The 228,111-nt window shown below is 30.1% G+C and overlaps 34 protein-coding genes, 1 non-coding gene and 1 pseudogene across 56 annotated transcripts; 13 read left to right on the forward strand and 23 right to left on the reverse strand.

Moving 5' to 3' along the window:
* Positions 1–4,830: 4,830 nt before the first annotated feature.
* LOC124498348 (uncharacterized) lies at positions 4,831–9,842 on the reverse strand. Of its 2 annotated transcripts, XM_075733892.1 has the most exons (2): positions 5,235–9,842; positions 4,831–5,179 (listed from the first exon to the last, which is right to left on the reverse strand). In XM_075733892.1, the coding sequence occupies exons 1-2, from the start codon at positions 9,840–9,842 to the stop codon at positions 5,156–5,158; spliced, it is 4,632 nt and encodes a 1,543-aa protein (XP_075590007.1). In that variant the 3' UTR covers positions 4,831–5,155. The 2 variants fall into 2 exon arrangements, with proteins under 2 accessions (XP_075590007.1, XP_046918047.2); XM_047062091.2 differs by having other exon boundaries at positions 4,831–9,842.
* Positions 9,843–10,816: 974 nt separating this feature from the next.
* Dbct (Dihydrolipoamide branched chain transacylase E2) lies at positions 10,817–15,963 on the reverse strand. Of its 2 annotated transcripts, none has more exons than XM_047061491.2 (4): positions 15,365–15,963; positions 12,167–12,442; positions 11,269–12,098; positions 10,817–11,160 (listed from the first exon to the last, which is right to left on the reverse strand). In XM_047061491.2, exons 1-4 carry the CDS (start codon positions 15,639–15,641, stop codon positions 10,924–10,926), a joined length of 1,620 nt encoding a protein of 539 aa, XP_046917447.2. In that variant the 5' UTR covers positions 15,642–15,963; the 3' UTR covers positions 10,817–10,923. The 2 variants fall into 2 exon arrangements, with proteins under 2 accessions (XP_046917447.2, XP_075589981.1); XM_075733866.1 differs by having other exon boundaries at positions 11,269–12,092; positions 15,365–15,879.
* Positions 15,964–16,601: 638 nt separating this feature from the next.
* On the reverse strand, positions 16,602–31,099 carry LOC124497807 (microtubule-associated serine/threonine-protein kinase 3). 2 transcript variants are annotated; one of them, XM_047061484.2, is made up of 8 exons: positions 28,714–31,099; positions 24,682–24,821; positions 22,594–22,709; positions 22,433–22,512; positions 22,168–22,340; positions 21,400–22,101; positions 18,508–21,333; positions 16,602–18,445 (listed from the first exon to the last, which is right to left on the reverse strand). In XM_047061484.2, exons 1-8 carry the CDS (start codon positions 29,360–29,362, stop codon positions 16,907–16,909), a joined length of 6,225 nt encoding a protein of 2,074 aa, XP_046917440.2. In that variant the 5' UTR covers positions 29,363–31,099; the 3' UTR covers positions 16,602–16,906. The 2 variants fall into 2 exon arrangements, with proteins under 2 accessions (XP_046917440.2, XP_046917441.2); XM_047061485.2 differs by lacking the exon at positions 28,714–31,099 and adding an exon at positions 25,801–25,989.
* Positions 31,100–31,493: 394 nt separating this feature from the next.
* On the reverse strand, positions 31,494–46,110 carry LOC124497809 (uncharacterized). Of its 7 annotated transcripts, none has more exons than XM_075733853.1 (5): positions 43,525–46,110; positions 36,367–37,129; positions 36,075–36,268; positions 32,322–35,988; positions 31,494–32,253 (listed from the first exon to the last, which is right to left on the reverse strand). In XM_075733853.1, exons 2-5 carry the CDS (start codon positions 36,942–36,944, stop codon positions 32,103–32,105), a joined length of 4,590 nt encoding a protein of 1,529 aa, XP_075589968.1. In that variant the 5' UTR covers positions 36,945–37,129; positions 43,525–46,110; the 3' UTR covers positions 31,494–32,102. The 7 variants fall into 7 exon arrangements, with proteins under 7 accessions (XP_075589968.1, XP_075589972.1, XP_046917442.2 ...); XM_075733857.1 differs by lacking the exon at positions 43,525–46,110 and adding an exon at positions 40,084–40,253; XM_047061486.2 differs by lacking the exon at positions 43,525–46,110 and adding an exon at positions 39,463–39,517 and having other exon boundaries at positions 36,367–37,197.
* A 282-nt stretch (positions 46,111–46,392) lies between these two features.
* On the reverse strand, positions 46,393–47,504 carry LOC124497825 (uncharacterized). The gene is made up of 2 exons (XM_047061502.2): positions 47,458–47,504; positions 46,393–47,390 (listed from the first exon to the last, which is right to left on the reverse strand). Exon 2 carries the CDS (start codon positions 47,231–47,233, stop codon positions 46,466–46,468), a length of 768 nt encoding a protein of 255 aa, XP_046917458.1. The 5' UTR covers positions 47,234–47,390; positions 47,458–47,504; the 3' UTR covers positions 46,393–46,465.
* A 182-nt stretch (positions 47,505–47,686) lies between these two features.
* Positions 47,687–49,161, reverse strand: LOC142597781 (uncharacterized). Its single transcript, XM_075733869.1, has one exon. It carries the CDS (start codon positions 48,233–48,235, stop codon positions 47,759–47,761), a length of 477 nt encoding a protein of 158 aa, XP_075589984.1. The 5' UTR covers positions 48,236–49,161; the 3' UTR covers positions 47,687–47,758.
* Positions 49,162–49,179: 18 nt separating this feature from the next.
* On the reverse strand, positions 49,180–93,422 carry LOC124497731 (uncharacterized). Its single transcript, XM_075733859.1, has 6 exons — positions 93,261–93,422; positions 53,914–54,907; positions 51,324–51,415; positions 50,824–51,254; positions 50,563–50,757; positions 49,180–50,498 (listed from the first exon to the last, which is right to left on the reverse strand). Exons 1-6 carry the CDS (start codon positions 93,406–93,408, stop codon positions 49,338–49,340), a joined length of 3,021 nt encoding a protein of 1,006 aa, XP_075589974.1. The 5' UTR covers positions 93,409–93,422; the 3' UTR covers positions 49,180–49,337.
* LOC124497837 (guanine nucleotide-binding protein subunit alpha-14 pseudogene) lies at positions 55,952–58,330 on the reverse strand (annotated as a pseudogene).
* LOC124497818 (uncharacterized) lies at positions 59,730–71,025 on the forward strand. Of its 2 annotated transcripts, none has more exons than XM_075733867.1 (3): positions 59,730–59,872; positions 69,352–69,951; positions 70,064–71,025. In XM_075733867.1, the coding sequence occupies exons 2-3, from the start codon at positions 69,546–69,548 to the stop codon at positions 70,939–70,941; spliced, it is 1,284 nt and encodes a 427-aa protein (XP_075589982.1). In that variant the 5' UTR covers positions 59,730–59,872; positions 69,352–69,545; the 3' UTR covers positions 70,942–71,025. The 2 variants fall into 2 exon arrangements, with proteins under 2 accessions (XP_075589982.1, XP_046917451.2); XM_047061495.2 differs by lacking the exon at positions 59,730–59,872 and adding an exon at positions 62,295–62,948.
* Positions 71,612–76,126, reverse strand: LOC124497813 (solute carrier organic anion transporter family member 74D). Of its 4 annotated transcripts, XM_075733860.1 has the most exons (7): positions 75,479–75,603; positions 75,255–75,362; positions 74,383–74,808; positions 73,737–74,301; positions 73,121–73,658; positions 72,687–73,060; positions 71,612–72,598 (listed from the first exon to the last, which is right to left on the reverse strand). In XM_075733860.1, exons 1-7 carry the CDS (start codon positions 75,539–75,541, stop codon positions 72,201–72,203), a joined length of 2,472 nt encoding a protein of 823 aa, XP_075589975.1. In that variant the 5' UTR covers positions 75,542–75,603; the 3' UTR covers positions 71,612–72,200. The 4 variants fall into 4 exon arrangements, with proteins under 4 accessions (XP_075589975.1, XP_075589978.1, XP_075589976.1 ...); XM_075733863.1 differs by lacking the exons at positions 75,255–75,362; positions 75,479–75,603 and adding an exon at positions 75,899–76,126; XM_075733861.1 differs by lacking the exon at positions 75,255–75,362 and having other exon boundaries at positions 75,479–75,571.
* On the reverse strand, positions 76,617–78,852 carry LOC124497820 (uncharacterized). Its single transcript, XM_047061496.2, has 2 exons — positions 77,869–78,852; positions 76,617–77,796 (listed from the first exon to the last, which is right to left on the reverse strand). Exons 1-2 carry the CDS (start codon positions 78,326–78,328, stop codon positions 76,814–76,816), a joined length of 1,443 nt encoding a protein of 480 aa, XP_046917452.2. The 5' UTR covers positions 78,329–78,852; the 3' UTR covers positions 76,617–76,813.
* LOC124497822 (BRO1 domain-containing protein BROX) lies at positions 78,510–81,874 on the reverse strand. 2 transcript variants are annotated; one of them, XM_075733868.1, is made up of 7 exons: positions 81,405–81,874; positions 80,823–81,288; positions 80,570–80,756; positions 80,234–80,507; positions 79,921–80,162; positions 79,722–79,863; positions 78,510–79,613 (listed from the first exon to the last, which is right to left on the reverse strand). In XM_075733868.1, exons 2-7 carry the CDS (start codon positions 81,127–81,129, stop codon positions 79,503–79,505), a joined length of 1,263 nt encoding a protein of 420 aa, XP_075589983.1. In that variant the 5' UTR covers positions 81,130–81,288; positions 81,405–81,874; the 3' UTR covers positions 78,510–79,502. The 2 variants fall into 2 exon arrangements, with proteins under 2 accessions (XP_075589983.1, XP_046917454.1); XM_047061498.2 differs by lacking the exon at positions 81,405–81,874 and having other exon boundaries at positions 80,823–81,295.
* Polr3K (RNA polymerase III subunit K) lies at positions 81,405–81,830 on the reverse strand. The gene has a single exon (XM_047061512.2). It carries the CDS (start codon positions 81,828–81,830, stop codon positions 81,468–81,470), a length of 363 nt encoding a protein of 120 aa, XP_046917468.2. The 3' UTR covers positions 81,405–81,467.
* Eaf6 (chromatin modification-related protein EAF6/MEAF6) lies at positions 81,942–82,773 on the forward strand. Its single transcript, XM_047061508.2, has 4 exons — positions 81,942–82,173; positions 82,239–82,442; positions 82,507–82,576; positions 82,637–82,773. The coding sequence occupies exons 1-4, from the start codon at positions 82,075–82,077 to the stop codon at positions 82,738–82,740; spliced, it is 477 nt and encodes a 158-aa protein (XP_046917464.1). The 5' UTR covers positions 81,942–82,074; the 3' UTR covers positions 82,741–82,773.
* Positions 82,837–92,835, reverse strand: LOC124497814 (transmembrane protein 151B). 2 transcript variants are annotated; one of them, XM_075733865.1, is made up of 8 exons: positions 92,702–92,835; positions 90,776–92,592; positions 85,370–85,546; positions 84,995–85,136; positions 84,879–84,922; positions 84,361–84,442; positions 83,689–84,233; positions 82,837–83,611 (listed from the first exon to the last, which is right to left on the reverse strand). In XM_075733865.1, exons 2-8 carry the CDS (start codon positions 90,896–90,898, stop codon positions 82,937–82,939), a joined length of 1,788 nt encoding a protein of 595 aa, XP_075589980.1. In that variant the 5' UTR covers positions 90,899–92,592; positions 92,702–92,835; the 3' UTR covers positions 82,837–82,936. The 2 variants fall into 2 exon arrangements, with proteins under 2 accessions (XP_075589980.1, XP_075589979.1); XM_075733864.1 differs by having other exon boundaries at positions 84,879–85,136.
* An 87-nt stretch (positions 93,423–93,509) lies between the features above and the next one.
* Positions 93,510–94,398, forward strand: mRpL43 (mitochondrial ribosomal protein L43). Its single transcript, XM_047061504.2, has 2 exons — positions 93,510–93,700; positions 93,774–94,398. Exons 1-2 carry the CDS (start codon positions 93,594–93,596, stop codon positions 94,270–94,272), a joined length of 606 nt encoding a protein of 201 aa, XP_046917460.1. The 5' UTR covers positions 93,510–93,593; the 3' UTR covers positions 94,273–94,398.
* Positions 94,287–95,207, reverse strand: LOC124497832 (protein kinase C-like 1B). The gene is made up of 2 exons (XM_047061509.2): positions 94,879–95,207; positions 94,287–94,799 (listed from the first exon to the last, which is right to left on the reverse strand). The coding sequence occupies exons 1-2, from the start codon at positions 95,021–95,023 to the stop codon at positions 94,480–94,482; spliced, it is 465 nt and encodes a 154-aa protein (XP_046917465.2). The 5' UTR covers positions 95,024–95,207; the 3' UTR covers positions 94,287–94,479.
* A 518-nt stretch (positions 95,208–95,725) lies between these two features.
* On the reverse strand, positions 95,726–102,231 carry LOC124497810 (uncharacterized). Its single transcript, XM_075733852.1, has 8 exons — positions 101,755–102,231; positions 99,091–101,687; positions 98,882–99,020; positions 98,568–98,811; positions 98,387–98,503; positions 98,121–98,306; positions 97,098–98,060; positions 95,726–97,033 (listed from the first exon to the last, which is right to left on the reverse strand). The coding sequence occupies exons 1-8, from the start codon at positions 102,043–102,045 to the stop codon at positions 96,630–96,632; spliced, it is 4,941 nt and encodes a 1,646-aa protein (XP_075589967.1). The 5' UTR covers positions 102,046–102,231; the 3' UTR covers positions 95,726–96,629.
* A 1,203-nt stretch (positions 102,232–103,434) lies between these two features.
* TRNAN-GUU (transfer RNA asparagine (anticodon GUU)) lies at positions 103,435–103,508 on the reverse strand. The gene has a single exon. It is a non-coding gene; the product is annotated as a tRNA-Asn (tRNA).
* A 473-nt stretch (positions 103,509–103,981) lies between these two features.
* LOC124497826 (uncharacterized) lies at positions 103,982–104,803 on the forward strand. Its single transcript, XM_047061503.2, has one exon. It carries the CDS (start codon positions 104,087–104,089, stop codon positions 104,699–104,701), a length of 615 nt encoding a protein of 204 aa, XP_046917459.1. The 5' UTR covers positions 103,982–104,086; the 3' UTR covers positions 104,702–104,803.
* Positions 104,804–105,166: 363 nt separating this feature from the next.
* LOC124497733 (homeobox protein unc-62) lies at positions 105,167–114,318 on the forward strand. 4 transcript variants are annotated; one of them, XM_075733870.1, is made up of 6 exons: positions 105,167–106,476; positions 111,507–112,022; positions 112,094–112,263; positions 112,334–112,424; positions 112,494–113,536; positions 113,618–114,318. In XM_075733870.1, exons 2-6 carry the CDS (start codon positions 111,569–111,571, stop codon positions 114,023–114,025), a joined length of 2,166 nt encoding a protein of 721 aa, XP_075589985.1. In that variant the 5' UTR covers positions 105,167–106,476; positions 111,507–111,568; the 3' UTR covers positions 114,026–114,318. The 4 variants fall into 4 exon arrangements, with proteins under 4 accessions (XP_075589985.1, XP_075589988.1, XP_075589986.1 ...); XM_075733873.1 differs by lacking the exon at positions 105,167–106,476 and adding an exon at positions 108,897–109,108; XM_075733871.1 differs by lacking the exon at positions 105,167–106,476 and adding an exon at positions 110,372–110,419.
* On the reverse strand, positions 114,087–115,233 carry Kdsr (3-ketodihydrosphingosine reductase). The gene has a single exon (XM_047061123.2). The coding sequence runs from the start codon at positions 115,231–115,233 to the stop codon at positions 114,193–114,195; it is 1,041 nt and encodes a 346-aa protein (XP_046917079.2). The 3' UTR covers positions 114,087–114,192.
* A 239-nt stretch (positions 115,234–115,472) lies between these two features.
* LOC124497467 (uncharacterized) lies at positions 115,473–118,192 on the forward strand. 2 transcript variants are annotated; one of them, XM_075733874.1, is made up of 5 exons: positions 115,473–115,641; positions 116,415–116,590; positions 116,659–117,465; positions 117,553–117,652; positions 117,721–118,192. In XM_075733874.1, exons 3-5 carry the CDS (start codon positions 117,304–117,306, stop codon positions 117,792–117,794), a joined length of 336 nt encoding a protein of 111 aa, XP_075589989.1. In that variant the 5' UTR covers positions 115,473–115,641; positions 116,415–116,590; positions 116,659–117,303; the 3' UTR covers positions 117,795–118,192. The 2 variants fall into 2 exon arrangements, with proteins under 2 accessions (XP_075589989.1, XP_046917080.1); XM_047061124.2 differs by having other exon boundaries at positions 115,477–116,590.
* Positions 118,193–119,134: 942 nt separating this feature from the next.
* On the forward strand, positions 119,135–120,903 carry LOC124497734 (protein-lysine N-methyltransferase SMYD4). Its single transcript, XM_047061411.2, has one exon. It carries the CDS (start codon positions 119,193–119,195, stop codon positions 120,864–120,866), a length of 1,674 nt encoding a protein of 557 aa, XP_046917367.2. The 5' UTR covers positions 119,135–119,192; the 3' UTR covers positions 120,867–120,903.
* Positions 120,904–120,913: 10 nt separating this feature from the next.
* Positions 120,914–123,182, forward strand: LOC124498064 (putative methylmalonate-semialdehyde/malonate-semialdehyde dehydrogenase [acylating], mitochondrial). Its single transcript, XM_047061771.2, has 5 exons — positions 120,914–121,266; positions 121,342–121,578; positions 121,633–122,713; positions 122,775–122,848; positions 122,906–123,182. The coding sequence occupies exons 1-5, from the start codon at positions 121,168–121,170 to the stop codon at positions 123,005–123,007; spliced, it is 1,593 nt and encodes a 530-aa protein (XP_046917727.1). The 5' UTR covers positions 120,914–121,167; the 3' UTR covers positions 123,008–123,182.
* A 47-nt stretch (positions 123,183–123,229) lies between these two features.
* On the forward strand, positions 123,230–125,594 carry Gabat (4-aminobutyrate aminotransferase). The gene is made up of 3 exons (XM_047061772.2): positions 123,230–124,314; positions 124,392–124,545; positions 124,613–125,594. The coding sequence occupies exons 1-3, from the start codon at positions 123,792–123,794 to the stop codon at positions 125,445–125,447; spliced, it is 1,512 nt and encodes a 503-aa protein (XP_046917728.1). The 5' UTR covers positions 123,230–123,791; the 3' UTR covers positions 125,448–125,594.
* Positions 125,458–126,552, reverse strand: ND-B14.7 (NADH dehydrogenase (ubiquinone) B14.7 subunit). The gene is made up of 3 exons (XM_047061773.2): positions 126,123–126,552; positions 125,932–126,054; positions 125,458–125,847 (listed from the first exon to the last, which is right to left on the reverse strand). Exons 1-3 carry the CDS (start codon positions 126,424–126,426, stop codon positions 125,630–125,632), a joined length of 645 nt encoding a protein of 214 aa, XP_046917729.1. The 5' UTR covers positions 126,427–126,552; the 3' UTR covers positions 125,458–125,629.
* A 38-nt stretch (positions 126,553–126,590) lies between these two features.
* Positions 126,591–127,371, forward strand: LOC124498068 (ankyrin repeat domain-containing protein 49). The gene has a single exon (XM_047061774.2). It carries the CDS (start codon positions 126,679–126,681, stop codon positions 127,282–127,284), a length of 606 nt encoding a protein of 201 aa, XP_046917730.1. The 5' UTR covers positions 126,591–126,678; the 3' UTR covers positions 127,285–127,371.
* A 9,396-nt stretch (positions 127,372–136,767) lies between these two features.
* LOC124497389 (uncharacterized) lies at positions 136,768–139,190 on the reverse strand. The gene is made up of 2 exons (XM_047061038.2): positions 138,785–139,190; positions 136,768–138,709 (listed from the first exon to the last, which is right to left on the reverse strand). Exons 1-2 carry the CDS (start codon positions 138,951–138,953, stop codon positions 136,986–136,988), a joined length of 1,893 nt encoding a protein of 630 aa, XP_046916994.2. The 5' UTR covers positions 138,954–139,190; the 3' UTR covers positions 136,768–136,985.
* A 144-nt stretch (positions 139,191–139,334) lies between these two features.
* LOC124497369 (uncharacterized) lies at positions 139,335–141,829 on the forward strand. The gene is made up of 3 exons (XM_047061017.2): positions 139,335–139,642; positions 139,703–140,541; positions 140,622–141,829. The coding sequence occupies exons 1-3, from the start codon at positions 139,465–139,467 to the stop codon at positions 141,714–141,716; spliced, it is 2,112 nt and encodes a 703-aa protein (XP_046916973.2). The 5' UTR covers positions 139,335–139,464; the 3' UTR covers positions 141,717–141,829.
* Positions 141,815–144,440, reverse strand: fzr (fizzy and cell division cycle 20 related). The gene is made up of 4 exons (XM_047061759.2): positions 143,360–144,440; positions 142,970–143,287; positions 142,285–142,911; positions 141,815–142,166 (listed from the first exon to the last, which is right to left on the reverse strand). The coding sequence occupies exons 1-4, from the start codon at positions 143,990–143,992 to the stop codon at positions 142,032–142,034; spliced, it is 1,713 nt and encodes a 570-aa protein (XP_046917715.1). The 5' UTR covers positions 143,993–144,440; the 3' UTR covers positions 141,815–142,031.
* Positions 144,441–144,826: 386 nt separating this feature from the next.
* Positions 144,827–146,125, reverse strand: Oscillin (glucosamine-6-phosphate isomerase Oscillin). Its single transcript, XM_047061340.2, has 2 exons — positions 145,711–146,125; positions 144,827–145,631 (listed from the first exon to the last, which is right to left on the reverse strand). Exons 1-2 carry the CDS (start codon positions 145,878–145,880, stop codon positions 144,947–144,949), a joined length of 855 nt encoding a protein of 284 aa, XP_046917296.2. The 5' UTR covers positions 145,881–146,125; the 3' UTR covers positions 144,827–144,946.
* A 4,609-nt stretch (positions 146,126–150,734) lies between these two features.
* LOC124497668 (uncharacterized) lies at positions 150,735–153,457 on the forward strand. Its single transcript, XM_047061341.2, has one exon. It carries the CDS (start codon positions 150,735–150,737, stop codon positions 153,324–153,326), a length of 2,592 nt encoding a protein of 863 aa, XP_046917297.2. The 3' UTR covers positions 153,327–153,457.
* A 65-nt stretch (positions 153,458–153,522) lies between these two features.
* LOC124497666 (glutamate receptor ionotropic, kainate 2-like) lies at positions 153,523–182,198 on the forward strand. 2 transcript variants are annotated; one of them, XM_075733878.1, is made up of 3 exons: positions 153,625–156,218; positions 156,279–157,614; positions 182,182–182,198. In XM_075733878.1, exons 1-2 carry the CDS (start codon positions 153,723–153,725, stop codon positions 157,596–157,598), a joined length of 3,816 nt encoding a protein of 1,271 aa, XP_075589993.1. In that variant the 5' UTR covers positions 153,625–153,722; the 3' UTR covers positions 157,599–157,614; positions 182,182–182,198. The 2 variants fall into 2 exon arrangements, with proteins under 2 accessions (XP_075589994.1, XP_075589993.1); XM_075733879.1 differs by lacking the exon at positions 182,182–182,198 and having other exon boundaries at positions 153,523–156,218; positions 156,279–157,684.
* LOC142597834 (uncharacterized) lies at positions 161,539–162,732 on the reverse strand. Its single transcript, XM_075734424.1, has 2 exons — positions 162,353–162,732; positions 161,539–162,145 (listed from the first exon to the last, which is right to left on the reverse strand). Exons 1-2 carry the CDS (start codon positions 162,439–162,441, stop codon positions 161,854–161,856), a joined length of 381 nt encoding a protein of 126 aa, XP_075590539.1. The 5' UTR covers positions 162,442–162,732; the 3' UTR covers positions 161,539–161,853.
* LOC124497736 (uncharacterized) lies at positions 168,459–204,579 on the reverse strand. 2 transcript variants are annotated; one of them, XM_075733877.1, is made up of 7 exons: positions 202,823–204,579; positions 189,331–190,098; positions 181,205–181,402; positions 176,012–176,155; positions 174,165–175,933; positions 170,129–170,246; positions 168,459–170,069 (listed from the first exon to the last, which is right to left on the reverse strand). In XM_075733877.1, the coding sequence occupies exons 1-5, from the start codon at positions 204,267–204,269 to the stop codon at positions 174,231–174,233; spliced, it is 4,260 nt and encodes a 1,419-aa protein (XP_075589992.1). In that variant the 5' UTR covers positions 204,270–204,579; the 3' UTR covers positions 168,459–170,069; positions 170,129–170,246; positions 174,165–174,230. The 2 variants fall into 2 exon arrangements, with proteins under 2 accessions (XP_075589992.1, XP_075589990.1); XM_075733875.1 differs by having other exon boundaries at positions 174,165–176,155.
* Between the last annotated feature and the right edge of the window lie 23,532 nt (positions 204,580–228,111).

Here is a 228,111-nt window from a genome sequence, read left to right on the forward strand (position 1 = left end):
AAAAACGTCATTTATGAATAAAAATAATTTTAATTTTTTTCTTTTTTTTATCTTTTCACTTGTCAAAAACGTTTTTTGTCGCAATATTTTTTGAAATAAACGTTTTTTCTGTTCATTTGTTTATGTTTTTCACTTTATTCAAAATTAAAATGCTTGCAAAAAGCGTTTAACAACGACCGGATGTAAACGTTGTGGCACCGCCCCCGTGGCGAATATCAGATAAAAATTTGTCAATCATGTTTCGAAACACAATCATCGATTGATTAATCATATTTACAGGATCATTTTTCATTTTTTCTTGACGCTGTGATAATTTCAAAATTGACAATAAAAAAAAAAATTCAAAATTTACACCATATCTTTAATTTGATATTTTTGAACTTTCCACTTTTGAAAAATGATTTTTTCTTCTTTAATATAAAATAGAGGTGTGATTCAACGAATAAACGTTAAAATTTAACATAAATAATCAGATAATTTAATTTTTATAGCGGAAATAAGTTAGGCATATCAACTACGTAAAATTTACGTAGGTTACCTTTCCCGCAATATCGATAAGGTTACCTTTCTAGGGTTAATGTATACACAACTAACCCTGATAATATATGAACGGTGTGCATTTCTTTTTTTTCATTCGCAAAATGAGAAAATATTCTGCATCTTCTTCAGCCACAGAACCAAAAAAAAAAATAAAAATAAAAATAACAGTAAAACATTAAACGGTATGCTGTGTTTTTTTTCTGAATGAAATTGAATAGATTCTTTCTATTCAATATTTTACAATAAACAGAATCAAATGAATCAGGAATAATATCAAAGAATCAGAATCAGCCAACCAACTAATGAATCAACCACCACCATTACCACCACCACTATATATAATGTGCATTGGAAAAAAACAGAGATAACATTTGCTATTTCAAGAACCAAAAATAAAAATAAAATAAAAATCCAAGCACATTATATCACATATAATCTGGCGCTGTTGTCGTTTTTTCAAAATTGGCGCCATTTATGTTTATTTATTCATTCGTTTATTACTGTAACTTAACTGATTGTGATCAACAACAACACAAAGACACAATTAGATATGAGAAAAAAAAATGAAATGAAATGAAATGAAAAGAATGTTTTGATCATTAAAAACAATAAGAATAATAATAAAAAATTTTATTTTTTATTAAATTGTAAATTTTTTTTATCATCTCCATAAATTTTTTTTTTTTTTTTGAAACAAAATTATTCTGTATTCTGTATTCTGTAGTTAGACGTTTTTAGTTTTTTTTTCTTTCGAACTTGAGGAATTTCATCTATTTTCATCCATCATTATTGTGCGTGTGTGTGTGTGTGTGTGTTTTATTAGATTTACGTGCCCATTTCAACATTCACGTATTCCGTATGTTGTGTATGTGATGTTTATAAGTTTTTTATTTGCAAATAAAAAGGAAAAAAAAACATCGATGATTGAACAACTGGTGGATCACACATACAAACACACACACACACACACACACATCACATTAAATGATGTGAAAATGAAACATTGAAACACATCATCATCACCATCAACAAAATCATCAACATCGTGATTGTTAATTTTCCACTAGAATTCAGATTTATTTTCACTATAGAATGACAACAACAACAACAACAACAAAAAAATCTTTGAATTCTTTTATTTGATTGTTTTGGCTGGAATAAAAAAAAATTTATTCATTTTTCCATTGCAAGAATCCGGCAAACGGACACATATATTGCATCCACTATATATATATATGTGCGTCTTATTTGTTGTTGTTGTTGTTGTTGTCGTTGTAGTTTAATGAAAAAAAACAAAAACAACAAAAAAAAACTTGATTAAATTTTGAAAAGAAAAAAGAAAAAAAAATTTAAATTTTTTTTATCTCTCTCTCTCTCTCTTGAATGAATACGAAAAGATTGACAAGAGAGAGAGAGAGAAAGAAATTCTGAAACAAAAGAAAAAAAAATTCCAGAAACTTTCGATAAAGACAAACCGAAAAAAAAACTCAATATTTTTTTTTGTTTCGCTTGATGTCTTTATTAATATATAATCCACATTTATATACATGGCCTATTCACAGTTCAATGAACAGTGTCGTTTTTTTTTGTAGAAAGTCAACTTTTTTTTTTGCTGGTCTTATCTCATAATCTCAACTGAAATCACTGAAATCACGGCTATTATTTTTTTATTTTTTTTTGTCGGTGATTGGAAAGTTATTAAAATAATGATGATGGATTTTGTTTTGTTTTTTTTTTTTTTTGTCAGGCATTTACGTCAGTATGTGCGTGTGTGTGTGTGTGTGTAATACCCGTGTACGATTTTTTTCTTTTTGATAGATAAGTTCGATAGAAAGAAATGATAACAAAAAAAAACCCACAGTAACCACAAACCACCACCACCACACAACCGGAATCGGAAATATGAGAATTTGGATGAAACAAAAAAAAAACCAGTGTGTGTATGTGTGTAAGAAATAAAGAAAAAAAAATGAATGGAGAAAAAAAAAGTTTCGAAACTTTATTCCACACTTATCAACATCATTATCATAATGAGCGTATTATATAAAAAAAGAATTTAACGACAAAAAAAAATTCTTATTTATCTGATTTGAGTAATGAACGAATGGAATTCAATCGATGATACTTGATTGAACAAATGAATGGATTCCAATTCCGAAAACGACGACGACGACGAAGACCAGATTAGTTTTCATCAAATATAATCTGTAAAAATTTATTCATGACAAATGAATGAATGAATTTGAATTTGAAAGAAACAAAAACAAAAAAAGACTGAGAATTATCATTCATTATTAATAATGAATTAGAAAAAAAAAATGAAAAAGAAATTCTTGAATTTAAGAAAATTGGAATTATTCGTCATTCTACAATTCCGGTACATTTTCTTCTTTTTTTTTTTGGTTCATTTTTCCATTCAATAATGATAACCAGAATTTATATATTTTTTTTTTTCGTTAAAGATCAATCCATGTGCGTGAATCTAAATGGCCAAATTAGAAATGACAGTACAGTACATTTTTGTTGTTGTTGTTGTTGTTGTTGTCGTTTTTCTGTTTTAACAATCGTGTATAATTCAAGTCAAGGATGATCGCGAATCGAATCGACCTATTTTTTGTTGTTGTTGTCGCTTCTGCGTTTTTTTTTATTATATATTCATCCATCCAGGTCTTGTGTTGTTGTTGTCGTCGTTTTTTTCTGCTTACAAAAAGCTTTTTTCCGCGAAAAAAAAAAATTTTACCATTGACGGTATATACATCATTCATAACAGCAGAATAATGATGATGATGATGATGCTCGGAATCACCACAGCAATTTTACCATCAACACACACACACACACAGACAGACACACGAGTAAGAAAACTTTATAATCATCATCATATACTTAACTTTGACGATGTGACTTACTCTCTTGAACTATATTAAAGTTTTTGGTGAGGGTAGTCGCTGCAATCAAAATCAAGATGATGATGATTATGATGATGATGGAGTTAAGAATTATACAAATAAACAAATGAAAAGAGCAAAGAGAGAGAGAGAGAGAGAGAGAGAGAGAGAGTGAAAAAGAATTTTGTTGGAAAGCCCAATGTTTCGACATTATACATGAAACAAATATGGTAAAAAGTGTGTATGCCACTTGAATGAATTAAGATTTACATCGATGATGATGATGATGATGATGACGATTACGAATGACAGAATTCATTGAATTTGAATTAGTGTGTGTTCAAAAAGTTTCACCAAAATGTAACAAAATTCTGGTGACGTTTACAGATTTGATCAGATTAATTGAATCATTTTTTTAGGCAATGGTTAAAAAAATATATGGAAAGTGATGAAACATAAACATACACAACACACACACACACAGATGGTTGTAACATGAAAAATTCGACCATTTCAACACACACGTTATTCATTGGCTATAATGACGAGATGTGTTTTTTTATCATTTTTTTTCTCGTTTGTTCACCAAACAATCGATAGTATAACAAACAAATGATGAATTGACAACATTTTGATGGCGGGAAAAAAAAGTTTTGCTACCACCACCACCACCACCAAGACCACCACAACCACAACCACCACCATCATCATCATCATCATAATCATTACTTATCGGAAAATAATTATTATTTTATTCTGCTTCCAAAAATCTATTGTATACAATTGAAACAAATCAATTGACTAAAGATAAAAACCAAAAAAAAAAAAACGACAAGTATTTTTCGGAAAAAGGAAAATGTTTCTTTTTGTTCAATGAAATGAAAAACTAAAAAAAAACACGGAATAAAAACTTTTCAAACAAACATCATCATTGACGTCGATGACTAAAAAAAAAAATCGAACGATTCAATTCAGAATTTGGCTATTGAATTGTCAACATTATACGTTGTTCAAAACATCAAGATGTCTATATCTCATTACCGTCATATATAATAATAATAAACATCCGGACGACGACGACGACGACGACAAAAATGCACCAAAATTTTTTAATTTATTTCACCGAAAAAAAAGAATCAATTTTTTTTTCAAGATTCAAATCAAAATGATGATGATGATGATGATGATGATAATTATATCAATCGTTTGGATCATGATTTTTTTTTCTCTGGTCATTCATTTTGGTAATAAAATAAATTAAATATATATACAATCATTTGATCTCATTTTCATTCGATTTATTACTTTTTTTTTCATCGAAATATTGATCCTCAATCCTCAATGTTTGTGTCTATTTACACACTGTAGAAATACGAATAACGAAAGAACAGAAAAACGAATATTTATTTCAAACTAGGTTTTTATTTTTGATAGTATTAATCGTATGAGAACAAGAAAACGAATAAAAAGATCACATTTTTTCATTGGATATGTTTTAGATTTATATACTGTTTTTAAAAGTGGTTACATGAAAAAAAAGAAAGAAAAGAAATTCAATGTGCATCGAATTTTTTGTGGGTGACTTTCAAATCGAATTAAATTGTTCTATTGAAACGACGAAACACCACAATCTTCCGCCCGCGAAATTGGTATTAAACCTGAAATTGGGCGCCATAATGATGACCCTTGAAAATTTATGCGAGCAGAACGGATATAACCATCACGACCTATCGCCAATTCTTGTATTTGCCCTGTAGGCCAAATTTCTCGTTTAGTTTGTTCAGGTACCAAAACAAAATCACCAACTTTGATAGACGAAGGCTGCGTTTTAGGCCGGAAACGATATAGATTGTAATATCGGAGTCTTAATAATTTTGTGAAACGTTTTTTAAGATCAACGTTGAAACGATATAAACGATCCAAATTGACAGGCTTAATATCTGAAACATTCTCAGGAATAAGATGAAGTGGGCGATGGAAGCAGAATTCATGAGCTGAAATCGGACGTTCACCAGCCAAAATTGGTCTTGCGTTAACAATAGATTCCACTTCTCTAAAGCGTAGAATCGCAACATATAATGATCGACACTTTTTGTCATACATGGACAAACACGATTTTACAATTTTGACAAAACGTTCGGCAGAACCATTCTGCCAAGGAGCCAACGGCGTAGTCGTCCACCAAACAACAGACATACCAGATTTTTCTAGAGCTGCCTTGATAGGCTTAAAATTTGTGCCGTTATCTGACAGGATGAATTTAGGATATCCCACTTCATGGAAGACAGAATTTAATGCACGAGCAGCAGCTAAAGGAGTGAGATTTTCGAGAACGCCAATACGTAAACATCTCGTAGACAAACAAACAACAACCAAACCCCAATATTTCTTGCCATTTTTTAATTCAAATGGTCCGAAACCATCAATAGCAATTCGACTGAATGGCCCGCTAAAAACGTCTATCTCGTGATATGATGGCCCAAACGGAACAGTAATTGCTTTTCCACGACGACTTCTACAAATTAGACACCGATAAATCAAACGATTCATAGATCGATTAGCGTCACCAATAATGATTTCTGGAGGTATTTGTGCTAGCGAAAGCTTAACGCCATTATGCTTAGCCATACGATGTGCGACCAACAATAAAGCATGAGCCAGAGCTGAGCGCGGCGGGATCCAAACCGAATTAATCCCGTCCCTCATGCGGTAAACAATCAAGCCACGATCATCTATGAAATGATCATGAGAACTTTTCAAACGTTCTCCCATTTGAAAACAACGAAATAACAGGAAGCGAGAATCAATCATTTTTTCTTGACGGTGCTTCGGAAGCCATCGACGTAATCTATCAATCCATCGGATCATTTTTTCAACAGACGGAAGGTGATTCAGAAAATTCTTAAAATCTAAATCCATATCTTCTTTTTTGATGGAGCAAACGGTTACTACTGGACATGGTACTTCCGATAAATCTGACGATTGTAGAAACCAAGGTTTTCGTTTGATATAGTCACCGATTGAAATAGGTCGACTAAATAGATCTGCTGGATTCAAATTTCCAGGAATATAAAAAACGGATGCTTGACACTCCGATACCATTTGTAGGATACGCAAAAGCTTCTTTCCAATATGAAATTTAAAACGATTTGGCGAAGAATTCAAACGATCTAAATTAATTCTTGAATCTGAAAAGATGTGTACAATAGGACGAATTTGTGAATCATCCAATAATTTCCGTACTCGAGAAACCATCTTTGCCAAACCACATAAAGCCAATAATTCTTTTTCGACAATTGTCTTAGACTTCGGAGCCACTTTGCTCTTCCCAAACAGCAAATGATTTCCCAAATAGATACAAAAACCAAGACCAGTTTCACTAGCATCAGCAAAACAGTATAAACAAGACGTATCTGAAATATAACGATCAAAACTAATTTCTTCCAATTTTGACCAATCAGCGATTGCGGCATTCCATTCTCGAGCGCAATCATCATCAATCGTAGAATCCCAATCATTTGTGACGATACGAGAAAACAATAGTCGTAACTGAAGTTTCAAAGGATCAATGATTCCTAATGGATCAAATATTCGGCCAATTATCGACAACATATTACGTTTTGTTAACAAAGAAGACGATAAATCACGATGTTTCAAACTAATAGTGTCGTCAGGAATATTCCACAAGAGGCCCAACAAACCAGCGCTATTAACAGATGTGCCATCCGGTACTGAAATATTTGAACAAATTTTATGCATCTCGAAGCCAGATAACGAGAAAGCACGTTTAGCGTCGGACACACATTGACGTAAATCTTCGATATTGTTAGAACCGATAAGTAAATCATCCATATATGTAACACCGGAAAGCAATTTACGAGATGACTCATTATCAATTGAACGGACAATTCTATCTACGACTTGTGTAAGAATTGCAGGAGAAGATATAACACCAAAAGGAAGTACAGTCATCTCGTATTTTTTGATTTGACCATCTTTTTCTCTCCACAACAGGCGAATAAACTTCCGATGATCTGGATGTATCGATATTTGCAAGAAAGCTTTTCGTAAGTCGGCGGTACAGAAATATTTAAACAGTCGTATACGAAATAAATGTGGTAAAACGTCCAAACCCAAAACGGATCCTTTCCAAAGCAAGCTATTTAACGACGATTCTCGACCAAAAGATGCATTAAAGACAATACGAACGGGCGATGAAGAAGATTCAGCACGAAGAACTGCATGATGTGGAATGAAAAAGCCATCAGAATCGTTCACTTCTACGGCTTGGCCAGAAGACACGTATTTCATGAATTCATTTCGATACAAATCATACGATTTTTGAGCTTCCAAACGATAAATTAGTTTATTTAGCAGCGTTAATGCTTTCGGATAATTAGACGGTGGGCGTGAGTTGGACAAGAACGGAAGCTTTGCTTCGAAACGTCCATTATCTAGACGAACCACATGCATGTTGAAGTCTGTATCATCATCTTCGTCTTCATCATCTTTATCGACAGCTGAATAACCGATCGCAGCGACTGGACCGTAATGAATATCTCCAAATTTTGACTCCCACTTAAGCGTATTCAAAGGATCGATTTTGGTAATTCGCGGAAGCATGTCTGTTCCAATGATCAAATCACAATGTGGTAAATTCGGTATAACGTAAGCATCGATCGACACGCGGATAACTTCGGATTCCAGAATAACCGATATTTTCTTATTCGACATTGTTACGGATCCACCAGAAAAGCCGGACAAACATATAGGGGAAACGGTAACACAATCATTAAGGTTGACCAAACTATTCCGTATTAATGTGAATGGTGAACACGTGTCTAACCAAACCATACATTTTCGTCCACATAAATTTATAATGAAAGCTGGACGTTCTATTGTTGTGGAAGGTGAAGCTACACCATTAAATTGAGCAACTAAAGCTTTACCGGTCGACGAATTAAAGCTAGCAACGGTGGAAGAGACTGATGACGAAGAAATATTCGCTTCCGGAACTGATGATGTAGAAGCCATAGAAAGAACGGAAACTGCAGCAGTAGTAGATGAAGGTGGAGAAGCAGATGGATTAGACAATGTTGTTGATGCTACAGACGATGAAGTAGACGAAGAAGCAGAAGATGTTGCAGAAGAAGTTGCAGCCGAAGGTTGATTAGCATTATTGTGATTACGTGAATTCTGATGATCGTTTAATCGAACTTGATGCAAAACAGTTGGATGATTCAATCGACACACTCTACAACGAATAGAGGCTGCGCGAGAGCAAGCATTAGCACGATGTCCAGGCAAAACGCATTTGAAGCACAAATTATTCGAACTTAGAATTCGTTTTTTCTCGTCAACTGTTAATGTACTTTGACAATCTGCCGATGAATGATTCGATTGATGACAAAAAAGACAACGTGCAGCGGATGTAGAAGCAACCTGTTGAGTAGCTGGTCGAAATGGTCTATTTGCTTCACGACGTTCAAATGTATCTAGGCACAATGCCGACTTATATAATTTCTCCAGCTCTTTTACCAACTGGGATAACGTTTCTACATGACATAACTTTTCACGCAAAGATCGACCACATTTCCATAAAACTTCCTTAACCAGAGAATTAGAACGAGATAAATAGGCAGCTCCCAGGCTATTACATGAGCTAGAAATTCGACGTACTTCTTTTAGCATAATTTCCAACTTAGATGAATCAAAAGGAGAATTCACGAAAGCTAAAGAACGAATTCGTTTGATCAAATGTTCATCGACCTTATTAGGATCGCCATAGTAATCATTCAAAGAAGACCATATCGATTGCAAGGTTTTCTCCTGGCGAACCAAATCCATTGCACGATCCAAAGCATCATTCTGCAACACTTTAAGAAGAAGATTACGTTTTTTGGTATCCAATAAATTCGGGTTTTTCATAACTTCATCCTCGAAAGATAAACGAAACGGACACCAATTCATGACATTGCCATCGAATGACAACAAATCGGAAGCACGTACAGACGACGGATAAGCCAAACTATTAATTCGAATCGGATTATGTAGAGAAAAAGACAGATCACCTTGCGATGATGATGGATCACGATGATTAGTGGAAGTTGCACCAGAACCAGCCTCGTCGTCGAATTCAGCAGATAACTCAACATCATCTAAAGTAATAGATGCCAGTTGATTTTTCGTACGTTCCAATGCGATTAAAGCTTGAATTTTCTGTTTGTATAGATCATCTTTTGACTTTTGCTCGTCGAAATCATGCGGATTCTCCAATAAACACAATTCACTGACGATATCGTATTCATTTTGTAGACATAATAATTGTTCCAACGATAAAACAATCATTTGCTTCGATGCTTTAGTGATCTTAACGCGAAGAGTTTGACGTTTGGATTTATCTTCCGACATCATAGAACGAAAAAATATTAACACAATTCAAAAATAAAAAAGATGTAGAAATACGAATAACGAAAGAACAGAAAAACGAATATTTATTTCAAACTAGGTTTTTATTTTTGATAGTATTAATCGTATGAGAACAAGAAAACGAATAAAAAGATCACATTTTTTCATTGGATATGTTTTAGATTTATATACTGTTTTTAAAAGTGGTTACATGAAAAAAAAAGAAAGAAAAGAAATTCAATGTGCATCGAATTTTTTGTGGGTGACTTTCAAATCGAATTAAATTGTTCTATTGAAACGACGAAACACCACAACACACACACACACAAACATTGTTGATTGCCGGCGTCATATACTTATATACACACACACACACACACACGATATATCGATAGCGCCCGAAATTTTCTTGTTATATATATAAACAACAATGGATGATGATATCGAACACCACACCTAACTAATTTAGATTTCTGTGTGTATTTTTTTTTTGTTTACATTGGTGTTTGACACCCAAATTTTTTTTTGTCCACCCCCTCCTTTTATCCGATCCGATTCATTCGTTGTTGTTGTTGTTGGAGTAATTTGAAATTCTCAATTTCAAAAGCAATTTCAAGAGTTTGTGTGTAGGTCATGATCATTATAATGGTGATCATGATGGCGATGGTGGTGGTCGTCGTCATGGAACACAATAGTTACCGGACACACACACATAATGGGGTATCATTAATTGTGTGGATAAACTATTTTTTTTTTGCTTTTTTGCTTTAAATGATCTAATTTATTTTGATTGTCATTGACGACTACTACTACTACTACTACTACTTAGTAATAGCAAATCACTCAAATGGGATTCAATTGTCGAATTGACATTAATTTTTTTTATAGTGGAAATAAATAAATAAATAAATAATGTTATGACGACCTTTACATTGATGACCTTTGACATTCAAGATTGTATATGGACATGATGAAATTGATTTTTTTTTCATTTCATTTTTTTTATTTTTCAAAATTTTCCAAATAATTGTGTAACAAACAAACAAACAAACAAACAAAAAAAATGGATGAATATATATTTGGATTCTTATAGAAATATTCTGAATGGATTTTCCAGATATTCTTTCCATAACATACAGAAAAGTGTCATTGTTGCACCATCAATGATTCGATGATCAGCTGACCATAATACCTGTATAATATGTGCTCGTCGTATTTGTTCAGATTGATCATCAATAAAACGTGGTAATTTACGTATACGACCAATGGCACCGATTGCCACTTCACCAGGCATCAATACCGGTATGCCGAATATACCGCCAATCTATTGTTGTTGTTGTTGTTGTTGTTGTTGGTGGTGGTTAACCAATATGAAATAATGAAAACAAAAACAAAAAAAAAATGAACATTCTACATCTACGAATATACTTACGGAACCAATGTTTGATAATGTAAATGTTCCACCACTTAGATCGCCCATACCCAATTGGCCTTTTTGTCCTAGTTGCTGTAATCGATTTAATTCATTTGCAACATCTATGATGCTCATCTGATTGACATTTTTGATGTTAGGTACCAATAATCCTTGTTTCGTATCCATAGCAATGCCTATATTATGTGCACTACGATATATTATCTTTTCACCTGACAAATCTATTGTCGAATTTAATAATGGATATTCCATCAATGCTAACGATGCTGCTTTGATAAAAAATGGCATAAATGATATCGGTACATTCTTATCAGCAGAAATTTTTTTCATTTCTGGCCGTAATTCAACCAAACTTGATAAATCGATTTCTTCGCTAAGGCCAAAATGTGGAACACTTAATGATTTAGTCATTGTTTTGAACATTCCTTTTGTTACACTAGAAAATGGTTCAATTCGATCTTCGGTTATAGATTGAATGGATGCTGCATTCGGTATTGATCGCTGTTGTTGTCTAGGCTCAATGGGCGACTTTGTTGTTTTCATTGTAGACTCTACTTTAGTTGTTGTTGTAGCTATAGTAGGCTGTTGTTGTTGAGACATTCGTTCCAAATAGCCAAATATATCTTCTTTAAGAATTCGGCCATCTTTTCCAGTACCAATAACATTATTTAGATCAACTTTATGTTCAATGGCCATACGACGTACAGCTGGTGTTGTAATGATTTTACCACCACCAAGATAATCTTGTTGGTCATTACTGCCATCAACGGCAACAATATTATCCTGTTCATCACCATTCATAATAATTTTTTGATTTTCTGGTTCTGATTCTAGATTGAAATTAATTGTATCAAAATTAATTATAATCAATGATAATTGTCATATATTAATTAATTACCTGTTGAACTATCTTCTGAATCGATTAATATATCGATTAATGGTAAACCAACTTTGGCCGTATCATCTACCTGATAGTAGATTTTTTGTATTTGGCCATCATAACGGCTTGTAATCGTTACAGATGCTTTATCACTTTGTACTTCACAAATATTATCGAATTGTTGTACATGATCACCAATTTTAACAAACCATTCTTTAATAATTACTTCGGATATTCCTTCACCAATATCCGATAGATTGAATGATACGATTCGGCTATTTCCACTTAGATGTCCTGAAATATATAAAGAAGAAAAAAAACATTGATAAATATTCGAATTCGAAAATCGTCATCGATGGCTTGATTGTGAAAAATGAATGAAGAATCGAAAAAGAATAAGAATCGAAAATAGAACCAAAAAAAAAAAAAAAAAAAATGATGACTCAAACACACACAAATAAAAGATTAGAGAAAAAAAAAACAAAAGTCTAGAACAATAAATCATTTCGTCGTGTACATTATTATTACATAAACCCCATTTATTCATTATTATTCATCGTTCATCGTCGTCCATTACTTGTGGACCAAACATATGTCGATGTCAAGCATCGAATATTGTGTGTGTGTGTGTAGTGGGAGATGGAAAAATTGAGAGCTCCCATTTTTCATTTTTTTATAAACAAAGATGAATGCAAATTCACTTATCATGTTTATTGTTGTTGTCGTCGTTGTTGTTGTTGTTGTTGTTGTTAATGAATCATCATCATCATCATCATCATACTTATATAGAATTGTAGAATATGAAAAAAAATTCATTCGTCAGGATATTTACACTTTTTCTTTTGAGACAAAAAAAAATGTTTTGTGTTTCATGTTCGTGTTTTTTTTTTTTTGGTTTGTTTGTTTCGAGTGGCAAAACTTCAACAAATGACCAACTTGAATGAGTTTTTTTTTTGAAAACAAAACAAAAAAAAAGATCATAAAATTGAAAATGACAATTCAATGGGCCACCACCACCACCACTTGTCATTCTATTTTTTTTTCATTTCATTTCATTTTATTATGTACCACATCAAAAGAAAAATTGGTGCATACACATTTTATGAACAAATTGATGATTCGAATGAAAAAAAACGTGTGGATTTTTTTTTTTTTTTTTGCTGACAACAACAAACAATCAAGCAATCGAAATATTCATTTTTCGTTTCAATTCATTTCCCCATCTACGAAAAAAACGAAAAAATTCTTATTCAATTCAATCAGCAGCAGCAACAAAACAAGGAAAAAAAACCACCGAAATTATTCTCTTCATCAAATGTGTAAAGGAAATAAACAAAAAATCTAATCAAAAAAAAAAAAAAAAAAAATGAAAAAGGATGACAACAACAAAAAAGAAGAAACAGAAACATGTATTCTGTAAACGTGTATTCAATATTAATATACACAAAACAAAACAAAAAATTGAATGGTATATAATATTGAATTATAGTAATTGATTTGGATTCATTTTCATCTTCATCTTCATTTTCTTTGATTTAGCTGGCCATTGAAAAAGACATTTTTTTCACAATTTATTTCTTCTAGTTATTCTTATTTTGATTCTCGAGAAAAAAAATTCCTGATTCTCGAATATCTCTGATAGAGAGAGAAGAGAGAGAGAGAGAGCGAAAGTTTAAATTCTTATTGAATGAATAATTTAGCAATTTATTTAATAACAACAAAAAAAAATGAATGAAGAAAAACGCTCAAAACACATGAATAATAATGAGTTTTGGGTTTTTTTTTCGGACAACAACAACAACAACAACAACCATCATCATCATCAGAATGAGAGACAAAAAAAATGTCAAGGATTTTTGTCCTACCTCGGTGATCTAGGAAATGTCAACAAGGCTATCGATTTTTTTTTTGTTTGTTGCACTCACTCCTATTTTTCGTTTGTCAAATGAATTAATTACCAAAATTGTCTTATGGTTGTTGTTTCTCGTCTTTTCTTGTATAAATAAATGGCCAAGTTTTCTACCAATCACACACACACATTTTCAATGAATTTCATTATTCAAGTTCACACAAAAAAAAATGAAAGGCCATGAATTTCATTGCAAATTTTGCAGAAAATAAATAAATAAATAAAATGTTCCCGGTTCCAAACATTTTGACACTTTGAATCTAATTTTTTTTTGTGTGTGTGTGTGTATGTATGTGACCATGCATTCAATGATTGGAATGATTTGGAATATTTTGTCTCTTCATAATATATAAAGAACTTTTATCGACCAAATTCGAATTTTTTTTCCTCTTCTTCTGTTGGACCATATTTTATATATAGCCTAAAAGAATAAAGAAATCTTTTTCAATGTAGAAAAAAAAGAAGATAAATCATTCGACAATGAATCGAAATTGGATGTTCAATTCAATTATGGATCGTTTTTTTTCTTTCGTTTGTTTATTATTTGGTCCATTTCAATGTGCGTGTGTGTTTGTGTGTGTTCATTCATCTAATTCATCTTTGCTGATATTTTGAATGAATTTTGTTTCGTTTTTTTGCCAAAAAAACACCCACAAACAAACCGGCCAGAATTTTTTTTTTGCGTGTTTTAGTCCATTTATACTATATCATCATCATGAATGATAATACTGGAACCTTGATAAAACGACTACGAATGAGCACGAAAACAAAACAAAAAAAACTGAAATAATGATTACTATATTAGCAAACCATGAGTATATATGGATACCTAAAGTTTTCCATAATTTAAAAACTACCGTAGACCATCAAAGTGAAAAAACGTTCATTTTAATTAATAATAACCATCGTAAATATCATTATTATATCATGGAAAGTAAATCAAAAAAAAAAAAAAAAAAAATTCTTTTTCACAGAAATTCCATAGAATCTCAAAGGGAGAGAGAGAAAAAAAAATTGTTAACTAGATTCTTTTGAATCATGAAAAATAGATGAATTCTGAAACTAGTGAAACTGAAATAGAGAGAGAGAGACTGAAACTGTGAACGGCCCATAAACAATGAAAGGTAGCAACAACAACAACAGCAACAAAAAACAATTAAAAACGGATCAATTTTCAATCATTCATCTCCGGTAATGAATGAATGATTTTTGTGAATATAATATAATCAAATTAAATGACAAAAAACAATAAAATGCGATGGATTGAAATTTGTTTGTTTGTTTTGTTTTGTTTTATTGTCACTCACTTTGATTCGTGTTCAAAGTTTCCATTAGAATTGATTGTGGATGTTGATTTTTCCATTGAAAATGACGATGACGATGACAATGATGATGATGATGATGATGATGATAGTGGCAATATTGATTTGCATATTTTGGCTGTTGTTGTTGTTGTAACGTAAATAAACCTAATGAACACTTTGAAATTGATGATAATAATGATGATTGACATTTATTCAATATGGTTGCACGAATCCAATTATTCGTTGTAATTGTTGTTCGACGTAAATAAATGGACAACATTTTTGTTTTGTTTTATAGATGAGAACAAAAAACAAAAGAGAATCAGAAAAAAAAACAAATTAAATGCCTGGCAAAGATTTTTATTTTTCTTCTTTCTTCCAATTTCACTCACTTATTTACTATCAACAATATCGATGAGGTCAGAAAAGACACAATTTATGGCAGACGCCTTCATCATCATCATCATCATTGATGATGATGATGATTAGTGGATTATCAATAACAGGATTTTCTTCACCATTCATTCATTCGTTTTATGAATATTATACATTTGCTCGCATTATATACATTAAGATGATGATGATCACATCAAGTTTCGAATGAAAAATACAAACACACACACACAGCACAGTGTGTGTATGGCTCACATATCATCAAATCGAATGATAACATCCATCTCTCTTTCTTCTTCATCATCATTCAAGGTGAACATCATTCGATGATCATCATCATCATCATCGAATGTATTACATGATTATTGATTGATCAACAGAAAAAAAGAGAGCAAAGATTTTTTTTTTGAATTTTATTTCATCAATTTGTTTGTTTTGGGAAATAATAAATTTTGGAAAAAAAATTTGACAATTCAACATAAATAATAATAATAATAATAATTGATTGATTGTATACAATAATCAAAAGGTAATGATGGTGGAGAGAGAGAGAGAGAGAGAGAGAAAAACACAGGTTTCGAGGAGAGAGTGTTTATTGATTTCAGTTGTCGTTGTTGTTGTTGTTGGAAAAATTTTGGATTTTTTTTCGATTGAAAAAAACTGAATGGATGTGAAAAAGGAGTATTATCATCAATCAGTCAGTCAGTGAGTCAGTAGTAATGGTTTTTTTTCTCAAAGTGATACCTATATAGAATTGAAAGAACGTCAAGAATTTCCGTTGAATTAAACGAAAAAAAAGAAGAAAATTCAGATTGGTAGGTGATACAATAATCATCATCATTATCCAAATAAAAATCCGTTTTTATATGGATTACAAAATAGCCAAAAATAGGGAAAACAAAAATTGCATGGGCAAAAATCGTATACATTGAACAAACAACAGCACACAACAAATCAAATGTAGTAAAATGATAAGATTTTTGTTTCGTTTCGTTTTGTTTTGTTTTGTTTTGCAGAATAATCAATGTGTGTGTGTGTGTGTGTGTGTGTGTGTATGTTTTAAAAACAAACAGACAAACAATTAAAAGATAAACAAACGGGTTAAGATATAATAAAATCATATGACAGGCCAATAAAGTAAATGTCAATCAATCAATCGATATCTTCATCATCATCATCATCATCATTGTGTTGAATATTTCTTTGTTGTTTGAATTTATTACTACGTGATTTAGCCAATTGTTTAGTTGTAGTTGTTTTTGGTGTATTCAAACCAATTGATGTGGATGATAATTGTGAATTGATTTGGCCAACACCTCGATTCAATAATCGAAATAATTTATTCTCTTCTTCATTGTGTTCATGCTTATGATTCTTGGACTTATCATGATCATCATCATATTTGATTTTATCTGAACCAGAATCGGATGATGATGATCGATCCAAAATGAGTGATTGTTTATTGCTAACATTTTCCACCTTTATAATTGGTCGATCGGCCATCATCATTGTTGATGAAGTAGATGCAACATTATTTTTACAATCCGATACAGATCGAGCTAAATTTTCACGTTTCGATTTTGATAATACGATTATTCGTGATGGTGATCCTGATTTATTATCATTAGCCGATTCATTTGTGTTCCCGGTTGGTGTGGTTGCTGGCGAATAACTATTAGGTGGCTGTTCAGTAGATAAACCTAATAGTAGTTTCGAATAATTTACCATAGATTGATCCATCGATACAGATTTTGGTCTTGTTTGTATGGAAATTCGCTGTTGTTGTTGGCTATTACTATCGATGGTAGTCGAATGAGCTAATGGCACTAATCGATAAATTTTTTTCGTTGATGATTGTGGTGCAACCACATTCGGAAATGCCAATGGTGATGGAGATCTTGAAGTTGGTGAAGTTGATGATGCCAACAGATGACCAGTAGCTGGATTGGTTGCCGATTGAACTGGAGAACCACCACCTCCGTTCGATCGAGCTAACGGTGACAATGGTATATGACCACAAGATTTACGACGTGGTGAACGGAATGGTTTTAATTTATATTTGAGGCCATCCAAACTCGATGGACGTGATGATGATGATGACACAGATGATAATGCAGGTGAATTTGGCACCGAATTCGATGGCGATGAATCAACTGATGAATTACCAGTCAGATTTGATGAATCTGAATGAAAACTTTGTGTCAGACGTTCATTCAGCGATCTTTGTCCAACAACGGTCAATGTATTCTTGGATGAACCAGAAGTAGCCAAAATAGGATTAGTAGGGCAATCGCTACCCTTAGGAAATGATTGAAAACTTCGACTAGGCGTCAACGTCGAAGGACTGTTGACCTGTAATACTTTGGCTGATTGTGATAATGGTGATGTAGGTGGTGTGGATAGTGAATGTTGTCTATTCTGGGTCATTAATTGATGAATATCGGCACTGACCCGTTTTGAACTAAGTCGCCGTAACAAGCTCGATCGTTTTCGTTTATCAGAATCACTACGTTTGATACTGGCTTTGACATTACGATGCAATTTGTTCATCTGAGAAGTTTGTAATGGTCTTTTAGCCATTCGACTAGTACTTGGATTACGACGACGGCCACCAGTTTTGATGGTCGTATTCTCTAAAGGCGTTGTTCGGATGTTAATGACATCACCACCCGAAAACATTAATTTCAACACCTAGATTTAAATGAATGAATGGTAAAAAAATAGTACGAAATATACAGTGTTAAGGATCATACCTGATGATGAAGAAGACCTTGAATTGGTTCTCCATTAATGTGTGTGATCAGATCACCAGGACGAAGACCTGCCTCAAAAGCTGGACTATTATTATGAACTGAATGTACCAGATGATGAACGGTGTAAATGTCAGATTCACCATGATAAACTCGAATGGCCTTTAATTGAAAACCGAATCCACCGGGACTTTTTCTTAGGATAATAGGCGGTTTAAGCGATAATGATGAATTAATTTCACGATTAGGTGACGCATCCCGTGAACTGTTATTTGAACCACCTGATGAAATGCTCATTGCTTTTTGATGATCATCAGCCGGTATAATCAACGAAAGACCTGATGCTGAAGCGGATTTAATCACAGACCGTGATGACGATGGTCGCGATGAACATGAAGATGATGCTGGGGGCTGTTTGGTAGCTATTGTGGGTGATAATTGTACGACAATCTTCGTACCATTGTTTGATGATGATGATGGTACAAATAATGGCGGCGAATCAGCAGATGATCCACTTTCCGATGGTTGATTATGATACAACGTTTCAACGAGATCCGAATTTCCACTAATAGATTGGCCATCAGTTTTTCTAGAATCACCTGTATCAGAATCCATACTGAAAGAAAATTTTGGCAACATAAATTGATTCATTGTTTTTGGTGGTAATTTCGGTACAATTGTTGTTGTTTTCATTGCCTGATCAATGGCTAAACCGGATGATGGTGATGTTAACGTTGGTGATGATGATGATGTTGAGTCTTTCGATTGAGCTCTAGTGAAAGAGCTGCTAGTTGTTGTTGTTGTTGTTGTTGTCGTTTTATATTTTTGACTATTATTGCTTGTATTCAATGTTGATGATGATGATGATAATGTGGATGATATTTTCGGAGTACTATGAGCATTAGGAATTTTGAGTATTGGATCAACAACAGAAGCAGTAGGAGTAGCTCCTGTACCACTGTTGCCTTTTGAAGAATGAGTTGATGGATTCATGGATGATGCATGACTGTTATTTGAATCCGTTGTATGAATATTGCTAATTGTTTCCGATGCTGGTGGCGACGGCGATAACGGTGCTTTCAATGTAATCAAACGATCTTCGGTGACCGATAATGAACGTGAGATCAATAATTCTGGCCTAGAAATTTGATTTGTCGATGATGATGATGATGAGGAAGAGGTGGTGGTGGTGGTGTTGGTAGCAGTAGTGACCAGCGCTGTCGCTGCCAAGTTTAAAGGAGCGAGGGAATTTTCCGAACAAGTGGTTGTCGGTGTTGTAAGACTAGCGGTAACATCTTTTAATGATGATGAAGAATTGGATGGCCGTAATAGTGATGAAACGCCACCATCAGAAGAATCACCAGAATTCTCTTTGTGGATATCCACACGACTATAAACACGATGATATCGTGGTGAACATGATGAAAATGAACCAAACAATGAACTATCGTCCGTATCATGATCATCGGAATCATCAACTTCATGATTGTAACGATCTAAACGTGTATCAAAATAACTGGTATCATCTTCGCTTTCCAATTGTGGAACAAATTCGGCTTTCTGTCTCAACAAAGAATTCCAATCGATTTCATCGAAAAAAGGATGACACTTGACTTCTTGTGCGCCACCTGCACCCAATCGATCTAATGGATCATGTTCAAGCAATCGTGTAATAATATCTTTGGATTCATCGGTAAGTGGCCAATCTTCTTCATCGGGCCATTCAATACTGTCATTGATCACATGAGCGAATAGTTCTTCAGGTGTTTCACCAAAGAACGGTACACAACCAATTAGGAATTCGTAAAGTATGACGCCAAGGGACCACCAATCAACAGTTTTGGCATAGCCTTGACGAAGAATCACTTCAGGTGCCAGATATTCTGGTGTGCCATATACTTGTTTATCAGTAAATTGTTGTGATTCTCGATCATAATAGCCTTCGGACAATGACGTTGCCAAGTTCATAAGACCCATTTTGGATAGGCCAAAATCTGTCAATTTGATATGTCCCAGAGCAGTGATTAAAAGATTATCGGGCTTTAAATCACGATGAACAATGCCGAATATGTGTAAATATTCGACAGCTAATACCGTTTCGGCGAAATATAAACGTGCCAAATCCAATGGGAATGGACCAATATTTTTGAGTAATGTGGCACAATCACCACCTTCCACATATTCCATTACCATACAAAGATATTTTTTTGTTTCAAAACTACAAAACATGCTCACGACAAATGGATTGTCGGTAAAACTCATGATATCACGTTCGGCAAATACTTGTTCCACCTGATTACGCATAATGAGATTTTGTTTACTAATCTTTTTCATGGCAAAACGTTGCCTTGTTTCGGTATGACGAACCAAATATACGGCTCCATATGCACCATTGCTGATCAATTTTATTATTTCGAAATCATCTTCTGATGGTGGTTTCGATACCTCTTGTTCGAATGTTGATTCGATATTCGATTTTCGTCTTGAATGATGTTGATCCAACTCTTTAGTCTCATCAACATCTTCCAATTCTTTATCAACCGATTTATCACTTGAGAATAAACTTTTATCGACTGTTGGCGATAACGGTATGTCGGATAATGGATCTTGGTTTAGACCAAGTTTACTAATTATATATTGAGGTATCGATGTTTTCATCGTTTGACTAAAAGATTTGGCTTCACCTTCAGCCATCTCCAAATACCGATAAAATTCTTCCGGATCAAATTCCAAACATTCAAGAAGACGAGCTGGACGCGAAACAATGACTAATAGTTTACGTATCAATATGCATAAATGTTTGGCCGATGTGGGAGATTTTTCACGACACTATCAATAAGAATGGACAAAAAAATTAATAAAAAAAAACCTGACATTCAAACAACAGACACTTACATCGAGCAAAAGTTTTTCCAAATTTTCGTACATTTCGTAAAAATATTGCGTTGTAATAAGTTTATCTTTTGATTTTTGTACACAATCTTTGGCCAGACCAACAACTTGATGATGAGCGAAACGGAACACGGCATCCGAGGCAATGTCATGATCGAATTCGGCTTTAAGTTGTTCATCGATGAAACGTTGCAGTTTTTCTTCCATTTGTTGTGTAGCTTTCGGAAATCGTTCTTTGTAGATACTGTTGACAAGCACCTTTTCATCATCACCAGTAGGAGATCGAATCGGACTACTAAGGCTACGAGATCTTGGCCTTAGAATTGTTGGCCGACAAATGACCGTATTCTGTACGGTATCATCTTCTTGTCCACTATTACTATCATTAGATGAACAGAAAGATGAACTTTTCTCTGATGAACCAGCTGTAGTAAATTTGTTTAATGGATAATGATGACCAGCAGGAACAACTTGTAATTGAGAACCAGTACCATTATTGGCTGAATTAACATTTAAATGATTGGAACCACCACCACCACCATTGTTGTTATTATTGGAATGTGAAACACCGCCATGTTGATGATTATGATTATGCATTAAAGCATGATGATAATGAGGTGAATGGCTACTAATCGATGAATGTTCATCATGTAATGATGTCAAATGGCACATCTGATGAATCTTTTCTTGTGATGAACATTGTGACTAGATATGGATAGATAACGAAATTAATTCCATTTGTAAATGTAGCCGGAAAAAAAGCGATCTTACCGAAACACTTGAACTTCCAGGTGTATTTGTACCATAACCACTAGATGGTAACGATGCTACTGACCATCTACGACCACCTTCGAGCATATTTTTCTTTACATTATTAACATTGGAAGAAACAAAGGAAAAATGATTGAATGGTGACATGTTTCGTGGACTATCAATAGGACTATCTAAACTCGAAGAAAAAAAAAGACAAATATGGAATGGAAAAAAAAATTATTGAGCAATGAAAATATTTGAATTTAAGAAATTCCATTCATACTTTGCTGAGGTAATGGAGATCTGGGCATTGTAGGCGATGTACTTGATTGTAGAAAACTTTTTCTTGATGTTGAACATCGTCTTATGGATGAAAAACAAAACAAAAAAAAATGGACAATTAAAATGATGAAGAAAAAAACAACAACAACAACATATGCTTACTGTATCCGGCGAGGACAGCAACCAGAATTGAAACCACCACCGCCACCACCAATACCGGCAGCCATAGCAGCATGATGTGATGATAACGACAACGATGATGTTGATGATCCTTCTTTCTGTTTGATACAAGAAATATTTTGATTATTACCATTATCATTAGTTGGGTAATAATGAAAATACATTTCACAGACAAAAAAAAAATGTTTTTTTCTGTGGTGGTATCCTGTGTTTCTGTTGTCAATGTGTGTGTGTGTGTGTGTGTGTCTAATAATTTAAATAAACAGGATGTTTTTCATTCAACAAAATTTGATTGAAATGAACAACAACAACAACAAAAAAAATGTGACGAAGAAGAATTCAATTCAATCAATCAGAATAGCGCGACACAAATTTGTCGACTTTGACAATCTGAATCAGAATGATTGAATGATTGAATGAATGATTTTGGCTTGAAAAACATTTTTTTTTTCGTTCTCTCATCAACTAAAACACATCAATTCAATTCAACATCCTGGCATTATAATTTCAAATTTGATTGTGTGCCTCTATCAACAACAACAACAACAAATCATTCTCTCTCTCACTAAATTCTCTATCTAAACGAATTGATATAACCGAATTTTTCGAATAAATAAAAAAAAACAACCACACACACACACACACACACATGACTCGACATATAAGCATATTATGGCTTTTTGGATGGCTGACTGGTTTGATGATGATGATGATGATCGTGTTTATGCATTATAACAAAAAAATAAAACAGTAAGATCATGAAGAGATGATGATGATGATAATGTGTTCATTTAGTAGTGTTTTTTTTTTAATATCTGGATTCGTTTTTTTATAAAAAAGAAAAGTTTTTTTAAAAAAGAAACAAAATTCTGTATACACCATATGTCTGTATGTAAAAATGGCATATATTTAGTTGGTTGAATGCAAAGCAAAGCAAAGCAAAAAAAAAACTGAACAAAGTATAAATTGCATATATATAGATGTATAAACCACCAACAACCAAAATCAATTCAAAGGAATATAAACATCATCATCATCAATGACAACAGTAAAAAAAAAACAAGGACCAATTAGCTGGTAAAAAGAGAGAGAAAAAAAATTCTCGAAAAACACATATCATGATCATCATCATCATCATGTTTTTTTTATTGTGGACCAATTCAATTGTTTGTAAATAGTCGGCCATTTGAAGAATGAAATTGATAAAACAGAAACAAAAAAAAATAGTTCTGAATGGTTCCGTATGGCCACCGTCAAATGAATGGACATTATCATCACCATCATCCATTTGTATTTTTTTTTCTGATTCGTTTGTTTTTTTTTTTATTCTTTTTTGTTTTCAATTTGTTTTTTTTTTGAATAAAACATTAATTTTTCAACATAATCAATGTACACAAACACACAAAATCAAACAAACAGTCAAATAGTCAAATATAACAAGGAATCATCAAGGAATGAAAATGATTCCATGATCATTGTTGTTGTTGTTGTTGTTGTTGTTGTTGTTATTTTTCAAATGGAAATCAAATGAATTTCCAGAATTTCCCAGGAGAGAAAAATAGAGAAAAAAAACCATATAGACAAATATTTCAACCAATTTTAGATCAAATCAAACTGATTGGGATTGATAATTTGGCCCTTCATAAACAGAGTATATGAGAATAAATTGGAAAAAAGAACAAAAAAAAACATTACCATCATCATCATTGGATGTCAATCATTTTCATTTCCATACAATCAGAATAATGAATAATGAAAAAAAACAAACCAGAATTAAAGAATCAGAATATATAATTCTGGTTTTTTCTCTCTCTCCTATTTGCGTTCTAATTGCTTAAAAAGATAAAAAGCTTTAGCTATGTTTTTATATACTTCTATCTATATTCTACATGTCATGTTTACATAGAAAAATTTGCCATAAATATCTGCAAAGTTTGTTTTACAAAAAAAAAATTGATGATGATGAAATTGAATAAATTAGCCAAATTAAAGTGATGATGAATGAATTTTATATACTTGTGCGCATGCATGTGTTTTTGTGTTTTGTTTTGTTTTTTTTTCTATACTTACCATTGCCAATGATAATGATGGTGCCGATTGACCACGTAATGAATTACGAATTCGTACCAAATTTGTTGTTGCTGTCGATGATGATGATGATGATGATAGGCCACCACCACCAACACCAAAATTTGAATCATTTAATGAATCTGTACAAACAAACAAAAAAAAACGGTAAATGAAAAGATTAATTATTACATAATTATAAACAAAAATCAACAGTAGTTGAATATTGAGAATTCAAACATTGAAAACAAACCAACAACAACAACAACAACAACAAATGCCAAATGTGTGAAATTATTCATTCAGAATTCTTACAGAATTCATTATCATCATCATCATCATCATCATGATCATAAAAATTTGAATGACAAACCGCCGGTCATAGATCACACAAACAATCATCTGTATTCATTGAAAATGGTGGCAAAAAAAACCAAAAGACAAAGAAAAAAACTTGTACTTGGTTGTTGGTGGCCATTTTATATATAATTGCCCATTGGTATATGATGATTATGATGATGATAATTCATTCGTCTATAAACTATCAACAGTTTCAATGTAATGCATTGAGATTATATGTCATATAAAATGGAAAAAGACAGACAAGAGACAAACAGACAAATAAAATGAAATGAAATTGATTTTCTTCAAATACAAAAATAAAAATACACAACAATCAAAGCTTTGAACAGTTTTTTTTTTGGTCAATGCGTGATCATCAACCATTATCATTATCAATGATGATGATGATGATTGTGGCCACGAAAAACAGCATCTACTTGTCAAAAAAATAAAATAAAATAAAACTGTCAACTGAGTGTGTGTGTGTGGTTCATCATTATCATTGATGATGAACATTGAAAATAGAAAACAAAAGAATAAAAAAAAAATTCTTGAAACGAGCATGTGCATTCTGTACTTTTTTTTTTGGCTAAGCAAAACAAAGTAATTTCAAGTACAGACAGGAAATCAAACACACACACACACACACACAGAGACAATCATTGAAACAAAAACAGTAGCAGTTTGTTTTTTAAACAAACAAAAAAAATCAACAACAACAAACAACAATAACAACAACAAACAACAACAACAGGAATAACCAAAAAAAACAATACATACTATAATACATGGCCATTGTAAATGTTTCAATAAAACGATTATAATAAAAATCCAAATGATCAATACTGCCCATGATGATTGGTTAATTGATTAATTGATTGATTGATTTGGAAAATAAAAATTCACAATTGCTATCTGATCAAATGAATGAATGATGATAAAAACAAACAAAGTAAAAAAAACAAAACACTGATGAATAAAATGATGCTATTCAACAGCATTATATATATAGTAACAAACAAACCAAAAAAAAAAAAAATTTAGAATCATCATCATCATCATGATGATTATTAAAAGTAATTTTATATGCATACACAAATCACATCAATGAATGAATGAATGAATGAATGGATGAAAGTTGATAATAAAAAAAAAAAAAAAAAACAGTCGACAAATTTCATTAGTCCGTTGTTGTTGTGGCCAAAAATAAAAAAAAAATCTGACAGATAAAATGGAAGCCACAATATAAAATCAGACTACTACCGGCTACAATCATTATCATAATCATTCATATATTATAAAATATATGAATGATGATAAGATAAGATTTGTGTCATCATCATCAACAACAACAACAATATCAAATAAAAATGGTTTTTTTTTTCTCTCTCTCTCTCTCTCTCTCTCTCTCTCTCTCTTGGTTGTTATTGATCCGAAATTAGAGATTGATTGATTGATTAATATCAAATATTAATAAATATACGTGTCTGTGTGTGTGTCCGTGTAATATGCGTGATGATTGCGTTTCATTATTAAATGTTTATATCAGAAGTAAAGAAAATGAAAAACCAAAATCATCAAACGGAAAAAAAAAATTATTTCATTCATCAAGTACACATGCATACGGTTAATGTGTGAATAACATTGATAACGATAATGATGATGATGATGATGATGAACAAAATACAATATATAAAAAAAAGACATATATAGGTATAGAATTGCAAATAATAAATAACGACAACAACAACAACAAATATATAGATCATTATCGAAAAAGTTCTTTGTAGTTTATCATCATCATCATCATCATCATCATTGGTGTCGGTGGTGGCCATACCAAATTAAGAATGATGATGATGATAATAAAAATCTTGATATTTACCGACCAAAAATACTAATAATAATTGATTGTTTCTATGGAATCACATCATCATCATGTGCATTTTTATTACATCTCTCTCTCTCTCTCTCTCTCTCTCTAGCTAACCAATGGCTAGTTTCACACACATACAAACAAACCATATATATTAATATTTTCTAATCAATCTCTCACTATGGTCAATGATGAATAATTTAATATAAAAAAAAAATGAATGTAAAGAATATTTTCAGTGAAAATAGATGGACACATCCTATTCCTAATTCGCTTGTCCTATTCATTACGTTTTATCCGATTCACACTCAACAAGTTCATTAGTACAAAAAAAATTAAAACAATAAAAAAAATGAACCAAAATTTTTTAAATTTATGTTTTTATATGTATGTGTGTATGTATAACATGTGACCAAACCTAACCGGCCGAGTGTAACGCTCCGTGTATGGAAAAAAAAACATAAAGCTTGTGCCCATGGAACACAACTCTGGGGCTCCTGTATATATATATAATATACAGTGGTCGTAAATCTTTTTTTTTTTTTTTTACTTTCAAATTAAGAATTTATTATATGGTCTCTTCTGTTGTTCATGACCAATTTCATATGTATAGAAAGATAATGAGATTTTTTTTTGTTTTGTTTACTGGTTACCATGAATAATAACCACATATAAATTGTAATGATAAGAAGAAGAAGTAATCATCGTCAAATAAAAAGAAAGAAAAAAAACTTTATGATGAATGACAATTTGGCAATCAAAAGAAATAAAAAAAAATTTACACAAATGGAAAACAACCAAACCAAGAAGAAGAAAAAAAAGTTAATCCATAATAAACACACAATAAATAATCGAACCTTTGTATCCTAAACCATGTGTGTACGTGTGTGTGTGTGTGATAAACAAAACTTTTATTAAACTGATCATCGATAATCACATTTGTGGCTGCTACTACCACACTGCAATCATCATCATATCGAATTCAAAAAAAAAAAAATAATTTGTCAATATACAGCCAATATTTTCATCAATCAACTAATATAATATTCGTTCAGGTTATTTTTTTTTGTCAATGGAAAAGACAAGGAAAAAAAATGTAGATGATTATTCTCATCATCATTCTAATGATGATAATGATACGTAGAGCCAAATAAAAGATCTACAGATGTTTCTGCGTATGTATGTGTGTGTGTGTGTGTGTGTCACAACCATATCCACCAACCATATGCCAAAACATATCATACACATTATTATATCGAATGTTTTTTTTTCTCTGCGATTTCAGGTTTCGCATCTGTGATTCTAGAGTTTTTTTTTATTTTGCATTTTTTTTTCTCACAAAACACCATGTTCTCATTACCATTTTTTCTATAAATTGATACAGAAAAAAAAAGTGAAAAAATTCAACGATGCAAACACAATGATCAACCATTGATTTCATTCATTATAGTCATCGTCGTCATCGTCGTCATCGTCACATTCATTGCATAATTCATTCATCAACACACATTATACAGTCGAATTCTTTTCCATAAAAAAAAACTTCGTTTTACAAAACAACAACAACAACAACCATAACAAACAAACAATTAATGATCGACATTATGTGTCTATGTCTCTGTGTGTGTGTGTAAGGAAATGGATGATTTTCAAGCCAAAATTTAGACAAAACAAAAAACAAATGTTGCCTTGCATATGTGGCTTTGGCCTCGAACTTGGAATAAAGACAAAAAAAAAGAAGAAAAGAATTCATCATCCAGAAAAAAAACAGTGTATGTGAAAAATAGAAAAAAAAACATCGATCAATATACACTTACTTGGATTTGCATATAATAACATATTGTTTAGGCCAGAACCAGAACCAATGTTATTAATATGTGATGGAAAATGCATTGCAGCTATACTTTCACGACGACGACGATACATTTCTGATGGTGTAGATGTAATAACACCACCACCACCACCACCACCACCACCAAAAGAATTGCCCATATTATTTATCGATGTTGATCCACCAACACCACCACCACCGGATTGTCCAATCATCACAGTATTGGACATTTGTCTTGCAAAATTGGCACGTGCACGAACACGTTGCATATGTGTAGATACATAATTAAGATCATCCATATTCCAAAGATGATGACCATGATGGCCATGATAATGATGATGATTATGATGATGATTATGACCAACACCACCACCACCACCACCACTACAACCATCACCCCCACTATTATTATTATTTCCAATTGATAATTCTCTATGCAAAGGATGATTACTACCACCACCAGATGATCCAGGAGAAGTGGATGCCGTTGTAGTTGTACATGAATCAATAGTGGTAGTATGAGATCTTAAACGTAAAAGATTTACATTTGTTATCGTTACAGGTGTTGATTCTGATTGTTGTTTTTGTTGTTGAGATTTTGATGACAATGTTTTTGGTATCTGTTGGTCGGACATTGTTTTTTTTTTTTGGATTTTATTGTTGTTTCTATTTCGGATAATCAAAATGATGATGATGATGATGATGATGATGATGATGACCGATTGTATTATTTATTTATCACCAAATATGATCATCATTCATTCATTCATTCATTCATCCATCCAAATTACATTGAATCATCATGTTCACCAGATGATAAATACTATTCCATTATTGTTGATTCGATCAATATGGTTTTGGGCATTACAATTTTGTATATCAATATTTTTGCCAATCATCATTACAACATTGAATGAATTAATGAATGATGAATTGGTATTGTTGAGTAATAAATGAGGAACAATAAATTGAATACTGTAGTAGTAGTAGTAGTGTGGTGTTTAGATTCAATCAATCGGATTTTTTTGAACAATCCGATCGTTTTATCAGCGAAAAAAAAAATACGAAACCAAATACAAATTGATTTCAAACAAAAGCCATTAATGAGTACAAAAGTTAAGAATATTTCATCATTATCATGATTTGATGTTGTTGTTGTCGTCGAATGATGATGATTATGAAACAGCAACAGCAACAGCAGCAGCAGCAATGTTTAGCTGATTGTTAGCCATACATGGAATGGTGGTAAAATTTTATATTTCTTGTGATGTAATTGACTATTGAAAAGCAACACAACAGTACTGAGTGGCTGAATTATATGATGGTCGATGATTATTTTATTTTATCCCACACACACACACACACATTCAAATCATCAATGATTTTTATTTAGCGATCGATCCATTTACTGTGTGATATTTTTTTTTTTTTTTTGCTGTTGTTTCGAATCATTTGACCTTTTATTTATAAACATGTTTCTTCATCAATATTAAAGCTTAATCTAAAGCAATTCTTTGGAACAAAATATACGTCAAGTTTTTTTCCAGCTTTGTTGTTGTTGGTGATGATGATGATGATGGTAATGGGGGATTAGAATTTTGGAATTATTTTTGAATTCAATTGAATAGAATTTCAATCCATGATGATGATGATGATGATGATAATCGTCCATTATTATCAGAATCGAATATTAAAAATCATGATGATGATGATGATGAATTGAAATTTTATTTTTAAAAAAATTTACACACAAACACTAGAGATAATTTGATTTGCTTTATCATCTACTATATTGTTGATTAGTTGGTTTTTGACAAAATGTTGTTGTTGTTGTTGTTGTTGTCAATTGGTCATTGGCGTTGCTTGTCTAATTTTTTTTCATTCATTCATTCATTCATTTCAAATGTCCAATTTTTTGTCAACCAAAACAAAATAATGATGATGATGATGATAATTATTATTCTAAAAACAAATAAACATCGATATTATTATTATCAACGATTATTTGGCAGGGGTAAACAGAATGGAGAAGAAGAAGAAGAATCCGGCGACACATATACACAACACAGACAACAGGAATCGTTTCGAATATACATATCAAAGTTAATCAAAAAAAAAAATCGGGAAAAAAACGCTAGCTCGTGAGCCAAAAAAGAAAAATCCAATTGTTGTTGTTGTTATTGTTGTTGTTGTTGTAGCTGTCGTTTTCTGTGTATATATTGGTAACAAAAAAAAAAGAAAGAAAACGAAAACGAAAAGGAAAAAAAATAGTGATTTTTTTTCCCCCAACCACATTCAATAGCAAAAGTAAAATAAAACACAACTTGACGTCATTTATAATAGGATTCTATTGCCCAATATTATATATGATGATGATGAGGAATATATATAAAAATAAATGCCGCAGTGATGATGCACTTTGGCTTTTTTTTCATTTCATTTTATTCTAGTTTTTTTTTTTGGTTGTTATACACAGCTCAAATTCAACCCAAAACAAATCTACACGGGCTATATATATATGTTTTTTGTTTTGTTTCTGCTAATACACACATATACAAATGACCTATACTACCATCTGGTGTTTATTTAATAAAAACAAATGTACAATTGACGGTTGATAGATGGCGTTGATGTATTTTTTTTTTTTTTAGAATGAAATGAGAATTGCAAAATAAAAATAAAAAAAATTCGATTCGATTCGACAGTTTGTGTTGGTTAAATCAACGAATGAATAAAATTTTATTTTTGTTTTCTTCATCTGCCCATTTTTCATTTTTTAAGAAATTAATTTTGTAAATAATAATAATTATTAATAATCGGTCAATGTTTAAGTAGACGACAATAATAATAATAATAATCTTGGTTTGTGTACGTGTGTGATATATCTTGTATTTTGTACTCATAATCTCTTGTTATACAAAAAAAAATCAATCAATAAATCCATTGCCATTTCAATTAGTTATGTGATGAAAACGTAATAATAAATAAATAATATGTTGGTGATGGTGAGTGTATGATTGTAAATGTGTGACAAAGTGGATAGAGAGAGAGAGAGAGAGAGAGAGAGAGAGAGAGAGAGAGAGAGAGAGAGAGAGAGAGAGAGAGAGAGAGAGAGAGAGATAGAGAGAGAGAGAGAAAAGGTAAGAGTATAATTCATTATGTAATCTTATCTTATATAATAATTATGATGATGATGATGCACACACATCATGTGCAAGAAATTGATTTATATCACAAAAAAAACAAATAAACAAAAAAAAATTGAAATGAAATAAAAGAAATTTCCATGTTTGTAATTTTCTTTTCTTATTATAATTAATCTCCAGGTGTATCTATAGGTTGACCAACACACCATGACCATTGATATCCATATTATTATGAGGAGGATAATGATGAAGAAAATGAAGAAAAGGAATTTGATGGTGATGAACGATGACGTCCACTGCTATTCGAACGATGATTATTTGTCCTATTATTATTACCACCATTACGATTATTCGATTTGGATTGAGGTTTTTTTGACCATCTGTTAGCAAAAAAGAAAAAAAATAGGCAACGGTTACTATTAATGTTATTCAATACAATCGATATTACCTTGAAGATTTATTGTTTGATTTTCGTGGTTCATTATCATTGAGATTTTTCATTTGTTTATCTTCATCATCTTGTTGTTCATTGTTGTCTTCATCTTCTTCTGGTTCGGTATCTTCAGAATTCATTTCATTATCTTTTGTTTCCACTTTTACATTGTCTTTAGCAGACTGATCAATGATGGTAGCTGTTTCATCCTCCGGTTCAGTTTCTTCTCCATCATCCTGTAATGGTTGGCTAGTTGCTTCCTCTTGTTTCATCTGTTCATCATTTTGTTTCGTTTGATTTTTATCATCACCATCATCATCATCATCATCATCATCTTGTGGGACAACCTTACGTGATGGTTTAACACTTTTACGTCGTCGAGATGATCCAACAGTGATTGATTGGGATAGTGTTTTATTCGATAATGATGTTACAGCAGCCATTGTCGATGTTGATGATTGTGATAGATTAAGAATCGATTCATTTATTTGATGATTATTTGATAGATTTAAGCTCGAACTTGTTGTTTCATCGCCACCACCACCATCATCATTATCATCATCATCATCAATGACATTATCATATTCATTATGTTTAGATTTATTTGAGCGACGATTTTTTGTTGTTAATAATTTCGTTGATGAATTCAATCTATTTAATTCGGCTATTGATAATTTTAAATTTGAAAGACTTCCATTTGTATTTGTATCGTTGTTGGTTAATGAATCACCAACGGCAGCGGCAGTAGTTGTTGTTGTTGTTGTTGTTGTCGTCGTTGGACTATTGAATTGAAATGCAGCCAAAGCAGCCGATGATAATAATGATGACATGAATGATGATGCCTGAGATGAAGCTGTCAATTTATCATTGGCATTCGTATTGGTGGCCAACAATGGTGATTGTTGCTGCTGTTGCATCATCTGCATGATTGTCGTATCCGATGAATTATCTACACTGTTTATACCATTTTTAGGTTTTCGTTTTCTTTTCAATAATTCACGTCCACTACCATCGGAATGAAAACGTATAATATGATGGCGAAGATTACGTTTTTCGGAAAAACCACGGCCACAAGTTTTACATACACATGGTTTGAATCCAGTATGGACACGTTCATGTCGATGTACACTAAACACACGATCAAATGTTTTGTCACAAAATCGACATTTAAATTGACCGGGTGCCGTTTCTTCGATATCGCCTAATGAAAATTTTTGTATAGGTAAACTTTGACCAGCACCTTCGAATATATCTACAGGTTCTTTTATATGTCTAGATGATGTTGTCGATGACGAAGATGATGATGATGTCGATGATGAAGATCCATGATTCTTATTATTACTACTACGTGTTGATTTAGGTGATGAACATTTGTCATTTGATGTCGACGTGGTCAGCTCAGACAATGCTATCGATGTTGTTGTTGTTGTTGTTGATGATGATGATGATTTGCCACTTTTACTTGATTTTGAATGTTGATGCATAGCGGTGGCTACAGGATGTGGACTATTACCACCACCACTAATTGCTGCTGCACTTAACAATGTATGATGGTTCATCATATCAGGCACGATTCCCGAAAGATAAAGCAAAGAATTATTATTGTTATCCGATGACGAGGATGTCGTTGTTGAGCCATTATTGTTGGATGATGATTGTTTTGTCGATGATGAGGTGATAGCCGTAATCATCGATGGTATTATCGTTGGTGGTGGTGTATTTGAATGACAATTCGGATCACCACCACCAGTTGTCGCAATGGATGGTGGAAAATTATTATCACCACTATTGCCAACAATCGATAATAGAGCTTTGTCTTTGGTCAATGATGTCTGGCCACTAATATGATGGTGATGATGAGATCCATCCATTAGGCTAGCCGCAAATTTACGGCCAAAATCAGTGTTTTTCGATGCATTCGCTAGAATTTTACGAAAATCAACAACGGCTGGTTGATGTTGTTGTTGATTAGTTGATGGAATCGATATCGATAGACCAGTTGTCGACGATTTATTATTGGCCATAGCAGCATTACCATTCACCAGTGAATTCAACAATTGAAATTGTTGATATTGTTGATTGGCAGCAACGGCAGCCAATGTTGGATTATTGGAACCAGTAGCTGCAGCCATCTCTAATGTTCGATGTAGCTGACAATGTATTTCGAATTCCAATGTATCATTAAATTTAGCCAAACATTTATCACATTGTAAAGTGGTTGTGGTGGTGGTGATGGTGGTGGTCGACGATGATGTTGACGGCGATGGTGATGGTGATGGTGATGTTAGTTTGATGCCAATCGATGGATCAGATATACCATCGATGCCGGTAGTTTTTGCCAACAAAGCGGCCATAGCAGCGGCAGCAGCAGCAGCATTTTCAGCTACTTTTTGTTGCTGTTCTTTTGTTCCTGTTGTGTTTGATGTAAGTAGATATTCAGCACCATTCATTGCCGGTATCATCATGATATGATGAATCTGTTGTACATGATTAGCAATCTGTTCCATCGAAGCAAATGCCACCGAACATAGACAACATTTATAGAATAATAATGGCTGTTCAGTTTGTACATTGATCGCATCCAATAATGAAACAAGAATTTTTTCCGATCTTATCTGTATAGGCGAATCGGCAGCCAGATTAGCTGGTGGTTTACAAAAAAATGAAACATCCGCTTGTGACCAATTGAATGATCGTGCCGTTGTTTGATTATGATTTTCATCCGTAATCAATGTCGGTGTTATCATTGATTTCAATTGATCAGCAATATTATTATTGTCAATTTGTGATTTGCACTTTTTATTATTAACACCAATATTTGTTGATGTTTGATTGGATTCCACTAGCGATTCATGTGATTGCGATGATGAACATTTGCGTTTCGATTTCAATGATGATGGCGATGGCTGTTCATTATTATGATGATCATTATTATTATTATTATTATCCATACATTTTGTACTAGCTGAATGATCAACATTTTTATTCGATGATTTCTTATTCAAATTGGTATTGTTGTTGTTTTCGTTATTTGAATTCGATTTAGAATTATTCTCCGATCCGGCCGTATTGTTTCCATTACTACTACTACTACCACTACCACCACCAGAATGATATGATTTTATATGAAAATTTAATGAATGTTCATATTTAAAACCTTTACCACAGGCAAAACAAACAAAAGGATGTTGCGTAAGATGTCGTATTAGATGAGCTTTTAAATCAACTTCGGTGGCAAATGTCTTGTGACAGGATGTACATGGAAATGCTGCTGTAGTCGTTGATGATAATGATGATGTTGATGATGACGAATGGCCATTGCTACCTTTAACGGTTATGGACTGTTGTTGTTGTTCATCATTCGCCATCGGATCATTTGTTATTGAATCCTGATCATTGGATTGTTGTTGTTGTTGTTGCTGTTGTTGTTGAGCTTGATGTGAAGATAATAGTTTACGTTTTTTAGTCATCATTTGTGATGTATTTGTTGTTCCTGTTCGTTCGGTTACACTACCAGATAATGTGGATTGTTGTTGTTGTACTGTGGTTAATATTGCACTTGATGATGATGATGATGATGATGAGTTGGATCCATTGATTTGTTGTGATGACGATTGTGATGATGATGATGATGGTTGGCTTTGGTTTAGTAGATTTTGCATCTGTAAAAATGGTAACCCATCTATTCACGTATATTCAGTTTTTGGTGATTAATGAAAAAAAAAATTATCATTAATTCATTAATAATTTTTTTTTCACATAGCTTACAAGGATATAATTTTTGTCCAACATTAGTGGAACCAACAGCCGATTCTGGTAATTGAAAATGTGATAATAAATGTTGTTCATATTCAATTTGATCACGAGCTGTATGTCCACACATCAGACAGAATCGTTGTTCATCTCTTTGTGATGTATTTTTGCCTAATTTCGACGGTGATGATGAAGATGATGAAGTCGTTCTATTAAAAAAAAAAAAATTCAAATTCAAAATATAAGATAAAGATGTTTGCTGATTAAGTTTTAAAAAAGGCGACGATTATCACCACTAACTACTTACTCTTTAACCATTTGTGCAGAAATAGTAGCCAATAATTGACTGGCAGCATTGGCAAATGTTTGATCATTAGTTATTGCAGCATTATTGTTGGCCATTATCGATGCAAGTCCATTTGGTCCGGTCAAAAATTGTGATGCTTTAGTAGAATCCCAGAATCCAGCAGTATCCATTTGGATATTACTAGGATTGAAGTTTATTCCGTTGGCAGCAGATGTCGCTACCATAGCATAATTTTGTAATAATTGTGCTGCTGTTGCATTACTACCGGCGGCGGTTAATGATACAGATGATGATGATGATGATGGTGATGGTGATGTTGCAGACGATATAACATTTGTCGTCGAACCCATGGCTAAAGAATTCTGTGGTTGATGCTGAAGTTGTTGTTGTTGTTGATGATGTTTGAGGAATTGATGTAATAGAATTGGATGAAATGGAGATCCCGGTGTCGATGATGAAGAATCCAATGATATGATGGATCCATCAATCGATGTGGTTGTGGCAGATGGTGATGATGATGATGTTGTTGTTGTTGTTGTTGCTGCTGCTGCTGTTGCCGCTTTCTTTACATCCATCATTTTTTTATATATATTTTGTTTATCACACTAATAATAATAATGAGAACCGGTGGATTAAGATTTCAATCTATTAAATTGAACAGAATGATAATGATGGACGATTATATCGATATCATCGGAATGTTGAATTTTTTTTTTCAGTGGGCCACATTAATGGAGATTTTTTTGTTTTGTTTTTGTTTTTGCTATGATAGAGAATAGATAAACAGAATACACATACACAGACAGAATCGATTAGAAAAAATTTTGTCTACTATTTACACACATGATGTGTATTTTTTATTTATAAATAAAGGATTCGATAACATTCGATCATCATCATCATCATCATAAATGGCAAACACAACAACAAAATTCAAAAAAAAAAAAAAAAAAATTCTGTTGTTATTGTTCGACTGTTGTAACCCCTAACTTGAATTGATGAAACTAACCAAACAAGATGATGATGATGATGATCGAATGATGATCAAGCTTGAAATGAAATGAAATGAACTAAATGAATATATAAAATGAAAGAAAAAAAAAATACAAGAAGGCCAAAAAAACAAGAATTGAACGCGAGCACATAGACACATTCATACACACACACACACACACTGATGATGATGATGATGGTGGTGTACACGGACTGTCACGATCATCGGTTTTTTTTATCGTTTTTTTTTCTTTTCGGTTTGGTTTGGTGATGAGATAGAACACGAGAAAAAGCAAGAGAGAAATCGAAAATTCGGTTATCCACTGCGTTTCTTTATATGTGTGTGTTATGTATGTGTGTGTGGTGGCGTGCATTTGAAAAAAAATGTGTGCACACACACGCACATACGGAATTTCCTGGCTCCCAAATAATAATAATAATAAAAACGAATTGATGATCTAGCGAAAGAATGAATGGCGAAAAAAAAACAGCAAGAAAAAAAACGCGTTATATCACGCGATTTTTATAGAAATGCAAGCACACACACACACACACACACAAACACCACCACATACATACATTGCAAAAACAACCCAAAAAGGATAGCCAAGTTGGCAGAAAAAAAAATGCTAGGCTTTTTACACACACACACACAAAAATACAGAGAATGAATTTTCTTTTTTTTTCTGGAGCCAAAATGACGACATCCAACCAAATAACTAACCAACTAGCTAGCTAGCTAGCTAGCTGAGATAACCGACATGACAAAAACTAACTATAAAAATGTTGAATGATAGAGAAAGAGAGAGGTAGAGTGGACATTCGGACACTAAACAAAACCAAGTTAGTTGAATCGACAATATGAACACACACAGAACCAGAATTCAAAATATACAAGGCAATTCTGTGTGTGTGTGTGTGGACAGTGTGTTGTTATTTTTATATCACCCTTACCCCTTAAACATACTTCCATCCCCCCCGAACCAAGTTACCATCATCATCATCATCATCATTGGTCCAGAAACGAAATGAAACAGCAGTAGCACAATGAGATGGGCACCATTAAAACATATTCTGGTACAATTCTCAATGTATGTGTGTGTATAAACGTTGAGAATCTGTATGTATGTGTGTGTGTGTGTGGACACCAAGAACACGAACCAGTTTTTTTTTCATTGATTCGTTTTTGGTTGCCTAGTCCAAAAACGTGCTGGCAGTCGCCTTTTTTTTCCTACACTATGTAGGTGCGTGCATTTTCTCTCTCTCTTTCTCTCTATTTCTATTTTTCGAATTCTTGTTGGACATACGACGGCGCACGTGCTTTCCATTTCATTCGGGTTGGGCGCGATCATTTTCTGGTTGGTTGTCCAAGTTAGAAAGAAAATCTAGAAAGAGAATCGACAATTCGAAATATAAAAACACGCGCACATTGAACAAGAATAAATGAGAAAAAAAAGGGAGAGAGAATGAAAATAGAATTGAATGAACCAACCAACAAAGAATAAAGTGTGTGTGTGTGTGTGTGGGTGTACAGTGTTACTTCGGTTAACAAATTGATCAAAAATTGAATTTAAAAAAAAAATCGGAAATGTTAAATTTATTTAACGATGATAAATATTGAAAAAAAATTCTGGATAAATTTGCCATCCTGTTGTTGTTCATGGATACTGAAATGACTGGTTACAACTTGTTACAGAAAATTGCTACCTGTATGATAGCAAATTGGATTCATTCATTGTTTTTTGTTGTTGTTGTTATTGTTGTCATTTTTCATTCATATTGAGCCAATATGATGAAAGATGTTATCGATTTTGTCTAAATAATTTTTTTTTCTGGTTCGTGCGTGCATCTGTGTGTGTGTGTGTGTATGATAAATTTTTTTTCCAAAAAAACGTGCCGAATCATTTTATTCAATGATAATGATGATTCAATGAACAACCATTGGATTCGTCCTTCTTTTGTTTTCATAACCAAGAATTTTTCATACAATAACGATAAACTTATTGATGATGATGATGATGATGATGGCCAGCCAATACAAAAAAAAATTCCAGAAGAAGAAAAGAATAATACGCCTGTGCAACAACAACAACAGCAACATACAATTTAACACGTGCGCATCATATATCTATTTTCCTCAATGATGATGATGATGATGGCGATGGCGTCCAACATTAACAAACAAATAAAAAAAAATGTTCACTGTCCAGTATTTCAGGTCTATCACAAATACACACACACACACACACACACACAGTATTAACGAATAGAATAAGCAAAAATATTCTATGGATTCTATTCTCACAATTCATATTATTTTGTGTGTGTGTGTGTGTGTGTGTGTGTGTGTAATATAATGGGCCCCATCGTTTTTTGTTGTTGTTGTTGTTGTTGTCGCTAGAGAGAGAGAGGTACATGTATTTTTTCGATTCATATATTCGCCCGAAACACACACACACACGCTATATATAATAGCTATGATTCAGCATGATATACATAACACACACACACACACATTGTATGTGTGATGATGGCAAAATATTAAGTGATGATGATGATGATGATGGTGATCTGAATTTCGATATATTTTCTATTCTCATTTTTCTCGATTCTTTATAGTTATTTCACAATACGCGTACGTAGTACGTGTCCTGTTGTGAAAGAACGGAAACACGAATTATTTGTGTGTGTGTGTGTGTGTTGTATGTGCGTGTGCGTACGTACCTCTGCCCCGGAATCCGATTCCCCGGTGTCCATATCAATTGTGGAATATAAATTCAACCATATACTGGACTGACTGACTGACCACCATTACTGATTATTTGGCTGGCTGTTTGTATGTGTGTATTTGTGCTGCACGCGTTTCTAACTACGTTTTTTTTTATATAACCCAACCATACATTAATAACTATAGAGCAATACGCACAAGACGCCACGCCAAGAATTTCTGGTTGTACAAATCCTTAAAATGAGTTATTCTCTCCACTATTGACTGGTTTTTATTTGTATACAAAATATACACACACACACACACGCGCGCCACAAAATGAGTAACCAATGGTCACACACACACACACACACTATGACTATGACTATTCCAATATATTAATGAACAAACACTTCCGGTTGCAATGGCAATATTCTCAATAAAAAAAAACAGATATGGCTGAATACTACTACCAGATACCAAGAACAAAAAAAAAGAAAAGACAAATGTATATGGACAGTAAAGAATCGATTTGACGATATAAAAATTTCCATATAAATAATGTTTTTATAATCATATATAATATGTCGACCATTTTGTGACACTTTTTTCCCGTTAATTAACAGCAACAACAACAACAACAACAAATGTCCAGCATATTCTCGAGAATAATTTTCAACATTTGAAACAGAAAAAATCATCATTTACAATCAAACTAAATCAGAATGAATAAAACCAAATGATATAATGGACAATTTTCATCATTTATTCGGACAAATATAAAACAAGATCAAAAAAAAAACAACTTGTTTTTTGATCTTTTTCATGCATACACACACACAAATCAACTATGATCATCAACACCAGAAAAAAAACACCACCCATTGTGAAAAAGTATTCTCTCTCTCTCTATCTCTGACTATCTCGTTTTCCACGTACTTATAAATGATGGCGCCTTGTGTATGTGAAGAACCATCTCATTTCAACAAATTTTCCATACCAAAATAAAATCCAATCAAACCCACCGACCGACCGACCGACCAACCAACCAACCGAACGACCAAATGTTAAACATAGGTCGATGACTGGAAACCATTATGATGATGATGTTCATGAACGGGTTTAATTTTTTTTTTGTTTTGTTTTTGTTTTGTTTTGCTATTCGTCTCCATACTCTCTCACACACACAGTGAGAAAAAAAAAATGACGCCGAACATCATGATCATCATCATAGTCGTTGTTGAATGAATGAATGAACGAGAAATATGATTACGATTTTTTTTTACTCATTTCATTTTATTTCCAATCATCAACAAACATTGTAATGAGGGAACTACATACACATTATCATTGACGTACTATACACTAAATGACGACAATGTTGAGAGAATTAACCGAGAAAGGTCAACATTCACATTTTTCTCTCTAGCACTCCTGGGGGTTGTAGGTTCATCATCATCATCATCGTACAGTAAGAAAAACTGGTCTCCCAACAATCATCCAATGATGAATCCATCATGTTTTGAGGATAACGAAAAAGAAAAAGAAGAAAAAAAGGTCGACAACGATGATGATGATGATGATGGCAAACCCTCGCTACACAATCATCAACGAATAAACAGCATTAGCGCGTGCTAGAATAGAATTTAAAAAAACACTTTACTTCCACAAGCAGAATTGAGCCGATTCGATATTTCCGTATGACAAAACGAGATACCAAAAAATTAAGAAAAAACATACGGCGTCGGCGTAGTTGTTATACGCCCCAGAATATTATTATTATATGTAAGATTCATTCATCCGACCAACAAAACTGGACATACATTATGTGTGCGTGTCCACTCCATATGATGATGATGAAGAATCAAGTTTTGTATTCATGATGAACACACACACACACGTACATAGGCGCCACTTTGGGTTTTTTTTTGCCCACTATGGTCATTTCACAATGGTGATGGTGGTGCTTGTCCAAATAATGTTATGGTTGGCCAACAAAATATTGTTGTAAGGCAAATAATAGAAATGCACGTGTGCAAAAAAAATTGACCAAACGTGTATATATAAGGTCACAAAACAATTTGAAAAAAAAACGATAGATAGTGAGGTCAGATATATGTTAACGTGGCCATCAAGTACCAATAATGGTTAGAGATGGCAAAAAAAAACATAATTCGGCATTTAAGCTGACCCTAGGCTATTTATTGTGATTTTTTTTTGGACCATCGAACCCAAATGAAGTAGACAATCCTGACATACCATACAATACACACATATTTTTTTTTATTTTAGTCAATTCAAATGTCCAGAAACAAAAAATATATAACCAAACGATGTCATTCATTCATTCATTCATTTGGTGGGTAGTGAGCTTAGCAAGCTATCTATATATATACGTTTAAACTGGTGACATGAACCTGTCATAACGTGCACATTGAGTTTATGTGGTGCGTTCATAACCTGCTTCTGCTGCTGCAGGTTATTTTTTATGATGATGATGATGACATGACCAACCAACCAACCAACAAAAAAAAAATTTTGCTTGGTTGGTTGTGAAACGTGGCAAATAATTCATGTCCATAGTTGTGGATGATTCGACTACGTGTTTTTTTTGTTGTTTGACCGTGCACTTTTCTCTCTCTTTTTCTCTCATTCCACCATACACACATACACACATTCCTATGGTCAGCTTGATGATTGTATACGTGTGTGTGTGTTATCAGGGGGGTGATTAGAATAGATAACCTGCATATGGGTTTTTTTTATTAGAGAGAGAGAGAGAAAAAAAAATAGAAAGAAACGAACAACCTGAATATAACAAACCAAGCACGCACACACACACATAGACATTTTTTTTTGAAGAAAAGAAAAAAAATCTCTATCCCATTATAACCGAAAAAAGCGGTTTTTGATATTTATGGTGAAAATTATTCACTTGTAAAAGGAAATGGAAGCATGCAACACACACAGACACACACACAACCATTGTATCACTGTTGATGTTATTTTTTTTTAACCAAACCAGAAAAAAATCCGGACAACGAAAAAAAAAATTAAAGTTCGTGCCAGGTTTATGCGTGTGTGTGTGTTTGTGTCCTAACAACCGATCATAATCATCATCACCATCAACATAATATATACAATCAGATAGTGAGAAAAAAAAATGAGAGAAAAGCAGCGGGTATTCAGAAAAAAAACAGCATTTATAACTCTTTGGTAAAAAAAAGACCAGGTGAGGATCTTTGGTTGTTGCTGGTGAAGATCAAAAAAAAAAAAAAAAAGGAGCTAGCCAACCAACCATTCATTTTTTTCAAAGCAAGGAAATGAAAGAATTTGGCCATTCTTTTGTTTTGATGATTATGATGATGATGATGATGATGCCAATTTGGTGTTGGCCAAAAAAAATAAAAAAAAAAAAAACAAAATTCAATTGTATATACACACACACACACACTAACCTTGAGAAAAACATCGAAGAAACATAGCGATTATGACGAGAATCAATGAAAACATATATGGAACAAAAAAAAATGATAAATAAATAACAAGAAAAAATTTTTTTTTTCAATGGATGGATATTTCTGTGATATGTATTGATGATGATGATAATATGAAAAGAGCCGGTGATTTTTGTTGGTGGTGTTGGTGGTGGTGGTTTGGTTTGGTTTTTTTTCTTCTTTTTCTTCTTCAAAAAAAATCAAAATCATTTATCTGATTGATGATTACGATGAATACGTGCCAATCGGCAGCAGCAATGGCAATGCAAGTTGTCGTTGTTGTTGTTGTTATTGTTTGTTGATGAATTTTATTTGTAAATTTTTTTTTTTTTGGAAACAAATTATTCACTGTTGTAGGATTCGATGAATATTTTGTTGATTATGATGATGATGATTGCTACTTGATGATTTTTGTACAAAATCCATACATAACACACACACACACATACACGCCTTTACACAACAAAACAAGCAATCGACCAATAATCGTTGATGTAATTGAAATCATAAACGAATACCTGATGTTGATTGTATATTGCATGGGTCCCGAAATGGTCAAAAAAAATACCAAAAAACACCAAACAAAAAACACACAAACAAAAAACATTAACGTTATATACACTTCTTCATACATCAGACAAACACTGAACAAATGATTTTTTGGTCGACGTCCTTTTTCGTCGTCTTCAATTCAATATTCATCCATCAACCAAATCAAATACACACACACACATTAATAATATGATGATGATGATGAATGTTTGTGTGTGTGTGTGTGTATTGATTGGAATCAAAATTCAAACACACACACACACACACACACACACACACACAGAGAGAGACACCAGAGAAAAAAAAATTTTTTCAACACGAGCTCAAAGACCCTCTCTCTCACACACATATACACAATGTCTGTATATATCGTGTTTGTGTGTGTGTACGTGTCTTGATCGTATATGCCGATTATATTTTATTATTTTAAATAAAGAAGATATAGTGGGATGTTGTTTATGTGTGTGTTCTGTTGCTTCTGTGTGTGTGTTGTATGTTGATATTTTTTTTTTTTTTTTTTTGGTTTGGTTTGGTTTGGTTTTGGTGTTTAGTTCATTGGTGGAATACTTTTGGTTTGATTATAATAATAACAAAAAAATAAAACAACAACAACAAGTGTATGTACCACCACTACTACCACCACGACACGAAACGACACCATATGATGGCCAAAAAAAAAACCAGTAAAGACCATGCATAATAATAATAACTATACACATTTACCACTTGACATTCCAATACCAGTCTATCTCTCTCTCTCTGTTTTTCTCCCTCTGTAGTAGTATGGTGGTTGGTGGTTGTTTAGGTTTAAGGTTGGTCGATTCTCTTTTTTTTCTGTTTCTTGAATTTTTGTATTTTGAATAGATGGACAGTTTTGGGATAGATGATGTGTCATCATCATCATCATTGTGATGAAAGAACAAAAAAGTTTATGACCCCTTTTTAGCCATTTCACTAAACAACACACCCACCAAAAAGTTTTTCAAAAAAAAAAAAAAATCTTGTGAAAGATGAATATATCATGGAATTGAATACACACACACAAGCCGGTCAGATATACACCATAACTGTTCATTCACAATTGATGGTGGTTGTGGTGGTGGTGATGATGATGATGGTACGTGTGCAAAAAACATTGAACCTCAAACAAACAACATCAAATCCATTTTTTAATATTTTCGATTAGATTATGTGATTACAAAAAAAGGGGTGAAAGGTTAACCGTTTTCTTTTTGTCTGAATGGATAAAAGGATGCCCATACATATCCGATATTCTTAAGACGACAATTGTATATATATACACAGATGGATGTTTTTATTTGGCAAAAAAAATATCATCATTATGATGATGATGATGATGATGATGATGATCATGTCTGCCTATGTTTATTTCACTACTTTATAGATAGAGTTCATTAAACTTGAACTTGTAGCTCTGTTTTATTGCTGCTGTTGCCTGTTACTGTTGTTGTTGTTGTTGTTGTTGTTGCAGTTGTTGAGGATGATTATGATGGTTTTGTATATGCATGTGTGTATTTATTTGGGTGTACCTCAGCGAATACCATCGACGATATATGCTGTCGATGATGATGATGATAATAATGATGGTGATGATGGCAATATCGTCGTCGTCGTCGTTGTTGTTGTTTTTTGGACGGATATCTGCATATATCTGTATATTGAGAGGAAGAACAACTGTGGATAAAAAGGAGGAATAATTTGCACGAGTTTGATTATCCATTCATTCATTCAATATACAATCATTTTCAACGATTGATTTTAATTTTTTTTTTCTTCTTCTTCTTCTTCTGATCAATAATAAAAGAAAATTAATCACATTTCGCATGACTCGTGATCAGTAATGGTGATAATGATGATGAGATGATGATGATATGTATGAAATCGTTTTATTTGTTTCGAAGAAAATCGATAATAATCAATGATGATGATGATGTGTTTATTATTCGGAAATAAAAAATAAATAAAGACCAAATCAAGTCCACATCAACACAAATGATGAACAAAAAGATCAAGAAAAATTCGAAATGTAAACAATCGAACAAACCAAACACACCCACCCACACACACACACACACAAAGCTACCGCATCTTGTATTACGCAAGTTTTTAAATCCAATACCCGGCAATGGTGCCATCTTTTGTCTAGAAATGTACATAGTATTTTAATTTTTTTTTTCAAATATAAAATGATTCGAATTCTATTTTTCAATATTCGCGTAGCGCCATCTAGTGAAAGGGAAACTGAATACATTGAGATTGAAAAAAAAAATCATTTTATTTTTTATTTTAATACAACACACACACACATTTCATTCAATGATCATTTGATTCAATTTGATGTGGATGCTACTGTCACGGGAAAAGGATCTGATGGTGTAAATGTTTTAGGTGATGTTGGACTCTTTGGTGATTTAGGCGTTTGGCTATCCTCATAAGCTGGTGGTTCTTCATTATTTATCATATCATCATCGTCATCATCATCTTCATCATCATTATTTGAATCGGTTCCAACTTTATTCTCCGATGAATGTTTCTCATCATTATCAACACTTTGTTGATCATCCATTCCAATTTTCTTATCTTCATCACCATCATCATCATCATTACTATCATCACCATCATCATCATCGATATGATTAATATTCGTTTTCAAATATTCAACAGCATTCATTGCTGCATATAAACGTGCCATACGTTTCGATATAGCCATACCATTGAATTCTAATTCACGATTACATTGATCAATAATCTTACAGCAAGCTCGATAATATTTTCGATCATTCAATTTGATTCGTTCAATAATATCAAAATATGGTTGACCAAGATCTAGATCATTACAAATATTATAAAGTTTATCTTCGGCATCCAAAAGTGTTCGTATGAATTGTTGTTGTTGAATCTGTTTATCATCATCACCATTATTCACTACATTCATCGAACCATTTTGATCGATATTTTCATTTGGCTTTACATTAGCTTCTTTATGATTCACAATGATTTCAATATCAGTATTTGGTGATTCTTCATTGGAAACCATATGACCATTTTCAACAACATTTTTTTCTTGTTGTTGCTCATGTATTTGTGATTGTTCCATATTCGTGATTTGATGATTGACACGTTATCATTGATCAAATAGTATAAAACATTTAAACAAAACAAAAAAAAAGTTGTTGTCAATTTATCGGAATGAAAAAAATTAAGAAATCGAGCAACAGCATAAAAACTCCTACCATCACCACCACCGCCAGCATCTATTGTTAATAAAAAAAAAGTAATAATAATTATCAACATCAAAGAAAAATTATTGATTATCTTTACTGCCTGTTATTTTCATCATCAAATCATTATAATCTTGTCGGTGACTATGACAATAATCGTTCATTCATTATATTTGTATATTTGTATACACTATAAAATATTTATGTGGCTTGGATCCAATAATAATGAATAACATCTGAGATTACAATATTTTGTCGATTGATAATAATAATAAAAAAAATTACATTTCTCAACTTCAAATGAAGAGGCTAATTTTATCTTTACATCATCATCATAAACATCATTTTGGGAGAATTAAATTCATTTTTTCAAATGTTTTTATCATTCGATTCGATGATAATCAATGATGGCTATTATGACCACATTGGCTTTTACTATTACAACAACAACAACAACAACAATAACAACAACAATGAAGGTAAATTGGTAATGTTCGAATTGTCATCAATGATTCTAATATTGATTGATTTTCCCATAAATATTTCAATGCTTTAGATGCTGTACGTAATTTGGCCAATCTTTTAGATATATCTGCTGCTTCCGCCATCAATATTGGCCGAATAATCATACGGATTGTATAGAATTTTTTCCATTCAATACGTTCACGTTTAATTAATTCATATGATGGTTTGGACCAATTTTGATCATAACAAAAACGTTTCAAACGTTTAGATGCATCCATCAAGCTAATCGCTTCGTATGATGGTGGTGGCGATGATTCTGATTGTATTTGTGCATGTTGTGGCTGTTCATCATCATTATCATTATCATCATCATCATCAGAATGATTGTTAATGTTATGATCATAATCAGACATTTTCACAATGAAATCGATCTGGTCGTATACGATTCAAATGTTTGAATGAGATGAAATGTTTGAAGAAAATGGGATTATATTGCCATTATTACCGACATCATCATCATGGGATTTCAAATTGTCTATAGTCAGACAGACGATTTGTATTTGATGAAAATTCTGTTGAACTAAAACTCTGAATTGCCATTATAATGATAATAGGATCATAATAATTAAATGGAGCAATAATCATCATCAATGAATAATAATGGCCATCATTATGAAACAACAAGCGTTCTGATTTTTTTCTTTTACCATATATATCTATATATCGCTGGTTGATCCGTTCTTCCAAATAAACAAACAAATAAAATGATGATCATCATCATTTGGTTAAATTGAATGTGAGAGAACAATCTTCTAATGAATGTAAACATCACATTGGAAACCAATAATGTCGAGAAAGACAAAAAAAAACAACCGAAAACATACATTTCAACCGAAAATTATTGTGAACTATACACATTAAATATGAACAACTCACTCTGAAGACCATTTTTTTTTGTTGTAAATTATGGCTATAGCCTTGAACATCACACACACACACACACACACACAGCTCTCACAATCAAATGATCCAGACCATGGAGAATCAATGATGCTGATTTGAGATAGAGAAATAGAGAGAGAGAGACGATGATAAGCCAAAAACGACGAAGAAGAAGAAATTCAAATTTCAAACCAAGGTCAACATTCCATGAATTTTGTTTTTGTTCAACACCACGATTTTAACTCGACTTTTTTTTCCATTTTTTTACCAAAAAAAAAACAATAGGGTAAAATTTATTTTCAATCAACCACCCAACAACAGCCGTATTTGAAAATCTCACACACACACACACCCACCCACGCACAGAAAAAACAAGTTGAAAAAAAGTTTTTGGATTAAATTAAAACATATGCAATGATAAACAACAACAACAATTAAAAATTTTTTTTTAGATTTGAAAAAAATAAATTTTTTCTTTTGTTTTGGTTCCTATAATTATTGATTAATTAACAATTTAAAAAAAACATCACATACACACACACAAACACAGAGAGAAAAAGAATTTTTTTTTCTTTATGAAATATTTGGTAAATGTTCAAATACTTTACTTCTGGTTATATTACTACCAACAATGTTTCCAGAATATTCTGTTGTTGGATTTACCATTATTGTATTGCTGCTGCTGCTAATGCTATTATTATTGTTATTATTATGAATATTCGTTACAATATGCCGTTGTGGACTACTTTTAAATGTCATTATATTACCATCATTGGTTTCAACATCAAATTCAATATTTGTTGATTTTAATGGTGTATTTGTTGTTGTTAAACTAGTTGAATTTAATCGTATAATTGAATTACGTTTCGATAAATTTGATTGTATTGATTTTAATTGCTGATTTGTTGTTGTTTGATCAGATAGTTGCTGTTGTTGTTTCATTGTTGTTAACATTGTTGATAAAGAATTATCATTCTCATTATTATTCATCATTTTTAATGATATTTGTGGTAGATTAAATGTTGAATTTGTTGATGATGATGATGAAGAGGTTGTTGTTGTTGTTGCTGCTGCTGCTGCTGCTGCTGTTTGTTTCGTTGTTATTGGAATATCCATTGGTTTTGTATTGGATTTTGAATTTATATTAGCCGTATGATGATTATTATTATTGTTATTGATTACATTCGTTGTCATCGCCGTCGTATACATAGATAAATCAGGTATTTTAACATTATTAAAATATGAAAATTGAAGCAATTGTTCACATGTAGTTCGTTTGGATGGATCTTTATCCAATGTACGTCGTAAAAATTCCAATCCAGTTTGGTCAATATGTTTAGGTATTTTCTGTTCTAATGGTTCAATAGTATCTGGTTCTGGTATGGAAACACCGGCAAAAAATTCATTTGTACGAAATATTGTTATATGACGTGCAAGTAAATCACCCAATGTTTTCCGTATCAAATACAATTGATCAACATCAGATTTACCGGGCCATAGAGCTTCACCACGCATCAGTTCAGCAGCCACACAACCAATGGCCCATACATCAACAGCAGGACCATAATTAGTATCACCCACTAATAATTCTGGTGCACGATACCAACGTGTTGCAACATAATCGGTATAATTTTCTCCAGGTATCAATGTACGTGCAAAACCAAAATCACATAATTTCACCACACATTCACGTGTTAACAATATGTTTTCTGGTTTTACATCACGATGAATACACTGACAAAAAAAAGTCAATCAAATTAATTAATAAATAAATCAATCAATCAATCAATCAACATACATTATGTTTATGACAAAAATTCACTGCATTAATTGTTTGCCACATAATACGTTTGATCATTGCTTCAGGTACACCACGTGGATATTTTTCCAATATATCCAACACAGTCAATTCACAATATTCAAATACAAGATGTAATTTACGTTTACGGCGAAATACTTCAATCAGATTGATTAGATTTGGATGTTTTAATTGCTACAAATTAAATTAAACGAGTTATCAATTATATTGTGAATTGATTCAATCAACCAATCAATCTACCTTTAGCATTTTAATTTCACGCATTGCAATTTTTTTTATCAATGGATCATCTTCAGTTTCAACATATTTTTTTATAGCAACCAATTGGCCATTATCACGATTACGACATTTGAATACAATTCCATAACTACCTTCACCAATTTTGGCTATTTTTTCATATTTTTCAATTGAACTATGCATCATTGTTGATTGTTGTTGTTTTTGTGATGGTCCACGACGAAATGTTGAATTCTGTGATGATTGTGTAGTTTGTTGCTGTTGTTGTTGTTTAGTTGATTTATCCGATGTATGATGATCTTTTGTCAATGATGATATGGAAAATAATGATAATCTTTTTTTATTTATACCCAATACCGTTGTTGCACCGTTATTTGTAGAATTTTTCTTTATTATTGATTGCTGTTGCTGTTGTGATGATGGTTGTGGTGGATCTATATAGATTTTATTTATTAAAAAAAAACAAATTCAAATCACCAGATTACATTGATTTACACACATACCTGTAATAGAAATTTTTCTATTCACTTTTGATGATGATTCGTTACTATTTTGACTACTTTGACTATTTGAATTTAATGTGGCCAATTTTTCGCTATTTTTTTCGAGAAAAAAAGAGACAAGACAACAATTAGATGGTGATTCAGAAAAAAAAAAAAAAAACAAAATTCTTGAGAAGAAACAAAAAAAATGGAAAATTCATGTTGAATTCATTCTGACAAACAAACAAATAAACAAACTGACATCACCCATTATTCATTGAAATAGAAAAAAAAACAAATTTTTCTTCCAGCATTACCAAGTTAAACGAGCAAACAAAAAAAAAAGTATCAAATAAACAACAAATAGAAACGGAATTTCATTTTGGAATTTGACACACACACACACACACACACACACACAAACACACGGAATCTCAACAACTATGAATAAATAAATGAAATCTTGAATATTCTTGAATTCTCATGAGAAATAAAATGAATATATATTTATATCAACAACGACAAAAATGAATGAGAAAGAAAAATTCGGAATCAAACTCAAAGTGAACAGTCAGTCAGACAGACAGACAGAAGGAGAAAAAAAAATCGAACGTTTCAAATTTCTAAAAAAAAAACAAAATTTTTTTGGAATTTGAAATTTGAAACAACAAAAAAAATAGTGAAAAAACAGGAATAATGTTAATGCAAACAAACATCTACCTAGACAACATAATAATGATGATGATGACGATGACGATGACGATGATGATGAAATTCAAACTTTTTTGTTTTGTTTTGTTTCTCCGTTAAAAATTAAATTATTCGTCAATTTCAAAATATTTGATGAAAAATTTTCTCAATTGAGTGAGTAAGTTAAATGTTGGGCAAAAAAAAAAATTTTCAACAAGAATTACTTGATCATTATGAAGAATCATAATAATGATGATGATGGTGATGACAATGAATGATTTGTAATGATCAAAAGAATGACAACCTTCGTTCATGGTAACCAGGTGTTTTTTTTTTTTTTTTTTGGTTTGTTTTGATTCGTCATTTTTGTTTCTTCTTTACACTTTTTTTTTGGTTGTTATTGGATACCGAAATTGCGGTTTTTTTCTTTTCTTTTCTTTTTTTTTATTCTGTAAAGACAAAAAAAAACAACGATAAAAATAAATTGAAATGTTTCATGACAAAATGGATCAAAGTGGATCGATTTTGTTCGCAGTAGTAGTAGTAGTAGAATAATAGGTGTTGGCCCCAGCATTTGTTATCGAATGAATTGTATCCAAATGTGTAAACTAACACTCTATTATTACGAATTTTATTCTCATTCATTCATTTATTCATCGGTTATGTTTGATAACCATGAACCGAGAGAAAAAAAATGGTGAATAGAAAATAAAAAAAAAAACTGTGATTCTGGAATACACACACACACACACACGTAGGATTCACTATATTTGGATCCAGAATTTTTTCAATTTTGATTATATCATAAAATAATAATAACAAAAAAAATCTCCAATGGGGGAAGGTGATGACCGATGATGGTCAGTGAAAAGATAATTTGAAATAAATAAAAAAAAATCATCTCTGCATGTCTTCACGTATTCATACATTTATTTGACCGCATATTATAGATTTTCTATACATAAATTCCATTCTTTCTTTCTTCGTACAATTTTATTATCAATGGTCATCATTGATCTAAACGCTTATCTTGTGTAAAAATTATTCTTATGATTCTCTTGCTTATCGTTTTCTTTTTTTTCTGATCATATCTCATATTATTATTACGATTATTCTGTATACAGCTGTGCACATTGAACATTATATATATTAGTTATTAGTTATAGTTATATATTGCCTATAACAATTTTTTGGTTATTATTTGAAATCATATTCTAGTGGAAAAGAAATGAAAGAATTTCAATCAATATATATTGGAACAAGAGAAACGATAATAATAATGATGATGATGATGATTATTTCGAATATAAGAATAGTGGGGGAAAAAAAATACAAGCAAGAATTTTTTGTCATTGTAATAATTGTGATCAGGAAGTAACCATAGTGATATATTCTGCATCTAAACACACACACACACACACACACAAACACCACTGCAGAATATTTTACACATTTAAAACATGTACATTTTTTTTAATAGACACAAACACACACACACACACAGATTGTTAGAAAATCAAAATGATTTTATGATGATTTTTGTATGTAGAATAAATTATTGAAATGACAGGAAACGAAAATCTGTGGAAAACACATTGTGGAAAATTTTGATCCAAAATAAATGACGACGACGACGACGACGACAACTACACAACGACGATGGTACATTTGAGAAATAAGAAATTTTTTTCTTTCATTAAAAATTTTATACTTGGTATATCATCATGTCTGGATCTATGGACGATTGACACACACACTGTAAATGTATATCACTTTTTTTGAAAGATGAATGACCACCATTATTGTGATTTGTGCAATCAGATTCATTTACAACAAGGAGCTATCTATAAATCTTCCAAATGGGTTACACACACACACACATAAATTCGTAATAATTCAGTAAAGTATAATGTCCTTTTACCTGAATGGATTTATATGATGATGATCATTATTATTATTATTATTCAAATTTGATTGTGTTGCCATTGTTGTTTTTGTTTTCAGATTGTTAGCCATTGATAATTTATTGTTTATATCCGGATTTTTATTACTATTCAAAATTGGTGGATTTATTTTGATCATCATCATTTTATTCATCGTTGTTATTGTTGATTGATTTTTTTCAGATTTTTCCATTATCATCATTTGTTGTTGTTGTTGTTTCTGCTGTTTATTCAAATTCTTTTTCTGATAATGATGATGATTATGATTGTTTGATATCGTTGTACGATTGTTATTCGTAATCAATTTGTTGACTGGCTGTGATTTAATACAATAACAAGAACGCTGAAACGGTTGTTGTTGTTGATGGTGATGTGGTTGATTTACAGAAAAATTCTTTCGTTTGATCGTTTTATCTTTGTTTTTGTCATTTATTTTATTATTTCTATTATCGCAAAATGTCAAATGTTCATCATTATTATAATCATTATCAACGCGTTTCTTTGTAACCGTTGAACATCTTGTATTATTATTGTTGACAGTGGCTATTGTTTGTTGTTGTTGTTGTTGTTGATTTGGTTTTGTTTCTTGATTCAATCTGAATTTTTGTTTCGAATTCAAACATAAAGAAGATGATGTCATTAAATCTGAAGAATTTATCAACGATAAATCGCTATGTTGCTGTTGTGCGTTTGTTTCTTTACATACATTACGCCAGAATAGATTTTCATAGAATGAATCTTTTGATAATAATGATGATGATGATGATGAATCATTATTTCGATTTTTATTCCAATTTTGTTGTTGTTCATTATTATTATTATCGTTCAATATTTGTATCAATCGACATTCATTTTGAATGTTAGATGATGATGATAATAATCGATCGTTATCATCGATTTTTAAACGATTGAAAAGTTTTTCCTGTTCATTTGACAGTTTTGATTGTTGTTGTTGTTGTTGTTGCTGTTGTCGTTGATCACGATGGTCGTTTTGATTGTTATTATTATAACGAATACATGATGGTACATTTGTACGATCCAATAATAATAATTGATCCAAACGTTTATAATGTGATGATGATGATGATGACGAATTGTTTGATTGTGGTGGCAATTTATACATTGTATTCGATTCTGATTCTAGATTTAGTTGTCAATAACACTGTTGACGGTGGTGGTGTTAGTGTTGGTGGTAGTAGTGGTGAGAATGATGATGATGATGATGATGATTTTGTGAATTCTATTATCGATCCAAATTCGATGACAACAAAACACTATTGATTAAAAGAATTAAAAGAATTCTTTTTCTGTTTTATTTTGTTTGTTTGATGATAGTAACGTTGATGATTTCATCGATCAATTGTTCCATATGGAACAACAATCATCAAAATTCATCATTCGATTAATTTTTTTATTTTGATCGTCGTCGTTGTTATTATGATTAGGATGATTAACTGATTTTTTTTTCGTTTGTTTTAATTTAGTTGTAGATATGACCAATATGACACCACTATTTCAAATCGATCGATTCATGTTTCATGGCAATAAACTCCAAATGAATCAATGATGAACATGAGGGGCACCACCACCACCACCACAACAAAAAAAAACGACAAATCTGCATTTGTTTTTCGCTCACAAACACGAAAAAAAAAATCATCACAATGACGACTTTGTTTTGTTTTTTTTTCTGACTATAGTCGATCGATTCAACTGACAAACAAAGAACGAATGACCACCAATTGGCTCAAAAAAAAACCATATCCTGGATTATATAGCGTCGTTTTGGACACTCACCTGCTTGCCTGTGTGTGCTCAACACAAACAAACAAACCGACCGACCATTCAACCAAACAAACAAAGTTCCATAATGATAATGATGAGCAAAAAAAAAAAAAAATAGAAACTACCGGTGAAACAAAAAAAAAACGACAACCTCGATCAATGAAAATCAACACGTGCATGGTGTACTTGATGATGATGACAGGTATTTTTTTAGAAATTTTTAGACATGAATTTTAAAAATAAAAATTTTTTTTTATTTATTTTCAGAAAAAAAATTTTGCAAACACAAAAATCAAAAAAAATTCCATACCAAAAAAAGTAAGTCTGTCTGTGTGTTTCTGTGTGTATGTGTGTGTGTCCATCAAAATCAATGAAGACCAAAATCTTCCATATTCTTATTCAACACTGTCCATTTAACAGAATCGAATACAAATTTAATATTTTCTGTATCCGTTGCACATGTAAAATGTGAATATATTGTCTTATTTTTTCGCCACATTTTATCATTACTATTGCTACTATTTATCGATGTTGATTCTTTCAATGATGTATGATGATGATGATTTTCATGATTGGATATTTTACGACATTCACCATGATTATTATCTTGATGATGATTATTCTGTTGTTGTTGTTGTTGTTGTTGTTGATTATAATTACAAAGAGCATTACGTATAAATAATTCTTTTATAAATTGTCCAGCTTCAGCTGCATCATTAACACTGTTATTATTACTATTACTAGTATTAATATTTTCATTATCATCAACAAAATCATCAAATATTCGTCTTCGTAATGGTGATTGTTTAATTTTTTCTTCCAATAAATCTTTTTTATTTAAAAATAATATAAATGATGTTTTATATAATAATTCTAAACTGGTTATAATACGAAATAAACACAATGATTCTTGCATACGATTTACACGATTCGTTTCTATTTTCGGTTTTCGGTTTTTACCAATACGGCCATCATCAAGTAATTGTGCCATTTGATCATGTTCAGAATCATTATAATTCAATGTACTTTTATATTTATACATATCATATTCATTCAATGCTGTTAAAAATATGATCGATGTAACACCTTCAAAACAATTTATCCATTTCATACGTTCATTGTCTTGGCCACCAACATCAATAATACGTAAATAGATACGTGCTGATTTTATATAGAATAAATGTTCAATAATGCCGGTTGTTGGCAAACGAATACGTACAATATCATCATTTGTTGGTATATAATTTTTTTGACCAAAACGTTCAACATTCAGGAAAAAATATTCAGCTGAATCTGAAAGCTGAAATTGTGTACGATGATCATAACATTGTCGTACACCATGATCTTGCCATAAATGTTTAATACAATCAACAAATTCATACGATAATGATGATTGATTGGCAAATATTTCCGGTGCTTGTGCATATGAACAATCGATTGATAATATTCGGCTGGCACGTTGCCAATTATCATCATTGGCAAATGGTATTGATAAAAATTTCATTGCTTGCAATAAAAGTTGCATACATTGTATGGTATTATGAAATACATATACACGATTCTGTTTCAATTCTGTCGATGTGAATCCATTATCATGTATGATACGCATCTGTTTAATAAATGTACTTTTACCCGATTCACCGGTACCAAGTAATAATAATTTTACCTGTTTTCTTACAATGGATTTTGTTTCTTTAAGAATTTTTTCAATTTTTTCATTACGTTTACGTTTTTCTTTCGATTCAATAGATTCAATGCACATGATGATGTTTTTTGTTTTTGTTTCGTTTTGATTGATTTATACTTCTTGATGATTCACAAACAGATTCAATAGTCGTAGTTTTTGGAATTTAGTGAATCGATTTCTTGGTCGGTTTTTTTTTGCTGAATTTTTATCAAAGAATAAAAATGATGATGATGATGATGAATTTTTTATATGGAGAATCCAGAAATAGGCCGTAAGGCCTGAAAAGTTGAACAAAAAAAAAAAAGGTCGACAGATAAATGGAAAAAGATGTTCGAAATTCTTTTTTTCTTTCTTTCGAATCTTTCGTGTGTGACAAACACTGTGATAACCCGAAGGAATTTTTATCGTCAAATGAAGAACAATAGAAATGGAATAAAAAACAAAAAACAATGCCGAATTCCAAAGTCAAAGTATATAAAATGTTGATGATGATGATGATGATGATGATGATTTATAAATGATGTACGAAGAAAATAAAAATCCAAACAGATAATTTTGAGCCAGTTTGTTGTCGTTGTTGTTGTTGTTGTTGCTGTTCTTGTTCTTTTTTTTTGAATGACAACGACAATGATGATAATTTTTTCTTTTTTCTTTCTTTTTCTTTGTTTGTTACCGATGATGATGATGATGATGACAATAATTATTTTTTCTAGAAGAAAATTATTAGATTGGATTGACTTTTTTTTCACTTATTATTTCCATTATCATCATCATCATAATAATCATCATTGACAACGGTAATAATATTGATGATGATGATGATGATGATGATCACTGAGGTCTCGATAATGTTTAATGGAATGGCCAATGATTGTCATGGCAAAAATATAGCAAACACCGACACCACCACCACCACCATCAATAATAATGATTTTCACTGCATTCGGGATTTTATTTTTTATTTTTTTTGTGGTTGTTGTTGTTGTTGTTGTTGTTGTTGATTATGGTGATGATGATATTAAAGATCAAGATTTTTTTTCTGTCTGTCTGTCTGTCTTTCTGGTTGATCATCATCATTATCATCTTTAGATGATTGTTGTCAATTTTTTTTTGACCAAGATTTATTTTTTTTTTTGTACAAACAACCACCACAAACTTAGTGTGGAATAAAAAAAAATTGTCGATGATAATTTGATTATCGTTATCGTGGTAAGATCATCATCATCGTATCCATAGCATCCAATTTCATATTGTGTTAATTGTGGTAAATGATAAAAAAAAAATTGTATGTCATTTATGAATGATATGCAAAAAAAAACAAATGTTCGAATTTTTTTTTTTTTACTTTCGATTCGATTCTGTGGGTATACATTCAAAATGTGAAAGATTTTTTTTTGTTTTTTTGTTTTAAAAAAGGATCCAGAATCCAGATTTTTTTTTTTTTGGTTTCTTCAAAATTTCTTCCTGTTTATTATTTATGTTTGCTTGTTTTTGTGTATATTGTGAATGGATAAATTTCCATTTCAAAGATTTCGAGCCATATAATTTTCATATATATAATCTAAACAACAAGAAGTAGGAGGAGATGATGGAGAAAGATGGTAAATATTGTGTTCATGTAATCAGTGAAGATGAATGACAAAAAAAAATGTATGCATATGGCAAACAACACAAATGCACAACAACAACAACAACAACAAGATCATTAACAGATCTGTAATGTTATATTGATGGTAGGTATTTGGTTTGCAACTATTACAATGTGTACATATTCTGATTTTCTTTTCTTTTTTAGGATCAAATTCCATTTTTTTCTTGTTATTATTCCAAACAACAACAACAACCATAATGTCAACATATTATTCCATCTACCAATGGCTAAAGAATCTCTTCTTGTTTCTTGTGGTCTTCCAGTAAAAAGAAGTTATATAATGACCTTCATCATCTATATCATTAAATGTTATGTACATGGACACCAGAGAGCATCGTCATGTTTCAATGGAAAAGAAAAAAAAATAGAATTTTATATTTGAAAACAAATCAAATTAATCCATTAGTTGGATGATGGAATTTTGTATTAATGGAATATTTTGGCTTCTAAGTAAGTGAAAGAATTGATTGTTTGACCATTTTTTACATCATTTATGTGAATGAATGAACAAAATTAAAACACACATTTTTAATAATTCATCATGATCATCATCGTAGTCATCAAAGAATTGCACATTAAATTAAATATATGCAACGATATCATCATCATCATCATTATTCTCATGGTAAGAATAATTTATGAAGAAAAAAAAAGCAAAAGTAACTGGAAATGGCCCTCAAAATATTATGATAACCATCATCATTATCATTATTATCACGATCAAAAATGTATCCGATTCAACTCATCATCATCATCATCATCATTTTTTTTCCTGGAAAAAATTCATAAAACTTTTCTGTGATTAACAATTTAGGTATGTCAGGTGTGTGTGTGTGTGTTTTGATTGTTTGTTGATTTATCTAATGCTTTCTATTTCTATATGTCTAAGAAAATGAAAATCTAGAAATTCGTCGTCTTTCAAAAAAATTTTTTTTTCCATTAGTTTTTTTTTTGAAATTCAATTCTTTCACTTTTTCGTTCACCATTCTATTGTCATTGTTTGATTGTTACTGTTTAGGGATGACCAAATTCAGTGCAGTGAAAATTTTTTTTTCCTTTCATTCTTTTATTCATTCATTCGTTTTCATTTTGTGAATCATTGGAATCATCACGTCTTCTTCATGTCACACATATACATTATTGTTGCTGTTGTTGTCCGGGTGACCGGATGAAATATTTTTTTTTTTTCGTATTTGGAATTTATAAAAAAAAACGAACGAATGAATAGTGTGTGTGTGTGTGTGTGTGTGTGTGTGGTTGATTGAGTAGACGGGAATAATAATAAAAAAATTGTAGAAAACTATTCTTCTTTTTCTTATCCAACCGGGTCCAATTCGATTATCCAAAATTGTTTGTTTGACAATTCCAGGAAACATATACAAACACAAACACACACACACACATACATTTGGTATGTGAAACGTAACACAAACCAATTTCATTTCTTTTTTATATTTTTTTTCTGTTTTGTTTTGTCCACTGTTCACTGTTCATTGTGTTTTTGTCACTCAACACACACACAGACAGACAAACTAAGAAAAAAAAATGACCAACTGAAAGACAGAATAAAGTTGATTTGATGAAGTTTTTTTTTTTTTGTTCATCAATTACATTCATGAACTTATCGTGGAATTTTTTTTTTCGTTTTGTTGTTTTCTACTGCTGCTGCTGCTGCTGTCTGATATATTTTGTTGGTGGTCATAAACGAATTTAAAAAAAAATTTATAATCATCAATAAATTGAAAATTGAATGAAAAAAATCAAGTCAAATATGATATCGATGTTGTATAAAGATCAATAAATTTTGGATCATCATCATCATTTTGTTGATGGTGGTGATCCATTACGATTTTTTTTCCCAACGAGAAAATAAAACAGTTTTCATTTTTATCTTTATTCAAACAAACAAACAAACATTCGATATTCTTATATGGATTCTGTGTGTCTGTGTCAAATGTGGTAATGTTTTTACCATTGGACATCTTTATGTATGTTTGTCTGTGTGTGTGTGTGTTTTTTATTGGCATCCATTTCTTATTATTATTATTATCACAGGGTTATTATCGTTTTTTTTTCTGTGTTTGGGAAGTGGATTGCAAAAGATTCCATAGTACAAGTTTTGTGTAGATAATTTAGTTGGTGGGTGTGGGTGTGTATTTTATCATTTATTTTTTTTTCTTCAATTATTGTTGATTATTGGCCGTAATTTTTTTTTATTACCAGAAAAAAAAGATTATTATCATAATCAATGATGATGATGATGATAATAATCATTTAGCGATAACTTTTCTCATTGAACCAATAAATGATGATAACGATGGTTAATTTTGTTTTTTTTAATTTAAAATTCTAATTGAATTTCTATTTCTATTTTTTCGTTTGCACAAATCGAATCGAATTAAGAATTTAGAATGTAGAATCTAGAATTAAGAAATAAATGTATGTGTAACGAAGAAGAGCAATAAAAAAAAGAAACGCAAGACAGTGAAATTTCAATGGAATTTTATTTTCCGAGCAAAAAAAAAAAACAAACTTGAATTTGAAATTTTGGCATTTTTTTCGTCTTTCTCTTTCTCCCTGTTTGTGTTCGTATTGAGAATTAAATATTCATTCATTGGTTCCATATGGCTTATTCATTCAGAATTCTGTTTGATTGAAATAAAGTTTCATGTTTATGATTAATATTCTTTGTGCAAAATAAAAAAATCTAAACACTCTAATTAGCTGGTGAAACCAAATTCAACTGTCAATCCAACAATCATCATCATCCATTTGGCTGTTTGAGAAGATTTTTTTTGTTATTCTACCAAAAATGATTATAAAATTGGCAATATTAAAATCGACCATAAAAACCTTACGTTTTTTTTTTGGGTAGAGGTGTTCGAACAACAACAACGACAACTGAAAGAATTAACATAAAAAAACAATTTCCTACAAATATCATCATCATCATCATCATCATCATCATCACTTCTTGAATTACGTGAAAAAATCATTTTTATTTTTTTCACAAAAGGTTCCCTATATCGATATGATTTTTAGCTTTTTCATTTTTTTTCTCGGTTAATTCGGTTATTATTATTTTTCTTACATTTTGCTATATTGATTTCAGTGTTTGTGTGTGTGTGTTAGTGATATATGAAAATACGCGCATACTCGATACTTGTACATTTTTTTTCGTTGGCATTCTGATTCTGATTCTTTTCTTTTCATTTCATTTCATTTTTTTTTCAAAGGAGCATGTGTTTGCGTGTGTGTGTGTGAGACTTTTTTTTTCTTCAATATAAAAATTCCTACCAGCAGCAAGTCTTGATTACGTTCACACTCACACACCAGTCATCATTATCATCATGATCGAATCAGTTGATCTCCAACAACAACAGAAAAAAAAAATTTTTTGAATTAAATAACCACATAGTCGTTTATTGATTCTGTCATGATTCTAACAGAATTCTATTTCATTTTTTTTTTTTTTGTTGCAAATGAAAATCAATATAAAAATTTGAATTCTGTTTTGTGTGCGTGGGTGTGTGTGTGTGTGTGCCTTTTTTGTTTCAAATCTTAATGTCACAATTGTCTTCAGGGTCTTCAGGCTCCAGAAAAAAACAAAATTTTCATCAACATTAATTGATTGACACACACACACATATCACATTTCTATAGTCGAATTGTTCAAACTTTTTTTTTTGTTGCACTCGAGAAACAAAAAGTATTCATCATTATTATTGTGTTTTGGCCATTGGTCGGAATTATAATTGCCAAGAATTTGGTGTTTTTTTTCCTCTTTTTTTTCTTGTTGGCTACAACAGAATTTTCTTTATTCATTCACTCATCATCATCATCATCATAGAATCATCAATTGAATGTGTCGATTATGAAGACAAATTTAAGTAAGTCAAGTTTTGTTTCTGTTTTTGTTTTATTCTTCATCATCATCATTATAATTATAACAAAAAAAAATTAATCTCCTTTTGTTTGGCCAATATTATCGGTGGTCATCGATAATTTTTGCCGAAAAAAAAAGTTTTTTTTTCTTTTCAATTCTTGACCATGTTTTTTTTCGATAAAAAAATGCTTCAATTTATATATTGAACTCTAGTTATAGATAGATAAATCAATAAAGCCAGTGAGAATAAAAACAAAAATCGATAAATTTCATTTATATTTGTTTGTTTGCTTTTTATGTTTTTTTTTTTTATTTTTTATTGAATTTCCATCTCTTTTTTTTAATTTTGTTCATTTCTGTTGTTGTTTATCGCATGCATAATATGATTGATGTAGTCATTTTTCATGGCCACAACAACAACAGCAATGACAATGACAACAAAAAAAGATGTAAAATTTTCTCAATTTTTTTTTCACTTGTTCAGTTGTTTATGAATGTAGTTTTAGTTGTTGTTTTTTTTATGCTGTTTCGATGATGATGATAATAATGGCCCATGTTTGTCAGCATCATAATCATCATCATTATTATAGGCATTTTATGTTTTTTATTTCGTTGAAATTCAAACCCAAATAATGATTTACAAACTAAAAATTGAACAAAAAATTTTGTTTAGCAAATTTTTTCAGTCAGTCAGTTAGTTTTTAATTTATAATGAGAAATGTATAATAAAAAAAATAACGATGATGATGATGATGATGATATGCAGATTATCTGAACAAAAAAAAAATTGAAAAATGTTTTCCGTTTTCTTCGTTTTTTTTGATTTCAAATAATTGTGTCGTATTACCACCATCATTGTATTTTTTTTTTCATGGATGAATGTTTTTATTATTATTATTCCATTATCAAGATTCTGGTTTTGATTATTCCATTTTTTTTTATCGTGTACTGTGCATATGACAAACAAACAAATAGAAAAAAAATTGAATTTTAAGCAATAGGGCAAAAGAAAAAAAAAATTTGAATTTGAAACAAATTCAATTCTTGTACACAACATACACACACATACATAGAATATTCTGCAATTTATGGTTATTTATTTGTTGGTGATTTATTCTTATTCAATAATGATGTTGTCGTCGTTGTAGTTGTTGTTGATTTTCGATTTATTTAAGCGAATTTTTTTCTTCTTTTTTTTCTTTTTTTTTGCCCATTACATTGGTCATTTTTTTTTCTTTCGCATGAATGTCGAAATGTTACGAAAAAGAAATAGTAACGGCAATGATGATGTGAAAATATTGAAATTGCATTTCCTGAATGTAAACCATAATTTTTTTTCTCTGATTTAATTCAATGTCGCCGGTTGTTCATCACTCCATAGACACACAATATGTTGTTTTTGTGTTGTATATGAAAAAAAACCGGGCAACTTGAACTAAATTTTTTTGCCCGGCCACAATGTTTGCCGATGTCAATCAGTCAGATAGTCAGCCAGTCAGTCAGTCAGTTTATTCATTCATTCAATGTTTGTTGTATATGATACTTTTTTTTCGTAAAAGTTTTGTTTGCAAAAAAAGAAAAGAGTTTGTTGTTGGCGTTGATGGTAGGAAATGCAAAGCGAACTTGAAACTTTTTTTTCCCATTTTTCTGCCCAACAGCTGTGTTAAATGATTCTTCATGATTTCTTCTCTATTCTGTTTATCAACAAAAGATTTTTTTTTTCTCTTTGATCGTAAACTCTTTATTTTCAGAAGTAAATTCCGAATGTTGATGATGTAATTTCTTGAAATAATAAAAAAAATGGTCAATTACGTTGAAATACGGAATATGAAATGTTTCTAAAAATAAATTACACACACAAAAACATTTTTCATTCATTCAATTTCCGGTCAGTATTATGGTAATAATAATTGATAAAAAATTCAAAATAAGTCAGTTTTATTAATGTAATACAATTATAGATTTAATGATGATTTATTTGCTTCCATTGGTAGTTGAACCAGCTTTTTGGGAATCATATTCAGCGTTTATAGATTCACAATTGTGAATTGATTCTGTTTTATATAAATGAATATCAAATGATCTGGTCATAAAATGTAAATAAATACTGGCATCACATTGATTATGTCTTCGTGGTACATTTTTACAGCGGTAATATTTTTTCATTCCATCTTTGGTATCGTTCGTATAATGGTAACCCCAAATTTTTTGCGACTTGATAAATTCCATAGCTTCTATTTTTGAAGTGAATTTTCGATCGAATATCCACATTTTTTTACGTTGTTTACGCCTTTTTTTCGACACTTTGCCAATTGTTTGATCAGCATTTGTTTCATAATCATCACCATCAGATTCATATTGTGGAACTATTGAGTATTTAGACTTGGATTGCTTGAAACGTTTCATTGTAGTTTCGAATGTTGAAAAATGGATTTAATTCTTGAAGTAAATTTAAAGATGAAATAAGAAGTTTTGATGATATAATAATAACAATTAGCCAGCAAATAAGGTATCGAATGCTAGTTTGGCATGGCCTTTTTATATGATTTTTGGATAGTCAACCTGCAAATCGGTTGACCATGATATTCGTTGATAAGCAACTATCTACCACTTTGAAGTTTATGATATCACCTTATCACACCGTCCTTGAAGGAAAGTGGTGATCGTGTTTTCTTTGTTATTCAAAGCCATAGATAAGTCCATCGTTATCGTAAAAAGTTCGTTTGTACGTAATAAAATTACGAGTAACTCGCAGGCTATCAGTGTTTTTTTGCTGATTGCTAAAGTGACCATATTCAATTGATTTACTGATATTTTCATTTATTTACTGACCAATTACTGATAAAAGCTTATAAAAATTGATTAATTCCCTCAAAATACTGACCAATTATATTTATCTCGATAAAAAAACAAATAGACAATTTTTCAACCAAAACAATAACAAAATGAGGGTGAATTATATTATAGAAAAATTAAAATGATTCGTTGACAGCAGCTTGAAAATTACCATCATCATCATCATCATCATTACCATAAGTGACTAAACCTAAATTTAATAAAAAAAACAAGATTTCTGTTGAACGATGAAAAACAAAACAAAACAAAACAAAAAAAAATTCGTGCCTAAAAACATTGGCTTAGGTGGTGGTGACCCTCCGAAACCCTAATTAATAATGTGTTTGTGTGTGTGTGTTTGTTGGCGTTGGTCCAAACAGACAAACAAACAAACGAAAAAAGTTAATCTCAAACACATTACGATCATCATTTATACACACACAGGGAGTGAAAGAGAAAATCTGAAAAAAAGCCTACGGATGAGAATTCATTAGGCGCATCATCCACATAATCATCGTTTTATTTTCTGATTTTCATGTGTTTCTGTTGGAATGAATGAATGAATGAATGAAACGTAATGATAATGAACCTAATGAAATGCAGACATTTTCCTTCCCCCTCCCTCCCCCTGACAAATACATTATAGAATTATAATAAAAAAAAACAAACACAAAACAAACAAACAAACAAACAAATGTGCAACATTAGTTTCTACATTCAGATACAAATATAGAAAGATAAATAGTTGGCAAAAAAAAGAGAGATGGTAGGGAAACAGAATCGAATTTTGAATCGTTTTTTTCTGGTTGGTGATGATGATGATGATGATGATGAATCCCACAATGTTCATTGTTTTTATTTTGTTTTTTTTTTTTTTTTTTGGTCTTACCATTTGATTTAGCAGAATTTTCTCTTATGGTTCCAACCAATGATGATGATGATGATGATGGAATTTAATCTTGGATTTGCCAAGCTTGGCAAAATCTATCAATTTATGTTTATGTAAACAAATAGTCATTATCATCAGTAGATGTATATCTAAGTGAAAAAGTGGAGGTTAGTTTGGTGGCAAATTTTTTCTATTTTGGTTGTTTGTTTCACTAATTAACATTGTTGTCTTGTCCATAAATTGTCGGTTATTCTGGAGATGAAAAATTTCACATTTTTTTTTATTGAAACATTTCCCTTCATTTCAATTCTGAATCAGATCAGATGAAATTGAAAGTGGACAATCCCAATGGACAATTTCATTTTGATTTTTTTTTTTTTTTTTTTTTGATTGAGTGTTGAATGAGCAAAAAAAAAGTAATAATGTTCGAATCATTCTATCATTCGACTGCAATATCAATTTCAATGTCCATCTATTTGGATTGATTTTTTTTGCCCCATTCTCTCTCTCACTCACTTTTGGACCATTTTTTTTCATCAATTCGTTGTTTGTTTTGAACGTCAAGTTTACCATTCGTCAAAACCATTTTCAAATTTCATGATGATGCCAAATAAATTTTCCATTAAAGAAAATGAAAAAAAATGGACCGATTTACCAAATGAAAACTTGTGTTTTTCGAAATGGTTTTTTTTCTCATTTCGATAACCAAATCCTGATGTTTGAAATTGGTTGTCGTTTTTTTTCCGTCCGTTCGTCTTAAATTTCAATTTTCGTTTTTAGGTCTTCGGTATTTCTGGTCGGTACCAGATTCTTTTTTTTCGGGGGAAAAAAAGATGAATGAATGAAAAAAAATTTTAAAATCAATATTTATTCTTTCTATTTAAATCAGTCAATTTTTCAATTCATAAATAAACTATTTTGACACAAACAACAGTGAGCATGAGAAAGAATTTTTGTCTTTGAACAAGAATTCGATCAAGTGCCGTGCGTCATCATCATCATCAATGTTTTCATCAAGTTACGATTTTTCCACAACAAAAAAACTTATCTTTTTTATCGAGAATATTCACACGATAGATTTGATTATGATTTTTCCACAATCATCAAACTTATATGGTTGCTGAGTAATAATAACGAAAACAAAACAAAAAAATAGGAAGCCAAATTCCTTTTCATCAGAAAAAGAATTTGGAATTTCTGACGCACACACGTATGCACACAATTTTGTTTGTGAAAACGTGTTTTTTTGTTTGTTTGTGGTTCATTACATTCATCACCCAAAATAAATGAAAAACATCCAATATAAATCAAAATAGGAAAAAGAATTACTAAGAATTATTACTAGATGGATGGCTAAATGCACACACATACACACGCACACAGTAGTTTGATTTAGAGTGTAAATAGAGGATTCGAACAGAATCGAACAGAATTCATTCTAGAATCTCAAAAATCTCTAATTCCGAATAAAATAAATGGCCAAAATGAACATTTTCTGATGATGATAATCGCATATGATGATAACATCTTTTGAATTTATTGTGATGGAAACAAAACAAAAAAAATTTTTGGTGATTTTTCTTCCTTTCAACCAAGCAAATTGTTTCACACATTCTAGTTGTTTTGTTCTATTCTTCATTCTGAATTCCGTTTGGTTTTTTTTCTTCATTAAATACACACTGAATCAAAATTAACGATAAATGCAAGACCGAAAAATATAAAATCCAGATGAACAAGAGAAAAAAAAATTCGAGCATGAAATGATGCCTGAAGCTGTCGATTGCAGCAACCAGCAACAACATACAACTTATAATTATAACAAAACTGAATTGAAAAAACAAAAATAAACAACTGTCATAATTGAACAATGGCTTTGTTGTTATTGTTGGTGGTGGTGGTGGTGTTTGAAAAACGCTGAAATAACAAAACAAAAAAAATGATGAAAAATCAAAAAATTAAAATGCATCACCCACACATACACACACACACACACATGCAGAATTCCATCACTTAATAATAATAAACAGAAATGGAATCGAATCAAAAAAAAAGAAAAAAAAATTTCATTCATAAAATGAATTGTTAGAAAATAGAAAATCCTTCGAATTTTTTTTTCTACTCTCACTTTCTCCCTTTCTTGTTTTGGTTAAAATCATCATCATCGATCATTCCAATTTGTGTGTGTGATGAAAATTTTTATTCTCTTGTGGTTAATTCCAAGTAGAAGAGAATCAAAAACAAAAAAAAATTCACTTGATTTAACCGCCAATAACTGATGGTGGTAATGATGGTGATGGTGGTGATGATGTGAAAAAAAGGGTTCAAAAATTCTTTGCGATGAAAAAAAAAGTTCTAACAAAAACAGCAACAACAAGATTGATCTGTGATGGTGAATCTGTGATTGATTCTGGTACAAAACTAAGCGAATGGAGAGTAATAAAAAAATTTAATTAACAAAATTCAATCCGCTTGTAATTAATTCTAATCATTCATGAAAAAAATTAGAGTTATAATCCATTAATATTCAATTTGATTTTGAATCTGGATGTTGTTTTTTTGTTTGTTTGTGGGAGAAAATTTTCATTTTTTTTTTTTTTGGCGCGCCATTATATATTACATAATAGATCATTAATCAAATTGATTTGTTGTTTTTTTTGTTCTTGTTCTTGTTTTTTTTTTCTAGTTTACACATTACTTGCATTGTATTTGGCCGATGTAAGCAATGTTATATTATTTCATCTGGTACATATTTGTACATTTCGTTTGAAATTTTCATCATCATCATCATCATCATCATCATCATCGTCATCATCATCATCATCGTCATCATCGACAACAACCAATGATGAACATACAACAACATTTAATCGTATCATAATGATTGCATCAGCCGATATGGCTGTAAAATGTCCACCAGATCGTTTATTATTTCCATGTAAATGTCATCATAATGAACATATTATATGTACAGAATCAATGACCTATAGCTTGATGCATGTATTTCGTGCCATTGGACAATCAATGTATCAATCGATGAATATTCATTATCATTTGTCATCATCATCATCATCATCGATTGATAAAACATCCGATCATCAGCCACCAATACCATTATTTAATGAACTTATTCTATCAAATAGTTATTGGAATGAATTAGATGATAATCTATTTCAATATGTTCGTTTTCAACGTATCATTATGATTGATATGAAATCATTAATACGTATACATTCGAATGCATTCAATGGTACCAATAATGATGTACAATATTTAGAGATTAAAGGTGATGGAATAAATCTAAGAATTACAAAAAAAAATGAAAATGAAAATTAAAAACAAAAATTCATTAATCAAAGAAAGTGATTAATATATTCTTGTTTATTCTTTTTTTTTAGGCGAAAATAAACTTGGCCAAAAATATATTAATCAATTATTCGATGCCTTAAGTTCATTACAAATGGCAAGAGAAATGCGTTTAGAATTGAATCAATTAGATATGATACCAAGTTATGCATTTCGTGATATACAGATGAATTATCCATCATCATCATCATCATTTGATCAACAAAATATGGTTGAAAATTGGAACATAATGAATCGAAGACGTATACGTTTGGAACGATTACATATCATTTCAAAATCATTAACACAAATATCAAGTTATGCATTCTATGAGCTCAATACATTACGATCAATAAGGATTCATTCAAAACATAATGATGGCCTACAAAGAATATCGGCACATGCATTCGATCTGGCACAACCATTAAGTCATCCATTGACAATTGATTTACGGAAAAATCAATTAAAATTATCTTCATTTGAATTGGATGCCTTTCAACAGGTTAATCGACCAGTACATTTGGATTTATCGGAAAATAATCTAACATCAATACCGCAAACAATATTTGAACGTTTTCTCAATACAGATGTTAAGAATACGATACGTATAGGTGAAACAAATCCATTACGTTGTGATGATTGTTGCCTTTATTGGCTATTGAAAGATCGACAAATTTATTCTTCACAAATACATGATGCTATTTGTCAATCGATTAATGCCAATTTATGGCGTCTAGATGAATCAACATTTCGACCATGTTCACAGGATGAACATTATCAACCACAATTAATCTTCCGTAATAGTGCCCATTCTATTCATCAACAATTATCATCATCTACGATGACAAATACAAAACAACCAAATCGACATCATCATTATTATCATTTAACATTTCTTTTTTCATCATTTATAATGATTTTATTAATATGAAAAAAAAATTTTAAAAATATCAAACAATAATAATATGAATCGATAAATAAATGTTTAATTATTGACCCTTAAATAAATGAAAAATTCTTCGACAATTCTGTAGATGTGAATGTGAAAACAACGAAAATAATTTTTTTCTCACTTAATCATTTCGCCAAATTCAACCAAGCTGAAATTATGTTTCATGTTATCATGGGTTTTTCCATCATCATTCGAATTCGAATTCTAATTCTATTTTGACAGATGTTGGTTCTTGTTCCGTGTGTGTGTGTCGGGTGTGTAAGTTTTTCTTTTGATTTCGACCCAAAGAAAGAAAAAAAATGACATGATTTTTACATTTGATCCTACATCATTTGATAGTGGTAGAAAAAATCTGGTTAACAAAATATTTCAACCATGAAAACAATCATCGTATCACACAAACACACACACACTAAAATAATTATTTTATGGTGATGATTGAATTTCAATTTTTAGAAACGGAAAAAAATTGAATTTTTTTTTTCATTTTACAATCCACAAATTTTTGATAATCAAAATTTAAATTAATTTTATTAAAACACAAGAAAAATTCACGTTCGATTCAATGGGAGGAAATAAAAAATCAAACGGGAAACCATCCACCAAATCATCAGTAAAAGTTCATCATCATTCATTCATTCATTCACCGTTTACTATTTGAGCCAATTTTTTTTATTGATTATTAAAAGAAAAAAAAATTTGTCGATTTATAATTTATGAATAGACCAAGGGAATGGATGGATGGATGGGTGTGGAAAATGTGAAAATATGTTGGTCGTTGGGGTTGGTGTACATGGCGGTATTCTTTGTCTTTGTTATATAATAAAAAATATTAAATAATAAAACATTGCATAGAAAAAGAAAGGAGAAGATAGAAAAAAAAAATTCCATATGTTAAAAAAAAAGAAGAAAGACAGACATTCTAAATGTGTATGCTTGTATGTTGCAGATGAATGGATCGATGTTCAACGGTGATGATGATGATGATGATGAATTTGAATGTATTGGCATGATTCGAATTCTGATTCTTGTTCAAAAAGAATCGATCGATCAAATAATAATAATAATGATAGAAAAAATATGAAGAATCTCATCTGCTCTGCATGTGTATTTGTAATATATATTATATAAACGAGGTGCTATTATCATTTGTCAGCATTTAACTTTTGACAAGAATATTCTTGATGTTGTTTTTGGCGGTGTTTTTGTTCTTGCTATGCATATTATTATTATTATCATCATTTTTTTTCTATATGATGATGATTATTATAATCACACATTTCAGTTTGATGTATAAAATTTATGGATAATTGTTTGCCCATTTTTTCATTGATTATTGTTGTTGGTCGTGGTTGTCGTTCTTGATCAATATTATTTTTGACATTAACACCATTGTCATTGTCGTTATCATCCTCATCATCATCATAAAAATTTTTGATTCGATCAGCAAAGAATATCATTATAAAATCAAATATGCTGCCAAGTGCCATGAAAAATACGCATGCACCATGAAAATAATAACGGAATTTCTCTTGATCATATAGCCAACAATTTCCTGTTTTACCACAACTTGATTCCCAAACTAAACAAGCAGCATCGGCAATACTACCAAATATTAATGGATATGGGATGAATGCTATTGAGGCAAAAAAAAACAAGTAAATAAAGATGTAAAAAATGAGATTTAAATGTGTGTGTGTGTGTGTGTTTGTTTTCAGACAAACCCAAAATGGCCATGAATGATGATGCAGCACCCATTGTGAATCCTTTATCCATTGGTTCGACTGATCGGAATGAAATCAATGCATTAGCAGTACGAGCAGTAGATGATACGATAGCACCACAAAGTACAACAATTAGATAGGTAAATAAATTCGTACAATTATCAACATCACTTTGACAATAACCGATTGTTGCTTGACTATTTACATCGTTTACACATGAACAATCGGTAAGTGTTTGATTCGAATCAAACATTTGTCTACAGCCAGCATAACAAGGTGAAAAATATGTTGTACGTCCATCGGCACCACAAACCGGTGAAAATGAACTAACTGTACATGAACAATGCTGATTACATGGAGCATTCAATGCGAATCTATGAAAAAAAAACAATAAATCATTCTATATAAATAATCGAAACATTTCATAACAATACCTCCCCATTGAATCATAATGACCATCAATCTTCAGTGGATCACAGCCCAAAAACATTCCGGAACCAAGTGTGAAAATTGATAAACCTTCAACAATGAACACATAGATCAATATAAAATGAGTGGACGGTCGAAACAATGAGATAATTGCACCGCCAAGCAATATACCGATGGCCATTGGCATGATCGATGTTGTACCGGTTATAAAACTGGCCGATGATGATGATTGTCGAAATTGTGATTCAATATATTTTGTTTTCAACATAATATATCCACCGATACCGATATAACGGAATATACTACCGGCTAGATATAGCATGATAACCGGATTTGTAAGAAAACGTTTCAATGCCTGTATACTACCACCGGCTGCTTTCATTTTCTTTTTCATTTTATCTGCTTTTACAGATGCATTTTTTAATTGTGCCGGAAACAAAAACAATGGTAATGTTGCAATAAATAATAAAACACCAACGATACAGAATGCAAGCCACCATGCACCGACAAAACGTGGATCTTTTCGTGTGATTCCCGGATCGACTAAATGAAACAAGAAAAAATTAATTTAAAATAATGCTAAAGTCATCAGAAATAAAAACGAACAAACAAAATATTTACCAAAAGGATTTTCAAAAAATCTCAAACAAAATGATGACAATAAATAACCACTAGCCGGACCAATCAATCGTATGGCTTGTATGATGCTCATATACATTGGAGAATTTTTCTTGCCAACATTATCATCCAGATAAGGAAAACCGATGACAAAAAAACAGGTAAAACCAATACCTCTGAAAAAACTACCGAAAAATAAAATCACCACAGCCAACCATTTTGTATGACCACGATTATTTGTACATTTCATTTCATTCATTTCTGCATTATCATCTGAACACAATTCGAATGGTTTACGATTTTGAAACATTGAAGGACCAGCCAATATTGGTATTGTTGACGTTGTTGTTGTTGTTGTTGTTGTATTTGAAATATTCAAAGACCAATTATTATTAGCAGCAATGGTCATATTATTATTATTCCCATTATGTACAAATAATTCGGCCGGTCCATAGATAAAATATGGCATAGCTGTTAAGAAACATGAGAATGCCAAAAACATTTCACTGAATGCAATCAATCGTGCACGATTAAAACGTACGGCAATATAGCCAACAATTGGACTTAACTTTAAAAAAAAAATAAATGATGATTTGAAATTAGAAATTGAAAAAAAAAGAATCGTCATCATCATCATTATCATACTTACCATAAATTGTGAAATATTATCAGCAATCAAAATGATTCCAGAAATTCTTGAATCGAATGCATAACGTTTTTCCAATGTACTCATTGTGGAAAAAAATATCGGTCCATTCATACTTTGTATAATACCAACCAATGATAGATTGATAAGAAAAAATATTGGATTGGAAAATATTTGCAACCATTTTGGACGCCAAGAACCAATACCACAGGATGTTAATTCATTATCATCATCATCATCATCATCAATATTCTTATTCTTATTATCATCATCATCATTTTTATTATGTTGATCAATAGCAAAATTATTCTGATTTTTAAAAACGACGGACGAATCTATCGATTTTCGATAATTTGACATTATATTTTTTTCCACTTGATTTATTAGTGTGATAGATAGATATTTGGATGAATTGAAAAATTTGTAAATCTGTAATAGAAATGAAAAACAAAATTATTGTTGAATAGTTATTGAATGTTTGATGATGAATAATGAATAAAAATAATGAAAATCAGTGTTATTCAGCCATAATCATCAATAGTTTCAACAACAACAAAAAAAAACATCATAATCATTCGATTTAAATAAAATAATCGGTATCGGTTTTTTTTATGATTTTCTGTTTTCATTCAAATTGATAAATGTGGGTAATATCGTCCATTTATAGACAATATCATCATCATCATCAATAAATCAATCAATCAATTTGTATAAAGTGATGATGATGGATCATATTACTAAAATCGAATCAAAATAAATGAAACAAGAAACAGAAAAAAAAATTTGAACTTTGTCTATGGGGAAAAAAATGAGCAAAAATTTTTTTTAATACAAAAATTCAAAAACAAAGAAAAAAAGAAAAAAGTCGGTCAAACCATCAAATTTATTGGATTTTTTCCTTTCTTCTTGTCCGTTTTGCAGGATGATAATAAAAAAAATTGACAAATGTAAACAAACCACAGACCAACACAATCACAAAAAATCTGGTAATGTCACATTAAATTAAAAAAAAAAAAAAAAAAAAAATAAAAACGAAAACATCATAATTATAGGGAAAGAAAATCTTATTTTTTCATCACTAATTCATTCATAAAACAACCTGATTCAACAACAACAACAACAACAGGTTGTCACTAATTTCAGAGACACGCAACACACACATTAGAAACACACCGAATTAATGGCATTGATAATTTTATACGGTAGTTGTATTTTTGTGTGTTATTAAATTTTTTTTTGTTTCTTTTCATTACGAGTTTTAAATTTCACATTACTATTTGCACTTTCACATTGTGTTGTTAGCCTTTATACACACACACACCTACACTGTAAATGCAGCTAAAAACACATGACAAACAAAATATATAAAACAGTCATGTCAAATTTCGAATCATCATCATTTGTCAACCAAGTGAAAATGATAATAAATTCGTTTATTTTAATTGAAAAAAAATTGATTAATCAATCAATCAATCTTATTAATAAAAAAAATGACAAAAAATGTTGTTTGACTACTTACCAGGTGATGGTTTGATTTTTTTTTCAGATGATAATAACGGTGATTGTTCGCAACGTTAATGATAATGATGATTATAATGGTCGTCGTCGTCGATGATGATGATGATGATGATGATCAATATTTATTTAAACATGATTTTTATTTAATCGTGGATTCTTCAAAAAAACAACCAACATCATCACGGTGGTTTTTTTCGGATTCTCGTTTCGAATGTCTTTGATGACGAATTTCGAATGGTTTTTTTTTCTTCATCCACAACAATATATCTGTTTGTCTATTTGTCTGTCTGTATGCTGCTGCTGCTGCTAATGCTTAGCACGTTTGACATTGGACATAACTACGACGACGACGACGACGATTAAATCGATGATGAAATATTGTTCATGGTTCCGCTATATTATGTCAATCATTTTTGTCGATTATTACGTAATATATTGATCATTACATTCCATAAAAAAATTTCCAGTCCATCAATTTACGTTTTGTTCTTCCGTTGAAGGTTGCGTTTATTTTTCTAATTTTTTTTTCTACGAATGAAACAAGTTTTCTATTTTCATTCATTTTCAACGATCATGATGATGATGATGATGAGACAATCAACAACAAGTGAGGGCAATAACAACAACAACAACAACAACAACGACGACGATGAAAACTTTTCATTATGCAACGACAATGAATGAATGAATGAATTTACATTCGATAAGACGTAATAATAGGCCACACATTTGAAACTTTTTATTCATTTCATTTCAAAATATATCAAAAACAGAAAATGTAAATGAAAATCAAAACAAAAAACAAAAAAAAACAAAACAAAGACTTAATGATAGAGATAGAAGATTAATACATACAACACACAATATGTGTCATATATTTTGGATGGATAAGTGAACAGAACTGAACATATAAAGATTAAACTGCCATTAGAATACAGATAGTAATACAAAGTAATAGAAAATAACCGATTGTGGCTGAAATTGAATTGAGAAAGAATAAGAAAAATGAATTATAAAAATTTGTACAAAGATTTGTCAACATATCATTTATGATTGGTGTGATCGATTCACATTCAACAGTTTGTACAACATTATCAACTTCGATAGTTATTGGTTTCAATTGTTGTACAGTTGGTTTTAGCTGTTTTAAATCAGAACAAAGTTGTCGTACATTATCAATTTGTGATTCATATTGTTGACATTCATCAATAATATTAACAAAATTTTCATCAACATTTTTCAATTGTTGACGAGCATCGATCATGAATTGATGAATTTTGGCAAATAAACTTTGCAAATCTTCCGAATCATTTGATGATGATGATAATGTTAAATTTTCCCAATATGCCTGAACAAAAAGAGGCCGTTGTGTTTGACAATAGAGATAATAATCAAAATTCTTTCGTAATGATACATCCATTTCGAGTGTTTGTGGTAATTGTTTAGAATAAAGACAAAAATCTGAACCAGCAACAAGACCAATAAAACTGATTGTACCAAACAATGCAATCATTAACATGAAAATGTAGCCAAAAACACATGAACAGCCACGAAGACAGCCATGAAATAATCCAATGATGAATATGATTGTAAACAATGACAATACAATCAATGTAATTAATAATGCTTTTCGAATATCACTTTGATAGACATGACAATGTTCATGGGATTTATCTAATTGATTAAGAATCTCTTCAAGATTGCCATTATTTTGGATTTGATTTTCGATATCATTCAATGATGGCCGTATTTTTACACTGATTTTATCATATTCAGATTTAATACTTTCGAATTTTTCCTTTATATCGGCTATATTTATTGTATCCAATTCATTTTTGATTTTTGCCATTGATTTATCTATATCATTGAATATTATTTCAACTTTATCGATTATGATGGCTAAAAATAAGACAAAAAAAAACAAAGTAGAAATTTAATTAAACAATTAAAAAAAATGATGTGTTCACTTACTTGTTTTATTAACATCTTTAATCTTATCAACAAACAAGTCAATTGTATCACAAGTTTTCAATGTAAAATCATTAAATTGTTGTTGACCAACGAAACCAATGATATAGGTGACCATCGTAAGAATAGTGATCAATATAATGATTATTGATGAAAATTGACAACAATTATTACGTTTACGTTGATACTGGTAATTGTTCATTGGAATTTTAGCCGAACTTCGAAAAAAACAAGTACAACAACATAATAGTAAAAGTATAAATGTTAGCAAGGTAAAAACGATACCAGACATAATGGCAAAAGTGGCCATTTGATAGCCATATTCTTGAAGATCATGGTCACGGATTGTTGCAACTGATCGACGAAAATCCAATCCATAACGAGAAATACTATGAAAATCATTAACCAATGTTGATATATTATAGCCCGAACCATTGGTCAATGGTACGGTGTCGAAATCCATTGTTTGTTTGATAATGTGAAGATTCTGACCAACTTGTAGGTTTTAAAACGAGTACAATAGTAAAAATATCGGCAGTATAAAAAAAGGAATATTGTTATATTATGTTTAACTTGTTGGAATGTTGTAATCAATATCCTTATTAATAATAGGTGGATCAATGGATAACAGAACAGTAACGATATCGGATCAATCAGTCACATTAATCATTCAATTTAATCAAATAGTCAACAAATGATTTTTTTTCCAAGACATTTATAAATGGTTGACAATAGCAACAAATGAAATTTATAATCAAAAATGATTTTTTGAAATACAATGGAGATATGTATGACAATACGGAGATCAAAACTTTGGCTTTGAGTGTGTGTGTGTGATGTATGTGTGCTCATAATTTAAATGGAAATTTGATAATCGAACAAAAAAAAATAGAAATAGAAATAGAAATAAAAATGATATATATCAACTTGATGCAATCACATACACAAACACAGAGAGACAAACAAACAATCCAACAACGGATATATACAAGAAAAAAAACAATGAATTCGAAAATCAACAAAAAAAGTTGTTATTCATAAACTATGTTACCCGGTTACAATATATATACCACGGAACTTGAGAATCCTGACAACAACAACAACAAGAAAAATCGAATCATCAATTGAATTTATTTTCATTTTTCAAATGTAAAACATTCCAAACCAAACCAAAAAAAAAAATCATGTCATAAAAATTTCTGTCTTTGTCATTTTTTTTTATTTTATGATTCTGATGACAAAGTTGTTAGTCATAAATCAACACCTAGTGTTGATACATTCATAAATATTAGATCGTCAAGATAAGATTATTATTATTATTATCATATCAAATGAATTGAAATAAAGAAGAAGAAAGAAAACAATAATGTATTTGACATACAAAATTTTTAAAAAAAAAAATTGACAATTTTTCCTGTATATTGCTAAAATGTTTGATTAGTTAGTTGCACGAATAATAATTAGTGATGATGATGATGGTGATGATGATTTTTTGAAATAAAATCATGTTTTTTTTCTTACTGTTATTGTTGTACGTGTTTCATATTAATTTAGACTAGAAAATGATGCAAAGAATCATTTGAATAAATCAAATTTTGAGTCTTCTTGTTGTTGTTGTTGTTGTTGTATCCCATTGATTATTGTATTGAACATCCACTTTCATTTGATTGATCATGTGATGTTTGTATCGGTTTCTCTTTTATCTCTTCAATCTGTGGTTCTTTTTCTTTATTGATTTTTTTCTGATCCTAGATATAAATGAGAAAAGAAAAAAATTTTTTTTTTTTTTTTCGTTGATCAAATTTCAAATTATATCAACAAAAATGTTAATCATTTCAAGAAAATTGGATACATACAACAGCAATATCAAAGGCAAAATATGCTTCACTATTCCATAATTCATTCAATGTTGGTAATGTAAATTCTTCGGGTGCCACTAAACCATGTGTTGCTTTGGATTCCAATGATGGACAATCAGTAGGCACTTTTTGATGAAAACTATTTGTAATAAAAATAATTAATCAATGAATTATTGTTTTCAAAACATCGACATACATGAAACCATTTTCACGGACACATTTTTCCTTGATTCGTGCTACCAATGGCCGTAGATTACGGAAGAATAAATGTTCATCAATTTTGGCATTCATACCATTTTTCACCTGTTCTTTTATCGAACTATATTCACGACATAATTTTTGTGCACGTTGAAAATGTTTTTCACTTTCTTCCAATGCTCGTATAGCATCACCACATTTTTCTTGCGCCAATAATGATTCACCTAGATAGCAATAAGCCTATGATGATGATAATCGAAGAAATTTATAAATTCAAATCATCAAATCATTATAAACAAACAAAAACTTACATAAGATTCATATACAGCCGCTTTCAATTCCAAATATGTTAACCATTTATTGAACATTTTATTCTTCAACGATTTAATCGAAGTTGCAGCCGTACTAAACATTACAAATGTATGATGTGCAAGTGATGAAATCAATGATGCATTATGTTTCATTTCAATTGCACGAGCAATGGTCACTTCTTGTGCTTCAGCCTGACATGTTACCTGATAGGCATTGATGACGTGTATATCTAAATCGGAACCAGTGGCCAATTTTTCCGTTAATTGTCCAACCCTAAATGTATCCATGTTAGATTGAAGATGAAAAAAAAACAATGAAAAACAATAACCACTTACCAATGAGTTTGAATGAAACTGAAAATACCAGCTGCACGTTTTAATGAATTATGTACCTGTTTAGCTGAATCCATATCGATTTTATCCTGTGCTGCGATCCATGTCGAATGTTTCATCAACCATAATGCATATTCATAAAGAATTGAAATCAATTCAAATACACTATCATTATGTTTTTCGGTTGTTCCTGAAATTTAGAAAAAAAATTTAATGAATGAATGAAAAAAAACAAATGAATGAATCGTCCGTATACCGATAACCGAATTGGTCCATTTAAATGGTATTAAATTTCTTAATCTTGAAGTTTGTGTTGGTGAACGATCTTTATCCAAATGGAAACAAAGAATAAATCCTTGTAACAGTGAAAGATAGGTTTTGATTGTTTCATGAATAATGGTACCATCGGAACTTGGATCGGGAATCAATTCAATGATTGTAGCACGAGCTTTCTGTAATGCAACACATATCTGAATTGCTGATGTTTGTGCCGATTTTAGAGGTAGATTAAATTTTAATGCAGCAGTACTTTTCAAAGGATTACGGTGATACCATTGAGACATTTTTTTTTCTTCTAAAAATTATTGTTTGTTTTATTTTTTTGTTCCAGAATTGAATCGTGGCGTAATAAATTTTTTATTTTTTTTTTTTTTTGATTAATCAAAACAAAAAATTGAGCTATTTTAACCCATTGTAGAAATAGTGAGCGCAGGTGTTTACGCCTCAAATTTTTTCAAAAAAAAAAAAAAAAAAAAATTAAAGACTTTTTTATTATTGTAAAGCGAGAAAAAACAAATATTCAAGGATAAAATTAAAAAAAAATACACATAAATCATACATTATTATAAATTGAAGGATTTGGTTGAATTGTTAAATATTCAAGGTGATAAATTTGCCATATTTAATCTTTCCAATTATGAGCACATTTTTCACAACGATAATACGTTGTCATTGGTTCATCAGCTGAACGTGTTTGCATTTGAAGATAATATGCACGATTATGTGTACATTTGGGACATTTTTCTTCAGCAATAGATGCCGATGCCCATTGATCACTATCCTTGATGATTTCCGCTTTCAATATTTGTCTTAATGGAACAAATGATAATGAAGTGATACCTTTTTTAAATGATGAATTACATTGATAACAGCTTAGGTCTATATTTGATGGACAAAATGGATCTTTAGAAAAAAATTTCGATGATGAATAACATAATAGACCGCCACAAAAATCACAAAAATAATCACGAAATGATAATTCCATGATTTTTAGTAAAATGAAAATTTAGACAAGAATTTTTTCGAATTGGTGTGTCGATTGTTTGTATGCGAACATGTGATGGCCATAATCTTCAACGTATAAACCGGGCATTCGAATTTTCTCACTTCATCATCATATGAAATTGACATTCGAATTTTCATTCGATTAGATTAAATTCGTTAAAATTTCTTACCAAATTTATTCGTTAATTTGGGAACAATAAAAATCATTGATTAGATGATAATTAATGATCAACACAATGACTAGTAAAACAAATGCACCTAGTACGATTTCCGATACGAAAAATCATCTGGCTGAATTGATCAAAAAACGAGCCGAAATGCAGGTATGTTTGTTTTCAATGAAAATTTAAACTATTTGAATATTTGAATTGTTTCACATTTTGAATAGCAATCATTACGGACATTGGAACAACAGATTTACAATTTTGAAGGATCATATCTTGAAGATACATACCAATATGGTAATATTATTAAAGGATGGGAACGATATCTATCGACAAATCGAACGAATCAATCCAGTTCGGATAGAAAAAATGTTCGAAAATTCAAGGAAGCTGATCGTTTGTTTTCCAAATCATCGGTCACGTTTCAGGTATTTGTGTAATTTATCTAAATAATCTGATTTTCAACATCTACATTTACTGTTTATAATGCAGTTAGTAAAAGATAATGAACATGGACAGAATGAAGCAGATATACATAATGCAAATAGTGGATCTGAAGATGGTAGGTGATTCATTCAATTCCAATCATCATCATCATTATTATTATTAAATTTCTGTACAGGCGAATCAAATTCTGTTGATGAAAATATGAACTCTTCAAAATTATCCAAAGTATCGAATAAATCGAAAAAGAATATGGCCAAACGACCGAAAAAGGATGATTAATCTGCTCAACATATATTGTTCTCAATTCTTTGATTTTTTTTTCCATTATCTGCAACGAAATTCTGTATTTGTATCCGAAAAAAAGAACAAATCGAGAGAAAAATTATGCTGTACATTTATTCATTTATTTTTTTTTCAACTATTATTATATTCATTATTTCATATTTGTAACGTTTTTTTTTTAAAAAAACAAATTCTAAACATTAACAACAACATTTTGTAATGATTGCCATGGTGGTTTCATATTGTAATAAAAATTATTAGTAGTATTATTATCATTTAACGATAATAATCGATGATTTTGATTATCTGCAATTCTTGTAGAATCGTATTTTTTAGTAAAAAATCCCAACAATCGATTATTATTATTATGATTATTATCATTATTCGTACAAAAATCGATTGTAATTGATCGTTTCATCTTCATTATTTTTTCCATACTATTCGATCTACCATCATTATCATTATCATCATTATTATTACGATGATTGTGATTACCAAAAAATAATTGTGTAAAATATTGTCGAATAGATGATCTAGTAGTAGTCATATTGATTACTTCATCATATGATGGTAGATCGATTGTCAAAGGCATTTCAATTGTTTTCATTGGATTCATATCATCCAACATTGTTGTTGTTGTCGTTGATGTTGTTGTAGGAACATTATTCAGACCTTGAGCAAAATTATCGGAACATGTTAAGATTGCTTCCGAATAACTCGGTGCAATCAAATAATTTGAAAGACTAATATTATTATCAATAGATTGTGAACGATGATTACATGATGATTGTTGTTGTTGAGACGATTGATGAATATCCATAATTGTCTGTTGTTGATTGTTGTTGAGCAGACCAAATAACTTCACAACCTAATTTTTTTTTTGTTGAAAAAATAAAAAAATTTAAAATTTGTTTTTGAAATTTTTTAAAAAATTAAATTATATACCCTGTAATTAACATAGGCAGTATTATATTCAAGAATAATACGAAATGGCCATGAAAGAAGAATGGCTGAAAATATCCAAAACATTGATGGTCGACAATACCAATGCCAATTATACAGGCCTTTATCATCATCAGTGGATAATGTAATGATTGAATCATAAAAATCAATACCATCCAGATCGATACCTTCACGTATTTCAAGATATTCATCAAGTTTAAAATTACGATGAAAAAAATTCGTTCGTTGTCGATCAAATTCTTGTGCCGATTGTTCATCGATGAAAACGAATCCCTTAAAAAAACGTATCCGTGTGATTGGTGCACGATCAATATCGATTAATCTATCGGAAATATCTTCAACATTAAATCGATCTTCATATTGAAAACGTGCATTCGAATATCGTGTATCGATTCTTTTACGTCCCAAACGTCTTTGTGTAATATGATTCGATCGAATTTCGGTTGTAGATGAAGAGGCAGCAGCAGTTGTCGTATTAACCATTTGACAGGCCGATTGATTATAGTAACGTACATAATGATATGATGCTATAATCAAAATAAATGAAATAAACGAAAAAATAAATATCGATTTCAACACACCGATATTTGATGATGATGATCAAAAAAAAAAAAAAAAAATAGAAATAGAAAAAAAGAGATAAGAACAACATACCAGCTTTCCACCATACAATTGGTTTTGCCTGTCTCATCTGGTCAATATGATCCATTACATATTGGATACGTTTTCCGTTAACCTATATTTGAATGCAAGAATAGATTACAATGTGGAACAAAGAAAAATCAGTTTTCGGACTTTAAGTTTAAAGAAAGAATTGTGAATTTTTTTTGTCTGGCTAAGATTTCAATGCAATTTTTCTTTTCAACTTTCTCTTCGAATCAAGATATGTGTAGTGGGTAAGGATTCTCTATTGAAGAATTGCTTGAATGGAATTACTGAAGAACAAAAAAAAATGGAAAAAAAGTTTGCTCATCTAATATGAACATCATATCATGAATGAGGAAAACTTTTGGCTGCTCTATTGTTCAAGAGATTTTTTCGATTTCGTTTCGTTGGTTGGACAGGCCTAAAGAGGGATTTGTGACCCGATTTCTTTATTGTTTGCATGAATGAAAATGGAAAAGTTTTTTTTTTGCAGAAAAAAAGTCAAATGGGAAAAAAAACGAACTTACCAACACAAATCTAGTTGAACAATGATAACATTCAACCGTATAGGCTAAATATAATAGAAGACCAATGATGATCAATATGGACATTTGTATTGATTGATTATCAAAAATTTGATCACCATTATTGTCATCATTATTGTTGTTATCGTTATCTTCATTATGAACCATACATTTACGTCCAAAATGTTGTACTGAATATGGTCTAGTTTTACATTTATTCGATTTCGATAAAGACGATGATGATAACGGACCATTTATAATCTAATAATGGAATGAAAAAAAAAATTCTTTCATTATTCTTTCATTGGTATTAGAGATTATAGAATCAATTAATCATTGAAAAATAAAAGTGATAAAAAAAATTCCTAAGAATTAAAGAATAACTATGTAGATATACGTATAACATGTATGTGTGTGTGCGTTTGTGGAAAGAGGCATTTCTTAAATTGAAAGATTCGAATTTCATTACGAAAATGGAATGTGGATAAACTTACATTTAATTTGATCAATGTTTGTCGCCAATTATCCAATTGCATATAGAATATCAATAACATTATACCATATATTAATAATGTAAGGCATAAACAACGTCCATGTAATTTATATAATCGTTGTTGAACTGAATTTTTCATAAATGTTTCCCGTAATGATTGTCGTTGTGGATATTTGATCTATTAAGATGATTGAAATGTAAAATAAAAAACCATTAGAAAAATGAAACCAAATTATTAAAAAGAAATTATCATGATTTCTACATGTCCATCTCGATTCATTCATTCATTCATCCATCCAAAGATTGCACACATTCGAACACAATCGATATTTTTTTCCAACAAAAAGAAAATAATCGATTGTTTCGAATTCGAATAGAATTCGAATCATTCTTATTTTTTCTGAAACAATTTATTATTGCTCATCCAAAATAGAAGATTCTTATTTTTTTCCGTTCAATTTCTTAAACTTTGATCAAGTTATCATTATTATTATTATTATTTGACTTTGGTTTTAGTTTGTCTTTTTTTTGTTTATTTTTTCAATCATAAAACTCCGTGCTCCAGTTTTTTATAGTCGATGAGGTTGATATAATTGTCTTTTTTTTCATGATTTTTCTTATTAACTTTTTTTCCATTCTTTCTATAGGTTTTTTTTCTACGAAACAGAAATAAATTGACTTCAATTTTTGGTAGCAAAGAAAAAATGATCCAATAAAATGAAGAAAATTCTTGACGTTTTTTTTTCTTATTTGAGATTGGATCATTCTGGCATTCAATTGGACAATTGTGTTTGTTTTTATTCATTTCAAACTAATAATAATAATAATAATGGCACCACCATAATTCAGGCATGGAAAGAAAAACTAAACGATAACCTTAATACTAATATATATGACGACAACGAGACCTTATTAAAGCCAATGTGTAGATTGAAATGAGAAAAAAAATGAATTAAATTATTGCCATCAAAATAATAATCATCATCAGCAAAACAAAAAGATGGAAAATTTCTATGAAGAATGAAATTTCATTGGCAAGACAGAAAAAAAACATTATTTCTAAATTATAATTGAGAAACGGTAAATTCAATATTATTCGATCGAATATATTATTAAGGCCGTACATCAACAACAACAACATTGAAAATGTCGAAAACAATCTCCAATAGAGAAAATTGAATGAATGATATATTATTAAAAATAATTCAGTTGATGGAACAGAAAAACAAAACAAAAAAAATGGAAAACAGACAAACACAGATGCTAAATGCCAATGGCAAACATGGAACATAATATACGAAAACAAAAACAAAAAAAAAAGAAGACAAAACTTTTTTTGTTTTGCTTTGTTTTCGTTATTTGTTGTTGTTGTTGTTGTTGTTGAATGGAATTCTGACATCTTGATGATGAACACGCAAATACTATAGCCTGTGTGTGTGGGTCTGGAAACCAGAATTGGGCGAGGCGAGAATTGGAACCATAATTTTTCCACAATTCTTTGGCCTTCATTTTTTCGGTTTTTTTTCCCAGAAACTTTTATGTTTCTGTATTCTGAGCTGAATTTCCTGTTTGTTTATTTTTATTTTTTTTTTGATTTCAGATTGAATTTGTTAGTCATTTATCAGCGGTTCAATGGCATTTTTTAGAAATCCATCTTGGATCGTTTGGTTGAAACACTGAAGATGAGAATAAAAGAACAAGAAGAAAGAAAAACTAAAAGGAAATGGGATTCTATAGGATCATTTTGTTATTGTATGTGTGTGTGTGTGTGTGATTTGAATGAAGAATGAAAAGAACGAAAATTTCATTTCTTCAATAACAAATTTTTCTTTTTCTTTTTTTTCATCTTGGATGAAAATTATAGTCTGTGTGTGACAAGGATACATCTAGAGATAGAAAAAAAAATGAATGGATCGTTCCTCCTTTTCTTTTTTTTCTCATTCTTAAGAACCAGAAAGCGAAACGAATTCCATTCGAATTTCCGTTTTTATTCGTTAAACATGGCGAACATCTTATTCAAAAAAGAGAAAAAAACACGATGAATTTTTTTTTTGGAATGGAAAAGTTTATATATACAACAATAAATGGTACTATTTGCTAAGCAATAACATTACGAAAAAAAATATAAAAAAGAAATCAACAACAAACACGAGAAAGAAAAAAACACACACACACAGAGGAAACCAGGAATTCTATAGGGAACCAACCATCACCACCACCAAAAAAAACGAAGAATCTTTCATAAAAAACATTCGAATTTTCTATTTCCACATCACCATCGCATCATCATCATCAACAGCAACAACATTATTTTCGACCGAAGAAAGAAAAGGGAAGTAAACAGCAGCAGCAGCAGCAGCGGGGGGTAAAAAAAGAATTTCAATTTCATGAATGTCAGAATTGTTTGTTGCCTGAATGCCATACGCACACACACACACACACAAACAAATCAAATCAAATCAAACATCCGAATACAGAATAAAGAAGAAACAAAAATGTAGGCCTAGTCCAAAAATAATGTAAATAATAATAAAATGAGAAAAAAAAATCAAAGTGAAGTCCATTTTGGAACAGCAACAACCATCACAACAACAATATTTCTATGTCAAAAGTAAAAATAGAATTTTCAGAATATTAAAAAAGAGATGTTTTGTTGTTTTTGACATGATGTGATGTGATGTAATGGTGTGATGACCAATGACAAAAAAAAAGAATGTGATGCATTCAGATTTTGGTCAATTAATTCAAGTGAATAGAATTATGTACAACAAAAAAAAAAAGAAATTTTGAATAATGGAATTCCGTTTGTTCCAATATATTCTGATGATGATGATGATGATATTCATTGCTATCAAACAAATTGAGTTTGAAATGAAAATTCAGAATATTCTTGAATACAAGAGAAAAAATAGAAACAAGAAAAAAAAATTTCTGGTTCAATTATGAATCAGAAAAAGACAACGCAGAAAAAAAACAGCAATAACAACAACAATCTTTGCATGTTTATTTTTTTTTATATTCATTTTTGTTTGCTTATGAATATTTCATAAAAAAAAACACACAAACACACACGAACACACACATTCAATATACCATGCATATCATTATCATGCAATTTTTTTCACAGTTTTTTGTTGTTGTTGTTGTTGCTTTTTTCGGATGTTCCTGGAATCCTGATAATCAAAACAACAACAATAACAACATGAAATGAGAATCTCTTTGTGAGATAGATTCTCTAGAATAGCTAGGATTTTTTTTTATTCTCGTTAATTCTATTGTTGTTGTTATTTTTTTTTATTGTAAATGACAACAATTTTTCATCATCATCATCGTCACTGTTATCATTGCCATTCTAATCATTATCAAAAGAGAAAAACAACCGTGTGAAACAGAAGGGGGAAAAAACATCATCATTATATAAGGAACCAAGGTTGATGATGATAATGATGGTGATGGCAATGGATTTTGATGATGATAATAATCCCTCGTAATAATCATCATCATCATCAGTAAGTTTTGGAAAAAAAGGAGAGAAAAAACTTTCATTATGTATATAAATCACCATGGTATCATCAACAACAGAAAGAATTATAGAGCGAAAAAAAGTCAAAAAGATTTCTGTAATTTTTTTTGTTTGTTTGTCTGCAAAGCTTTTTGTGATTTTGGTTTTTGGGTAGAATGAACGAAAAAAAAGCCAAACCAAACCAAAACAAAACAAAACTTCTCTAAGCTTTTTGCAAACAGCATCCTGCATTTATAATTAATGAACATGAAAATGGAGTGAATCTTTTTTTTAACCTTAACATCAATGGTTTTTAAATGTCGGATAATCAAAAAAAAAGAATGTTTTCATTTCATTTCATTTGAATCATGTTAATGAATAATCAAAATGGACAGAATTTGTATGAAAACATGGATGAAAATGGCAAAATAATCAGGAAATGATAATTTTGTTCATTAGAAATGTAAATGAATGTAAAAACATATACAGTCATACACAACAAATTTGTTTTGCAAGACAAGAATTTGGAACCAAATTATTGCTAAAAGGGCCTAAAAAGAAATGACTGGATGAATGAATGAATGAATATTCCATACATGAACAGAGACATTGATAAATCGAAAATTAAAGTGAATTGAAATGCACTATGAATGGTGGTGAATATAGTGAATGGAATATTGGAAACCAAATGAAGCTTAAGGATGTGTGTGTATGTGTGTGTATGATTGCTGGTCTGGAATGGAATCGAAATGAATTACATTAAATTATGCATTATATACACGTCGTACACATACATACATGCATATGCACATCTATCTATCTATATGTTGAGAATATATAAGAATAATATTCTCTCTTTGTATATTTTATGGCAATAAAATAAAATGAAAAAAAAATGTTCACCATAATCATCATCATCAAAAGTATAGTAGTATGATTATGGCAATAGTAAATGTTTATTATTATATGCAAAAATTTGGATGCAAAGCTAATAAAAATGGCAAGAATTTTTTTTCCTCATTTCCTCAATCATCATCGGTTATAATGGATTTCTTCATCTCTTTATCATTAATAAAAATCGTTTCAAAAATTTAAAGAAAAAAAAATTCAATTTAAAGAAAAAAAAATAAGTAAAATTCCCAAGTTTAATATATTTTACGCTATAAATGGAATTTCGGTTAAAAATATGTGGATAAATTCTTTGAATAAAATGCCAATAGCAAATTGGCTAAAACGGCTGAAACAAAAAAACAAAAGAAAATGGATAGAAAAAAATGGCTCCATAAAGAATTTGTCGAAAGAATATTCTGCAGAAATGTAAAAGAATGTTCCTGATGAACCGAATAATAATAATAATAATATACTATACTATATATTACTACCAACTGTGTTCATTATGTGTAAACTGTGTTCAAAATCATTCTCTCTCTCTCTATCTCTATTCAAGAGGAAAAAATTCGATTCAATTATTATAATTATTGTGAAAAGCGGCGAGAGGGAAAAAAAATTTCACATCATTGAATGAATAAATTGGTAAAATTAAATTTGGCCAAAAAAAAAAGAAATTCAAAAAAAAAAACAAAACAAAAGACAAAGGGTGGCAATCACAGTGTGATAAACACAGTGAGACTGATAGATGTATTCGTGATTCGAATACATGAGAAAAAAAAATGGAAAATTTTTTTTTTCATTTTCGATAAACGATCCTAATTAATTTTTTTTTATGGCTGAATAAAAACAGGCCCATAAATTAGGTTTTCGAATCTTATTTTTTTCCACTTTCTCTCTTTCATTTTTTTTTTTTTTTGGTTAATAATATACATTGAAAATAAAATTGAGATATGAAAATGAACTGTATGCGAGAAAAATTCGGGTTAGAAAACAAAATGTCCATTATTGACTTACATGATTGCCATAAATCAATTTATTCTGCAGATGATTCGATTGTTGTTGTTGTTGTTGTCGTGGTGGTTGTGGTATTGTTGTTGTTGTCGATGATGATTGCTGTAGTTGTTGTTGATTTTCCATTTTGTTTCCAAAAAAAACATCGATGTTTATTAAAATGAACAAAAATTTAAAATTTAAATTGACAAACGCAATTTCATGTAGAAAATGTTCGAACAAAAAGTAGATAATGAATGATGAACGATTCGATACTATCGAATCATTCGAATACAAACATCTTCGTTGGAAGTGAAAAATTCAGAAAATTGAGAATTTTCTTGAATCAAAACAAAACAAAAAAAAAAATCTATCAATCGATCGATTGAAATTGAAAGAAAAACAATCAGGCAAATTGAATTCTTGATGACCACTAAACAAATAAACAACAACAACAACGACTACGACGACAATGAAATGAAACCGAAACAAATTAAACTATTTTTCGAATCATTGAATAGATTTGTGGATAGAATAATTTTTACAATACAGCACGGCATCAGCCCCAAATTCCAGCTGCCACATTTATTCTTTTAATTTTGTCCAAAGGAAAAAAAAACGATTCTGGCAATTCGAATTAGGCGCTCGAATTTTTTTTTCTTGTCTTCACTGGTGCTGGCCAGAATTTTATGCGTGTGTCCAAATAAACAACACAACAGAAGAATATAAAAAAAAAAATATAATTTCACGATTCAATTAAAAAAGGCAAAGACATATAGACACACACAGAAACACAGAGAGAACAGAAGCAGCAAATAATACAATCAACATAATGTTGAAACATTATTTTTTTTTGTTGTTGTCGATTACAATTTCCAACAAATCGTGATCGTATGGCATCTATATATATATATACATAGACATGAAATGATCATTGATGATGCTGGATGTGTGTGTGTGTGTGTGTTTGTTCCAAATTTTTTTTTATCTGCTATGGTTTACAACAAAACCAACCATAGAAAAGAAAGAAAGAAGAAAAAAACATTGGAACATGAATAGGGTTTTTTTTTGACTTGATCATCTGGACCATTTTTTGGTTGGTCGGTTGGTTGACTGTTTGAAAATTCTGTTCTGTTCTTTTTTGGTGGTGGTGGTGGTGGTGGGCGTCATATTCTCCAAGATTCTTAAAACTACTACCACTACTACTAGCAGCAGCAGCATCATAGTTACATTTTGGACAAAAACAAAATGATTGAACGAACTAGAATCCAAACTTTAATGGTATGATGATGTTTTCTCCCATCCACAAAGCTTTTTTGTGGCATACAATTTATAAAGGAGGTAAAAAAAAACTTTCATTCAAATTGTCTTTTGTATTTGTGTTGAAATTTTCGGCATGTTTCTTTATCGATGTACGGTTGACACCAGACACACACATACACGATTCGATAAATGTTCATCAACATCGTCGTTGTTGTTAGATCATTTTTTTTTTTTTTTTTTTGATTGAAGGAAACACTTAATTTTCTTAAAGTGTGTCTTGATGTTATATGTTACATGTTACAATATTGATGATGATGATGATGATGATAATGATACCCTGTAGTACACCATTTGGTTTAGATCGTCATCATTCTTTTTGGTATTCATCTTGTCAAATCGGTCTATATAAAGAGAAAGTAGATTAGTAGATGTATTCACACATTAGGCATTGAAGTTATTTTTTTTCAGTTTCGGTTGTTTGAGTTTATTCTTTTTTTTTCTAGCTTTAAACGAATAATAGATGGATATGTTGATTTGCGTATATCGCACACACACACACAGTAATCATGATAGAATCACTAAAAGAAAATCACAAGGGTAAAAAACAAAAAAAAAGAATGTGATTGGTATCAGGAAAAAAGTTTCAAATTTTTTTTTCTTGGCTGTTATCAAAAAAAAGATGCTTACGTTTGGCCAAATAGGAAAGTGAGTGAGCGTCAATTTTTAGGATAGACGAAAAAAAAAATTCTGGAATATCAGCAAAATTTTTCTGGATCAGCAAATTCATCATCATTGTTGACGGGGAAAAAAAATTTTGGAACTTGACGAATTATCTCCTTATCCATCGATCAATCGAATACTTAATGAACAACTATCACAATCGATTATGATCATCGATTGTGATAATGATGATGATGAACGATTACTATCGTTATGATCGATTCGAAAATGGCCACCACAACGACAATCATAAATTCGATGACCATTGTCATCTTTTTTGAAAACGCATGAATTAGAAATAAATGAAATTTAAAACAGAAGAAATGGACATCAACGTTACCTTTGTAAAAATCATTTAGATTAATTTCATCATTAATGATTGATTGTGGTGATTTTTGTGCCAATAATGATGAATCATATTTGAATTTTTCACGTGAATCACTTAGAATTGTAGCTGCTTGATTTAATTGTGAAAATTCTGGTTTAATCATCATTTGGCCATCATCATCATCATCATTGGGCAAATTTTGTTGCTGTTGCTGTTGTTGTTGTTTATCTGGATGACATTTAAGAGCAAGTTTTTTATAATTTCTTCGAATATCATCAATAGTTGCATCTTCTGTACAGCCAAGAATGGTGTAAAGATTCTTATCATCGTTGTTGCTGTTGGACATGTTTTGAATTAAAGAATTTTTCAATTCAGATCAAATCAAATCTAATGAATTATAGAACAAACACGTGTAGTGTGTTTGTGATGAAACTCTAGATGATTCAATGTGCCATCTGTTGTCACGGAATTGCATTCACCCGAGATCACAGATCACATGTGATTTAAAGATTTTGTGGATCGTGAAAAAAAATGAAAGCCCGAGAATTGATTAAATTCAGTGTTAATCCACTATTGTCGGAAAATCCAGCACTACCCGTTGGCTATATCCGTAATGCATATTACAATGGTATAGGAAGGTATGTTATTTCATTTCATTTCATTTGATTCATATATTTAATTATTATTGTCGAATTCAAATTCAAAATTTAGATATGTTTGCCAATTACAACGTGTGACTATAAAATTCTGCAAAAACAGTGGCACATCCCATGGTGTTCGTGATTTCATCGAAAATCGTTTGCTGGATTTTAGCCGCCGTAATCCTGGAATTGTTGTTTATGTAAAACCACGTCTACATCGTACACCAGTAATTGTCAGTGAATATCTTAATGGCCAAACACAATGGATGAATATACGTAATTTTAGTGAAGTAGAAATTGATTGGTGGCTTGATTTTATTCGTACACGATCTGGTTATGAATTAAGTCAGCTAATATCTATGTATAATGTTTCAACACCAAGTATTCAAGGTGTATGGAATCCATTCTTGAATCGGCCAACCAATTTAACTGTACAACAATCATCATTTCCTATTGCTGAACGTAGCCAATATGAACCTGAATTACCATCTGCAACTGAACAGTTAAGAATTCTAGTGGAAAAATTGAATCTAACCGATGTGGACGAAAATCTAGTCGTTTCGAAATGAATGAATGATCGTGGTTGAATAATAACAAATTTTTATTTCATTAATCAAAATCAATGGGGAAACAAATGGTTAAATTTTTGAAAAGAATTTTTGTAGAATAAAAAAAAAAAATATTTCTTGAAATCCTGAATTTTAATCTAAAGAATTTTTTTTTTTTTTTGAAAGAAATTCCATTACATTCGAATTCTAATTCAGCAGCATTTTTTTTTAAGCAACCGAAATATTTGCTACCATCGGTGTTCGTTGTTGTTGTTGGTGTTGATCGATACCACAACTAGCGCCAACATTTTTCTGACAACGATGATGTATATGCATCTGGCAACCATTACAACGTACACCTTGATTAACGCAACCATAAATCAATGATCCACAATGATTACAATATGTTGGTTTTAAAAATGTTTTTGGCTGAAAATGATGTGGCTGCTGTTGATGATCATCAACATCATTCGAATCATTCGAATCATTTGTTGGACAATTAATTGTTACCGATTGATGGCAACGTTTATGTACGACCATACGACAATCTAGTTTATTGAAGAAAATAGAAAAATCAATCGAAATTGTTTTTTTTTTTTGAATCAATTTTTAATTTTTCACTCATACCTTGACATTGATAGCCTTGTTTACCTATACCAAAAATGAATCCATTACAATGTGAACAAAATGTTGGCTGCCGTAATAAAGTGGCAACAAATTTATGTCCATTAATTTGATGGACACAAGGATTAGCGGATGTTGTACAGGGCATTTTTTTTTTTTTTTTTTTTTTTGTTGATCAAAAGTGCAAACAAAACAAACAAATATTTTGATCAATGATTGATTGTGTAGTTGCAGATTTTTTTTGTTGTCTTTATATTTATATATAAATATATCCCGTCATCATAAAATATATGGCGCAATAGTATGAATCTACTACATTCATATATATATATATAGAGAGAGAGAGAAAGAAAAAAAATCTATCTACTATAGTCTATGTCGCTTGTCTTTGTTTAGTTGTTAATCCTGATTCAACTCATATATCTAAAAAAAATGCAATAACTTTTTCAATTCAGACTCCACCCAGCCAATTCAAAAGAATTACCATTACGTCATGATAATAAATAAAAAAAATCATTATTGAATACAAAAAAAAACGTCCTTGTCACAATCATCATCATTATGCATTGTAATTATTTTTTTTTTCATTATTTTCTTTGATGCTGATGATTAAATTGATTCTAATAAGGAAACGCAAACATACACATACACATTTAGTACCAGTTTTTTTTTGATTGATAAAAATTGAAACAAATGAGATTTGATTTGGCTTTGGTGAAATTCTCGTTCATTGGATGGATGGATGGATGGATGGATCACAAGACTTTTTTTTTCTTGTTTGACAAATTATGAAATCAATTTTTCCAATGAATGAATCAATTCACACACACACAAAATCAATGATGATGTATTTTTTTGGGTTTTTGGGTCCATCAAATTTTATTGCATGACATTTTGTTTTCATAGTAAAAAAAAAATATATGTAAAAAATGAGCAATTCTTAAGAAAAAAAAAAAGAAGAATGGAATCTTTCAAGTTTTGAATATATAAATGTGTGTGTGTGTGTGTGTGTGATTATTATGAATTATGAATACTGTATATGTATAAAAAAAATATCATGTATAGAAAAATATCATTCGTTGAAAATAGATTTGAATAAAAAAATATTCAAAAGAAAAAAAAAGAAGATATGTGAAGAGAAATGTTTAGTGGAATCATTTTCATCCATTTGAGCCAATGTGTATTTTTTTTTATATTATGTTTAGTGTATGGATATCATATATTGGAGTATTTTTCTTTTTTTTTTTTTTGTTCTGCATGTGAACATTATATTATATTATGCTTCGGAAGATCAGATTATAATGATAATATATATGTAGAAAAATATATGTGGTTCATATGTGTGTGTGTGTGTGTGTGTAGAATAAAAAAAGAAGCAAAGATATCAAATCGATTGATTATAATTGATGTAAAAATAAAAATTTAAAAAATGTTGCTGAGAGAGATCATTGAATGTGAATGTGGCAGATATAAATCATGATGATGGTGATGATGACGATGATGACTATTCAAAGTTTTTGATCATCATCCTTTTTTTGAATGAATGAATGAATGAATAAATAAAATTGAAAACAAAAACAAGAATCACAAAAAATAAATAAAGTTGAAAAAAAGAATAAAAAAAACTCATAAAAAAAACAAATAAAAAAACCAAAAATCAACGAAAGAAATAATAATGTTGATGAATTGACTGTTGCTGATGTTGTTGTTGTTGTTGTAGATAAGTTTAAAAAAATGGCATTTATCATCTTGTGTCATATTATGGCAGACATTTCTTCACAGATTGTGCTAGTGTTGTTGTTGGCATTAACGGTTGTGGTGGTTGTCACTACCTGTTGTGTCCAATTATTATTATTATTATTATTGTTACCATCATCACCGATAGCAGCCGATGAGATCAATAAATCCTGTCCTGTTGTTGTTGTTGTTGGTGATGATTGATCATGATCATTCAAGCCAACTATTATCTGATGATGACCATTGTGATGTTGTTGATGATGATGATGATTTAAATTATTTTGATTACCAATGGTAGTTAAAATTGGTTTATTAAAAACAGTTGTAGTCGGTGTTTGAAAATCATGAATCTGTGTCATTATATCGGAACAATATTCCGACAAATCAGTACCGGTAAATGTTGTTGATGGATTCGTACAAGCTAAATTTTTTTAAAGAAGAGAATGTTTTTTTAAGAATAAAAAAAATGAATTTTCAAAACATACCAAGAATAGTGATAACATTGGATGTTGGTGAAAATGGTGAATGATCATCACCATTCGCTGTAATTGGTAATACATTATGTAATGTATTATGATTAACATCGGATCCATCATCATCACCACCATTTAGATTTAAATTCATTAAATCTTCAAAACTATTAGAATCGATTGTATAGCCAGTAATCTGTTGTTGTTGTTGATGATGATGATGATTAAGATGATTATGATGATCAACATTTGATGTTGAGCCATCTATAAAATCCGTTCCATGATGATGATGATGATGATCTTTATAATGAATAGTAAAATCATCAAGATATACAGCTGATGAATCATCTTCAGTTGGTGATAAAAATGAATGATGATGATGATTTGAATTTGTATGATTATTATTATGATGATCGATTATTAACTGTTTTGTTGATGATTCTATTTGTTGATTAATTGTTTGATTTAAATCGACCATTGTAATCATTTGCGATTTCATCGATGTATCCAAAATAGGTACCGTATGAAATGTTGCCTTACCATTTTCTGTAATAACTGTATTGAATTTATACATTCCAGGTGCTGCTGCTGCTGACGATGTTGTTGTTGTTGTTGTTGTTGTTGTCACTGCAGCAGAAACCGTATTATCCGAATTGACATCCATCATCAATATATCGTTCGATTGTTGTTTTTGTTGTTGTTGATTATCTTTATTATTATTCTTTTTCTTCTGTGAAACAGATATTGTCGATTGTGGAATCTTATCCGGATGTTTTTTTCGTTGATGTTGCATTAATTTTGCTTTGCTTGCATATTGTTTATGGCACCAATTACAAAAATGTGGATTTGTTGTTATACTACCAACAGTGGCTGAATATGTTTGTGGATTAACAATGGAATCCGAAACGGTTGATAACGATGATGATGATGATGATTGTATTGATTGTTTACTTCGATTTGATGGTGGTAATGATTTGCCTATTTTTTTCAAAATTAATCAATTGTTCTAATTCATTCATTCAACAATTATTCACTTACCTGGATGATTTTTAATAATATGTGCTTTACGTTTAGAGCTTGATTTATAAACTTTATCGCAATATTGGCAATAATAATCTTTTGATGTTTTAACAATTGGCATTGTCAATTCAGGTACGGTATTATATGGAACATCTGGATGACGTTTAGCAAGATGATTGACTAGCATACCACGACGTTTAAAGCCTATTTTTTCGAAAAAAAAATCGTCAAATCAAATTAAATTGATTAATTCATCATTCTCATTAATTAATTAAATCACATACCATAAAGACAAATATGACATTTATAAATATATTCATGATAATTAGGTTGACTAGGTTTGGTTGCCACTTTTTTTGCACGTGGTACTTTAATACGTTGCATTCGAGCTGCCATTTTGGCTATAAATTATAAATACAAAAAAATCAATCACATTTACAAAAAAAATAAAAAAATTATACATACCAGCAATACGATCTTTACGATCAGGTGCATGCATACGTTGTGTATGTTCTTTCAATTTATCTTTACGTTTAAATTGTTTACCACAAATTGAACATTTAAATTCCCAATGATCACTATGGCATAGCATATGTAAACGCAGTTTATCTTGCCGTGGAAATACTTTTGGACATTCGGTACATGGAAAAATTTCATTCGAATGAAATGATTTTAAATGTTTACGTATGATGGAAAAATCTTCAAAACTCTGTGTTGAAAATCATGATAACAACGAATTAAATCAATGATCAATAAACAAATAAAATATTGATACTTACTTTTGTACATTTCGGACAATGAAATAGACCTGTATCCGGATTAATATGTACTGAAATATGTTCACGTCGTAATTGTATATTATCAAATACTTTGTCACATAATAGACAATCATATTTTCTGGGAACATCGGATGAAAATCTGTGGATGGTAATAATCGGAATTTAAATTATGAATCAAACTATACAAAAAAAAACCAATAAACACTCACTGATGATATCGAACATGACAGGATAAAGCGGATTTTGTCAGAAATTTTCGATCACAAAAATCGCAAGATAATTTTTTCGCCGATTCATCATGTACTGTTACATGTTTATCAAATCGTTCTTTAGTTGAAAATCGTTTATAACATTGTGAACAACGATAATAATTATCTTTTTCTTCAATCAACATATCCATCAAAGATACATCTTTTGATGATGATGATGATGATGATGATGATGTAACTGGATCCGGTTGTTCCATAATTGATTGTTGTTCATCAATTACACCGGATGAAGATAATGTCAATGAAGATGATGATGATGACGATGATGGATCGATTGTATCGATTTTTTTCGTTGAATCAACCATCATTGATTCCGAAACATTCGATTCTTCATGTTGTTGTTGTTGATAATCTTTATGAGTTTTCATATGACGATTACGATTATAAACATGATTGAATGCTAGTCCACAGTATGGACATTTATAATTCTTTTCACCAGAATGCATTTCCCAATGTCGACGTAAACTGTATTTACGTTGAAATGTTTTATGACATTGTTGACATTCATATAATGGTTTAATCATCAGCTGTTGTTGTGAATTATTCGATTCATTTGTTTTCAATGATAATGATGATTCTGATAATGATTCCAATGATGGTGATCTTGATGATGATAGAACTGTTGTGGCAGGAAGTAATGGTGGTAATCCATCGATAAATGTAAGATTCTGTTGGCAAGATAATTCAGTGATAGTGGTGGTTATGGGTGAAGTATTTGCTGCTGTTGTACCACAACCATCGACAATTGTAACAACAATCGATTTATCGCCATTCATTTGTTGTTGTTGTTGCTGCTGCAGCTGCTGCTGCTGTTGTTGTTGTTGGACCATAATCTGTTGAGTTTTGGCAATCTTATTTCGTAATTTATGTCCAGTTTGCTGCTGCTGTTGCTGCTGATAATGAATACCATTATTATTCGAATCTGAAGTAGAAGTTTTATCAATCATATGGACATTATTGTTGTTATTATCATCATCAACGTCATTCTTAATATCAACAATTTCAGCTAATAGTTTAATACCAAATGTTTCTGCATATTCCGGTGAATACCATGCTTTTAATTCTTCATCGGGCATAATTGTACGTGTAGACAAAAGAAATAATTTAAATTCATTTGTTGAAAATTCTTTAGCAACCAATTCAATATTTTGTTCAGCCAATGTTTGTGCTGGCCGTATGAAACGTGTCCAATTGGAACCATTTTCATCCGATTGACTTAGAATCATTTGATTAGATAGGAATATAATTAGATTTGATTTCGAACTATATGCAATAATATTCGGTTGATATTGGCTAGTTTCATCGGATAATTCAACCATAACACCTTCGATTGGTCCAAATTGTGTCCGTTTAGGTATTTGTTTTCGTGCAAATACACCTGTTATTATTATGCTACTACCACTGCCATCATTATTATTGATTGTTTCAGATTCCATTTCATGTAAATATAAATATTCAATTGGAAGTGTAGCACGTGCACGTGTAAGTACTGGAAGATCTTGTATAACATTTTCTTGATATTGTAATGTTGATTTTGTATGTTGTGGTGGTGGTTGCAATAAAGAATTTGTCATCGAATTCAAACTAATAACATCCGTATCATTCACATATGATAGGTCATCATGAAACATTGTAACCATTGATTCATGTGATGATTCAATATTTGATACGGCATTTACCGTATTCGAAGAATATTGTAACGATGATGACGATATATTCGTTGTAATTGGTAATAATTGATTCTGTTGTTGAACAAAATAATGATCTATAACCGTAGGTGATGCCAATGTTAATTGTTGATGATTTGCATCATCGATTTGTAATTGTAAATGCTGATGTTGTTGTTGTTGATGATGATTATGATTTGTTGGACTAGGAAATGTCATTCCATAATCAATAACCGGCGATGATAACTGTTCATTTTGATGTAAAAGATGATGATGATGTTGATGATTTGTTGTTGCTGTTGTCGAATCAACAGTTATATCACTAACGGTATTATTATTGACTTGTTGTTGTATGAATCCATTTGTAGAATTTGTAATTTCCGTATTTGTAACGGACGGTGATAATGATGACGATGATGATGACATAATGACATTATCGCCAATTAGCTGCTGCTGCTGCTGATGATGATGACCAGAATTTGTTGTTGTTGTTGTTGTTCGTATAAATCTTTGATTCAAATGATGATTTGTACTGTTTAATGTTTCAATCGATAATGAATCATCATCATCATTGATTGATTCTTTCATTACATTTGTAATAATTTGATTCGATTGTTGTTGTTTTGTCCGTTGATTATTATTCGTATTCGATGATGATGATGATGATGTAACCGATGGTGAATATGGTGTATGATAAGATGATGATGATATGATTGATGAGATCGTTCGATTTTCTGCTGCTGCTGTTGTCTTTGTAATTGATTTGCCATCCGTTTCATTATCATTATTATCATCCGAAACGGTAGTTGATTCGGCTGCGTATTTTTGTTGTTGTTGTTGTTGTGTGGATTGTTTATGATAGAAATTGTTCTGTAAAGAGGAAAAAAAAATTTTTATTCAAAAAAATTTCAAATTTTTTTTTTCAATCGAATCATACCTGGTTATTATCATTAGTAATCAGATGATCATAGGTAGTAGTGGCAGTAGTAGAAGTAGTATTGGATTCGGTTGTTGTTGTTGAGGTAGAATTTGATAAAATCGTTTTCGATAATGATTCATTTCGATTATTCAATAATAATGGATCGTTTGCCGCTATAATGAATAGATTTTGATTCTGGTGATCATGATCATGATGATGATGAAATGATGAATTGGAAGAATTTGTATTATTATTATTATCGTTGTTGATTTGAGAAATTGTCACCGTTGTTGTTGTATTCGTTGACATTATTCACAAAGCAAAGCAAAAAAAATATAGAATGATTTTTTTTCATATAAAAAAATAATTTTCCTGATCATCATTAACCTGATCAATTCAATTCATATCGAATTCTTTTTTTTCAAAAAAAAAAAAAAAAAAACAAATCCACAATCCAGAATCGAATCCATTCCTCATTCCACATTGATGCACTGTGCACAAAAAAAGCTGATTCTATTCACGCATACACTGATGATGGATGGCAGAAAAAAAAACTTTAGCTCCATCTTTGTTTGCCTTTAATCACAACAACAACAACAACAACAAAAGCATTGATGTTTGTATTTGAATTCTGGATTGATGAATGGGTGAGGAACATGTATATACAAAACCACGATGATTAGGAATTCCAATTTTTTTGTTTGTTTGTTTCAGTGATGAAGAATAAGAATACGGAGGGAGGAGGGGTGGATTGATTTTTTTTTTTATTCAGCTAGTGTTCACAATAATAATATTCTTGCTGCTCTAGTTTTTTTTCCATTTCTTTGTGTTTCATAATGGTGATGATGCTGCTACTTTTTTTTGTTTGTTTGTTTGTTTGGTTCAATATAAAAATTAAATTTCTTTTTTTGATTCCGAGGATTCATCATTTGTTCTATGTTCGTGTGTGTGTGTGTGTTTGTATATGTTTTGTATGTATAAAAGCTCGCGGTAGTTGTGGTGGTGGTAGTAGTCTAAGCAAGCTGATCTCGCATTCTATATTTTTTTGTTGCTGCTAGTCCCCAGAATCCGCCCCTTGTTTATTTGGTCTAACAAAAAAAAAAAAAAAAATCTGGTGTTTTCGATGAGGACCGGATAATAATGTAATTACGCATGCGTATTTTTAATGTTCCTGGATCATTTAATTCCAAACAAAAGATGATGTTTGTGGATGCTTAGCTTCCATGGGTTTTTTTTTTTTTGGTCACACACGCACTATGACATCAAATCATGACACACACAACATTATGTCATTCATGTGTTTGCCGCTAGGTCTACTTGGTGTCAAAGAGCTATATAGATTTTATATTAATAGCTAGCTTAGCTATTGTTTTCATGGTCATGTCGGGGGTCATATCGAATCGGATAGAAAGCTGGGAATAATAAAAATTATTAATACATACAGAAAAAAATGGGCGGTGGCTGTTTGCAATGGATCGATTATTTTAAATGATGAATTTGTGTCATTTAAAAAAAATAACGCGCGACTGGATGGGATCGAACCATCAACCTTTTTGATAATTTGAAAAGATAAACGCGTTTTATACAAACACCATATAACAATTGTAATTTTGAAAAAGAAAAATATGAATTTCGTTTTGTTTATTCGGGCGACCTTTGACGCAATTGTAACTTCGAAAAAAGTTAAAAAAAAATAAACGCGACTGGATGGGATCGAACCATCAACCTTCCGGTTAACAGCCGGACGCGCTAACCGATTGCGCCACAATCGCTGTTGATGAAAATACTACCCAATTTCTTCGAAGATGATCAACAACCAACTAAAAATTAAAACGGTTAAGCCCCACATATGAGCAAATGGCGTTTGGTGGGCAATCGAACACTACATGTGGAAGTCTATGGCAACAATAAGAACGGATTTATGAAAAAACCATCATAAGCAAAAAATTGGGTTCGGACATATTCCACTCTATTGAGCATTCGAGCTTCCTTTTTTTATTCCACATTTTCACTCTTATATGTTGGAATTTGAATTGATTAATTTAAATTAAATTAAATTGATTGATATAAAAATTCATTTTTTTTTTATTTATTGCGTTAAAGGGACATTCATAAATGAAATCATATATAAGTTTATGTTTGATCACTTTCGCTCTTTTCGGCTTTCTCTATTTTAAGCCATCGCTATTTTTTTTACGCATGTTTGGCAGCAGCAGCAGCAGCACACATTTATCAGCTGACTCATCATTTATTGCCAATTCATTCAGTGTGTCGGTGTGCTGCTCGTGCTTTTTTGTGTCATAATTTTTCAATTTCAAAAAAAACAAAATAAAAAACAAAAGAAAAACAAATGGAACAAGATGATCGAACACCATTACATCGTGCCAGTTCAAATGGTCAAATTGCATTGGTAAGAAAACTTGTACAGGATGGTGCCATAATTGATTGTCGTGATGAAATGGAATGGACACCATTGATTATTGCCTCATCAGCCGGTCATAAAGATATTGTTGAATATTTGGTCAATAAAGGTGCCGATGTTAATGCAGCTACCGTTAATGGTCAACGAGCAATACATTATGCTGCATCAAAAGGTTGGCTAGATATTTGCCATTATTTAATCGATTCTGGTGCCATTGTTGATGTTCGTGATCGATTAAAACAAACACCATTACATCGTGCTGTTGCACGTGGCCATGAAGATATTGTCAAATATTTTCTTACACTATCGAATATACCGATTAATGCATCCGATATGGTTGGTAATACACCATTACATTTGGCATGTGAAGAAGAATGTGAATCAATTATAAAATTATTAATACAATCAGGTGCCAATATTGATTCTATTAATGAGGATAAAAAACAACCAATTGATCTATGTACTGATCATTCATTTCAACGTTCAATACGTAATTTTATGGCCAATCATCATCAACAACAACAACAAAAACCAATCAAATGATGGAATAAAAATCCTGTCTTCATTTCATATATGTAAAAATGTCCAGAATTTCATTTTTCATGTTTCAGAAAATAAAAGAATTTAAAAAAAAAATGAAAAAAATTGTATGAATGATTTTGCGCGGAATACACGAATTCTTTTTATTTCAGATATTCTGGTAGTGGCAGTAGTAGTAGTAGTAATAGTGGTGGCGTTGGTGGTGGTGGTGTTAAAAATTGATGGATGACTGATTTGGTTCCAAATTGATCGAATCTTGTTTTTGAATTGATGTCTCTGTGTCTGTGGATTTTTTTTTCTTACCAATTGATGATGATCTGGTTTTTTGTTGTTGTTGTTGTTGTTGTTGGCCACTTGTATATTTTTTTTTTTTTTACTACTCCCTTATAATTTTTTGGACATTTTTTTTCTCTCTCTCTCTCTCTTTCAACAAAGATGTGTGTGTTTGGCTATCCATCTTATTCACACACACACACATCACGCATGAAACAAGACATTTTGAATGAATTTTTCAAATTTTTTTTTTCATTTCGAAATGTCGAAATTCATGGAAACATCATCAAGCATTTTTTTTCGTCAATCAATCAATCAAATGATGATTGACATTTGACATCATCATCATTTTTTGTTTTGTTTTTGTTTTTGTTTTGAATTTGATTTGATTGATCGGATCACAATATTTTTTTATTCTTCAAGAATTTAAATTCGAAATCTATTTCAACATATCCTGTTATAATGGTGTGTAATTAGTTTTTTTTGCCTTTCTCTCTCTCTCTCATTCCGTTACGATCATCATTTCCTTTCCAATTTCCAATCGAATGATTCAAGATAGACGGTTGCACATCAAATCATCATCGACATTTCCATTTATTATTGACATCATTCCATCAGCCGTCATCATCATCATCATCATCAAAAAAGGGCATGTCTATAAAAATGATCCACAACAAGAATTCTCATATTGGCACAATATAGCATGCATGTAAAGAATTATGATGATGATTCTTTCTCTATACAGTTCAAATTCACTACTATAGAATGTAAACTTTATACATCAAAAAAAAAAAAAAATTTTCTTTTCCTTCATTCTTCTTTCTGGGCAGCAGTCAGTCATTCATTCATTCGAGTCTCAAAATTTCAGGATCCAAAACATCATTGTGTGTGTATCCATCATCATCATCATCATCATCATCATCGTCACATCAAATATGACTGACATTGCCCGACAACGACAATTCTAGATCCATCCATCCATCCATCCATCTAGATTCTATCTTTATTTAGCCAAACCAACTGAAATAAACACTATGAAATGGACATTTTGTGCGCGCGATCCATCTATATTCATTTATCTATCTATCTATCTATCTATCTTTATATCGATCGATTCGTATCCGATCCAAATGAAACATATACAAGCATCCAAATGCACACACACACACACACATAAATATGACAGTATAAATGTGAATGTTTTATTGTGAGTGGCAGTGGCATCTTCATAATCATCATCATCAATATTATTTTACACATTCTAGAATCAAATCGAATGGAATTTTTTTTTCTTTTTTTTTTACTTTCATTCATTGATCTTGATTTGTGATGAGCAAATGACTTATATTTCACTATGTTTATTGTATATTTGTGTGTGTATGTGTGTATGTGTATGTGTAAAAATGGTCGATCATCATAATCAAACCTTGCAATGATGATAATGGTGGAAAAATAATTTCAATCTGATGATGATCGAATGATCAAAAATAAAATCGAATAATAAGGTATGTTTTGTTTTTGTTTTCATTTTTCATTCAAGAATTTTGTTTTGTTTTTTTTTCACCATTTTTGGAATTTAAATTGAGAATTCTGTTTTTTTTTGTTTTTTTTCTGGTTCCTAAATGTGTTTACATCAGCAATTTATATTTATCCATGTGTTTTATAAAGATTTTTTTTTCATGGCATTTCACTTAGAGAAAAACAAATGAATCGAATAAAAAAATTAGATTGCAAGTATAAAAACAATTAGAATATATGACTCATTAACCATTTATGATCAATTTTTTTTCCTATTTCCACTGATGATGATGATGATGATCATCAAATATAATTACAATTAAATATCATTCAAGCAATTCAAAAAAAAAAAATTTTTGGATATGATGAGAATATTATTCAATCTGAGTGAGAGAAAAAAAATGATGCAAATTTATTCCGGATTATGGCCCATTTAAGATGATTTCAGGGGCCAGATGTTTCGAATATGGTTGCATTTCAAATGTTTCAAGAAAAAAAACACTGGATTTTGCTCTTTTTTTTCCATTTCGTTGTTTGTGTTTTTTATTTGAATATCTAGGAATATTCTGTTTATTCGAATATTGTTGAATTCTTTTTCTTTTTTTTCGTTGTACGATATTCCAAACACACAGACAACTAGAGAGAGAGGTCAAATGATCATAACATCAATGATGATGACGTTTGGTATTTTTTTTTGTTGTTGTTTTCATTTACAAATTCATGATCAGAATTTCAAATTAGATTAGCCAAATTTTTTTTCTGGCTATCCAAAAAAAAAAAATAGCGAAAAATTCAAACGAAAAAAAATTTGGCTAATCGAATCTTGTCAAACTTGTCGATAACAAAATGGTCAAAAACGAAAAAGAAAAAATTAATTGGCAACTAGCTAGTTTGTTAGTTTGTTCTGATTAATTAGAATGATGATGATGATGATGAAAATCTTGCCAGTGAAATTGAAAAATTCAAATTCAAAACAATCTCTAGTTGAAAAGTTTTCTTTCTATGTATCTGAATTCAGCCATTTCCATTATATCCGATCTCTTTCGTTGTTTGTTTGTTGTTGTTGTTGTTGTTGATCACTTGATTTCAACAACAACAACAACAACAAAAAATACTTTTCGAATCCCAAAAGATCTTGTTCAAAATATAAAGAATTTAATTTCATGATTTTTTTTCTGATTTTTACAAAATTTGAAATAATAATTTTCAATATATAATGATCATCTGGATCCACCAGATCCACCATTATGATGATGGACACTAATTTTAACTAATAATAATTTCCTATCCTCATACACTTTCCAGCAACAAAAAAAAAACACATCGTTATTGATTATGACCGTTGGCACAATCCAATACCATTCGATCGATCCAATCAGGCATCATCATCATCATGTTTTGATCATGAAGAAGAAAAAAAATGAAATGAAATGAAATTCACTTTAATTCAATTATACATTGCCAAGAAAAAAAATATGATCATCATCATGAGTATCCGGCCAACAAAATTTTAAACGAAAAAAATGTCTGCATGTGTGTGTGTGTGTTTTAATGGCTCCCTAAATGGTTATTGGGTAGATATCTTAATAACATGAAAAAAAAAATTTTTCTAATTTCTAAATGACCCATCCATAGAATGGACAAATAAAATGGGTGTATTTTACACCCTTAGGGGTCAACATTTAGTTTTATCCACAACATATTATCAGAAACGATGATGTTTAGAATCTTTCATTATCGTCATCATTTATATATAATATACAGCATGCGCAACACTAATAAAAACTGAATATATCAAAAAAAAAAAATCTCTGATTTAAATGACAAATACAAAAGACAAAAATATACCTACTACCCTAATGCCAAACTAAACCCAATTACAAAATATCCTCCGCCCATTTATTGCTGCTGCTGCTGCTGGGTACTTTGTTTTTTTTTACAAATGGTCTACTTTCATATCAATTTGATTTTGAAACCATAATGTGGTGGTAGTGCTGACCAAAGGAACATTTTTTTTTGTTTGCAAAAAAAAAAGAATTCTGTTCTGTTTTTCGATTACAGATGAAATTATCATCATCATCATCATATAATCATAGGTTTTCATTTTGTCTTACTTGAATTCATTGATTGATTGATTCATTCATTCATCATCATTATGTGAATATGTTTTGTTTATGTTTTATTTTCTTCATTCAGACTGTTCAAAGTTCTTTTTATCTGTTGTGTTCTAAGGTCTTTGAGGTCATCATATACACTATTGGTGATTTCACATTTTTCGTTTGATGTCTGTATGTGTGTGTGTGTGTGTGACCATCATCAACAGATAAATAGTCATGAGAAATGTGTTTGAATTTTATGGTTTTCCATTATATTTGATTAGTGATTTTTTATTTTGAATTCAATTAATCAATCAATCAATCAATCAACGAATCAGCTAATTAATCAATTAATCACCACAAATCAGCTAAAGAGATAAATTTTTATGTGTTTTTTTCTCTGTTTCTTAATAGAAAAAAAAAATTAATTTGTTCACCGTGTTGTTTTGATCTTTTGCCGCATCATCACAATTTTTAAATTATCATTCATCATCATCAACGGTAATTCGGTTGATTCATCCAGGTATCATTTTTTTTTGTTGTTGTTTGAATTAGATTAGATTCATTTTTTTTTTTTGAATCAAACGTCCATCATTCTATACATTTTTTTTTGTTCAAATCATTTTTTTTTCTCTCTCTCTTGGAATCAATATAACATTCTCGGATTCCCATTTTGATTCTGGAATTTTATAGATTTCGGATTTTTTTTTTAATATTCTGAATCCACTCATAATTTATTGAACTTTTTCGAGAATAACCCAATCACAATTTGTCATCATCAATCGGTCCACTCAATCAATCAATCAATCACTCACTCACATACCGAGACAGAGAGAATTTTTTTCTTTCATTCATTCATTCAATCGGCATTTTCAAATTTCGATTGTTATGACACCTTATCAAACACACACACACACACACACACACACACACATTTACTTAATGGTACAATTCATATATTCATACAAAATGGATCAATTTACCAGTTTTTTTTACTATAGTTCGTTTCGGTTTCTTTTGAACTTTTTTCTGCTAATTTTTTTTTATTTTGTGTTCAACAATTTGTCCAAGGGAAAAAAATTACTGAACAAAATTCAGTATTTGTTTGCGACATTTTTTTTGTTGTGAAGTTCAGTTTATCATTTGTTTTCGTCTACAAACAAACAAAACAAACAAAACAAAAAAAAGATTGACGACACCTTGAAACCCTTACATTTGTTTGGTCTTTGTGCAAGAGCAATTGCCGCCGCCGCCGCCATCGCCACCACTTTTTTCGCCAGTCTATGTGCATGATGTCTGTCAATCAATAGATTCCTATATTGAAATTTTTTTTTCCACTGATTCAATTTCATCAAGATTTAAATCTCTTGGCTTCAATAGTGGTGGCCCACAAACAAACCAATTCAATTTAATGATGATGATGACGAAAAAAAACCAGATTGAAAATGTGAACGTAAAATGAAAAAAATGGAGAGAGAAAAAGAAAAAGAAAAAGAAAACGGCACAAATCAACAAATTCACTAATTACGTAATATTTTGTGATATGAAACTATAGAAAAAGATTTTCACTGAAATTAAAATTGATTTTTTTTCGCCATAAATTTAATTCATTTTGATGTTTTGGTTGAATTTTCTTCTCTTTAACTACTAAAACTACTACTACTAGGGAATAAAAATTCGTGTTCATGATATTGATGTTGATGATATGAATCTATAAATGAAATGAAATGAATGTGAATGTGGATGTAAGAAGAAAAAAATTGAAATTGAAATCAAATTTCAAATTACCCCGGTTGATTTTGAATGAACATTTGCTGTTTTGTATTGATTTTTTGTTTGTTTGTTTGTTTGTTTGCTAATTTTTTGCTCTGATCGATTGATCGATATTTGTTGTTGTTGTTTGTTTGTTTGTTTGTTTGTTCAATTTTTGTTTCATTTAGATTTTTGATTTTCTGAGAAAGAAATAAACGAATAAACCATGAACATGAAGAAAAAAATTTTTTTTTTTTTGCTTTGTAAAATTAGATTAAAACAAATTTTTTTTTGTTATTCGCCATTAGTTTCGTTTGAACTTTGACATGCATACAAATTACTCACATAGAGAGCTGATGATGATGTTCATTTGTTTGTATGGGAATAACACAATAGCCCCCTACCTATCTATACGAACCACATTTTGGTTTTTTTTTGTTTGTTTGTTTGTTATAAATCCACATTAGATGATGAAAATACGTGTTTTTTTTTTGTTCTTTTTCTTTCGTTATGAATAAAAGGGATTAATTATTGCGCGCCGTAGATTTTTTAATCACAGTTGAATTGTCGCACACACACACACATACACAGAGAGATGATTAAATCCGATGATTAATCCCGAAACACACATGTTTTTTTTTGCTGTTGTTCGCGGTCGTTATCGTTTGAATGCAGTGATATATATAAGTATGTCTGTGAGTTTGAAACTCTAGGGTAAGTTATACGTGCTTTGATCACTTGATATGGTCCAAAAGATATGAATTTGGTTTGAAAAACTTTTTTATTTTTTTTTTTGCTTTTGATAAAATCCGTGATCTAGAATTTGTACAAAAACACAATGAATGAATGAATGAATGAATGAATGGGCTATGTAATTAAACAAACAAACAAATCAAACTATCATTTTTTTTATTATTATTATTAGTTTCTTGATTGTAACACGCCCACGCATTTTAATATTTATGGTTATTGTTTGCTAGGAATTGACAATAATAATCACCATGATGATGATGATTGACCAAATGATGATGATGATGATGATGATCAGTCATATTGATGATGATAGCCAGATTTTTCATTTCATTACATTTGATTTCATATATATTAATTTATTGCTTTGTTTTTTTTTCTCATTTTTTATTCTGATTTTTCAATCAAAACCGATTTAGAATCAAACAAACAAACAAACAAAAAATTCTTTCAACAATTGAAATCAATAGTGAAAAAAAACATGGATATACTTACCGAACGTTTCGATAATAATAACAAAAATGATGAAGAAGATGATGATGAAAACGATTGCGATGATGATGTTGAAGATGGGCTGAATAGTTTGAATAATGGAAAAGTCAAAACCATAATTTCATCGGATATCGATAATGATGATGATGATGACAATAATAATAATCAATTAAGAAAAGATATTATAACATCAAAAGATATTGATCAATTATTGAATGATAATAAACAGGATAGTTATCGATTAATAAATGAAATGAATTTATTCAATATTGGCCAATTAACATCATCATCATCATCATCATCGTCATCATCATCAACAACAACAACAACAACAACGACTAGATCAATATCAATCACTCCTATGGTTAACGATATAATCGATATCGAACAATTAGAACGAGATAAAAATGCCGTCTATTCACATCCATTGTTTCCTTTGTTAGGTTTGTTTGAATTTTCTTTAAATCGATTGATTCATTTTATTTATTTATTGAATTTCCATCCAATTCATTAGCATTGTTATTTGAAAAATGTGAATTAGCCACACAATCAATAACGGCATTTGAAACGGATTCAAATCTGGCCATGTTTAATCGTGAAATTGAAGATTTCATCAATCATCATCATCGAACATTAGGAACTAATTCATCATTTTTTACTGATGATCCTGAAGTTGATTCATTGGTTGGTGGTTTTTTTTCGTGTTTTTTTTTCTCTAATTTTTAATTTCTAATTGATTTTGAACATTGTTCAGATGATAAAAGCTATCCAGGTGTTTCGTATACATCTATTGGAATTGGAAAAAGTATCACAATTATGTCAGGATTTTTGTCAACGTTATATTTGTATGTATTGTGTTTGCATTGCATTGTATTCTTCTGGAACTGAATTTGAATGATTTTTTTATTTGTTAGCTTGTCTGCGATCAAAAATGCGTTCAGATAATCTAATACGTGGTAATGGTCATCAATCATCGATGAATAATGGAAAGAAAAATCATTCATCATCATCATCAACATCATCACCACATTCATTCATGGATGATGAATATGATATTGATATGGATGTGGAACCTATGGATGATGATAATGATGATGATAGAGATCTAGCGCCCGAAAATGAAGAAGATAACACACCATCATTATCATTTTTGCAAACCACAACAACAATACCAAATGAACAATTTTTTTGCTCAAATTCATCGCCACCATCATCATCATCATCATCATCATCGTCAAGTTCATATTCAACACAACAACAAATATCAACATCATCATTACATCAACCACCACCATCACCATCATTATCAATATCATCACAGAAATCGAATCCATCATCATCGTCATTAGATTTGTTAGATAATATTATATTCAATTGTGGTCAAAAATCACAAATAACGTCCAATAATAATCATGCAACAATTATGTCATCAGGTTTATCCAATTCATCGTTACTTAATTTTGATAATACAATCATGTCAGCACCATCAATATCATATTTAAAATCAATGTCTAAATGTCTTCAACAACAACAACAACCACAACCTCCACAACAGATTTCAATGACCATATCAAACAATTGTGATTCTAATTCTGATTCTAATGATGAAGATGATGATGGTGATGATGATGATGATAATGATTTGGTACATGATCTCAGTTTAAAATCAAAATCTTTCAATTCAGAATCCAACATAAATGATAATGTTGATAATAATAATGATCTCTATAACAACAGGAATGATGATCAACGAGAAGTCTCATCATATCCACCTATAGTACAAAGTGATCAACCGAAATTGAAAAAAGTAAAAACAGAAAAACAATCAATCAAGAAAAAATGCTCAAATGAAAAACAAACGGCTACGAACATAAATTCAAATAATAATAGCAAACGTGGTGTTCTGCCTAAACATGCTACATCGATAATGCGTTTATGGCTTTTTCAACATATCGTTGTATGTTATATATTTAAATATTTGTGATTCTTGATAATTGTTTTTTTTCTTCTGTTGTTGTTGTTGTTTGTTTATTTTTAGCATCCATATCCAACGGAAGATGAAAAACGTACCATAGCATCTGAAACAAATCTTACCTTATTACAGGTAAATAATTGGTTTATCAATGCACGAAGACGTATCCTACAACCGATGCTTGATTCGGCCAATAATAGTATTCATCATGGACAAACAAAATCATTATCAGAATCATCATCATCATCATTATCAATGATAAATGATCCTGGATTAGATCTAACAACTAATACAGCTAAAACTGTTACAAGAAAAACGAATCGAAAACATTCAACAACAACAACCACTACGACCACATTGAAGACAAAATCAAAAACAAAATCACAACAACGACAACAATCATTGAATCGATTTTGGCCACAATCATTGGCCAATATTATACAGACAAACGATGTAAATCCATCGGCGAATTGAGAAAGAATTTTTTTTTTTTTTTTTGTTCTCTATTATGCTCAATTATCAACAATTAACATCATCATTGACAAATGTCATTTTTTATTATCATTTGATTGTGATATAAAGAAAATAGGATGAGGGCAACATCATCATCATAGAATATAAGTGTAAAAACAAATTTTCATTCAGATTTCTTCGATTTCGTTTGATGATGATGATGATGGTGATGATACTGTTTGACGAATTTTTTCAACAAAATTTTTTTGAACAATTTGTTCACATGAATACAGGAAATAAAGACCAATTGCTCTTAATGGGCCCATTGTACTGATTTGTAATAATCGTTGTGACCATGAATAACATGGCATCATACCCGAACATAATGTTGTGACAACAAAACCATTCAGACCGACTGTAGATATGAATTGATTATTGAGAAAATCATTCAAAGATTTTTTTGCAACCTGTTCGGGTGTAAAAAGGCCACCTTCATCAGAAATTAATTCGGTTATTTTTGGTTTTCCATGTTGTTCATTAGCGAAACCCGGTGTATCGGTATCTGGTGGAAATGATACCGTTATACGAATATTATGCGGACGTAATTCCATATCCAATGATTCAGCCAATCCAACTAAGGCAAATTTGGCAGCTGAATATGCTGAATAGCCATAAAGGCCAAATAAACCGGCAATCGATGAGAATATCATTATTCTTGCTGGATTCATTTGGCTTTTTTTCAACGATTGTAAACATGTTTTAATCGTATTCACTGTACCAAAATAATTAACATTCATCATACGATGAAATTCATCCAATGAACATTCATTGAATGTACGTGCGATGGCCGTACCAGCACAACAGATAAGTAAATCTATTGGTCCTGAATCGGATTCAGCATCAAATATAGCTCGTTCCAATTGAAATGGTTGTCGATTACTGATATCCACTGAAAAGGTAAGAATATTCTGTTGATCACAATTGTTTGCCATCGAAATCAGATCGATTTTAGTTTGTTGTAAACATTCTTCATCACGAGCAACAATCGTAACATTTGCACCATTTTTTACACAAATTTTTGCAATCTCCAATCCAATACCTTTAGTACCACCGGTTATAAATACATGTCGTCCATTCAATTGTTTCAGATGACATAATGATTTAAACCATTCATAAAGATAGATTATAGCTAAAATAATGATGAATATTGTCAATAATGTATAAATCATGATGGAATTTTTTTTCAAAAATAAATCAAAAAACAGAAACAAAAACGAAAAATCCAACTCAAATCGAAATCACATGCATCATTTATAGATAGTTGATCACAGAAATCCTAGATGGCCATCCAATCGATTTGGCTCCTTTTATAATTGTCATTTTGTACGATGTGTGTGTGTGTGTGTGTGTTTGTGTTACGAACAAATGTATTCGATTGTGTTCATCGATCGATCGATTGATTGATTGATTTGAGTTTTGACTTGATTTGATAATGCTATTGTAATAATAATTGTCATCATTTTTGCCTCATCATCATTTTTAATGATAAAGATGTCGTAGTCGTCGCCGTTGTTGTTGTTGTTGTTGTTGTCGATCAACTGTTATTATTATTATTATCATATAACAACAACATAAATGTTTGTTTGTTCGAATAAAATAAAACGATTTGAAAATAAAAAATTTATAACAAGATTATTCATTTCTTCAAATAAACACCGACGCACGATCCTTGCTCAAGTCAAAAAATCGACAAAAACAAAAAAAAAAATTTTTTTTCATCAATATTGTAGTAGTGTAGCTGCTGGCAAACTTGCCAAAAAATAAAACCCGACTACGAACGATCAAAAAAAAAAAAAAAAGTTTTTTTGGTATATTTTTGGCCCAATTTTTTTTCCACTTTCACTTTCACTTTCACTTTTATCATCATCATCATCATCCATTACCATTTTGGTCGGGTTTAAAATTATCTTCTTCTTTACCATATACATTATCATCATCTTCAAATGCATATATAATCGAAGCCAGAACGAACAAAAAAAAAGAAAAACGATCATTGCAGCATTTGAAACAATCGAATTCAATCATGATGATGATGATGATGATGATGATTTGATTTTCATTTTTCTTTCCGTTTGTTCAATTTAAACTACATACCCGATGGCCAGCTAAATATTGTTGTTGTTGCAGACTCTTTGACGCCCGTTTTGGCCTATATTTTTTTTTTTTATCTTTCACACACCACAAACACACACACATAGATAGAGAGAAAGAGAAAAAAATTTTTTTGACTCTCACCATTCAAATCTTCATCATCATCATCAAATTTAGTGTTTTTTTTCACTTTTACTTTTTAGAATTGTAATTTTCTTTTCTTTTCCTGTTTTCTCTTGTTGTTATCGCCAATTTTTAGTTGAAAAATTATCCTTTTTTTTAAAAAAAAAATGATAATAACCAAAATAGCCGTGTATAGTTGAAATTAGACACAAAAAAAAATTTTTTTTTTCCGGATTGTCTCGACATCATCATCATATAAATAAATATAGATTCGAACAACAACAACAACAACGATTGATAAAAAAAAATCCGGTACGTACACACTTGATTTGTTTTTGTTTTCATTCATTCATTCATTCATTCAATTCAATTGACAACAGATAGATTTATTTGTGTTTTTTGCCGGTATTTCGGTCCGGCTCGATGAATATTTATCAACAACAACAACATCCTCATAAAAGAAGAGAACGAATGATTATGAATTCGAATAATATCAATCATTCGATCGAATCAATCATCATCGATATAATCGATAAAATAGCCAAAAAAAATACATACATTACATTGAAGAATTAATTCGTGAATTGAATGGAAAAATTTCTTTATTAATTTTGATTGATTTCAATTTAATCACCATCATCATCATCGTAATTGTCCATTTTTTATAAATTAATTTTCAACTTTAGCCATCCTTCCATACTACTGCAGTATAGAAAATCAGACATACAGACTGATTTTTTTTTGTTGTTGTTGTCATTGTTGTCAATTTATAATTCATCATTCATTTCATTATCATTTTTCGTCATCATCGTAGTAGTTGTATTCATCATCAATGCCGTTGTTGAATTGAAATCAAATAGATTTTTTTTCATCCTTTCTTTCTATTGATTGTGGCCACTACTTTTTTTTCTTCATTGAACAAAATCTGCCAAAACGAGCCGAAAATATCAACCAATCAATCAACCAACCAACCAAAAAAAAAACACTCCAAAAAAATAAATAAATTATATATATTGACAATTGTAATGGATTACAAGGACCGTATCGAAGTGAATCAATTGATTAAAGATAAAATCAATGAACGTATTACAAAACGTGAAACATTGAAACAAGAATTACGCCGTTTGAATAGTTGCCGTGTACAGATTGAATGTCAAATTAATGAACAGCATAAAAATTTACATTGTGTAAGTAAAAAATTATGTGGTATTATTAGAAATTAATCCAATATAAGTTAATCTGAATCAATTTTTTTTCTTCTTGTTCAAATTCAGATGGGCATAAAAATTGATGATCCAATATATGATAGTAAATTGAATGAATTGGATGATTCAATGCGTTCGAAAGTAAACACCTGTCGAGATAGAATCTATGGTATGTATAAATTGAAATTCATTGTAAGCAAAAAAAAAATTTTCATTTAATTTTTTTTCCCCCATTAGATCTTCGTAAAGAACTTGATGTCGTTTTAAATGATATTAAATCAACATTTATTGAATATAATAAATTATTATGACGCTTGTAATAAATTATTATGATATGAGATGGACAATCTATGATATCTGATCATCTTCATCTCCATACAGATCATCATCATCATCGATGCTCATCAAATTTTTTCAATTTTCGCAAAAAAAAAAATGTGCACACACAAATGTGATTCCGAATTATTCTGGCTGGCTATTTTTTGTATCAATTGATATTTTGCATAATATTTTTTGGTTATATCCGCACATCAAACCAATTGTTAAATTTTTTTTTTGTTTCTTTTCTTTTTTTGTTTTGTTTTTTTTTGTTTATTATTATTCTACTGCTTCACAAACATTCGATTCTTATTTTGTTGTTGTTGTTATTATTATATTTTTCACCAATGAAATGATGAATTCCATGAACAATTATTTTTATCCCATTTTATCGGTTCAAAAACATTTGGTTTGCAAAAAAAAATGGAAAAAAAATTTGAAAATTTTCTTTTTTTTTCTATGATTTAATAATAATGATAATAAATGATACTCGGAAGTGATTTTTTTTCTCGTCTTTTTTTTCTGGATTCGTATTGTGTTCCATTTGTTGAAAATTGATGGCTGTCAGTCAAAGATAATAATAATAAACTAAACTGTAAGCCGGCCCACACCCAGTATTTTACATCAATCAAATCAAATTAAATTAAATCATCCATTTGTTCTGAATTTAGTCTTTTTTTCAAAAAAAAAAAAAAAAAAAAAATGGATGGTCAGTTTAATTATAATAAATCAAAAAAAAATCCTGTTCATCATCATACACGCGTTAAATTTTTTCATTTAAATCGTGTAGATTTTTCTTTTTTGTCCATCATTTCAACACAATTGAAAAGTTGAATCAGAAATTGAAATTGTTTTTTTTTCTGCAATCCGTTCTTATTATAACGTCCATCATTTGTTTTGGAAAAGTTATTTTTATTATATGGTTTTTTATTTTTCTCTGGCATGTTGTATTTTCATGTTGTGTTGTGTTGTTTAATTTTTCTGAAAGAAAAAAAACATACAACCAAATTATATTATTATTATATATTATTATGAACATTTGTGTGTTTGATCATAGCGAAGTGAATTACTAGGAAAAAAAAAGAGAAAGAGAAAAACTAAAAATAAAAATGATCTGTATAATAATGGTGATGATGATGATGATGATAATTATTATTATTTTGATCATCAATGTAACCAAAACATTTACAGAAAAAAAAACTAAAAATAAAATGATCATATAAAGGAGACTTTGATTCGAATATTCGGATATTCGAATGATTTTTTTTTTTTTGAAATCATCAAATTCGAATCCATTAAAATGTGATGTTTTCATACGTTACACGTTACACACGTTACATGTTGTTTGCATGATTGTGTAAAAAAAAATTTGGAATAAAAATAATGATGAGATGATGGTTGAAACTGAACAATTATTCAATTGGCTCGAATTTATCGATAGAATCATTAAACATGATGATAAATTCATTGAAAATAATTGTATAATTGATTATAAGAATATTAAATCATTATTGTGTCCAATTATTTTTCGTAATCCACATTCCATCGATAGATTATGTATTGATTATATTGAAAATGATGGTAAATTGTTTGAAAAATGTTCCAATATAAATCGTAAAGATTCGAAAAAATCCAATCATTATCGTTCGAAAGGAAATAATAGCTATGGTCATGGATTATGGAATCAATGTCTTCATTTTTATAGCCAATCACTACAGTTTGCTCCAGTATCATCATCAGTTGATTATGAATCCGAATCATTACCATTAGCATATGGAAATCGTTCAGCAGCAAATTTCAAACTTGGCCGATATGAATCATCACTTTTTGATTTACATATGGCAATCAAATATGGTTATGGTAAATTTAAATCCGAAAATAAATTACGAAATCGACAAATTGAATGTCTATTACGATTGAATCGAATGGATGAGGCGAAAAATATTTCCAATGAATTTGGAATCGATTTTGCTGAATTGAATTCGAAACCGATTGATAATCAAATACAAAAAGAATCTGAAAAAATGGAATCTGAAACTATGGAATTTCGTGATAAAAGCAACAGAATATTTTCATCAAAAGTTCGATTATCATGGAATGATCAACATGGTCGTGGTGTTTGGGCTGGTGATAAAACCATTAAATCTGGTGAAATTGTTCTCATCGAACGTCCATATGTTCATGTTTTGTTATCATTTTTCGAACGTCGCTTTTGTCATCATTGTTGCCGACGATTGTTGGTGGATGATCAATTTGAAATTTGTCACAACTGTTCCAATGTATCATATTGTAGCCATGAATGTCAAAAAAATTCCTGGCACGAATATCATCAATATGAATGTTCGATTCTACCGTTTCTTTGGCAATTTGGAATCGGCCATCTTGTGTATCGTTTAATGGCCAAAACAGATATAGATTTGATTGTCAATACTTATCAAACATTTATGAATAAATCATATGAAGAAATTGAACAAAACTTGGAACCATTTATAGAGCCGCCATCCAAATCTACATTACAATCATCAACATATAGTTCATTATTTTCATTACAAACTCATCAAAATCATACAGATTCAATAAATCTTGTTGCTTATCGAATAACGGCAACAATCATCATTGAATTATTATTTCGAACTAATCGATATCAAAATCAAAATAATGATAATATGAATCAAAAATCAGATCTAAAACAAATTCTTATCAATGTTTGTTTTCGTCATCTTTGTCAAACAATCATAAATTCACATACAATAATGGTTCCCAGTGGTGATCATGATGGTGGCCATTCTATTACACCGATAGCAACGGCATTTTATCCTTCTTTATCTTTATTAAATCATAGTTGTGATCCAAACATTCAAATCAATTATACAAATGGAATCGAATGTATTGTACGTACGAATCGAACAATTCAATCAAATGAACAAATCTACAATTGTTATGGAATAGATCATTGTTTACATAATTACAATGAAAGACAACAATTATTGTTGGATCAATATTTTTTTCATTGTAAATGTCAAATTTGTTGTTTGCAACATAAAAAAGATTCAAATTCAAAATAATAAAGTAAAAAAAAAAATTCTAATGATTCGAATCACCGTCAGATGGCAATAAATTCGATATTTTTTTTTTGTTTTGTTCTGATGCGTTCTTGAACATAAGATATCAAATGAAATGAAAAAAAACCTGATTTGGATGTATTGAGATGAATATATTGATTGTTTAATCGATCAAGCATTGATGATTAAAAAAGAAAATCAACGATCAGGCCATAAATGATTAGTAATCATAGCAATAATATATTAGTGTGTCACCTTTGGAAAAGACATCATTCTTTAAAATTTCAAAAAAATAATAATAAAAATGTCATATCGTCAATTAATCAACGGTAATTCTATTTTTCGCCAAAATCTTATTGATTCATTTCGAACTATATCAAATGTTCGTTCACTTTCATCGATTGTAAGTAAAATTAGTTTTTTTTATTTATTTTAATATGATAAAAAAAATTAAAATTTCAATCACATCAATCGATAGCCAAAAACAAAATTATTCATCAATGGAAAATTCATTGATTCACAATCAAATGAATGGATCGATTTACATGATCCGGCAACGAATCAAGTATTGACGCGTGTACCAATTTCAACAAGTGATGAAATGAATTCCGCAGTTGATGCAGCTAGACAGGCATTTAAAACATGGTCACAAACATCGGTGCTCACCCGACAGCAAACAATGTTTCGGTTACAGAATATTATACAGAAAAATAGTGTAAGTCGAGTTGAAATGATTTATCTAATGAAAATTAATTTCATTTCCATATAGAAACGTTTAGCGGAAAGCATTGTTCAGGAACAAGGTAAAACAATGAAAGATGCTGAAGGTGATGTTTTACGTGGTCTTCAAGTGGTCGAACATGCTTGTAGTGTAACTAGTTTATTACAAGGTGAAACAATGCCATCGATTAGTCGTGATATGGATACATATTCATATCGGATACCGTTGGGTGTTGTTGCCGGTATTACACCATTTAATTTTCCCGCTATGATACCATTGTGGATCATTCCATTGGCAACAGTTTGTGGCAATACATGTGTAATTAAACCATCAGAACGTGATCCAGGTGCATGTATGTTATTGATGGAAATGTTGGAAGAAGCAGGTATGCCACCAGGTGTTGTCAATATTATTCATGGCCAACATGATGCCGTCAATTTTATTTGCGATCATCCGGATATTCGTGCCATATCGTTTGTCGGTTCTGATCAGGCCGGAAAATATATCTATGAACGTGGTTGTCGCAATGGTAAACGTGTTCAATCAAATATGGGTGCCAAAAATCATGGTGTAATCATGCCCGATGCAAATAAAGAACATACATTAAATCAGCTGGTTGGTGCTGCATTCGGTGCTGCTGGCCAACGTTGTATGGCATTGTCGACGGCCGTATTTGTTGGACAATCACGGGAATGGCTACCAGAATTGGTTGAACGAGCAAAAAAATTAAAAGTTAGAAACGGTATGGATCCGGAAGCCGATCTTGGACCAGTCATATCACCACAGGCTAAACAACGAATCTGTTCGCTTGTACAAAGCGGTGTGGATGAAGGTGCTCAATTATTACTTGATGGTCGTGAAATTCGTGTGCCAAACTATGAACAGGGAAATTTTGTTGGACCTACAATTTTATCCGATGTAAAAACTTCGATGAAATGTTATCGTGAAGAAATATTCGGTCCAGTTTTAGTCGTTCTTACCGTTGACACATTGGACGAAGCAATCGAATTAATTAATCGTAATCCATATGGAAATGGTACGGCTATTTTTACGACAAATGGTGCAGCAGCAAGAAAATTTACACATGAAATTGATGTTGGACAAGTTGGTATTAATGTACCGATTCCAGGTATGATGATGATCGATGAAAAATTTTTTGATTGAAATTTTTAATCTATTTCTCTTTATAGTTCCATTATCAATGTTTTCCTTTACCGGTTCACGTGGATCATTTTGGGGTGATTTAAATTTTTCTGGAAAAGCTGTAAGTTATTCAATTTTTTTTGTGTTTTTTAAATTTTTCTAATTTTTTTTTTCAAAGGGAATCCAATTTTATACACAATGGAAAACGATAACCCAGTTATGGCGTGAACAGGATGCAAGCGGTTTTGTATCGGCAACAAATTTCCCAACCATGAAATGAAAAAAAAATAATAATTGAAACAAAAATAATTCCAAATAATTCAGAATTTTTAATTTGAAAAAAAATCTCAAATCCATCTGCCCATAGTAAAGAAAAAAAAAACATTCATAGATTATATCCTTGAACTTGATGGCAAAAATAAACTTTTATCGGAAAGATTTTATCATCAACATGACAGGATAATTTTTGGGAAATTTTTTTTTCTTTCTTAAACATCAATGAATGAATGATGATGATGATTGTGGCTCATTTTATTGATTTCCATTATTTCGATGATTTTTAGTAACCAATTAATTGATCATTATCAATTTATTTGGCACATCAACTCACACTTTGATTGATTATAATTTATATTCATCATTACTGAATGAATGAATATCAGTTTTGTTGTTGTTGTGATGGTGGTTGTTGTTGTTTAGTGTGCACGCGTGTTGGACAAGTATAGATTTTTTTTTTTGGTGGTGATAATACACACAACCCCATCAATTATATAGCATCGAATTTTTTTTTCGTATTCTCATTTTGATTTTTTGGGAACCTAGCCCAGAGATTAATACTCAGACGCAACAAATATAAACCAGAAAAAATCAAGGTGACCGTCCTTGGTTTTTTTTTCTATTCTGTCCCTGATTTGTTTGGATGGTCTGACATCCTTTTATTTTTTGTTCGATTGTTTTTTTTCAATTCACTCTCTGTCTGCCAATATACCATTGTCTTCCAATTTCTTCTAATTTTTTTTTAAATTATTAATTTTGAAATTTAAACGCACACTTTAACAACAAAAATGTATCCTTTAATACAACGATCATATCGTAAGATGATGATGATGATGATGATTAATGGTCATCACTATCAACGATTATTATCATCATCAACAGCGACAACAAATTATGTGCTAAATGAACCTAGTGAACCAAATATTGTTACTGCTGAAATACCTGGTCCACAATCACGACGATTAATTGATGATTTGAATAAAATTCAAAATGCAGGTGCCATACAATTGTTTGTCGATTATGAAAAATCTATTGGCAATTATCTTGTAGACGTGGATGGTAATACATTTCTAGATATTTATAGCCAAATATCATCAATGCCACTTGGCTATAATCATCCAGCATTGATTGAAGCCGTAAAAGATCCACGAAACATATCATCATTTATTAATCGACCTGCATTGGGTATACTACCACCGAAATCATTTAATGATCAATTACATTCGGCTTTACTTTCGATAGCACCATCTGGTTTGAATGAAATTCAAACGATGGCCTGTGGTAGCTGTTCGGTTGAGAATGCATTGAAAGGTAATTTGAATGAATAAATCAACAAAAATTTTTCCAATTTAATAAAAAAAAAATATCGTTTCTTCCATTATATATAGTTGTTTGTTTCTATTATCGAACATGGCAACGTGGTCAACCACCAACCGAAGATGATATGCTTACATGTATGACAAATGAACAACCTGGTAGCCCAAAATTAAGTATCATGTCATTTATGGGTAGTTTTCATGGCCGTACATTTGGAGCTTTAAGGTATGAATGATGATGATGATTTGGATTCGATATCAGATTTCAAAAAAAAAAAATTTTTTTTGTCCAGTTGTACACATTCAAAAGCAATACATAAAGTCGATATACCGGCATTCGATTGGCCTATTGCCGATTTTCCACGTTATAAATATCCACTAAATGAATATAGTGATTATAATCAACGTGAAGATGATCGATGTTTGGCTAAAGTTGAAGATCTTATTGAAAAATATAACCGTAAAGCAATACCTGTAGCCGGTATGATTATTGAACCGATACAAAGTGAAGGCGGTGATTATCATGGATCGAAATATTTTTTTCAACAATTAAGAAAAATTTGCACAAAACATCATGTTGCAATGGTTATTGATGAAGTACAAACTGGTGGTGGTCCAACCGGTAAATATTGGGCACATGAACATTTTGAAATGGATCAACCACCAGATATTGTTACTTTTAGTAAGAAAATGTTAATAGGCGGTTTCTATTATCGGCCAATGTTTCGTCCGGATAAACCATATCGTATATTCAATACATGGCTTGGTGATCCATCAAAATTAATACTTTTGGAACAAGTAGTACGTGTTGTAAAAGAACAACGACTATTGGAACGTATAGCTGAAACTGGTGATTATCTATTAGACCATTTGAAACGTATACAAAATCAATATCCATCAATATTGATGAATGCAAGAGGTATTGGTACATTTTGTGCAATTGATTTTCCAACACCATCATTAAGAGATCAAACTATTAAACAATTACATCGTAATGGTGTACATTGTGGTGGTAGTGGTTCAGCTACATTACGTTTTCGTACAACATTAACATTTGAAAAACATCATGTTGATCAATTTATTGAACGTTTTGATCATACACTTCGATCATTATCGAATAATAAATGAAAAAAAAAGATTACAAATCCCAATATTTTTATTTTTCATCTCTTTCATCTAATATTTTGGATTGATTGCATTTGTTCTTAAAATATTATTAAAATGATTAATTCATAATAATAGAGTAATAAATTGATGATGAAAAAATGGTGGTAATTTCTTCTATTTTTTTGTTTGTTTGAAAATTTTCTTTATACATCATCAAACAGATAATGTTGTTTTCTTTCCTTTAATTCTGGATAATGCGTATAGAATCGTAAATCTGGATTACCCCAAATACTACCACGTTCAGTAAATTTATCCAATTCTGGATGAATTATATAATTATCACTACGTGAAAATGCTTTACATGCCATTGCTATCAATGCTACTCCAGCAGCAGCTAATGATCCATATGCAGATGATTTATCTGTTTTTTTAAAATTATGAATTAAAAATTTGTTAAGTAAATTAAATTTTTCTATGATGATTCGAGTTGAAAAGAAAAACATACACAAATAACCATAGATAAAACCAACAGATCCACCACCAATCAAATGATTGAAAAGATCATCTTTTTGACCACGTATATTGGCTACAACATTTGACACGGCACCATATGTTGCAAATGATGCGGCTAAAAAATTATTGATTTAAAAAAAAAATTATTAATCAATTTTCAAAAAAAAAAAACAATATACATACTAACTAATGATGCACGTTTTGCAAACAATAAAATTGATGGTTTCCATCGGCCATATTCAGCAGCACAAACATCAAATGTACCCCAAGCTGTACCAAATTTCAATCCTAATGCAGTGCTATAAAACAATTTTTCATGTGGCACAGCATAATCAGGTTTTGAATAGAAATAATTGATGAGAAAATCTCGTTTTTTGTCATAATTTTCTGGATCTTTAATATATTCTTTTTGAATATGTGGTATGAACCGTCGGAATGGTGCATGATGTAAATCAAATCGGATGTCTGGTATATCGGAAATTGTCATTTTGATTGCAAAAATCTGTATCAAACAAATCAAAAAAAAAACACGAAGACAACAACAAACCAAAACAATCCAAAAATTAATATTCGACCTTTTTTTTCTTGATTTTTCGGAAAGTTTTTTTTCGGTGCAATGATTCAAAACATTTATTTTCGGCATATTTCTCGCATGTTTTATTTTTCTATCAACAACAACAACAAAAACATCATCATCGGTCATCATTTTTATTAAATAGAAATTTTTTTTTTAAATAAAATGCTTGGTGCATTTGTTCTTGGTGATGAAAATTTCGATAATGATGATATCGATATAAATGATTCGAATGAAATGAATAAAGATAATCCTATTTATCAATTACGTTTACTTGATCCAAATCATAATGATGGCCAAATGTTAAATGTATTCGAAGCAGCTGAAAAAGGTTCAATTGAATTGATGAAACAATTTCAACGAATGGATCCAGAATTAATTAATAGCCATGATTCTGAAGGTTATACACCATTACATCGTGCTTGTTATCAGAATCAAATCGACATGGTTAAATGGCTGATAATGAATGGTGCAAATGTTTGTGCACGTACCAATGATGGTTGGCAACCAATACATTCGACTGCACATTGGGGTCATACGAAAATCCTGAGAATATTATTAGCATATGGAGCAAATATAAATTCACGTACAAATGGTGGTAATACACCATTTCATTTGGCTGCCATGCGTGCCAATTCAAATCGTCATCTAATTGAATATCTATTATATCATCCTGATATTGATCACGATATACGTAATGATGCTAATGATACGATTTTTGATGTTTGTAAACGAAATTCAATGCTCTATAAACTATGGAATCTTTTGTAATTTAACTATTGGTTTTCAATCAATCAATGTACATACATACCTACATAATTCTTTGTAAAAAAATAAAATTTATCTCTGTTTTTAGAATGTCCACTGGATGTATTGCAATAAAATCAGCCGAAAAAAAGAATCTAAATTAAAAAAAAAAGAAAAAAAATTCAATCATTCAAGGACAAAATGATCATAAAACAAATAAGATGATAGACAAACCATAAGATGATAGTAAAAAAAAATAGCAAACAACATTCTTATACCGGATGATTACTAAAAAAAAAAGAAAACAAAACTTTGTCCATCGTGTATCATCATCATTATTTTATGTTACTTTCATCTGTTGATGAAGATCATTTTAATTTTCATTTTAGCCACAATTTAACCACAATTATTATGGATGATAATTATCATCATCAAACGAGGCATTTGACAATTTTCTTCTTCTTCTTCTTTATTTAAAACACCCTTAAGGTTTTTCCGTTTGTTTATTTGTTACATTCGAATTCGAATCATTGTCACCATCAACAACATACACATATTCAGTGACAGGAAACAATGATTTTATTCTAACAAAATTGTAAAAAGATTCCATAACCTTTAAATGTTTCAAATTCATGATCTGAATTTGAACAACAAAAATTGAACAATGCTAACATGTGTGATAAATTATCATGCAACACTCTTTTTTTTGCCTTTTTTTTGATTTAAATCACATTTCCGGTGTACGATGAATGATTTGAATGATAAACAAGGTAACGTGATGGTTAATGTTGTTGTTGTTGTTGATGACGATGTTTCGATTGGCAGCATTTTTTTTTTTTTTTTTTTGATGATGATGGTCATTATTTATTGTTGTTGCTGTTGTTGTTTTTTTTGCTATTTAATTTTGAATTTTGGCTCACACAATTTTGTTCATTTTCCCATGATCATGACATTCAATGATGATGATGATGATGTTCATCGAACTTATCATCATCATCATCATCATCTCTTTCTTTCTTGTGTTAAAATCAAGGTAAACACTCTTAATTTTTTTTTATTTCCACAACATCAACAAATTCAAGTGTTTTACCAATTTGATTTTTTTGTTTTGGTTTTTTGGTTTAAATTTTGATATAAAATGAAAAGGACCAAAGAATTATTATTACCTGATTAAATTTCCAAAAAAAAGTGTGACCTGAATATGATGCATGTCCTAAAAAGTGTCATGGCCATTTTGATTTTTTTTTGGTTTCTGGAAAAAAAACCCAGTGTATAACATGCTTAGCAAGCATTTACCAAATTTTTTTTTCTTCCAATCTTTACACACACACACAATTGTTGTGGTTATATTTTTTTTTTGACTGGCTTGGCCATCCTCCCACCTCCACACCACCAATGTATTCATGCATGCATGCATGCATATTTAACCATTGAAATGAAAATTGAACCAACTTTCTAATATATACAAAATATATATACAGATCCACTACCCCCTCCGCATTTTTTTTGTCGTTGTCGTCAATTGACATTACAATAACAACAACAACCAACTGCTGCTGCTGCCACTATCACACACACAGGACTAAATAGAACAAAACAAAACAAAACAAAAAAAGAGCGGGAAAATAAATCTTACTTATATCACACATCATGAATATTGTGAAAAAAAAATGGCTGAGAAATGATGAGGATTGTTTGCAATTTAAACTTCTCTCTCTCTCAATCTGCACAACATATAGAATCAATATATGTAAAGTAGTATACAGCATGATGATCGTTGCGCGAGTTTTTTTTTTTTGTTCATCACCCTCATCATTATGTCGATTTTTTTTCTTTACTCTCTCTCTCTCCCTCTCTGTGTATGTATCAATGTTTAGTACAATTCTTTATCCCTCCCTCACTCTATCTAGTGTGTTGTTCATGGCCATATATATAATAATCAATATATTGTCGGTTGGCTTGCTGAGAAGCACATTTATGTGTTTCATTAAACGCGCGCGTTTGCTGAAAACAAAAAATAAAAAAATGTTAAATTCGGTTGTTGAGCCCCTTTTTTTTCGTAAATAGAAGAAGAAAAAGAAAAAGAAATGTGAGAGGGTGGGAGGGAGGTAAAGAGAGAGAGAGAGAGAGTGTCGAATGTTATGGTCCTCATTGTTTCGAGCACTATATATTTACCCCGATATACGACCAATTTGGTATGCATTCATTATCGATGACTTGTTGGGTCAACATCGTCGATATTGAATCTTTCTATTTTTTTTTTGTCCTTGTTACACATGTTGTTTGTGTGTGTGTTTGTGTTTGTGAAATTTTTTTTTTCGTTCAATCATCTTACACGCCACACACAAATTTCATCATACATTTCATGCCATTTATTTTACGACCGGAAGTTTCAAAGTCCGATCTTTCGTACAAAAAAAAAATTCTTTGAATATTTTTTCAAATTCATTATGAATGAATCAACCAAATCACTATATATATTGTAAACGAGCAACAAGTTCTTTCTACATACAACATACACACACTAATCAATGTCGACAATATTAAAAATCAACAATACGAAAGTTATGACGATGATGGCCATGATGATGATCATGTCTCGTAAAAAAAACGTTCTTAATCATCATCATCATCATCATTAAACATAATGGTGGTGGTGGTGTGTACAACTTGATGATGATTGTATGTATATGGTGTAATACCATTTGTCCATTGTTCAAAAGATTTTTCTGTTTCTCACACTTTTTTTTTGAGAGAAACAGAAAAAGTGGAAAAAAAAGAAAGAGAAACAGTATGAGGTAAGCGTTTTATATTTTAAATTCTGATTGTCTGATTTCTTTTTTTTTTTTTTTTTGTTTAGTTTCCATAGAATTTTGTCGTTTTATTATCATCATCATCATCATCATTCGAAATAATGTCCCATCTCATCATCATATATATAAGATACTCATAAGCAGGTCTGGATTCGTGGCGATATTTCATAATGATATATATATGGAATATTTTTTTCTATTCATTTTTGTTGTTTATTTAAAAAAAAATTCGAATATTATTCATTTTGGAACAATGATCTGAAATGTTTTTTTTTAAATATTTGAAATTTTTATAAACAACAAGTCAGAATAGAATAGATATTACAATATATATATTTTAATACAAATCGATAATATTGCACTAGTCCCGGCCTGTTTAGAGTTGAATATTCATCATCATCATTTTTTATTATTTTTTTTTTTTTGCTAATCTTGATTTTTTTTATTTAGAAAATAAAAGCTGTAGTATTTGTGATAATTTTAAAGCTTGTGTCGAAATAGCGTTAATTTTGAGCCTAGTGGTGGTGGTGATGGAAATAGCTTCATAATGAATTTCCGTTTTAATTTGGCTCAAACAACCGCGCAATCTATAATAATGTAAACAGTGAGTGAAAGAAACAAAAATGACCCATGTCTGTGTGTAAAGGTATTTTTCATTGTTCCAAATTGAGGAGGAGGAAAAAGAGGAGAAAATGGAATTTTTTTTTCGAACAATGAAAAAAAACCAAAGCTGCAGCATTAAGTTTTCAGTGTTTATGTTTCATAACCCCAGTAATAGTCAAAAGGTCGCTATTGTAGTCAAAAAAAAAAAAAATTTAGATCACTTGGATCTCTCGGTTCAGGTATTAATGTGAATTACCATTTTTTTTTCCACACCACACCATTGTCCTCTATATTTCATCATATGTGACCTATGTGCCGAACAAAAAGAAAATGTTCCTGAAACTTTGGGCCAAATGTCCCATGTTTGTTCTGTCCTGGTGGCCATTTAGATTATCATTCAGATTGATGACTATTGTTGGGTGTTATGATCGTTCGTTTTTGTTGTTGGTAATCAAAATTCAAAAAAAAAATTGTCGACATTTGTTGTTTTGTTGTCCCCAAAACACACGCACACACCTACCGATCGTGTGTGACCCTTGCAATGTAAATCTCAATTTCAATAACAACGACAACAACAACAACAACAAACAACAGGGAACCTAGATTTTATTATTTCCTTGGGTTTGGTCGCCATTTTGATTGCCAAAAAAAAATCACAATTTTTTTTTCCAATGGATCAACACACATTAGGGTACCAATTTTTTTTTTACTACTCTGGAACACACACACACACAAACACACCTGAATCAACCCCATCCGTTACCCCTATTATGTGTGTGTGTGTGTGTGAAAATAGTCATCCGTTTTTTTTCACTGAGAAGGATTGTTTTTGTTAAAGATTCGAATGTCAATCAGGTCTCTTTCTCATTCTCTTTTTGTGTATTTTTTTCCAGATTAAAATTTCAATGTCTAACTTGTCTCTTCACTGTTTGTTGCCTACAACCCAAAACAAAGCAAAAAAAAACTTTCGATTAAGCAGATGTTTTAGTTTTCGAATCATTTTATTACTGTTTTTTTTTCACAGATAACTGAAATGATGATAATGATGTTTGCTTTTCGATGAAACGTTAAGCAGATGATGATAATGATTTTCAAAGTTAACGGTTGGTGTGGTGGTGGTCGGTAACCAAAGATGATGAACAAGAAGAAGAAGAAAAGGTGAAACCTTGAAACAAATTTTTTTTTCAAGCTTTGACTTTATTTAGGATCCAGAAAATTTTGACCAAGAAAAAAAACCACATGATCATCATTTTACATCGATCCTAAAAAAACCATTATCATCAGCAATTACGCAGTAACGAAAAAATCATTTTTTTTTATTTACCAGACAAAATCAAAAGCCAAGCAAGCTTTCATTTCAACCATCCATCCATTCATCAATCCATTTTGTGTTCATTTCCTTTTATCAGCGAATGTCTGAATGGCAATTACAAATGGTGTGTTTGTTGTATACATGCTGCTTGTGCTTTGGATCGTTTCCAAACAACACACACATACACACACGCACATACAGGCAAAAGAAATGAACGATGGCCACGAATAATTTTTTAGACAAATGGGCCATTATCATTGTTTTCAAGCTTACCGAACAGCCAACCAACCAACCAACCAACCAACCAACAAACTAACCAACCGAAAGATAGTGTAGACCAATCAATCCAGTGAAAAAAAAACTATGCCGACATTATGATTGAATAAATGAATGTGAAATTTTTTTTTTATTTTTTTATTTTGGCAAAGACGAAGAAGAAACAAATGAACATTCTTCTGAAAAAAAAACGAAAGAAAAATTTGAGCCTATAGCAGGCGCGGACAGACACGCCATATACAAATACAAACTAAATTTTGAAATTGTTGAAAAAAGAACCGTTGCCAACAAAAAAAAACCATTGCCCATAATAATAATCAAGAACCTCTCTCTTTTCCCATTTAACCTTGAACGACAAACTGCATATATACTATATACATATTAACCTAAAGCAACCTTCGACTTTCGATGATGAAAATAACAAAAAAAAAAAATAATGGATGAAAAACAGATAAAAACAAACGGTCAGAATTGTATGTAGAATGGTATGGTGAAAGCATACAAAGGGAAAGGGTCATCATCATCATCATAATGGATCAGCGAATGCGCCAAGTTTTTTTAAAACACAGAAAAAAAGGCACATGACTATTACAATCATCATCATCATCATCATTTGATGGTCCAAGGTCAAATGATGATGATCATGTGTGGCAGCCATGTTAAATGAATGAAATGAAAATAAAGATAAATTCGGATAGCAACAAACAACCAAAACAAAAAAAAATGCTGGTTTTGAACTATAGCACCAACTATAGACAACTTCAGACAAACATAAACATAATATAATAACCGCCACCGCCCTTGTTTTATATCATCATCCGTCCGAAACACACACACACACGAACATAAATCTCAAGTCGCCACATCCATATTTCAATTTCGGTTATTATCGGTGGAGCCATCCATTTTCAAATTCCAATTTCATTTCATAAGACATGGCATGGCATTTCACCCCAATATATACACGATTGTCGTACATATTGAACATGAACCGAAAAAAATTTTTTTTTCGGTTTTACAACCCTCCAGTCTATTTTTTTTTTTATTATTAGTTTATATAAATGGTGGTTGGTTGGTAAACTTGTAACAAAAACAAAATTTTGGTTCGTCGTCGCCGTCATCATCATCGAAGGACATGAAACCAAAATCAAACCAAAAAATAAAAATACCGAATTAGTCGTATCATGTTGATCATCATCAGATAGTGAAGACATGAAAACAACCAAAAAATCAAAATTGCAATGATGATGATGATAAATAAGTAAAAAAGAATTGTATGCCATGTTTTCGGTTTATTTTTTTTTCTCTCGTCTTCTCCTTCAAATATAGAATATAATTGATGTCGTGTCCTTGATTTTGGCCAAGTTTATAATATTATGGGGTTTTTTTTATAGGTTCTGCTGCTGTTATTATTATTATTATGTGTGTGTGTGTGTGTGTGTGTCTGTGTGTCAAACAAACAAACAAACGAACGAAAAAAAAAATCTTCACATTTCAAAAGTCATTTCATTTACATTTTTACATACAGACCAATGTTTTTCAATGTCATATCATTTTTAGTTTTTAGTTTTTTTTTGGAGGATAAACAAAATGAAAATGAAGAAGAAAACCAACCACCACCCACCACCAATTGTTTCTACTTTGTCGATTGGTAATAATAATTTCGAATCACACAAATTCTTCATCGAGAATAATCCAAGATTCTTGATTGATTTTCTATATTTCAAAATTTTTTTTTTTGCTATTCTATCCTATGCCATATAAGCGGATTGAAAAGTAGAAAAATGGACATTTTATGATTATCATCATCAACACCGAACAAGCAATAATGGCCCTAGGGACACATATATATGGAATTTATTTATATGACCCAATATTGTACAAGAATTACAATTCTTTTATTTTTTTTTCGTGAAAAAAAAGTGAAAGATTATATTTTTTTTCTTCTTCTTTTACAAATGACAGAATTTCTGTTTTTTTTTCCTTATGAAAATCACAAAAACATTCATTCATTGATCGGTATTTGTTGCTTTTAGTTGTTATGGTTGTCGATCATAATTCGAATCAAAAGAAAAAAAAACATATGAAAAGAAGGAGAAAGAAAAAAAACCTTGAACCTTGACCATTGGCCATGATGATGATGATGATGATGGCCAATCATAATGGATATTCCTTTCATGTGTGTGTGTAAGTTCATGGTGTATGTATGAATATAGTGTTTATGGTCATCATCATCATCATCATCATCACCTGAAAGTTATTGAATTTCTTACCATTTACCTGCTGGCCATTATTATTACTGCTTTCTTCTTGTTTTTGCTGATTTTTTTTGGCGGGCCATATAATCATCAAACTGAATGAACGAGAATAAGTTTCACATGACAAAAGAGTTCTTCTTTTTTCTTGGTTGCGAATTTGAAAATTTTCAACAACAAAAAAATATGGCCATATTTTCTTCTTTTTTTTATAAATACAAAAAAGATTTGTTTCACTGTGTGTGTGTATGTGTATAGCGTAAACGTACCAATTGTTGCTGTTGTTCAAACACGGATTTCACAGATGGACATTTGTAAATGATTTACGTTTGCTTTCTTTTTCTTATTTTGTTTTTGTTTGGTATTAAAACCAAAGGGGACCATAAAGAACGAAATGGAAAAAAAATCAAAAACAGATTTTTTTCCGAAAACGGAAAGGAAAGGAAAAAAGACGATTTTCAGGTTTTTTCTGCTGGTTGGTCGGTTGGTTGGTTGATTGGTTGAATATGAATTTCATATTTGAAAAGCTTTTTCTTTGATTTTTGGGCACAAAGGATTTTTTTTTCTTTACATTGAACATCTGGACACAAAATTGAATTCATTGAAAATGATTGAAAAAAGAAATCAATTTGTCTGTATTATCAATACGAAATAACTGAATGCAAACAATATGATTGTAAAGAAAAATTTACCATCATATATAACCAGATCGTAGATATTTAGTAGAAAATATTCATGATAAATTTCAATCATTTCAAAATAACGAATTTTTGGATTGATTTTCGCTTTTTGCCATCGATTGAAAATCTGATCCATTATGGTGATCATTGCTGTTTCATTGTTGATGGTCATCTCGGTGCCGGATTGATATTGATATAATTTGTTCAATAATTTTTTCATCATTTTCGATTTTAATGTTTTTATCATAATGATTTTTGATGATTGTCGTCCATTACGTTGATGATGATGAAAAACATTGACAATTTCATTTAATTCTGTTTGAATATTCATATCCAAATAAATACAGTAAATAGCACCGATAAAATGTATACTAGATACAATGGATTGCATCAAAGCTGTTTGACCAATATAATAACTTAATGGTGTCATTATCATATAGAATGTTTCACCAATTACATAGGTAATCATTGCATAGCCCCAAATTTGATGAAATTCTTCACTGGTTGTAGCCATCAATCGAATCCGCATCATACATTCTTGTTCATTGATTGTGTTTGATCGAATATCGTTTAACATTTGATGAATTGTTTGTTGGATGCCAAATTTGAAATAAATAATAACAAAATATGTTAATGATTCATTCATAAAAATCATGGATAATACGTAGATTTTCAAACATTTTGATATGGTTGGTGGAAATTGTATTGATTCTACATTGGATAAACCAACTGCATAATAAATGAATAGACCATTTAAATTACAAGCAATTAAAAGTATAATCGTTATGATTCGATGACGTTGATTATTTGGTAGATAAACGGCTTCAAATATAGATGAATTGAACAATGTAATTAATCGTTGTCCATTTAATGTATAGTAGATATAGAATGATATAAATAACACAAAATACAATGCATCATTGACCAATTCAATCATTTTGCCAAATAAATTCGGACTAACTTGCGATATTCGTTTTGTGTAACGATAATATTCATTTTGATAAAAATCATATATGATAAAAACATATGAATAGATGAACAATGTGATTAGAATAATACTTTTAATCAATGATCGACGATGATGATGATGATGCCAATCAAATTGGCTAAATGTGAATCCAATTGATCTAAAATTCAATGTGAAAAAAAAAAATTAAAAATGAAATTACAAAGTAAAAAAATCATTTTTATACGTATAATAGTTGACAAAAATCCGAAGTGGAAATATTCGAATATTCATCATTTTTTTTTTCGAATCGAATTTGCCCAATTCAAATGATGAATGACATTTTGGACACACACACACAACTCAATTCGATGATGATGATGATGATAATGTATGCACCACATTGTTTATCGATCCAATTTCAATATAACAGATCAATTAATCAATCAATTGATTAATTAGTGAAGACAAAAAATATAATCAAAATGTTTCGAAACGAAAAAAAAGCAAAAAAAATTCCGACTAGTGCTGCCATCGTGAGGACATTGAGCTAAAAATTAAAACATGCACACACACACACACAAACAACCGGATGTATATTTTCTACAACAGAAATGAATGGTTTTTTTTAAAAAAAAGAAGAAATTTTTAATTTATTTTCATATATGATTGATTGACAAAAAAAAGATGGATAATTTCCATGGGAAAATACAAAAAGATTATAAAAATACAATTCGAAGTGTAGTCAGTTAGTGAATATTTGAAAAGAGAGAAAAAAGATTTAGTTGAATTTGATGAATACAAATATACCATGATTATTGATTTTAATTATTATTATTATTACACTTTGTTGTTTTTATTGTTGTTGTTGTTGTTCTTGATTCTGTTCATCTGATTGGCAGCAGCAACACGAGCTTGAATTTTTTTAAAATCCGGCATTGGACGTGCACGAAATACGACCGGCGGCGGCGGTTGATTTGTTGATGATGATGTTTTGCCATTTCCATTATCATTACGATGTTTTAGTTGATAAATTTTGGAACGATATTCAGTACAAAAATTTGGTGTTCGAGCTTTAGTCAATGGACGTTTGGATTTAATTTTCATTGATTTAATTAATGGAATTTCAGCAATTGGTTTGGCCGGTGGCTGTTGTTGTGCTACATCATTAGTTTCTAATGATGATGATGACGATGTTGTTGTTGACTGAACACGATTGGATTCAGTTTCAATTCGGCGACGAGATCTCGATCGAATTTCAGTCAATAAAAGTGGTGGCCGTGGTTTGGTCAATTTATGTCGTTGCCATAAAGTTTTTGGCTGATATTGCCGTGCTGAATTCAAAAAACGTTGTGTTTGTTCGGCCATCGATACGTATTTTTGTGATGGTCGTTCAGTTTGAATTCTTTTTGGCAAAGCAGTTAATCGATTAATAGTATCGATAGACATTGTTTTTTTAGTTACTTTTTTCGATTTTGGTGTTACTGGTTCACGATTTTCTTTATCAACGATGACAAGATTTACATTCTTTGTCGATTGTTTATCATCATGATGATCCAATTCTTTTTTATCATTATTAGCATCATCTTGTTTATCATCATCTTGATTCAATGTACGTGAAAATCGTTTCCAATATTTTTTCGATCGATCTTTGCTAATATTCATCACCATTGGTTTTGATTTTGTCACTGTTTCATCATTTTTATTCTTGTTATTAATAATACCATGTTTTTTAAATATGAACATTGGTGTTGCTTTACGATTTTTAATTTTCAATTTTTTTTCTTCATCAACATTCAATGTCGATGGTGTTTTAATCATTCCATCGACATCAAAAGATACGGCCAGAACATTGGTCGAAGATTCTTTTTCATCATCATTAAAACGTACAATAGGACTTTTTACCAAATATGAATGACGTTTACATGATTGATCAACATTGGATTGTGCCGGTTCTTTCAATTCATCCGAGGATATTTCATGAAAGTTATCCATTGTTTCTTCTTGTTCGGTTTCGGACAATAAATCTTCAACAACAACAACATCATTAGTTATGTTTGATACGCCATCCATTGATTCATCATTAATTTCATTCGAATTTTTTTGGATACTATTCTCATCATCCTCATTGTTATTTGATGGTTCTGGTGGAATCATTTCTTCTTGTTGTGATTGTACCTGCTGGTCACCGGTCAATTGTACTTGATCCAATACTTGAACCATTTTTGTCATATTGAATGAAACATTGTTGATTTCATCATCATCATTATCATCAATTTTTTTTGAGCTTTGAACAGATTTTCGGGATTTTCGATATGAAAGGCTTTTTCGTTTACCGAATTCAGCAATGGTTGAACGTTTTTGCCGCAATGGTGTATGACCATTCTGATATAAACATCGTAATGGTGTTTCACGCAATTCATATTTGGATGAAAAATTTGGTAATGATGTTTTATCCAATTTAGATTCCGGTGTTTGATATAAAGATTTTGAAGATTCATCAGAAAAATTTTCTTTGATTGATTCATCATCAATAGCATCATCATTATATTCATGATTTTTCACTGTTTTATGAATGTAAATTTTTATATTAAATTATTAGACAAAAGAAATTATTATTTTTTTTTTGTTTTACTTACAAAAATAATTATCATCACCATCATGATTAGATTGGTCATCCATTTGGTTGAAATCAAAAAAATGTGGTGCTTCATATTCCCAAACTTCGTTTGTATTTTTAGACGATTTATTATGATCGGCGACAATTGTCGAATCCAATTCATCACCAACATTAAGATTATCAGCCATAATTTATTTATTATATATTCGTCGATAAATTACAAAATCGAAATTCGTTCGTTAAATATAAAGTCAATGGTAATGGTAATGTGATAATAATAATGAAAATAAAACAAAAAACAAAAAACGAAAAATGAATCGAATTTCACAACGTTTTTATTGGATTACGAATTTGACGGTTGTAAAATTTGCAAAGAAAAAAAAAAGTGCTACTGCTGCTGCTGCCGCCGTAGTCGCCAATGGAGTGAGAGAATAGAGCAGAAAAAAAGCGCGCGCGATAAAAACTAATAATAAACATTATTGTTCGATTTACACATGCGTAACGGCTAAATTTTTCAAAAAAAAAAAAAAAAAAAATTTCTCTTGCCTTTCTTTCTCATCCTCCTCCTCCTCCTCCTCCTCAGCGTTCTCATCAGCAAGTTATGATTTGATATTTTTTTTGTGTTTTTTCATTTTGGCCAATTTTTTTTCTATTTGATTTTTTTTTTCGTTATTGATTTACATCATTCCAATTCAAATAATGGATCCACATCCAACTTTACGAAAAGTAATGTCTACATCTGAATGTGCATATCGTTCAATGATAACAACACAATTAGCACGTCTATTGGACATTGATTCGGAATTCAATTTTGACCATAACCATAATAATGATAATGATAATCATTCAATCAATGACAATCAACGATCAGCTACGGGTAAATAAATTGAAAATTTGAAAATTAATTCAAAAAAAAAAATTAATCAATTAATTTCAGTATTTGGTGCACCACTTACACATGAAGGTATATGTTCGATTAGTCAACTGATTGAATACATTTCAAAACCAGATCAAATCATTGAAGAAGGTATTTTTCGTAAAGCTGGTGTAAAATCACGACAAAAAGAATTACGTTCATTGATTGCTACTGGTCAAACAATTGATATTGATTATCGAAAATTTTCCGTACATGATTGTTGTGATCTATTGAAACGATTCATATCGGAGTTGCCACAATCAATATTGACGAATGGTTTGCAGAAATTTTTTCTACAATCATTGAAATTAGAATCAGAACAAAAAAAATTGGACACAATACGTTTGTTGATATTGTTGTTGCCGGCACCAAATCGAAGTTTTCTGTTCGAACTTCTTACACTGTTCGATAATGTTGCTAAACATTCGAATCAAAATCGAATGAGTATTGAAAATTTGGCAACAGTTTTTGCACCATCCATTTTTCATTGTCAATGGTCAATGTCATCGAAATCTTTATCATCATCATCATCATCGACGACGACGACCACTATGGCAACAAATTCATCACAAAATCTTTCATCAAATTCTGTTCAAAATATGCTTATTGCTAATCAAGAATCGATTCAATGTTTAACAATGATGATACATAATGTAAGGCTGATATTTGAACCACCAGAACAATTGATTCGTGATGCAACCGTTTTTATTTCCAATCATATTCGATTACAAAAACGAACATTACAATCATCTGGTTGTGAAAATTTGGTTAGTGTAACAAATTTATCGGCAATTCCAGCAGCTAAATTCTGTGCCACAACTGTACAATCATATTCAGCAAAGGATTATACTGAAAGACAGGTTTGTTTGTTTTTTTTTGTTTTTTGTTTTTTTTTTAATTGGAATTTTTTCTATTCGAATTTTCTTCATCACCTATATAGTTGGCTGAATTATATGCACAAATGCAATCGATGGCAAACGAATCACCATCGATACAGAAAAAATTGAAAAAATTTAATCATATTAAAACGGGAACACCGAAAACAGTATTGAAACGTGATAAACAGCAACAGGAATTGATAAAACAATCGTTGAAAAAATCTTCATCCGTTAAAAAATCTGATAAAGGATTAAAATCATTGTTCAAAAAAATGATGACACCAAATAGTGAACGAAAACGATCGATCAAGTTATCGTCTTCTTCAGTATCATCTTCCACAGCATCTTCGCCTATTATTACGCCAAAAAATAGATCGAAAATTTCAACACCAAAACATCGACGAGAATCAATGTCACCGCGATCGATTATTCCTATTGATGAAAAATTGATGGCCGAATTACCGCCAACTCATGTTGCGCGTAACGATTCAAAATTGACAATAATTTCTAAACGAAAACCAAGTCAGACATTTCATGAAACCAAATTACCGATTGCAGTGACTACTTTCGTATCAAATGAACAACAAAACAAGAAAAAACAACATTTACCAACGCCAATTCGTTCATGTTCGAATTCTATTATTTCATCCACACGACTATCATGTCGCTATTCACAAACTCAAATTCCATCAATATCGGATCGAATTGGCAAAGAAAATCATTTGAATAATAATGTTAGATTGCCAATGAAAATTCTATCATTACCTACACCATTACGAAATAATAATAATAACAATGATGATGATACAAATTATAATGATGGTGAAAATATACGACGAAAACGTGTAAAATATCTAACATCAGTATATGAAGAATTGATTGCATCAAAAAATTCATCATCATCATCATCATCGACTACTGTCAAACAACCATCATCACGAATACCCATCATTAATCGTTCACTCATAAATAATGCTGATTCAAATGAAGATCTTTCGGAATATGTATCATTAACAACAGTGTATACAAAAACACCATTGATTGAACATAATCGACATTTATCATCAACATCATCATCATCATCGACAACAATACCAAAGATTCATCAACGTACATCAAATTCAATGCGTTTATATTCAAAACATACTCGATTATAAGAGATATAAAGATAAAGATTCTTAATTAGTAATTGCATAATAATTGTTTTTTTTTTTTAATTGAAAAATTTTAACCATTAATATTAATAATAATAAAATTCATCGAAAAGTCATATTGTTTTTTATTCATTTATATAGTGCACAGAGATTATTATTATTTAGTAGTAGTTTGTAAATAAAGAAAGAAAAAAAACAACAAAATATAAATGGAAATGAACAAAAAAAAAAGAAGTGCCATTTTTATATATTTATTTGAGTTTTATTATTATTTTGATATATATTATTCATTTATTTATTTTTTTATTTCTTCACATTTCAACGAATTGTCGAGAATAAATCCAATGCTGATTTTGTTTCTTTTTGTGATCGTGCTTTTGAGAATACATTCCAGAAACGTAATGTTTCATCACCGGCACCTGTAACAATTGATTCACCATCTGGTGACATTGCCTATGTTTTTTTTTTTTTTTTTTTTTGATGGGGGGGGGAAGATGAAAAACAGAAAAAAAATGATGATGATGATTAGTGATAATCAAATTAAATATTAGTTAAATAAATAAAAACATACAAGATATAAAACACGACATGTATGGCCAGTTAATTTAGCCACCTGTACTAATGATGGATATTTCCATACAAGAATTTGATTCTGTGAATAACCATGTGTTGAAACGAGTTCAGATGCATGTTTAGACCATGCTAGATTGCAAACTTGTGATCCAGTATCTACACATTGTATTGGCTGCCCGGTTAATGTATTCCAAAATCTAATATGACGATCAGATGTACCTCCACCGCTTGCCAATAGACCATGATGATGTGGTGACCATGCGATTGCTTTAACAGCGGCTAAATGTTCTGTATATGTTTGTACCGGTTGATTTGATGTTTGATTCCATATGAATATCCGATTGTCATTTCCGCCCGATGCTAATAGCTGATTATCTGGTGACCATTTTAAGCCACAAACCTCTTGTCGGTGGCTAAGTAGTTTACGTTCAGGTATTAATGAAGCTGAACGTATATCTCGTTGATATATATAACGATCACGGGAACCACTTGATAATGAATCACCATTCCATGCTAAACAACCAACACGAGAAGAATGGCCATCAAATTGTTTGATACATTTGAGTGTGGCTACATCCCAGATTTGCACGAACCCACGTTGTGTACCGACAGCGACCAAATGTCCCTGAAATGAATAAAAAATGAATAATCCGTTCAATTTAATCTTAACCAATTGAACTTACTCTTTCGGACCATGAGACTGATGTAATTGAATTAGCGGTTGATGAAAAATCGCATAAACGTGTAACTTGACTGGTGCAAGCACTCCATAAATAAACGCTATAGCCAAGACCAACGCTTAGAATATTCGTTGATGACCAATCGACCAGATTTAAATAGAAATCATCTTGTAATTCTGGTGCATCAAGTATTTTGAATGGCATTTTTGATATTTTACGAGCCGTCTTTCTTGGTGATCGTAACATTTTCTGACTTTTTGGACTAATTGGTGATAATGAATATGGACTGGTTGGTTCGCTACGTATTTCACGTGTACGAAACTATACGAGTAAAAAAAATGAATAATTAATGATCATTGCTTGATAAATTGGGTAAAATTTCCCAAAACTTACCCGAAAAACATTGCGATTCATTAATGGTGTCAATATTTTATGTTCTTCAATCTGTTTATATTCATTAATATCTTCAATTTCAGCACCCAATAATTCATTTTTCAATAAACATTGATATGCAAGACCATTACGAAACATATCGGATTGAGATGAACTACCGTTATTATTATTACCACCACCGCTACCACCTACATTACTACCCGATCCATTAATACCACCAACATTTCCCGGTGTAGTATTCATATTTGTTGTACCATTAATAGTTGCTGATGGTGATGATGATGATGATGATGACGAATCTTTTGGTTTATGACGCATCATTGATGATCTAGTTGTTTCTTTTATCATATTATAACGTAAATTCCAATTATGTGGTTCACGTATCGGTATAAAACGATCTGAACATTCAGGTGTAGTACATGAACGATAATATTGTGCTGGTGATTTTAATGGTGGTGAATATAATATCGATGGTGGTGTAAATACTGATCTCATTGTATCCGTTTTTAATGTTGATGATGATGACGATGATGGTGATATTGTTGTTGATATTATGTATGGATCACAATCAAATTTCGATTGTGATGATGATGATGACGATGTTGTTGTTGGTGATTTTACAATATTATCCATGATTGATGATTTTTAAATATTTCGAAAAAAAACGGTTCCAAATATATCATGTCATCATCATCATCATCATCATCATTCATCAAAGTATATTATTTTGTTGTTGTTGCTGTTGAGTAGTTGTCGATCGATGATTTATCAATATATATATCCAATATATAAATTCAAATTTCTATCGAACCAAAAAAAAAAAAAAAATACAAATGGATATGGAATATTTAAAAAAAATAGTACAAAAAAAATACACAACTATCAAAAGATTGGATCGATGATAATAATATAAGAAAAAAAAATAACAGAAATAATCAAAAGAAGAAACAAAAAATCAAAACACTCATCAAACACACACACACACACGTCGAATCATCATCATCATCATCATGGATTATCAAGGGATGGATAAAAAAAAATAGTAGTGGCATTAGTAGTAGTAGTGGTAGTAGTAGCATTGCTTTTATTTTTGATTTAAATGAATTTAGGTAATAACAAAAAAAAAAAAAATTCCAACGACCATTTTAACTAGTGGTATTGTATTGTATTTTTTTTTTGTCTCACTATGACAAACCATTTTTAAATTTATATGCTGCTAGATTCATTAGTAGTGGTACTGTTTTGTGTGGATCAGTCCATAATAATATTATTTGATTCGATTTAAAAAAAAAAACACAAAAATGATGTCGCATATATCGGTGATGTTTTTTAAATTTCCGTTGGAATAAAATCCAAATGGCCACGCCTTTTCTGTGTGTTTGTGTGTGTGTGTGTGAATGACATCATCCACCATTGGTTGGGATTTAAATTTTTTTTTTGTATTCCATTACAAAACAAGAATCGTGATGAACCGGGAATTTTATTTTATTTTCTTTTGATTTCAGAATTTTTTTTATAAATCCAAGGGGAAGTAAGAGAGTGGAAATTACGATAAAAAAAATTTAAAATTTAAAATTCAAAAATATTTCATTTTTCCTGTTGTTGTTGTTGTTGCTGTTGCTGTTCATCAATTTCATCATCTTCAATCAATTTATTGTGTACACGCATTAATCCTTTAAAATATTTAACCGTTTTTACACGTAATTCCAATGTAGCATCTTCATCACAAATAAACAATGTTTGTGGATGTAATTGAAATGCTGATACTGTCCACATATGATTAACACCTTCTTCGATTGCTTTAGATAATGCTAATGCTTTATGTACACCGGTAATCAATATGATTACTTCACGTGAATCCATTACGGTGCCAACACCTACGGTCAATGCTTGTCCTGGTACTTTTGTTAGATCATTTTGAAAAAAACGTGCATTAGCAACAATAGTATCCAATGCTAATGTTTTAACACGTGTACGTGATGTTAAACTTGATCCAGGTTCATTGAATGCAATATGGCCATCAGGACCAATACCACCGACAAATAATTCAATACCACCATAATGGCGGATTTTCGCTTCAAATTTGTCACATTCCTCATTCAAATCATTTGCATTACCATCCAAAATGTAAGCATTTTCTGGTTGTATATCAATATGTTTGAAAAAATTTTCATACATAAATGAATGATAGGATTCTGGATGATCACGTGGTAAATTAACATATTCATCCATATTGAATGTGACCACATATTTAAATGAAATGGTTCCTTGTCTTTTGGTGGTGAGATAAAAAAATTTTTAAACAAAAAAATCGATTTTTTTATTAATTTTTTTGTTTTTGTTTTAATTACCTATAGAATTCAATCAATTTACGATATGTACCCAATGGTGTTGAACCGGTTGGCAGGCCAAGTGTAAAATAATGATCTGGTCCTGGTCGAAATCGACGGATACGTTTACGAATATATTTGGCTGTCCATTCGGATACCATATCATAATTATCTTGAATGATTAATTTCATCGTCTTCTTCTTCTTGTTGTTGTTGATGTTGAGTTTTTTTTGCTATGTTTGAAGAATTAAATTTCGCAAAACAAACATTCAAATGAATTGAAAAATTGATCAAAACTGGTTTTTTTTTGTTGCTGTTTGTTTGTAATAAGTAAATTAAAATGAAAAAAAACAAGCTCATTAATTTTTTATCTCTGTTTTTTTTTTTGTTTATCTTATATGTGTGGAGATGTGCAACGACAACAACGACAACAACAACAACAACAACAACAACAGCAACAACAACAACAACAACAACGATGGCTTTTATTTTCTTCGTTTTTTTTTATCGTTCAACACATCATGCATTTCACTTCATTTATATCGTTAATAAATCTGGTTATTATTATATTTGTATGATTGTCACTATGAGCAACCATATATTGATATTTGTTTGTGTATGAGAAAAAAAAAGATAGAGAAAAAAAAATAACAAGTGTCATTTAGGATTTATGCGACACAATGATTATCATTCAGTCATATCGATAATCAATCAATCACTGATATATCGATACATCCTGTCTATACATACTGTATTTGTGTTGTTCATATGTGCGTTCGATGACACACACACACACAAATGGAAAACACATTCGAATATTGATGATTTTTTTTACTGTATTGATTAATTGGTTATAAAATTGGATGACCATCTCAATAAATTGGCCCATTGGGGTATATGATTTGCGCTTTTGGATTGATTGATCAATTGGGCCCATGTCATGTGTGATATAATTTGAAATTTTTATTTTTATTTTTATTTTTAATAATTGAAATAAAAAAAATCAAAAAAAAAATCTTTCTTTCTGTTTTCTGTTTTTTTTCCTATCCAAATGCTGAACAATGAATATAAGTCGGTTTTATCTGATCTTTTGATTTGGTCAAATCACCATAATCAAACATTGAAAGTTCATAATTAAATTGAAAAAAATTCTTTATACGACCAGCAGAATGTAAACGTATGACAGCATGACGACAACGTATATTGTATGTTATATTTGTTGGTTTTTTTTCTTCTGAACAAATATCTTTCACCGATTCAGGTGTTCCATCAATTTCCATTGTTGTTGATGTGCCACCAATTTCAACATAATCATTCACAAATTGACTACATGGTCTACGAATATATGGAGTCTTTAAAACTTTAAAACCAAGCTGATAATTAACAATATGAACATTTATAGTTGGAAATAATTCAATACGGCCACCAAATTGTAATAGATAAACAGTACAAATTGGATAATATGAATCTATTGTATGTGTACCATTCCAATCTGGCTGTCTATATGGTATGATGAGTACATTACATGGTTTTGGATTCATAATGAACATTACTTGTATATCAAATCTAGAATGTTGATATGGTAAATAAAATTCAATTTGCATAAAATTCTGTGATGATTTATAGCTAATATTTGGTTTACAAAATTCATGTAATCTTTTTCTAGATTTTCCTTCATTCACTAATTTATGTTCACCATCAGTTGGTATTGTCCAACCAGAATAAACATTCCAACCATCAAATAGATCAATATATGACATTTGATATGAATTACTATCATTACATTGGAAATTAATGGCAATCAATCGTACACGAATCAATGTATCCACTGGTGATATTATACGTGTTAAACAATGTTTTTCTTCACGTATACTTTGTTCATTTGGATCAGGCCAATCAACTTGAAAACGAAAATAACCAGGTGAATGTGTTAATGTACGACAATTAAAACGTTGTATTGGAAATTTTTTTTGATATTGATATTGTTGATGTATTGAAAATATATCATTATGGTCATCTGTTGTCAAATATATTGCCAATATGAATGGATAGATATGAAACATTAAAATGATTTTTGCGAACATTTTTCTTTTCTTTCGTTTTTTTTTTTTTTTTTTTTTTTGCTTGCTTGAAAACTAGAATTTCACAGTAATAATAATAATATGATTATGATGAATTTTGTGGAATTTTTTTGTTTGTTTGTTTTTCTACACATTCATAATACATTGTTGTATAGAGAATAATTTGATTTTTTTTTTTGAGAAAAACAATTCATTTGAATCAATTTATGAATCAGTAATAAAAACATTCGATTTGATTTTAATCCGAAACGGTTCGATTGATTATATAATAATTATTATTATTATTGTATTGATTACATGCCAACAGGTGGTAATCATCATCAACAACAACATCATCACCATCATCATCATCGTCATCATCATCATAGCCATCAACAAAAGTCTGCAAAATCAATGCCTAGACATCAAAAACCACATTCAAAACAAACATCAAAACAACGTCAACATCATCAACAAAGACGTACAAGTACAACATTGATTCGTAGACCAAATTCGGATACTAACAAACAACAACAACAACAACAACGTTATTCACCACCGGTAATTAAACCAACACAAGGACAAGAAATAACATCGGAAACACCAACAGTTATGATTGCACCAGAAGATTATATGCACATCTATCATAAACGTTTACCACCATTACAACAATCACAACAACCACAATTAAGCGATGTGAATAGTCCAAATAATCAAAATAATAATGATCAATTGGATAATCTACCTACAGTTATGATTGCACCAGAAGATTATAATCATATTTATCATAAACAACAACAACAACAACAACAACAATCGCCCGAAGACGAAACCATTAAACCACCAATGGATGATACAAATATTGATTGTTGTCAAACAGCATTGATTGCACCAGAAGATTATATTCATATCTATAAACGTCAACAAAGATCATCGATGATAAAATTAACGAATCGTTCATCATCACAACAACGGATAATTAAATTTTTTTCGATTATTGATAATGATCTTTTAGATAATAATAATAATGATAGTGGTGAACAATTAAAACAACAAGAAACGGAACAATTATTTAAATGTTATCCACGTTGTCCATCATTATGCAATAGTAGCATTACACGGATAGGTTTACGACGAGAACAACAACAACAACAACAACAACAAACGGCCAGTTTGACTGCTTCACAACAATTGATACCAACAAGATTAATGGATGCCATAAGAAAGTTTATTACATCACAAAAATAATAAAATTTGTTTGTTTTTTTTTGAAAAAAAATAAATTCTTAACAGCAGCAGTCTGTGTTAATTATAATTCGTTTGTTTTTGTTATAAATCACTTGAATTAACACATCATAAGAAAAATCATCTTTCAATCAATCCATTTGATCATTGAATGGATTTTTTTTTGTTGTTGTTTGTTGATGGCTGGGCCCTATTTTTTACCTGTTGATTGATTCGAAAATAAAATATGATGATGTCATACGACTTGGTTGATTCAAAATACAACCAGTTTGTTTTTCATTGAAATTGCATAACTATATGTGGATGATTTATATAGATGACCACCAATATTGAATATATATGGTCAAGGTGTGAATTCCAAAAAAATATGAAAGTGAAAAAATTTGCTGTAATCAACAGGTTTTTTTTGTTGTTGTTGCGCCACTGGTACTATAATAGTTGCAATATTTTTATTTGAATTTCTCATGAAACATGAAACATTTCAAATTCATAAATTTTTCCATCGATGATAACTGATGTACGAACTATTTGAGCAGAAAAAAAGAGAGAAAAAAAAGAATTAGTTTTTTTTTTGTTACTTTGCAAATACCGAATGGTTACCAAAGAATTTCACAATTTATCCCTTATTTTTTTTGATTTTCTTCTTCGATGGTTTAAAATCATAAAATTATCGATTATCGATCAGTTTTTTTCCCATATTAATCATTCAATGATAATTGGAAATCATTATCATTTTAATGATCAAAATTAACCACTCAAAAAAAAATCAAGGATGATAGCCTGAAGAAAGTGTAACTTGGAAAATTCAAAGAAAAAAAAAATTATCAAATTTCATATTTAATTAGTATGATGTGAAGTGATGTGTGTGTGTGTCACAATATTATTATAATTAATATCAACACCATCATGATTATTTTTATGATTTAATAAATTCAAACAAGATGATAATGTGTGTGATTTAAAAATCAACAAAGATAACAACAGAATCAAACAGTGGTTTTTTCTATTCATTCATCAAAACCAATAATATTGCAATATATTAATGGTCAATAAATCGATGACGATGATGATGATGATGTTGGTTGTTATCGTTGTCGTTGCCGCTGTTGCTGTTGCTGTTGACAGGTTTTAGCCGTTATAAGCCGTTGCAGCAAACAAAATTGAATGATAAATATTTCAAAAAGTACAAATTCGAAAAAATTCGAAAAAAAAGACTATATTGGCGGCCATATTCGAAATGATTAACCTTTACAAAAAAAAATTGGAAAAAAAGAGAAGAAAAAAAATCTAGATAAGATAAGCAAACTTAGATGGATCGAAAAAGAGTATGGAGAAAATTCAATTTTTCATTTTTTTTCAAAGATGGACAAAGTCGGCCATCGATTAATTAATGATCTTCATCAAGGACTTTGGAAGAAATGATTATGATGATGATGATGATGATGATGATGATGATCAAAAATGAAATGAAATGTCCATCATCATGATCAAATATCGGAACATGATGACGAAAGAAATTCATTCATTCAGTCATCATCTGAACTTCGAATGAAATTTCATCCAATAAAAACTTGTTGTTGTTGTTGATTCTTGTTTGATTTTTTTTTCATTCGGCTTTTCACTAAACTCGTTTATCATTTTTTGATCTTATTCAATTTTCATTCATTTGATTCAATTTTCATAAGTGCGATAATCGAAAAATTCTTGTGGCATTATCATCATTGTTGTCACATCCTGAAAATGAATTTTTCGACCACAATGATAAAAATTAAAAGTCCATGTCCATTATGGTTAACCATAATGGTCATTACAGTGTCGATTGTTTATGTTAGTACAGAAATTTCAATCAAACAAAATTCTATTGATCATCATCAACATGATAATCATCGATCGAATGTGATTATGAATAAAAATTCAATTGTTGATCATGAAGAACATGGTGAAGAGGATGATGATGACGATCATGATGATGATGATGAAGATGAATCCATTTCTGGTCGTATAATTTCAATATTTTATGAATTGGAATTATTGCGTTCGAAAATATTTCGGGAAATTTCCACCATTAATAATAATCGAAATAAACAACATGATGATGATAAATATGATGATTATAGTGAAATTTTCAAACAAATCAGTAAACCATTACATGGTTTAGCATCAATTTTTATTAAACTTCAATATGAATTATCACAACCATGTAATGATGCATTGATTCATTGGCTCAATTCATTACGTGATCAACATTTATGGGCATTTCGAATGCTTGATTCCAATGGTCTTATACCACATTTAGGCATTCTTTCTGGTCCAATATCAAATTTTGGTGCATATGATCAATGTTTAGCTATTAAATCTGGTGAAATTCGTGGCCAATATTGTATGATTGAAACAAGATTATCATCATCATCATCATCATCATCAGTATTGAAACAACGGCAATCCGAATCATTAGATGAAAAGGATCATTTATTTATGAAACATTCATCATCGAATGATACAATTTGGATGGAAATCCAAAGAAATCGTCGATTATTACCGGCAGCACGTTGGTATTTAAGCGTTTGTCTACCATCACAATGTACACGTAAAGATGTTCAATATCTGATTGATGATCAAAAATTATTAGCAGAAGTGAAAAATTGTCATCATTTAGATGATGGTAACTTACCGAAAAACAATGTAATATTTCTCACTATTTTCATCATCATTTTAATCATCATTTTGTTCACCATCATTGATCGACGATATGTGAATCGATCGAATAATGTCGGAGAAAACAAATCTATTAACCAGATTAATCAACCACCATCAAAAGATAGAATCGAATCCATTATTGATTCTGTTCGTCTGGTAAACATTATTCTTATTATATATTGGCATACCTATATGTTTACATGGAAATCATCGATTCGTTTATCAATGGAACTTTTTCAAACATTTCTTCAATTATCACCCATACAATTGATGATAATTGGTTGGCCATTAATGGAATCAATGTTATTTTTGGAAGCATTACGTTTATCATATCAAATGTTTCGTTCATCAAAACAATCCGATGAAAAAAATTTTCAAAACATTTTTCAACATTTCTTTTATCATTTCATACAACGATGGTTCAATATTGTCATTTTATTATTCTGGATGTTTACATTCATTCCAATCCTATCGAATGGACCACAATCATTTCGATCCGTCGAAGCATTAAATGAATGCCGTAATGAATGGTGGAAAATATTATTGTTTGCATCGAATTTCAGTGATCATCAAAATAGTTGTCTATCACATATATGGATCATTGCGGTTGAATTTCAGCTTTTCATAATTATTCTACCATTCATTTATATAATAAAACGTATGAAAATGTCTCGTAAAACGGTAATTAGTTTCGTTTTGATTACAATAATCATTGCTTGCATTGTAACCACATCTTATTATCATCAATATGATCGTAATATTAAACAACTTGTTCATGGTACAATGATATCGGAAACAGATTTTATGGAAGATCTTTTTGCAATGAATATATCACCATTATTTCATCTATGTTCATATATTTTGGGATTATTATTCGGTTATTGGATATCGATAAAATCTAATCAGAACAATAATAATAAATGGCCAAATCTTACGCGACGATCCAAAGCTATGATGGTGGCAATCATATTGGCCATAAGTATTGTGATTGGTTGGTTTTTACTATTTCATCAATCATCACATTGGTCACCAATGATATCAAGCATTATACTTGGATCATATCGTTTCATTTGGTCAATGTGGTTGATCATATTATTCATTTTTATTTGTGATTTTAATGCAATACTGGAATATTGTTCTGAAAAATCCAATTTGATTCATATGATTAGCCCATTAGCATTTCAATCATATCTAATACATTATTTGGTCATTATTGTTCGTGATTCACAACGTCGTCAACCGATTGTATTTGGCCATATGAAAATGTTTGAAGAATTTCTACTCAATCTTTTCATTAGTTTATTATTAGCATGTTCAATACGATATTTTGTTAGTGAGCCATCGTGTCGAATCATTCGATATTGTTGGAAAACAATGGCCAGAGTGAATTCGGAAAAAAAATCCAAATGGCCATCAAAATTATCAATAAAATCTTCTTCACGATCATCATCTTATCAAGAGATGGCAAATATTGTCGACAACAATACAAATGACAATCATCATCATACTGCAAATAATTCAAATGAAACAATCATTGATCCAGCAAGTATATCGACATCAGTTGAATTAACAGCATTATTATCATCATCATCATCATCATCGAATTCTAATGGAAAAAATATGTCACAAAATTAGTCATCATAGTTGATAATGAATTGTACAAACCATAAATGCCAGTGTTCCATATATTATTTGCCAAAAAAATTTCACAAAAAAAACATACACACTATTTGTATGAATCATTAAACAGATTATGTTGAATTTCATTTTTTTTTTTTTTGGGTTATTTCTCATTTTCACTAAAAATAACATCTATGAGTGCTTCCCAATACACAAACAAACTAGCTAGAATATATAAAGAATTAAAATGAAAAGAGAATCAAAACATGATAAAAATAGAATCTCACCACATTCATAGAGGTTTCGTCGAGGTTATACAAAGTTTTTCTTTAGCCATTGTTGTTGTTGTTGTTGTTGTTATGTTGATTCTTTCCATTCAGCACAAAACATGATCATGTTGATTTTGAATTGATGAACAGAAAAAAAATGGATTCACGATTAATTTTGATATTAATATCATCATTGATCATCAATATATTAATTATTGATCAAAATCAAATTGAAGCTACCACTGCATTACCATCAGAGATTAATATTGGTGCTATATTCAAAAAAGATGATCAACATCTATTGAAAGCATTACATGATATTGTTGATCGTATTAATAATGATAAAAAAATTTTACCACGTACAAATCTGACTATAAAATCACAATATATACTATCAAGAGATAGTTTACGTGCAGCAAAAATAACATGTCAAATGTTAAAGGAAAAAGTATGGCTTATACTTACATCACGTTCTGATTCAGCAAATCGTTTTGCAAGATCAACAGCCGATATGTTACATATACCACATCTATCCATTCAATGGGATTATCGTTCTGCTTATATTGATAATGTAAATTTTCCTAAACATATGAAAGATTCATCATCATCATCAATTTATGATGATGATCCAGCATCAATGTTGATACGTGGTCCAAACGGTGGTTTCTATATGATGGATCCATCCATTTCAGGTAATGCTGAAACTGGTTTTCGTTTTTCTTCAACATCTGGTTCATCAACATTTCGATCAAGAAAACCATCATCATCATTATTACCACCACGTAATTATCAACATCAAGAAACAATAACAAATATTCAACATTTAACATTGAATATATATCCTGATGCAACAGAATTATCGGAAGCATTAAAAGATTTTGTCGATACACGATCATGGAAATCATTTACATTAATATATGATAGTGATGATGCATTAATACGTTGTAAAGATCTACTTACATTGGCAAATCTATCGAAACCAGGAAAACCAAAAATCAAAGTTTCTGTATTAAATTTTGTTGAATTTGATGCAATGGCAAGATTACAATCAAAAATGTTGCAAAAAGTTCGTCGTCGTAGTAGTATTCAAGATCGTTTTAATATGTCAATAAAAGATCATCGTGGTGCATCATATTATCACCGTAATCGTTATCGTCCATATAATCCAATGCAAGATCAATTACATCATTATCATCATCATCATCATCATCAGCAGCAGCAACAACAACAACAACAACATCAACATCAATGGTCATCAAATCTGGAAGATCTTGAACATCAAATGCAACAATATGTCTATATGAAATTATGGAAAGAGATTAAATCATCGGAACATAATTTTATATTAAGCTTACGTTTTGATCGTGTTCTGGATATTCTACGTGAAGCAAAAAAAACAAAACGAATGAGTGAATATGATAATTATTTTATCATAACAATGGACCTACATATGTATGATCTGATGGAATTTCAAAATATTGAACCATTACCAAATATAACGGCATTATCAGTGGTTAGTGCACATGGTCAAGAAATCAATCTCGGTACTGAAGATGAATTATTTGCGCGTGGTGGTGGTTTTTATTCATCACCATTTCTAGTCACAGGAAACGGTATACGGTCGACAAAAAAATTAAGCACAGATGAAGCATTAATATATGATGCAATGACATTGTTTGCACGTGCATTAGATGATTTAGATCGTTCACGGCCAGAATTGATTGTTGAACCATTTGTTGAATGTGATATTATGTCTAATCCAAGTGATAATAATAATAATAATAACGATAATCAAGATCAATATCAATATCATCAACGGCCATGGCCATTAGGCATTCATATTATTGATTATATGAAAAATTTACATAGTCGTGGCGTAACCGGATTGCTAATGTTTAATGATCAAGGCCTAAGGGTTAATTTTACATTGGATGTTTTACAATTGAAACCAAATGGTTTGAAAACAGTAGCCAAATGGACACGTTCAGGTGGAATAATTTCACTTTCAAATTATACATTTTATGATTCATATCGTGAAATATTGGAAGCAATGAAATTTAAAGAATTATTGATTACGGTACCACCATCATCAATACCATATGTATCGTTACGTGAAGATCATGAAAATCATATTGGCAATGATAAATTCTATGGTTATTGTGTGGATTTATTACAAGAAATTGCCAATGTTTTTCGTCAAGATTTTCAAAGTGATTTTAAATATAGTATACAAATATCACAGGATGGTCAATACGGAAGACCAGATAAAGAGACTGGTGAATGGAATGGAATGTTCGGCGAACTAATACGTCATCAGGCTGATTTAGCTATTGCCGATTTGACTGCCACCTATCTTCGAGAAACAGCAGTAGATTTTACAATGCCATTCATGAATTTAGGAATAGCGATTTTATTCAAAAAACCAAGCGTTCCAGAACCGGAAATGTTTTCATTTCTTAAACCATTTTCCGTTGAAGTATGGTTATATTTGGCAAGTGCATTTTTGGGCATATCATTAATGTTATGGATAATGTCAAGAATATCACCATATGAATGGGAAGCACCACATGGTTGTGATCCAGAACCAATGGAATTATGTAATCAATTTTCTATTGGCAATAGTCTTTGGTTTACAATTGTAAGTAGATGATATTGAATAGTTGAATGAATTATTCTTTTGTGTATCTTTCAATCAAAGGGTTCTCTTATGCAACAAGGTTCCGATCTGGGACCACGTGCATTATCAACACGTTGTTTGGCAACGATTTGGTGGTTTTTTACATTGATCATTATTTCATCTTATACGGCTAATCTTGCTGCATCGTTAACATTATCCAGAATGGCACCAGCAATTTCATCGGTTGAAGATCTTGCAAAACAAACACTGATACTTTATGGTTGCCGCAAAGGTGGATCAACATGGGAATTTTTTGCTCAATCAAACAATACAATCTATCAACGAATGTTCAATACAATGGAATCAAATCCTGAAGTTTATATCAATAAAGTTACCGATGCTATTGAACGTGTTCGTAAAGGTGGCTATGCATATCTTGCTGAATCATCAACAATTGAATATCTTATTCAACGACGTTGTGATTTAATTCAGGTGGGCAATTGGTTAGACAATAAAGGTTATGGAATAGCTACGCCACCGGAATCACCTTATCGTACACCGATATCGAATGCAATCACCGTATTACAGGATCGTGGAACACTTTATCAGCTAAAAAAACGTTGGTGGGTTGAAAAAGGTGGTGGTCTTTGTACTGACGATACGGTATTTACATCGGCTGCTGAATTAAAAATTGAAAATCTTGGTGGTGTTTTTCTCGTACTAACCGTTGGTGTTGCTATTGGTCTACTGTGTGGTTTCATTGAATTTGTATGGAAATCATTGAAAATTGCCCGTGATGAACGTGAATCGATCGGTAAATTGATTTGGTTAGAAATGTTTCGTATCTGTACTGGTGGTGGATCATCACGTCCAGTATTTCAACCATCATCATCAACAATCAATATGACAGCATTAGATCAATCAATTATACAGAATCCAAATCAAAATGATAATGATAATGATTCACCACGATCATCTACTTATCGTCGTACAAGACCATTTTCAAAAATATCATCATTTACATCGAATTCAATGGCACAATTTGATAATAATAATTATTATCCATCATCACCAACAGCTATTACTGGAAGTATCAATGGTGGTGGTGGTGATCAAACAACAAGTGGTGGTGGTGGTGGTATTGGTTCAAATTCTGATTATGGATCACCATTACGAATGCGTCCAACATCATCATCGAATCGTGGTAATAAAATAATGGATAATAAGAATAATCAAGATAATAATAACAATGCATCATCATCATCGGCAATAATGTCACCATTAATATCGATGAATTCAACAAAATCATTGAACAAATTGAATAATATTAATTATAATGGTCAAATGGCATTTGGATCACCAACAAGTTTTAAATCACAACAGCCATATAATATGTATTGATTGATTAAAAATTATCGTTTGAAATGTAAAAAAAAATTGGAATTGGAAATTGATTAAAGAATTGTTTTGGTTTTTTCAAAAAAAAAGAATTTTCAAAAATCCAGAATATCGATATCAACAATCGATTCGAACGTTTAGGTTCGATTGTTTTCGATCATCATCATCATCATCGTGATTTTATTTACGTCTTGGCCATGTTCCTTCGGTCATACGATAGAAAATTTCATCATTTTTATCACGTTGACTTTGATTTCTTGCTGCTGATGATGATCCATCATGACGATTAGTATTATCATTGGTCATCGATCCTGATTGTTGTTGTCCATTACGGCCATTTCGTTGCTGTGGACGATTATCATCCATCGAATTTTGGCGATGATTAGAACTGGTTTTTTTATTATTATTATTCATCATTATGCTGCTGCTGTTGAATATTGTTGTTGTTGTTGTCGTCGTCGAATCAATTGTTTGATTATGAAAAATATGAAATTTTCATTTCACATTTCATTCATCAAATGAAATTTGGAATGTGGAATGCTTGTTTTTATATATGGCCGATGTGTTTTTATAAAAACCATAATGATGATGATGATGATGATAATGATGATTATGATATTGATACAATGTATAATAATAGTTCATCGACACCGGATATTTTTATTACTATTATTATCCAGTTGACAATCAATTTGAATGATGAAAAAAAAAGAAACAACCAACCAACCAACCAACCAACAACAACTACTACTGCAAAAGAAAAAAAAATTAATGTCTAGCCAAATTGAAAATTGCCAATTAGATACAATGTATCTTTGGTTAATAATAATTCATTCATTTGTCATTGTGATTCAGTGATTTAGTGATCATCATCATCATCATCAATTAATTCGTTTTATTTCACATCCTGATTATCATTCATTATGAAATATAATTATTATTATGACATTATCGTTGTCATTAAAATGATGATCATCTAATTCAATTCATTCATTTCAGCCACCATCATCGATTAATCAATCAATCAATCATCATCTCAGTCAATTAATTTGAAAAAAATGAAAAAAATCCTTGATGTTTTTTTTTGAAAAATCCACATCGATAGATGGCATCACGTTTGCCGACAATGAATTCTGAATGATGATGAAGAAAAATAAATAAACACAAAGGTAATCATGATAATTAACCAATTTGAAAGATTGAATATAATTGAATCATCATCAACATACACAATATATTGTGAAGAATCCGGGTGAAGTTTTTTTTCTGATGTAATCTATAGATTCTCAATATTTTTTTTTTCTTTCCAATCTCTAGGTTCAATGAAGATATGATCGAACAGCAATAACAACAACAACAGCAACAACAACAACAACAACATGCTTTAATTAGATTTTCGATCAAAAGAAACGAATTTCTTTCCATTATCCATCCATTTATGTTATTATTATGTTCATCCTGGATGATTTTTTTTTGATGGATAACAAAAAGTTGTGCAATGGACTCGTTTGTTTTCATTCTTTTTTATTCTTCTAATACATACAAAACATAACGCATAATACATCAGTCATAAGTCATTGAAAACATTTTTTTTTCGAAGAAAAAAAAATTTATTATTATGTTTTGAATGTGTCTACAAATTGTTCGTTTGTTTCCACACACAAACAAACGACGAGAAAATTTAAGCACGAATTCCTTTTCCATCCAAAGATCATGAATGTCAAATTGTATTATCATCATCTTCCTCTTGTTCATCGTCATTGTATATAACCTATATTATTTAGTACAAGAGAAAGAAAATAATTTATGATCCTTTTGGATTCTATTCTTATTCTATCTGCCATTGTTATGTGTGTGTGTGTGTGTAAGTTTGTATATTCACACACACACACAACCAACAAAGATTCCTTTTTTTCCCCTCATAAAAGACTTTCATCAATTTATGAGATGAATTTTTTTTCACGTTTAGTACCATCGTTTTTTTTTTGTTTTTTTCTGTTTTTCCAGAAAATCTAAACGTTTTTTATTTTTTTTTTTGGAGCATCATCATCAATAAAGCTAATGGAACCTTTGGTAAGCATCATCATCATCATCATCGTCATCATCAGCATTGCACAAAACGATTTCAAGGATCATATTTTTTTCTGTTTGTTTATTCGAAATTATTGGTTGGAATTCAAACCTAAACACACACACACACACACACCACTCATCATTATCATATATCGATTTCAGCAGCAACAACAACAAAAAATATGTGATTCCAATAAATGCTTCAGGTATAAAGATAAATTTTGGAACAAACAAACAAACAACAACAATAAAAAAAATTATTATTATAATTCATAAGGTGTGAAATGGTACAAAATTCGTGAAATGAAATGAAATGAATTCACACTTGATTGAATCATTTTAATCAAAAAAAAAAATTTCTGTTTTGTTTTGTTCAGCCTTCAGGCTTTGATGTGATGAATTTTGAATTCAATCATCGAAAAAAAACAACAACAACAAAAAACTTTTCATTTCTTCTTGCTTGCTTGCTTCTTCAAATTTTCTTTTCAGTGTTTTTTTCTTCTGATTTTTGCATCTCATAAGAATGTAGAGAATTGATGAGAAAAAAAAATCAATTTCACGTATCTCAACACACACCATAGGCTATTTCAAATTATAACAGAACAAGAGAGATAGAGAGAGAGAGAGAGAGAGAGAGAGAGAGAGAGAGAGAGAGAGAGAGAGAGAGAGAGAGAGAGAGAGAGAGAGAGAGAGAGAGAGAACATTACGTGATTTGTTCCAGAATCTTTTTATTTTTCTACCGCTTGCAATTTCATTCTCTTTTTCTCTCACTCAACAATTGAAAATCAACAACAACAACAACAACAGTGATCAACATTTGAATTTATTTTAAACTAAAAGTTTTTTTTTCATTTCAAACAAATAGTTCAACAACAACAAATGAAAATGAAAATTTCGTCATTAAATCTCTGTGTGTCTTTTGCTTACTACCAAATTGAATTGTCATAGAATTAATTAGATACATCATCATCATCATCGTCATCATCATCATGTTATGTGATTTGAATTTTTTGTTTGTTTGTTTATTTGTTTTTCAATAAACTATACAAAAAATTACAGGAAAATTTCCGCTCCGTTTATTGATAATTTTGTTTGTTTGTTTGAAATTCCATGAGATTTTATTTTGCACTGAAAACTTTTTTTTTTTTTTTTTTTTTTGGTAAAATTTCCAGAAAACAAACAATGAAACGGGAGAAGAAAATTAAACTGAGTAATAAATAAATCAAAAAAAAAAAAAAATGAAAATGAATGATTCATTTCATTTATCACATTTTTTTTGTTTTGTTTTCAAAACTTGTCAAAATTGAAAATTTTTCATTTCATTTCATTTCATTTTTTGTTTTTTTAAATTCTTTGTTTTTTTTCATATGTGTAGGTATATGCATAATAATGATGATGATGATAGTGGTATAATTGAATGAATACAAAAATGACACATTTTGGAATATTCCAGAATAACAATATGCTCCACCCATTTTTTTCCATATCGGAATGTGTGTATGAATTCTGGAAAAAAATCGATACTGTAGCCAACGACAACGACGACGACGACGACGAATCTCTAAACATGAACATTTTGTCACAAAAGTGAATTTGAAGTGGCAATCGGAATCGTTTGAAAACAACGAAAAAAAAAATTAGATTCAAATTGACGCATGCGTTCGGATTTGTGTTTGGTTTTTTTTATGATTATCATCGATAATTTCAATAATTTTTTTTTTGTTTTTTTTCCAACGATAAAAAAAATGAAATTTAAATTTATTATCAATTTTTTGTTTTGTTTTTTGTTTTTCACTCGCCTTTCAAAACACATACACAGAACTTGATGGATAAAATGAAGAATTTCCTGAAACGGGTGGGAGTAGAGTAGTTTTCTTTACAGCGATATTTTTTTCTCTCTCTCTCCAAAACGATAACAACAACAACAACAACAACAACGGCAGTAGCAATAATGAAACACGGATAAATTGTTTTTGTTCAGATAAAAAAAAAAATTATTAATTTAATTAAAATATTTTAAATGGCTGTCTCGATATATTATATGGATATAAATCATCCAAATGTTTGTTTCATCATATTCATATTTATGCAAAATGAAATACGATGATGATGACGATAATGTTGATGATGATGATGATGATGATGGAAATTTGATTCGAATTGTACCATGGTTGTGTTTATTTTATCATTTATTATTTGAATATTTAGAATATTTTTGTTGATGATAACAACATGATGATGATGACGATGATGACGATGATGATGAACAATGATGGCAACAACTAGTGAAACAATCGATAATTTTTGATTGTTTTTTCATCATTTTTTGATGGTGATTATGGTTATGGTTATGGTTATTATTTTCATTATGATTCAATGATGAATATGAATTTGATCCATTATTATTATTATTATTATGATTATTATTATCATTCATAAATGTCGATGAATTTGAATTTGAATGTGATGCTGGCAAACTGCCAAAATTACCATTGGAATATATGACAAAAGAAAAAGAGAAAAAAAGAAACAGAAATGAAAATTTGAAGGGAAAAAATTGGAAAAATTTATGGCAATATCGATAAGATAGTAGGTATGGTTTGTTTTTTCTTTGGAACATGATTTTTTTTCTTTTGCAAAATTTTGAAAATTTACTAGGGACTGGATGTGCATCAATCACTTACCTATTTAATGTATTGTTTACAATTTTTGAATCCTGATTCATAGCAACAAATAATGTTAGATATAGATTATTTGAACCAAATAAAGACATTATATTTTGATCAAAAGTTTATTATTTGATTTGGTTTGTTGTTGAAACGGAAGTTGTTGTTGTTGTTCGACTGTTGTTGATTACTCGATTCGACGTAAATGATGATTTTTAATTTGGTTTTTGAGTATTGTATTGTGATGAACCAAAAAAAAAAATTGATGTTTTTTTTTTGTTGTTGATCGGATGATGATCTGATTGCCAAGTTACGCCAGTTATGTCTGTGTGTGTTTTTATCCGAATAACGATTCGTTATTAAAACTTGTGGCTGGATATTTTTTTTTTTTTGGTTGAACTTCCCCGGTTGACGGACCAGTCGACCATAGACTTTGCCTCTCTCTCTCTGTCTCTGTCTCTCTCTCTTTTTTGATTTTTTTTTTTGCTTTATCTATACCGAAATGGTGAAAATATTCAAGTTTCAGGTCAAGTTTGTTCTTCTTGCTTATAATGATGATGATTTTAATGGTTGTTGTTGTTGTTGTTGTTCTTATTGGTGGCAATGGCAATGATGATAATAGTTGTAGTTGTTGTTGTGGTGGTGGTGGTTGTGGTGATGGTGGGGCATTGGTTAACTGAAACGGTAGGTTTTTTGTTGTTGTTATATCCATATGAATAGCTGGTTGGTTAGTTGGAAAAAAAACGAGGTCAAAGTTCATCGAAATTATTATCATCAACATCATCATCAAGTTTGTTATTCGACTATGGCTATATATTTTGGCTGATTGATCCAAACAACAACAACAACAACAAAAAACAACAATCGTGTTTGTAGGTCAAATGACGCGACCGACATGACCCGTATGGCCAACAAAGAGTGAGTCATCAAGAAAATGAAAGAAAAAGAGAAATAGGGTCGTTATTTATTGTCGACAAACAAACACAGATACACACACACCCACACCCATACACCCAATCATTGTTGAGATTATTGAACTTTTACTTTTTTTTTCTTGTCGTTCTCCTTATCATCATCATCCACTGTTGATATGCATCGAAATTTAAATTTATTAAATTTCATTGGTCCTTGGAATAATAATATTTTTTTTCCGGGTTTGTTCTTCAAGTTGTTTGGCCCGTTTTTTTAAAATTTCTCGAACATTTGATTTGACCTGATTTAATAATCATCATCATCATCATCATCCCGGTAGTATTACCACCATTAATAATGATGATGGCTAGTTTTTTTTTGTTTGTATTTTGGTAATTGGGTCTACAAGTCACCCGGGTACTGTGTGTGTGTGTGTATGTATGTACGACCCGTTCATTCATTCATGAATATAAAGGTCGTTGAACTTTTTTTTCTGGTTTTACTGATTTGACTGAGAGAGAGAGACAGAGAGACAGTGAGATCGACAAATTTTTTTTTATTTATTCAAGTCAATTTGGAATGAATAAAAAAAAACTTGAACTTGATACGAATGATGATGATGATCTATTCACGTATTCAAACAAAACAAAACACAAAAGACAAGATCATCATCATCATCTGGTGGTGGTGGTGGTGGTGGGATGTAGCATCATGAATGAATGAAGATAATCAAGAGAGAGAGAGAGAGATAGAAAAAGCCTGGATAGATAATTCATTCATCCAGATCATTTAAATCCCGTTCAATTTCCACACACATTTTGACCTTGTAATGCAACTCTTTTTTTTTTCTCTCTCTCTCTCTCTCTCTCTTTTTATTCTGTTTCTTTTTGGTTGATTGAGTTGAACTTTTTTTGTTTTTTGTTTTTTGTTTTTTTTTTTTTTTTTTTTTTTTTGATGAAAAGTTTTGTGACCCTTTATTTACGAATGAATAAATGAATGATTCGATTATTATTCCTATTACTAGGAAGTTTTTGTTGTTGTTGTTGAAAAATTTGAAACTACATGGCGGAAATGATAAAAAAAATGAACAACTTCCGTGATTCTGTCCCTCTCAATAAAAAAAATTCACTAATAGGATAGGATTTTATTAATATGTCTCTAAATTTATACCTCTGTGAACATAGATTAGATCAAACGTATGATGATGATGATGATGATGATTACATAATTCTGTGTATTACGTACGTTTTGAATGATTCTTCATGTTCATCATAATCATCATCATCTTGCGAAAGAGTTGATTGGAAATCATTATCGTTTGTGTGTGTGTGCATGGTTTATCTCATGGGATTCATTGTTGTTGTTGTTGTTGTTCATTTTTGGCAACAAGATGCAATGATGAACCATAGATTGAGATTATTAGAGAATAAGTTTTCAATCTATAAATAAAGTTTTCGTTCAAAGCTTGTAAACAAATAAAAAAAAAACAAAAAAGAATTCTTTCGACAGACGAAAAAGTTTTTCCTGAATTTTGTTTTTTTTTATGCAAATGAATTCATCATCATCATCATCATCATCATTGGTTTTGTTGTGTTGAAATACAACAAAAGTTGATCAACAAAAAACAAAACAAAAAACACTGAAACATCCACAACAAACAATGTCTCATTAAACGGGAATTATTTCTCATCATCATCATCATCATCATCGATTGTATGTGATTGATTAGTGAAATTTTTTTTTTATAATTCTGGATGGATTTCTCCACGCTGTTGTTCGTCAATTTCTTTCCAAAATCCGTTGCCCGTTGAAACAAAAGTTTTTTTTTCACGAAACAGAAAAAAAAATTTGAAATTTGATTTTGGTTTTGTTGTTGTTGTTGTTGTTGATTTTTTCAATCCAAAAAAAACAACAACAACAACAACAACAACAAACTTAAACCAAGAGAATGGTCATTATATTTTGCAAGTTTTTTTTTGGTGGATTCTTCTTAGAATTCGTTAGTCCTGTGTGTGTGTGTGTGTGTGTGTGCGTGTGTCGATTGATTCAATCATTGATTGAATTTATCTGGTTGGCTAATGGATGGATGTGCACTAACCATGAAAAAGTTTTTTTTTGTTTGTTTGTTCGCAATTGAAATTTATATGAAAGACAAAAAAAACGAAAAATTTTTTTTTTCATAAACAAGAAAAAAAAATTTCCAAAAACTTTTTTCTTCCTATTACTCCTTCCTCTTTGTTTTCGGGGATTTTTTTTTTGTTTTTTTTTTTTTTTTTTTGTTTGTCATGAATTTTCAATTAAATCTCAATTTATTTATTTTGTCATCGTCCAATTTTAATGATGATGATGATGATGAACAGAAATGAATTTCCAAAAAAAAAATTCAATGATTTTTTCTCGATTTTTTAAAATTTAAAAAATTCTGAAATTTTTTTCCACCATCCGTTTCAATCATTATTACCGTTTTTCTTGTGACAAAAAATAACATAACATCAACTACAACAACGACAAAAATTTGTAGTTTGTCATCATCGTTGTAGTTGTTCAAATCAGAATCAAAATAACAACAACAACAGCAAAAAAAAAAATTCATGAATTCCATCGAATTGAACAATGGAATTGATAGTAGGAAATTCAATGGATGAATAGACCAATAACAACAACATCATCAACAACAACAGTGGCAGTAGCAGCAGCAAAAAAACAGGAAAAATATTTCCAAGCAACAAGCAAACAATGGTTTGAAAAGAGAAAGAGAAGAATTTGAAAATTCTTTCCATTTTTTTTTGGACCGATGTTGAAACATGAAATTGACGTTCTTTTTTTTCAATTATTTGGAACAAAAATAATTATGCAAAGTGCTTTCATGCAATGATCTTGCTTGTTTAGTTACGATTCACTCACGAATTTTGTGTGTGTGGACGGGGAAAAATAAGAAGAAAGGAGAGAATTCAATCTATTATTATTATTACTGAATTCAATAAACAAACAAACAGGAAAAAAACAAAATAACAACAACAACAACAACAACAAAAAAGAAACAAACAAAAATGTATTCATGATGAAAATGATGATCAAGTGATGTATTATGATGATACACAACAACAACAACAACAACAGCAACAACAACAGCAACAACAACAGCAACAACGACAACAACAAGTATCTAGTCTAGTCTAGTTAGCCATTTATTCTCATTCATATTTGGTTCATTATTATTTAATGAATTTCATTATTGTTGTTGCTGCTGTTGTTGTCGTTGTGAATATACACATCAAAGAATCAAGAATCGAGCAATAATCTAATTCATCATTCCAGTTATAAGATGGTTACACTGCGAAAAGTGGAAAATTGATTTTTGAAAATTTTCTTTTTTTTTCATAGAGAGAAAAAAACTTTTAATTTTTTTTTACTCTTTGTTTGGTTTGGTTTTGTATTTTCATCAACTGCTACTTGAATCATATAGTAAGCAACTACTTGAACCAAAAAAAATGATCAAATTATTCTGTAAGTCTTTATTCTTTCAAGAATTCCTTGGAGATTTTTTCCTACTTAAAGATTGAAATTGAAAATCTCATCTGTGAATTTTGAGTTTTTTGTTTGTTTCTCTCTGTGTTTGTAATTTTCCTGTTCCCGTATATACCGATAAATCTTTTACGAAGAAAAAAAGAATCACTAAATTTGAAATAAATGAATGAAAATGAAAATGGCTCGCTTGGGTCTAATCATCATACAGTGATCAAACAATGAACGAAAAAAAACTACACCAAATACACCGTAAATGAAAATGGAAAAAAAAAGAAATTTTCTTGCTGCTGCTTTTTTTGAAGTACATTTGAAATGTTCCAGAAAATGTGTTTTCGTTATTCAGTACACTGTCACTGTGTTTATTTTGTATGGATTTCGAATAATAATAAAGATAATTGTTGTTTGGAAATGAGAACAGAAAAAGAAAATAGAAATTTTGTTGTTTTTTTTCCAATTTCTGCTGCAATCATCATCATCATCATCTTCATCTTAGTTTCATTTACACACACACACACTTGGAATTTTCAAGAATTTTAAATCTCCAAAATTGATAAACGATTTTTGATTGAAATTTAATCCAATTTTTTTTTAAAGTAAACATTCAATTCATTCATTGATTGTTTTTTTTTGTGTGTGTGTGTGAAAAACGAGAGAAAAATTCAATTTTTCTCTCCCCCCAAAAAAAATTCCATTTTCATTTTCAGGAATATTCCAACAGAATTGAAATGAACTTTTTTTCCGGTAACTTTCTCACGCCAATGTTTTTTTTCGTTTCCTCGTTATTCACATTGATCACATCGAGCCAAACACCTTTAGCCATGGCGATCCATACACACACACACACACACACACACACACAAATGGAAAAAATCCCGGAATTTGAAATTCTTTTTTGTTGTTGTTGTTTTTCTCAACTTTTGATATTTTCATTTGACTATGAAAATGGCTGGTGTTTCATTGTGGATGAATAAGAATCAAGAATTTCGGGTAAAAAAAAGTAATTAAAAAAAAAATTTTCGTTTTTTTTGGCCAGAAAAAAAGGGGCAAAAATTCCATGACAACAACAATGGCCGATGGAACTTTTTCTTTTTTTTTGGCCATTAACTTGTTGTTTATTCTCGAATCGATTCTGCGTCCAAATCGATTCTTTTGCATTTTTTTTCTGATGATAAATTTAATGCCACCAGAGAAGAAAAAAAAATACCGGAAAAATTGAAAGAATGAACCATTGACAATGACTAATGAGAGCGAGAGAAAATGATGATTTTGGTTCCTGAAATTTCTATTTTTGGTTTTTTTTATTCTTGATGATGATGATGATGAAATTTCCAAGGTTTTTTTTTCTTACTCATGTTCAAACTAATTGTTTGTGATGATAAAGAAATGAGAAAGATAATGAGCCCGGAAAAACAAATGAAAGAAAAAGACTTTTGAATGTGGGGAACAAAAACAAAAAAAAATTCATGCAAATAAATTCTTTTCCCTTCATCACCACCACCACCACCAAAACGAAAAGAAAGTTTCAAAATCCATTTTAATTGCAATTTGCAATTTGTTTTGTCGATTTTGTTTTGTTTATTTTTTCAATTTTTTCCCCGAACAATTCCTGTACCGAGCTATTCATTTTGTTGGCAGCGGTGGGTGGTGGTGGTGGTGGTGATGGAAAATTTCTCATTTGAAATAATTTTTTTTTTTTTTGTTTATTTTTATTTTATTTTTTTTTATCAGAAAAAAAGTTATATTGAAAAAAAACAAAAAAAAGCAAAAAGAAAAAGTTTTTCCACATGCACAGATCTGAATATATATCAGCTGATTACAAATTATTCAATTTTTTTTTTGTTCTCTGACTTGCAAGTTTGATTCTGAGAGCTTGACAATAATAATAATATTCTTGCTGACTGTGTGCATGTGTGTGTGTGTGTATGAGTGACCCTTGGGGTCAATGTTGATGATGATGAAATTGTTTTAAAAAGCAAAAGAAAATTTGAATAATAATAATAAGAAAATCAATCAATTTGCCGATTATAATAATGATGATGATCGATGATGAATTGAATTTGAGAAAAAATATTGGTTGTTTGTTTTGTTTCGTTTTTGGTTAACAGTGTTTTTTTTTGTTTTTTAGTATTGATTTGATATTGATTGATAATAATAGTGACCACCGGTTTGTTTAACGTCCTTACATTTAATGTGCATATGCATTGTTGATTCATTCAATGAATTTTTGTGGTTTAATTTTTTTGGTTTTTTCTGATTGTTTGTGATACAATCGTATTGATACAATTAAATGTGTCAAGACGTGGTAAAAAGTATTGTTCATCATGTGTGTGTGTGTAATTTTAAACAAACAGAATGAAAATAAAAAGAATAAGAATGAGAAATAATGAACATTTGATAATAATAAGAATCCTAGAGAATTTGATTAATTTGAATATTATCGATCATCATTGATTGATTAATTGTAATAAAAAGTAGCTTTTAGCTAATGTTTGTTTATGTCTGTGTGTGTGTTCGTGTGAATCATTGTAGCAATGAATGAGACATAGAATGATTGATTAAAAGAATGAAATAGAATGAAATCAATTAATAACAAATCCTAGTTATTATATATCCTAATGAAATTTTTTTTGGTTACATTAATGAATATTCTGTATGCTGTTTTGTTATGAAATTTCTCATTTTTTTTGTTCTTTCTGTCAAACATAATTCGAATAAGAGGGGTACATGTGTGTGTGTGTGGGTGTATCGTGTTTTTCTCTCTGTTTCATTTGATTCCATTTCAAGAAAATGGAATTTTTCAAACATTGAAATCAATCAATTCTTAAGATGTCGCAATTTTGTATGTTTTTTTTTGGTATTTGAATAAGTGAAAAAATTTTTTAGTTTATAATCAGCTAGCAGTTTTGTAACACAACTTGTTTGATGATGATGATGATAATGATGATGATCGTTGTTTTATTGTCTCTTTGAGACTTGATTTGTGTTTTGTTTTCAAAACATTTGCAAAAAAAAAAATTATTCAAACAAGAAGTGTTGATCACCAGTATTATTGTGTGATGATAATTGAAAGAAAACGAAAGAAAAAAAAAAATTCCAATTTGAATACAATTGAATTACAATCCTAAATGAATAAAGTCGCTTGTTGATGTTGAGAAATTTTTTTGTTTGTTTGTTTTGTTTTAACTATGATATGATGATCCATGATGATGATGATCCATGATGATTTGGAATCCAAATGATGCTGATGATGAAATCAATATTTCAAATATCAATGATTTGTGATAGCCAGATGATTCTGTATTTAAAAAAAAAAATTCTGTATTGAAAATGAATGAAATTTTTTAAAACACTTACGTTATATGATGATATAATATATATGTATATATATGGTGTGTGCGTGAATCCAGGCCAATTTGCCCAAAAATTACACAGCTCATTGAATTGGAATATTGTTGAATATTCTTTTTTGTTTCTGTTGTGAATGAGAAATGAATGTTTTTTTGTTGTTGTTATAAATTTCATTCAATCAAATTTAAAATTCATCACCACACAAACAAATCAACAATCAACAAATCAACAAATCAAATCAGTGAGAGATGGAAAAAAAACCTTGGACTGGTTTGTCTGCGTGTGTGTGCGTGTGTGTGCGACTGGATTTTATGTTTTTTTTTTTCATTGAGAATTGTCGTTTGTCGTAAAAAAAAATAAAAATATAAACGTTTGTCATGGCCATTTGGAATCAAAATTTGAGCACAAATTTTTATTTGCTACAGTAGCAAAATAAAAAACACACATTTCACATTCCCTGATCATCATCATCATCAATTGAAAACAATACAATGACACTATATGTATGAATGGTGAAAAGAAAAGAAAAAAAAACATCCAAACAACAACAAAAACTCAAATTTAAATTATAAAAAAAAAATATTCAAACTCATCTCTCTGGGGAGTGGTTAGAAACCAGAATCATCATCATTATATATATATAATCAGCATCAGCAGATGCATTATTTGATTCGTTTTCAATTTTAAAATTTTAAATTTTACCCACACATACACACACACCGAATCCAAGAGATTGGATTTTTTAAATTTAAAAGAAAAATTTCTGATACGCGTTTGGAATTATTGAAAATTTTTAAATTATTCTCCCCCTCATGCCCTTGATCATCACCACCGCTTGCACCACCAACACCACCACCACCACTCTGTTGTCTTGTTTTTCATTATAATCGACCATAATTTTTGGCTTTTTTTCTGAATGATGATGAGCCATTTTGTGTGTGTATGTGTATGTCTAATGGAAAAGTTTTTAAGTTAATAAATGTTTTTTTTTTCGTTGAAAAAAAAACTGATAAAATAATGACTAAAAATCATATTGGATTTTTTTCCCTGTGTTTTCTATTTATTGGTATATAAGAAATTGAAAAACTTTGGCCGTTTTGCGTTTGGTTTTTGTTTTTTTTTTTTTTTGTTTTTTTTTTTTGGTTGACTAAAGAATATTCTCATGAATTAAAACACAAAATTCCAATTATGTTTTTTTTTCTTTCTCTCTCTCTCTCTGATTCAATCGAACGAATCGAGACGTCCCCATGAATTTGATGATATTTTTTTTTTTTTTTTTTTGATTATCCTGCAAAAATGGCATATAATTGGCCACAGAATAAAGTTTTTTGTTTTTGTTTTTGTTGCTGTTTTTCAATGTTGTCATAAATCGAAACTTTGAAAATGAACAGAATCTTTTTTTTTCTTGATGAGAAATTTTTTTTTCGGTATCATCATCATCATCATCATTGAGTTGTAATAGAATTTTATTCAATAAAATTCTTGTAATAGAATTAGATTCATCATATTGAATTTGAGAATTGGTGGAACAAACAAAAAAAAATTGAAAATGAAAAAGTTCATCATCATCGTTAGATTTGGAAACAAAAAGCTAAATATTGAAAACCAATTCAATTCAATTCGATTCAATTCAATTCAATCTAATCATCATCATTATCATTATTTCGATGTCGAAATCGTATCGAAACGAAATCTATTTATTTTTTTTTCTTCTACTTCCAGAGATTCCAGAGAAAAAAGGTACAAAAATGTACAAATTTCCCCCCCACACCATTCTACGCATGTATGTTCATATATGAATCTAATGTAGCGAAATGATTGCTCGTTTGTTTGTTTGTAAAAATTCTAATGAATTGTAATTTTCCATCTCTCTCTCTCTCTCTCTCTTTTTTTTTGCTTTTCAAATGGATTCATTAAGATTTGATTGCATGATTATAACTGATAGATTTTAATAATCAATCGTTTGATTCTGTTTTTTTGTTTTTCATTTTCATTTAAATTTTTTTTTCAATTTTCTCATTCCAATCATTTGTTGATTAGCTTGCATTCGTGTGTGTGTGTATCTGTACCAAAATGTTCATTTTATATCTATTTCTGTGTGTGTGTGTGTATGAATGTAATAAAAAACAAGAATAAAAATTGCAAGAATATGGCATTTTTCCATTTCTTTCTTTCTTTCTTTTTTTGTTTTTTTTTCATGGAATGGGAGCTCAAAGTGAAAATAAAAAACAAAAACAAAAAACAAAAAAATTTATGTGCCATTTGTATTTGTTTCCAAAATGTTAATGTTCATGAGAAATAAAGAATATTCTTCAACATACACACACACACACACAGAGAAAGACAAAATGAAATGACATGCCATACAATAATGCTGAAATGAAAATACTGTGCATATAATGTGTAGCGAACAAAATAAAATAAAAAAATCCGATTGCTACAGTAGCAAAAAATGAAATTGTACGAAAACGACAACGAGTAATTAAACTCTAGAGAGGAAAATATAGCAACAACAATGATGAGAGAGAGAGAGAGAGAAAAAAAACACATTTTTCGTTCATATTAACAATTCTGTCTTTTTTTTTGGTCAACGGAAAAATTCTGTAAGAATAAAGAATTTATTCTGGAGGGATACATACATGAAAACACAGTGGATGGAATCGTTCTATGGAACGAATTCATTCATTCATTTTGTTGTTGTTGCTGTTGTTGCTATTCGAATGATTCATGGATATGGCCATATATTCATTCATTTTGAAGCTCGTTATTTTTTTTTTTTGCTTTCAAATTGCCCGGTTTTTTTTACTTCTATAGATTCTAGAATCACCAGAATATTTCTCTTTTTTTTTGCTATTTTTGCACATTTTTTTCTCTCTTTCTCTCTTTGCTTTACAACATTGAAAAGAATTGTTCCAGAAACTTGGAACCGAGAAAAAAATGAGCGATAAAAATTGTCAGTCATTTTTACTTTCTTTCCATCTTGTGTTTTTTGTTTTGTTTTTTTTTTTGCTATAAAAAACATCAATATTTTATCGTTTTTTCATATAAACAACAATTTGCAATTATGACAATCTTATTATGCAACTATTACGCACAAACACCCCCACACACCCACAGACCAGAATGTGTATTTTGAACAAACCAAATGGCTTGTGAATAAAAATCCATAGAGAGAAAAAAATCAAATGATTTGATTCATGGATCACCACCATTCATTTGGGAGATGAAATGTTGTTCCAATGTTTTCTTTGGCGCCATGTATTATGGATCATTGAACAAACAGACAAAATAAACAATTAGTTTAGTTTAGTTATTTAGTTTATATATTGAGCTATGGCCAGAGTTTTTTTTTCTCGTTTCTGCTTGTATCGATTCTTTGTTTTTTTTTTTTGAAATTTAGAAATTTCAATTTTATGAATTTCTTTTGAATGGTGGAGATCTGTTGACCGATGATTCATGTTAATGACCATTTTCTGTACAGTTACAAATGTCCTTTTATCCTTTTTTTTTTTTTTTTTTTGGTTTGTTAATGAATAATTTGTCCTTTTCATTTTTGGTTCATTACAGTTTACTCCCATATTTCTCATTTATGGAGGAATTTTTTTGATTATTCCTCATTTACACACACATACGCACACACAAATAGATTATTCAAGTGGTCAGATTCTTTTATTTAAATGGCATGTGGTTATATCATTTATAAATGGACCATTCATGATGATGATGATGATGATGATGGGTCATTATATTCATGGATGGTTTATAAATTATCATCATTATCATTATGAGACCCAAGTGGGCGATCACTAACGAAGAAGAAGAAGAAGAAGAATAAAAAAAATCGAACTCAAAGAAAAAAAAAGACCAAAATTATCCAGTGATTAGCACACACACACACACACACACACACACACACACACACACACACACACACACACACACACACACACAGAGTCCATCAACCATTTCTAACGGAATAATGCTACCACGGAATACTAATCAATTGATTCATAGATCGATTATAGATTTGATTATAACTTACCCAAATTTTTTTTTTTTGAAATGAACAAAATTTCAAGAATAATTCATATCGATATATTCGTCATCATTAATCGGATGTATTGACTAAAGATGTAGTAGCTACATTAGCAGTAGCAGTAGCAGTTGTAGATATTACTGCCGCTGCTGCTGCTGTTGTTGCTGTTGATGATGATGAAACATTATTCGTATGATGATTTGAATTTGCCGTTGATGTTCTTCGAAATGCTGATGGTGTACGACTTCTATTAATCAATGATAATGGTTCTGGTGAATGTTGTTGTTCTTGATGTTGATTTGACGACGATGATGATGTTGTGGATGATGATGATGATGATGATGATGGTGATGATGATGGTGATGGTAATGGTGATGGTGTACTATTTCCACCATTATTATTATTATCAGATGTTTGTTGCTGTTGTGATTGACTATTTTCATCATTAATATCGGTAATAACATCAACCGATGGTGATTCTCGACTATCCGGTCTTGATATTGGCAATGGCAATGGCAATGGTGATTGCAATGGTGATGATGATGATGATGATGATAATTGTCCTTCACGATTACCATTATCATTCATCGTTGTCATTGTTTTTGTAGTTGTATTTATCATCGTTGTTGATGTAGTTGTCGATGATGGTGTTGATCGATTATTTGTTGCTGATGTTGTTTGAATATTTGATCCATGATGATTTGTCTGTTGTTGTTGTTGTTGTTGTTGAGATTGATTCAATGGATGATTCGAAATAATTGATGCTAAATGTGATGTTAAATGAGCAGTCCATGCTGATTCAGCCAATGTTTGTGGATGATTTAAATTTGAATTTATAGTCATATTGGATGAACCGGATCCAATCATACCATGATGATGATTATGATTAAAATGACCAACATGATTCATTGATGATGATGGATGATGATGTGCAGTACCAGTTGGACTGGGTGATAAATTTCGATTTCTTTGACCATTAATTGTTGATGATTGATGAGAATTAATGTTTCCATTATTCGATGAATTTATTGTTGTTGTTGTTGTTGGTAAATTTGTTGTTGATGATGATGATGATCCAGGAAATAATCCAGCAAAATATGATCGTGGATGTGGAAATGCTGGACCACCACCAATATTTCCATGATGTTGTTGATGATGATGATGATGATGATGTGGGAATGTTCCATTTCCACCACCACCACCACCAACACCTGATGATGAACGATTACTGCCGCCGCCACCACCACCACTGGCAGCAGCAGCAGCAAATTGAGACCAAGTAGCTGCATTCTGTAAATCAGCAAAATGACTAAAAGCAAGTAATGGATTTAATAATGTATGTGATGGAGGCGGTGGTGGTGGTATTGTTACCACCGGTGGTGGTGGTAATCCACCGGATATTTGTTGTTGTTGTTGTTGTCCACCAAATGGCGATGAAGATGATGTGGATGATGATGATGATGAAAGATTACGATTCAGACCAATTAATGCCGTTGGTAATAAACCATTGGTCATCATCGGTGTTGTTGAATGCTGTTGATTATGATGATGATGATGAAGATGAACATTTGTTAAATGTGATGAATGATGATTCGATATTGATTTTGCTGTCATTAAATTAGCAATCGATGATGATGATGATGATGATGGATTTGAATTTGTTCGATTATTAGCATTGTTCGATATTGTTCTTAAATCACGATCATCATTATCTTTACCAGTAATTGTAGCAGTTGTTATAACCGATGTTGTATTGTTATTGTTATTATTTTTACCTAAAGAATTTAAATCCAAATTAAAACCAGATTTCGATGTTCTTGTTGGTGATAATGATGATGATGATGATAATTTACCATTTCTTTGACCATTCATCAATAATGTTGTTGATGATGATGATTTAGATGATTTAGATGATGTTGATGATGATGCCGATAATGGTGGTGGTGGCGGTGTGGTTGGTGACAGGTTTCCATTTATAATTAATTGATTATTTGATACTATTGATTTGTTGTGGACGAAAGAAATGATTGAAAAAAGAATATTTTAAAATGATCAGGTTAATAGGTATAAAATTCATAAGAAAAAAAAAAGAAATTCTGGTTTATTTTCGGGGGGAGAGGACAAGAATCCTATCAAATTTTCCATTAATCCATCCATCCATTCATCATGGAATATTCTTGTGTTTTGTTTTTGTTTTTGTTTTTTTGTTTTGCCTGATAAAATTCTTTAATAATTTTTTTTCTCCCTAAATTCAAATTTATTTTTTCCAGAATTTTATATTCATTTATTTTTTTTGTTTGTTTTATTTGTTTGTTGCTACATCGTTCCGTACATGCTCCTTTTGTTGTCGTATCCTGCCTGTAGACCTTCACAGAATCATCCGAACGGACAGACAGACAGACGGACATTTTGAAAGAATTTTTATTTGGCTACAAAAACAAAAAAATTTTTTTTTGCGCATGAATTTTCATCAAAAATTACAAAAATGTGTGTGTGTGTACGAAAAAATGAATGAATGAATGAATGAACCAAGGATGAACCTTTAGTTTTCACATTTTTTCCTCTATTGTAACAAAACAATTTTCAAAGAATGGCCAAATAGAAAATGAACAAACCAACCAACCAAACAACCAATCGACCAACGAAAAAATGCGAAAGAACCGCCTACATTTCTTATATGTGCAATAATGTAGCTACTTTGTTGGCTACATAATCATCATCAATACATACATACAGAATTTTTATATATATGTAATACACACACACACACATGCGTAGTGAGAAAAAAATTCTTGATTTTTTTTTAAATGGCTACAAAACAAAATTTCATTTTTTTTTAAATGATTTAACGAGAAATAATGCAAAAAAAACAACAAAAAAAGAACGAAGAAGAAGAATTGGCATTGGACATGACAATAGCAAAAAAAAAACCTGAAAAGAATACGAGACTATAAAAAAAACAGTGATAAAGAAACAAAATGTATGTTTCAACAAGAAATAAAAAAAAAACAAACGTCCAAATCGAGATGTATGTCTGTGTGTGTGTGTGGGATATAAATCAATTGGTGGCCAAAAGAAAATATGGAAATGTGGAGACAGAATGAGAGAATAAAATTCAAATTATTTGAAACTATGAAAATTTTCTTATTTGCATTTTGATTTATATGTGTATAATGAAAATGACAAGATAATGATAATCATAAATAAAAATAGTGGTAATATACATTAACCGTAGTGCAATTCCAACAACAACAACAACAACAACGAATTCAAATAAATAACTAGAATCACGCAATTCTCATATATATCCAATCAAACAATCAACAAACCCCGAAGGAATTACAGATAAAAAAATCCACCAATTGTGAATGTGGCCATCGCCCATACATAACCAACCAATCAAGGGAAAAAAACCTAACCAAACAAATGTACGAAAACATTTACACAACGACAACGAAAAAAAAACTTGAAAATATATGGATAATACAACAAGTACGAAAATTGGCCATTTACACATTTATCGACGCCCAAAAAATTTTCAGTGTTTTTTTTTTTTTTTTTTTTTTGAAAGTAGAAAAAAAACATTCTTGAAAATGTAGCTTTGACAAGCTTTTTTTCATTGGCCTATCCGCACATGATGATGATGATAATAAACTAACCAACTGATGACAACGAAATGATGCGTGCGCATCAATTTGATCATGCAGTCGCAAGAATTGGATACATTTTATACAATTGCAGTTGAGCACCAAGAAAGCTTTGGTATCATTGCACCAATATGAGAAAATATTGAATACAATGAATGGCTTCTTAAAAACGGTAATGTTGTTGTTCCAAAGTGTATCATTGCATAACAACATATTGGACACATTCCAAAAAAATGGCCAAAAACACACACAACACACCATTGAACTTTTGGATAAAACCACTACTACAAAATTGAAAATCCATATAAAATGAACTAAAAAAAAAAAAAAACATATAATTTTTTACCACTTCCAATCTATTGACACACAAAAACAACATTCATCATTTTCATTAACACAACGTAGACAATTTCCTGTGGTGTTGGGTTTTGCCCTGACAAAAAAAACACCAGAATCATCATTGTCTTAAACTTAATTTAAAATGTATTTTTTGTTCGTTTGTTGGTCTTTTTTTTGCATTTTTCATTTTTTTTTTTACAAACAACAACAACAACAACAAAATGATTATAAATTAAATTCTAACCCATTACCACTAACCACTACAACTGCTACTGCTACTGCTACTGCTGCTACTACCACTACCATTAGATCATAATCATTTTTTTGGTGAATAAATTTTACGAAAAATAACAAACTTTGACAACGATTTTTTGCGCATCAAATTACGAAAACTGTTCAAAGTTATCATTGCATTATTTTAGAAAAAAAACTATACATACACATCATAACTAATAATAATACCACTACAACTGCTACTACACTACCACTACCATAATAATCTTTTTTTTTTTTGGTGAATAAATTTTACAAAAATTTTTTTTTCCGCGAAACTAAACTTTTTTTTTTTAGAAAAAAAAACTATAATAATCATCATAATAATAATAATTTACGACACTGATAATACTGGAAGAAAAAAAAATTTAGTTTTTCCCTTGGCAAAAGACAGACAGACAGACCGAAAAAAAATGTGTCGCACAAATATGATGATGTTGTGGAGATAATACACACACATATAGATAAAATGGATGGATGGATGGATGGATGGAAAAAAAATTCTCGGCTGGATACCATGATGGTTTTTTTTTTTTTTTTTTTTGATATCCCTTCATATGATATGGTTATGGCTGTCGTTTGTTGTTGTTGTTGTTGTTGTTGTTGTTTGGTTTGAATGTTAAATGTTGGAATTTTTTTTTCCTGATGATGATGATGATGATGATGAACAAACATTGAATAAACATGTGATGTGATGTTATGGAATCAAGATCAGTGCAACAATTTTTGTACATTTTTTTTTTTTTTTTTTTTGTTTTTTTTTTTTTTTTTTTTTTTTTTTTTTTTTTTTTTTTTTTGCTGTGGCAATGTTCATTATGTTTGATAATAATGATGAAAAAACTTTTGCATTTTCCAGTAATAATAATAATAAAAATGCAACTTTTCCAAACATATATATCTCTTTTTCATTGCCTTGATCTAAATTATTCGTTTTTTTGAAAACTTGGAAACTTGAAAAAAAAGAAAAATTTACGACATAACCATGTCTCGGTCATCCAATGTATCCAATCAATTTATATATATCTAATATATGGTAGGAAATGATGGCAATAAACGGCATTTGGCTACAGTATCCATTTGAAGGAATTCTTTTTGAATTAAAAAAAAAGAATATGTGTGCGCGCTGTGTGTATATTAGGTTTTTGTTCATCAAAATCAGTATGAAAAATGTTGATCACATCTTATTTTTTTGTTTTCTTTTGGTTTTTAATTGAAAATTTAACGATTCTCTTTCGTTAAAAAAAGACAAAATCATTAATCACGACACGACATATAAGATACATGTTAAATGTCGTAGCCATTAAACCCAATCATAGCAGGATTTTCATTTAAAGAAATATAGAGAAAAAAAAATCAATTTGGCTATAATTACGACCAAAAAAAAAAACTGAAAAAAAAATTTATGTTTTTTTTCTCCAAATAAATCTACCTGTACAGGCGATTCTTTCAAATATATTATAAAAAAAAACATTAACATACAGAATCAGATTTGATCAACCAAAAAAAAAAAAAAAAAAAATGCAAAAACACGAAAAGCCACATTAATGGAAATTTTCCAACACACCAGAATTCATAGTGTGATTGGTTTTTGCTTTATTTTAGAAATGGATGAAATCGAATAATGACCCTTCATCGATTGAATGATTTCGGATGATAATCCAAAAGTTTTTTTTTTTTGCTCGATCATAAAAAACACATCGTGTATGATCATTAAAGTGTATCAAACCAGAAAAAAAATTCAAAATTTCGAACAAAAAACCACCACCACCACCACCACCACCATGACCATTTGATTCATTTGAACGAAATTTAAAAAAAAAACAAAAACAACACAAGAATAAAATAAAAATAAAAATTTAATTCACAGTCGGTGGTCATCGATTATGTCCACACTATAGAAAAAAAATCCAATCTTCAATGGACACATAAAAAAAAATTTTTTTTCAGAAAAAAAAAATCATCATCATCATCATCATCGTTTTTTTATCACAAAGTTTGAAATGGATGCAAAAGTGTTATTATTATGGACTGCTCATCATCATCATCATCATCATCATGATGAGCATTGGATACAGAATTCAAATCACTCCTTAATGTCATGTCTTGCTACATCAATTCGCTACATAGATGTAGCAAAAAAAAAAAATGAAATGAAATAAATAAAGATTCTTATTTCAAATTCTACGAAATGGATGGCAAAAAATAAAACATAATAATCATCATCATCATCATTCACAAATGGCAACAACAAAAAAAAACTGAAATTAAATTTTTTTGTTGCTGTTGTCGTTTTTTTCAAACGTTACAAAAAAAATCACATGTGGTGAATGCTTGATGATTATGATCATGATGATGAAGCTCCAAAGCATCCAAAGATGAAGATTTTCTTTTTTCTCATCCATTTTTTTTCGGGCTCATAGTAATAAAAAAAAATAAGCAATTCAACCAACCAACCAACCAAGAGCAAACTATGGATTTTCTGATTTTATCCCAATTTTGTTTTCAACAATGGCTCAACAGCGAACAAAACAGAGAAAAAAAGTTTTCATTTTTCAAAGTAAAAAAAAATCCCGATACAAAATGCTTCAAATGATGATGATCATCATCATGAACATCCGTGTATATTAAAATGTTTAAAATTCTAAACATGTAGCCATTGTAAATCTATGAAAAAAAAATTTGCATTAACTTTGTTGAAAAAAGTGAATATAAAGATGGATGAACATAAATCGAATGAATCGAATAAACAAAACAAAAAAAAAAAAAACATACATGACGTACACATACCTTCAAGTAGGGCATCAATAACACGTCCTGGATCATATTTTTCACGTAATAATGCCATCAATGCATAATTGCTAATCAATTCAATTGGATTTTCCATTAATTTTTGATTCAATGTACGACACCATGATTCTAATTGTCGTCGATTATCATCGGTCATTGGTATTGGACTAGGTGCCATTCGGCTTGACATTGATGCATCTGATTATCATCAATATGATATTTTAGAATCGAATAACAATCATTCACATACGGAAGTGAGAGAGAGAGAGAGAAACGATAAAAAAACGAAAAAAAAAATTCAATTTTTGTTTTAAATACTCGATTTAGAATCAACAGCAACAACAGAGGAAGAAAAAAGAATGGATTCTGATTTAATTTAAAACAGAATTTTTTATTGACCGAAAAAAAGGTCAATGCTTCCTAGTTGACATTTTTTTTAAAATGTGAGGGGTGGGCAGAAAAAATATTAATCAATCAAACAAGAACAAGAACAAGAAAAAATAGAAACCAGTCAACCAATCAGCCATTTTCGACCAATTGTCATTTGTCAATAATAAAAAAACAGGTATTTGGAAAAATCTCGTCATCAGAATTTCTATATTTGAACAACAATAATGATGATAATGATAACCGGAATTTTTTTCTTGTAAATGACAAATTTTTTTCCTTACTGTTACGGCTCATTTAGAATTTATAATAATGATGATAATGATGGAGGCGTGTTTTATTTGCTTTTTTGTCATAATTGTCGTCGTTATTGATGGATAGATATTTTTTTTCATTTTATTGTCATTACGTGGTTCGTTTTGTGTGTGTGTGTGTGTGTGTGGTATTTTTTTTCCTCTTGTTTGAAATAAACCTGGCCATGGTACAAAAATTGTACCTATAAAATTTGAAAAGTTAATAAAAGAAACATTTGCGGACCCTATTGCCATATGTCCTAGGTCCTACCTAATAGGTAATCTACTATTGTGTAGTTTGAATGTAAAAAAAACCAGTAGTTTAAATTTTTGACCTTGGATATCCGAAACAAAAAGAGAGAGAGAGTAATCGATTGAAAAATGAATTTTTTCATCAACACTGAAAAAAAAATAATCAAATATTACAAATCAAAAGTATCAATTTTTTTCTGAATATTTATCAATCGAAAAAAATGAATCCATTGAAATTTTCAAATCAAATCAACTCTTTCAACTTATTTTTGGATACATTTGATTTCCGTGTGTATATACAATTCGATACGACTGTTTGTGTGTGTGTGTGTGTGTGTTTGATTGATTGATCTGTGATTGATTTCCGATATCCAAAACCGAAAAAAATGATATGAAAAATCAATATATAAAAAAAATTGCTGATTCAGCAATTGCGAAAAGAAATTTTTTCTTTTTTTTCTTCTTCTGTTGATTAATTTTTTTTTTTTGCGCAAATTGATCAAAAATCAACGATAAATCCTTATATTTTCACTTGGCACATTCACAATAATGTCAATCGTGTTGAAACATGAAAATCTCAATCAATCTCTGATCAAGTATTCAATTTGCCATGAATGATAAATCCAAAAAAAAAAAAAAAAAAAAAAATTTTCTAGTGAAAAATGATCGATATTGATTGGAAGGGCCAAAGTTTTTCTCTCTCTCTCTCTCTCTCCTCTCACTCTTTTCTTTCTCTGGAATTATGTCGTCCATTTTGTTGTTTTTGTTGTTTTTTTGTTGTTGTTTTGGTTTTGCTACTTTCAATTGTTGCTACAATGGATCTAAAATAGAAAAATTTAACACTTTATCTTTGTATAGCTGTCAAGGAAATTTAAATTTTCAAATATAAACATAAACACAAGATAGACCATTGTGGTGAAATAAAAAAAAAATTGGATTGATAATCAATCAATCAATCGATTTCAGTTTATTTTTCTCTTCTCTTTCTTTAATGTAAACAGACACACACACACACACACACACAGTTTTTGGAATGTTCAAATTGTATCAAAAAAAAAAAAAAAATGAAAAACGAGAAAATTTCAAAAAAAAAAAATATAAATTTAAAATGATGAAGAATTTCCAGGAAAATTTTCCAATAATGATGATGATGATGATGATGATGAAAAAAGGAATTTATTTCACACCATTCTGTATAATCTTTGTACAGAATAAAGATAACACGAACACACATAAATGTCCACACACACACACACACACACACACACACACACACAACAACAACAATTTTCACATAATTATTCTCATTATAGTTTGGATGCTACAAACAAAATTCAATTTAGTAGTACTTTGATCAATTTTTGTTTGTCTCTGTGTGTGTGTGTGTGTGCGGTAGGGGAAAAAATACTTTTGTTTAGTTTAAATTGGTCATTTTTTTTCAACAAAACAAAACAAAAACCATAATCATCATCATCATCATCATCATCATAATCATGGTGGAAAAAAAAGATGACCACCAAACCACCAAAAAAAAGCCACTTGTGTGTTAATGATAATGATAATGATTATGACTGCTAATCAAGAGATGTTTAGAAAAAGAAGAAAAAAAAAATACATCTTTGACTGTCGATTCTGAAACCACAAGTCATCATCATCATCATCATTTTGTGTGAAAAAAAAGACAAAGCAAAGAGAGATTTCAGTTGATGATGATTTGAAGATGATGTTATTAAATTCCATTGAAAATCATCAATGAAAAATTGTTGGAATCGTTGTACGACGTAAAAAAAAAACATAACGGTTTCCCGTCATTTATATTCTATGTTTCAGTCATGAATTTTTTTTTTTTTTTTTTGTTCTCTTTATGTTTCAATAACAAAATCAATCAAAAGTGTGACTGATTCATACGTTGAAAGTAAACCAAAAAACATTACTTTGAAATGTATAAACTATTCGATTCGAAATCGATTTTCAGTTAATAATAATCAAACTAATATAAACAAATCAACAACAACAACAACAGCAACAAAAAAGAGTTAAATAATCAATAAGAATGGTGAAAAGAACCAAAATAAAACAGGAAAAAAACATTTAAAATTGATGCTAATAAACATTGGAAAAAAAACTGAATTACTGTCAATGTTTTCATTCTTTGTTTATTTCACAACGATTACAATCTTTAAATTTTTTTTCGCTGTTGTTGTTGTTGTTGTTGTTGCTGCTGTTTGAAAAAAAAAATTCAATGATCGTTATCATCATCATCATCATCATCAACCATCATTATCCACGACAAACAACAACAATGACGATGAATGAATAAACTGAACAAACAAACAAACATTTTGCTGACTAGAATCATCCATTGGAAGCATCATCATCGTCATCATCGTCATCACCAATTTGTTGTTGTTGTTGTTGTTGTTCGTAGTAGCTAGAACCATAAATAATTAAATTAATTGCCCATAATTATAATAATGGACGATTATTATTATTATTATCGCCGTTTATTATTGCTTATTTGTAGATATTTTAACCATTATTATTATTGTGACAGGATGTGTATACGAAATAAATATAAATATAAATATAAAAATGGTAATTTAGAATGAAACAAACAAACAAACAAGCAAGAAAAAAAACATTGGACAAACACACACACACACACACACAGACAAAAAGACAAAAATGATAATAAACCAACCAACCAACCAGATAAACAAATGAAATGAAATGAATTGAATTGAATTGAACTTAAATAAATTGAATCCAAGCCATTTTGATTCTTGTGTCGTTTATGATTGGATTTTCTTTATTTGCAATCAAACAGGCAAAACAGCGAAACTTTTTTTTCCTTTTCAAAAAATTCTTGAATTTTATAGAATTTTTGAAATTCTTTGTTGTTGTTTTTTGTTATTGATTGAAAATTAAGATGTTTCTTTTTTTTTATCTGTGTGTGCGTGTGTGTGTTTGTGTGTAAAGAATTTTCATTGTATTTTATTCTGTATTTTTTTATATTACGATTCAATTCAATTTATTGAATATAATTCTGTGCAAATTAATGGGTTGCATATTAAAAAGAATTTTTTTTTGTTTTGTTTTGTTTTGCTACATTAAACAGAATTTCTCTTTTAATGTTTTTTCTTTTCGGTTTATTGGATCAATGAGAAATTGGTGCATCGCATCTCTCTCTCTGTGTGTGTGTGTGTGTGTGTGTGCGTGGGTGGATGGATGGTCTTGATTTTCGAATGATGAAAAATTCTTGATTGATTCAATAATTCGATCCATTTACAGTAGTGGATTATTATTTTTGGGGCAATTTTGGGGTGATTTATATTCAAATTAATAAATGAAAATGTTGCAATTAAATCGCTCATTATATACATGGTGGAAAAATTTTTTTTTGTTTCTCTCTGGATGCTATGTTTTATGGCTTTATCAGAAAAAAAATCATGAGCCATAAATGAGACGTATTTTGTTATAACAATTGCACCCAGAATTTGTGAGAGAAAAAAAAAGAATTAGAATATTCCAGGATAAAATAACGGATAAATAATGGTGAAACAGAATATTTTTTTTTGTGCCCATGATATTATTATATGAATATTTTCCCATTGTGGCAATTTATTTATCTTAACAAATTCTTTATATAAGATGATGATTTTGTTGTTGTTGTTGGTGTTGTTGTTGGTGTTGGTGTTGTTTGGATGCAAATGTGAAGAATTTCAATGTATGTATTCAGAACACATGATGACGATGATGATCATGATGATGATAATGATGAACATCATCGTTATTATTATTGCACAAGATAAAGAAAAAAAATGAATCTACATTTATGATTTTTAAGAGTATTTTTTTTTTGGGTGCTGAATAATTTTCAACAACAAACGCATCCGGAACCATTTGGCCATTTTTTTTCTAGAATTAATTTGTATCCAATTTTAAATATGAAAAAAAACAAACAAACAAACAAACTGAAAATCGATTATGTAACAAAAACAACAAGACAAGACGTGTGTGTGTGTGTGTTTAATGCATCAATGTTTGTCTGGTTTGATGATCCATTTTTTTTCTACTAAGGAGATTATGTCCAATAATGGGTATAATTTGGATTTTTTTTTTAAATGCATTTTCTTCACTGAAAAAAAAAACATAGTACGTCTTTAAACAATTTCAATGTGAATGAAAATGTTTGAATTGAATTAAAATTGACCATAGACAATATAAATAAATGTGAAAATTTTTTTTTTATTTTCTCTTGGTTTTATGACCATATTTATTTTTAAATCTTTGAAAAATAATGTGTTTGAAAACATTGAAAATATAAACACAGACAGAGCGAAAAGTAAGCAGTGTGTAGTGAAAGTAAATTGATGATGATGATGACCTTGATGGTCTGAGAATGAGATGGAGAATAGAAAATTCTTTAAATACACACACACACACACACACAACCAGATTGGATGTATGTGTGTGGTTGACAATTTTTATGTTGATGTGACCACCACCACAACCAAAACAACCAGATGATCAACCAAAACATCGAACATCCGGAATCTTGGTTTTTATTTCATTTTATTTCATTATTATTGCATAAACAATCATCATGAATTTTTTTTCTCTTGGACAAATTCAACCAAATATTTTTGTTTAGCGGCCAGAAAAAACTTTTTTTTACAGACAGAAAAAAAATCGAAAAAAAACCTGGACCTATAATGAAGAAAATTGTGTCCATTTTTTTTGGGGGGGATTTTGTTTTCGCACCGACCAAAAAAAGCCTATTACATTCCACATTTTGTCGTTGTCGTCGTCGTGATTATTCAGGTAGATATGTACAGTGTGTGTATTTGTTTGTGGTTGTAGTGGTGATGGTGGTGGTGTTGGTGCTCTATACTACACTGAAATGTGGTTTTTTTCAGTAGAAAAAAAAACTAAAAAAAAGGTTGGGTCGACAAAATGGCCGGCTATATATGATGATGATGATGATGATGTTGGTATGTAAAAACGAAAAAAAAAAATGTTCATTCACCTTGTTTGTTTATTTGTTTGATATATACCCTCTCTCACTCTCTTACACGCAGACACAAACACACAATTTTGGTTGATGATGATGATGATGATGATGATCATAATGATGATTATTATAGCCATATGTCTATAATCATGATAATCATTGATTCATTTCTATCTGCGTGTGTGTGTGTGTTTTTGATTGTGTAACTCTTGAAAAATAAATGGATACATTTCTATGGAAAAAAACAAAGAGAAAAAACAACGACAGACATAGAGAGAGAGAGGTAATTTTGATATGGATGAAAATAATAGACAGGTAGGCAGGTAGGTTTGTCCAAATGTACCACACACACACACACACACAAACCAATGAACTAGACGAGAGATTAATCGAAACAATTATTTATTATGATGATGACTATACTGAATTGCCCAACTAAAATCAACGAAAAAAAAACGAAACAGAAAAATTTCAAACTAAACTTGCGAATAACAAAAAAAAATGATAATTAATCGAGAAAAAAAAATGAACGAATGGAACGAATATTTGAAGATGGATGGCTATACGATACATTTCAATGGTTCATAATGTTGTTGATGATGATGATGATGATGATGTTGATTCTTGTGAATTTTATGCACCGATGATGAATGTAATTTTCATACACAATTGCACACACACACACACACACTAGCATGGAAATTTTCATTTCAACAAATTGAACAAAATGGCTGACCATTATTATTTTCTGATGGATGAAATGACTCAAAAAATCAAAAAAGAAATTTGCAAATATCTATAAAATGTATCCAATTATTTCATGGCCATTCAAATGGTTATTGTTTGGCTGTTTATGTGTGTCTGTATGTGTATGTGGTTGACACATTGTCATTCAATGATTCAATAAAAATTTAGTACAATGTGGTGATCTATCTACAAAAATAACAAAAAAAAAAAAAATAGAGAAAAAACAACGACACACCCAAACCCAAGGTTGATGATCATGATCATCAGTTTTTCTCCATGGAATATATAAAATAAAAATCCAATGATTGACCATGATGAAACAAAAAACAACAAAATTTTATCTAAATCAAACAACAACAAATAATGAGGATCAAGATAATCATCACCATCATCATGATTATCATCATCAAGATGGTGAAACAACATTTCAAACACAAAATTGAGAAGATGAAGAGAAAAAAACAATGAAACTGACAAGAATAAAAACAGAAAAACATTAGTGTGTGTGTGTGTAGAGAATTTATTTCTTTTTTTTGGGATTTTTGGCATTTGTCATTTCTATAAATTCATGGGAGAAAAAAAAATCCGTTTTTTTCCCCCACATTCATCATCAAATCTAACGAGCCATATCCATTTGAACCTATATATATAATGATGATGATGATGATGAGAATTTGTCAACTTTGTTGGTTGTTAATCAAAAAAAGAAAAAAAAAGTGGATAAAAAAATTTCCACTTCTCGGTGTTGGTTGGTGGTGGTGGTGGTGGCCAAACAAACAAATGATACAGATAATGAATGGAAAATAAAAAAAAAAACACACACACACACACACACACACAGAGATTATTATATCATCATCAAATTATAATTATGATAACAATTGACAATAAATGAATGAAACAAGACAAAAACAAAACAAACAAGCTATATATGCAAATCGTGTGTCTGTCTGTCTCTGTGAAATGAACTGTAATACATCCACTGTTGCTGCTAATGATAATGATGATGATGATGATGATGATAATTTAAGATTAGAAAAACAAACAAACAAACAAATCATAATTGATAGTTTTAGTTATATTCATTGTGGGTGGTAATTTTCAACATATCAACTCTATTCTAAAAGTAAGAAATTTTTGACATTTGTCATCATTGATAATCATCAAGCTCTATAATAATAATGATGATGATGATGATGATGATGATAATCCACAGATGAGATAACATTCAAATCTGTGAATGCAATGTTGTATGGATTATAGGAATATTTTTTAATTCATTCATTCGAATAAAATCGATAAAATCGATATTTGGTCGATTTTTTTTTTTTTTTTGGCTGATTGGTTTCTAACTGATTCCTAAAATTATCATTCTTTGTAGCATAAAGATAAGAAAAAAAAAGAAAGTATGGAGAAAAAAAAAACAAACTTACATGATGCATCATCATAGACCATAATTTCTGGTGATGAACGAATCCCTGTTGTTGTTGTTCCTGTTCCTGTTGCTGATGATGTTATTGTTGATGAATAATTATTTGTTGTTGTTGTTGTTGTTGATGATGATAATTGTCCAGTACCTGTATTGTTGATCATTGATGATGGACCATTTATTATTGATCGTTGATTAGAAGTTGTTGTTGATGATGATGTTGTTGTTGTTGTTGTTGTTGATGCTGTTGCTGCTGTTGATGATGATGATGATAATCCAAATGGCGGATATTGATGATGACCACCACCACCACCACCACTACCAATAACATTATTCAATGATAATGATGGTGGATGATGATGTACAATTGTATTTGGTTGCTGTTGTTGATTCGTCTGTTGACCACTGGATGACAGCAGTGATTCTAATGATGCAGCTACAGTAGCCACTGATGATGGACTATTCTGTTGTTGTTGCTGTCTTGATGATGAAGCCGATGAAATTGATGTTGATTTTGTTGTTATCGATGTTGATGATGACGATGATGATGATGATGTGATCGTTGTTTTTTGTTGTTGTTGTTGTTGAGCTTGTTGAATCATTTGTTGATGTTGTTCAGGTGAAATAATTTCCGGCACAGCAATACCAAGCTCTTCTTCTTGTTCCTGTTGGCGACGTAATGCAACCTGTGCAGCCATAATTTTTTTACGTTGATTTGTTAGGTCACATTTTGCACAATGACAATCTTTCCATGGACAAAAACGTTTATGATCTGAAATGATGAGGATGCACAAAACCAAGAGGAGTAAAAAAAGTGAAAAAAAACCAAAAAAGGGCGGAGGTTGATGAAATGAAACCAAAAAAAAAAGAAAATAAATTAGTACGGGTCAACAAAGTTCAAGGTAGTGGCTTAATAATATGCTAATATCTATCTATAGACTAATCGCACACACCCACATCCACACATATTCACTGCAGTGCAAAGGAATGATAAAATCGACGACGACGAGGAGGAGATTTTACTTAACATCTTTCTCATCATCCTCCTCCTCCTCCTCCGCCAGTCGACATTTAACCTCGATTCATCAAGAGGGTAACAAATGATCAAAAAAAAAAAAACAGACAAGAAAAATACAAACGTGACTACCACCAAAAATAGCAACAAAAAAAAAACAACCAAGAGGCACCACAAAATCATCATGATCATTAAAGAATGATGTCCACCAACCAACAGTGGAAAAAAAAAGAAAAGAAAAATGGACTGATCGATTGAAAATTGATTGATCGTATCGGACACACGAACACATTTTTTTTCTTTCCTAATCGGGCCTCTCTCTCTTGTTGATCCATTAGATTACACAATATATCATTCAAGAGGCCAAAAAAAAAACTGTCGAAAAGACAGAAAAAAAAAATTCCAATTCCAAGAAACATAATCAAGGTTTTTCTTTTCTTTTTTTTGCTGGAAAGCCGAAAATTTTCTTTTTTTAGCCACTTTCGAAATCATGAAAATTTTTTTTTTTCTTCAGCCAAACAAACGAAAAAGAAAAACCACAACCAACAATTTTCGTCACATCCGTCCATTCGTATATATGAACGAGGTTATTTCCCCCCGATGCTCAACATCGCAACCACCACCACCACCACCGCCACAAAGTTGTTTTTTTTTTGGCTTTAAAAAGATGTTTAGAATTCATAGGAAAAATGGATTTTCCTATCACTTTGTGTGTGTGTGTGTTGTGTGTATAATTTTTTCAACTGTTTATCACATTACAAATGTCAATGTTCTACACACACACACAATAATCGATAAAATTTTCAAATTTTGTAAATCTTCAAAAAAAATTTTTTTGTTTGTTTTCGTTTTGCAAAAATCAAAATCCTAAACCAAATTCATTGGTGTGTGTGTGTGGGTGTTGTGAAATATTTTTCAGTATGAAATACAAGAAATAAAATGCAGTGTGAATGATTGAATCATCTCATCACATATTGTTGTTGTTGTTGTGTAATAAAAATTGTAATCAAATGTAAATTCACACGCCACACACACACTTGATTTTTTTTTGTCTCACAACAATCCAACAGTAATTCTTGAAAATCTTGTTCTGTGTGCATTCTAATTGAACAAAACAAAATCCAATCATTGAATTTGTGAAAAGGGATTTATTCATGTTTTCAAATATGTTTGGTTTGTGTGTGTGTGTGTGTAATTGTAACAAATTTGTACAATTTTTGATTTGAAAACTAGCAAAAAAAAACCACCAAAAACTGTGGTGGTCGACTGTGTGTGTGTGTGTAGATATTATTCATATGAATTCATTTCATTTGATTTTCTAACCACAGAATTTATTAACGATTCTTAAGGATTTTCATCCACTTACATGATTCCTTTACACTTCAAGAGGGATCAACTTTTTTTGTATGAAATTATTGTGAATAGAATCAGGAAATGTCGTACAATTTAATTCATTACTGAATTGTTGTTGTTGATGTTGTCAAATGATTAAATGTACACACATATACCATATACATACATGTATATCGATGTTTAATCCTATTTCATTTGATTTGAATTCATTGATTGTCTTGAATCAATCACAATCGCTCTCTCACTCTCTCTCTCTCTCTTGTTTCTTTTCATATTGAGTTTGTGATTTGATTAATGAATATGAAAACAAAAAACAGCAAATTGTAACCATATTGAAACTACGACAACAACAACAACAACAACGACAACAAAAAACATTGGCCAATTTATAGATGAAGCCAGAATTTAGCAAAGAATTATTATTATTATTATTAACTTTACGATTTTGATACTGTAGCAAACAAATATACACAGAATTGAATGGGAAAAACAAGTCAATTCTGTATATCCGTGTGCGTGTGTGTGTGTGTGTGTGTTTGTACACCAGAACAAAGTGAACAAAAAAAAATAGTAGTAATATTCAATTAAGAATCCAAATGATTCTGAAATTCTTATTCTAAATGAATAAGAATAACCAATAAGTAAACCATAAATGAAAGAATTTTTGTTTTTTGTTTTTGGCCCTGAATTGATATGAATTTGATTCTGTTTATAATGTGTATAATAATATATACAATCAAATCGATCTGAATTGAATCAGAATTGAAATTGAAATAAACTACTGAAAAAAAACAAACCTAATAATTTGATTGAGAAAAATAGAGAGAGAGAGAAAAACAACAAATTGAATTCATTTTCCTTTCTTTCTCTTTTTTGGTGGATAATTTTATTCGCCCGATTAGGCACATACTATATCCAGAATAACGAACAACAAAATGATGATGTTGTTGTTGTTGTTTATGTTTTTTGATTCTTAAATTGATATATTTTGAACAAACAAACAAAAAAAAAAAAAAAAACGAAAAGAAAATTGAAATCAATATCATCATAATCATCGTAATCATTGTTCTATCACTCTATCATTATGATCAAAAAAAAAACAAAATTCAATCTGAATCATAAATGAATTCTGGTTGTCCGATGTTGAGGCATTTTTTTTTGTTCATTCATTTCGATCGTATCACGACCTCTCATTAGTTTCTAAAGTCATAAGATGAACTCATTTTTTGATGACCTTGGATTTTATGATCATATGATTTTACTTGAAATGCCATTACGTACCATCGAAAAAAATGTGTGCCTGTGTGTGTGTGTGTGTGTTTGATGTGTTTATGTACAACCATGTGATTCATTTTGGGCAATTGTTTAAAGTTCATTGAAACAAATCATGTGATGTGTGTATTATTGTGTTTTAGTTGTCCAAGGTCGAATAACACAGACACATTAGCACACACACACACACACACACACAAAGTATATATGAAAAGCTCACATGATTTTTATCCATTTTGGATGATGAAGGTGAAAGGTTCCAGCAACAACTACAAATAATTTTTTTTGGAATAGTCCAAATGAGAATATTTCCATTGAAAACATGGGTATAGTAGAATAGAATCATTTGAATCACATGAATGATGCATTGAGTTTGCGTTCTTGTTTTTTTTTTTTTTTTTTTTTTTTTTGATGAAAAACAAATGAAAAATTCTTGAATTTCAAATTAAAAAAAAAATTCGAATGAAATGAAATATTCTAAAAAAATGATTTTGATGAATTTTTTTTTTGTTTTATTTTTTGCTGATTTTCAATTTTCTTTCCACTATTCATGGAAAAGGATTTATCATTCATTCATTCATCATTACAATCTAGGCGTAGGCAATGATGATGATGATGATCCATGATGATCCAACAACAGCAGCAGTAGCAGCCATTATTACATATTCAAGTTTATATGAGTGTGTACCGATCATCATCATCATCATCACCAAAAGTGAATATTCACACATACACAACACGCATACAGTAATCGAAAATGAAATTCTCTAAATTCTTTCACATGAATCTCAATGACAATTATTCATGTAAGCAAATTGAATGAAGAAAAAACAAAACAAAAAACCAAATTTTTATTTCTCAATTTTCTTTCTGGTCGTCGTCGTTGTTGTTGTTGTTTTAATTCAATTTCAAAATTTGTTTGGCCAATGCTTGACTATTCTTTCATCATCATCATCATCATCATCAATTTCCAATGAAAAATTTCATTTTAAAATTGTGGAATTTTTTCCATCATGAAACACAAAAAAATGATCATCAAGATTTGCACCCAAATATATATTAATCATCATCATCATCGTCGTCATCAAAGATGGAAAATTAAATTTTTCATACCACTTGTTCATAAAGCCATAATGATGAGATTTTTGAATATTTTTCTTCGCACACACACACAAATTCAATGGAAATTTACCAGGAATTTTGTTTTCCATAAAAATGGTTTATGAAACTAGTAATTTCTGAAAAAAATAAATTTCTCGGAAATTTCCGTACAAATAATAATCATATTTATGGAACAATAAACAATCAATCAATCGAATGTATAATCAATATGAAAATATCGATTTGGCCGATGCCAAACGATGTGGCCAATGAGAGAGAGAGAGAAAAAAAAAGAAATCAGGAAAAAACTACCGAAAAAAAAACAATAAACAAACAAAAATTCCTGAAAAATCATTCGGTTTGAAAATGAAAATCGCAGAATAATGGAATAGAATAACAGAATAAACGGAACAGAATTTTTTTTTCATATATTCATTTCTTCTTCTGTTGTTGTCATTATTATGGTTATTATTATTATTATTGTGTTTTGAATAAAAAAAAAAATTCTTGGAACACAACATCTACACAATTAATAATGATGTTTACCGATGATAATGATGATGATGATTCGTGGTACACCAATCATATGCGAAACAAAAAAAAAAAAATCATCCATGACATAAACAGACTTCACGGGAGAGAGAATGAGAGGGCAGCAAAAAAAAAATGAAATATTTGCATTTAAAATCCATCCATTTCAACATTTCACTATCGTTCCAAAATTAATCATTACCATTTTATCATCATTTATCAAGAAAACTAAAGAACCAAACACTGAAATCACATCATCATATTGAATCTAATGAATGAAAATGATGAATTGCGTGACAATTATTCATAAATCAATACAAAACAAATGAATAAAAAAGATTTTGCATATTTTCAAATTTTTTTTTTTATTCAATCCATCTTTGATGATCATCATCAATTCATCAAATTTGTTTTCAATATATTCACAAGAATTCAAGGCCATTATTCACACTTTCACACTTTAATACTACTGCTACTACCACTACTGCTGTCCCCACCATTCAAATACATTCATTCACAATCGGTTCTGTATATATCAATTTTTAATCATCAAATTCGACAAAAAAGATAATTTAATCACTCAATCAATCAAACCAGAAAGAAAAAAAAATAATTTTACTCCACAAAATCAGCATAATTACAGCTCGAATCTAATGACCAAAAAAAAAAAAAAAAAAAAACTTTTCAATTTTCATCATCCGATAAAGTGAAAAAGATGGAAAAAAATCCTATAAAAAAATCATATTTTTAAAAGAATCAATGAACCTTGTCCAAAATGGGAAAAAAATGATTGAAAACTTAACTGAAATTCAAAGATTTTGTCTCTCTTTTTTTTGGGTTTTATCATTGAAAACAAGTAACAAATTGAACGATTTGTTCTGTTTACGATAATCCTCTTTTTGTTTTCTTTTTGGTGAATGCAATAACTACAACAAATGATTCATATCAATGATTTTTCATGACTTATGAACATGGATTAACGACCAACCAAATGGAAAAAAAACAGTCAGTCAGATAGATAGATGAATGGGTTGGATTTTTTTTTTTTTTAGCAATTGAATCCTTTTTTTTCCATTCAAAAGATATGAAATGGAAAAAAAAATTTTCTTGATTTATAAAGCTCATTGAATTCATTTTGGAAGAAAAAAAAACCTACATCTTTTCACCACCCACTACTGCATCCATCCAATGTGTGTGTGTGTGTATACGATGCGATGAAGGTCAATGATGATTTGAAATGGATAAAAAAATTTTCACCATCAAAATACGCATGCTCGATAGTTTGCAATTTTTTTTTTTTTTTTTTTTTTTGCTACAAAACAATTCAAAAATGGATACATATTATAATAGTTACACATTGATTCATATAGCATATATATGCATCAATGTGTGGGTGTTTATCATTCAACATTTTTGAATGTGAAAAGTGGACATTCATTGTGATTTTTTTTTGTGTGTGACAAAATAAAAATTCAGATCCATAAATGTCGTTATTACAAATTTTTTTTTCCATTTCTTTTTTTTCACTTGCTTTAAACTTTAGCGATTTTTTTCAGTAGTTTTATTGTCACTATAATTATAATAATAATCATCATCATCATCATCATTAAGGTAATATTTCTGTCTCTCCCTCAATGTCAAATTATTGATAATTTAATAAAATTATGGCCCAACACGAACCTAGTTATTTTTTTTGTGATTTCAATTTATGAATTTCGTGTGCGTTTGTGTGTGTGTAAATGCCAACCGAATTCAATTCAATGATGATGAATCCGAAATGAAATTAGCATGTCCATCTATTACAATCCATTCATTATATGTGTATGACATAATAAGAAAATTAAAACGAAAAAAAAGTCCATTTTTTCAGGAAATGAATATATAAAAAAAATGATAAAATGACCATATTATTAATAGGTGATTATGTGTGTGTATGGTCATCATTTGAATATTTGAATAAAAAAAAAATCGAATAACCAGAATGACAAGAATAAAAGTAGTAGCAGTAGCAGTAGCAGTAGTAGTAGTAGTAATAAAAAAACAAAGAATCTAAAAAAAAATTATAAAAATAATGATGACCATCATCATCAACATCATCATAATCAAAGAATTTTTTTTTTTACCTTGTTTTTGAATATCATCATCACCGAATACCGAATATCAACTATTGACCACTATTTCAACTACAGAATAAACATAGAATCACCACCATCATCATCATCATCAACATTGATCTTGTTGTTGTTGTTGTTTCAATGAATATTCCATAGGAAAATATTTTGTCTACAGTTTTATATATTTTATTCTATGTGTGATATTTACACACACACACACACACACGCACGCCATACACATAAATTATGGTCCCATTATGATATCAGAGAGGAAATTTTTTTTTTTTTGCAGCAATCACCACCACCACCACCACCACCACTATTGCCAATAACAACAAAATAATGGATAAATGTGTCCAATATAGAACATTGAATATTTTGGCTGAAATTATATCTCGGTTATTTTGTTGTTGTTGTTGTTGTTGATCATCATATGATGATCATATCATCATGGTCATCATCATCATCATCAATGCTTATGTTGTTGTTTACGCAATATATTTTATTACCCCACTCCCAAAAAATTTTTTTTTCTATTTCATTTTATCATCATTATGATGATGATGATGATGGCAAAGACAGAGAGAGAAAAAGAGAGCGAAAAAAACGATGAATTTCCGGAAATCGGATCGTATGGCAAAAAAATTTTTTTTTTTTTTGAAAAAGATTTTTTTCGTTCACACTACAACACCACCACCACTATTACAATGCCACGCACACACACACACATTATTTATGAATAACCCAAATGCAATATTTATTTCCTTCCCCCCCCTTCACCCGCTCTCATCAATGGAACACAAAACATTATATATTTGATGATGATGATATTCTATGAAATGAGAACAATGTTTTTTTCAAGTCAATAAAATATATTCTGTATATGATTATTATTATTATTATGATATGTAGAGAATCACATAACATATTTTATATTTTAGTTGAACCAAAAAAAAAAAAAAAAAAATTCCTTTTTTTTATTCTTGTTTTATTATTATTTATATTTTCAATTCAATTTCAATTTCATCAGTCTCTCAGTCCCCATTCTCTCTCTCCCCATTCTTTCTCCAGATCATCACAGCCACAGAATCGAAAAGAAAAAAAATTTTTGAAAATTATGGATAATGAAAAGACGAAAAGAAAAAATTAAAACCGAAATGATAACAAAATGGGTAAGTAAAGTGAAGAAAGTAAAAAAAAAAGCAAAAAAAAACAATGAAACATAATATATACCAAATGAGAATGTACCAGTGTAAAATATGAGACTAATAAATGGTCGAATGGAACGATGGAAATGGGCTCGTATTTTGTTTTTTGTCTTTTTTTTCGATTTCGATCCCTTCGGTTTAAATGGCTGGATGGACCTGAATTTCTGGAAAAAAAGCCCAGTGTGTGTGTGTGTTGGTTTGTTATTTATGAATATATGGTTTTTTTTTTATTCTTTTGCCTTTCTGTACATAATGATGGCGATGATTCGTTTTTATTTTATGGATCAAATCCGATTTATTCCTGAAATTGAATTGCATGTGTGTGTGTGTGTGTATGTTGAAAAAAGGAATTAAAAATGAAAATAGAATTTCGATTGAAAAATTCTTTAATCGATTTTTCCATTTTTCCATTTTTTGTTGTTGTTGTTTCGTTTTTTTTGCAGAATTTTCAAAAGAAGAAACAATGATTGTGTAGCAAAATTGCTATTCGCTACAGTCTATTGACCATTTGCTACAAACTTTTTTTTTATTTGTTCATCACAGATCGATACGCATGTCTTGTTGTTGTTCTTTTTTTTTCTGGAGCAAACAAGATGAATTTCAACTCAAAAAAAAAAAAAAAAAAATAGAATCATCATAAAGATTGGAGTTGAACAACAACAACAACAACAACAAATTCAATTTATAAATTAAAATATCAAAAAAAAAAACAATTTGATTCATGTCTTGACCATTTTTGTTCGGCCTAATCAGTTAAATATGATCGAAAATCGATTGATCAATCGTATTTTCATTCATTCATATTTTATGGTTCATTCAATATTTTGATGTCCGATAATTTTGTTTTTTTTTACATAAAAATCCAATCAAAATTGATAAAATAGAGACGTTTTATTCTGTTCAAATTCTTATGACCCATCTGTCTGGTATCTTATATCCAAAAAAAAAAAAAGAAAAAAGTGAAAAACAGATGAAAAAAAAACACACGGAATTTCATGAGTAAATTTTAAATTTTCTTGGTTAAAAAAAAAATCTTTGACCAAGAGATGTCATCTATGATGATGATGATGATGATAATGATGAAGAATCGCACCACCACCACCACCACTACTACCACGACCACTACAACAATAAAAAAATCCACAATTTTTTCATTCCCAGATAGCTAAACAGCACAAATTTTTTTTACTTGAAAAAACAAAAAAAATCAAGCAAACACAAAAGAAAAACTTTCCGGATTTCCGAATACCATGAATGAGTATATTGGCTTAAATTAGAATTTTTTTTTTCGGTCCTGGTATTGAATATTCTGCGTATATTCAACGCCAAAAAAAAACGTTGGAATCGAAAAAAAGAAAAGCTATTCCGATTCCAATGAACAAACAAAAAAAAAGGTGATATATAGATTAGTAACAATTTTTTAAAAGTGGAGAAAAAAATTGAATTTCTACTTATTTTCATCATTTTTTTTTTCGTAACACTTTGAATGCCATTATAATCGAAATTCGAATTCTTTGGTTTGGTTTTACATATGGAAATTTTGACACACGAAAATGAAGAAGAAAAAGAAAAATGAAAAACAAGAATCCAATTCCAAGGCCAACTAGCAGTGGCTGGAGATTAATTTTTTTTTTTTAATTTCACACGCACACACACACACACACAGACAGACAATTGAGTTGACAATGTACAATGTTCAATTCTAGAGCAATATGTAGCAGCAGAACAAAAAAGCTGAGAATATTCTTAAGCTTTATGAAACAAAACAAAACAAAACAAAAAAAAAATAAATCCATCTAAATCAATGTTATGTAATAATAATTATAATCAATGTATTGTAGCAAAAAAAAAAATTTAACTTTTGGCTAATTAATTCTAATCTCTATTTTTTTTTTTGAATTTTTGTCGCTTTTAAAACTTTTTTCCAATGGAAATACATGTGTCTTTTGTGTGATTTAGGCTTTTTTTTCGATTTTCATTATTATTTTGCAATTCTGTATTCGAGAATCTAGATTCTTGTTGCTACTGCTGCTACTGTTGTTGTTGTTGTTGTTGTTCTATTAAAGAAATAAAATTACAACAACAACAACAACTACGACGACGACGATAACAAGTAAAATTTTCTATCGTTTAGGCCATTTTTTCACATTTGTTACAATTGTTTGTTTTTGTTAAAGCTACAAAGTTTTGTATTGGAAAATTCTATTTACACACACACACACACAGATATTTTCATGGATTTTTATCATCATCATCATTTGAAACAAGAAAAACATTTTTGAGTAAAAAAAAATTGCTTTTATTTTTTTCTCGGATGCAAGTTCAATTTAGTTTTATTAGTCTTTTTTTTGAATGGCATGGGATGGTGGGGATGGTGGAATCCATTTTCTATTTGTTCAACCAATTGTCTATCATTGATTTTGTTTAGATTTTGATTAGGTTTCGTTGTTGTTGTTGTTGTTGTTGTTGTCATTTTTATTGTTGCGATTGTTGTTGTTGTTGTTGTTCAAACAGAACATTATCAACAGCATTTAATTATTAAAGAACTGAATTCAATTTTTTGTCGTTGTTGTTGTTATTGTTATTGTTGTTGTTGTTGTTGTTGTTGTTGTTGTTGTTGTTGTTGTTGCTGAAAAAAAACAATATTCTGTTGAATGAAACAAAACAAAAAAAAGGCCAAAATAAAAACGATACAAACAACCATCCGAAACACGATAATCATTTTAATGATGACATTTCCTATTTTCAAATGATGAGAATCATTTATTGTTGATGATGATAATAGTAGTGGTGGCTGTGGTAGTGGCGGATGTTTGATCGGATATACATCTTCCGGTCGATAATAATGGATAATCAACTGAAATAGCATTGTTTTTTTGTTGTTGTTGTTGTTTGTTAATTTCACACAAAGATAGACTATTAAAAATTGTGAAAAAATTGTAACAAAATTCAGTTCTCAATTCTTTCTGTGAAATAAAATTGCTATACCACACACACACACACACACACACACCTATCATCGTCGTCGTCGTCGTTGTGTTAATCAGATTTTCGTTTGAAACGGAAATGAAAAAAAATTTTATTTTTTTTTGGATTCAAATTGAATGAAAACAGAGAATAGAGCAATAACCGAAAATCGGGTATTAGAATTTTTTTTTTGAGTATCAAGAATTGTATATTTCAAGATTAACTAGAAAGATTCTTTGTTTGATATTTGGATCAATCATCATCATCACAGACATACACACACACACACAATGTAGCCAATTTTAATTTCTTATAATACGTGCTTTGTATCGTGATGTTATTTTCTTGATAAATAATCCATTTTCAAGACAATTTTTTTTCATATTCTACATGGTGGTGGTGGTGTTTGGATTGTCCAGTTTTTTTTTCATCATAAAATTTCCTAACAGTACTGCAAAAGAAGTGGAGAAAAAAAACCACTCAAAGTTTTATGTTTCAACGACAGCCACCAATCAATATTAATAATTAATAAAAAATAAAAAAAAAGTGATAAACATTGCACACACACACACACACAGAGAGACAGACACATGAAATGGTCAAATCGTATGGTTTATTGGTTATTTTTTTTTCCATTCGAAATTCTAGCCAGAATTCTAGAATTTACCATTCGAATATTCTATGTTTATTACAAACATTTTTTTTATCATTGTATTTTGTTTTTCCGTTTTGTTTTGTTTTGTTTTTTTTTTTTTTTTTTTTTTTTTTTTGCTACAAAATGATGATTATTATTATGAAAAAAAACCGGCGACAGCTAAATGATCGAATTAATGTTGTTGTTGTTGTTGTTGTTTTGTTTTCCGTTTCCATTTGATAACAACAACAACAACAACAACACAGAAATGGTCACTGAAAAAAAATGTTACAAAATATTCATAACACAAACAGGTTACAACGCATGGGCAAATATTTATTATTTAAACATTTGGACAAAACAACATCAACAACAACAACAACAACAACAACTTCAATAGACAGATGAACATCAACAGCCGCCGCCATCGACGTCCAAAGGTCGACGGTGATAATGATGTTAATGAAAAAAAAAATCAAGGATGTTGTCGAAGGTCAGAACCCAACCCTTTTTTTCGTGCAAAGAATTTTCTATCTCTCTATTGAAACAAAGCAACAAACGTAACAAAAAAAAAAAAAAAACAAAAACAAATGTGAATAAATGGATGAATTCACACACACACACACACAACATTTGAAACCAAATTTATTGCTTTTTTTCTGTTTCTCTTTGATAATAATAATAATTATAATGAGGATGAGAAAGTAATAAAAATATCAACCGTGAGTCTCGTTTTTGTTGTTGTTGTTGTTGTTGGATGTTTCAAAGTCCAAACACAAACAGACACACACACTGGCTACAAATTCACTGAAAAAAAAAATTTTTTTTTTCATCACCAATAATTTTCTTGTTTCACAGTATTTTTTTCGGTTGTTGTCGTTTTTTTTTGTTGAAAATTTTTTTCTACGAAAAAAAAACTTGCTCAAAAAATCTGAAAAAAACGAAAAAAACTTTGCAAATTGATGATGGACCATTGAACTATTCATTGGAATGAATGATTTGAAATAAACAACAACAACAACAACAACAAAAAAGTCGTAAATTATTTTTTCTATACGAACGAACGAACTAAAAAATATACTACCACGCCATTCGCATATATAACATGAATACACACACACAGCATACTAAGATTCAAAGAGACAGCAGCAATGTTTTAAAATGATTTTTTCATTTCATTTCATTTCATTGCCAAATGTCACTGCTCTCTTGCTTTTCTTACGATTCGTGTTGACCACATGAATGATATGATCGATATGAGTGAAAATAATACAAAAACTTTTCTTCAAAAATTAACTTACTTTTCACTGGAACTCTTGAACCATGATTACGACATTTAGAACATTTTGGATGTCTTGATGAATCATTTGATGTACTAGAACCAGAAGCACAGCTACTAGCATCAATTGCAGCAGCGGCAGCAGCAGCTGCTGCTGCTGCGGATGTACTATGTGATCGTCGTGTTGTTGTTGTTGTTGTTGTTATTGATGATGATGATCGATCACCAATAGGTGAAGTGGGTGTTGTTGAACCACTAGAATTTACACCACTTGATCCATTATTTCCACCAATGTTTTGTGTTGTATTATCACCATTACCATTATTTCCATTATTACCAGTACCGGTAAAATTACCGGCAAATGCAGCTGCATTAATTACGGCCAATGTATTTGGATCTTGTGCCAATGATGTGAATGCCGGATGTTTGATCGACGATGATGATGATGATGGTGATGATATTATTGTTGGTGATGTTGAATTTCTCAATAAAAAATTACTTGATGCAACAGCTGATGAAAATGCCGATGCAAATGGTGATGATGTTTCAACACCTATGGCACCATGATGTGATATTGTTGTTGATGATGATGATGATGGTGTAATACTTCTGCCACCACCACCACCACCACCACTACTAGCTGCTGAACCAATCAAATTTATTGGATGACCACCACCACCACTACCACCACCATGAATACGTGTTGATGATCCAATCGATGATACAGATAATGCATCATCATCATCACTATTATCATTCAATGTTGATTGTTGTTGTGTAGATGAAAGTTTAAAAAATTTCTGAAATCCAGCCACTGATGATTCAACCATTGATGAATGATGATCACCACCATGCATAGATGGTGATCGTGAACGTTTATTACCATGGCCACTATTTATACCAGAATTATTATGATTAATTGGTGATGATGTTGGTGATATGGTAGCATTTCCGGTCACAATCGATGCGGCCGCAGCTGAACGTAACACTTGTTCAAATGATGTTGTTGCTGCTGCTGCTGTAGATGATGAATGTGCCGGCAATGGTGAATGTAGATTCAAATGTGGATGATGATGATGATGATGATGATTTGGATGTGGAATATGTAACGGAAGATTATGATGATGATGATGATTATTTGGTAATGGTGGCGGAGGTGGTGGTGGTGGTAATACACCTGCTACATTTAAACCATTGGTTAATTGTTGTTGTTGATGATGATGATGATGATGAGCAGCTAATGATGCTACCGTATGATGTGAATGAATAGCATGTGATGATGGTGGTAACGATTGTTGTGGATGATGATGATGATGATGTAAATGTGATGGATGATGATTCATATTGATCATTAAAGCAGCAGCGGCTGCAGCTGCTGCTGCTGCTGTTGCGGCAGCGGTTGCTGCTGAACTGCTACCAGTTGATTGACTATTTGGACTATTATTATTATTACGGCCACTTGTGGTCATAATCGAATCAGTTGTTGTAGAAATTAATGTTCCAGATGATGATGATGATGATGATGATAATGGTGGTGGTGGTGGTGGTAAATAGAATGCAGATGTTTGTGATTGATGAAATAATGATGGTGACGTTGTTATCGGTAATAATTGTTTTATAGACGTATCATTGATTGGTGGTGTCAATATAATTGATTCTTCTGAATCAATATTTGATGATATCGATGATGATGATGATGATGATGATAATGGTGATGGTGTTGGTGATAACGATGAACGAGATAATTTCTTTTTATTAATAAATGATTTACAATTTTGTTTCAATGTTAATGTGGATTTTTCACAATTTTTATTATTATGACTATGATGATGATGATTAGAAACATTCGAAATGATTGATACAATTGAATGAGGTGATGATGATGATGGTGATGATAAAGCGGAAATAGAATTTGTAGATTTATTACCGTTAATCAATGTTTCAGTCAATGTGGTCGCTGATGGTAATGATTCTTTCACAATAATATCATTATTTTTATCTAGTTCATTATCATTATTATTATTATCATTATTATGCTGTAAATTATTTATCATTGAATTCATCATCATATTGTTACCATTAATCGATAATGGTATAGATGTTGCAACTGCGGCAGTGGCTGCTGCTGCTGCTGCGGCTGCTGCTGCTGCTGATGCGGCTGACGCTTGTTGTTTAGCAAATATCATTTCTTATTATAGACCACATTTTTAATTTCATCATCAGCAACATTGTTGTTCATTGTTGGTTATTATTGATTTTCATCACTATGGATATGTGTGTAATTTAAAAAACTTTAGAAATTTCTTGGAAATTTAAAAATTAAATGTGAAAAAAACTTTCCGGAAATTTTATTTCCACTCTGTGTGTGTGTGTGTGTGTGCTTTTTTTGAATCAAATTTTTTTCTTTTGAATTTTATTTGATTGATTGATTTGCCCTAATAATTTCGTCAATAATTTTGAAAATTCCTAATTTTTGGTATCGGTTTTAAATTTGCCACTTTAAAAGTTAAAGCAAATCAATTAGAAAAACCTAATGATGAGTGAGAATTAAATTTTGGGAAAAAATTCCAATTTTTTATTTTGGTTAGACCAATGGAATTTTTTTAATTTTATTTTTGAAAAAAATTTTGCCATAATATGGATGGATGAGATTCTTGTGTGTGTATGTGTTTGCTGTGATTTGCATACTATGCACATGCGTTATAAAATTGAAATGATGAGATCACGCGACATGATGATGATGATAATGATCATGAAACTAAGGCAATGGTGATGGCCATTTGATGGAATAATTTTTGCATTGACAACCAAAAAAAAAAAAAAAAATTTGGTGAGCATCTGTTGAATGAAAAAAAAAATAAATGAATGAAAAATTCAAATTAAATGCTCAAAAAAAAAAAAAACATTTACAGTGAAAAGAAAAATCAAAAAAAAAAAAAAGAATCAGAATAAGAATCCAGTCACACACACACACACACACACATACAAGAAATGAAAAAGAATCCTGTTATATCCGGATTAATGGACGAAAATAAATTAATTATAAGTTATTGTATAACACAATTGTAGTCAAACATCCCAAGTTGATATAATAATAATAAATTGCTACTGTATCAAAAATCCAAGAAATCAAACAAAAACTTTCATTATGTTTTCGATTTGCGCGTGTCCATTTTGTTCATTCATTTTCACATTCACACACAAGTGTTGCTTCCTTATTCACACACACACACACACACACACACACACATGATTCCATTTCATTCATTGCATTCCATTTTTGTCAACATTTATTATGGATTAATAATAATTTTATTAATACACAAATCATAACATAACATTCACGTATACACACACACACACACATAAACAGAATGTAAAAGAATTAATATGATTAATCTGAACAACAACAACAACAACAACAAAATATTCTGCAAAGAATCAATATTCAACACGAATGATTTCATCATCATCATCATCATAATCATTAATGAAAACATTTTCCTGATTATAAAAAGCACTTCAAACATACGCTTCAACTAATCAACCATCATTGTGGTTGAATGATTCCATTTTTTTTCTTCTTCTTTTTCTTATCACACCATCATCGAAAATCATTCCAGATTTTCTCCCCCCGGCCCACCACACTTCCACCCAACCACCCACCAACGCACAAACAGTCCAATTTGATATAAATAATGTTTGTGTGTGTGTGTGTGTGTGTGTAATCAGAGAAAAACCACCAGAACAAAAATATAATAAATAATTTTGATCATCATCATCATCATATGACAAAAATGATTTAGCCAAAAAAAAAAAATTCCTGATGATTGTGGCTACAAATATAAAATATCCACCAGAATAATAATTGAAATGAAGGAGAAAAAAAAGTAGCAAATAATCAAAACAAAACAAAAACAGAAAAAAAAATACAAAATGTATTCAACAAACAACAACAGCAACAACAACAACAACAACAAACAACAACAACAACAACAACAACAATTCAATTGGAAATGATAGAAATCACAGCATCATTGCAATGTGTGAAACTAGAACCAAAACTAAAAATGTTCTGCTGGTGTCCAGCAATAGCAACAACGACAAAATATTCTGCTATATTGCTGGATTATTGCTAGCCTATTTCTATTTAGTGTGTGAAAATAAAATTAAAAAAAAACGATGCTAAATGAATTGATAAGTTTGTTTGTTTGTTTGTATTGTGTGCAAATGTTTTTCTCGATTCTTTTTATTCTTATTTTTAAAACAAAAACAAAAAAAAATTTGGATAGAATTTCAACACACATACACACACAAAAAAAAACACATTAAATATTGTGATACTTGGCTATTCTGTTTTCTCTTGTGTGTGTGTGTGTGTGTATTTGTGACAAAATAATTTACATTTCATTATTGTTATTATAATTTGATATGTGCTTGGAATGAGAAGAAAAAAAAATTCTTGTTTTTTTGTTTTCGTTTTGTTTTCTGGTTTTCATTATTACTATTTTTGATGTTTATTCTAGTGTGTGTGTGTGTGTGTGTGCGTTTTTTGTTGGTTCGATTCTTCAAAGAGATAGAGATAAAGAGCAAATATAATGCGACACATCTGTGTCGCGTTTGTTGATCCAAAATCAAGAGAGAGAGAGAAATGTTGAAATCAGTCTTTTTTTCTGGCTGTTTTCAAATTCTTTAGCAAAAGTTTTTGCAATAATCTTCTGTGTGTGCGTGTGTGTGTGTGTGTGTACGACAAAGTTGTGATTAAAAAAAAGCAAAAAAAAAACCAGAAATCACAGATTAAGATGCTACAATCAAAATCAATTGAATTATCATGCAATTTTTTTTTATCTGTTTGTTTGTTTGATTTTGAAATTGAAAATAAAAAAAAAGAACAACATGGAGAAAACAATGTTCCAATTTCAATGGAAATGTCAAAATTGTCAAAATTTTTTTTCACAGAGAATTGTTCCGTGTGTGTGTTCGTAATGCCTGTCAAATCAAATAAGATGAAAAAAAAATCTCAAAATAATTTGACTCTTAGAAAGTTATTTTTTTTTTATTTTTTTGCTGATCATCTATTGTCCATTGACATGAAAATGACAACCAATTAATAATTGATTGTTTGTGAAACAACAGTAGTTTAGTTGAAACATTTTTTTTTTCATTTTTGCACTCATCAATCTGCTTGACCATTCATTCATTCTTTCTGGGTGGGTGGGTGTCAGTGTATGTTTGATCAGATGAATTCATACAATAGTGATTCTTGACCACCATAGAATAATTCTATTACATTCCAGATGATAATGAATATGCCAATAAGAACTTTTAACATATCTGATATCTCAAGACGCATACAAAAAAAAAATGTAACTGATCATCGAACATTATAATTGATGATGATTTGTTGTTGTTGTTGTTGTTATTGTTGTTGTTGTTGTTGTTGTTGTTGTTGTTGGCCATTTGTTTATTGTAACCAAATATATATCATCTTTTTCCATAATTGTAAAACAAAACTAAGAAAAGAATACAAAAGCAATGAAATTGATGATGATGATGATGATGATGATTATGTTTTTTTTTTTATTTTCTTTCGATACAATGTTTTGTTTTTCTTGTTTTTCTTGTTTTCTTTCTTTATTTTTATTTTTTACATCCAGATGATACATTTATGAAATGTGAATATATCTATTTATCTATGTGGATGTTTTTATGTATCAACCAACTTTTATATATATGTGAAAAAAAAACAAAAAAAAATGAAAATTGAACCGATACAACTACTACTATATCATTATCATTATCGCCATAGTCATGGCCATGGCCATCATCATCATTATTATTATCATGGCCATCATTAATGTATATTTATATATCAGATCAGATATAATAATAATAATAATAGAGAAATTAATACTAATCGATCGATACTATCGATAGTAGATTATTATTAGATAGATGATGGCTTCATTTTTTTTTTTTTTTTTTCGTTTTCACACATATTTCATCGTATCATTACTCCTTTTATCTAAATGTATATGCTGATAAACAGAGTTGTTTTTGATGATGATGATAATGATGAAATTCAACAACAACAACAACTACAACAACAAAAACAAAAACAACAACAACAACACACGTATTTAAATGGTGATGATGGTAACAAACTGGAAAAAAAAACTTTTTTTCTGAAAACAAACAAAAAGACCAACCATTTCCATTTCCACTTTTTGGCACTTTCATTTATTAAATTGGCTACTGTAGCGAAAAAATAATAATAATAATAACAATGGTAATAAAATAGAATCAATGGATATGGATCTAGCCAATCTTCTTCTATATTGATATTGATATTGGACGTGTTTTGTAAACAAGTAAATAAACTTAAGATGATGATGATGATGATGATCATTGTCACTAAAATCGACACCCACACCCATATATATTTCGGATTAACATTCATTCATTCATTCATATACTCTTTTGTTTTTGTAGTGAATGGATATTTTTTTTTCTTTGGTTATTATTAGCCCCAAAGGTATCATAATCATAATCATCATCGATGATGATGATGATAATAATGATAATAGCAATGTGTATCATCATCATCTGCTGCTGTAACTGAATATTGTGACTGTTTTTTTTTTTTTTTCTTGATTTTTCTATTCATTATTTGGACAACAAAAAAAAAAAAAATAAAAAAACACAGCAAATATCTAAAAAAATGGAACCAGAAATTGTTGTTGATGACAATTTTTGTTTTCTCTGTTTTGATCAAATCGATTCCAATGGAACGATGTCGCTACTACTACTACTGATGATGATGATGATTGTTTTTTTTTCTCTTTATCATCCAAACGATAATGATGATAATTTTTCTTTCTTTTTAGTTAGTTTTTTTATTTTTGTCAATTTTTCTTTCTCCTCCCTATCCTCAACAAGATCAATGGAAAAAGAAAATAAAAAAAAATTTGAAGAAAATGAAATAAGAAAACTTAATAATCTTTATTATGGACTGGCTATCTCTTAAGTCATACAAGAACACACACACACACACATAGACAGTCAGACAGCGAAAAAAAAATGATGATGGATACCAGTAGTGGTCATCTGTATTGATGAAAAAAAATAGATACTTTATCAGTTTTTTTTCCGCCATTTCCTTCTTTTTCTTGTTCTTTTTTTGAGACCAAAAGAGATCGGAAATGAAAGGATACTCTTTCTCTCTCTCTCTCTCGTTTACTCTGTTCCATCAAGTTGACCATTTTTTTTTCACCCAGTTTGTTTGTTTGTTTGTCTGTTTATTTGTCCGAATAGAATATTCTTTTGAAGTTTTTTTTCCGATTATTATTATTATTATCATTTTGAACAAGCCAATTTCATCATCATCATCATCATCATCATCAATGAATTTGAATCAAATACGCTGTCTGCATGATTACACACATATAACTGTAAAATATTTTTCATATGTGCAGATATCTTTACATATGATGTGGTAGTGGTAGTGGATTCCAATGTCTTCTATTAGCTCGATTCTGTTTGTTTGTTGGAATTATCAAACTGATATCACACACACACACACGCATTTTGTAATTAATTCAATTCTTTGCCACCAAAAATTAAATGAAATGAAATGAAATTTTTCCACCAATATCTATCTATCTATCAACAACAACAACAACAACAAAAAAACAACAACAACAACAAAGAGAGAAAAAATGTAATAAACCAACCAGCAAGTGAAAGACAAAATCGCTTGCTTGCTTGCTTTCTACACATTCATTTATATTCTATATACAGAAAAAAAAATTTCAATTTATTTTGCTAGGAATATAAAACTTGACTCTCTACTTTTCTTTCTGTTTACACTACCCCTGTTCACTTTTGTTGGTCATTTCGATTTTGTCACACATTCTGTTTTTATTTGGTTCGTTGGTCATCGATATTTGCAACAAAAAAAAAAATGAAATGAAAAAAATTGAAAATCAAATCAAATTCATATATCCACCAAAAATATTTAGATTATATTTGTAGATAATGTATCAATAATGAATAGTGGAACCTATGATGGAATATGAATCTAGGATTCTACAGATATTCTGTTGCTATTTTCCAGAATTCTATTTATTTTATTTTTCATGCTTTTTAGTTCAATTACTATGACAACGTTATCATCATTTGTAACAAAAACAAACGTATATATACGTTATATATATTTATATATATTTGCAACATATGAAAACATTTGTTACATATGTAATATATATATAGATAAATGAACAATGTTATTGTTGTCCATTTACAATGTTGATTGGTTTGTTGTTGTTGTTGTTGTTGTTTTTGTTGTTTTGTCTGTCTGTCTGTGTTCAATATAATGGCCATTTTTTTTCTAAAATAAACAACAACAACAACAAGGGAAAAAATTTTCAAAAATGGTCTAAATCGAATTGAATCAAGATAAATAAAGAGATATATATTAAATGGGGTGAATTGCTTCACTTGTCTCGTACACACTGGCCAAGGCTTGGTTATTGGTTAATCGAAAAATGCAACCCATGAAAGCTGTTCATGTTTTCATTTCATTCATTCATTCATTCTACACACATTCTAGACAATTTATTTAAATTATTCCCCATACGATTATTCCTGTATGAAATGTGTGGAAAAAAACAACATCGACGACGACGACGACGAAGAAGAAGAAGAAGTGGAAACAAAATGAAATTTTTTTTCGATCACAAAAAAAAATAAAACATTTACAACATAAACAATATATATATATACTGATGATGATGACTATATTCATATTGTAGCAAATACGGAAAAAAAGGAATGAAACAAAAAACAAAAATCCAATACAGACATCCGAATCAGAACCAGAACCAGAACCAAAATCAGAATCATCATCAATCGTTAATTCATTGCCTGCTACATACATGAAATCCAAGCAAAACAAACCGAACGAACTACAATGCAATTTTTGTGTGTGTGTGATACAAGTCAATTTCCAATGGCAACGATCTGGAAATTCAGAAAGAGAAAAAAAAACAAACCAAACAAAATTCTGATTTTTCGACATGGCCATAAGCAACAAAAAAAACGCAGAAAGAATATAGATATTCGATTCCATTCCATTCTGCTATTTTTCTTTTGCTACATTGTGTCCAATTTTGTTTCTAATTCTGTGTCCACTATGATGATGATCATGATGACTGACTGACTGACTAAATTATAGCCATATCTTTGTTGACTTGCTGGTTGGCTTGTCGATGATGATGATGATGATAAGTGACACAAAAAAAGTTCCATAAATTGCAAGGATTGTATAAATTATTCTCAATTCTCTGCATTCTGCAACTGTTTTACTGATTCTCGAATATTATCATCAACTACTAAAAAACTTGTTTATTATTCGATGCAAAGAAAAAAAAATTCTTCTCACTCAATCGATCAATCAATTCAGCTATATTCATTCATAGTTGATAAGTTATGAGAGGAAAAAAAAGTTATTATCTCACTTTGCTACATTCATTCATTCATTATGTTGATGATGAACAACACTATCGATTTAAAATTCATTTTGATTTTCATTAAAAAAAAAAATTTTAAAATTTTCTCCATCAAATAACGAGTTTCACTGATTATTCATTCATTCATTCTTTATTTATTATTCAATTCCTCCCTCTCGATCGATCGATCGAACGATCGATTAGCATCAACATTCTTTTTGGCTATGAAATATTGTCGCCAAGTTTCTTGCACTGATTTTTAGTATCAGCAGCAACAGCAACATCAACAACAACAAAAAGTATTGAAAGAGAACGAAGAAAAAAAAAACAACTCATCATTAAAATAACTGGGTGGTTGTTTTTTTTTCTCGTCTATTTTGCAATTGTGTTATATATAAATAATTCATCAACTTTTGTATCGTTTTGTTTCTCTATTTATAAAGTTTTCATCGTTTTTTTTTTTTTTTTTTTTGGTTTTCTTTTTGCTACATTTATAAATATGCACCTTATGTGTTGAAATAATTTTTTTTCTGAAATTCATCAGGAAGCATACACACACACAGACAATACAATAGCATAAAAGATTAACACCAGAAGGTGTGCTGATCATTAAATTCATTCTGTTGTTGTTGTTGGTTCGGATATCGTCTATTTTTTTTTTTTTTTTTTTGTTGATGAAATTCAATCAATATCAGTGATCAAACGAAAAAAAAAACTTTTCTTCCATTCCATTCCATTCTATCCTGCAGTATTTGATGACAATCAAATAATGATAACCCAATGATTGTTCCAAATGAATCGAGTGAAAAAAAAGTTAAAAATTCTTATCATTTCAAAATTTGAAATTGAAGAACATTAAATGGCTACCTTTTATTTTCTTCACACACACACACCCATCGTCATCATAATCATTGTTTTTCGTCTCATCGATACTTTTGATCATTTCTATTTTCGTTGTTGTTGTTGTTGTTGTTGTTGTTGTTGTTTGAAACTTTGTGTCCCTTCTTCTTTTATTGTCATCATCATCATCATCATCGTTATCATTATCATCATGATGATGATGATCATTTAAAATCATTAAAATTTTTCATTTTTCCAGCAACTAAAAAAAAACTTTTTGCCAAGAAAAAAAATCAACAACAACAACAACAACAAAAGTCTAGTCTATTATCAAATTTCAAAATGTCCATTATCGCACAAAGTTATTGGCAAAAAAAAAACTTGATTCTTTCATAATTTTTTTTTTCGTTTGTTTCCATTTGATAAATCTTTTGAACTTTGACTTGTTGTTGTTGTTGTTGTTGTCATTGGTTTCATTGATGATTGACTATTGATTGTGGATATTTTTTTTTTTTTTTTTTGATCCAACTACCAAATTTCTTCAGCATCCATTTTTCAATGATAATGATGCTAATATTTTTTTTTGTTTTCTTGTTTCTGTATGTGAAAAAACAATGAAACAACAGCATGAAGCAACTGAAGTTATTCAACGAATTTCATTTGAATGCAATGAGAAATGAGATGAAAAAAAAATAAAAATCAAAAAAGGAAATGATCCGGAAATGTTTTTTTTGTTTTTGTTTTTTGTTTTTCTCGGATTTAATTTGTTTCAACAAATGAATGAATGTTCTGTTCTGTGTTCAAAGTGTTGAAAACATAATTATCACATGAAACAAATTTCGAATGAAAAAATTTTTCCGTTTTTTTCGTTTTAATCATGATAATGAATCGAGATTTGTAATACACACACACACACACACACACACACCTACAATGGAGGGCAATGGCAATAAATTTTATCTCAAAAAAAATCAATTTTCCATTTGTTAGAATGAATTTTGTTTTGTTTTTTGTTTTTCGTTTTTTTTTTTTGGATTTTAAAATTCATTTAAATTCATGGTTTTTTTTATGGAATACGATTAGATGTACAATAGGTAGATGAATCAGAAAAGAGAGGGCAAAAGTATTTTTAGCAATGCAATAATGACTTTCAGTTTCTATTTCGGTAGTGGTGGTGGTGGTGGTAATGGTGGTGATGGTTGTGAAAATTTTTATTTTTTTCAGTGAATTAAATAACAATGAAATGTATGAAGTTATCATCATCATCATCATCATCATCATTATGGTCGGTCGTCACCCGTAGTTGTCATAAATAATGATGATGATGATGACGATGATGATAACAACAACAACAACAACAATGATAACAACAACAACAATGTCATTGTAACCAACAAATAGGTTTGTTTGATACAATTCAAAGTCATCACACATTGTCTGTTTGTTTATTATTGGATAATGCACAGAAAAATCTTATCAAAATCTTACTATGTAAGTAAAATTGACGAAAATAAAAAAAATGAAATGAAATGCAGTGAAGTTGCCATTGAAAATTTTTTGTTTGTTTTTGTTTCATGACCAATAAAAACAATATATAGGCATGACAAGTGTGTGGCCACATCTATTTACCCTTTTTTTCTGTTGCATCATAACCAATATTAACAAATTCGCTACCGGAATTACAGGAAAAATAATATTTATATATGAGCTTCAGGTGTAAATAATAAAATGAAATTAAAAAAAAAACAACAACAAAGAAAGAAACAATGGCCAGAACTGTCAAACAGTGAATGAATAAATGAAACAAAAACAAAAAAAAAACACAATAATCATAAATATAACACCATCAACAATCATTCTTGTCAAGTATCATCATTTTATTATTATTTTCAAATGATGCTAATTGATATAATTGTCATTCCAGCATGTATAAATGAAGTACAGCCATTCTTTTTTTTCTCATTTTATGTTTCAACACATAAAGGGTTTTTTCAAAAAAAAAAAACATAAAAAGTACCACCATGGATGGATGGATGGGTGAATGGATGGATGGATGGTGATGATTATTATTCTAATAATGATGGTCAAATTGTCAAATAAATTTGCTACATCCGACTACCATTCACCACCATCATCATTATCAGCATTGAATAGCAACAACAACAACAACAACATGGCTACATTTTTCCAATGAATTTTTGGCTACAATTTTTTTTATTTTTATTTTCATACAGTCATTTCTTGATTTGCTTTACCCAACTATTATTATTATTATTATTACCATTTTCTCCATTATAATCATCATCATCATCATTTGAATTACGGACCAGTGAAAGAGTAAGAAAAAACAAAACAAATATAAATTAATGGAAAAAAAACAATGGAGCAATGTACGTTCATTTTTTTTTCATTTGATGGAAATTGAAAAAATTTACAACAACAACAACAAAAAAAAGGGTTTCTCGATCTGTAAAAAAAAATAATTTTATCTCTCCCTCTCTCTATGTGTGTTATTCAATTACTACTACCATGCTGCTACATTTTTTTTTTTTTTTTTTGGTTCTATTTTGTTTTATAATGATGAAAAGTTGAAAATCGAGTTTTTTTATTTTCTCTTGTTCTCGTTGTTGTCAATTCAATGTCACAATGTGTGGCATTCACACACACACAAAAGAAAAATTCATTTTAAACTAATAACAGCAATAAATTTGTTTAGCAGAAGAAAAAAAAACCATAATTAGATGAATAAAATTCATTAACCGAGGACACAATCATTTGAATTAGATAATGATCATCAAATGAAATGATGATGTTGATAATAATGTTAATCTGTATTGTTGTTTTGTCTGTCTGTGTGTGAGTGTTATTTTTTTCAAATTCATTGCCGCTGGGTTCAATAGTTTAGATCACATTTCAATCAATTGTACATAGTGCAAAAAAAAAATTCATTACGATACTGTAGCCAAATGAATAAATGGAGGAAAAAAAAGTAACAAAAACAAATCAAACTAATCCAATGATAACTGATAGGTAGGGTAATAAAAAAAAACTGACCCTTTTTTTTATCAATACAAAAAATATATATATCGATGATGATGATGATCACCATCATAAAAAATGACAAACAATAATCACTATCGATCGATGTGCTACTACTACTGTGATCATTTCAAGAATTTTTTTTAGTTTTATATAAATGAATATTATCTGTTTTTATTATTATTATCATCATCATTATTGTTATTGAGCTATTTATTATCATTATGTTTAAAGTATATACACGACGACTACGACGATGATGATGATGATAATGGTAACTATTAATATCATTATATTCTATTAATGATTTAGAATATATTTATATATATATATATATATATCCATTATAGCTTTAGGGCATCATATAAATATCATTAGTTTTTATATATAATAACGACAATAAAAGAAAAAAAAAGAGAGCAATAGACATAATCATCATCATCATAACCATTATATAGATATATCGTAACCATTTTTGGAATTTTAATCCAAAATAAGATGAATTTAATATGCTTTGAATTTGTATCCATTCACTAGTTAGATGTCAAAGGTTAATCAAAGAACAAAAAAAAACGATGACTAAAAGACCGGAAGATCACAGATCAATCATCTATGAAAAGAAAAGGAAAAAAAATTTGTTGATAATCGTGACGGAACAATATAATAACAACAACAACAACAACTGGGGCAAAAATATCAACAACAACAACAACAACAAAAATGTAAAAAAACAAAATCATTTGTAATACAATTACAAGTAAATCGATCCATTCATTCATTTCATTTACAATCTGTCTATCATCATTACTATATCATGGCTTGATTGTTCATCATCATCATCATCATCATCATTATCATTGTAGCAGGAGAAAAAAAAACTGTTGTCTGTCTATATTGAATATTTATGCATAATAAAAATGATATAATTATTATTGATAGCTTCCAACCGAGATCATCATTATCATCATCATCATCATCATGATCATAATGGAAATGGATACCAACAACAACAAGAATGTATCATTATAATCATGTTCATCATCAATTTTTTTTTTGTTTTGTTTGTCATTTTTGTTTCCACTATCCATTTGTATCGAATTTAGTTTAATTTGAATAGAATATAATAGAATGGAATTTGAATGACACACGCACACACAAACACACACACACACACACAGGTATATAATTGGCTCAGGTATATTATATTATATAATATGCACACACACACACACACACACACACACGCAAATCAATTGTGTCTACCTCTCTCTCTCTCCGGTTGTGTGTGTGTGTGGTTTTTTTTTCTCTCATTTTGAATTGACTTTTTCTTTTGTCTGCAAAAATAAATCTCATTTGATTCATGTTGGTTAGTTAGTTTGAAACATTTGTTGTTGTAATGTAGTGTGTCTGTGAATTTCTTTTTTTTGTTATGTCTACATAGGAAAACAAAACCAAAAACAAAAAAAAATTCAATGTGAATCACGAAAATGTAGATTCTATGATGATGACCGACATATATCTGGTGTCTAGTATATTGTTTTGGTTTGCAATCAGAAAATTTTGTTTTTTTTTCCTGATTGTCAATCATGAAATTATTACCAATTTAACAAAGATTCATGTCATGTTGTCATTATCTGTTTAAAGTTTGTTTATAAAGATCCATTTAAGGATTCTAAACAAATTCAAAATTTAAAATTACTGAAAAACAAAACAAAACAAAAAATTTTGATCATAATCCACACTATTATTATTCAAATGGCCCCCAAAAAAAAATCAAACTGATTCACATTGCGTGCATCATATCAAAATTGGATTCTAGGATACCCATAACAACAACAACAACAACAATGAGAAGCGATACATTTGTTGTTTGGATAAATGTACACATAGCACATACTGGATAATGATGAAAATAGAAACAAATTCACGCAAATAATCGGTTTGGTGGTTTACCAATCCAAAAAAAAAAAAAAAAAAAATGAAATGAAACATTCACAACAATGATAATGATGATGATGTGATTTAAGAATATTCGTGCCATTTGGAATTTTTTTTGTTTGTTTTTGTTTTGTTTATTCTCATTCTGAATTGATAATTTTTTTACACAAATCGCAAAAAAAACACGATTCGGGATTGTTTTTTTTTGTTGCTTTTTTGCTAGCATGCAATATGTTTTCCATATAAAAAAACTCCACTGATGAATGTAGATGATGATGATGCAAATTTTGTAATTTTAATTCAATGGAAAAATAACAACAACAACAACAAAAAATTTAATCAATAAAAAATCGATACAGTAGCTAATTAAAATCATGATGCGAAAAACAAAAAAAAAACAACAACAACAACAAAAAGATTTATTGATACGATGAAATTAATGGAAAAAAACTTTGTTCATTGTTGTCTGTGTGTGTGTGTGTGTGTTGGATACAATGGCATGGGAGAAAAAAAAACCAGGTAGAATAAAGGTAGAAAAACAAAAAAAAAAATTCTCGGCTGCCCTAAACAACAACAACACACGAAAAATCATTAATTATTGACTGAAAATATAATTTTATCAATCACAATCAATCTATATTGAATATTGAAAAAAATTATGAATCAATGAAAAGAGAACAACAGAAAAAAATCGATATGAAATCAATCATTCAATCGATTTTTTTTTGGTTGTGGTAAATCAAAATACCAAAAAAAATTTTCCATCATCCAAATTTAGCACCACCACCGCCACCACCACCATCATTTATTGACCACAACCAGTGGTGGTCATGACTGTTGATTGTATTTGTTGATATTTTACTAATTGCGATATAGATAACGATAAATTTTCGTGGTATGAATTAATGCCATAACCATCATTATCATATGGTGGAAAGAATTTCTACCAATTAACACACATGCATACACAAAAAATACCGAAATGAAAAACCAAAAAAAAATATTCATTACAAAGAGAGAAAATGAAGAAAAACCAATAGTAGAAGATCTCATAAAGCGATCATTAGCCTTCCATCGTAAAACAACAGCAACAACAACAACGATGACGAAACGAAAACAAGAAACCAGAATCAACCAACCAACTAACCAATCGACCGATCAAATCTTTGCTACACTAGCCAAATATTATCATCATCATCATATGGATACACATGTGTCGGTGGTGGTGGTGGTGATGATGATGGTGGGTTTCATACACCATGACGACGACGACGACGACGACGACGTCGATGATGACGATGACGATAAAAAAAAAATATCGTATGATTAAATAAAAGCAACACACACACACACAAAGATAGCGAATGATATGGTTTTTTCAATGAATTTATTTGAATTTTAGCAAAAAAAAAAAAAAAATTGATGAACAAACCAGCTATCTATATATATATATATCTATAAATAAAGACTTGCCTAGACATCATAATTTATCCACACACACACACATATGTAGCATCATCATCGTTGTGTATGTAGCAAAATTCTTATTCCAACAGAAAGACATTCTCATCGCTATTTTGAATATACACACACAAAAATTTTATGTGTAGCAAACGACGAATACGAAATCCTTGAAGGCAATTTATATTTATGTGTTTTTTTCTTTTTGCTTACTTGCTTGCTGCTATTTATTTATTTCAATTTCAAACCAACATGGTAACAAACAAAACAAAAAAAAAATCATATCATATCATTTCGTTTCGTTTCATTTCATTTCATTTCAACTTATAACCATATTTATGTTCTTTTTCTCTCTCTATTTCCATCATTATTACAAAGTCAATTCAAATTCCATCATCATCATCATCGTCATAATCATCATTTTTTTATTTTCAACAGACTGATTTCAACTTTAAACACTAATAATAATAATAAAAATCTTAGAAAAAGAAATTCAGAGATTCAATACTTGCAATTTTATGATTAAGAATGATCTTTATGTGTGTATGTGTGTGTTTTGAAAATAGCAAAAGAAAAAAGTAGCGAAAAATAAATTCAAAACATCTGGTTTGGTTATATGGTTGGACATTATCAAAATGAGTGGGTTAAAAATCGTGATTTTTTTTTGGTCATAGTAAACACCGACGACGACGACAACGACGACCACAATCAAAACGATGCGACATTAACGACATTAATTGGTGGATATATCGATTCGATGCTTTTGGGCATAGATACATGATTATCATCATCATAATCATGATGATGATGATGATTAGCTTTGAATTAAAGCAAAAAAAAAAAAAGAAAACAAAAATTTGTCTCTGAATCTGAAACTAATCGATTTCATAGATTCTGTGAATTTTTTTTCCACCTCTTTTCAAATACACATCATCTCTAGACTTTTCAATCATTTTTTTTTCATATCACTAATCAGCTGGCAGGCTGGCTGGCTGACAAAATGAATATTTTTTTTTGTTTTTTTGTTTCACCACCAAACATTGATGATGATGGAGACGATGTAACGATTTTTTTTTCGTTATCAAATGGTAGTACCACCATCATTATAATCATCATCATCATCAAAATAATGTAGCAATTTGTTACTATTAATATACAACATTGTCTGTAAAATAATAGAATCCAACAAATGGAAATTTTGTTTCTCTCACTCTGTCTGTCTGTCTGATTATTTTTCGTTTTTGTTTTCTGATCAACAATGATTGATTCTTTTGATTTAAACCAATCTGAATCTTCATTCTTCTTCTTCTTCTTCTGAACAACATTTTTATCATTTATCACCATTTTAATCGCTATAAACAAGATTAATTGATTGATTGATTGGAAATAATTGAATAATTGAATTTTTTCAATCAATCGATAATGATGATGATGATTAATCAACTGGAATTTTAAATGATAAATTTTTTCCATTCACCATCATCATCATCATCATTAAAAAATTTGATTTTGAATTGAATTTTCTTGAATCAGATGGAAAAAGAAGTTAAAAATTTTAAACATCAGACTTTTGGCGGTGGTGGTGGTGGTGGTAACGGTGGTATGAGGAAGGAAACGAAATGAAAAAAACAAAACCAAAAACAAAAACAAAAACCAAGATAAAAAACTTTTTTTGGCAACTTAAACATCTTGATGATGATGATGATGAATGTTTTGGAAACTGTAAATATGTGTGTGTGTGTGTGTGAATATTAAATTGCATCTATGGAGTCTATTTGTGTGTGTGTGGCCTCAAGGAATTCAATTATTACTAGTTATTCATTCATATGCATTCAAATGATGAAACTTTTTTTTCATAATAATAAAATAAAAGAAAACAGAAGGAAAAGAAGAAGAAGAAGACTATTTTCACTCTGTTTTTATAATGATAAATACATACAGTTTTAGATGTAGATTTTGCCCAAAAGCTTTTTCTTTGCATTTGTATTGGATTAGATTGGATAAGAAATAAGAAAAAAGATGCGGCTATTGTGATATTGATGGTAGTAATAGTTTTTGGCTATTTTTTTTTTTTTTTTTTTTTTTTGATTATTATCATCATCAAGATGTTGTTCAAGTGTGTGTGTGTGTGTTTACCATAATCATCAATCAGATTGATCAAAGTTTTTTTTGCTTTGCAAATAATTTGTTTGTCATCAAACAAGACATACACACAGAGAAAGAGAGAGAGAGGGAAAAGAATTGTGCAAACATCGAACTGAATTCTTATCAAATTCTGTTTGGTTCCATTTGTTTGAATGTTGTCTGGAACAACAACAACAAAAAAAATTAAGCCAAAATGAAGATTTGGATGCAAAAAAAAAGACAACAACAAAAAAATTTATCTAAATGTCATAACAATGTGTGACATAATAATTTTCGATTCGATGAAACAAAACCAAAAAAAAAAAAAAAAATTCAAAATTTAAAAAAAAAATGGGACTTCAGTCACATCATGTGTTGTGTTTGTTTTTTTTTTTTTTTATTTACTTTTTTGATCATCATTGACCAAATAACAGCCACCGCAGCAAAAAGTAGTAGCAGCAAGCAGCATATATATATATATATACACAATGAATGTGAATACAATTTTGCTACTTTTTTGCCATTTTTTTGAATTGAATTTGTTGCCGTTTTTTTTGTGTTTTCGTTTTTGTTTACGATGGTGGCTGATGATGATGTTTTGTTTGCAATGCTTCTATCTTTGTCTTTTGGTTGTTGTTGTTGTTGTTGTTGCTGCTGCTGCTACTACTACCATCATTTTAATTCATTACCATCATGATTTTTTTTTCGAATCAATAATAAGCGACAACAACAACAACAACAACAAGTTGAATTCATCATTCATTCATTTGAATCCTTTGTTTGAATTAAAAAATCCAAAAAATTTTGTTGTCTGGTTTTTTGTTGTTGTTGTTGTTGTCTCGAATTGTTGTTTATTATGAACAAACGAAATAATCAAAACATTCATCAATTGTTATCATTCTATAGAGTCTAGATCAATCTATAGATTGTTCGAGATTGAATCAATCAATCAATCAATCAATTGAATCGAATTGAAATTTGTCTAGACAAGTATGGACAAAATCAACATTAACATTTTCTATTTTTTTTAAAAAAAAACCAAGCAACAAAAAAAACAATCACACATTTCAATGAATGTTTCATGGTAGATTCTTCTTCTTCTTCGTCGTCGTTTTTTTTCAATTATTTAATGTCATACAATGAAGAACTTTTATATAATCCAAAATTGTGTTACTGGATACATCCAGATGTTTAGAATTGAACAGACTGAAATGAACAACACAAACGCACACACAAGGGAAAAAATCGAAAATTTCCAAGAATCCAAGAAAAAAGAAGAGAAAAAAAAACAACAACAACAACAAAACAATCCAGATGGAAATTAGTTCCATTTAAGAAAATTGATCGAAATTTGTTCAACTTTGTTATTGTGACAATAACAACAACAACAACAACAACAAAAACGACAACAACAACGACGACAACAACAACAATAACCATTTATCTAGTCAACAGCAACGATAAAATAGTGATAATTTTCATTCTTTCGGTCATTTGTTCAGAATCATTTGTTCATCATCATCATCATGTGTGTGTGTGTGTGTGTAGTGAACCAATCATCAACACTCAGACAATGGAAAAAATAAAAATAAAAATAAAAATCGAAAATCAAAAACACAACAATAGAACACTTATTTTGGAATCTGTTTGCCTCTGTGGATTTATTGATTTGTCAAATGATGATGATTGTGTGTTCCATTGATGTATAATTTTTTTTTGCTACAATTTTCTTGGTGAAAGATTGTGTGTGTGGGGTGGGGGGTTGGTAGTGGTAGTTTGATTGCCTGTCATTAGATGATGATGGTCGAATTTTTCTTCATTTGAATATTCATGAATATTCAACGCTTTTTTTCTCTCATGATGATGATGATGGCCAGATGTTTGAAATGTATGATTTCTATCAATTTTTTTATCAAGATTCTTAGGTTTTTTTTTGAACAAAAAAAAATTCAGACACACACACACACCGAGTGAGAGAGAAGATAAATTCATATTTTATCTTTCAAGGTATCTTTCTTGTATCAATCTTTGGTTTATGGCATACAAAATAAAATATAGAAAAAAAACACTGATGACCCTGAAAAAAAATTTTTTTTTCTTCATTCTCACAAAACCATCCACATTTGATAGTATCGGTTTGCAGTATGGTTATTGACATTGAATTTTCATTTTTGTTATTGTCGTCGTCGTCGTCGTCGTGTGTATTTTTTTTTCATCATAGAATTCTGAATAAAATTCATAACCATCATGATCGTCATCAATATCAAAAAAAAAAAAAAAAAAAAAAAAAAAAACAACAACAACGAATGGAAAAAAGGCAAGAAAAAAAGGGCAAAAAACTTTCGTTGATCATTGATGATGATGATGATGATGATGATGATGATGATGATGATGATGATGATGATGAATGTCTGACAGTTTGTTTTTTTTTTATTTTGGCTGACAAATCCATCCATCCATCAATACAAGTTTTATCCAGGGGAAAAAAACATTCGTATTTGAAAAGATTCAAGGTTTTTTTTGTTATTTTCATTTTGTAAATTTTTTTTTGCAACATCATCATCATCAAATTGTATCGTATATATGTATGATTTCATTGTGTGTGTGTGTGTGTGTGTGTTTATTCTGGTTTCAATTAAAAAGTTTTTTTTTTAACGCTGCCAGGTTTACTTGTAGAGCTTGCAAAGCCAAAAAAAAAACAACAACAACAACAACGACAGCAACAGAATTCATATTCATATATTAGCTTCAAGCAAAATGTATGTTTTGTGATATTTATTACAGAACAACAACAACAACAACAACAACAATAACTTGCATCGATGAATGGAAAAAAAACGAGAAATTCATAATGATAATAATGGCCACGAATAAAATGAAAAGAGAAACGTAGTGAGAGCGAATAAAGAAGAAAAAACTGACACAATGTAGCAAAAGTTATGGCGTTTATATAATATTTGGCGCCTGTTTTTTTTTCTTTGTCTCTCTCTCTCTCCCTCTCTCCTTCTCTCTAACGCTCAGTGTTCAACAACAACAACAACAACGAAAACAACAACAGCAGAAATGATTATTTTGTTTTCTTCCAGACGCCATACTCTTTTTTGTTTTTTTTCTACTATAGAAATAATCTTTGTATATGAATTTTAATAATGGCTGCTGGTGTGTTGATTGTGTATAATAAGAGATTTAATGTTGGCACATTGCATTGCATTGCATTGTGTGTTAACTCTTTTTTTTCATTTTATCAAAAAAAAAAGTATGCTGATGATGATGGTAGTGGTTGCATAACCAAAAAAAAATGCTGATGATGATGATGAGCATCATTATTATTATATAAAGATAGGTATAGATTTCTGTCTAGCTAATGTTGGAAATGATGAATGAATAGTCTGGTTATTTTTATTTTTATTTTTATTTTTATTTTTTTTTCGTTTTCGTTTCGTTTCGTGATTATTGAAAATGTAGCTAATGCGTTTTTGTTTCTTCTTCTTCTTCTGGTTATTAACTGTCGATAGAATCTTTTGGCACCAGAAAAATAGAGAGAGGAAGAGAAATAAAAAAAAAAGTAGCAAAACCAGCTAAATGTATCGTTTTTTTTCTTGTATGTAGAATAATAATAATAATTTGTATGATGATGATGATGATGATGACCATAATAAACATTGGTCAGACTGGTTTCCAGTCATTTAATCATTTAAGATGACCAAATACATATACACAGACTTGGTACATTTATTCATGTTTGTTTGTGATTTTGATATAATTAATTATCATCATCATCATCATCATCATATACATCGATGTATCTGTTATTTTTGTTTTTTTGTTTTTGTTTATTATTTGTCTGGCCATCTATATTCTTGTTATATTTGTATCTTTTGTAATTCTGTGCTATAAATTCTCATATTTCAGCACACAGCACACAAACACACACACATAACGAATTGCAGACACACGAAAACAATAATAACCAATATAATTAATGAATGGGCCATATATATATATTTATTTTCATTTTTATTAGTTTGATCATACATTCAACAAAATTAGAATCAGTTTTCACACTGGACAAAATAAATCTCTTTTTTTGTATTGTTTTTCTGAATCAAGATACCAAATTGACCATGATGATGATGATGGCGATGTGGATGTTGAGATAATGCTAATCAGACACATACACACATATATGCAAACCACAGGCGGTGTCTGTATACAACAACAAAAAAAAATCTCATTTTTGAATGAATGAAAAATTTTTTTTTTTCATCTTCAATCAAGGTAAGATTTGATCGCCAAAAAAAAAACAACTGAAAAATTCTAGCATTTAGAAATGCAGCAACAGAAGAAGAAAAAAAATCAGACAAGAAATTCTTCCACTAGATCATACATACATACATTGCATACTGATTTTTTACGATTAATCTGGATTATCATCATCATCACAATCATCTTAACCGTCAGACTATTGATGATGGTTAACAGGACAACACAAAAGAAAAAAAAACCTAGACAACAACAACAACAACAAAAAATCAAATAGATAGAGATCAGAAAAGATAAAAAAAAAAATGAAAAATAACATAGACATTCGTCATTGGAAATAAATTACTCTATATGGATTTTTGTTGTTGTTGAACATTTGAATTTTATCCTCAAATCTTCATTTTTTTTGGGTTAAATCCAATTTTTATAAATTTCGTCATTTGATTTCAACGTTATTTGAATTCTATAGAATATTTGGTCAGTAATATAATAATGACCACCGTCGTCATCATCATCATCAATTTGTTTTTCTCAATTCTCAAATCATTTTTTTTTCTTTTCCAAAATGACAAATGATCAATTTATAATTGCAAACTAAAAAACAGAAACAAAAAGAAATATATCGCTACAGTATCTAAATGAAAATCGAAATAAAGTGTGGTGTTGGTTTTTTTTTTTTTTTTGGTTAAAACACACACACACACACACACACACATAGATAGATGGGTTGATTGATGTTGTGATTTTTTCTTTTTTTTTTCACACTTACACTAAACAGAAACACTAAGAGAGAGAGATTCAACGGTTTTTTTTTTTGGTTGTGGGTTTTTTTCTGTTTTAATAAATTCTACTATAAACCCAAAGTTGAGGCGTCGATTTACGAATAATAAATTGAACATGATGGTTGTAGATAAATCACACACACATACACACACACAAAGAATGCTACATCTTTTCAATTGAAAAAAACTGTGGTGGTATTGATGTAGCGGTATTTTTCTATTACATACACATTCATCTCATTTGGTGGTAATTCCAAGGGGTGTGTTTGTGTGTGTGTGTGTGTGTGGGTGTGTGAGGGTGAAAAATGGATTGATTCTAAAGTGAGAAGAAGAAGAAGAAAAAAAAATTCTCAAAGGTCACTGATGTTTCATTTTGAATCATTAATTATTTTGGGAGCGTGAAAAAAAACAAAACAAAAAAAATTCAGTAAATTTTCAAGAATTTTTTCGACTCTCTTTAATTAATCGCACAATGATTGATTGATTGATTGATTGATTAATCAATTTCAATCACAGACGTACACACACACACACCTTGACAACCTGATAACAAGTTTGTTCAGTTGTGTTCGTCATGATAATTGTAGCAAAAATTTTTTTTTGTTGCAAAATTCAAAAAAAAAAAATTTTTTTTTTTGCAGAAACGAATGTAATCAGCACACACACAGGGAGGGGAATTGTGCAAGCTAAATTGTTTCTTGTTTTTTTTCTGCAACTTTTAAGCATCGAAATGAAAAGAAAAAAAAAATTTTTTTTTCGCCAAAAGATTTTCAATGAAATTAATTAATTTAAGGTGGAATGAATGAATGAACGATAAAAATTTTATCTTTAAAATGGGGAAAAAAACTGAGAAAAAAAGTTTTGAGTAAAATAACAAAAAAATTTTCGAAAATTTTTTTCTTTTCACTCCTTTTTTTCATCGCTCATTTTCAAAATGGCAAAAATCTAGCAAATCAAATCAACAACAACAACAACAACAACAACAACAACGAAAATTAAAACGGACACATACATGTCACTGAACTGATAAAACTTTTTTTTTCACGAATAAAAAAAAATTTGTATCACTTATATTCTCAATGATTTCAATGACTTGATGCTCTTGAAGAAGTGTATGGAAAAAAACATTTGCATCAATTTTTTTTCTGGTTTTCTTTCTTCATCCAATCCTATATTCCACTATCATCATCATCATCATCATCATTGATCACCATCAATAATTGAAAGAAACAAAACAAAACAAAAAAAAATTTGTCTGCAAATACATATTACCAAATGGCAATCTTATTGATGATCATTGATGATGATGATCATTGATGATCACTGATCATCATCATCAACCATTAACATTAACC

Source organism: Dermatophagoides farinae, chromosome 9 (assembly GCF_024713945.1).
Source record: "Dermatophagoides farinae isolate YC_2012a chromosome 9, ASM2471394v1, whole genome shotgun sequence".
Taxonomy (NCBI): Eukaryota; Metazoa; Arthropoda; class Arachnida; order Sarcoptiformes; family Pyroglyphidae; genus Dermatophagoides; species Dermatophagoides farinae.

Excerpts from the sequence above, each read along its gene's own strand:
- LOC124498348 (XM_047062091.2), bottom strand. The coding sequence starts at position 9,842 with ATGATGTCGGAAGATAAATCCAAACGTCAAACTCTTCGCGTTAAGATC.
- Dbct (XM_047061491.2), bottom strand. The coding sequence starts at position 15,641 with ATGTTGTCCATTTATTTACGTCGAACAACAATTACAACGAATAATTGG. Across the intron at positions 12,443-15,364 it reads AACTTTGAACACGAATCAAA|GACATCTAAGTGGAAATAGC; the intron begins GTGAGTGACAAT and ends TATATATTTCAG. Across the intron at positions 12,099-12,166 it reads TTCAGAAGATAGTTCAACAG|AATCAGAACCAGAAAATCAA; the intron begins GTAATTAATTAA and ends ATTTCAATCTAG.
- LOC124497807 (XM_047061484.2), bottom strand. The coding sequence starts at position 29,362 with ATGTCCGACCAACAGATACCAAAAACATTGTCATCAAAATCTCAACAA. Across the intron at positions 22,710-24,681 it reads CATCATTATCATTGGCAATG|AAAGAAGGATCATCAACATC; the intron begins GTAAGTATAGAA and ends TGTATCAAACAG. Across the intron at positions 22,102-22,167 it reads CTGGAAGTTCAAGTGTTTCG|TCACAATGTTCATCACAAGA; the intron begins GTAAGATCGCTT and ends ATCCATATCTAG.
- LOC124497809 (XM_075733853.1), bottom strand. The coding sequence starts at position 36,944 with ATGATGGATGTAAAGAAAGCGGCAACAGCAGCAGCAGCAACAACAACA. Across the intron at positions 36,269-36,366 it reads TCTGCACAAATGGTTAAAGA|AACGACTTCATCATCTTCAT; the intron begins GTAAGTAGTTAG and ends TTTTTTTAATAG. Across the intron at positions 35,989-36,074 it reads TGGACAAAAATTATATCCTT|ATGGGTTACCATTTTTACAG; the intron begins GTAAGCTATGTG and ends ATACGTGAATAG.
- LOC124497825 (XM_047061502.2), bottom strand. The coding sequence starts at position 47,233 with ATGGAACAATCACAAATACATGAGCAACAACAAGAAAAAAATGTTGTT.
- LOC142597781 (XM_075733869.1), bottom strand. The coding sequence starts at position 48,235 with ATGTCTGATTATGATCATAACATTAACAATCATTCTGATGATGATGAT.
- LOC124497818 (XM_047061495.2), top strand. Across the intron at positions 69,952-70,063 it reads ACAATATTTAGAGATTAAAG|GCGAAAATAAACTTGGCCAA; the intron begins GTGATGGAATAA and ends CTTTTTTTTTAG.
- LOC124497813 (XM_075733860.1), bottom strand. The coding sequence starts at position 75,541 with ATGTGTGTGTTGCGTGTCTCTGAAATTAGTGACAACCTGTTGTTGTTG. Across the intron at positions 74,809-75,254 it reads AAAATCCAATAAATTTGATG|ATTTACAAATTTTTCAATTC; the intron begins GTTTGACCGACT and ends TTTCTATTACAG. Across the intron at positions 74,302-74,382 it reads ATAATATTTCACAATTTATG|TTAAGTCCAATTGTTGGCTA; the intron begins GTAAGTATGATA and ends TTTTTTTTAAAG.
- LOC124497820 (XM_047061496.2), bottom strand. The coding sequence starts at position 78,328 with ATGGATTTCGACACCGTACCATTGACCAATGGTTCGGGCTATAATATA. Across the intron at positions 77,797-77,868 it reads TAAAGATGTTAATAAAACAA|CCATCATAATCGATAAAGTT; the intron begins GTAAGTGAACAC and ends TCTTATTTTTAG.
- LOC124497822 (XM_075733868.1), bottom strand. The coding sequence starts at position 81,129 with ATGTCTCAATGGTATCACCGTAATCCTTTGAAAAGTACTGCTGCATTA. Across the intron at positions 80,757-80,822 it reads ATGGACCAATTCGGTTATCG|GAACAACCGAAAAACATAAT; the intron begins GTATACGGACGA and ends TCTAAATTTCAG. Across the intron at positions 80,163-80,233 it reads CGGCTGTATATGAATCTTAT|GCTTATTGCTATCTAGGTGA; the intron begins GTAAGTTTTTGT and ends TCATCATCATAG.
- Polr3K (XM_047061512.2), bottom strand. The coding sequence starts at position 81,830 with ATGGAATTATCATTTCGTGATTATTTTTGTGATTTTTGTGGCGGTCTA.
- Eaf6 (XM_047061508.2), top strand. The coding sequence starts at position 82,075 with ATGATCAACACAATGACTAGTAAAACAAATGCACCTAGTACGATTTCC. Across the intron at positions 82,174-82,238 it reads AAAAACGAGCCGAAATGCAG|CAATCATTACGGACATTGGA; the intron begins GTATGTTTGTTT and ends CATTTTGAATAG. Across the intron at positions 82,577-82,636 it reads AAATAGTGGATCTGAAGATG|GCGAATCAAATTCTGTTGAT; the intron begins GTAGGTGATTCA and ends ATTTCTGTACAG.
- LOC124497814 (XM_075733864.1), bottom strand. The coding sequence starts at position 90,898 with ATGGAAAATCAACAACAACTACAGCAATCATCATCGACAACAACAACA. Across the intron at positions 85,547-90,775 it reads AATTGATTTATGGCAATCAT|ATCAAATATCCACAACGACA; the intron begins GTAAGTCAATAA and ends TCATCTTAATAG. Across the intron at positions 85,137-85,369 it reads AAACATTGATCAAATTAAAT|ATTATAAATGGTCCGTTATC; the intron begins GTAAGTTTATCC and ends TTCCATTATTAG.
- LOC124497731 (XM_075733859.1), bottom strand. The coding sequence starts at position 93,408 with ATGTCCAACAGCAACAACGATGATAAGAATCTTTACACCATTCTTGGC. Across the intron at positions 51,416-53,913 it reads CATCATATAAATCCATTCAG|CGAAAAATTGGCCACATTAA; the intron begins GTAAAAGGACAT and ends CGAAAAAAATAG. Across the intron at positions 50,758-50,823 it reads GTGAAATTAAAATGCTAAAG|CAATTAAAACATCCAAATCT; the intron begins GTAGATTGATTG and ends TTTAATTTGTAG.
- mRpL43 (XM_047061504.2), top strand. The coding sequence starts at position 93,594 with ATGAAAGCCCGAGAATTGATTAAATTCAGTGTTAATCCACTATTGTCG. Across the intron at positions 93,701-93,773 it reads TATTACAATGGTATAGGAAG|ATATGTTTGCCAATTACAAC; the intron begins GTATGTTATTTC and ends TTCAAAATTTAG.
- LOC124497832 (XM_047061509.2), bottom strand. The coding sequence starts at position 95,023 with ATGCCCTGTACAACATCCGCTAATCCTTGTGTCCATCAAATTAATGGA. Across the intron at positions 94,800-94,878 it reads ACAAGGCTATCAATGTCAAG|ATTGTCGTATGGTCGTACAT; the intron begins GTATGAGTGAAA and ends TCAATAAACTAG.
- LOC124497810 (XM_075733852.1), bottom strand. The coding sequence starts at position 102,045 with ATGTCAACGAATACAACAACAACGGTGACAATTTCTCAAATCAACAAC. Across the intron at positions 99,021-99,090 it reads TGTCATGTTCGATATCATCA|ATTTTCATCCGATGTTCCCA; the intron begins GTGAGTGTTTAT and ends TACCATCCACAG. Across the intron at positions 98,061-98,120 it reads TATTATTAAAAATCATCCAG|GCAAATCATTACCACCATCA; the intron begins GTAAGTGAATAA and ends TGAAAAAAATAG.
- LOC124497826 (XM_047061503.2), top strand. The coding sequence starts at position 104,087 with ATGGAACAAGATGATCGAACACCATTACATCGTGCCAGTTCAAATGGT.
- LOC124497733 (XM_075733870.1), top strand. The coding sequence starts at position 111,569 with ATGGATATACTTACCGAACGTTTCGATAATAATAACAAAAATGATGAA. Across the intron at positions 112,425-112,493 it reads TTTTTGTCAACGTTATATTT|CTTGTCTGCGATCAAAAATG; the intron begins GTATGTATTGTG and ends TTTATTTGTTAG. Across the intron at positions 113,537-113,617 it reads GGCTTTTTCAACATATCGTT|CATCCATATCCAACGGAAGA; the intron begins GTATGTTATATA and ends GTTTATTTTTAG.
- Kdsr (XM_047061123.2), bottom strand. The coding sequence starts at position 115,233 with ATGATTTATACATTATTGACAATATTCATCATTATTTTAGCTATAATC.
- LOC124497467 (XM_075733874.1), top strand. The coding sequence starts at position 117,304 with ATGGATTACAAGGACCGTATCGAAGTGAATCAATTGATTAAAGATAAA. Across the intron at positions 117,466-117,552 it reads AGCATAAAAATTTACATTGT|ATGGGCATAAAAATTGATGA; the intron begins GTAAGTAAAAAA and ends GTTCAAATTCAG. Across the intron at positions 117,653-117,720 it reads CTGTCGAGATAGAATCTATG|ATCTTCGTAAAGAACTTGAT; the intron begins GTATGTATAAAT and ends TTCCCCCATTAG.
- LOC124497734 (XM_047061411.2), top strand. The coding sequence starts at position 119,193 with ATGATGGTTGAAACTGAACAATTATTCAATTGGCTCGAATTTATCGAT.
- LOC124498064 (XM_047061771.2), top strand. The coding sequence starts at position 121,168 with ATGTCATATCGTCAATTAATCAACGGTAATTCTATTTTTCGCCAAAAT. Across the intron at positions 121,267-121,341 it reads TTCGTTCACTTTCATCGATT|CCAAAAACAAAATTATTCAT; the intron begins GTAAGTAAAATT and ends ATCAATCGATAG. Across the intron at positions 122,714-122,774 it reads TATTAATGTACCGATTCCAG|TTCCATTATCAATGTTTTCC; the intron begins GTATGATGATGA and ends TTCTCTTTATAG.
- Gabat (XM_047061772.2), top strand. The coding sequence starts at position 123,792 with ATGTATCCTTTAATACAACGATCATATCGTAAGATGATGATGATGATG. Across the intron at positions 124,315-124,391 it reads GGTTGAGAATGCATTGAAAG|TTGTTTGTTTCTATTATCGA; the intron begins GTAATTTGAATG and ends CATTATATATAG. Across the intron at positions 124,546-124,612 it reads CGTACATTTGGAGCTTTAAG|TTGTACACATTCAAAAGCAA; the intron begins GTATGAATGATG and ends TTTTTTGTCCAG.
- ND-B14.7 (XM_047061773.2), bottom strand. The coding sequence starts at position 126,426 with ATGACAATTTCCGATATACCAGACATCCGATTTGATTTACATCATGCA. Across the intron at positions 126,055-126,122 it reads AAAACGTGCATCATTAGTTA|CCGCATCATTTGCAACATAT; the intron begins GTATGTATATTG and ends ATAATTTTTTAG. Across the intron at positions 125,848-125,931 it reads TTTTATCTATGGTTATTTGT|ATAAATCATCTGCATATGGA; the intron begins GTATGTTTTTCT and ends TTAAAAAAACAG.
- LOC124498068 (XM_047061774.2), top strand. The coding sequence starts at position 126,679 with ATGCTTGGTGCATTTGTTCTTGGTGATGAAAATTTCGATAATGATGAT.
- LOC124497389 (XM_047061038.2), bottom strand. The coding sequence starts at position 138,953 with ATGGCTGATAATCTTAATGTTGGTGATGAATTGGATTCGACAATTGTC. Across the intron at positions 138,710-138,784 it reads TGGTGATGATAATTATTTTT|TGAAAAATCATGAATATAAT; the intron begins GTAAGTAAAACA and ends TTCATAAAACAG.
- LOC124497369 (XM_047061017.2), top strand. The coding sequence starts at position 139,465 with ATGGATCCACATCCAACTTTACGAAAAGTAATGTCTACATCTGAATGT. Across the intron at positions 139,643-139,702 it reads CAATCAACGATCAGCTACGG|TATTTGGTGCACCACTTACA; the intron begins GTAAATAAATTG and ends AATTAATTTCAG. Across the intron at positions 140,542-140,621 it reads AGGATTATACTGAAAGACAG|TTGGCTGAATTATATGCACA; the intron begins GTTTGTTTGTTT and ends TCACCTATATAG.
- fzr (XM_047061759.2), bottom strand. The coding sequence starts at position 143,992 with ATGGATAATATTGTAAAATCACCAACAACAACATCGTCATCATCATCA. Across the intron at positions 143,288-143,359 it reads TGAATCGCAATGTTTTTCGG|TTTCGTACACGTGAAATACG; the intron begins GTAAGTTTTGGG and ends TTACTCGTATAG. Across the intron at positions 142,912-142,969 it reads CAGTCTCATGGTCCGAAAGA|GGACATTTGGTCGCTGTCGG; the intron begins GTAAGTTCAATT and ends TATTCATTTCAG.
- Oscillin (XM_047061340.2), bottom strand. The coding sequence starts at position 145,880 with ATGAAATTAATCATTCAAGATAATTATGATATGGTATCCGAATGGACA. Across the intron at positions 145,632-145,710 it reads AAATTGATTGAATTCTATAG|ACAAGGAACCATTTCATTTA; the intron begins GTAATTAAAACA and ends CACCACCAAAAG.
- LOC124497668 (XM_047061341.2), top strand. The coding sequence starts at position 150,735 with ATGAATTTTTCGACCACAATGATAAAAATTAAAAGTCCATGTCCATTA.
- LOC124497666 (XM_075733879.1), top strand. The coding sequence starts at position 153,723 with ATGAACAGAAAAAAAATGGATTCACGATTAATTTTGATATTAATATCA. Across the intron at positions 156,219-156,278 it reads ATAGTCTTTGGTTTACAATT|GGTTCTCTTATGCAACAAGG; the intron begins GTAAGTAGATGA and ends TTTCAATCAAAG.
- LOC142597834 (XM_075734424.1), bottom strand. The coding sequence starts at position 162,441 with ATGTCTTTATTTGGTTCAAATAATCTATATCTAACATTATTTGTTGCT. Across the intron at positions 162,146-162,352 it reads GTAAACAATACATTAAATAG|TTTGCCAGCATCACATTCAA; the intron begins GTAAGTGATTGA and ends TAATTTTGGCAG.
- LOC124497736 (XM_075733875.1), bottom strand. The coding sequence starts at position 204,269 with ATGACCACAAGTGGCCGTAATAATAATAATAGTCCAAATAGTCAATCA. Across the intron at positions 181,403-189,330 it reads GGTCTATGATGATGCATCAT|ATGCATCAATGTCAAGCCGA; the intron begins GTAAGTTTGTTT and ends GATGATAATCAG. Across the intron at positions 176,156-181,204 it reads TATTGATGCCCTACTTGAAG|TATCAAATAATCAATTAATT; the intron begins GTATGTGTACGT and ends ACAAATCAATAG.